Source organism: Apis florea, unplaced genomic scaffold (genome assembly GCF_048593485.1).
Source record: "Apis florea isolate Af1SG1 unplaced genomic scaffold, ASM4859348v1 contig_1346_pilon, whole genome shotgun sequence".
NCBI classification, from domain to species: Eukaryota; Metazoa; Arthropoda; class Insecta; order Hymenoptera; family Apidae; genus Apis; species Apis florea.
Genome location: NW_028256333.1, coordinates 1 through 229044, shown reverse-complemented (window position 1 = coordinate 229044; position 229044 = coordinate 1). Strand labels below are relative to the sequence as shown.

General features: G+C 41.4%; 2 protein-coding genes across 3 annotated transcripts; both read left to right on the top strand.

The window, feature by feature from the left end:
- Positions 1 to 51414: 51414 nt before the first annotated feature.
- Positions 51415 to 205448, top strand: LOC100870661 (CUGBP Elav-like family member 5). 2 transcript variants are annotated; one of them, XM_012486569.3, is made up of 3 exons: positions 51415 to 51595; positions 104563 to 104645; positions 203453 to 205448. In XM_012486569.3, exons 1-3 carry the CDS (start codon positions 51415 to 51417, stop codon positions 203537 to 203539), a joined length of 351 nt encoding a protein of 116 aa, XP_012342023.1. In that variant the 3' UTR covers positions 203540 to 205448. The 2 variants fall into 2 exon arrangements, 1 of the variants encoding a protein (XP_012342023.1); XR_001112067.3 differs by lacking the exon at positions 51415 to 51595 and adding an exon at positions 61232 to 62725 and having other exon boundaries at positions 203453 to 203507.
- LOC105735444 (royal jelly protein-like protein) lies at positions 192929 to 195170 on the top strand. Its single transcript, XM_012486568.3, has 3 exons — positions 192929 to 193455; positions 193793 to 194199; positions 194322 to 195170. Exons 1-3 carry the CDS (start codon positions 193102 to 193104, stop codon positions 194803 to 194805), a joined length of 1245 nt encoding a protein of 414 aa, XP_012342022.2. The 5' UTR covers positions 192929 to 193101; the 3' UTR covers positions 194806 to 195170.
- Positions 205449 to 229044: the final 23596 nt, after the last annotated feature.

Genomic DNA, 229044 nt, shown 5'->3' with positions numbered 1-229044 from the left:
AAATTGCTCATTTATATACACATGAAATTAATTATTTCTTAATTTATCGTTCCTTGTACAGTTATTTATAAATTTATTTATATAATGTAATTGTTTATATACTTATTCATCCATTTGTCTAATAATTTCATATACATTTTTATGGATATTTTTTTTTCTGTACAATCAAATATGCATCTATTTATTTATTTATTTGCTCATTTAATCTTTTATTTGGTTATTTATACATTTATTTATTCATTTTTGCAATGATTTATTTTTACACTTCATTTATTATATCCATTTATCAATATATAATATGTATCAATTCATGTATTTTTTTATTTACTCCTTCATTTATTTATATTTATTATATAATTCTTTTATTAATTCATTTGTTTACTGACTTATTTATAGACTTTTTTATTTTATACATTTATGTATGCATCAATATATTTATTTTCTCTTTTACTCCTTCACTCATTTCAGTTATTTTATTTATTTTATTTATTATATTTATATATTTATTCACACATTTGTCTAATGACTTATTTGTGTAAACTTTATTATTATATTTATTTATATATGCATCAAAGTATTTATTCCTTTCTTTATTTAATTATTTATATATTTATTAATTCATTTGTCGATTAATTCATTTATAGACCATTGTATTTTGTTCATTTATGTATGTATCAAATTTATTTATTCATTTAATTATTTATATGTTTATTCACTTCAATTTATATAATGATTTACTTATAAACTTCTATATTTTGTTCATTTATGTATTCCTATAAATTTATTCATCTTCATTTCTTGAATTATTTATATATTTATTCAATTATTTGTTTATGCAGACTTTTCTATTCTATTTATTGATATATGCATTAAATTGTCATTCATTTCTTTACATCCTTATTTCTTTATTTACTCATATATTTATTCATTCATTTGTCTTATCAATGATTTATTTTTAAATTTCTTAGCTTTGATCACTTATGAATGCATTAAATTATTTATTTGCTCATTCATTTATTTCTTTATATATCAATATATTGTAATTATATAATGTTTTATAATTATTATAAGTATATTATAAGTTTGCATAAAAATTTAGATATAAATTATGGACAAATGAATGAATGAACGAATATTTAGATAACTAAAGGTGTAAATGTATAAATAATTTGATACATCTATAACATATAAACAAAATAAAAAAGTCTAGAAATAAGTCATTTATTAAATGAATGATTAAATATATATACATTATTAAATTAAAGTACAAAATATTTCTTTATACATATTTTGATACCTAATACATAATACATAAATGAACAAAACATAAAATATATAAATAAATCTACAGAAAAATAAATGTATAATAGAATAAGTATATAAATAATTAAATTGATAAAAAAAATAGATAAATCAATAATTTGATGCATAAGTGCCAAAAATTAATATATAGTAAATAATATAAGTAAATAAAACCAAAAAGTTTACAAATAAGTCACTAAACAAATGAATGAATAAATATATATGTAATTAAATAAAGAAAAAAGTGAATAAATAACTAATTTGATAAATGAGCAAAACAAAAAGTCTACAAATAAATCAGTAGACAAATGAATGTATAAAAAAAATGAATAGATATATAAATAGATAAATACTTAAAAAAGTTACATATATAAGTACACAAAATAAAATAGTATACGTATGAATCATTTAAATGAATAAATAAATATATGAATAATTAAGTAATCAATGTAATTAATATACAAATGATTTAATACATACAAAAGTGAACAAAATTAAGGATTTATAAGTTATTAATACGTATGATGTTTGTTATTTCATTTGTATAATGATTATTTTCTTGACTTTTTTGTAGTTTTTATTGTTTCATTCATTTATATCTACATCAATTTATTAATTTATTTATTTGTTCTTTCATATATTAAGGATTAGTTTTGTCATAAAAGAATGAATATATAGATTCACAAATTGTTAAGAATGCAAATAAAAAAATATAAAATAAGTAATTATATGTATAAATAATTGAAGGAATAAGTAAATCAAAGGAAGAATATTTTTATATATATATTTTGTAAATGTATAAATAAAGTGAATAATAAAAGTGTATAAATGAATAAAAAAAAATATTAAAGAATAAAAAAAGAAATTAAAAACTAAAGTGTGGAAAAAAATTAATAAATGAAAGAATAAGTGAATAAATAAATAAGTAAAAATATAAATTAAAAATTAATCAAGAAATAATGTGGAAATATGTAAATAAATAAAAATTTAAATTAAAAAACAAATAGAAAAATAAATAAAAAAGTAAAATGATTAAGCAATTAATAAAAATTAATAAAAAAGTAAAATGATTGAGCAATTAATAAAAATTAATAAAAAAGTAAAATGATTATGCAATTAATAAAATTTATTAAAAAATTAAAAATAAATTGTATAATGTATATGACAATATACAATAAATATAAATATTAATTAAAAATATAAATTTAGAAAAAGGTTAAAAATTATTTATTATGTTAAAAAATTTAATTAAAATATTATAGAATCGTTTCACGAGTCGACAAAGTTCGATACGAAATGAATATTCCGTCGCGACGTGCTTTGTATTTATAGGACGCGAAGATTTACGGGAACATGCGTATTTTACCGATTGCTTTAAATTCGACTTTTCGAATATAATAATTAATAATTTTTCAAAAGTTTAGATTTTTATTGTTAATTTATACATCCTATAATTCTTTACATATATTAAATGTTAATAACATTTAACATATATTCTTACGCACCAAGTTGCTGATATTTTTTTCGATTTTTTTTTGCTGTATTAAAATATTCTAAATATTTATATAAAAAATAAATATAGACCAACAATAAACGAATTTGTAATGATTGAGAATTTACGAAATTATTGTTATTAATTTATGAATCGAACAAATGTAATTATTTTTAAAAATTAAGGTTATTTACATATATATATAATAATTTAATTATTTAATTATTTTTATATTTATTCATTTGACTAGTTATTTACTTTTAAAATTTTTTATTCTATTCTATATGTAATCTATTATTATGTATACAATAAATTATTTATGTATTAACTTCATAAGTTATTTATTTATTTACGTACGTATTCATTTTTTTATTCATTTATTTGCCTATTTTTTAAATTAATTTATAATTATATATATACATTTATATACAATTAATTTATATCTTTATTTACTTTTTCTTTTATTTAATTTATATATTTATTTTTACATTTATTTAGTCACTTATTCAGAAATTTTATGGTTTGTTTATTTGTGATTAAATCAATTGATTTATTTTTAATATAAAAATGAATAAGTATGTAAATAAGTAAATTTGAAACATAATAAATAATTTTTAATCTTCTTCTAAGTTAATTTTTTTAATTAATATTTATGACTTATTTATAGACTTCTTTATTTTATTCATTTATGTATGTAACATGCATATATATATATCAATATATTTATTTTCTCTTTTACTCCTTCATTAATTTCAGTTATTTTATTTATTTTTTTCATTTTATTTATATATTTATTCACACATTTGTCTAATGACTTATTTGTGTAAACTTTATTATTATATTTATTGATGTATGCATCAAAGTATTTATTCCTTTCTTTATTTAATTATTTATATATTTATTAATTCATTTGTCTATTGATTCATTTATAGATCATTGTATTTTGTTCATTTATGTAGGTATCAAATTTATTTATTCATGTAATTATTTATATGTTTATTTACTTCAGTTTATATAATGATTTACTTATGAACTTCTATATTTTGTTCATTTATGTATTCATATAAATTTATTCATCTTCATTTCTTGAATTATTTATATATTTATTCAATTATTTGTTTATGCAGACTTTTCTATTTTATTTATTGATATATGCATTAAATTATCATTCACTTCTTTACATCCTTATTTATTTAATTACATATATATTTATTCATTCATTTGTTTAGTGACTTATTTGTAAACTTTTTTGTTTTATTTACTTATATTATTTACTATATATTAATTTTTGGCACTTATGCATCAAATTATTGATTTATCTATTTTTTTTATCAATTTAAATATTTATATACTTATTCTATTATACATTTATCTTTCTGTAGATTTATTTATATATTTTATGTTTTGTTCATTTATGTATTATGTATTATGTATCAAAATATGTATAAAGAAATATTTTGTACTTTAGTTTAATAATGTATATATATTTAATCATTCATTTAATAAATGACTTATTTCTATACTTTTTTATTTTGTTTATCTGTTATATATGTATCAAATTATTTATACATTTACACCTTTAGTTATCTAAATATTCGTTCATTCCTGTATTCCTGTATTCATTCATTTGTTCATTATTTATATCTAAATTTTTATGCAAACTTATAATATACTTATGATAATTATAAAACATTATATAATTACAATATATTGATATATAAAGAAATAAATGAATGAGCAAATAAATAATTTAATGCATTCATAAGTGATCAAAGCTAAGAAGTTTAAAAATAAATCATTGACAAGACAAATGAGTGAATAAATATATGAGTAAATAAATAAATAAGGATGTAAAGAAATGAATGATAATTTAATGCATATATCAATAAATAGAATAGAAAAGTCTGCATAAACAAATAATTGAATAAATATATAAATAATTCAAGAAATGAAGATGAATAAATTTATATGAATACATAAATGAACAAAATATAGAAGTTTATAAGTAAATCATTATATAAATTGAAGTGAATAAACATATAAATAATTAAATGAATAAATAAATTTGATACATACATAAATGAACAAAATACAATGGTCTATAAATGAATTAATCGACAAATGAATTAATAAATATATAAATAATTAAATAAAGAAAGGAATAAATACTTTGATGCATATATAAATAAATATAATAATAAAGTTTACACAAATAAGTCATTAGACAAATGTGTGAATAAATATATAAATAAAATAAATAAAATAACTGAAATGAGTGAAGGAGTAAAAGAGAAAATAAATATATTGATGCATACATAAATGTATAAAATAAAAAAGTCTATAAATAAGTCAGTAAACAAATGAATTAATAAAAGAATTATATAATAAATATAAATAAATGAAGGAGTAAATAAAAAAATACATGAATTGATACATATTATATATTGATAAATGGATATAATAAATGAAGTGTAAAAATAAATCATTGCAAAAATGAATAAATAAATGTATAAATAACCAAATAAAAGATTAAATGAGCAAATAAATAAATAAATAGATGCATATTTGAATGAACAGAAAAAAAAATATCCATAAAAATGTTTATGAAATCATTAGACAAATGGATGAATAAGTATATAAACAATTACATTATATAAATAAATTTATAAATAATTGTACAAGAAACGATAAATTAAGAAATAATTAATTTCATGTGTATATAAATGAGCAATTTAACGAAATTTATATAAAAATATTTAAAAATAAATCGTTTAATACATAATTTAATAAATAATTTAATAAATAAATATCCATATATCGATAATCGATAAATCGATAATGAATTAATGAATAATTAAATTAATAAAAAAATGTATAAATATAAGAATTAAAAAAAGAAATAATAAATTAAAATTTAATAATATGTAAGTAAATTAATTTTTTAGTTAATATTATTAATTAAAATAAATAAAATATATTATACAATACTTTAATTTTCTGTGCGATTGCGATTATCGAATCATACGACGTCAGCCAATCAGAAAGCTCCTAAGAAAATTTTGGTGGGAGGCGTCAGTTTTCTGTTGGAAGTGCTAGTGAGAGGACGTGTCGCCGCAGCCGGCTTCGAAAATTCTACTGCGCAGTAAGTAATTTTGATCATATTTTACCATCAAATTTATAAATTATTATCATTTTCGTTTATTTAATAGTTTATTTATTATTGTAACGTCGAAATTAATTAATATTTGTGCCTTTTTTCGTGTTTTTTCCAACGATCGTTTCCATCGAGATTACCGGTATTTCGTGCTTCGTTGAATCGGGATTCGAATTCACTCGTTGCTTCATTTTAATATAGTTTTTTTATATATTTGTTTTATGATTTTAATTTTTATTTGAAAGAATCTATTCGCTCAATTGTCGGGATAATTTGGAAGGAAAAATGGTTTGATGATATGGACATACTATAACCATTTATAACTGATGATTTTCATATTAATATATCTTTTAACGAATAAATTTATTAGAATAAATATATTTGGAACAAATTTTTATAATTTTTTTATCCATATTGAAACGAATGTGCATAAAGTCAATTTTATTTTATTCGAAATATATCGATATGTACGTATAATATATATATATATATATATATATTTCGACAGGTTTCAACAGGTTTAGACTTGCCGCGCGCGCATACACCCTCTCCCCCCTCTCTTCTAATTCGTTAATTGAAATAATGACGTTTATTCGACGGTTAGGATTTTAGTTAACTGATATATATATATATATATATATATATATATATATATATATATCAGCGTTTTCAAGATAGAATTTATGTTTGATTTTTGTTTTACTTTATTGTATGATCGATTAATTTTATTTTATTTCATATATATATTTGAAAATTCTTATTTTCCTTCGTACAGATTATTACTTGATTATTGGTATAATTTGAAAGGCGGGAAAAATTTCAATATGGACGCCAATCCACTTTTTCAAGAAGTTTGATGTTTCATTTGCTGTTACTGTATGTATTTATTCTGTTTTTATTCGATCGTTTTTATGATATTCTTTATCATTTCAAGATAATATTATAATGAATATTTATAATGAACATTCACCATAAATATAAATTAATAGTTTTGTATTAATAATATATATTCTTGTACATGAAGTTTTTTTATTTATAAAAAAAATTGATAATAATCATTCCATAGTTTCAATAAAAATGGCAATTTTTTTCTGAAGCAAATGTTTGATGAAAAGAAGAAGAAAAAAATATGGAAAAAATATTTTACTTCTTTTTCTATATAATCCCTCCCATTACTAATACAGTTTTATTTCCAGACAATTTTTGTGATCGCGCGCAATGCGATCGGTAGATTCAGTGTTTGCTTCGTAACAGTTTTTTAATATTTTAGAGCACAATAGCTCTAATTAAATTTATTTATTATAATCGGGAAATTAGAGTCAGTGTTTGTTCGCCGATTGTAAATTAAACGGACGCGTTAATAGTTTTTTATTTTTATTCTTTTTATTTTTAATATTCGTTTTCGGTACAGGGTAGAGTCAGTGTTTCTCGAAGGAATAGGGCAATCATCCATCACGCGAAGAGGTAACTATTTTTATAAATTTTATTTCTTTATATTTTGCTTTAATAAAAAAAATAATTACACTTATATAATAATACTTTACATTTTGTTAAAGATGCCTGACTTTACCAGTATTTATGAACATTCCTACTGGACTTCAGTTTTTGTGACCGCGTGCAATGCGATCTGTAGAATCAGTGTTTGTTCCGTAACAGTTTTTATTTAATTTTCGAGTGAATAATAACTTTAAATAAATTATCATATCTATTCGCGAAACTAGAATCAGTGCTTGTTCGTCGGCTATGTTTTAAATCGACGCGATAGTTTTTTATTTTTTATTTTAATTTTTTAAATATTCGTTTTCGGTACAGGGTAGAGTCGGTGTTTCTCGAAGGAATAGGGCAATCATCCATCACGCGAAGAGGTAATTATTTATATATATTTTCCAGTTCAACATTTTTAAATAATCAGTATTGTGTTTTAATTATAATGTTTCATGTTTTGTTACAGTTTCTGATAATAACTACTTTGGCGATGATATCTTGACGACTACGACGACAGTGCAGATTCTTCGCATCTTTTGGTGAGTCGCATGCATTTATTTTCCTCCGATCATTCAATCATGTCGTAGGACGAAAGATCCTAATCGACACGGGTGATTGGTTGTATACGTAGATTTTTGCACGAGCACAGTGACCGCGAGTATTTATCATACCCGTGAATAGTAACATTTCTTTCTGTGTTTTATTTATTAGATCAGGATAGATCTTCTTGCACATCGCGTTTCTAAAATAATATTAATAATTAATATTATATAATTATATATCTAGTTATTTTAGTATGATTAATATGAGCGATACAAATTAGTTTGATTGTTTATAGTTGAAAATGCTTTCGCAATCATTTGTAAAATAAAGATTAAACAACTATATGAATCGAACTATATGAATAATTATATGAATTTAGTAATAAAAACGAATATTCGAATAAATGAGAAATATCGAATTGATTATAATTAAATTTCTTGTAGTGAAGAAGTCGAATGTCCTGCGGCTTTGTTATATAATGGATAAAAATATCGATTATATGCAATAAAATGCATATTATCATTAGTGATGTAATAAAGAATTTTCAATTTTACTTTTTAATCATAATATGTGATTAATTGATATGTTATAAATCTATAATAAATATAATTTGAATTGAATTAAATTAAGAAATTATTTAATTTCCTTCGTAAAAAAGAAATGTATGAAATATTATGTGCAAGAAGATATTTCGCGACAGGTAGATTTCTGAATCAGAGCAAGAAGTTTTGCACATAGATTTTTCATTTTCGAATATGTGCTTTGATGAAGAGATCGCCTGAGGTTATTTTCATTAATATTTCATTTCGAGTCAATTATTTTTTATTATTAATTATTATAAATAAACATCTTTTTTATTTTCTAAAATTAATAATTCAATAATTCATTAAATTTGTTATGTAAAATATTTATTAAAGAATGACATAGAATGATATAATTTTAGCCCGTTAAATTTGCACTAATACTTTCTTTTTCTAGCTTAGGATTTTCAGATTTAACCCCTTCCATGTCTATTGCCAGGATCTCACTCACGTGCCCAAGTGCTACTTGGGTGAGAGAGAGGCGATGGGCATGATGACCTTAGTTTATAAGCTAATAAACATTTTTTAGCGACTGACGATGCCTTAGTGTATCGTGCACGACGTACTTTCCACATTATGTGTGTGTGGTTTAGGCTGTGGAATTGCGTCGTTTCATTTATCATTCCATAACACAGTACTTGAAATAACTGACTTGAAATATTTAAAATATTTAAAATATTCACGATTAATATCATTACAATTTTCAACAACAATATCTGTACGCAATATTATAATTTTTTCAAATTATATAATATTATATTATAATTTTTTCAAATTATATAATATTATATTATAATTTTTTCAAATATTATAATTACTTTCAAATTATAATAACGGTCAATGGTGATCAAATTTTCATGCAACTTTAATAATTTAATTGCCTTAAAAGACATATCCATTCATTAAAAAAATATTCACAATTAAAATTAAGATATACACAGGTTTTTATCGCATTTCACGCAATGGTCACTAGCCATCGTCAGTCGATTTCAGGAAAATGGTACGTAAAGTTAGAGTGTGCAAGTTGTGTGCCAAGCTCGGGTGTCGGAGGCGTCCCGGGACGCTTTCCCTAGTGTAGGCTTTTGCGCCCGAGTATTATGCGTGAGATTCGTAGAATGAATGTGTTGGTATGCCTGTTTTGCCATTTTTTAAATATAGGGTCAGGTAGGATAGGTAGTGTACTTCTGGTGTGCCTGTTAAATTATAAGTAGGTAGGGCCGGGCAGGTTGTCACAGTCTCTGGTCGGGTAGGCGCGTTTTCGCGTGACAACTTGTTTCAGGAAATATAATTTGAAAAATCGAGGATGAAGCTGGAACATGCGAATGGAGCATGCCATTCGTATTTGGCTTTATTCGTCTATTTTTCGAATTTTCCGCGGTCGCGGTCGCGAGATAAATTCGAAACGAACGTTGCGCTCGAGATTCTGCACATGTACGATCGACGATCGTAATTGATAGTTGTTCGTCTATGTGCACTTAGCTTCCGCGATTAAGTCTTTTTTTTTTTTTTCTTTGATCTGCGATTAGTGAATCTCGAGCCTAGATTTAAGTTTCAGCGGGCATTGCGCCCGAAGGAGGAAGACCGAAGAGGCCCCGACAAACTGTCGAGAAGAGGGCTGCAACGAATGGCTTCTCATCTTTTGTATCTGTTTTGGATCCAAAGGATGGGAAGTCATTGTTACTATTTTGTCATTGTGCTCGTTTTAGTATATGTAGTAATTGTTGTTGTGTTGTCTCGGCCGATTTGCATGCCGGCCCATCATCCAGCTGCATCCAATCATCATGGGCATCGCGTTTTTTTTTTTATTAGTGTTGCGATTGATTAATAACGGGTTGAATTAGAGTTGCGTTTTAAATTTCGCGTTTGCATTAGTGTTGCGTTAAATGAAAATCACGTTTGTATCAGTATTATACAAATTATATATCATTTTTTATATGTCGTGATTTTTTTTTCTTATAAATTATTATACTTTCTTATAAAATAATATTATAGTTTATATTGTTATTTGTTATTAATTTTTCTATTTTTATTTGTTGATAGTTTTCTAATTCTATAGAAATAATGATTTTTATTGAATTTATTTTAAAAAGTAGCGTAGCGTTGATAAATAATCGCGTTTTTTCAAGTAGTGTTGCGAATATTAAATGCCCAAATTTCCACTAAAATTGTGGAAATGCTTATGTTCCTGAATCACCTTAAATGGCTTAAGAAGTTACAAGGGTGACTATACTACAGCAGTCGGAAAAGACTGCACTGGATTTTTCGCCATTAGTGTTGCGCTATTTAAATTCGAGTGCATAGAGTAGTGTTGCGTAAATAATTGATTCTCGCGATTATTTCATCTTTTTTTTTTTTTTTTTGTTAGCTGTAAATTAAATATTGCAAATGTATTAAAGCACTCATCGCGTTTGATTTCTAAAAAAAAAAAAAAATATTAGTTTATTAGTTTTGCGATATAAAATGAACATTCCACTCACGGGTTTTTGCTCGGGTTCATGTCGAGTGGAAGATATTTTTTTTTAGTAGCCATTCTGGCTACTATTAGATTCTTTTCTTTTTCAGCACCTCTTATCACTTTCTACATTCGCTACAGAAAATATTGCCATGATATACATATTTGTTTTTATCGTTGGTAAGGAATTTTTTTTAAACTTTTTTTAAATTCTTTTTAAATTCTTTTTATTAAATTTTTCGTAATCAATGATGGTGAATGTTCATTATACATCTTATATTATTGCAGGTCATAGTACTTTAATTACGATTTTCTTTTTTTTTTTTTTTCGTTTTTCTTAAATTATTATATGCTGATCTTCTAAATAAGTTTGTTTCAGATATATCAACTTTAAAAAGTATCAATATTTCGGAAGAACGTGGTATTTCATATATTGCCAATTAATAATTATATCTTATGGAATTTTATTAATTATTCGTTTAGTTTGATTTGTTTCAGGGACAATTGAAACTATCAATTAAGGAACATGCATATATAATATATATCATTATATAATATCTTTTTCCCTTTCTTTAATAATAATATCGATATCTTTCAGTAAAAAGGGCTCCTAAACAAATCTTAGAATTTTATATAGATAGATAGATATAAATATAGCTTATAAATATTTTGAAAAAATATTTATTGAGAAAAGCATTTAGATTCTAATCTGATATCATATTGAAAAATAAACTTATTTATATTATATTATATTGTATTATATTTATATAAGATTAAAAAGATAAAAAGACAAAGTATATGTAGTAATACGTGTAAGACCACGAAAGATTTATAAAAATTTTAATAAATATAAGTTTATACAATATTTTTTGTATATTTTATTTATTTTATATGTTATGAAATAATATATAATTGATAATATATGTTTACTTCATATATTATAAATTAAAATATATAAAATATTATTGTGGCAATAATGGTATTATATTAATTAAATATATTATTATATAAAATTTTTACTAATCCTTTCAGAGTATCAGTGATTAATAGAATGAGCGTTGGACAAGTATGAAATGAGTGTGAAATGAGTGTGAAATGAGTGTGGAATGAGTATGTAATCAATATCAATGAGAGATACTTTTATTTTGTATAATTTGTTTGATTATCTGCGATATAAAATTCTATAAGATGTCGCATCTATTTGTTCTTGTGTGTGAAAAATCTTTTTAAAAATATTAAAAAATCGTTTGCATTGTGGACAAAGTGGTTAAAATAGATAAAGAATTGATCATTAGTGTCCTCTCTTGCCACTTTGAAAAAATATTTTTTTAATTTTTAAAACTTTAAACTGCTGTATTTCCAAAGATAGTAGAGATATATACGATTTTCCGAGGTTGCAAGCGGGAAATCTCATAATATAATGCAGAAAAAAAAAAAAATAATAAAAAACTTAACAAAATCTAAACGATTTAATAGATTTAAATGATACCGACAATTCTAACCGAAAATGACCAGGAAGTTAACAAAGTAAATAGAAAAAAAAAACATTAAACCTTTTTTACGCATTTTATAAATTAATAATAATAAAAAGAAAATTAAAAAGGAATCAGTATTGAAAAAATTATTAATAGGAGAAAATTAAATCATTAAATTTTACAGAAACGAAAAATAATAAAATAAATTTTAAAATAAATTAATTTTATGTAGATATTTAAATTACTGCGTGTTAGATAGGAAAACAAAAATATTCTGATTTTCTTTTTCGAGGTCGGTATTTCAGAAATACGTGATATAAAGTCCCGTAAGATGTCGTGTCTATTCCATTTCTCGAAGCTCTGTTGTCAAACCTCTCGTCTGTTCCAAATATATTTTCGACCGAATACGAACGTTTCGTAATTTTAATATCGTATTCCGATAAATTTTAGAAAATGATAATATATGTTTATTAGCCTATTTCTAAAATACATGTATATATTCATGAATATAGAAATAAGTATGTAAAATAAGAATTGAAGATCAGCGCCATCTTTTGAGTGCTTTAAAAAAAATGATTTTATTCGCAAGATATTTTTGATGTTCGAAAGTTGACCATAACTGTCCATCTTTATCTTATTTCTATTCTTTTCCAGTTATTTCTTTTCTTCGTCCATCTTTACCCCGGAAAATTTATTCGCTCAAGTTTATTCGATTTAATTTATATATATATATATATATATATAATATACTATACTATTTATAATTATTTACATTATAAATACGATATCATTCCGAGAGCGATAAGCGACAGTTGCCTGATTCGAAATAAATGTTTTGCTTGTTTAAAATCGATCGCGAAACAAGAGATTCAAAATGATTCGTGAAAATGAGAAACAACAAATCTTCTTATCTATTTCTATTTGAAATTATTTAGTAACAGAGTGAAATGACTCGTCGTTCCATTTTTTTCTAAAGAATAACATTGTTGCTAGTTCGATCAAATTTTGATGATTTCCCGCTCATTTCCTTTGCATTTTTCCCCATCTTGTTTAATAAAAATGAGTAATAATAATTAAATTATTATTACGTTAACTGGAATAAGGAAATATACGAAGTAAACTTAAGAGCGATGAAAGTCTTATTACGAGACTTATTACATTATAATTATTATTTAATTATTTGCGATAAATAATTATTAATTATTATTTAACTATTTAACTATTAATTATTAAATTCGTAATAAGATTGATCGCTCCTAAGCTTATTTCGAAACAATATTTTAAATATATTTTATCACAGGATATTGATACATTCGTAGGACTTTTATATATATATATATATCGATCGATCTATAAACGTATATGTATCGTTGAATCGAGATTATGTTGGACATATTTTAAATATATCATTGATGTTCGAAACATATTTGCGATAAATAATTATCATAGTTGGAAAGAAATATGGATATTAATAACATGTAGCGAAAAATTATCTAACGGATGTATATAATATACTTATATAATACTTATATATGCCGATAATGCATATAATCTTTCGATATCTTATCTCTTATGGGTGTTATTCGTTTATAAGCGCTTTTGGATCATGTTCAATTTTTCTGTCTCGCTTCATTGTTCTTCGCAAAGTCGATATTGCCGGCACTCTTCGATGTAGAACCATTGGCTCGATTTTACTTCTTTCCCATTTTTCATCGACACGATCGAATTAATCGTACGTGAAAAAACAATAGCTGTTTATCGGTACATCGAACACGAGTGATTTTTCACATTGGAAAATGGAAAATCTATGAATTATCGAAAGAAACCATTAGATTTTGTCGTAAAAATATATAATACATGCGTAATATTCTTTCGCTAAGCATTTTTTTTTTTTTTTTTTTTTATATATACATAATAATATAAATTTTTTTCTAATTTTTTTTTAATTATCTTTAGAATCTTTTGAATTTTACTTTCTTTATTTTACCAACTCGTTCGAACGTTGGATTACGTATAATGAGAAATTCTATACCATTGTTATTCAGGGCTTTTAAATAAACAAGGTTGAGCTCGTTCGTGTTCTATAATCTTACGATTGCTTCCGACGCGAATCCTGGATTTTACCACAAGCGTGTTTAAGCTTCTTAAAGCTAGGCGACATATTCGATAAGTGAATATGTCGGTAAGCTATATGTACATACAACTTACGGATGTACACGCGATTATAGGTAATATTATTACAGGACTTTCGACGTAAGTGTCTTGAATCTTAGTGTCTTTCGAATATGATCTATCTAATTGATGCAAAAACTATATGTTTTTGCATCTAATTTGTTTTTCTTTACATATTTTCCTTCGTGTTTCTATATGCTTTCTAATAAGCAAATTAAAATAATAAATAGTTAACGTAGTTACGCGGAATATATTTTTATAGTATTTTCGATTGTCTCTTTTCACAATTGTCGAAGATGATCCGTTCGGTACGCGAATTAATTACTCCGGATTCTTTCTCGGAATGAAATAATGTTTTTTGAAAGACGTAGACGGAGAATAAGATGATCAGTGTGGAAAGGGAAACGTAGACGATAGAACGAAGAAGTGGAAACGAATGGAGAGGGGGATACGATAAATGCAGAAATATCGAGAGAAATAATGTTCGTGTGAAATGCTGAGAAAGAAAAAGAAACGAAAGAAAAGAAAAAGAAAAGAATGAACGATGAGAACATAGGGCGTAAAAGTAAAAGGAGAAAGAAAGAAAGATAAGGAGGAAAGGAGAAGAGCAGTTCGCGCGAAGCGAATGACTGCGATTCGTCCAATTATCGGTTGGCACCAAAAGTGCTGGGTCTGGCTCGCCTGCCAAATGGGAAATAGCCGGCGAACTGCGGAGGCAAGCTACAGCCGGGGCTATGGATTCTACGGATTCTGTGTGCGGGAACTTTCGGGTTGTACCTTCTACTCTCTCACTGGCTCTCACGATATGAACTGGCAGAGTATAGAAACCGCTCGTGCGATGTAAACGGTAGTCGCCGAATGATAATTTGACCTTCTATAATTTGACGATTCGCTAGTTTTCCCCTTCGATGTTTTCTCTCCGATGGATGGACTCCGATGGGCTTTGTTAAGAATCGGTAAATTTTGGAACGAGATCCATTGGGATTAGAACTCACGAATCATTTCATCGTGAATAATGAAATATTATATATAATGTATAATTCTTGATACGCGTAATATATAATTATTGTATATAGTTTATATGATGATTTGATAATTAATTTGAAATTAGTTGGAAATCATTTTCATTTTATCCGATTTTCGTGTAATTTCGAGAGACACGACGCGTAAAATCTAAAGATTTAAATCCTAGCTAAGAATTATATGCTAAAATACATTCTCTCGTATCTACACGTTTCATTTTTCATAGATTTTATAGAATTTTCATACTGTAAAAATCTTTATTATTCTCTTAAATGATTACGATTTCTATTTTTTACGATTATTTTATATGTATTATTACCTTTTTGGAAAGTTGTAAAATTTTTTACCAGTCGATCGTTTTTCTTTGCCTATATTCTTTGCCTTTGTGCCGTTCTTATATATATGAGTTATAACATGCACCGAGACAGGTAAACGATGTCATTAACCAAGTTAAAGTGCTAACGTGTTGAGAATAACCCGTTGACCCGCAAATCTTCTCATTCAGATTCTTCACCCTTCAAGATCGATGCGTAAATTTTCCCTTATCCGATACCCCTTCCCCTTATCACCATAAAGTTAAACGAAGCACTGGTGGCCATTCTACGGAACAAAGGATTCAAAGGAACCTTGATTATATTCATTTCATTGATTATATTCATTTTATATACATTTCAATTTTTTAAAAAACTCTCGTGTTGTTTTCAAAACAAAAAATTTTCAAGTCTAACTTTGGAACGCTAATTTGAAACGTTTCATAATTCGTATGCATCATTTATCCATTGAAAAATTTTACGACACATTCAATAATTTAATATTTTAAATAGTTTATTATCATATCATATCTTTTATTATCTAAAGATAAAGATTATAAAAAGATCGAAAATATTTTTTATGTTTTACATTCAAAATATATATCGATTAAATGAATTCTAACGATTGGTTTTTTACCTTTTCATTTTCTAATTTCATTTTAATATAAATTTTTTCCTTTTTCCATTTTAAATTAAATACAAAAGAGATGCGAGTTAAAAGAGTTTATGTGTATATATATATTTGAAATGAAAACATACTATCATCTTTAATGTTATGCTATGAAATATCAACGATGAATAGATACGATGAATATTACCATACATTTGATGTTTTTTCTTTCGTGAGATTCTAATCGAATCATTTTGTCGATATCATTTGTCAATACTTGATTAATTGTAAGCAAGACGATCATCTTGTATAATTTAATGAGGTGAACCGCAGTTATGTTCCTATATGATTCGGATCTGCGTGAAATGGCCGGTACTCCTGTATAGACTGGGAATGGTAATTGGTGAGGTAGGTATGCAGATACACGCCACATGTATTCTGGATAGAAGGGCGCGACACTAATATACTCACACGTGTTAGCGATCGTGTTCCCAGGATTTGATTGTCCATGTTGCCTAGAGAATTATCGAGTTCACCGGATTCTGCTGTAGCATTTACGAGCGGAAGTGCACGTTACGATTTAGAAACATCGACAAACTCGTTGTCTGATATAAAAGATGGATCACACAGATGATCATTTTTCCTGTTGATTGTACAATTTACAGTTTCTACTAATAATAACACGTGGTTTGTATGTTTCTTTATGTTTTGATATATATATATATATGTAGATATATGTTTAACTAATTCAATAAAAAGAATTAATTTGTGTCAAAATAATAATTTATCTTTTATATATCTCGTATATAATTTCGTGGAGATCATTGAGAATATTGTCTTTTAAAATGCATTTTCATTCGGCACGATGCGAATTCTAATTTCAAAATTATCGTCCTTCGAACGAAAAGAAAATTTTGTAATTTTTAATATTAAAAATTCGAACTAACTTTGAATCAACTTCGTATCTTCGAAGATTGTATCTTCGATACCGATAATAGTATGATAAATTATAAAAAATTAATTTGTATTTTTTTTTTACAATTCGTTTATAATAAAATCTTTTTTCATATTATGTTACATATAATGGATATCTAACTGATTTCGATGATTATGTTGAAACGAATTGTCATCATTTTGAGTAACTTGTTTTTATGAGGTAACACAAAAGTAAGATTTTTCAAATTAAACATCATTTTTTTTCACTTTTTACCAAAAATTTCCGCAAAACAAAATATAGTTCAAAAAATCAAGGGAATTAAATTTGCATAAATAATTGTTGTGAATAGATATAAAAAAAAAAAATAAAAATATACATAATAAAATTACTGATACTTTCCAAACGTACGTCTATGTATAAAATAATTTATTTTCACATTTTAATATATAATATAATATTATTCTTTATTCTTAATTTCATTTGTATGACGAATTGTGAAACATGAAATATAAAATTATATTAAATACAATATAAATAGAACCGGAATGTATAATATAAATAGAATCATTTTTATATACCAATATATGAAAATGAAGTTTTTTAAGAAATTGCTTTGTTTTCAATTGTTCAAATAAAAATATCGTTGATGAACATGGCGCCAGCTTCGATATCAAAGTCCATTGTCCACAATGAAGATCGTATAATATAGTTTTACGAATGACTTGCTACCCTACTCGATAAAAATACTTTTAAGGAAATGAAATTGATGTAAAAGATATGTGCGTATGTGGAAGGATGATATCGCATATACCAAAGACACATTACGTCGCGTGCAATCATTCTCTGTGTCTCTACGTGTTGTTTTGACAATAACGCTCGTTGCCATGTTGGACAGCGTTATTGCTCGACACATTTACTATATACAGATAATATAAAAAACGGTTTGAAACGGTGGGTTTCACAATTTCACAAGCGATACACAATATCTACCTTCAGTTTGTAGCATTTTCCATTAATCTTAAATAACACGTGGCTAAAGATGGCTATTAATATCTATTTTCCGATAAAAGTTTGTTGCTCACGCGACTGTTACGCTCTAGCGTGCGATAAGTAACGTTACGTCGAGTTAGTTTGGAAAAAATGTTGAGAGAAAAAAATTGCTCGTAACTCGTAGAGAATAGGGGATCGATTGAAAGTTGCTGGGTTGTCGTTACGTATATTTTTATAATATTCTACTCTATATGTATTCCAATTATATTCCAAGTATAATATATATGCGTACACGCAAAAATCTATACACGCGTGTGTACAAATTGCAAACGCTTATGTTACATTATTCGCGAATAATACACGTTTAATTACATAATCGATTCACATATTTATGAGCTTCTGCTACGACAATGAATCCGATTGAATCTGTTATTTTCCAACATATATGGATATTTATATAATACCAAAGTTGATAAATTTTTTTTAGACTTATATATCCTCGTAACAAAAATGTTTTAAACATTAGTTGATTTAGTGCGAGCAAAATTCAATAAATTCTTTAATGACATTATGTATCGTAAATTAAACGTAAACGCTTATAATTTTTAATAATAATCGTGTCATAAAAAAGTATGCGATTTTATTTTATTTTGTTTTGTTTTATTTAAATACAATTCTAAAAATTGAATTCTATTATATCTCTTTTCTAATATATTCATTCATCGATATAATTTTTTACCAAGGAAGAAACAAAATGAACAAACTCATTATAGTTGATTTAAGATCATCATAGTTGATTTAAGACTAGTTCGATCGCGATCGATGTTATCTCTGTCCAAGTAAGTAGGTAACGAAATATTGAAAATAAATAAATTACGAAAAATTGTAATTTTATATTAGATACGGATAGATAAAATTAGGAATAAACAACAGTTTATGGCTTCTAAGTTTATTAATTTAAGATATATATGTATTTTAATAGGATAACAGTGATTATTGCAATTTCTTTTTTGATTACACACGATAATTATTAAAAAGAAATTTTACTAATGCCTGGTCAATTACGATCGCGAAACAATATATGTATATATATATATATATATATATATATATATATATATTTTTCTTTTTCTTTTTTTTTTTTTTTTATGTTGATGATTTATCGATACTCTATAATAATTGAAGTTGTAATAATTAAAATTATTTGCTAAAAATTAATGGTTCGACGAATTCGTTTCAAAAAAAATCGAAACTTCTCCGTACGGAAGGATACGAATAAAATGATTCTTGTATTTTTCTTTGTAAGATATCATCATTTCAGCAAAAAATATTGGCTCTCTAATCTACGAAATCTACAAAAATCACAAATTTTTGAAGATGAGCCAAAAGAATCCATAATTAACCGTAATATTTGTATATTAATTTATATTGTAACAAATATAAATATATTACAAATATAAATATGTAACAAATAATGGAAACTATAACGAATATATTACGTATAATATATTATATTTTCCATTACTTCCATTATGGAATTCTTATTTCATATAATAATAATAATAATAATAATAATAATAATAATAATAGTAATACGAGTAAAAATCGATAACTGGCATATATTAAATGAATACCGATTTTAATTAATTTGAGCGAGTAACGAAGGGATATTAATCTATCGTGGGTTGTTATGTATCGCATTAGTGTACGATCCACCAATTGCGGTATGCATCCAATTAGAACGATAGTTACGCCGATATCGTAATTCCTATATAACCGTGATGGAACGGTGGAAGATGCGTTTTAGCTTCTAAAATCGTTTAATAATATCTTCGATGTGGCAATCATACGCGAACCGAATAATCTATCGCCATCACGTCACGATATAGCTGCGGTGAACGAGCACTTGGAATAATTAATGCAATTTCCAACGGTGATATCGGTGAAGGTTTCGGTTAATGTAGTTATAACCGTCGATTAATCATTCCTCCGATAACTCTGTGTCGATCTACTTTTAAAATCGATCAGCTCCGGCCGCGGTATACCCCATGAACCATCTTTTTCCACACTTTAGGGAATTACATTCGTCCTCATATCAATTTTCATGAAAGGGCAAAATTATCGCGAGCCTCGAGAATCCAGAATTGAATTCACCGGTGTGCAGGAAGCAATGGCCCGAGGAAGTAGCTCGCTCCACGAGGTTGCCGGCCTCCGAATGATGTATTAGAAGTAACCGTGGCCAATAAAAATCAAGCGCTTTCTTTGGCCCACGTGATTTGTGGCCGATAAATCAAAAGACCGCATTTCTTACACGCACCATTCGCCAGCCGGAAATACAATGGTCGCGCATACGCATGCGCGCGTGCGTATGCTATTTTACTATTTCTTTACGCGTGAATAATCAAGAAAGAAAGGAAAACAAAAAGAAAGAGAGAGACTTGAAGAAATGGAATTGTGAAAAAGGAAAAGAAAAGAAAAGAAAAAAGAATCCTATCGCCAGGAAAACTTTGAAATTGTTTCGAATGTTGAATCGCGATCCCATTCCGATAATCTGTTGTCTGCGATGAATCATTTGATTACTGGAAAACTTATCATTTCTACTCTCGGCGGAAGGCAATTTATAAGATTGGTGAGTTGGCGCTATAATGTGATAGCGTCGCTACCGCTCCAGGGGAAATAGGCGGCCGATGTATAATCAGAAGAGAAAGAAGCGGTGGTTGCGCGCGAGGGAAGAAATGGTAACTCGCCGTGGTGGCCTGTTCGCTGTTTGTGTTTTTAATTTTCCTTCAACCCGTTTTGTATGCAGATATCTAGCGTAATTTATCCGGAGTGAAGAGAAGGGAGAGGCGTACGTGTGGCGGATAGCCAGTCCGTTCGCACACTTTACTCGTCGTCAACAGAGGAGAAAAGTAGTTATCTGTTATCATTGTTGCAGACATTATCAAATCATTTGGTATTACTCTTCGCATCATTCGTATTATTCTCTGTATATTTCAACAAAATAAATTAATATTTTTCTTTTTTTCAGCTATTAGATAAAATGTTTATAGAGGTGTAATTGGTAATCTGGTATAAGAAGTTGCGATATACTATAAAAAATAAATATTTACTATAGAATAAAAACTTGAAAAAGTGAAAAAAAATGTTGAAATAATTAAATAGTTAGTGAAGCACTCGAGTGAAATAAGATTTTTCTGAGCTTAAACAAATGTTTAAAAGAAATCGAATCGATTTAAATTAAAAAAGAATCAAATTTGCGATTGATATGATGAAATTGGAATAATATAATTGAATATACGTAATTAAATATTAATAATGAAAGAAAACGGAATCGATTTTAATTATTAATTATTATGGCCGTTTGCTGTAATTTCGGAAAAGATGAGAATGATGTTTGAAAAAAGTTTTTGAATATTTTTCTAAAATACTTGTCTTCGCAGTTCGAGTTGCGAACCCTATCCAAATAAGGACAGCAAATAATTTTTTCCCCTAAATTGGCAAAGATACCGTTAGGAACGGAAGGATATAGGAAGACTATGGCACGCTTCGCACACAAGAGACAAGAACTTAATTATCTGTGGAACAATAGCTAACGAATTATGATTATTAGCGGGGTGAAAAAGGCGGAGGGTAGCACAGTCTATTCGTGGTGATAAAAGTTGCGAGCGTAAATAGGGGGATTCAGTTTCGTTTTTCCAAGGTCCCTTCGTGAGCAGAATTGTGAGACCACCACGTTAGATTAGTTTCTCTCTTTGTTCGTTCTTTTGCCCCCGTCCCCCTCCCCGCCCCTTTTCTTTTCCGCTTATCTGGCTCCCAAGTGTAGGAGGACAACTTGCAACAGTATCCCATTTTAAATCCAATCTATATTTTGCTCCGGCTAAATCCCATTGCTAAGCAGATTTCCATTTCAGAAGATTTCAAATTGCCTTTTATAGTATTTCTATCTCTCCTGCTATTTCTTTCGTTAGGCCTGTGTTCCACATAACTGACATTGATCAATTGATGAATATACGCGCACACATGTACGAATTATACCTAGCTAATACATACATGCTTAGGTTAAGAACTTCAACTGCACGATGAACGATAAATAAAATATTTTCTTCTTCGTTTCTTCGTGAATGATGAACGAAAAATATAACGAGGAATAAGTTCACGAATAATGACAAGTGAAATGGCAGAGAGGAAATGGAACTCTGCCTGCTCATATTGTTAACATTATTATTAACACGGCATCGACAGTAGTAGGATTTTTATAAATTACGAGGACACATTTTATCAATAATTATTAATTAATACTTTGCTTGTGCACAATTAATTTACGCCTTTTCTCACTTGCTCGTCATCTCGGCGAGAACGAGCAAAAGTTATTCGACAGATGAAGTGTACCGTATGCAATCTCAATCTCCGATGTATAATCGACGAAATAATCCAATTTTCAGTTTTATTGAAAAGTGAATAAATGCGAAATTGCGTGTGCGTGTGTAGCGAGTCCATATATAAGTTTATTACATTTACGTATAATCTTGGCGGCAAAATCCATTCCGGCAACTTCGGTAACGATTTTACCGAGCGGTGAACCATCTAAGGAGTTGCAGGGACCAAAGAGTTGTTTACGAAGCCACGAAATCAAATTCCACCGATCTACCTTCGATGCAAATGAAACTTTACGAAATTGGTTGGGAAGAGATTTATCCACTTAGACGGCGCTACTCGTGCGTAAAGGAGCAAGAGGGAGCGAAGTAAAGAGGGCGCACGATTCAGGGTGACTCTACACCAGCTCTCACGTTGCGCGCTGCCTGGGAAATATGATAATGCCCGTGGCGACGACAAGACGAATGGCTTCCACTATTCCTCCGCTCGTACCATCGTGGTTAACTTGCTGATTGGTCGTTGGACTCACGGTGAAACGAATTTTTCGACGTTTACGCGCTTTTTCGTAGCCGTAATCATATCGCCGTAGTCGTATTTCATCGGCCTGCCTCTGTTTTTCTGCCTGTTGACTGGGCATTCGCTCTTTTCGATGCGGTGATAATTCTTCGCCGTGTTTGGCCGCGTAAGAAGTTAGACCAAACGCGTCGCTTCTTGAATTTTGCTTCGATTCCGCTCTGCTCGCGTAAATAACCTTACTTTGATTCGATATATAAATCTATCTTTTACCTTATGACAAAAAGATATTTGCCGCATAAAATCATCTCGCGAAAAAAATAATAATAATTTTCAATTTTGAAAACAGATATAAAATTTTGGATAACAATAATAGTTGGATTATTCGAGTTTTACATTTCAGATAAATCATCAATTTCAATAATTTGAAATCATAGTCATTTTAGGGTGCATGCTCGATGTTTTGACTCCGCCACATACGAAGCCAAGAGAGATCTGTAATGTAAATCATGATATAACTTTCAAAGTTTCGTGTACCACGAGAACCGAATTGCTGACCCGAAGGCATCGTTGTGGGATTTCAATTAGTCCCCTGTCCCTTCTTCCACGAGCAATCGTGTTATCCCTTTGCTCTTCTCATTGATCCATCTTTAACCTCTATTCATTCATTGCTCCACTTCCATCCACTTGCAAAGTTCCAATTCTATCATCTAGATTAACTACTATCTTAATTTGAACGTCATTAATAATTTGCCTTTGTTGAATTGAAAAATATTCATCTTTTGTCTTAAATTTATTTCATTTCTCTATATATTTTCATATATATATATATATTCTCTTTACAAGAGAAATGAAACAAAGTGAAATATTTTTTAGAATAAAAATATAAGCGTTGAACGTTTACGTAACACGAGTATATAACGAATTGTCGTAGCAGTAAGTAAGGGAAGAAAGAGTGGCGAGAAATTTTAATGACGTTACAATTCCATGCCATACTCGAAATTTGAGATTTTTGCGGGTATGTACGTACGTTTAATCCAAATTTTTCATCAATTTCACTTAATTGGGATGTACATGGTAGTCATTTCAATAGGCGATCGATATTCGTTAATATCCGTTGCAATTAGAAGAACCTATTGGTAGACGTATCGTTCGATTATCGGTTTTATCATATGGCGATAATAACGAGCATCGAATAAACGCAATAGCTTCTGGTGCACAACTGACGCTCGATTGATCCGATTGTAATGAGTGTACAATGCATAAATCTATTATTCGTCGTACGATTTTGTTGATTTTCAGTAATTAATATGAATTCGAATGTTAGAAAATGATATCGCAAAATATTCTCGAAATTCGAAAATACGATATTATATTATAGAAAACGATGAAAAAAATCTGAAATCATTACCATAATTTTATGTAAATAAATAAAATATATCGACTTGATGCAATTTTGGAGGAGGATAAGATTTAAATTTAAGATTACATTCTTACTGATTTATAAAAGAAGATTTAAGATGAAATTAATATATTTTAATACGTACGATATGACATTTCTCGGATAAATAAATTGATCGGGTAACGGTACGTTGTTATATTCGTTAAAATATAACGTCCAAGCAGATAAAAGTTGGAGGCATAATAAATAATGATGCTTCGCGTTATTAATGATCACTGGTAATAATCTCTTCTCTCTCTTCCATTACGTATTCTGCTATTCTATTTTCGATGTCTATATTCGCAAACGAACTTTCTCTCGTGTATTTGCAATTCCAAATTTGTTTCAAACTTTTTTTTTTTTTTTTTTTTTTTTTTTAAATTAAAACTCGTCCGATCCGAGGCTATTCTCCTTAACTGCGTCTTACTAATCAAAAAACAATTAATTATCGTAGGATGATTTCAATTTTTTTTTCGTTTTTAATTCTGTGTCGCGCTCATGACATGTTTCGGAGATAAAATATATTACGATGTGAAATATATATGAAACGGACCGATATCGATTACGTGAGTTTATTTATTTATTTTTTTCTTTTCTTTTTTTCATAAAAATCCAATACTTTGTACAAGATATACGCTTTGTAGCAACAGGATAGAAATCGATAAACGTTAATCATAATTCGATACTGCAAATTCTTTTAAAGATCGCGTTGAATTTATCTACACTTCTCTTACACTTTCTTTTTTTAGAAGAAGAAAAAATTTTTTATTTTGGCCAAGTCTGAAAAAGAATGAAAGTTCAAATCTGAGAAAGATTCATTAGCATAATCACGTATCTTGACAAAGTTTGTGAAATTCTCTTGAGTAACGGTCGACAGCTGTAGATAAATGGTTCTTTCTGAGAACTGTTCGTTCATTCGAACGGCCTATAGTACCCAGCAGCGCTATTGTAACGACGAATGAGCGTCGTAAAGAGTTTAACAACGCCGCATCGAGAATAGAAAGTTTCCCTTAAGATCCTTACGGAATCGTTAACTGCGCGTATTTTAGAACGTAGTTGTAAAGACGACAGACGAAGGGAATCCATGGAATTGGAATCAAATCTCTTTCCTCCTTCACCTCCACTGTCCACGAAACCAAGAACGAAGAGGAGAGGAAGAAGAAAAATATTTAACCAAGTAACTAGCGACGCCCGTGAACGAAACGAGAGAAAAGGGTCGGGTATGCTTGTACAAAATGATCGTACGAAATTCATTCCCTTGACGAGAGATCTTACCGATTCTAACCGGTGTTAGAATTGGACCGCCTGAAAGGCTGGAGAAAAATAGTAGTAGGGAAATGAATATTTATTCAAATGAATGGATGCGAGGTACGTTGTAGGTACGTTAAAACTGTCCTCTATAGATAACTCTGGCCTGGGCACCCACCAACAGTCGCGGACACAGACACATTCGTATTACTTAACTCGGCGATAAACTCACCCCCGAGACCTGTAAACCTCTAACTCCCTCCCGATGGTCCAACCTGCATTTTCGCTTGCATTAAACTACCTGATTTGTCGACCGTGGTACAGACTTCTAAGCTGACCTCCATTATCCTTCGAGTCCATCGAGACCAGTTTCGCGCCAGTGTACGAAATATTATTGATTCATTATTAACGCGTTTATATGGCAATAATTTTGTTCCCCCTTTAGAGCATATTTTTTTAAAATAAATATACATATATAAAAATGATAAATATATATTTCGTATTATACGTTGAAGATTTGAAAACTTTTAATAGTTTAGTATCGATTGTGGATATTTTGATTTTTGATGAAATTTGAGATTTACCTTTCTTGCGCTTGTTTCCTTTTCAATGGATTCATTATTGAATAAATTATGTGCATTTTTTTTTCTTCTTTTAGTTTAATTGAACCAAAACGATTCTTCCGATTGATCGTTATTTTCGCACTTCCTTCAATTCCCTTCGATATCTTTTTTTTTTTTTTTTCTTTTTCCTATAATTAATATGTGTATAATTAATTGTTGGTGGTGCACGAAAAAAGAGGATTGCGAACCGTAACGGACTTTTGTGTACATATAATAAACGATACAAGATTTTCGTATCGAATTTGTCATCGAAACTTATAAAATGTTGTAGATTTCTGAGCATCCAATCGATACGAGAATTTCAGTTCGGATGTAACATTGAAATATCGTAGAATTCGAGAATTATCATTTTATCATCAATTTGGGAGAAAAATCCGATTTGTGTTGCTCGTGATATGGAGATCGATGAACGTAGATGGGATAAAAATCACGATAGAGAACCCTGTTAACGAGTTGCTTCATTGTAAAAATTTACTAGAGTCGATATATGTATATGATGTATATATATATATATATATATATATCGGTTCGACCAGTTTGTTGCATCATTTTTATGTAAAGTTATATCCAGACGAATCATGAAAATAGATTTTCATCGAATAATATTCGTGTGTCTATGCATGTGAATCAACTACAAATAATTTTCACAATGATTATATTTATATTCGATGCACTTGAAAACTCCGTTCCTTAACGAAACGAGGACGTTTTTTGCAATGAACGAGACGCGTATAAGTTATGCATTAAGCATACATACAAGATTCTCGGCGATACGTGTCGGTTCATTATAGGGATGTATGCGGGACGTTAATGCGACATCAATTATGCGCCAATAACATAACAATACATAACACGTCGCATTGCTTGCATGACAATGTACCGTGACCTGTGTGTGCCACCCACTACTGTGTGGTGGTACTGATCGGTACCCGCATATCCTTCTATTGTGCATTGTGTATAGCTGATTGCTGTGCGTAATACTCCGTGCAATTTTGTCACTACGATGTTACAATTACATTCGCGCGTTAATAGTTTTCCGCTGTTACATGTTCTCTCTATCGCGGGGGCAAAATCAGATTAGATTTTCATATCTTATGCTTCATAATCGAGCGACGAGTAACCAGAAATTATATAAATGTACGAGATATTTTCAAATTTTTAATAATTAATCTTGAATTTGATACGTATCATTAATATTTCTTTTTTTTCTCTTAATCCATTGGTCCATTAATGTAAATTTATTTGATCTATTCTACAAAATTAAAAAAAATTAAATCAAACGAAAAGAGTTAAATTTAAAATGGTTCGATGGTAAGAGGATAAAATAAAGAAATGCAATTTTTATAAATAAAAATATCTTTTACATGTTTCAAATTATTGGATCTTGAATATAATAATTGAGCGCAAATTGACATATTGCAAATTTATAGAGAAAAGACGTGGACACGTAAAAAAAAAATTGTTGGTCTGATTTCGAGTATTTACGACGGTGAAAAGAATTAGGGGCGGACAGGGATCTAAATGAATCTCTGAAATACAATTTTCGATCACCATACGACAAGTACCCTCGAGATAGTGGTCGTTGGAAAATTGTTTTTCCGTGTTTGCTATCGGTCGATCAGCACTCGGGTGATTAAATTAAAACGGTTAATCCGATAGCGACAATAAAGTGGTGGCGGAAAATAACATGCGCGATTGCACAACTCTGCAAACCATTAACGCTATATACCCCCGTTATCGCCATAACAGGGCAATGTTTGCAAAAGGAGGAGAGATACCGTCATTATTAGTTATAACCTGTGGAACATATGACGATATATTCAACTTTGAATTTCAGAGAAAGAGAAAGAGAGAAAGGGAGAAGGGAATCTATCGTGTGAAACGATAGATGCTGTTACATCGGAACGGACACGACTTTTCTATTAACATTTGTGGCCGGGCATAAAAGTTGTGACATGAAAAATGTACCTCTACGAAACAATGGATCACGAGGATAATCCGTTTGCTCCCTATTATTCGTACACGATTCGTTAAAATTACACACAACAGGATATATGCGTTAAAAGAGAGGTATTTTGACAGCGTACGCGTTCTAGACAACAAAGATTTGAGCTCGCGCCATTTGTGTTGCGCGTTTGCTAATGGTCTAATCCATATCCATCCATAAAAGATCGGGAATTCGATTATATGCGCGCGTTTTGTTTATTTTCAATCGAATATCGCGCATTCGTTCGATCGACGGATCTCGTCTCGTTATTCGAACGTGTACGGTGAACCATTCATTATGTACGGGCTGTCAAATGGCCCTGACCGCGGAGCTGCTAAAAGGACGCGGGTTCCCCCGTACGAGGTGCAGGGAGCACTCATTCTCGTCGAGTTTGTGTTACGCTCGCGTTTGCGGTGGTTCGGAGCTGCGGTCGCGATTCGATGCCCATTCAGTCGTCCAGTTTTGGTTTGCTTTGGAAATGACCCAAGCACTCCGAACGAAATCCGCTGAACCGGAAAGGCAAACCGTCTCCCGCCACATCACCAGCTCAGCAATTCGTAGCTGTATCCGGTCCGTCCTCTGCCTCTTTTTTTTTTTTCCTTTTTTTTTCTTTTTTTTTTTTCTCCTCTTTTTCCCCTCCTCAATTGATTGCGAAACGAGAATCGAACGTGAGTTCTTCGGCGAGTGCTTACCCTTTTTTCGGAAATCGGACGGAAAATGATTGATATCCGTTTCATCTTGTTTCCTTTTTTTTTTTTTTTTTTTTTTTTTAATTAACACGATCAAAGTATAGATTAAATCTTTCGTTCGTTATTCGTTTCGACGATCAAAACGAACGAATATCCTATCCATTTCTATTCCCTGCGATAAATATGAAATCTTCGAATCTTTGTATCGTTTCGTCGAAAGACAAAACGATTAATAATGCTGGAAATTTCTACTCTAGAAATTTTTAACGAGTAAATAATGAAAGAAGAATAAGAAACCGATAGATAACTGTTCTATTATTTTTACGAGGAAAATACGCGTGAAACACGTACGTATAAAACACGTGTAAATCAGAAAATTTATCGAAAATAAATTGTAATCGGTAAAAATCCGTTCGCTCTTGATGGGGATCGAATAATAAATGAAAATAACGACGGGTCAATTAGAATTATTTGTATCGGCCGACAAGTATTGCGAGCATTAACGAGGCGGTGAATCGGATCGTGAAACCGGTTTCTTTGATCCGATAACACATAGGAGCAGGTTTGGGAAAGGGGTGGGTTAACTGCGGTGCACATCCTTCTCCATGTTGAACCACGGTAAATCACGTGGCTGTTTTAGGAAATCTGGTGAAAAGTACATAGACGCTAGAGACGATAGGTATTGGTCGTGTCGAGGGTGACGTAGTTGCAGGTAGTTGGAGGAGAATAGAAAGAGGGTGGGAAGTTGGTGCACCGAGGGTTTGGCATAGCGTTTAGCACATATACACGTATACACGTACGAGCGAGTGAACAGTACCTTTATGGAAAGTGAAGGGTCGGAGTATGCGAGAGGTGGGGAGAAGAGAGCGGATAGGAAGAGGGTAGGGCAAAAGAGAGGGGGGAGCAGGAGAGAGAATGGTAGTGTACAGAGCGAGGGTTGTTATTGCAGATTGCGTGGAGTGAGGGCCGGGTGCACTCAGCAATGGTACTGAACGAGAACTCCGATGCTGCAGTGCAACTGGGTGATGCAGGCCTCTCAATAACGAAAATCTATACGGTTTCATTTGTCGGCCAGGCACGACTTTATTTGCGAATCGTCGAGGAGGAGTTCGGCAACGAAGCGCGGTGGTTGCTGTCGACGAATCGGCATGCGATGCGGCGTAAAATCCAATAATTTTTCAACCAAGAAGAATACCGGCGAATACGGGCTCGATTTACCTTACATATGCGCTCTCGTGTCTCGCGAAAATCTGTTTCTACGCTCTCTTCGCAAATTATTATTTCAATCGGGTATTCGAACGTCATTGCATTTATTATTTATTCCAACGCGATAAATCTTGGTTCGTAAATAATAAAAAAAAAAAAAAAAAAATGGAAGAAACGATAATTTCATACGATAATCGTTTAAATTTTTAGCTTGGCTTAATAAGTTAAAAATCTTTCGATTTTTTCACGCAATTCTCGATGTACGAGTAAAAATTAAATAAAGAGTCGCGTTCGAATCGTTGATGAACAACCGTTAATGAACACCTGACTGACACCGGTACTTTATTTAATAGGCGAAACAGCGCTTGCAATAGGTACTCGAATTGTGTTTTGTAACAAATAACAACGGATGACTCGTAGCGATGGGCTTGCGTAGAAATGTAGAATCGGATTATTGGATGCTACGTACGATCGTGGTCGCGAAATAAAACAGGCTGGACTGTAATTAATTAAATAACCGACAGTGTTCTGCGTGCAGTTGTTGTTCGATAAGCTATCGTCTATTATTGTTAATTAAAAACCTCACGTGGTTTCCTTTTTTTAAGGAATTTGAAACACAGCGGCGAGATATTTACGCAGTTAAGTTGGAATTAATAACGATTTTTATTCGCGCATTATTAAATAGAAGGATAAAACGAGGATAATTTTACGAAACGAGAATTCGATGTCGATGTTTCCTTCCGTAAAATTGAACACGAATATATATATATATATTCGTATTGAATACATCGAACGATGAACAGGGAAACGATGAAATTGTAATTGAAATTTATCTATTAGTCTTAACCGGCCAATTTTTGAACACGCGAAACAAGTTGATATCGTAATCGGCGTGTGGACACGCATTCATGTGCACGGCATTATACAATAACGGAGTTTCATTGGGAGTGGTAATCGCGTATACACCCACACGTTAGCCACCTTTACCGTACTGTTCCGTTCGGTTCTATTCGGTGTTTACGGGTGGGAGCATTAACAGAGAAAGAGGAAAGTTCGATGATAGGGAAATGGAAAGAGAGAGGAAGAGAGGGATCGTATTATTGCAACTCGCCCAACCGAAGCCCGCCGTTATACAGCTGCTGCTATACCAGGGTGTAACAGACCCCTGGCTTGGTTCTGTTAGCCCGAACCAATAAGGTCATTTTTCTCCTGTATAATCCAGCCAACCGGCAAACCGGGTATCCCGTTTGCGCCGAGTTAACGCAGAGTTAATAGCTAGCCCATAATGTATCGAACTCTGGAATATTAAGGGATTATGGCGTGGTCACCGCCGTTGAGTCCACCGAGTCCAAGAGATACGTCCTTCGTCCAATACTTTCTTCCTAGATTTATTATGTTGTCAAAGTGTGCAAATTGGTGTAAAGAAGATTGGCGTATAGTTTTAATAATAGACGCGATATCTAAAAGAAGGATGTAGCGTCGTATGCGTCCGATGGTGATCGAATCTTCGATAGATAGATAAGTATCGTGCAAGATAATGCTTAAGCACGATTTAAAGTAAGAGGATTCGGATCGGTTAGAGTTGTGCGGTAGTGTTGTTGGTAGAATTTAAGTGGGAAAGAGGTGGAATGAAATAAGACCGGTTAAGCTAGAGGAAGATAGCGGTCTGCCCAGTCTTGCGGTCTGGTAATGTTGTTTTAAGCGCAGCACTTACCACGGCGACAAATAATCATTAGGCAGAGTTCAGCGGCTTGCTGGCACCGCAACCGAGGTGGCTGGTCGCGGCCGGTAATACCTTTTCTACCCCTTGCCTCCCTATCCGAGGGTCTACCACTCACACAGGTATCCTACTCGCGTCCCTAAGCCAGATTATCCCCTGAAGGATTGCCAGAATATATTTTCATCCATATATGTATGCGTGTATTTCGAGGTATGCCCTCAAATATATCGGTCAGCTAGACTTTCGAGTTGCGTCGAATAGAGCGGAAACGTAGAGAAACGAATCGTGTCGATTAATCGTCGATTCGAATTAACCGTGTTACCAGTGAGAATATCGTCATATCGAACGCGATTTAAATCTATTGTTATACGTTATTATACACTAGTCATTGTCATATAGTCATTATTATAGGAATATAAATTATTCTCGATATATTCGCATAATATACAAATATCAGGACAAATAATGGATCGATACTTTTTTTGATGTATCAAAAATGCGAAATGTTCCGTGCTAATAATACGATGAATATATGCAATTATCCCAAGAATGATAGGAACTCGCGCGAGAAATTGTTATCGAGCCGTTACCAGGAATCGGAGACGACGTGCGTGTACGAGAGGTAAAGTTTTATTATAAACTGGAATGAACGCGCCGAGTCGAATGTAAATTGTGGATGGTAGTTAAGTCGCAAGGGTTGGAGGTTTATCTTGCCGAAGTGATATGCCTGCCATTGAAGTTGGTTCGGAATGCGGGTAGATAGAGGGAGCAAATGGCGACTCGTAGGGTGTTAGGAGTCAGGATTCAGAACAGATTACGTCGCTCATTCCTCCGAGTACTGCGAGTAGATACTCGGATTCGGCGTCATCCGTGTCGCACGACGGGAACGCGTAAAGAAACGCTTTCGAGAAATTCGCCTCGCAAATTCGATATCTGTGATGAAAAATTCGATATAATTTTATAAAATCTGAGAAATTTTCGAGAAATTGATGGGAAAAAATCGCACGTCCCTTGGAATCGTACAGGTAATACGGATCGTACGGATCATATTGCGTACGAGATATTGCGGCGGAAGAAAATAGACCGACGGATTGGGATATTTTTGGCACGTTGAAATATGGCACGCGAACGATTTTATCCTGCTTATACGTACACGATAGTTCCATTAATTAATATCGAAGTAGCGATCATTCCGATACGGTTGAACGAAGGAAACGGTACGATACGAAACTGGATAATGCGAAAATCGATCTGGAGGTGAAAAAGTCTTTGTAATTAACGTTGGAACCGCTTCTTTTGTGCTTGGAAACAAAAGCTAGGCCGTAAAGTTAGGAGGAACATTTATTTCCCTTTCGGTAATTGAACCGATTTGAATTAATATTCGATTTTGCTACGAGGGTTGATTTACAATTTGAATATTCTACTGAATATTGTAGCGAATATTGTACGGCCAGTAAATTTTTAAGGTGCGGTTACCACGCGTGTTCGTAATAATGAAAATAATGAAGGCGCACCTGCAACGATACCTAAAATCGAAACAACCACGTACCATGGTCAAACGCTCAACAATTCAGTAATATATACAGCAACCGGTACTGCATTGGCTGGGTACCATGGAACATTTACATTGCATTTAATTGAATTTGTGCGTCAGAGCGTTATTTACGCCAACGTTTAATTGCGATGTATTCCGCGATATTAATTTTAAAACAGGGACGCGAATTTTAGCACGGAGCGGGAGAGGGAGAGGGAAAGGATGTTCCGAGGAGGAAGATCGTCAATCGTTACTCTATCGTCGATTTATCCGTACTTTTAACGGCTGGTGAATATATAATATAAATAGGGTATAGAAATAATAAGCCGCGGTATGTCATATAGCGGATAGAATATGCATTTTGGTTGGACATCGGTCAAGAGATGCAGAATTGCCGTGGCTAAATTTGACAAAGAATTTAAACCGATAATCGGACGTGGATAGCGTGGTTCGTTTGCATCAATTACTGACCCTCGAAGTTTCTTGGTCGGCGAATTAGCCGCCGGGGAGCGCGTCAAATGCGAGATAAAAGGAAGAAGAGAGGTCGGTCCGCCGCCTATTAAAATAAAGGAGAAAAACAAGTTTCGAGATAGTTGTGTTACGAGCGACGGGGGACGCATAACGATCCGTGGTTGGCGGTCGGCTGAGTTACATCGCCCGTCCAGAAGTTATGCTCCTGCTTATCTTTTGAATTCCACATTCCTCTTGGACGTAATTTCCAACGGACGTTTTTAACTCTACGAACGAACTCGGGGAGAAGGATTAAACGGGGCGATCTGGAGGTATTCCCCGGCAGGATCGCAGATTGACGAGATCCACGCAATTCGCTCGTTTCGAATTCTAACCCATCTATCGTCCACTGATTTTTGCTCGTATTTAGTACGGATTTAGTAAAAAAAAAAAAAAAAGTCTGTCACTGTCAGTGTGATATTTTAAGGAAAGATTTAAAAAAAAGTTTTATGCGTATGTAAATAATATAATTTTTAGACAATTTGTCGAAAGTTTTCATTCGACGAGTAATTTTCAATCTACCGATCTCAATCTTCTCTTCTTCGTTTCAGTTTCGATCAATATATAAAATCGCTTCGATCATCAATTCTCGCTAGACCAGATTTGAGACTAGACTAAATTATTCCGATGAGATAAAGAAAGAAAGAAAAAAAAAAATTGAATTAATTTTTCTTATTTAAGAGTTGGAAATTTGGATTTTTTGACCATTGATCGGCGAATCTAAACGATCTAAACAATTTGATCGAATTCATTGATACGATCGGGACTGTCCCTCGATCGTATTAAACGAAAGAGGTGGAGGTAGATTTGGATGGGTTTGCGTGGCCGCCCTTTGAAAATGCGGCTAGTATACAGTGGAAACGATCGTGGATACGAAAGAGAGGGGATGTAGGGACGCGATAACATGTTGCTGGATTCGGCGCATGACGAAGGACAGGGGGGGGAGGAAAAAAAAGAGGAAACGAGGGAGCGAATTCCACGGTGCAGCCTCGTCGTCGTCGGTGGCCGTAGCCATGCGGATATTGTTGGACATTCCTCGGCTCGTGCGAATGCGGTCATCTGAATGCCGGACGCGTAAACCATGTCGAATGGCCTCGCGAGTCTGGGTCGTGAGGATTGAAGAGGAGGGGATGGATGATAGAGGGTCGGAAACAGAGCGGGCTGTAAAGGGACCGGGCTGGGTACCGGGCAGATACGCACAGGCGACGGGGAGAAACGAATGGGGTGGTGCTACGCCGTGGAAAATCTACCCACGATTGCCGCAGCTATGCCGCTAAATCGCATTCGCGCTATTTTAATTAATCGACGTCCTGGAGAACACGAGTTTTTCCGTGTTCCGAACAATCGTTGCTCGCGTTCACACATCGTCGTCACGCGTTGTCTTTAATCCTTTAAAGGATTATCCCTAATTAGGATAACTCGAATCCCTTCCCGCGATCGGATATTTCGCGTAAAAGTTTCATCTTTTAAATAAAATATCGTTTAAAAAGAAAACCTTTTCGATATCCATCTTTCTATCGGTTTCAGTTTCAAACGATTTCACATTCGACTTAAATTTTTTTCGAAACGTTCAAGCAAGATTTTAATGAACATCGCTCGGAACATACATGGTAGATCCATATCCGGGAATCTTAATATTGAAAATTGATGAAAATGGATTCGTGATCGAATTAAAAGTCTATCAGAGATGCAGAGACGAATTAAGAAACGAATTTTACGTGGCGTTTATACGAAAAATTATCGCCACAAATTTCGATATTGATTGACGAAATAATGGCAGGGAGGGTGTGTGTGTCGCGGCTTCGATAAGTAGAGGGAAGGAACATTGTCTAATTAGGCGCGTTGAACGTTTAACCAAGGAACCAAGATATCGAATGGTTCAATCAGGGACCAACGATGGAGGTTGGGGTAATTGAACGAAAGCTTTATACGTCATTGTACGTGTATATAGCGGTGTATCTCGGTTGACAGTCGAAGGGTTTAATCAAACACAAGTATAGTTGAACGAAGGTACACCAGATGGGTATGCACGGTGCGGGTTGCTGTGTTGAAACGCTATTGAAACCGCCGCTATCGCCGGGACTGTTTCGTTAGCAGGGCAATTGAAAAATACGAGGAGAGAAAGGAGCGTAAAATTCGCGTGCACGAGCAGTTTGCAAACGCGTAAAGAGGATTTTAAGTTTCGAGTTACTAGTTACTAGCTGCTTAATTGTCTTTATTGCGCGTATGCTTATATGTATAAAATATATATATATCTATTATTTGTACGATTATTTAACAAGTATCCGTATATCACTAATTTGTTAATTTGAAACCGTGTAATTTATACAAATTTGAAGAAATTCATACACGTATATACTTACTTTACGTTTGTGTACCGATCGAAAATTAATTCTGCGATAAAAATTCCTTTTCGTATATTCGCGATATAACGCGTCTAAGAATTTTTAAAGACATCTCTATTATGAGATCTCGATATTCCTCGAAAATTATAATATTTTTCACGATAATATTGGCTACTTTTACGTTACCGATACCAGCACAGATCAAATTGCCTACGAATTTTCTCGGCAAGTGTTGTATCGTACCGGACCAATTATTACTTCTGGCTCAAAGATAACAAAGATTCACGAATATATTCTCTGAAACCTGTTATCGCGTTCGTATTGTACACATATGCGCGATATCGAGCGATCGCGTCCAACACCGCCTCTGATTACCGTCGTAAAAATTTATTGTCCCTTCTCCCTTCCTTCGTTGAGCGACAATAGGCGTATACGCGGTACGATACCTCGCGTAATAAAGTGAAAACGACCGTCCGAGATTCACGAAGGAAATAAATGGACGATGAAGGACTTGGGAGATCGGTCTCTTGTACGTCACCCGTTCAGCCCGTCGGGGGCTAGGTATATCGCGAAAGTCTTCTGGAAACGATCCCGTAACTCGTAAACAAGCCTGGAGCCCGTCTAGCCTCAGATATATGACGTAATATTTTTTTGCGTGACAGATCCTGCGGGCGTTTCCACGGCTATCGATCGACTGTATACGCATCGCATCCCACGCAATAGTTTCCTGCGTGTTTCTTTCCCTCTGATTTCCTTTACTCGCGAGACACGAATAAGGGAGTCACGCTCTCGCCGCGGGACTAGACACGAGAAAAAATGGCTTCGTTTATTCGGGACGAGTCGTGACTTAAAAAATGATATTAGTCCGGGGTTAAAATTCACTTTTTTATTTCTCGTAGATACCGATTATTATAAATAATCGTTAAATCGTTATAAATGATCAAAATAAACGCGTAGCGAAAACAAGGAGATGAATATTCTTGTTAATTTTTATTTCTTTGTAAAAAAAATATTGTAAAATTTTTTTAATTTTTATTCAACTTATGTATCGCTTCAGTATCATACGACGACGTATGTATCGTAATATAATTTTTATTATTATAATTATCGTCCAAGTGATCAACCATCAAATATATCGTGGTAAAAATGGATGATTAAACTGATTGGACTCCGTATGAAACTCGATGCCTGTTAAAATCGCGAATGCAGAATCCGTTGGAAAATTTTCCGCGCGTTTGGGATATCTCGTTGGTCGTTACCAGGATGTTGATAATGGACGGAAACTATGGGGGAGGGGGGGAAGAGGAGGTGCGGAGGAGGAATAGGATGGGCTGGCCACAGGAGAGTAAACAGGAGACGGCTGCCGTCGAGTCGCGTCGCGACGGTATATGCCGGTAACAAGATATTGACACTGGCCGATAATGGCTCTTGGGTTGGTTGACGGGCATGGGGTTGGTCGAAAAGAGAAGCAGAAACTTGAGAAAATGGAGGTGAAATTGGCGAGAGGTCTCGGGAATGGGCGGACGAGATATAATACTTTTCTCTTCCAAGATATTTTTCCGCTCCAAAAATCATTCCCTCCCCATTGACCGGGTAAATCCTAGGTGTTGCGTTTAACCGGTGATACGTTTCCATTATGGTTTGGAGAAAAATCGTTGGATTTTTTTAATCTTAGTCCGTCAATTTATTTCGCGGATAATAAATGAATTATCGATGAAATTTCTCATTTTGCGTCTAAGATCGAAAATCCGGAACAAAATTTTGCGAGTAATCGCATATACATATATATATATATATACAAGTGTATTACTTGGAATAAAATGAAGAAATAGGTTAAAATATAAAAACTGAAATGATAAATAAGAAATGATAAATGATTTCTTAAAATGGAGTTTGATACAAGGAATATGATACATACGTTTACAAACGTATATATTATAAGAATAATGTTGAATGTTATCGAGAAAAGAATGGAGAAAAAATGGAAGAAAATCGCATAGAGATTTGTTCTTTTTAAAGTTTAAGTTTAAATGCGCGCATTCGTGACGACTCGTATTTCAAATACAGGGGAGGAGAGGGGCTACGTTTTATTTCCATTATATCGCATATGGAGATACGTAAATAGATCTTTATATAAAATACGAGTCGCATTTTTACTATTTCTAATATAAAAATATCTGATCACGCGAAAGAATTAAAAGGGCAAAACAAAACGGTTGGTAACGTTAACGAATTACATTTGCTACCAAGTTTCTCGAGAATATCGAGAATAATTCAGGGACACATCTGCCGATCGAGCTGATATTCGTCTTTGTCTCCGCAATGGCTGACGCGTGATTTATACGCAAGGATATTGGCTCCAAGATTGCGTTATATCTACGTGATGAATCGACTCGTCTACTAATACAGTCGATACGAAATTACGCGTCTTGACGAATCAATCTCTGTTTTAATTAGAATATTCTCTATCCGATAAAATATCCGACGCTCGTTTCCGTATCGATTTTCGTTTCGACCGGCGACTTCTATTTCGACTGGAAGAACTCGAATCGATCGTAGACTTTAAAAATATTTTGTAAAATATAACGATTGGATTATTTGCAATAACGGTTTCGATTGTTTTTAAAACAATCGTGTCGAATGTTTCTTTACGAACAAACTGTTATCGAACAAACTGATCGGTCGTCGTTCGCCACTCGAACGAGACAATATTGATGTGCGATGAGTTCAAGAGGTCCGTAGGAGGCATCGTGGAGCAAAGTGCTCATCCGTAGGACAAGCGTTCATTCTTTTCTCAAGTGGAGATAAATGTGGTTGGGGGTCACTTCCTTTCTCCAGTCGATTTTATCAAATATCATTGCGCGTGAAATATCGACGTTTTTACAACGGGATACACATTTTATTACGAGAATACACGATTGGAATTGACGAATCAAAAATTTGTATAGAAACGCTTTCTTTTTTCGTGCCGATATACGTACGATTTCATATAGAAAAGTGTAACGAATGAATATTGAATTTGGATTTTTTGGATCAACATGAATGTAACGTAAAATGAAACAATGATATTGCAAACTAGAAAAATATTGCATTCCGAGTGAAATTACAGTTGATTAAACTCGAATGTCAATATCAACGATGGTTCAAATATAAATTTCGAATTGTGAAAAATAATCGGTGTACTTTTGATACGAGAGATATTGTTACGATTACAGCGCGGACGATACGCGTGTTCTTCGCTCTCGATTCTCGCGGAATATCTCGAAAAAGGAGAAATCTGCGTTTTTCCCGCAAGTAACACATTCGCGGTTAGGGTACCGCCCTAACACCACGGGACGTGAAGCGAGTACTCGTATTTTATGCAATTTACCGCGAAAGCGACTGCCGCGCGGCTATAAACCGTAATGTATTAGCAGGGAAATGCAAATTGAGCACAAAACCACGGCTCGAAACAATGCTTTTAGTCGCGGATAGAGGGGGAGTGGGATGTCGGTAGTAGGGCAGGCCCACGCGATGCTGGCTACTTCGTAAATTAACATTAACCCATTATAAATAAACGGTAACTCAAATTAATGCTAATGCCTTCCTCGCGTTAAAACCGATATCACTCTACCGTTGGATAATGACCTGTGCTCAGAACTGCGTTTCGTCGCAACATAATCGTTTCCACTTAATGTCGTTGATTAAAATGGACCACCCGCAATCTTTGCAATCTTTTCGCCTCGATTCGAGACGGATTCAAAAATGTATTCCTTATTGCGTTAAATGTACAAGATATTTTTTAAAAAGTCGAGTCTAGATATGACGAGACGATGTAAAGAAAAAAAAAAAAAGTTATAGTTATTAGAAATGCCAAGAATACGAAGTAAGTCTAGCAATCGGCTGAGAGACGAGATGCTCGATTTCGGCTACCGAAAATTTTCTTATATAGATATAATACAGTTTATTAGCTTTTCTATATTGTTGGGAGAAAAAGAAAATGTAGCGACGCGCGTGGTATAAAATCCGCGGATACAAATCCTCCGTTTCTACGATTTCAAAATTGACCATTTTCTGATAATATTTAATTATTTATTTAATTTAAATTGACGGAGGAATCTCATTCGCTTTGAAATAGTAATAAACAAGTTTTTTAATGTCACGAGTAATACGGAAAGCGAAAAATACACGATATCGAATTTCAATATTAAGACGACTTATATAATTAGACATCGCGGTGGTTGAAAAGGTGGTTCTCGTATCTGACAGGTTGCCTCGATTCATTACGGGCTACATATGTTAAACGAGTACGCGAGCAAAAGACAAAAGAAGAAAACTACAAAGAGACAACACGTGTGAAAAGCGGGTGATAGGGATGTACATAGCGCTATAAAAGGGAGATAGGCCAGAGAGATCGAGAACGAGACGAAGAATGAAGGTTAGAGCGAATGAGAGATATCGAAGGCGAGAGATACGTTATCTGAATTCAAAGCAGACGCTGTAACAATGTTTCGCGTTCACTAGCATCGACTGGATGCGAGGTATCGAATTCGCGACATATGTACGTGCATGCACGTTGCTGCCGATCTACCGGCAGCCGTATCCGTTTGTCGATATTAAGGATGGCGCTTAAAAGAGAGCAACATGTGGCTGGTTGCCTTGGCGTAGAGAGCATCGTCCACGATTTTCCCCACGACTCTTCTCTCGTCTATGTCTCGTGCTCGCTCCTTTCTTCTATTTTATTTCGAGATTCGTTTCCTTCTCAGTTCTCTCTCTCTCTCTCTCTCTCTCTCTCTCTCTCTCTCTCTCTCTCTCTCTCTCTCTTTCTCTCACTTTTCACATACACTTTTGTGCTCTTGCACAATGCTTCCGCTTATATCGAATTAATATCGAATTTATATTTCTTTGAGGTGTATCATTTTTTTTTGAATTCGAAAAATTTTTCGTTCTCCTCTTTTTCCGTATCTTTTTTATCCGACAAAAAAATGGATAAAACAAAAATTGACGAGACAACAGTGTGTTTCCTCTTTACATCTGTCTAATCTTTCCGTTCAACTTTGTTACTAGAATTGTCCAGGTTTCGCAACTTTTGGCGTTAATCCAATTTTCGTGAGCCACGTAAGATGTTGCCTCGTATTAGCATCGTACACGAGTCGTCAACGAGTTTGTCGATAAAACATGCACTATTAAATCTTAATTGCGTTCACTAGAGCGTAGAGGGCGGCATCGCAAAGTGAATACACACATTGAATAAATTAGAGAGCTGGATAAACACGTGAGAATCAGTATCAAGGTCCCGGAGAATGTTCGTTTCTGTATCTCATCCTTCCTTCCTACTACCCCTCTTCCATACCCATTCGTACGAAAGAGGCGTTCCAGAGAGTTTCATTCGATAAACTTGCTTTACCGTGGATACAAAAAATTTCACCCCGGTTGACAAAGAAAAGTTTAACAATTCATCAAATCGTAAAAAGTATTTTAGACAAACGTGTCTTTCCCCCTTATGGGAAAGAAAGTTCATAAACTATCGTATTGTCCGTATTATCTAAGCAAGAGCTGGCAAAGTAGACGAACGATTAAACGGTGGTAAACCGGTTAATGGGGAAAACTCGTTGCGACGAATTAGCCAATTTCCTAGACTGACAATCTATGAACGCTTTTGTACGTCGTGACGAGACTGTACGAGCTCACGATCCACCACGGTATTTCGAGCGTGGCCTAACCTGGGTCCTGGCACGAGATTGGGGTGGTAAAACAATGTAATTAATAGGGAACACAATGGCTGTCTTGCGGAGGTCGGACGAATGGGGGCGGTTCTAAGCGGGATGTGGCGGAGACAGGGGCGCGGAAACCAAGCAGTGCAAAGGGAGGTCGTAATACGGTCTGACGGATGCCGGCTGAGAGAGGTCTCCGAGATACCGACTTCTAGGTCACAATAGGGCCCTTTTCTGTATCGTAGACGGAGTAACACAGGGGTGCAACCCTTCGTATGGAATGACTCCAGGTATCGTCTCTTTACCGGCGAGACTTATTTCACGACGAAAGCATCGTCAACATTTTTCTCCTTCTCCTTCTCATTTTCTTTGGCGTATTCTTATTTTCCTTCCCTTCCTAACTTTCATTTCTCAGCCTGTCTTTCTCTTTCTCTCTCCCCTCCCCTTCTGCTTTCTTAATTTAGACTGGTAATGAAATATCTTTAAGTACTTTCACACGATATCGATCCTACAAACTTTTTTGTCTCTCCCTTACTTCGTAATTTCTCGAGCTTGTTAACGTTAAAATTAGCAAATTAGACAAATGATGGAATTTATTTTTTAACAATTACTAAATTATATAATAAAGTAAATATATAATATTGTGAAAACAAACGAATGGTATGTATAATTTTGGCAAATATTTTAATTTTTTAATTGTACGCGCGAATATTTGAAATTGGGTCACGTTTTCGCAATTCTTGTGCAAAATTTATAAAATTTTTCGTTACGCCGAAGAAAATTCTCAAAGAATTGTATTTTTTTTTTTTATTATTTTTTATTGCAAACTCGATACATCACGGTGATTACTCGCTCGAAGATGGCATTGTCCAACGAGCGAAATTAACGAGGAGGAACCGATACAATCGTCCGTGACGAAACAACAGGATGGCCGATTAACGGCGCCTAATGGTAATTCTAAACGCGGCCCCGACCTTTCTACACGATCGTTCTTCAAAGTCTCGGGGCAGCGTGCACCCCGTAGGAAGACGAATGTGCACGAACGTGTAGCGTAGTTGTTGCATCTCTTCGCGTCCCCGAGGGTCGGTGCCAGACGGAAGCATAGGGTAGCTAAGCATGCACGGCTGAGCATGGATAAATGATTCAGAGTTTTGGAAATACGGAAAGTGGAGTAAGTTGTATAGATACATATGTAGGCAGGTAGATAGGTAGATAGGGGGAGAGGTTGGTTAAGCGGCACGGAGAAGGATAGGATGAATCGAATATGAAGATGGCTGCGCCTAGCCAGCTACGACGATTTAGGGCACACGATTTTCAAGTGTGTTTCTCCACGATACGAATATATCTATCTTTATATATCTGTGTGTATGACTATATTATTTGTTCCGGACGGATTTATTCCATCTAATAAAAAATGATAATGCTTGGAAGAATTTTTTTTATCCGAAATATCATGGCCCGAATGGAAAAAAGCATTGTATTAATAATAATACAAGACTTATTATTGTCGATATAACGATATTTCCTATCGTTTCGATCGTATATTTAAAAATCTATCGTTGGAAAAATATTTTTCATTTCACACGTAATCGATTCGTTTCTAAAACAGAGTGTACGTATCAAATTGAATCGTACAAATTTACGATTCAAACCGTTTCGCAACTCGTCGAAATTAATTATACACGGGGACTTTTAATTAACGAATTCACATTTTCGCAATGTGATTCCGCGTATATTGTATCGTTGAAGCGTGATATTAATTTATTATTGATACAACTAGAGATTATAAATGTATTTTCATTCGCAATTATCGATCTATCAGGTAATTTCATATGTATTGTCATTAACGTATCATTATTAACAGATAATTGTGTAATTTTAATCCATGATTGAATTATAAACTGCGTACACACAACTGTATAAATGTCTCGATAACTTTAGCTACGCTAAATAGATAAAAATGGAAAATTATTCGACGAATGTTCGAATACGAGTAAATCTGTATTTTCTATATTTTCTGTTATTAAATTTTTCCTCCGTACAGATCATCCATTGTGATAACAAAATTTCTTTACGCCAGCCCAGCAAAGCTAAATGTTTCCCAGGAAATCAAGTTTGTTGTTTTGAACGAGTGTAACGTATAGTTTACTTTTTCCTCGGCGAAATAAAGTTAATTGATTGCTAGTCGTTGCCGTGCGATCGGTACGTCATCAAGAAAACATAAATATTTGTTGTTTGGGTGCGGCGAACAGGAGCGTGCTGTTAACGTAACCGCTATATTGTGGCCGGTGGTTATCAAAGCACGTGAATACCGCACGAATTCACGGTGGTTTCGTTTAAACAATTTTCAAATGATGAAATGTATACGTTGGTGAAACGACCAATGGTAAATTAGTACAACTTGGAACAATCAGGCGTAGCGAAAAAAATTGACAATCAATCAATATCGATTCATCTTTTATACGGTTTTTATATTTTAAAACTGAATGCGAAAAAAAGAAAAAAGCGATAAGGTTTTCTTGGTAAGAGGACCGAGATGGACAGCGTAGCATTTACTTTAGAACCTCGAAAGTAATCGATTGAATATATTTTACGATATGTATGTGTTATTTGTAAATTTCGAATTAATTAATAATTAATTATTGATACGACAGGAATTGAGATATAATTTTTACTTTTCGAACTATTACAGAAATCTAATGTTCGTTGCGCGATATTCATGAATATATCATTCAAAAAGTTTAAAGTATAACAAGGTAGAAGAACCAGTTAAAAGGGAAACGAATTAATAAAAATACAACATTTTTAACATATATTTGCATATGATTCTGCACACTATAAGCTATAAAACTTGAAATGTGGAATGTATGCAAATATAAATAATAGATAAATTGAAGATAATTTAAAATAAAATAAATTTTGTTTGTTTTTGTGTTGTACGTGATCACAAATTTACGGATTTTTAAAATTTTAAATATATAAAATTTTCGTACTTTTTATTATCTGGATAAAGATATGAATTAATTTATTAAGCAACTCTGTAAATGAATAAGTTAAAAGTAATAACAAGATTGAATAAGAATTCGGTCTATTTTTTTCTATAATTCTTTATTTTGTTACAATTTTAGAGAGAGCTTTTACGATATTGTTTTGCCACGATCCTTTCGTTAAGACGCTTTTGTCACAGTGGCAGCGAGAATACGAGCTTCTTCCGCTCAGTTTTTTCTTCACTCGCTGATTTACCGAATGTAATTTCGTTAAGAGGAAGGAAACACCGATTTATGACTGGTCGAATGTTCTAATTCACTCTTCTCGCCGTGCTTTTCATTCTTAGTTCGAGATGCAATATCTTGCGATGCATGTTTCGTCAAAATAAATCTTCGTTCTCATCGAGTCGTAGAAAATGTTCATCGCTCTATGGCACACGATGATTACCGTCTCCCTCTAAGAAATAATGTTTTATACCAGTTCTTTCCCTTCGAAATGAGCACAATAATACGAATACATTGAATATACTGCATTTCCGAACCATCAAAAGTTACGGTATTTCAAAATTTGACAATTTTTACAAAATTTCTTCGCTTTTTTTTATTTGTTACAGGGAAGGAAACGAAATCGAACGACGAATGTTTTCTCTTCGAAATGAGATAAAAACAGAAATGTTGGTTCATATTTAATTTATTATTACTTTTACCAATATCTATATGATATTGGTTGGTCGATGCGTTTGAACCGTTGAATCGCGTATTGTATCGCGAGGAAAAGGTAACTTTTGGGAAAGGAAAGTTCAAGTTATAACGCGAGAGAAATAATCTAAATAAATAATTTTCTATTTCGCCGTCATCTCGAATTCGTAGCTCTCTCCTCAAGAGTTATCCAACCTTGTATTACATTAGCATACGAATATAACGTCGGGAGCGGAGGTTTAAACTGTTTCTAATAACAGCGAGCATATGCGTGTGAGAGTAAGCGAAGCGACGAAGCGACAAATAATTTTCGGGATGTCGGAGGTGGGTAGCACATCTTGCCACATCTGCTTGCTAATTCTCGGTGCTAATCCGGCAAATCCCACGGCACCCCCGCGCATTAAAGTCGGTCTTAGATGAGACGGTAGGCGGTAGAAAGAGAGGATATAGTTTCGTCAACGAAGGAGCGCGAGGGGTCAGAAGAAAGGATGGGTGGTTGCAAGACACGCGAGGGGCGGTTGCGTCGGTGCTACTCGGCGATGAGGCTAATATGCATGCGCTCGGCCCGGCCAAACTTCGCTTAGATCGCATTGCATTGCATTACGCGGCATTACAATGGTGCTCCATTCTCCCATGGAGAAAGCGAGGAAGAGGTCGAACCAGAAGCTAGTTAGCCCCTCTCCCTCGGCTTCTTCTTCCTCTCCCGTGATTCTCCGACCTTTTTCATCCTCGTATCCCTTGCTTTCCTCTCTCTGGTCGATGGCAACACATGCTTTAATAATTTACGCGGCACAAGTGGCCTGGAACTTTACCGTGAGTTATATCATACTTGCGCATACATTCTTGTATACGTGGACACGAGTCTGTTACACGTGACCGTTTGCTCGCAGGAAGAAACTGGCCGATACACGTGCATCGATACACGACCTGTGCCGAGGTAAGAGCATCCTCTGTGCGTGAATTATTGCCGGTGGGGCTAGAGTTTCTAGGGCATGCGCGTCAGATACCGGTGGGTTATATTTTTTCGGTCGGATATCCGGTGGGGTAAATGGCGGAGGATACTCAAAAAATGGTTTCCAAAGATATGTCCGTACAGTGTGATGGCGACAACGAGAAAGTAGTAAGTTTACAAGCTAGCCTAACGTAAATTTTGCATGGCTTTGTTTTTTTTTTTTTTTTTTTATGATATCGTTACGCATTGGACGCGTCTCTAATTTTATACGTATCTGAATTTACGTACTCTACTCTATTTCCAAGTATTTTTACGAGTAATGAATACTCGTATTATTATATATTCACGATTATGTTGAAATAGAAATTCTTACAAAGTTGTTCAATCATGTATAGTTCTTTATAAATTTTGATAAGGAATATTCGTGTATTCGTATACGTGTAAAATGGTAATGGAAAAGATAATTGACAATGAAAGATTTACCTTATTCTTTAGAGAATACTTGTCGTTAAATATAAGCGACGACAAAGAATTAGCGATAGGGAAAGAAAAACACGATTAATTCTGTCGGGAATTTTAGTTCCCTTTGAAAAATGATCGGTTTCAACGCCAATGTCTCGAAATTTCGAATTTTTTCCCTATTTTCTTAGTTATGATTTTTTCTTTTCTTTCGTGCTTTCCACGAAACATGAGAAACATGAGTGTGTATGGAGGGATGGAAACTCGTTTCTATCTCGTATCTGGGAAGCTCGTTTGTATTTCTTGCTATCCTTCTAATGTTATTCTTGGTCGATACTCTACTTTTCATGGATCACGTTTCGTAGTTTCGTCGTTTCACGAAAAATTCGTACGCTTTCGGGCAATTTCCTCTAGCCATAAATCACGTCGACGTCGTCGAGTTCATCTCCCGCACGTCGCCCCCGACCTCTATCAAACGCTATTCTCACCTCTTTCGTTTTTATTCCTTTCGAAACGATATACGAATTAAGAAAGTTACGCCACACCTTCGATGGAAAGAAAAAGACGGATAATTGATTATTCTAAATTTTATTACTTGGATGAAATTTTGATCACGCGTGAAAAAAAAAAAAAAAGAAAAAGAAAAAAACGTTAAAACGATGGAAAGAAAAGATAGATCGACAAGAGAGTATAGATACCTTTTTTTTTTTTTCAAGCCATCGGATTAACGCTGTTACTTTGATCGAAATTTTAAAAAAGCGATAAAATTTCATTTTTGCGTGATCATATATCGATTCGAAAATATAGAATTAAAGAATCGAAGAGAGAATGGAGAAAAACGTATAAACTTTACTTTATGCGATACTTATATCTTAAACTTTAAACTACACGTTCGTTGTTTGAAAAAACGCGTTGTTAAATACGTCGTTCAGACGCGGGTTTATTAAAACTCTCGTCGAAAAGAATCTAACGAAATATTAGTCTTCGTATTATGGTTTGCCGTAAACCGCGTATAAGCAAGACAATGGTTTGCGTTTCGTAAAACGAGGAATCAAGGTCTCTTCAAGTTTCGAAACAAAGAGCAGTTTGTCAATTTTGTAGAAACGTGCAAACGTAATACTTGTGCGACACTTTTGTACCTCGGTGCGCTTTTCCTCAACACACCAGGGTGTTGTGTTTCTTTCTATCCTTAACCTACATTAACGCCGCGTCTTTCCATAGAGAATGGGTCGATAAACGCGAAACCCCTCGCATACGTTCGGACTAAATTTACCCAACATTTACTCGCTGTTGTTTCTCGTACTCGCATCTTGCGAATCTTTCGTAAATCCAGTAAAGATCTAGTTTATCATTAGCCGATACGTTCACTTGGTTATCGTTCACGTCGTATCTGGAAAACAAATGGAAAAATCTTGTACAGAGGGGAGAATATATCGTGCGTGAAAGGAGGAGAAGCCAAGATTTCAATTGATATTTTCTTCTTTATGAAAGTGCACGCGTAACTATTATCGTATCTACGATCCTGAAAAAGAAAAAAAATCAAAGATTATTATTATTATGCGAACGAGGATACAACGATTAATGTCAAAAAAATATGGAAAAAATTAAACAAGACGTGAAAATGAATTTGATCGAGAGTTAGAAATCGTGGGATCATTCGTACGTATATAGCACGAATAATTTTCGAGTTTGGAAATCGAGGGTTTCCTACGGACGACGCGTGCACGCGTACGCAACTGTTTAATCGTGTGCACGCGTGTGTTGCACAAGAGGTGGGAGAGCGCGATGCGATCGAGTATCGTACGAGGCGATGACTCAGCTCTCTAACCCCGTAGAGTGGCTACCCACTGGATCAGATATCCTTTCCGCCTGTACTCGCAAAACTTGCCAACGAAACGAATTAGTCAGTTTATTCGCTACCGATTTCTTTCGTTCTTCGCGCGAGAGAAACGTTATCCTTATCTCTATACCCGACGAATAAATCTAAGATCGACGAAAAGGAAAAAGAAAAAAAAAAAATTGGGAAAATTCGATCGGTAAAAGACTTTTTTAAAATTTAAACCATTTACCAAGTAACACGTTTCTTCGAGGAAAAATGGGTTTGCACGGGATAGGGAAGAGGTCGTGTGTAACGTTGTTTCGCGAAATCCAATTTCCACGCGAATTCGGGTGAATGGGGCAGCAGAGGTTAAGGACGATCCAGGATGGAAAGTTGGTCGATGCGGAGGCTGGTGGGAAGTTGGACGGGCTAATAAGAGGGAAGCAAAGACGCCCTCGTAGCCGGCAAAGACTCGGGGATAGGGGAAGCATGCACCCTTCGTATATCGGGACGTGGTGACGTCGTAGGGGCGGCTCGTAGGAGGGGAAGGGTGCGTGTAATTTCCCGGTGGACGATGGCGTCAGGGCGCGTGGTGTGGATCAAGCTGAGGGTCGTTCAACCACCAGTGTTGTTTAGTGTCTCGTGCGCTGTATCGTAGTTCTGTTCTCTCGTGATCGTGAACGTGTTGTGCTCGTGATCGTTTAGCTTAAGAAATTGCTTTTTAAATATGTAAGCGAAACAAATCCGCTCGATAAAAAAAAAAAAAAACGTAACGATTCGAGATCCTTCTTCTTCTTCGTTTTTCTCTTTCTTTTAGAAATAAAAGGATATCGCATCGTTCTCGCCGCGTAATCGTCGTATTTCGTAACAGATGTATCGTAGAAATAGAAAAAAAGTAAAAGTAATAAAAAACGGAAGAATAAGCGTTCGTTAGCGCGAATCCATTCGAGTCGAGTGCAATACATATATACATATATATATATATATTTATATATAACTTGGTAAATGATCGAATTGAGGGTCGCATCGATCGCAAAGTGATATTTGTCTGGTGAAAGTGTCGTATCGTGGTCGTCGTTTAAATGTTATCGCCAATTATTTTCGTCTTACATTCGCGTATCGCTCGATCAAAGTCGGTCGACTGTGCTCGATTCGCGCGTTTATCACCCACCTGGAGGATCCTTTAGAATTTTCGAATTTTCGTTCGGATTATCTGCGGACTGACCGAGCAACTGGTGTTTGCGCGCGCGGCCGCACAACGTTCACCGATCGAATCTGTACGAATCGATCGTATCGAGCTTTTCCACTTTTCCAACGACTGTAAATCACGTATAATCATGGCGAGAGAGAGAGACACGGTTACTTTCCCCGATCGAGGGTGCAAATAGGACATTAAATCGAACGATACGTGGTCGTGATCGCGCACGACACCGCGCGATTAATTCATCCGGACGGAAGATATATTTTTTCAAAAGCCTCTCTTAATGCGTTTCGAAAGCCATTAATCGTTGCGTGGAAAGCGGCATCGTCGAGTCCCCCTTTCCCCGCCTCCGGTTTCCTTTATTTCACCCTCCTTCTCGTTAAGTATTCGCTTTCCCGTGCACGAGCCGCATTAGCCGCTCTTCCCACCCTCCTCGCCACCTCTTCCTTCCATCTCTTACTCCTTCCTCCCTTCGCTCTTCCCATCCTTCCCACGTCACTCTGTTTCCCGTTCCACACAAAGATTACGCTATCGTGTATTTTTTATCGACCTCCTGATTAAAACCGGACCTCCTGCTCCACCCACGCTACTCTCGCCGAATAACGCCTCTGTTTCACGCTCTAACCACCCCTACGCCTCTCCCCCTCGACCGGTCGATTACCCACGGTGACGACAGTTAACGAGCACTTTCGCGACGCTACCCACCCCCTCAACCGCGCACCGACTTTGCTTTGTACGCGAGGATCGCGAAAAACACGCGCGAGGAAGGAAGGAAGGAAGGAAGGATCGATACGACGAGGGTCCAAGGTCGTCGACCACTCGTCAACGCGACGAGCTTCGACACGCAGTTTGGACGCGAGAAGTGCGTGTCGCGCAAAGTGGAAGAAATGTTGATACCGGTCCCGTCCTCGCCATCCTCCACCCCTAACGGAGACGGCGCCATCAAACTCTTCGTAGGACAGATACCGCGCCACCTCGAAGAGGACGCGTTACGACCGATGTTCGAGGAATTTGGTAAAATTTACGAGTTCACCGTGCTCAAGGACAAGTACACTGGCATGCACAAGGGTGAGTGAGAGAGAACGAACGCGCGATACATCTTTTCATATTTCGTTCCTTTTTTCGATTCGAAAATTTCCAACCGGTTCGTTCTTACTATAAGTTTTCGATCGATCGATGCAACGAATGCAATACAACGAATTACAATTATTACAATTTGATTAAATTACAATTTGATCGAGGTTCGATATCGAATCTAATCGTCCTACCTGCTGCACAATGATGGAGCAAGTACGAGGATGGTGAAAAAAAAGAAAAAAAAAAAAAAAAGGGGTGGGCGCGCGACGCGTATCGTAACGAGAGCACCCTTCGCATTGTTGTACCACGTGGACAACAACGTATTATACGTTGCATCGTCGCGTCGGCGTGGTAACTTTGGAAACGCGGCTGAGAGATTAATCAGGATTTATTCTTTTGTCTCGTGACGCGATGTATGGGCGGCAGCATCGACCGGGGGAGATTTCGAGAGCGAGAAAGAGCGTGGCCGGGCTGGTTGAAAGAGGGTGGAGGAAGAGGAAAGAAAAGCGAGGCTAGAAGAGTGGGCTAAGCCGGTGAAACAATAAATTTCGCGGGCATTCGCGTCGATCGCCGAGAGGATGAGCCGACGTCCACGATCGACGGCCTTTGTCGGTCGGCTTCTCTCCCCCCTATCCCCCACCACCTCTCCTTCTCACCGTCCGAAGGAACACCGCGACGCCGGCAAATCTGATACAATGGGGCAACGTCCACCACCGTTTCCGTAACGGAAACTAGCCCGGAAACCCGGGACTTTAACCGACTGACGTCACCGATCACAGCCTCCTCTCTCCGGTAGCGAACGAGCCGTCTAATCCCTTCATTCGATCCCAGGGTTGCTCGAATTACCGTAGGGTCGGTCACGCGATATCTCGGTATATAATAAACGAGACAGGGATGCGAAAGGATCGAGTCGACGTTCGAAAAAAATGAGACGATGTTGGAGGGGGATATCCGCGCGGAACAGTCGTATTTTCGGTCGATTTACGAATTTATTTCGAATTTTCGTCTTCGATAACGATATCGTTTCGATGTTGTTCCAACTAGTTTTTCAACCACTCGGGTCGGGAAAAGGAAGCCGATTTGATTTTCGATCGAAATCGAGATCGTAAAATATTCAGGCAACGTTGGATCAACGTTTGGATTTCTTTGGATGGTTGATTTTGATAAATAATTCTTTCGAAATCTCGTATCGTCGACGCGATATCCTTCAGCGGCTTCCGTTTATTTAATTTGTAGGAAAAATGGCCGTAATCCGCTCTCGCCTGACCCCTAGTCAGGAATGCAGGTATTTTACAATAAATATCCGGCCGATAAGCTGCACAGAAGTCCGCCGCGCCGTTAGGGGAGAGCGGCGCATTTTTATTTTTGTAGGCATGCAAAATTTATGGTTGACGAATGGCCGTTCGAGTTTTTGCCGGGAAATGGCTCGTTAATCTTTCGAATTATTCTCGCTTCCAACTTTGGCTCCACGCGTGAAACTCCACCGAATCGGCGGCGATATTTCGCAGCGACGATCGTCAAAGGCGTACGAAATGCATCGCGTATTATCCCTCGATAGACGGCTGTCGTCGTTACGCGTATCAACTGTGAAACGTTGCTTATCGAGGAGCAAACTCCTCCTCTCCTAGATGATTTTCATTTTCGATCGCTGTGTTACTCGCTCGTTTTTCGTTGGATTATCCTTGCCCTCGCTATCTATTCGGGTTATCGTAATTATCCGCATTTAAATCGGATTACGCGCTCGTGGATTAACGTTGCGTAAACACACGCGTTCGCGCGTTTTCGTGTACATCTCTTAAAAAATATTTTCATTAACGCACGCGCTCGATGGAAAAAACGTTTCGTTCAAAGGTACAAAGCTATTACGAAGCGATTTTCGGCAACCGTGTCACAGCAACGGTTACCTGTAATTTCAAGCTTTCCGGTAAACAAGAGCGATATGCTTTTCAACGCGCGTCCATCGAAACAATGGGGAGAAAGAGGGGAGGAGGCGACTTTGCCAACAATCAACGAAATGTATTATATTCGTTCGCATCGAGGTTATTGCCGAGTCAGGTAATAACAGGTGCGGGAGGTTGGGTGAGAAGGCTAGAAAATCTAACGTGGAAAAAGAAGATTGGAAAAAAGATTTCGATTGGCTCCGACTATTTACGGGAAAGTTGTTGTTCTCGCTCGTTGATAACGTCGCTCGGTCCGACTCGGTTGCGTGTCGACAAGTTCATTAAAATGCACATCTGAAAGCCGCGAAGGTTCATTCAACACCGCGTTCCCTTTATTTTACATCCACCACCGGCTTTTTCAATGCCCGGTGGTTCCCTGTAACCTCTGTGAAGTTTTTCACTTCAAAATATTACGTACGAAGAGACGAAGAAAGAGAGAGAGAGAGAGAGAGAGAGAGAGGAGTATAGGCTCGGGATACAGGATCGGGAGAGGCGAGCGAGCGGTAAGAGGTCGAGTTAGGGAAAGGTAGTGCTCAACGGCGACAAGGCTGCAACCGACACGGCAGTCTTGTAGTTTCGAAACAGCTCTCCAATTTTAATGAGACCCGTCTATTTCTCCGTGATTCTGTCTCCGTGTTATGGCCTGTCTTCGTGTAATTATATTTTGATTCCTCGAGCTGCGCCCCCTCGTTTCTCGCCGTTCACTACCCATCCCTTGTCACGGCTTTCCAACCAAACTTTTCCTCTCTTTCTCCGCTCTTCGTCCCACCTATCGCGTCCCCTTCTCTCTTCCCAGGTATTATCTTCTTACCCTTCTCGTTCTTTTTCTTTCCTCTTCGTACCCTCGGCCAAGGTAGCAGAAGGTTGTTGTGAATGCTAATACGTCCACCTCTCTCTCTCCCTCTCTCTCTCTCTCTCCCTCTCTCTCTCCCTCTTGGCTAGCATCGACTGGTTGGCGGATCATGGTAGTCTAACCGCCTCCTCCACGCCGCGATCCTCTTTCCGGTTCTCGGCACTCGACCAATTTGTTTTGCCCTACGGATTGAGTTACAATTCAACGTAAATAGAAAACTACCACCTTTGCTCGCTTACTCTTCTTTCTTTCTTTCTTTCTTTCTTTCTCTCCCTCCCTCCCTCTCTCCGTTCGCAGAAACTCGGTTTGCATTCCCTTTATTTCACTGGCCGCTCCATTGGCTGCCACTTCGGCATCCTCACTTAATTACGGGGTAGTTACGATACTTTGGTAACTTTCCGCCGTTGGTATTCGAGGACGCTTCCTTTCTCGCTCTCTCTCTCTCTTTCTCTCTTTCTTATCTCCACCGTGGTTGCCAGCGTGCTAACTTGTTATTAACGAGCGTCGTAAAACTGTAACTTTTCGAATCGAGGAAAGAAGATAATTAACGATTGTTTCGTATACGCGTGATACCCCCGATATTCTTCGCGTACGATTGAATTTGCAGGAATCGGTTCGAAATGGGGTTTTCGAAACGGCGATGCAATTCGATGCTACGATTCACATCAAACGGTATCGAGATGCAACGAACGGTGGAATCGGTCCCGTCGACATAATTTAAGCGACAAACGTATATCATTTTCTCGTTCAATTAAATGTATTAAAATATAAATCTTGATATCGTCGAGGGGGGGGATGGCCGCAGAATAGAAGCAAATGAAATCATTTCCTTTCAATTGCAAGCGTTTGTGCAATAGAGTGGATTTAAAGAGGACGCGTCCATCGATTCGCGCGTATCTCGCACGTATATACATACATACATACATACATACATACATATATATATATATATATATATATATATATATATATACATACACACACACACACACACACACACACACACACACACATGTGTGTGATGCGAGAGCGATAACTACGAGTTTAACTCTCGCGAGCGGTTTGCTCGTTTCAGCGTATTTAACAGCAGTGTAGCAAAGGGCTCAGCTGTTGGGGTGGTTGGCACATGGGGACCATGGCACACGCCATTACAATGGCAACCAACCCCGTCCCAACCAGCCTTCCCGCAATCTCTCTTTCTTTCTCTCTCTCTCTCTCTCTCTCTCTCTCTTTCTCTCCTCTCTCGACACGAGGTTCACGAGGGCTGTCTGTCCGTTCGCCCGTTTCGCCCGTCTCTTCGTCTGCATGCACGGCCGTATGTTATCCCACTTTTTTGCCACAGGGCCTCTCTACATCGACTCTTCTCTCTGTCTCTCCTACCCTTTCACCGGATCGATCCAGTCGGAACGCATCGCCCTCTGGCCCATTCAAAATTGCTAGGATTCGGAACAATTTGGTGTTCGAATTGACAATGGGAGGAATCGTTGTTTTTAATCCGGAATACGAAATCCTCTTTGCAACGGCGCGCTCTCTGTTGTTCTGGAAATAATACCGAATCTTCACGCGCTATTTAATCACGAACCGATCGTTTCCTTTCCAACAACCATCTCGCGGTGTCGAGTTTTTCCGTCTCGAGCGAACGGTGAACGCTTTCGCGTCGCGAGGACAGGATGGGACAAGAAGAGATATCCATTAAAATAACGAGCGAGCGTATTGTTTCGGCATAAACAAGGGGGAGAGTAGTGGCAGTTCGGCAGAGAAAGAAACGATTCGAAATACCTTGGCAGATTGTAGGAAGCGCGCGTGTGTGAGCGCCAACACCCTTCTAAGGAGGATTTGTACAATAGAAGGGAGCAAGGCACTGGGGAAATAAGGTAATACCTATGGCTTTGTCTCGATCGGGGGCAAGAAGAGCCGTTGCTGAGGGAAGTGCAAAGGACATTGCGCCACCTTATTCCTTTGCGTTTTCTCCTTTTCCCGCTTCTTCTTGGTCCTTCTTCTTCTTGATACGCAACGAAAACATATCCATATGGCTATCCATTGCTACTTCGAACTTTAAAATTACGGTTTCGAAAGGTAGGGGAGGGCGTAAGTTTCGAGCTTCGTTCGAGGAAAAATGCCGAGGAATAAGGATTGACGTGACGACGGTGACAGAAGGTAGGATCTCGAAAGCGTAATCTGCGATTAGAGGCGAAAATAGGAGAATTTCTTCAAAAAGGTTAACCATTAACGTTAAAAGAACAGTCCCGAAATTCTCGTTTCTTCATCTTCGACGTTTTCCAACGTTCATCTTTTGCCATTGTTCCAGCATTTTATTTTCCAAAGCTGTATAACGCCTTCCTCTACGCGCATAATCAATTATAAAAATAGTTTGATAAGAATGCATAAATATAGATATAATTTGATGAATGTCGCCTCGTATTCCGCTTTTCATTCGTGGGATCGTTGAAAGTATGACTCGTTAAAATGACATTACTGTGTCACCGTGAAACACGACCGATGTGTTTAATTGTATGCAAAGTAGGATGATATACGGAATTGAATGAAAACGCGCGGTTATTAACGATTGTTGCGGTTATTAGAAACGCTATGAGTTATGTAACGAGTAACGAGCAAAGTTGGGTGGAAAATTTAAGAGCTCCGTCGTATCAGGTTTACATATATGCGAAGACGATGCATAGTTGAAGACGAGAAGATAATCCAGACGACGGAAGTATGTCGGTATTCCGAATCTCGTGGCGAAAGCTCCTCTTCTCCTCTCTCTCTCTCTCTCTCTCTCTCCCCCTTTCTATATATACGTATACAGTATATATTCAGTCTCCAGTCAGTTTAGAGCATGCTCTCCTCCATCCTTGGGCTAGTCTAATGTCTTAATCTTTCGTGTGTGAAGAATTGGGCCGGGCCAAATGAAATTTGCATAGTCGTTACCAAGCCCGCCTTTACGAGGGGTTGTTCCGCCGATCCGCTTTAGGCTCTTTTGGCTCGGTGGAAAGAAGACGACCAACGTTGACGACGATCCGTTTGATTGCCAAGGAAAACATTTTCCCAGTCCGGGAATACGGACTTATCGTCTCGAAATGACGAGCGAATATAAGCGTGGGATCGAAACGAAAGTAGCGTGGGATGGAAGAAAGAGTAGAACGAAAGTCAAAGTCGTGGTCGTGATAAAGGGATACGATTGTAGAATAAAATAAAATAAAAAAATGGGTTTTGTTCTTTTATTGTTCGCGTTCGTTTAGGAGTTTCACTCGTCTGGGATTCGATATAAATACGTTTCGAACGATCGAATATCGAATACTTTTTAATAATCGAATCGTCGAAGCTCGAATAAAGGGAGAACGCTCCGGCGACACTCGTATCTAAATTGTAAATGTCGTTAAACCGTCGTGGCTCTTACGGATCGTTGTTACGGATGCATCGTTCAAGTTACAAACTGTAGGAGCAATATGGAGCGACGGTAAATTACAAGGGTTTGCATTCAGGCCAACGTTTCCTCCAGCTATCCAGTTACTTTCAATTGGTTAAAGTATCCAAGAATTGCTGCAGTGTCCCCGATCGATCTTTAATAAGCGTCTCCTTCGGATAAGGATCCAAGGTGGTATATAGGGGAAGAGCCTTGAAGTTAGCTAGGTGTAGAGAGAAGGAGAGGAGATGGAAGGAACGGGATGACGAGGAGAAGGAGAAAGAGGAGGAGGAGGAGGAGGAGGAGGAGGAGGAAGAGGAAGAGGAAGAGGAGGAAGAGGAGGAGGGGAAGGAGGAGTATAGGAATAACGTAGAACGCGTTGGCTAGGTCAGGAGGTTCAGGAGCTACCGAGCCGATAAGGGCTTGCCAGCTATACCCGTTAACGACTATGTAAATTGACGGGTCTATTTATTCTAGTCATCGTATCGAAACTCAGTCGGATGAAAACATCGAGCCTCGATCGTCTCGGAATCGCACCTCTCCTCTCTTCTTCTGGCCTCGAACGATTACGTTTGTTAAATTAATTAATATTTACCCGTTATTGATTCGATCGATACGTCGTCCCCTTTAATTAATTTATTAATTGCCCCGATCGCCGTGTGTCATCATCCTCCACCTTTCTTCCTCCCCCTCTCTCCTTCCTCCCTTTTCTTTTCCTCCTCTCGTGGAGATCTCGCGGCAACGTGTACGTTTCGCGTTAGAGCGGAATCGCAAATAAATTTAGCGGCCGCGAAATTGCTTCTTGGACGGATACTCGATAAGAGAAGAGTGGAGGCTATCATAACGCGCTGTCCGACCATTTTATTGCAATGCTAAAGTAGGTATTGATCCGAATCCAAGAGAATCACGAACCAAGGTGCTCGACGACCATCGATCCGTCGTGGAGAAAGAGAAGGAGGAGGTGAAGGAGAAAGAGGAGGAGGGTAATCATTTTCCGTGTCCTCCTGCTTCTCCTCCTCTTCCGTCGGTTATCCGAATTGGGTTCGAGGGGGTCTCGTAGCAAAGTTGGGGACTAGGAGAGGACACAAACACCTCCTTTCGGGTGTTGAGAAGGAGAGAAGAAGGGATCGGTAGGCCCGTGGGTGGTGCGGAGAGGTGAAGGAGATGGGGATGAGGATGAGGAAGGGAGAGGGAAATATGGAAAAGGAGGGAAGGCGGGAGATGGATAGAGAGAATTGCTTTCTCTCTCGGTTTGGAATGAGAGGATGCATGAGAGACTGCTCCAGACCGTGGAGAGCGGAGCGAGGGTGCTGCCTTGGGGTTCATTATTCAGGGCTATTGATTTCCATCCACCTCCTACCATCAGCCCACCCAACACCACCGACGAGCAAGAGCGAAAGAGAAAGGGAGCAAGAACGAGCGAGATGGGACCAGAAAGAGATTGACGGCTGTCCTTTCTCTTTCTTTCTTTCATCCTTCCTTTCCCTTCCACCCCATTCCGTATCCCCCTATTTGTCTCTTTTGCTTCTCGCTCTCGTTTATTCTCCTTCGCTATTCTATTCCTACTGCATCAACCTACATACTAACCGACATGCACTTAAACCAGCTACTTTGCGTATAACGAGTAGGAACCTTGTAAATACATCCTATCAATTGTTATTTTTCCTGCATAATTCAATCGTTTCGTTCCAACAATAAGCATATCGATGATATCTTCTTCTTCCTCTTCTTCTTCTTTTGCTTCTTGTTCTTGTTCTTGTTCTTCTTCCTCTTCTACTTCTTCTTCTTCTCGACTGAAAATACTAAGGTTTTTATTCGATTCGAAAAAATACGCGTCGATATTTTTACAGAAGAATATACCTATATTATGGCTCCTAAATATTATGGGTATATTATGGTTTTAAATGAGAAAATTATACAAGTTACGTAAATTATTTTGGTGTCGCTTGATTTTTCGCGATTTTTACGATTAAAAAATGGTAAAAAAAATTAGCGTTTATCGAATTTAAAAATAGAGAAAAGATAAGGGCATCTTCACGTGGATTCTTCGTCGTGGATTTGTCGATTTCTACATCGTCTTCGACGGAGTTAACGGAGTTAGGACACAACTTCCGTCGAAACTTTCTACCCGTAACGATGGTCCGAAGGGACTTGCGAGTTTTCTCTTTGAAATCCCTCGTCCGCGGTTTCCCGTCTGTGAGAAATCACCTTAAGGATCACGGGTATCACCGCGGGAGGCGATCTTTATCCGCCATTTTATTTTTTCGCGAGTAAACGCGTGAAAAGTTAAGGGATATCGAAGTATCGGAGAAAATATAATTGATATTAATCGATATCGTAAAACGTTCGTCCTCGCGATCGATGTCGATGATTATCATCCATCCATCGATTTTGCGATTCAAATGGACGGGATGGGATGGAGATGGTAAAGTATTCCGTTGATAATATTTCGTTATACGAAATGCGCGAGTTTATAAAGTGGAATGAAACAGTTGACAGAATATTGTTTTAACGATGATTTATGGTGATCAAGAGTTCTTTCCTGTATTTTGCGCCGCTTTTCATTTTAATTCTACAAACGTCATGTACATTTTAGAGAGGTAACGCGGTTGGTTAAGGATAAAAGAATTTTTATACAAGCTCAGCGTTGAAATCACTTATTTGACATTGATCTATTACCACCGTGGTGAAATCGAAACCTTTTCGCGTGAAAAATATTGCCGGTAGAATTTTCCGTCGTAGATAGAATCGGGAGATATCGTTCGATTCTTCGCCCAATTTATTGCCATTCAATTTCTAAAATATCTTTTTCTCGTTGTTCGTATGCACATTTAACAAAAATTAACATAATTTCGTTTCTAACAACGAAACAAATTATATTTAATGTAACTCGATTAGTTCGCACGCATGGTATCGTTCTAAAGTATTATTACCAAGTATTGGTCCGTGATAATAATATTCGTATTCGTTTGTTTTTCGATCGAATGGAACAACGTTGATCGTTTTAAACGTAACGAAAGAACGCGCCCAAGTAGGAACGGAATTCTCGATATAAATCGATTGTACCAGGAAAAATCGATTCGCGCGGAACAGTTTCCCTCGTTCGATTCAGTGCAAAGTTGTCCGTCAGTGTTGGCCGGTTTGCTCCGTGTCCAACGTTGTGTGAAACTCCATCAAGTGTTGATGGTTAAACGAGACGTTCTACTCGGTCTTCGATCGCAGGTAGAAACGAGTCGAGTCGAAATGGTGAACGTAGGCGGATAGGATATACGTATAGGAAGAATATCCGGCGGTATACCGGCTCGGAGAGAGAGGTCGTGTATCTATAGAGATTGCAGCGCCGCGGGCGCCGGCGCGAAACGTTCGTTCGCGAGACTACCTCCGCGTGGTGGGCTCGTGACGTCAGCTAACCTCAGTGTGCGGAGAGCGACCGCAGTGTACACCATCTCCACGTTTTGGCAAAGAAGAAGGCAGTTATCGTTGCTGAGTGAACGAGTTTTGACCACGTCGTACCGATCAGCTGGACAGTGAGTGTTATTTATTATCGGCCACCTCTTCCCCTGCCTTCTCGTTCCACCGGATTTTTATTCGTCGGTGAATAGACTCGGCGGATGAAACGACGCGCATACGTCGGGCGCACAAACGTAGCATTTCGAGACGTGGCCAGTGATAATTGCGAACGCGCCGGATACGCGATTTTATCCTTTGATGGCAAGTTTTTCCTCCATGAGGTGGAGCGAGGTGGAGGCGGAGTTTTGTTCGTAACGCGTGAGTGACGAATCGAAAACGGGTCGCGTTACACCTTGACAGACCAAGGTGACCAATCTTCCTTCTTGATGAATACGACGACGTCGAAAAGGAGCACGATCGGTGGCCACGCGGTTGACGCTCTCACCGCCGGTTGTATCTCCGAAGGAGTTGACACCTAGCACGAGGAGCGTCTACTGCGCAGCTAGCGAGAGAAACGATTCCGAAGGGATCATCCTCATCCTTCGTACAGTGGTGATACAGTGGTGTTGTTGTTGTTATTTGTTGTTGTTGTATCGATATTTGGTGATACACGTGCCCCGGTGATATATATATACGAGTCGAACTGACTACACTGGTTCGTGTTCGCATAATTTCAAATTCTCTTCCCTCGAAAGCGTGGAAATAACGAGTCGCCTCTCCTTCCGCTCCTTTATCAAGTGTTCTTTTCCACTGTGTTTTACCATCGAACCGCGGAAGGCGCGCGCGTCAAACGACATAACGGATACCGCGGCCTAGCCTAGAATTCGGCAAAACAGTTTCAGCGGATTTGATTTCGCGGAGGTCCGCGTGAAATCGACGACACGTGGATTCGGATTTCAATTCGTTCCTCACGTGGTCGTGTCCAACTGCTCTTAGTGGCGCTTTTCCGCGACTGTAACGCGCGACTGTTGCTCGCGATCAATTTGAAAGTTGTCGGGTTATCCTTGTGCGCTCGTTGAATTTTTCCGTATCGATGTTCCGTATCGACGTTGCAACATGGGACGTGATCGATGAGTGTTCGACCGATGAGTGAATAGGGAATGAAAGGTTAGGGAAAAAAAGAAAAAAGAAATAGAGAGACTCTCCGTCAAACGATTCTTCCGTCCTGTTGTCGAGAATCGAAACGCGTGTGGTGTGTGTCACTTTCATGTTGCGAATAGAAGGAGAGGGATGACGGTGCATCGTCGTTGCGCTGCAGACACCGTCGAAGAGGAGGAAGAAGACTCGTGAATTACGTAAACGACGATCATCGGTGCTGACAACGAGACAACCATTAGAAGTAGAATACGTCAGTTGTTGTTTGCGATTCTTCGTAGGATTTTTCGGATCCGCAAGCACGCGGAATCAAGCAGGCAGCGTGGAGCGCTCGGCGATCGTGTGGCCGCGCGCCGCGGACCTCTATCTTTATCAACCAGGTATTTTTATTTTCTTAAACGTAAAATAATCTCTTTCGCGTATCGAAGAAACGAAAAAACGAGGTTCGCTCGTTTTCTCGAACGTATACGTATGAAAGACACGCGTAAATATTTCGCAAACTTTCGTTTTTCCATGCAATAATTGGTCGAAAGAACTTTTCTTCCCGAATATTATTTTCCAATAATGCCGGAGAATCGCTATCGTATTAGGAATACGAATAATCGATTCGACGAATTACGAATAAACGGTTGAATATATGGATATAGAATATATAAGAACGGTGAAGACGGGATGCGAGACGGGAAATACAAGTAATTGGTTTCTCGATAGGTCGGGAACGTTTTCAGCATCCGTCCTCTCAAATTTTTCATTTTTTCCATTCGCAATGAGACGAGAATGCGCGCACACTTTCCAAAAAGATGGCGAGGAAGATCTTCTTACGGTATGCCGAGCCATTCTTCAGTGCCTAACCAACGAGCTTTCGTCGCATCGAGGGTGCATTCTTGTGCCTGAATCTTCTCCCAAGCATATTCCAAGTATGCTCAATAGGATTCATATCCGGTGATAAAAGGCGTGTTATTTTTCCGTGACGTCGCGCGAACGCCCAATTTCTTTCTTTTTTTTTTTCTTTTTTTTTTTTTCTTTGCGAAACACTTCTCGCAAACGAGAATATTTAGGAATATAATCTTTTAGCACGTGATACTTTGTCGTGTCGTATTCTGGTCTCTCTATTACGCGATCGTGCAACGATGGAATCTTTGAAAATATAGATGTCGTTCAAGCACTTATCTAACAATTACTTTGATAGCTCTTCGAATAACTTTCTTCGATCTTTCTCGTATTTATATGCTAATCTTGACATTTTCGAAGGAACGATCTTTTATTTCCAGGTAATCTTTATTACACGTAAAAAAAAAAACGAGTTTGAACGAGTTACGAAGAACTCGAATTTTGACCGTCTGTCTGCCTAAATTTATTCGCGTCTTTAACAATAATGATACAGGTAGTTTTATATATACGTATACACGCGTAAATAAATACGCCATACGTTAATCACGTATTAATTAAAAACGTGAACGAATGTTATTCGAACATTGTTTTCAACGAATATTTAAAAATTGTTTTAAACGAGTAGCGATTCGTTTTACACATTTGCGAAGATATCCGTGATATCGAAACGTTCTCTTCTATTCGCATCACGTGCGTATGTAACACACAGCGGATCTTTCCTTCACTAAAAAGTGACATAGGTCGAGGACCGAGGAATCAAACGATTAAATTTTTGCATCTTGGTGATTGCACACGGGTTTATGTGCACTGCCACTCGAGTTTTGGTTTTGGCAGTGTGTCCAAGAGTGTTTCCCCCCCTCCCCTGCCCTCCTCCCCGGTTGTATTTGCAATCGAGGCAGGTTACAGCCTGACCCGAATCCTTAAGCCAGACCACGGTCACGGGATGCCCCGACTAGCAAGCACGTAGTAACCTACACGCCAGGCTGTGCCAGGAGCGTCTCTCCTACCTTTCCCTCTATTCCCTTTCTTTTCCTTTCGCCTGAAACTTTTCCCCCTAACCTGCTCCTCTTTCCTTCCCTTTAGATTTTCGCAGGGGTGTATCCTCGATACAGGACCACAGGGATTCGATATTGTACAAAACAATATTTGTTATCTGCATCGTAGGAGGTGGAACTTGGAAAGTAAAGATTCCACCGATTGAAAGTTTCGTTGAACAGGGGCCGGAAATTTTCTTTCAATTTCTCCTAACAATAAGGGAGGGAGGGAGGGAGATAAAGTTGGCGACAAGTATCCGAGAAAATCGTATTCTATGTTGGTAATAAAAAGGAAATAGAGAGAAAGATTTTTACGAGAAATGAGAGATATCCTATTTTCGTTTGACTCGATAATAGAATTTATCCGCGGCACGACTTTTCGCCCTGTAATAAATTCTTGCGTGTAAACGTGGGCTGGGAGTTTCTTAGTATTCCGGACGCATTTGGAACGCGATGTTGGTAAAGAGTCGCACTTGTTGGCGTCCAGGGACACGAGGATGTTGGACGTGGGACACGGAGGAGCTGGCCGAGAATCGGCGGTGGTAGTAGCAGAGGGTGAGGTAGTAGCGCTCGGAGGGACGCTGGAAAGCGAAGCGAGTGCGCAGTGGTCAGCTCGGACGGTCCCCCGGGAGATTTCTGGACCGCAGTCCTAAATCAGGTTTCATTCCCTCGGCGAGTCTCCGCCGCCTCAACCCCACCTGCGTTGCGATATACCGAACAAAGCCAACGAATAGCTCGCTACAATTCCTTTTTTCCGCGCCCGCCAATTTTCTCCTACGTGCCGGATAGCATCGGAAAATAACTCGAAATGAGAAAATACTCTAACTGCGTGAGGTACACGTTCGAAGATAGGAGAGAGAGAGAGGGAGGAAAACCGTGGTAAATTCGTGCCGTTCTAGTTCAATTTTTCCAAATCGACCGGTCGAAGATTGTCGTTGGAGCGTCTGTTCAAGTATCATATCGCGTGTGAACGTGCTAAGTCGAAGGTAACGAGTCGACGATAGGGGGGTGAGCAGGCCGAAGGGGACGATCGTTCGACCGAGAGATCTGCACTAGGCACATGCATTATCGTAAACGATATCGCCCTCGGCCAGACGCGGGTAACACACACTCCTCGAAGCCTTTACACGCTTTCAACCGTGTGCGAGCCAATCGCGTGTACGCGTAGTGTTACACTAGGGAGAGAAGAGAGAGGGTATAAGGCGAAAGGAGTTGCACGTTTTGTCATCTAGTCCCGTGCAAACAACTTGCCTTCGAGTCTTATCTATCGACCTTAGGAACGAGTATGCGTCGTCTATTATAATTCTAGCTACGCCTCGCGTCAATATAACTTGTCCACGTTGCCTTACGTTTTACTTACTTTTCTTCTGTTACAATTTTTCAAATTTCTTGCCCACGTTTCGCGTTTAAACGTTCTATCATCTTGGCGAGTGACGATATTCATACTTACATTTTTTATTGTAATATTGTCAAGCAACTACGTGAAACTACGTTTCGAACGAAATTTTATGGAATCAAGAATGAAAAATCAAAGATATTTTGTTTCTCGAGAAACAATGTTTTATACATTTCGAGATTCAATTTTAATTAATTTCTTTTTACATACTAGTCCATAAATTAATCTCTCCACGACGTAATATTTACATCGATATTTTCTAGCGGAATCAATTTTTCGTAGTATTTTTAGTAGAACAGAACAATAGCGTTGCCAATGATACTTTGCCAAATTCGTATTTCGTTTGTTGAAAAAGAAAACTTGGACGAATATCGCTTGAAATTGCGCGATTTCATAGATTTAATCAATTTCATTTCTTCGTTAATTCAAAAATTAATTTTTCTTTAAAAAAAAAAAACATATACTGCGTTCAAAATAACATATAGGAAGAGTATCTTTTGTATTATTCAATTCGAATCGATTCGAAAGATATTTCGTTTCCATTCGAAGAAGAAAGAAAAAGAAAAGTTTTTAAGAATACAATTTTATCGTTAAATTAAATACGGTAGCATTGATAGACGAATCGGTCTCAAAATAGAAAGGAGATGATTTTAGAAACATCGATGTTTGAAATTGGAGCAGAGTTGGCCTTTGTGCCTGTCTTATCTCAAAGCTTTTCGCAAATCTATGCGAAACTATAGAATTGCTTGCTCACGCGAGCAGGCGTAACCGTATATTTTAACGCGCAAGTTAGAATCCCGCGTCGCCTTTGTATCATTATGGGCGAGGAGAGACAGAGGAGAGACATTAAGGAAGAAGATATTCGACGTTTTCCCCGTGCATCGACGCGCGTTTTCCTATGACGATTTTTATTGTAACGGCGTACGTACAAACGTGATTCACGTATTGACATCTTACATTTGTCACCATTCGTCGATTCGTTTATTCAAACTGCAGGATGCGATATTTTTTTCTTCGATTCTCCGAGAGCAACGAGATATTAATGGACGCGAATAGATAGCGAAGAAATGTTTATGAATCGGCACGCGATAGGAAGGGAAGTCGGAAAAAGGCAATTTGAATTCGCTTTTCACCGAAGCATTATCGTAAAAAAACAATTCTTCCATACCGTTGAAGAAGAGATATTCGCACGAAAATTGCGGGTGAAAAATTAAAAATAAAATGGATGCGTTAAAAGGGGTGAGATAATACCGGTCGTTCAAGTATTATCGAACGTAGCGAGCAAATAAATAGTGGAATAATCAAACTGTTTGGACGAACGGAAGGGGAAGAGTGGAGAGCTAGGAGGTTGTTAACCTGATTCTGAAGCGTATGGCTGATATTGGGTTAATACGGTGAAAGTCCTCGGAGAGAACTCCCTTCTGAATTGTGTTACCGGAACAGCGACGTTTGAACGTAACGCCTCGTTCCACTTAGCTGGGTGCGTAACTACGGCAAGTAGATACGGTTGGAGTATAGTTAGACGTGACGTGTCGCTCGAACGCCTTTATTTTCTTCCGCTTATGCATTTTATGCAAAACAGCTTTATTTCCCGATTATAAATATGAATTTCACAATTTTCACGGTAACAACGTTGAAATTACGCGGAAATTACGGTATTCGACGAAATTTTCCTCGCGTCAATTTTCCTTCGAAAGGATTATATATATTTTTCAAGATGAAAATCGAAACTTTTAGAAAATTAACAAACTATAATTTCTATTTTAACATCTAAGAATCGGATTTTGTTACGCTCGAATCGGAAGAACCGTGTAAGTTCGATTTCAATCGTAGGTTTATTTTACGTTGGTAAAAGCTTAATTTTGAAACAACTTAATCGCTTTTTTCAAAAAGTTCACGAACATAGGATCGATTAATAAAAGAAGTATATCTCGTTTCTGATTTTCCTTCGCGTATCGTTTCTTATCGATTCGACGAAAAGAATACCTCGTAGTAGCTATATCGCATTTTGTTTTTCGCGTGACGATATTGCATATCGTGGGCGAGGGAGAATGTTTCAAGAAGGGTTTGAAAGGAGAGATGTATATGGGATGGAAGATGCGAAACTTTCTATCGCGCGGATAGCACTGCGCGGAGATCTCACGCGCATCAAAAGCAATTTATACGATTATACGCGTAGCGGCTTCGTATATACGCCTTAATCAAATAAGCCGTGGCATCGTCTACGAGCGATGGAAAACGCGGCAAGAGAAGAAGGTGCTTTGAATCGTCTCGCTTTGATGCGCCACGTGGAAAATATTCGTTATATCGTTTCGTGACGATTGAACGCGTACTTTACAACGCATATAGATCGAAGAACGAAGCTATATAGATCGAATCGATTAAATCTTTTCGATCGATTCTTATATCGGGCGCGATCTAGAATATCGCGATCGAGAATGGGAGAGGAGAACGATTTGACGAAGGAGAAGCAGTCGTGGAGTTGTTCGCGTCAGATTCGTTTACGTTCGTCGGGGAGAGATGTTTTCGCGAGTCGGTAGAATAGGCGGTGGTGACCGTCGAGTGGAAACAGTGCCAAAATCTCGAGAGAAACGCGTTCGCGTTTTCTCGCCTCTGCTCTTGGCTGCATCGCCCTTTCAAACATCCCTCGCCAGCTCCCTTCGTTTTGTTATGTTAATTGTTTCAAACTCGGGGCATCATGGCTACGTTTATTTTCCATTTTCCTCGTCTTTCTCACCTTCTCTCCGCGAACCCGGAGTATCTTCTCGATACGAGCTCGTTCCATCCTTCGCGTGCTCGCGCATTTTCCTTTTCCTTCCCGCAAATTAAAAGAATCTATGGTAATCGAATTCTCCTTTTCCGTAATTAATCGACGAGTTGGCAAACAGAAACGAACGGGCGAAATTAGTTAACAGTAGTGATTCCAGCCAGACTACTTTTTCCACGGTTCACCGTGTCTTTAGAATTCTGACCAATCGAGAATATTCGAGGTGGAAGGTTTTCCTTGAAAACACGAGAAAGGAATTGGCAGCCGTGCTAATCGATGAAAGGGTTCTGCACCCACGACTGTAATTAAAATATTGTACACAATATATATATATATATATATATATATATAGGGACGAAGAGGGAATGGAAGAGGGAACAAAGGGTCGGAAGTATGAAGGCGGGATTCGTGGCCCTTTTCTAGCCCTTCTTTTGCCCATCTTTTCATCGACTGACTTTTCATCCCACCCACCCGTCGTTCCGACTGTCCTCTCCTCGGTGTTGCGGCTCGTATATTTCAATGCCAGTCCGGCGGAATGTAGTCAAAACTGTTATTACAGTTTTAATTAAACGAAAATTATATCATTTCGTACATTTTTGACGCGGGGTGGTGCGCTGGCGCTGACGTATTCAGGCGCTAGTTTCACCCGCCCACCCTGCTACCGCGTTGATCCCCTCGTTTTCTGTTTCGAACGAATTATACGACCGAGCCGAGAGCTTGGTTCCATTGGGAACTCGTGCGCGCCACCAGCTTCCTCTCCCCAGATTCTCTCCTCCAACTTTCTCGCTCGCGCCATTTTTTCTCCCCGTTCTTTCACCCCCTCCAAGGATCGTGCGTTTAATCGGTACGCGCTTGAATTTCGTGGCGTATCGTGGTAAATAATGGCAGGCAGGTGTATATATAGCGTGGTATAGAAACCGATGAATCTTTAAAACGACACGCGTTGCTTCCCTTCAGCTCGATGATAAATACACGGCATCGGAGCTTGTGTATCCGCCGTTGAATAATTCCACGGACTACCGGATAATGATTCGATGAATTTAAAATGTAGGAGGGGCGGGCGGTGTGCGGGCGAGGCCGAAAATTTAATAACGTTAAGGCCGGCATGCACCCACCGATATATTACGCCGGCGGAAGATCTTTCACGTTTAAATGGGCGCCGGCCATGGATACGTCTTCGCCTCTTAACGCGCGGTATGCGAGCTACGGCCGGTATTTATGTCGCGACGATAAATTCAACCGACGTCTCGAAACGAGGTTAGAAATACGCGAGACTACCCGTTTTCTCCCGCATACCTGCTTTTTTCCTCCCCTATCGGGAAAATATACATACTCTATGATTTTCTTTCTGACGCAACGCGGCCCCCCTCTTGTCTCTTCGCCTCGTTCACGCTTCGATCACGCTCGACCACTTCTCTCCCCCCTCTCCCTTCGCAATTTATATTTTTCCCGAAATACATACAGCATAAAATATTTTCCGGGATACGATTAAGGATTGCGACACAATTTTCGTTTTTTTTTTCTTTTTTTTTTTTTTTTTTTTTTTGTCTCTTTATCTTAGTATTTTAAGGTCCCCTAAGGAGACCTTTACGTGACAAATGTGCTCCATTTCCTGGCTTTCTAGGCCAGGACATTGTATTTTGCTTATTCCTTATTTTTAATGCAACGAAACATAGATTCTCGCGATTTTTTTTTACCGATAATCCCGGTATCACCAGGATGAAATTTTTTTTTTTTTTTTTGTATATTTCGCGTAGTTAAATAAATAACAATAATAATACGATCTCTTGATATAAATAGGGAGGGAACGAACCGTATCGCGGACTAAAATTTTCTCTTTTTGTTGTAATTTATATTTCGTTGTAAAAAATATGAAAGTTTTTATATCTCCGCCAGGAGCTATGTGTAGGTGTACGTTTACGGGGAGATGTTGCAATGTCGCATTTTTCGAGAAAGCTTTTTCGCGAACCGTTTTTAAAGTTTTACGGTGAAATTTTTTTTAAATCGTAAAATTAACCACGGTAATATATTATTAATAAAAATATCGCGAATTATATAATATGTGTTTCTAATCTTAATTTAAATAAACGCATGTTCGTATAAAGAAATTTTTCCTCCGAAGAATTATCTTTTGAAAACGAATCAAATATAATTTTTGTCGTGGCTATCCCCCAATTTTCGTCGCGTGGGATTTATTACATGCATAGAGTTTAGAAACAAATTTTTCTTTGTTCATCTTGTATCGTTCAAATAATATTTGGATGGTTTTCGCGTTTAGAGGAAAGATGGGTGTATCTTCTAATCCTCTTCGGTTACAAGACCCCCCTTACCATCCCGAGCTTGAGAAGAGGAAACTTGGTACGGGCTTAACAAGAGGGGCGAAACTTAAATTAAACAACGATTTTGAACGTTTCCTCGATAAATCGAGTAGCAGTTTAACTTTACCTTGACCGTATCAATAATGGTTGCTCGCGTTTTACGAGATAGGAAAGGTAGACCGTGGGGGAAAATGCTGGAGGCTCAGGTGCGTTCATCCCGGCTCGTCTCGTTAATTCAGATCGTGGCTTCTTGGACGAAATTGTGCCCCGTAATTTGAAAGCTCCCCGTAACACGGGTGCAGAAGCTTGGTAAGGCGTGGTGTTCGGTCAGTCGGTTTCCCTCGTCTTCCATGGAAAGGTTAGGCTCCTCTCTCTCTCTCTCTCTCCATCATTTTCCTTCTCCCTCCTTCTAGATATCTCGTTCTTTCTCGCCGAAAGCAAGGCAACTCCTTTGGCCTTTCCTGTAAAGGGTGACCGCAGGATCTCGGCCTCTCGCTATCGACGTTGCTCGGCCTGTACAGAGAGAGAGAGAGAGAGAAGGGTAAAGGAAGGCAAGATTACCCTCGTAACTCTGTGTTGGGTTACGAACACCAAAGATGTCAGCCCGGCATAATATTATCCTAAATGCCCTGCTACAGTTCGGAATTTACTCCGAGATACATAAGTTGGCGGTTTCCTAATACCAGCACCACTTCGACCTGGAAATTGCTCATCCAAATTACAACTCGATATCGGTTCCAACGAGACGAATTCGTGTATCGTGTACCGACTCGAGACCGGTTTCGAGGCGTTAACCAGAAATCGAATATCGATTTTATTTCAGATGTACTTCGAGTAGAGATTGGAAAAGATAAAAGTGGAAGGATAGAAACGTTTCGTCGAACAACTTTTCTCCTTATCTCCGTGATATCTCTCGCCGTATCGTCGACGTCGAGAGGAGAGAATCGTGAATTCGAATCGATTTCGAAAGGGGGGGAGGGGGGAAATTCCCTCCGCGTCTAATTCGATTTCGATTATTCGTTCGAGGCGTGGAGGAGAAGAGAAACCGAAAACGAGCTTCACCGCGATTATATTTCATATCGAGCGTAAAGTACGCGTCGATCGGTATCACGGGAGATCGGAATTTTGGCACGGGTGTGTAAGATGTTGGGATAAAAGTGGGGATTATTGGAAGGTGAGAACGCGGGTTTGTTTGGCGCGCAAAGGTCTGTAGGGCGTATTATCCGAGCCACAGTTCAATAGGCTGGACCGAAACAAAGGGACTACGACGGAGGAAAATAATGCCAACGTACCAGGGACCAAGAGGTAAACCGAGGAAAAGGGATCTCGATGCGGCTGTACGTGTGCTAGGTATCGTTGCCGGTGTTTGTACAGATTTTACCCACGTGTTGGTAATCCTGGACCCGTGTGAGTGGAAAATGAGGAGGACTACGTGAGGGTGGTGCCCACGAGCGGTGGAAACAATGGAGGAAATAAAATAAAGCTTTGGGAGAGGGGGGAATAGAGGGAAGAATCGTGTGGAAAAGAGAACGAGCGAGGGCTCGACCACTTTCGTCCGAGATGAAGCAAGATGGGGGAGAAGAGTTACGAGAGAGAGAGAGAGAGAGAGAACGAAACTCTTTCTCGTTCTCGTTTCTTTCTCGCTTCTACTTTTCTTTCCTTTCGACGCGATTCTACTTATTTATATCGACGGAGGAAGATAACGCGATTTGGACGATAAGAATCGTATTTATCGGCACGTGGATTCTTCCATCTACCTAGCCACCTACGTAGGAGGAAGGAGGGGATTGTTATTTAAAAGGAAAAACTCGCGAATGGAGCGCGGCTGCGAGTGGTTTACGTGCCGCGCCGCTTTACTTTCAATTCCAGTTTGAAACTTTTCCAACCGCCACGCGCGGATAAACGGTATCGGACCGCCTATTTGTTTCCGGGACATTCGTGCGCGTTTTAACGCGTTTTAACGCGTTTTAAGAAGATATTCCTGGACACGCGTGCCTCCGATTTCGTTATTCCCGTCCAAACGAGGGGGGAATGTATTCGCGCAGAAATTAACAACGACGGTATTTATAATAGAATTCACTTACTTCTCACGATCGTGGGGGTAGATAGCGCAGTTTTCCGAGCAAATAGATTTTAGCCGGGAACCGACTCGCTCCAATTAGTTGGCCCTCGTTTCCCTCTCGTTCGAGATTACGCGTTCACCGTAAATGTTATTAAGATCGTACGATATTTCGTGGTTAATAGCGCAAAATGTACGCGGCCAATGGGATTGGCCGTTACGTATTACGCCCTCCGCTAATTCCAACCACGCTTTTTCCCTAATTTATTCCGTTCGATCTTCCGTTTTCAACGAACCTTGTTCCTCGTGTGAAAGAGGAATTTGCATTTTCACGCGCGTCCCTTATCTCGAGGAAAGGGAGAGAAATAAAGGGCGAATATGGAAGGACGCCCTTTGTGGTAAATTCGATCGTACTCCCTACGTAAGCCTACCTTCTCCCTCGCTCGTGTCACCGACATAATCGGTCTTGGCTCCTCCGATCAATCCGTCCATCCATCGCCCACCCTTGATCTCGGCGAGAACAATACCGCGTAGAACAATCACTCGTACATCAACGTGTCTCGTCTTACTCTGCCGGTAGGATGGCCGCTTGTCAAAATCATCGATCCCTGAACATCAATCGTGGCTGCTTAACGAGAAATCGAATCGTTCGAACAATTTCGATCTTTATATCCTCCGAATTTTATCCTTGCGAATACTTTTTACATTCGACACGAGTAAATTTGACGAGTTGCGAGTTATATTATATAGGTAGGTAGGGGATAGTTTTGCGAGAATTTCTTTCGATGGAGTATAGAAAAAGTAAGGGATATATATTTTCCGTAAAGTTCCGTAGCAAAAAAAATACATATTTCGTATTGATTTTTCAACTGTATTTATAGATTCTCCAATGTTGGAAAATATATGGAGCGCGGTACTGTTTCTCCAATTTTTTTCCTCTATTTTCCCGTGGTTTCGTTCGATTTCCATATTCCGCGAAGGATAAAGCGTAAAAATGCGAAGTAACCGAAGTTGTATATTTTTCGCCGAGGGAAGTTGCGAATAGATACGATCGATTAAATAACTCGTCGTCGAAAGTGTAAAAAAAAAAAAAAAAACTTGGAAAGTGTCGAAATTTTACTTTTTCTCCCATCTTTGCACTTACGCTCGCGCTTGAATTCCTCGATCGAAATCGATATTGTCCGCCATTTTCTAGGTGACACGCGAAATGAAACATCCGGATATGCATTTTCAATTTTCCGCGATAACGAGTGGAATGGAAATTGCATTTTCCCTTCGCGTACAATTCGCGGCAACGATCGAACGATAAAAATTACAATCGCGCGTTACATTCTCCATAGTCGAAACGAAGTGATTAAAAAGTAGAAGGATAGTCTATCCATCTCTGTCTTCGAGATTGAATTCGTAACTTGGAGCGGAGAAAGAATATCTAATCGTCGCCTGGAAGCTTTCTTTCGGTATATTCTTATCTTCGGAATCTCGGGACCCAAACCGAGTATTCGTCCGTGTAGCAACAGATTTTCGATCCTGATCGCTACCTGGAAAACCACGGATCCTGGCCACGCCCTACTCGCCAACAACGATAGCGCGATTTCATACGCGTTTGAAGTTGGTTTGAGGCCAGACCGATGTCGGGAAAGGTTGGCTGGCCAGCCAGCCCTGGCCTGCCGCAGTCGGCCGGCCGTGCGCGGCAGTCCGCTTTTTGGCGAGCGAGCGGACAGAAATGTTGTTTAGCTTGATTGAACTTTCAGCGCGGGGGTCCACTCTCAAAGCGCGTTGCTTCCCACCTCCGCCCTCCCACTGTCCCCTATCGTCACCCGTTCCGCTTCCTCTCTTATCTCCACCTATCCGCGCCTCTCCCTCCATCCTCTCTCCTCTTCTTCCGCTTCTATCCTTTTCCGTTTCACCCGTTGAATCTTGCCCGACCCGTCTCTTTGCCTCCGCTTTTCGAGGGAAGTATCCCCGCATCACCCGCCTCTTGGCTTTGCCGCGCTCTCGTTCCGCGCAGTCCGTTTGAGAGCGCTTCCCATCCACGATTTATTCTAATAACGCGAAGAATCTCGACTATCGTTGGAGTGTGCATTCGCGAGATCGTTTCAATTCTTCCCATGAAAATTAATAAACGAATCGCGTTTAACTTGACGCGGGAGATCCAACGATTTTCGAATTCTGGCGATCGCGTTCGACGATTTTTAAAATTGTTGGATCGTGTGTGCGAAATATCGGTAGGATGTTTGGAGAGAAGGTGGATCGTATCCTAAACGCTATTTATCTGGGAGCAAATCACGCGACCGTCCGCCTCTTCGTGGGTATGCGTTAACGCGAACGGAGAAGCGGCTCGCCAAGATCAACGGCATTCATATTGAACAAGGCGCAAGTGTTGAATATTCATGCCACCGTGTAGGGGCGAACATCGCCGGCAGCAGGGCGCAAAGAGGAGACAGGGGGGAGGGAGGGAGGACAGACGAACTTGGTTCCTCGTACGGAAGGGCAAAACGCGCCTTAATGCCTCGGTGATGCGAGCAAAACACGTAGTGCGGTTTCTACCACCCACCCACACACACACACACACACACACACACACGCCGCTACGGCTTCGCTCCGTACAGGGTGTCCGATAACCTTTTGCTCCCTGCTTCGTCTTTCCAGTCGAGAATATCTCCCTTGCCTCCCGTTTAATTGATATTTACCCTTTGTAATACTGGCAATTCAGATCCGCGCGAAGAGAAGATTCGTCTTTTACGTCCATTCCTTCTTTTCGAAATCACATCGAGATATTAATCTCGTTCGATCCGTATCGCGAATGTCTACCATCTTCGTGTCTCTCGCGAAGGTTTTCCAAAGTTTCCAAGCCTTCAGGGTTCAGATTTATTTAGGAGAGATCGAAGGTCCATGAAGGATTATCGAGCCTCCCTTTACAACGTACGTACGTACGTACGTCAGCGTGCATACACGGGGTGGTGTAGAGAGAGAGAGAGAGAGAGAGAGAGAGAGAGAGAGAGGGCTAAAATTATCTATTGATTTTGAATGGGTGGCCACCATGGCGGATTAGGCTGACCAGCAGGTTGCGGTGATTGAGGCTGTGTCTGGCCTTCTGCCCCAGCCGTCCGCCAGCTTTATCATGCCCTCCTACCATTGGCGTGGAACACGTGTAATCAGCCGCCGATCAGCCAAACATGAGGGCCGACCCCGCCGCATATTATTTTGGGTCAGCCACGGCTTACGAGTAGACGCGAAAAATTTATGGCCCACCGAGACTCCACTGAAAGAGAACAACGGGGGCGCGATCGAATATCGCGCAAAAAGTTGGAAGCTTTCGAGGCTCGAGTTAGATTAAGTTGGAAACGTATGGATATCCCACCCCTGCCCTGTATGGAACTTCCTTACACGCAACCACTTTAATCAAAACCTTTATCGAGCGAAACTTGGGCTCTTTCGAAAGCGATCGTAGTAGCCGCGGGAGTTGCGGTTGCGGAGCGGTAATTTATGAACATTAATCGAGATTAACCGGATCGGATAAGAAGGGAAGGCCGAGGTAAATACGAGTTTGCACGTGAAGCGTTTAACGCGTTATATATATATATATATATACATATATACATACGTACATGTACGTGCATCGAATCCTGTCCACTCTGTAAATCCTTGTTTTCGTTCTTGCGAAGGATGGGAGAAGTAGAGGGAAACCGCGGAAAGACGACGAAATTATTCGACGAGGAAATTATGGGATCGGAGGTTCGCGACGCACACCGCGCGCGTAAGATAAACGTTAGCCGCGGCCGCGGTAGGAAGTCGTCCGGTGATTTATCGAGCAAATTAAAGAACTTTCCAACCGGCATTCCTAACCTTTCCTATCCTCGTTCCGCAAAGTGGCTCTAATTAAAAGACCATAAAGAGTCAGCTAGCTAGCTAGCTAGCGGCGCATAACAGTTGCGGAAGCTCACGTGCGAGAAGCGTAGTGTGAGGAGGGGGGGGAGGGGAGGGGAGGGAGGTATGGATGAGGGGGTATGGAGTGTCTGGGAAAGCACGACCGCTCCTTTCGTGTCCGCTGAAACGGGATGGGGGAGGGGTTGGTTAAGGATGGACGGAATCGTGGGAACGACGGAGGAGGATGGAAGAGGAGGTGGCGAACGAGCGGGATAAGTCGAGGCCGGTTGTACACGCTCGTAACTCGGCTTCCCTAATTATTTCTACCTCGGTTTGCGAGTAACGGCTATATAACGGGATTCCATTGTTTAACCGTTAATTTTTGCGGCGTGCGACCATCACGGACGTCCAACAGCAGGTGGCACGCGAGCCACCCGTTCTTCTCGTCCTGCCTTCCCAATTATTCGAACAGAATAACTCTATCGGGACAGAGTTCTAACCGCTCTCGAATCCCTTACGAATTACTCCCCAAGTAACCTTTCTCCGAATATATTATTCTCGAAAGGTGTTCGCGTTTCTGTCGACCCCTTTAATTTTGTATCGTCGATTGCTTGTTTTCGAGAATCTATTTTTTCATCGAAAATTATAATTCGCGAATTGGAAATATTCGAGGTATATTTTCAAGGTAAAACATTCTTCGACGCTTTCTCTCTTTAACGGCAGAGTGTGTATAGGTGGAAAGGGAAAGAGAGGTGTTGTTTCGGTCGTCCGTGTCCCGTGGGGTAGGTTGATGCATACCTTCTCTCTCTCTCTCTCTCTCTCTCTCTCTCTCTCTCTCTCTCTGCTGTCGGAGGAGAGAGCGGAAGACGGAAGACGGAGATGGAAGAGGCACGGGATAGGACGAGGCGTGTTGGTTCGAATAAGAGACAGATCTATAGCAGCGAGTGACGGGGGATGAGGGAGGAAAGCGAGTACAAGGAAGGAAGGCAGCGAGCAGGCAGCGAAACGTTACCTATAGCGGTGGTAGGCCGTGGCTGTATTGATCAAGACGAGGCGGGACGGCGGAGCCTCCTACGCCTCTATTTCCGTTGTTGCCCCTGTTCTTGCCTCCTCGCGCTTTCAAGAAAACGCTCCTTCTCCCCTTTCTTTCGATTCCTTGACGAGGTTCTCTCCGTACCAGAAATCACCACCATCCGACGCGCAACCTTCCATCCTGGATGCTCGGAAGCCGCAACGGTTCCAGGGATCCGCTCATTTTCCGATCCCCGCGGCGCTTACCACGGGGATTCTCCCTTCTTCCCTTCTTTCTTCCTCCTCCTTCTCCTCTCTCTCTCTCTCTCTCTCTCTCCCTCTCTCTCTCTCCTCGCCTCGTCGCAGGGATGTCGCGTTTTCCTAATTGGGAGAATATAGGATCGGGAATTTTTATGAAACGTATCGACGAGCGAGGCGAGGTAAAAACATTTGCGGGTGAAAACACGAAAAGAAAGAACGGAAGAATTCTTCCTTTGAGGAGTGGAAAAGTGCGAAACCGTTTGCCCGGATACGAGAGAAGCTAATATGCGAAATCGCGGCGAGGAAAGCCCCTGTATACGTAGCGAGCAAGGGGACTATTTTACGCTCAGCTGCTCCGTCGTATCCTCGTTTTTCCTTCGGCTTTCCCGAGATCTCGAAGAATTCGAGATCTGTATCCAACCGTCGTCTTCTCCGCGCGTCTTCTCTTACTCCTTCTTGAATAATTCCAACGATCGTGGTGATTGCGATAACGACAATACAATACATACATACATATATATATATATATATATATATACGTACGCGACGCGTAGGGCAAAAGATATAAAAATACTACTAGTTTTCGGCGTAAAAAAACGAATCATGTGAAACGTAAAATTCGTGGAAACGTAATATTTCTTGGAAAATAGTGGCGAATTCACGTTTTACGAGGGGAATACGAATCGATGAAACGTTATCTCCGATTTCGAAATAGTTCTCTGTGTACCACGCAGGATTTAACGGTAATGACGTTATCGTTAATGCCATTCGTCGTGGAAATAGGAATATTCGGTTCGCTCCCCCCTTTTTTTTTTTTTTTTTTTTCTCTCTCTCTCTCTCTCTCTCCCCCTCTCGCGAAGGCCAAGAGAAACGTTGTTATCTCGGTCGATGTCGCTCTCGGTCGAACGAGAGGAGATGAGGGAAGAGCGAGCGTGCGACGGCAGGGGTGCGAAGCAACGAGTTTACGTTTCACCCGTTACGGATCGGGTAAATGTAGGGAAAGATGAGGAGGGATTGCGGTTTCCAGGCTGGACAGACGGGGGAGAGGGGGCAGCGACGGGGCTGGCCGGGTTGGAAAGGGAGGAGGGGATCGGAGAGCGAGACGGGTGAAAAAAAATTTCTGCGCCCTCCGCGTGTCCGTCCATGCGTGACGGTGTGCGTGGCTCGTATATTTATGCGATACATTACGTATTCGGGTAAATGACACGTGACTTGATTTACTGGCAGTGACGGGAACGGAATAAAATCCAGCCGGATGGATCCGCGCGATTTCTGAGCACACTCCCTTGATGTCTGCCCTGGCGCAGGCGTACCGTATCTGAATTTTAATCGTCTGCTTCCGGTGCTAATTAATCACCCCGTCGGGGATTTACTCGTGTTTCATATATTCCTTTCGTCGCGATTAATTTTTTATCCTGCAAGTAGACTCGGTTCACCTTTTATAGTGATTTATAAACGAATCCCGGCCCGGCCCCCCCTCCCTCGTATACAACTACGTCACGCACGCACGCACGCACGCGCCATCCGTGTGCGTACGATGGACGAACTCGCGTGGATTCGTATTTCTCGTCGTAAAATCTCTCCTCCTCCTCCTCCTCCTCCTCCTCTTCTTCGTTCGTGAAAAATTCGCCGCGTATCGTAAAAACTCTTTTTTTTTGGGAGGGGGGGGAGTGAAGGTTTTTTTTTTTTTGGTTTTTTTGTTTTTTTGTCATTCGTCAAGCACGTCAAAGGGAACAACAAAACGGAACAACGGTCATTATCGCGTTATAGTTGGAGCGGATATTATCGAGAAATATCGCGCGAAAGATAACTGTGTGTATCTCGATGAAGCTACGCATCGATTGTTTTCAATTTTATTGGGGGTCGGGTGGAAAATCGAGAGGACCGAATAGAATCGCATCGTCAGCATAATAAACAATTTGCGTCCGCGCTTGCAAAATTGTCGTGAAACGTTGCTACAATGCGATAATAACGCGATAACGATTTTGAGATTTCGATAATTTCGACGTTATAATATCTAAATATCTGTTTGTAGACGTTAATTTTGTTTCGAACGTTATTCGAACCTACGCTATTAGAAATTATAACGTATCGCGTTATCGCGTTTATCTAGCACGAAAACGCGTTCGAACTAATACGGATCGAAAATTATAAATTTTCCATCGATCGATTCGAATAATTGGAAATTTCCAAACGTTTCCTTCAATTTAGATCGCAAGATACGTAGGAAGAAAAAACACGAGAACGAGAAGAAGAGAGGCTACGGCCGAAACACGCGCCGCCCCTTTTAATCCTCTTTCGCGTTTGAACGGTTTGCGCCTAAACCAAACCGGGTTTCTTCTAATTGATGTAGTTTTTATCGACTTATGCACGGCTGGAACGCGTTACTCGTTCACTCGGTTCTCCACGAGTCGGGCCACTCGTGAAAGAAACCGCATCGTTTACCACCACCAATGGCGTGCACTTTCGCACCCTCATCCCATTCTCGCCCTCTCTGAACGCTTTCTACTTAACAGAATCAATACCACGTACGTACGTACCAAAGTGACTGAGCTCAAAGGGGCGAGCCGCTTTGGATTCGCGTCGATCTCTTTCTCGCATCGGTTCGCATTCGTTCCAACATCATCCCGTTACGAACAATACTCGCGTCGCGTGCCTCGATAGATGGATGTCGTTGATCTTTTCATCTTTAACGATAACGAAAGTTCTTCGAACGAAGGGAGGAGAATTTGGAATAAATGATACGCGTTACAGTGTTACAACCACGTTTTACACAGGGAAAGATGACGTTATCATCCTGTTCCGGGATAAAGTTTCGCCTTGGAGATATACCGATCCGAAGATATAAGATGGTGGAAATGGAGAGCAGGTAGAGAGCGGGGTTCGGCAGGGGTGTGTTGTTCGGCGAGACCGTGCTCACGGCAAAGATAGCAAGATAGAAGAAACTCCTTAAGAAGAGTAGTCCTCCGCGATCTAGACAAATGCACTCCAGTTGTTTTCCCTGCTGGTTCGTTCCGTTCGGCCTTTATCAAATCTTCTTTCTCGGAGCCAGGCCGAGGCTTTCCGCAGTTGGGAAGAACTACCCGATAAGGTTCCTTCTCTTCCTCCTCCTCCTTCTTCTGTACAGGGCGTTGTTCGCGAAAAAAGGACGGAGAGTTGGCGGGGGAGGAGAGGAGAGGAGAGTCACGATAAATACTTTCCACCGCATCGCAAGACAGCGCTCGAGGAAGGGGGATGAGTGTACGAGAAGAGCTTCGTTGCATCTTCGCTCGCTTCCCAACGGAGTCGAAAGTTTCCACGCTGAAGGAAGCTCGAGTAGTTTCACCGATCGAGAGCCCTCCACCTTCCCCTTCGCTCGTTCCTTGCGTCGAGAGAAATTTTCTCGTTGCCAGGTGAAGCTCGCCTTTTTCGTTAGTACAATGGAGAAATTTCATTACGCGGTTTTCGAACAATCGCATCGAGGGAGTCGAGCTTTTACGCGTTCGTTTCATCGTCGAATCCTCTCCTCTACTTCTTCGATTCGTATTCTCGATCGAGAAGTAGGAGAAGATAGGAGAGACAAGTTTCGATAATGAAATACCGAATATTCTCTCGTGAATGATGTGAAAGCGATAAGTATAACGTTCGAGTTGAGAAAGAGGAGAGGGGGTTGATGATGATCGGGTGAATATTTCGCGAGGAACAAAGTATATTTCGTTTCACGGTGTCCTCGGATGAGAAAAGTGACTTAAAGCGCGAGACAAGGCGGAGGAGTCTCGAGAGTCGAGAGAGAAAAGTAAGAAGAGAAAAGAGCAGGAGTAGCTTTGCAGACTGCGAGGATGGAGCTGTCCCAACGGAGGGCTGTGCGATATCACTCCAATTCTACCCCTTCCCCCCGCTCCAACAGCGCAGCTGCCGTACTTTTAATATTGTTCTACCAGACTTAAAATATGAGACTGCGCCACAACTCGAGCCTTCGTGCCAGCCTTCGAGCCTCGTCCCGTCCCGTCCCGTTGTTGAACCAATCTTGCTTATGAAGAAGAGGCGGGCGAGCGGGGAACGTAATCTACTTGCGCGATAATTTTTAAAAAAAACCTCCCCCCTCGCCTTCTTCTAACTTTGCCCCCGACTATTATAACTAATTACTGAAAAGCTTTCTCGAAAAAGTTCTCTCTCTCCTCCTCCTCCCCCTCCCCGCTCCCCTCCTACGCCCTCCTTATTAAATTGCAAGTCCGTTTGTCATTTAGTTAGAGAGGAAAAACGGTACGAACGTTAACTTCGCTACGACTACTCGGTTTCGAATCCTCGGCAAGTGCGGCGAACAAACCAACCCGGGCTGCGAAACTTGTCAAAACATCGTATCTATCCGCCGAGTTTTTCCTCTGGTCGATACATTTATCAAGGATATTTTTGCGAATCGTTGAAACAGGAGGATGGGGAGGGGGGGAGAGGGAGGGAGGGAGGGAGGGATATCTGGAATGGGGGCGCGTTACGACGAGTTTTCGACCGCGGAAAAAGAAGGAGGAGGAGGAGGAGGAGGAGGAGGCGAGAAAAGGGTGGATGGAAGATGATAAAAAGAAAAGAAAATCGACTCGACATATTTGCAACCGGGGGGAGGGGAGGAATCTGTTTGTTTCGATAGCCTGCACTTTGTCTTAATCGCCGTTTGTCCAATTTTGCGTTTGAACCGGTGCCACGACTTCGTCGGTGTCACTTCGCATCGAAGTGAAACGTTATTCGTGTATATCGGCCGTTCGTCGGATTTCCGCTACGGATTTGTTTGTCCGCAAAGTTTCGCCCGCGGTACATCAGAGTTGGTTGGGTGGCGCGATTCAGCTGTTGCGAAACCCTTGGTCCGCAACTTCGTAGACGCGATTCCACGCGGCAGGCGTTACACATGCCGCATCTGCACTTCGAGGCCCGACTATCGCTTTTCAAGATGTATTTGTCTCTCGCACCGGAAACCAGCCTACTCGCCTACGCATACGCGATTTCGATAATAAAAATCTGGTCGACGAAACGTTGGAACGAAGAAAAAGATTCGTTGTTGTTTCGAAAATACGGGAACGATTTATCGAGAATATAAATTGGAAACGAGCACGATTGAGAATGGTCGAAAAAGGGAAGAATATAAAAGCTTCAAGCAACGCTTTCCATAACCGAAACGGGAGATCGTCTCTAAACACGGAAAGAGGCCTCGGGGCTTCTCTCTCTCTCTCTCTCTCTCTCTCTCTCTCTCTCACACTTTTGATAAAACACGGTACGCAAAATATTTCGCGTTCGAGAACAAACGAAATGCAAATGGGGGTCGGGTCTATGCGTCGCAGACGTTTGGCAACACTGTTTGGGTTTCGTCCGAGGGTAGCTCTGGCAGTTGGTAGCCGAACGAAGAGTATACGCGAGACAGACAAGGGTGGAGGAGAGAGAGAAAGAGAGAGAGAGGGAGGGAGGAAGAGAGGGAACGGAACGAACGAGAGGGTGAGAAAAGAGAGATGGGTGAAAGTGGGAAAGAGAGGTAAGCAAGGTTGGGTCGTTGTACCACGTCCCGTCCGTCAACACCTCGCCGCCCCCGGCCAGGCGAAACTATAAAACACACGTGACACCCCTCACACCACTCCCTACCACCCCTCTTTGGTGCACCACCGCGTTATACCGCGATCCAGACTACTGCTTGCCTACGAACGACAGCTAAAGTCCTGCCCGTTATTCTCTTCTTTTTCGCCATCCATCTCATCCTATACTTTGCTAAAAAGAACGGCAAGACGAACGGCAAGGGGAACGAGAACGAGATATCGTCGTTTCTCTTTTCTTTCTTAGAGTTTTAGTTTCCTATCCCTTTTTAATTTTCTCTCGAAGCGATGCTCGAAGCTGGTAGATGCGCGAAAAAGGAGGGCACGGCCTCCTTTAATAAGCTTCCTTCGGATTGTCGATTCCGGAATAATTGTTGGACGGGATACGATGGTCAAGCGGCGTTCTACATTGGCCGAACTACTTTAATATTTTAAAGGTGTTACCACGATGTATGCAGCGACGGGCTGCACGCTCGCATAAACGATGGGCTTATGGTAATGCGGTGTACACTCGGATTCGGTGTACGAGGAGTAGAGGACGATCGGGTTAGGTATATACAAGGCCTGCAAGAGAAAATGGAGGGTGCGTGTTTTGCGCCTCGTGTAAATCCCCGTGTCTCGGCGTATTTGTCGTTTAATTTAGACATTTCCTACTCGTGCCGGTGCGCGCCACCACGTGGCCCATCGCGTTCCACTCATTGCACAAACAACTCGTTAAGTTCACCAGCCAGTCCTAATTCGGCCGTAACAGGGACGTACGTACGCCTCTTTGTTCTCTTGCTGTTTTCACTCGATTTGTTTGCGCCAATACCAATCTGCTCGCTTTTGTGTCTATTCTCTCTCCATCTCTCTCTCTCTCTCTCTCTCTCTCTCTCTCTCTCTCTCTTTCAATCACCATCCGACACACGATATAATCGTATCAATTATTTATGATCCCTGGTTGACTTACCAATTGAATTTCCCGTAAAAATTATTAGTCTCGCGTAGAAGCTCGTGAAAGTATACGCGAAAAAATAAATTTGATACGTGAATTTTGACACGAAGGTTGAAATGTGTATTAATTATCAAAAATGTATTTTAAAAAAAAAAAAAAGAAAAAGGAAAAAGAACGAACGATCGAGAATAATTCTTGCATTCGCAAAAAATATAAAAATATTTACGGTACGGTAAACGCGTATTCGATTGATTCCATGCAACCCGAATAAAATTACGAGAAGCAAATTACCATACATACATACGTATATATAAATGCGTGTTTGAAAAATATTTATACGAATTTTGAATTTTAATGGAAGACTCTGTACGTGACGATCCTCTCTGACGCGTTATATCGAGCAAAAGTTCTCCACTACGCGAATCGAACGTATTATAGGTTTTCAGGGGAAGCGTAATACTCTTTCCAAAGATTATATATATATATATATACGTATGGTGTATTCGGGTTGCGCTATTATGTCGAAGAATGAAAGATCTCGTATAATATTCGGGATTTCGCGGAAACTTGGGAAAGATAGATATCGATGATAAATTGAAAATGAAAAAGGAAGGAAAAAGCTATAGTTGTCCGCAGTCTGCCGACCAACGGTACATTAGATACTGGACATTCGTGATTTCCGTGGAGACCAATAGTCTCCGTGGTTGTTGACAAACGAACGAAGGCTAGGTCGAGACGTCGAATAGGATTTAGACGATCTCGGAATGGGATGGCCGAACGTGGGGGTCTCGCGTCGGCGAGGAGGAAGAGGCCACCGAGGAAATAACGTCGGCAGCCCGCCGAATGGCAAACGGTACATAGGAGAGCGCGGTAGCACAATCAGGCTTGATGCCAAACAGTTCTAGCCACTCCCAACCGGTTCCACCCGTGGGATTGGTTGGCAATTACAAGATGCGCGATAATCCGCAGACTTGGCACCGGTCTCCACTTGCGTTAACCCACCGAGATTAACACTTACCTACGCGTAACTCTTGCCTCCTTCTTCTTACTTTGTCGTCACTCCACTCTCTCTCTCTCTCTCTCTCTCTCTCTCTCATAATTTTTTTGTATATCCCTTCGCGGATCATTCCACGTGTACAGAACGAAGATATATCTGTGTAATTTTATTTTTTAACGTAAAAACGAAGAAACGATAAATAAATAATAATATTTTCCAAATTAATGGAAGAACGACGTAGGAGAGAGAAGGTTGAATGCGAAAACGCGTACAAAGTCGCTCGAGATTTATCCGCTGAAGAAATATGTTTCGGACTTTGAGCATAGTTCGGTGTAAGGGAAAGGTACGAGACTACTTCCAGGCATTATCAGGCGCGTTACGTTGGAGGAGAGACGAGTCTCTCGTGGAAAAAGTCCACGTAACTCGACGAGAGGGAGGGGAGCTATCGAGGGATTACAGTTACTCTGGCAAAAGTCCTTGAATCTTGCGGCCTGTGTTGGTCGCCTCTTGGCCGCAAAAGTTAGATTTATGCTATAAAATCCTTAGAATCACCGAATCGACGATTTATATTCCTTTTCTTTTTTTTTTTTTTTTTTTTTTTTTGGCTTCGATTCTAGGATCAAGCAGCGCAACGAGTTTTTACGAGTAATAATTACGCGGTGAATAATTACGATTAGATTTTCTTACGATGTGAAAATTTCAAACGATACCGATGATAATAACGCGACCCGTTCGTGAAATGTCGAACCGAAGCGACGAAGCGTCGCTTTCGAATATAATGTCAAAATTGTTCAAATTAAATTGTTCGAGGAAATCGGGGCGCGTTCACGCTCCGTCACTCGTCTGTTCTCGAGGCTAGAGATATAAATCCAGTTCATTGACCCAGATCGTCGATAATTAAACGCGTTATCTCACCAGATATCCATTCGTTGTTCACCGAATATCCAGCAAATTCGTAAAGTCACGACAACGAGCAGCATCTTGAACCGGACACGATTAGCTTCTAATTGTAGAAACTTCCAGTTTCACTTAGCTACCGGTCTTTCGCATTAAACCTAATGGACGGTAGTGTATCGGACGGTAATCCGCATTCAGTGACGTCTCTACATTAGTAGCGTAACAGACAGGTTGTGGTTAAGCATCCATTCGACCGGAAACCAGATAGCAGATTGTCAGGTGTAGCGCTATAAACTATCCCAAACATTTATAGAGAATGAACGTCTCAAAATTGTGTTAATACGTGGCATCCGCGGCGATTCGATAAGATTAGATTTCGTTAGATTAGATTGTAAAATCGTGGTATCGTATCGTTTTTAACTTTCGACTCGAACTTGGACTCGACTTTTCCAATATACGCGGTTGGTTTAAACTTTTAATTTTTATTAAAAGTCTACACACTGGATTCAAGATTTCAAAGTTTTGTCGATTAATACTCGTATAAATGGCGAGATACGTTGGCGATATCGCGAATATCCACTTCGACCGCTCGAATCTCGAATGAAACGCGTTGAAGATCGCGTAAAAAGCCTGTTTTTAAAAATGTGGTAAAAAGAGGCAACGATCGATGACAAAACCGTACGCGTGTTTTTTCTTCCCTGATTTTAATTAATTAAAATTGATAGTTAAAAAAATCGTAACGTACCCGTCAAATTGTTCATCTCGTTCACTTAATCTCGTGATCCGCTAGATTTCAACGAGAAGATATTTTCACGAAATTATTATCGAGCGGGGAAGAGCGAAAGATCCAAAGAAGAGTTTCCTCGACGCGCATCGCTTCCAAGAAGGGGATGAAACCGTCTAGCGCAAAATTACGTACGCAACGCGAATCCTTATATCCTCCTCACCGCCACTTTCCCTTAATTTATGCGCATACACACCTAATTAAAACGCGGGCACGAACGCTCTCTGCGTTATCATAACGGTTCGCGACGATTTTCCACCGTTTTACTCGGTTTCCAGTTCGTTCTGTCGACACCCTTCGTAAACAGCGTGAGTCGATTCTTCCTCACCGCGAGAATTTTGAAAAAATTCCATCTTTTATATTTCTTCAAATTACTTTCACCGTTCTCTGAACTGAGTAACACTTTTTTCTTCTCTCTTGAAGAACGCGTTAAATATCGGGGGGAGGGGGGAGGGGGAAGGGGAAGGGGGAAACGAATTTCACGTTCGCATGGATTATTATTTTCGTGTAAATTAAAATTCGCTTCGCGTAAAAATAATTCGCTTTCGATGCTCGTTCGTTTCCCCTTTTTTTCTTTTTAGCTATTTAAAATTGGCATTGCGTGGAATCAGAATCGAAAGGGAAGATGATCGGTTCGAGTTGCGGCAATGTGGTCTCGAAGACGCATCATTGACCGAAGATAGAGCACGCGCGATGGACTAACGAGATACAGTCATTAAATGTATTTACTCTAGAAGCGGTGGTGGTGGTTCGGGAACGTTCTAATGGGCAAAAATTCAATATATCTCCACGCGATAGAACACGGCTCGTCGACACTATTAAATGCTCCCTCCACCCGTATAACGCTTCACCACTTATTGCTGGAAGACGAACGAGAGGAAGAATAAGATCGGACAGCCAGATATCATAGTATAAGTTTTATAACCTGGCAGAGTGCTCATCACGCTTCGAACGCTCTTCTCAGAGGCATCAGGGGATTATTATTATTATTATTATTATTATTATTTTATTTTAATAATGTCGTTATGGAAAATAATACGAATACGGAAGGAATATCCTGAAAATTATATGTAATAAAAATCGTTCCAGAAGAATGGTTTTTAACACGGGAACAATAGATAATTCCTACGTAAGATAACGCGGGAATCGATCGAAATCACTCGGCCGTGAAGATCTTATTACTCGGATATTAGAGATATTCAGTTTCCCTGGGATTTTCGTTCGAACGCACGACGCTCGATTACATTTCTCGCTCTCTTGGAGATTAATAGGACTATGATTTAACGCCTCCCCATCCCCTTGGTTAAATCCTCCTTCCAATTTGAACGATTCAACAGCGTTACATCGGTTAAAGTTTCCGCGCTAAGATCGCCGCGTTATCGTAAAATAAAGGAAACACCGCCGTGTTTCCTCTCATCGTTAAAGCGATTCCCTCGATGGATTCCTCCAGGTAGAGAAAGAAATTTATTTCCACCCGCGAGAAAGGGAGATATCCTTGGACGAGGAGTCGTGTCGATATCGTTACGCGAAGCGGCGAGAAGAAGTTTTGGTAATAAAATAATTTTATCGATTCGACTCGAAACTTTCCCCCTCCCACGCTATAAACACGAAGAATCGAAAACTCGTGCGCGCAATCTCGTTTCGCTTTCCTTCTTTTCCTCTCCCTTCCCAATGCCATACCGTTTTATATGTTTACTTTGCTTCTTTCGAGGAGGAGGAGGAGGAGGAGGAGGAGGAAGGAGGGAGGGTAACTACGGGCCAGTGGTAATTCGCGAGAGTATATACGAGAGAGAGAGAGAGAGAGAGAGAGAAGGCGTGCTCGAAGGACGAGTCGCGGAATATAAGAGCACGGGACTTGTTGCTGGTTTCGAAGCGGAGTCCCGCAATATACCCGAGGAATTCGATGGTTTATTGGCTTTCCTTGGACGTGGTGGAACAACGAACGGAAGCGTGCGAGGAGAAAGCGAGACGGAATAATCGAGTGAGGGGGTGGAAGACGGAATCGGGCGGAAAGGAAACAAAGAGGGGAAAAAGAAGGAGGAAAGAGCCCGAGTCGGTGACTATAGACTGTGGCGTCGGCTTGTTTATGGGAGTGCCGATGCGCACCATCTGTTCGAAAGAACCGTTGTTCTTCTAAACGTATACTCTCCTCTCGTTGCAACTCTCGAACATCGCAGTTGGAACGGGATTGCCACCACCATTCCATCTCGTACCTGCGAAAAATACCTTCTCTCTCTCTCTCTCTCTCTCTCCTTTCATTTCTCCTTTCTCGTTCACCCGCTCGTGCGTACGAAATACGTTTCGAACCTTCTTATCTTTTCCACGAAACGAATCGTATATACCGCGCGGTAACAATAATATTATTATCCTAGGAATCCGCGCGGAGAGAGAGACGCCTTTAGAGGAGCGCGCACGTACGATTGAAAACAGTTTCTCGTCCGCATCGTTGTAGGCCGGATCGCGTAATTATCGAGGAGAGGGAGACGAGCGGTAATCGTTGCTTCGTCGAAGCCGTACAAGTAATTAAGCGCGTTAAGCGGTTTGGATGAGGAGAGGAGGCGATCAGGTGCGAGGGGAAGGTGTGGAAGGTCGACGACAAGTGGTAGCGTGGCACGCGCCTCCGGCGTTCGCCCCTCGGGGAAGGGGAAACAAAGAAGGGGCGGTGGAAAGAGCGGGGAGAAAGGAGTTTTCAGCAAGCGGCTCTCGCACAATGGCACAGTTAGGGTTACAAGCTTCTTGACGAGTTGCCAAGTCGCGTGGTTGACGGCGGCCTCGGTCCTCCTTTGTCGACGCCAGCTAGACGTCGCTGCGACTCTCCACGATCGCTGCTGCGAACGACGAGGCTGGCGTCACCGGCACAAAGCTCCGTCGTCTTTGCCGCGATGCCCACCCGTTATAATACCACCAGACGACCGCACGTCCACCGTTTGATCCGGGATTGAAACGGTGCCAATGAATCCGCCGCTTCGAGATTTCCGCGACCCGAGTCGAACCTCGAGGATCGCCTCTTCCTCCTCCTCCTCCTCCTTCATCTTCTTCTTCCCTTTCTTCTTCCCTTTCTTCTTCCCGCCCGAAAAAACTTTCCCGCCAGCGATAACACACCAAAGACCCTTGATTTCGATCGCCGACCAATATCCCACTCCTCCCATTCATCAACGGACATTTGTCTTCGAGCTTGCCTATTCCGCCTTTTCTTTCTCCCTTATTATTATCTTTGATCTTCGATCTTTGGATTATTTTATTCCTTCTTCCTTTTCTCGAGAAGAATAATACGTTTTATCGATTGTGTTTTTTTCTTTCTTTCTTCCACACAGAGAAGAAGAGAATTCGGGAGAGATCGGCTGAGAACTTACTTCTTTCTCGCGGAGTTATTCGAAAGTCGTTAGAGAAGGAAAATCTGCTCCACCGTCACGTAGCAGGGAATAACGAGGCGTTGGTGGGACGCATGAGTTATCGAAATTTCACTTTAAGTCGAATCCGATTCGTTCCACGATAAAGTCGACTCTCTACTCGTTCGTGAAAGAAAGAGATTCGAAACTCGGATGGTGGATAGATGGATGGATAGACGTGCGTACAATGTGGAACAACGTGTACACGTTTTACGAGGACCAGACGTACCTGCGGACAGATGCCGAGTCAAGCTTTCCGAAAGCTGTGCACGTAGCCACGAGCAGCAGATAGAGGCGGGCCGAGAGCTTGACTTGGCAATGATCGCCAGCCGGTGACTCTGCCACCCATTAACGGACACGTGTCTCTATCTGCCCTTCGGACTCTCCGAATACCGAGATTTGTCACCTGTAATGCCTTTCTCCCTCGTCCTTCGCCTACACCCAAATCCTGCGAGAACACAACATGGTCGACGATGTTTCTCCGGATTATTATGCAGGCGGGTTTGGATGGAAAAATATTTAAAAATATGTTAAAAGGGATCGGGAAAAATGTATTATTATGTTACGACGTTTCGTCGTGATGAAAGGAGGGGAATGGTTCGCCAAGCGGAAGGGACAAAAGCGAAATGTTGGGAAAATACGATACCACTGTATGTAATATTCCTTGACTTATACCACTGAAAACAATCGAATTCACTTTTGAAACGCGACGCTCTCTTGTTCCGACTCGTCGATTTTAGCACGAGATAAAGCCAAATATATCGCGAGTAAAAAAAAAAGAGAGAGAGAGAGGGGAGGGTATCGATCAATCGGGGTTCGATTTTTATTCGCGAGATTTTTTCAATCGCGGCGTATAATAAATAGCGCGAAACGAACAAAGCATGGAACGGTTTTAAATCGTAACGCGGCTCGTGTTTCATCGTTACGAAACGTTGGACCGACAGTTTATCGTGAAATCGATTTAAATCATTGTAAACGTATCATCATATCGGGATAATATTTCAAAGAGGAGAGGGAGCGTGTAGATTTTTAGCGTGTACGGTTTTCGAAAACCGTACTTTTACACACTCGGGGCGTAGATCGGGAGGAACGAGGTCGTATTTCCTGCTCGTAAACTTATTGTTATCGTGGTAACAATATTGCGAGCACCACGTATATCGGCGGTTTAATGTTATGCGTTCGCAAATAACAGCGTGATTCATTTTAGCGGTAGAAGCCCGCAGTGGTTTGTCAATGGCTCGATAGCGGCGTCGCCGCTCCGCTGTTCCGGTCATTAAAACTTGATCCATCGAACTATTTGTTCGTTCCTGCAATCCTCCAAAGTCTCATTTTTCACGATATCGCCCGCCCGACGTGCCTCCTCTCTCGTTCACATTTTTTATGCACCTAACCCATGCATCATCGTAACGACGAAAGCGAAACGCGACGCGGATAATTCACGCGCTTTTCACTCGAGTCCGCTCGAGACTTGACTTGACTTGATCAGAAAAATCAGTTTTATTCTAATCGATAAATATTTATAAGCGTTTCGTTTCCCCATCCTAGTTTAAATTTTACCACTTCTCCCTCCCCTCCACCGCGTTTTAACGCGATCGAATCCCCGCGATATTAATCCGTTTCGCGGCGAAACTCGATTATCTCTGGAAATTTTTCAATCCTTCTCCACGATTCGATCGAAAGTTTGAAAAAACTTTTTTTCCCCCTTAAGAATAATTCGATTTCAATTCGAAATTCAACGGGAGAATACTTATTATCCTCCTTTTTTTTTTATAGGAACGACGGAGATACAAGATCTTTGAAAGTAAAGAAATATAATTGTATCTTCGGAAAGAAAACTCGCTTCTCGCGATCTATCTGGAAACTTGGTGGAAGGCACACAAGGTCGAAAGTCGAACGCGCTCACCGTTGGGATTTTCATTGTGTGTTGCAAAAGTGCGAGCTTATGCTCGATGCGATGGAGCAATTCGGTTGGACACAATAGGGGGCGGCACGGTACAAAATATGCAAATTCGACGGGCGTCGGGGACAACAGGCCGACAAAAACAATAAACGCGAGCGATTGCATGTGTTCATACATCGACGGATCCATAAAAATATCCGCGCGAACACGCTTCGGTGGTGGAGTCAGAGACGGGGAACGCCACGACCGTTCATCGCTTTTTACGCGGATTCGTTCCCCACCGAATTCGCAAGAGAAATTCCCTTCGCCTTATCGATTCTCGAGGATATTTCCTATCATATCGAATATAGAGATTCCAGCTAGTTCATAAATCGGATGGAAAATGGATAAAAATTTATTAAACGAGGGATGTTCGAGTTTCAACGAGATACGTTTGTCAAGAAGAGAAAAGAGTTGTACGTATTTTTCTTTTTTTTCTTTTTTTAGTTCAATAAAAATCGCTCTTCGTCGTGTACATCTTTTCGCAGGACGATCCACGTTATCGCGAGTCGTCGTAACGATAGTTAAACTACAATTGTGCGAACAGTGTTTTTCGTTGGCCTGTGGCGTTCCGTTTGCACTGGCCTTCCCAAAAGTGTTTGCTCGAAGCACGGTTTCTCCACAGTTTTCACACTCTGCTCTAACACTCTGTTCTAACTACTTGCACCTCGTCGCGAGTTCTGTCGGAACACTGTTCACCAAACTTTTCTTTCAACCAACTGCCCACTCTGCGATCCCCTAGTAGCAGACCGTACTATATCGCGTGCAATTCCTGTCCGCGTATAATGCACGGACGAGTTTAAACCGGCGAGAATGATTATATTAAGGTATTCGAATCGATGTGGCGAAAAAATACGAAATTTCCATCCCATCAAGTGAAATTCTATTCTCGATCTGTCTATTTCTCTCTCTCTTTCTCCTGAAAAAAAGAAAAAAGAAAGATATTTTCTTGTAATGCCAACGTTCACTCGAAACGTTCTCGTTTAAAAAATTATGTCCGTTGTTCCATATCGTAAAAATTTAAAAATAATAATTGAACGCGGTAAATGTTAATTAATTTCATTTATAACGATCGTATTTATCGATCGGTTGATTAATAATCGAGAGAAAAGCAATATTCCACGTACAGGTTGCATTGGAACATGAAATATTCAAGATCCAATGTTAAACGTATTTGTAAAATACGTTTATTAATTCGCAATAGATGTACGAATATTCGAAAATATTTGTTTAACCACAGAATTATTATTTCTGCGAGGGGAGAGAGAGAGAGAGAGAGAGAAGGAAATGGAAACAATTGTTTATCGGATCCTCTGTACACACAGGTATTACAGAGATTATTCGTTGGAGAATATGGAACGCGCGAGATAAAAGAAAAGGTTCGAAATCAAGCGATAACGTAAAAATATCGTTTCCAGGATATCTGGCGAAACACAAACAATTTGCCAAGTTGATCTCGTTGTCTACATGCGCGGCATTGTATCGGGGATACTCGTTCCCATTTCGCCTGAACGTTTTCCTTCGCAGCTGCAAATGGTATGACGAACGAGAAACGATCGACGAGAAGACGCGAGTGAATTGGAAGGAAAAGGCATAGTCTCTTCTGGCTGGTGAGGGTGAGAATAAAAATGGCTTAGATCAAGGATAGAGAGAAGGGAATCGTTGCCTCGTCCCGCGGGGCGATTTGACGGGCTCTCTTCCTTTTTCTTCCTCCTTTTTCTCTTTCTCTCTTTCTTTCTCTCTTTCTTTCTCCCCTTCTCTTTCGTTTTTCGTTCTCGTTTTCTCACCGGCCATTTGCTGGCGTCGCTTGTAAATATGAGCGGTCCTTCATTCGGACAGAGAGCAATAGCCCTAACAACGTCTTCTTGCCACCGTGGCGTGGCCCAAGGCCGTTTCGACGATGGCAGTTTTCCTTCGTCTGGGGAGTACACCGCCGCCATTCCTTTCTCCGGATACCAGTGTGCGGAAAGTGAGATCGCGGCAGAAGAAACGACTTGGAAGGAAAATACGGCGTGGACAGGAAGAGCGGCGGTGAAAGGAGGGAGAGAAAGTGGAAGAGAGCGCGTCCCTCGGCAATCAACGTCTATGGCGCCGCGCCATCCTTCTTCTCCTTTTACGCGGTGTCGTAAAAGATGCTTGTTACGAGCGGCGAACGGACAAAATGACGGATCGTAATAAAATTTGGTCGATTGTAGGCCACCGCGCCGGATTCGAAGGACACCGTGTCCTCTCGTAAAGTCGAACGCGCCCTTCCTCCTCCAATTTTTTAATCGTTCGTTCGTTCGTTCGTTCGTTGTACCATTTTTACGAGATACATTTGTGCGAAATCTATTCAATTTACTAAATCGGTGTTTAATCGCCTCGGAATGGAAATGTCATGTCGTGAAAAGGACATCGTTAGAATTTTCGATTGGAAGAAATTTAAAGATATCCGAGCAACGTTTCGATACTTTATTTCTTTGGCAAATTTTGGTTATCAGAAATAAGCCGAAAGTGGTGATTTCGCGAATATAGCAGGGGCCTCGAGCTATACTATATACATATATATATATACATATATATATATATATATACATACGCGATCGTCGTTTCGTGAGCCGGTATAAATTGCAGGGCTCACTTAGCCGGCCAAATTTATTCCAATCCCGTAATCCGCGCCTATTCATACAGATGCAAATCGGAGAAACGTGTGCCAAATTCGTACGCATCCTTCTGGAAACGAGATACCTCCCGTGGACCAAGAAGGATAGGCTGTACGATGGAGAGCAGTAGTCGGTGCGCAGGCTGTGTCGAGAATGAATTAACGTGACCCCTAGTTAAGAACGGAAAGACCCGGGGTTACGTGGAACAAGGAGAAATTGAGGCGTGCGTGTGTGTGTGTGTGTGTGCCGAGGAGGGGGATGGAAAATGAAAGGACAAAGGAGGAAAAGGAACAAGGATGGCCAGTGTGTGGTACGAAGCATTGTAACGGTCCCTTTGGAAGCAAACCTTTGGGCTTTCGAACCGTCACGATATACAGAGTGCACGCTAGTTCTGACCGTTCGTGAATTATTAAATGTCACAATTAAATGCTGCGGCAGTCATTAAAGCGACAGAATTCGCGTTGCCACCACCACCACAGTTTGCCGTGGTGAAATATTAAGCCATCAACCGGTTCGTTATAACAACGAATAAATGACAGCGGACCTTATTGCGCTTTCGACCGTTTGTTTCGCGTACGCCATTATCGCCAAACCCGTGTTGACCTCCCTCCCCCCTCGTTATGCAAAAATTCAAGACGATCGTTAACCCGCGTCATTAATAACGCGTACGTTTCCCAAATAACGAGAGGCACGAGAGAAATTGGAGGAGGTGGAAGAAAAGAAAAAAAAAAAAAAGAAAAACAATTCTTCCCTCGTAGAAGAAGAAACACAGAAGGAAATTTTCGGTTCGGTTGTTCCTCGTTCGAAACAAGGGGAGAAACGAGAATTCGCGAATTGGAATTACGTACGACTCGATACGAATCGAGTGGAGGCGTTACACACGCGAAATTTCTCCTCCCCTTTCTCCCCTCGGTTAGAATTTATCGGCATGCCAATTTGGATAAATTAAGTAGGTACCCGCCTCTCCTCTCCTCCCCTCCCTCTCTCCCCTTCCTCACCCCTCCCTTCTCCCCCGTGGGAGAATTAATTTGGCAGCCAATCCAAACTCCACCGGTGGAAAGACGAAGGAGTTACGGGTGCCTGTAAGGCGCGTTTTCATCGACACGCGGTAGGCGCAAGCTAGAGATGTCTGGGGAAATGAAGGTATGCGGGTCGGATCCGTTTCATCTCGCTGCAAATAATTTAATCCGGGCTAAATACATATTTATGTCTGCACATAGGGGTGAGCGCGTACGTAGCTAGGAAGGTGGTATATAAGGCAGGTATCATCGTATCCTTGCGCCTTCTTGCGCGACGTAATCGACGCCGTGCGATGGGGGAGGGGACGGAGACTGTTAAAATTAATAAACGCAATTTCGCGGGTTAATCGAAAAAAGTTTTCGTTGGACGAAAAAAAAGGGGCGAAATCTAAAAATTCGAGATCGAACTTTCTCTCTGGCGCGTCTCCTTCCCTCTCTTCTTATCTTCCGTTTTCTCTTTTCCCTTCCCTTCGTTCCAGTGTTATGCCCCGCCACGGTTGAAATTGAACGCGACCATGCGTCCAGGATGCTTGTGAATATTCGAGGAAGCCTCCTCCTTCCCAGGATTTCCCAGCCACGGTATTTAATTTGGCCGACGTAAGAGGAGGCTGTGAAGAACGGGGAGAGGAGAAGGAGCAAAAAGTCCAAGAATGGAGATCTGCATAAGAGAAAGGAGAGAGAGAGAGAGAGAGAGAGAGAGTTGAAAGAGGGAAAATGGGAAGAGAAGAGTGCGTGACGATACTTTGTCTTTGTATAAAAAATCTCGCGAAATACAAATAACTGGACTAAACTTTTAATCTTCGCGAATCTTCGCCCCATAATCTTGCTACGATCTTACCAATACCGTACGACGCAACGAATAAAATTGTCTCTCGAATTAAAATCATCCTCGAAGAAAGAGAGAGAAAATACGAGATAAATTCGTTTTAGGACAAAAGATAATATCACGTTCTTTTCTTCGTAAGCCGGATATATTAATAACAAGAACGAATTACATCGGATGCTGACCTAAATAATTTGATTCGTTGGAATAATATTCTAGTTAATTATCGAGGAGAAAAATTTGACGTAAAAAAAGTTCTCGACGTACGAGAATTTTTCTCTCTCTCTCTCTCTCTCCCTCCGACGAAAGGTGGTCGATCGATAGAAATCGGGCCGAAGAGATTCTTCAACCAGTTTCAGCGTACGGCGTGTTTAAACCCTTAACTATTGCCGCCTCGCAAAGGTCGATGATACGATGCGACCACTTCGCTTATGCGCCCTCGACGGGCTTACGAATCGGGACTTTGCGACCGCGGAAGCGACCGAGCTTCTTCCTCTTCTTTCTCTTTTCTCCACCTTAATCCTTTTTGACACCGTTCGAGGAACTTTGCTCCGCGCGAAAGGATCGAATCGAGCGTCTTTCTCGCGAGGGAAACGTTTATTCGTCGCGAAGAATCGAGAATATTTATAAATTCGTTGGAGAAGGAAAAGGAGATTGCCCCGTTTCGTCCATTCTCTCCTCGTTTTTTCCATACTCGCTCGAGCCGAAAGAAAACCCGTTCGAAGGCCCGTTATTTATTAATCTCGCATCCCCTTTAAAATTTATCCAGTGCACCGTGGCAACGTGTGCTCGTCCGCTATAAATTTGTTTGCTGGGTGAACGCGTGGATTTAATAGGTCGGTCCGAAAATCTGGTAAAGGGGGCGATTCACCCGTGATACCTGGGCCAGTGGGTACACGGGTGAATACGTGAGCACGCGGGATATCTCGTATCGATATTCAAAAAGCGGGAGAGATGGGATACAAGGCGGCCGTTATTCAACACGGACGATAAATGCCGATACTCCCGAGGACGAAACATCAACGTTCTCGCGGCGCTAGGCGCGGCGTCGGGGTTATTTGCATATTTCAATTTCCTCTGCGCAACACCGAGGCTGGTGTCGACGCGCGCCTTCGACACGTCCACACCCGCGTACTTTCCACGTTTCCACGAGCGTATGCCCGAGTCTGTTGCGCGAACCAAACTTCTTGGCGCGGAGAAAATGTCAATGTCGGGGACACAAGCGTAGGGGCAGCAGGATAATTATCCGAGTAAAAGGCAACTCCGCTCGCTTCGGTATTGACCGATGGAACGGTGCGTGGTGTCGAGCAAACCGACCTTTATTCCATCGATCCATAAATAATTTCGTTTCGCGCGCGACAAGATGGAGAAAATTGGAAAGATTACACGCTTTCTAAAATTGTTTTAAAATTTTATTTCTATCTCGCGATAATGAAGGCTAGTTAAACCACCGAGATAATATTCTCGCTAATTGTTGGAGAAACGACGAGGGAAGGGAATTTATAAGGAAAGAAAGAGAGAAAAGGAATGTGATTGGTTCGTTTGTACGATAGAAAATAGATGGTTACGAGAAACTTGGCAAAGTTTATGCCCGAACTTTGTTTCGCGACGCGATTTACCTTTATTAAAGTGTAATGATAATCCGTGATAATCGGGACTCGCGGGGATTAAAACTCGTTAAAGGGGGGAGGGAAAAGTCGCGATAAAAGTTGGAAATCATATTCTTCTTCCTCTAGGAATAATTATCCTGTACGCGTGGTACGTACAAGTGGATTTTCCGAGTTTGTTGCGTGCCGGACGCTATCGGCTGGGAGAACGTTTCTCGTTCCATTCTCGGTTATATTATCGCGCGTTCTGTTATAAAAGTCATTCCGCGGGACACCGTTCCGGAGCATTTCAATTTTCAGCCAAGATGCAAATTCCTTGTCTGCGCGAATTTCGAGGCGTCGAGACGGCGGCGTCGACACGCCGGAGGGGCTAACGCGTACGCGTAGGTGGTGCGAATAGGTCTACTATCGCAGCCTCGTTTCGTTTCAATTCATTAGGGGAGCCGTAAAATTCTAATTCCCTACCGTTTCGGTTCCGCGCCAATCACGCCCCTCCATCTCTTCTCCAATCTTGTTTAAGATAATTGGACGAGTCGTTCGCGATATCGTTCGAACGGACGAGAAAATATTTCGCGTGGAAGAGTAATGGAAAAGAAAGACGAAGGAGAGATGGAATGGAAAACTTTTTCCTTGATGAATACACGCGACGCACAAACGAATTATATTCCGGTTTACCCTGGAGTTTCGGGGGAACGAAGTGGACTCGAGGAGTGGTCTCTCGAGGGGTATAGGCAGACATAGGCGTCGGCGGTTGTCCATTGAAAGGGGGAGAGAGGAACAGAGATAGGACAATGACGTCGAAGAGAGGGAGAGAGAGATCTCGTTGTATCGATCGGCGTCATAAAATCCATTTTATGACTTGGACGCTGTCCAGTGACTGGTGTATTAGCCGTCGCATTGCCTCGCAAATAAAACGCTCTTCTACTCTTGAACCACCCCTTTAACCACCTCGCCTCACCCTTGTCGACGTCGGACGGTCGTCAGACGCCATCAACTTTCGTTTGTGTTTCGCGTCTCTTCCTATCGCTTCCCTTTTTCTCTATTTTCCCCGTCCCCGTATGTGCCTTCCCTTCGATACACATCGGTTAAGTTTATATAGGTAAAAAAACATTCCTCGTTGGATCGTGTTCTTTTGCCGTTCCACCTTTGACGAGAACACACCTATCTATCTATATATATATATATATGTATTCCCTCTCTCTCGCGAAACTTTTGAAAATCGCATCGCATCGTGTCATATAACATAACGATAGAAAAATAAAGGAAGAAAATTGACGATATTCGATTTGGAAAGAGCGAAAAAGTATTGCAAGATTTTGGAGCGAGAGTATCGATTCAATTACCGTGAGAGACGTATTTTTCCTTTTTATCCCGATCGATCGTCCGGGTAGGTGGCGACGTTTTTACGACGATACGTTGGGAAAAAGGCGTCAAACGTCTAGACGGAAGGAGGAAAATCGCGGAGAATTCGATTTTCGCGTTGGCATACTGCGCGTAACCGCGTTAATATACGATTTCCACGATACCCGGGCGGGGTAACAACGATAATTCGTTTAAAACGCACGATGTCGTTTTAATCGACTCGTCGGAACGATCGCGAATCACCGTATCTCTTGGTCCGCGAGTGGCCGTCCTACAAATTGCTCTCCCGCGTCGAGGACCAGGAATATCGGTGGCGTACCACTCGTACCCGTGGATAATTAATCCCAATTGAATTAATTAGATTCGCGTAACGAAAATTAAGTACCGGCGAGATACGCGAGTCGCATTAATATAGGACGATGCTTTTTGCGATAGAGACTATAGAGGATGCGATAATCCGCCGTGCTTTACACGAAGACAATCGAACGAAATATAATCGAATCGGTAAATTTACCTACCTGTCGTCGGCGAGACATTCTCGTTGTACGATCTTGTTTCTTCGGGAAGAGCCGATACGATACTTCGTGATCTCCTCCACGAAGCGGAAACGATAAAAAACGCGACGAATATACCTTAACGAAGATATCTTGTTCGCGGAATATATCCGACTTTTCTGACGTCGCTTGTCGTTTTCATCCTTGTTTCATCCGTCTCGTTACAAGTACTACGTCCTTCTTCCTGTCTCTTCTGCTCCCGTGAATAACTTCACGGGAGTGTTATAAATTTTTTGAAACGGAGCCCGAGAAGACAAGGAGGGAGGGGATAAAAGGAGATAACGATTTTTCGATTTTTCCTCGAAATAAAGGACGGCCGTGATTGATAAGTCGATCTTTTCCACCGATCGGCCAGTGGTTTGGAATTCGGAACGCGATCGGGCTACGAACACACCGAGTAATTTCTACGCTGAAATTCCGGGCAACGTTCGAACGTGCGTGAATAAAGAATCGCGTACGAATTTCGAGCAGCACGCAACGTACTGCTTCCTCCTCGTCCTCCTCCTCCTTCGTTTCGCCATTCCGGATAATAGAATCGAAGAGAGATAAATCGAGGCGTTACGTTACGCCGAATTTAATTTCCGAATTTATTATCTTCTCCGTAAAAATCGTCGATGGGTTTATTTATATCAATCGATTGGCCGATCGATGGATCTTTATTAAAATCCGCGAATATCGAAAAGGATGGCAACGAACGGTATAAAAGGGGCGGTCTAAAATTTATGATGTGGACGATTAATAATAAATGTCTCGGGGGATCGGAAATCCGTGGAAAGGAGGGAATAAATCTGTTTGCTCCCTTAATAATAATCTCGAGTTCGAGGTTCGTCGTCACGCCAACGAGCGAGAATTCTTAATACCCCTCTCTTTTCACCATTCTAATATAGTTTTCGCTTGAACCCGATTCTTCGGGAACGCTGGTAGGAGTCTGGCAAGAGTGGAAGTTGGCACTTGTATCCCCGGGGCTTTCGAATCCAAATGTATTCGAAGGAAGCCAAAAAAGTAGTGCCAAATAGACGAATACACTGCGATATGAAAATTAAGGGAATATAAAGTGTGTCATCGAAACGGGGCCGATTTTTCCTCCACCCTCCCCCTCCCCCCCCTCGGTTCCGAATTCCAAATTAGCCGGATCCCTATCGCGTGGTTTACGAATTAATCGCGAGGAGAGAGAGAGAGAGAGAGAGAGGAAGAGAGAGAGAGAGAGAGGAAGAGAAACGTAACGAGAAAGAAGAAATCCGATAAATGTAAATTTCGCGAGATCGAAATACTTACCTCCGTCTCTCTTTCAGCTCTCCCCCCCCCCCCCCCGAATTCGGTGTATGGCTGGCGGCGTTATCCGCCGCCAGATTCGATTCGAGGCAGAAGACAGGGGAAGAAGGAAAGCTCGCCCTTGTTCTTGATACGGAAGCTAATTCGCCACGAAGGGCCGCAGGGCTCGCCAACTTTTCTATTCCCGGTGGATATTAGCCGCGGAGAGAATAAGAGTGTCGCGCGAGTTGTCCCAATGCAATTAAGATAAGCGGCGGCCGATGTTTATAAATATTTCGCTCTATTCCCATTTGGAAGGGGAATAGAGGTTGGCGTGACCGGCCGCAGGCGACGCAAACTTTTCCATCCATCCGCTCCTCCCTAACCCGGCCTGGCCTTTACACGAGTTAGATCGGACCGAATTCCACGTTTCCTCGGAGAATCTGTGGCGTGGTAGGACGAGCCGCGGTTGAAAAATTACAACGGAGCGTGGCAAGTGTACATCCTCGTCGTCTTTTCTTATTGCGTCGTCTCTCGTCGTTTCCACGAAATTTCCTCGAGTTTCACGCCTTCCCTCCTTCTCTCTTTTTCTCCCCGGGTTTTCCGGCCCGCGACGAGGTAATTCTCCGTCCGAGGGAGCGTTACCGCCGCAACTCCACCTGCTATCGCGTGGAAATTGCATCCTCCTCCGAGTCTAGAGCGAGATTAAAACGTCTGGCGGCGCGGGAGAGGCGTGAAACGACAAGGATCGATCTGAATTTCGCATGCTTCGAACGATGCGACGACGAGAGCTTGTTTTGTTTATCGCTCGATAAATAAGGGGAGAGATTTCGCGACACGAAGGTGCAAAGGTTTAATTTCGAGATGATCTCAGGTAAGTCGGGATTAAAGTCACGCCCGTTTAATTCAACCTTGGAATAATTCTATCGTTTATCGTTAGCTTGCCTGGGTATCGTTGCCCGGCACCGCCGGTCACGAGAATATTCGGACATTCGGATTCCATCTTTACGCTTCGCCTTTTAACGTGAACATGTTTTTCCCTACCCATTTCGTATTTGGAGTTTATCGTTTAAACACACGTTTGTACTGTGTTTGCCACGTAGATAAGTACGTAGATAAAAACTTTACTTTTAATTTTCAGTTTCGGAAAGAAACAGGAACACGAGAGATACATTTATCACGGGTGATCATCAACGATGAATCGCGACGAAATAGGTCAAAGACTTAAATAAAGGATGGACGTGTGCCCGATTATCTGCGCGAGCGATAGTTAATGGATTCGTGGTGATTATAGACGGATGAAGGCTATCGGGCAGTCGCGATAATGTCGTGTCGTAAATAGTAAGCGATCTTAGACCGAGTTCCGTCCACGAGTGTTGCGCCGCGCGTGCTCGCCTACATCCATCTCGGTGCGTTGAGATAGTCAAATGACGATCAGATAGGGGGGAACAGGCCCTTTGAATAAATCCTCGGTTCCGATAGGAAGGCGGTTCCACGAGGTTTGCTCGACAGCGCGATAGCCGATAATGGTCTGGTTCAGCCACCGTCCAATTCTAGGGTTAATTACCATCGTTTTAACCCGCTATACCGGCCTCGGTTCTTAAACCGAGTCCCGTTCCCCCCCTCCCCAGTCGTTTTGGAAAATTAATTTTACGACGGTGCGAATGCCGATACTTCCGTTGCCTCGAGGCGATTTCCAAGCCGGGCCTCGAACCAACGACTCGATTAACTCGGTTAACCATCCACTACGAATTCCCCCCCCCCCTAATTTTAATCGATGCGTTGACTACGTTCGATTAAAAGGTTGTCGTATTACGATATTGCCGCTTAAAAATAAGCTAAATAAATTAGAGAAGATAATTAAGGAGGAGGGAAGTAAGCGGTCCAAAATCGAGGGATGATCAACGTTCGGATGGTCGATAGAATTTCTTGGGGAATAGATGCTATTACTACTATTTTAACTACCGTTCTCGACCGACCTCGTGGCAAAAAATGGCAAAGTGTGACTAATATACCGTTATTTACGTACGAGATTTGTAACGGGCTGATTCTGAGCCCGGCGGAAAGTTTGCGTGAGTGCAACATTCGACCAGGGTAAGTTTTATATGTCTCTACGTCGATATTATTAACGGAACGAACGGATAAAACGAGTGAAAATCATTTTATAATCTCGAAAAATATTGGAATATCGTTGATGAACGATTTCTCGGACGAAATAATAAAAGATATATATTTCAATCGAGGACAAGGCAGAATGGAAGGAAAATATTAAAATATTCGTGATTCGCTATCTTCGAAATTGATTCTATCGATCGTTCGATCGTCGTTCTCTTTGTTGCTATTAAGAATGATAGATAAAGAGGGGGGGGGAGGGGAAGAGGGAGAAGAGAGAGGAACGAGTAAATATCGAAAATATCGCGATATACGCGATAGTAGCAAACTAATTGGAAGATAAAACGTATACGTCGGGTTTATCCGATAAAGCGTATCCTTGACGCGAATCGATGCATCGCTGTAATTAGATACGACCGATTGAAACTTTTCGCTGCACAAATTACTGGCACGAACTCGAGCTACGTTATTTTTACAACGCGTGGCAGGCGACGAAAAAAAAAAAAAAAAAAAAGGAGGGAGAGAATGACAGGAGGACAACGGAGAGAGATGTCTCTGACTCGACTAAATTTTTCGAAACTTTTCGTTTTACGATAATGCTGGAGGCGCGAGATCGATCGAGAAAAGAAGGAAAAAAAAAAAAAAAAAAACAATTTCTCTTGGAGATCGTAACGATTTATTTTCCACCGATCTGGCAAAATCTCCGTCCCGTTTTGATTAATCGTTTTTTCCGTTTTTTCCTACCATGTTTCAGGCTGTGCATTTCTCACCTACTATAGTCGTGACAGCGCAATCAGTGCCCAGAACGCTCTGCATGAGAAGCGGACTTTACCAGGGGTAAGTGTTTACGCATTTAGAACACAATTTGCCTACTTTCGGGCTTCTTCCACTCGTCGGCGAAACGACTCGTTTTACGCGAGTTACATCACGCTGTCGAAATGAATATAAAAAGTGTTTGCAAAAGATTTATAAATCGATCGAGTTTTCATCGGTATCGTTGTAATTGTAGAAAAACAAATTCGCCACAGGTCGCTGAAGATTCGTGGAAATTAGGAGATTACGAACGAATAATAATAACAAGACGATTGGATAAGAGTTTGCAATTTGTAAAAATTTATAGACTCGGATGTACAAACTCGTGTACAAAGGTGGAGTTCATCGAGCAACGGTCGAACGTGCGAGAAAACAAAGTGGCGTAATTCTGGTGCAATTCTATACGAGAAAGGAGAAGGAAAAGTAGAGCAGGCAAATTGTGCAGTGACGTTAACGGATACTTATCGCCTGCGAAGCCGTATGCCGCTCTCCAGGCAAATTCTGGCGATTTACCCCGCGATCCGGAATATTAAAATGGGGCCGGCGTGACAAGTTAATCTCTTAACGCCGCCGAAAGGGTAGTTAGGAAGGGTCGAAAGGGAGCAGAGGGCGCGACTCGTACAGTCCGCGATGTATCATCAGACTTTCCGTGCCTTCTACGAATGCCAGGAATGGCCATGCTTGTTCTTATTCCCGGCCAACACGAGAATTTCGCAATTTCCTCTTTTCACGCTTCCAATCTTTTGAGCGCGATCGTAACTCGAATCAGCGGTATCGAGAAATTGTTGGAATCGTTTTTTCGCACGTACAAAAATAATACATTTTAACATTTATTGTATATTACGGAATAATCGTGGATTATTTTTGTTGAAAATCAAAGTTGAAGTGAATTTTTCCCTGTACTTGGATTAATCGCACGGTCAGCTGTTTCGATCTGGCAAAGCTCGCTGGCAAAGGTATTTTCGAACGGAAAATCATCGAGCCGATGTTTTCGGGCGAAATGGAGGGGAACAGTTCTCGTAAAAATTTGCATCGATCGTAGCCGTGGGGACTGAAGAGTACAAGTGCCGGCACTGAACACTGCTTAACTGCCAGAGCAGTGCCAACACGCCCCTTCCCATTATCCAACCTACCCCTTGGAAGTCCGTAGCGAGTACTGGCGTTATGTTTCGTTAATCTATCCCCGAAACAACGCAGCTCCGGTCTTGGCACTGCTGCCAGCGGAAATCGTTTTAAATGTTATGCCGAGAGATGTGCCGGGGGTTTGGCTGAGTTATGACTTTATGAAGAGGCAGACGCGTATACGGACGCACTTTTCCGGCCATACGCCCCGTGCACGCGAGCTGACCAAACACGAAAGAAAAATCCTCCTCAATTGCTTCCACCGTTCCCGTCCACGCGCACCGTTTCCACCGTTTTTCACATTTTTATGGCCCTCCCTCCGTATTATATTTCTACCTACCGATCCGAGTGAATTTTTCCAAGGCGACAATGTCGTATGGGATTATTCGAAATTTCGTAATTTCGCGAGTAATTATCACTAGAGGAGAAAGTGGAATCGTTGAATTGCAAATCAGATTTATCTTCCACGTCGATCCTGGGCGATCAACGATCTGGGTGGCGATCATTGTTCGTGGGATAGAAAGGGGATAAAAAGAATTCTTGGGTGGATCGATTCGCATTTAGGATGCGATTGAACATTTGACCGAGCCAAGCTGTAATATTCGAACGCACCTGAGACCATAACTCGAGCAAGCAGCGAGCCCTTGATAAACAGGGATCGCAAGCTGAACGCTCCCGCTGTGCAAGCAATAACAATGCCCGTGGCTAACCGGCTATACTTAGCCCGTGCGGAAGCGATCGTTGCACGTGCGCACGCGCTTGTTCGCGCTCACGCGAAACCTCGAAAGAAAGTATTTCGTATCCCACTTCCGCCCGTTGTCGCGCCTCTTTGACCGATTACGTCGAGAACCACATTTTTCTCCGGAGACTCGATCTTGAAACTTTCTCTCGATCGTCGTTTTCGAAAGTTCGCGTCGCGAGAATTAAAGTGGAAAGGAAACGATTGTGCGTGTCGGCTCGAATAAAAGACATTCGCCGAATGGGAAAGAATCGTTATTCGTCAACGAAATCTATTAGGTTATTGACGAAAAGAAAAGAATGGAAGATTTCTTTAATATCTTTATATTATTTTACATTATATAATGTATATATATACACACACACACATATATATATATATATATAATTTTATACAGAAATATCGGAACGTTCGCGATAAAGCCTTCCAGATTTAATTCCTGTTTATTTGCTTTGCTCGTAAGCTCGGCCTCCGTCTTGGCTGCGATGTTGGTCTAGCCGACCCCAACGTTAACAGATCACCAGATGTTACCGGTGTTCACTGGTATTTCGTCCCGGCGACACAAAAATTCCCATGGCGAATTCGATCGGAAATATAACATTTCTTTGCTTAACTTTTTTCGCTTCGAGAATGGTATCGATCCATGGTATTTGAAACGAACGCAAATACACCGTACAAATTCAATCCCAATATTAACCGTAAATACGTAAGTTGCGATAAGAGGAAAGAAATCCTTTTTGTTCTCTCGATTCACAAGAATCACGGAATACAACGAGAGGCAGAGGATTTCGAGGAAATCCACTAATCATCGGTTCCCAGGCACGGTCGAAATTCAGGATCAGGGTTAAGTGGCGAGATAAGATGTACGATGAAATTCGAAAGGACGGATCGACAAATTGGGGTTATAATAATTGCGCTGGGGTGTTTGCTCGGCTCGAAGGAGAAGAAACGTCGGGGGACGCGAATTTCCACGAGGAAAAGGATACTACAAAAGAAAAGGGGGAAGGGGGGAGAGTAAAAAATCGGAGGGAGGGAAAGAGGCGAGCGACCGCTCGGCCATTGTTTGCATTCCTCCCTAACGAAGTTTTTGCAACTTTGGCGCCTGTGCACCTGTGCCGCCCAAGCCCGATGAAATTTCTGCGATTTCAACGCTTCTCGTAATTCATTAAGCGCCGCGCGTCGAGGATTCGCGTAATTTTTTTTGCTTCGATAACATTTATCCTCCGACGACGGTGAATCAATCCCTCGGCCGCGAGAGATCTATCTCTCTCTCTCTCCCCCCCCCCCTCCCTCGAGCTAGTTATTTTAATTCCGCTCTTATCGAACGATACACGAAAACTATATCGGGATGGATGCAACAGCCACTCCACGTTCGATTCCACGAATTCGTTCCATCTTTGGGAACAATTTATCACGACAGATCGGTATTTATTATTTACATTATGGGAGGAGGCGTTGGTTGGTCGGCTATCAAACAATTACGGGAAACTTTCCGTGGTTACGCCTCGCGACGAGGAGGGGTCGTTTTCGCGAAGAAGGAGAAAGAAGAGAAGGAGGAGGAGGAAGAGGAAGAAGAAGAAGAAGAAGAAGAAGAAGGTGGAGGAGAAGGTTAAGGAGGGATGGAATGGAAATGGTAGGGGACTAGAGGCGAAGGAGGGAGTCACTCCGTAGGAAGCAAGCCGAGTGGCGACGCCTCAGTGACCGAGCTTACTCTCCCTTGTGCTTTCGTTCGCAAGCGCGGGCTTGCGAGTCCTCGTTTTCTCTCTGTATGTATATATGTATATATATACACACACACACACACACACACACAAATATATATATACGTATATATCTCTCGTCTCTGTTTCATTCGCCGTCTGCGCATAAAGCCGCCCATTTCTACCCTCGTGGGTGCCTCGTGGACCTTTCTTTCCAACTTGCGCGATACGGGCCTGAGAATAAGCCAGTCGCAGTTATACGCGCCCTTCCGTGCCCTTTTCTTTGTTCCCATTCTTTCTTTTGCTTTCGCCGGAGTTAGTACGTATCAAGTATTCTGGCGAGATTCGGACCAGTGTCGTGAAATCAAGAGTGATTCTCGAACGAACGAACGAACGAACGAACGTTCAGTGTCGTGTGAATCGTGAGAAGAAGAAGGAGGGGGAGGAGGAGGAGGAGGAGGAAAAGTGCACGCGCGAGTGTGGATTCTTCTTTCCTTCGTGGATCGAATCGAATCGCGCCGCAAAGTGTTTGTGTTTGAAGTATATTATATAAAGTGAAACGGTGCTGTATATGTATATATATATATGTATAGTGATCCTGCGCAATAGCGGTTCCAAGTAAAACGCCGGTATTTCAAATATTTCGTCTTATAGTTTCGAGGGGAACCGCTTCCAGGCCACGTTGATCGCGCCACTTTTGCATCTCGCGACGACTCTTCGTCGTTTATCGAGTGTGTTATCGTGCCTGTTGCTTGCCCTCCACGACGACGGTGATAATTGTTGGACGTCGTAGCGCGCCACCATGGTCGATTTTATAAGCTATCCGGAGATTTCCTACCTCTACGACGAATTCACGATGGTACGCAGATGTTACTTTTATTTCATACTTTTTTACACTTCCTTCCTCCCCAAAGCAGGCCGTGTTTAATCGCGCTTTGCTTTTCATTTTCATTTTATTGTATATACGTACGTATACGTAACGCTCGATTATTAACGATCGGGAAATTACTATGGCCGCTAATTATTCACCGTGGCAGTGTGTAACAGCTGCGAGTCGTTGCCTTCTATGGCTCATTCGAAGCCCATTAATCGTACGAGGTATTCTCGCGCTAATGCGAAACTAGCAAAATAATATATCGCCAACCGTAATACTCGTTTCAACTCGTATCTATTAATATATTTCTCACCCTGTTCAACGCCCTGTCCTCGCCAATACACGCGTATTACCTGGAATAATATAATACTTTTCGTATTCTTCGTGCAATACAATTCGATATCCTCCCTATATTTAACATTTAACATCGATCGTAGCGGAGGGGACGACTTTACCTTTAGCAGAGACCGCTTCTCTCTCTCTCTCTCGAAGAAGAAGAAGAAGAAGAAGAAAAAGAAGATACGGAGCGATTGATGATCGGTTGCGTTAAAGATGGACGCGTGTTGGAAAGTGAAGGCGGCGGACTATATCCGCGAGAGTTGGGGGAAGGAGGGTGAAAGGTAAGGGATAGGTAGAGGGCAGGGTTCTCCCTCGCCACAAAGTGGAACTACTTTACGGGAATATCGCTTTGATCCGTCGCTTAATGAACGATGGACCGCGCTCGGTAAGAGTACCCAGACTGAATTTAATTAGGGCTCTCAAGTTGGCGGGTCGAGAGCATGACGGGATGCAGAATGTGTGCGCAGGAAGGGATGGAAATGGAGGAGAGAGACGGAGGGCGGGGGTCGTACACGATAAAAGCTCGAACGAAGCACGCGTAGTAGGGTGGTGGAGGAAGCGAAGGAAGGAAGCCCTTTGAGAATGCATATCCATCCCGCCGACGATGACAATACCGGACGACTATCCGATTGTCATGCAAATGATGGAGCGAGCAGCTTATCGACTCCAACGGCGATCGTGGTCCGAATAAGAGCCGCGCGACCTTTTTACGCCGCTTCCCGCCGTGTAATCGCGTTGTCCTCTCTCGTGTAATTGGAAAGAGGCGAGGTGGAAACGTACTCGGCCAAATTGAAAATTCCACGCGTCGATAAAGGGTCAGTCTTCCTCCTACTGACCTGATCAGGCACGCCAATTTGCAGAGCTTTGATTCCGCGGGACCACTGTGACGGACGCGAGCGTGGTGGTGGTGCGCTTTAACTCGGAATGGACCGTTCCCCCGAGGGAACGGGCCTCGATTCCATCCCGTTCGTACTTGGACCGTTTGATAATGGTGACGTCAAAGTGCTTTTATCTCTTCGATGACAACGGAACCGACCGATCCTCTCTCTCTCTCTCCTCTCTCTCTCTCTCTCTCTCTCTCGTCCCTTTTTATCGCGATACAGTATTTCAACCGCTAGTTTCAATCGTGATTATTAACTCCTTATCCTTGCTACGAACTTTCGAAACGGAGAAAGAAGAAATTATCCCAAGTGATAATTAATTACGCGGGATCGTTTAAATTTCAATTATTACGAGTTCTTCAAAGATCAACTTTCGATATCGACGTGAGTTCGGAGAGAGCACGGAACGGAAATTGAATGCGTTTTTACGGAGGAAAAATAATGTCCCGGTTTTAAAAGTTTGATCGGAGGAGAAGCTGGTTTCGCTTCGCAAGAAATCGCGATGGCATCGCGGCTACGAATCGGTCCGCTTCGGGATCGACTTTACCCTCCCGTTGGATAGGCGCGCTGCTGGCACCGGTTCTGGAGATCGAGAAAACTTTATTTGCCTCGGTGTAGTCGTGGAAAACATCGAGACGCGGAAAATAGGAATTGCGCGAAACTCCTTACCGATGCTAGAGCAAACAAGGACGCTCGCGAACTAAAACTTATTTTCCTCGCCGCCAAGTGTCGAGAACTTGGTTCCTCGCCGCTGCTGTGCCGCGCGGATAATAAAATACATCGTTGAGGAAAAGTCACGGCTAACGTGTTGGGACGTGTCGTTGGTATGAAACACCAAACACGCGGCAAAAGAAAAGGAAAAAGAAAGATTTTATCGCGATAACGTTAACTCCGTTCCTTGAATCTTTGCGATTTTAAAAAACATGAGATATTCTTCTCTTCGAGATCCGCGCGAATCTTCGAAGCGGTAAATAACGAATCCCGTCGAATTACCGACGACTCGATCAACGATGCTAAAAATACCTACGTACTTGACTCGTTCGAAATTTTACGCGTTGTATTTCATAGTGATGCGAGATCGCTATCTTATATTTATGGCAAGTTTCGTGGGTCAAGGCGTGGAATAAATAAACGTAGCAATAATTCTTGCTAAAATATTATACCTACTTTTCCAAGTACGTATTTCTCCAACGCAACAACGAATCTCTCTTACAGGTTAAAGTTTTTGTATATTTAGAGTATAATGAATTTGGAATGTTGCAATTTTCTTCGTAACTACATCGCCTCGTAACACCTCTTTTATCGTTTACGAAAAATATAAATATATCGTGAAACGCAAGCTCGTTGACGTTTCTACAATAGTCGTAAACTTTGTTCGAAATAGAATAGAATTTTCGTTCGTCCCGACGTAATAAGGTAAATTCATCTTCGTCGAAAGCGCGACGATGACTTTTGCACAACTCGAACGTAATCGATAGACGCTTCGAATATCGTTAATCTTGCCACCTCGATCGTTCTCCGACGCGTCCGAGCAGAATTTCCTAGGGCGAAACGCATTTTCTTCTCCTCCTCCTCGCTCGAATTTGCTTAAATCATCTCGCGATCGCGTTCCCACCACGCGTCTAATCTAAATATTTACACGATCGAGACAGGCCGGCTAACATCTCGTTTGCCTTTACTTTCGAAAGGAGGGAGGGGGGGGACTCGACTTTGTTCCGTTCTCGTTCGATCGGACGGTTAAAATTATCACGAAGATCGGTCATCGATCGGTCGCTCGATATAATATTTCTCGTTCGATGAATTGAATGGAAAATTCGAAATGTGGAATATATTCGTATGCATTATTTATAATTCGATACTGGGGATATACTCGTAGTCGATTATATTTCGATTAACGAGCGAGCGAGCAAAATATCGTGCGATTTGTTCTCAAAAAAAATCATATCATCGATAAAAAGTTGAGAAGAGAAGAAAAGAAAGAAAGGAAAAACGTATATATTCCCCCTCGAAGGGGGAAATATCTTTTTTCGAAAAAGAAGAAACGGTTTTAACGAATCAATAAAAGGCACGCGATGGGAAAAGTTTTTTCATATATACGTATCTAATTTGAATACGGGTCTAAAAGGTTTTTGCATAACGTCCATACGAAGCAGCGACGAGGTTAGAAGGATCAAGTAGTGAAAAAAAATATTCGAGATTTTAGAATTTTATCAACGATAGGTCACCCCGTTCCCCTCCTATAAACGAGAGGAGAGGAGGAAGGGCGTAAAAGGCGTCCTTCCCTCGTGCGTTTAGGCATTGTTACCGGTATCTCGTTCAGGCAGTGGCCAGGCTTTGTGTTTCTGCCCTAGTTTCTGCACAGACCAGACATACGGGTTTGGGAATAAATTGCACGAGGGAAGCAAAGGGCTAACTTGCGATAAAACATTCACGCGTTTTCTGTGTGTGTTCTATCCGCGTTTAACAAGTGTATAGCGGCGTATATTCGCACGCGGCCACCTTGAGTTAAAAATATCTGCGCGAGCCAGCTCGTTACACGACCAAATTTTCCGTTCGTTCGTTCGTTCGTTCGTTCGTTCGTTCGTTCGATCGTCGTTCCCTATATTTTCTCCCATTCTTCGATATTTGGTGTACAGACACAAGGCTGGAAACTCAATCCCTCGTCGGACCTTTACCTTTGGGAATTTGACATTTGAAATGAAAGAGTAAGAACGTAACGGAGGGAACGAATAAAAAAATGTGTATAGATTTATTTAAAAATTGAAATATCGAAGGAAATATGAGTAATTTTATTTGCAAAATATTATTTCATCGGGCTTGTGAATGATTTTTACGCACGTTTAATGCACGCTTGAATTATTCAATTAATATGAACGAGTCCTCGATTTAATGTCTCGACATATTTTAAAGCTCGCTATTATAATGGAATAACTCGTGAAACGTGACGTAAAAACGAAAATATGATAATAGCGATATGAAGCGAAGATGGTGAACGATGGAAAATTACCCTTTTCTTTACGCGACGATTCTTATATCGGGAACCGGAAATCGTATCGATACAAGTGGAAAAGTATTTTTAACTTTCAGCGATCTTTTACTCACGGTGATCGGAAGTCACTATTTTCGGAATTATAGCCATTCGATATGCCTATATTGATCGACCTTTAAGACAAATCGTTTTTCGATTAGATTTAAAAGTTTTAAGAAACGCGTAAAATATGAAAAGTAATCGTTTAAATCGATTATTCGTTAGTAAGACCGTATCCTGTTACGAGACACTATTCCCCTGACAAAGTCAAATAATCGATCGTTGACCAGCAGAGCAACGGTTACAATAGCCAATTGACGGTACACGATTTTTCAAAGTTGCTTAAGAACCAAGGAATTAAACATGAGACAGCCAAGAGACGTTCCAACTCGAGAAATTATTCCAACGGTACATAAACGTAGCCACATAGCGACACTCCGGCTACCGAAACTGCTTCGTTCTAACGTCTTTTCTTCGCCGGCTTTTCAAAGTTCCCTCATTTATATCTAGACGGTGCGGAAAGCGTTGCTCGGTTCGGTCGTTTTGGGTACTGAAAGTCCCGGAGAAAATTTTCTTCGGTTGCATTCAGTTGGCATTAGCGTGGTGGGCACCGCGCTAAAGAAGACGATATTAGAAAGGAAGAGAAGGAAGGAAGGAAGGAAGGAAGGAAGGAAAGGAAAGAAAGGAGGCGGGAAAAGGAAGAAAAAAAGAAAAAAAAGAAAAGCGGAGGGTAGGATGCGCCGCTTTTCTGTCTCTTTTGGCCTGGAAGGGAGGCAGAAGTTTGCAACTCCATTCGCGGAAAGGTCGCGAAGGGGGGGGGGGGAGGGCATAATTCCAACGGAGAGAGATAGAGAGTATGACGAGGCAGCCAAGTTGGCCACCTCCACGAGCTGCCCTCAAAGACTCTTCCGCTAATTTGATGATCCTCCAAAGGCCCGGGCTGCAATCTGCCGCTCGGCGTAGATCTCTAGACACACGGACCCTCGCCGATCTCTCTCCTCGCCTTCTTCCCGTCTAGGGAGAAACGTCTCCGAGGAGGTTACCGTTAAGGTTCTTCACTTTTCCTTTCATTCTCCCTCCCCACTTTTTCCCACATGCAAGTCAAACGACCGAGTGCCAATGTTAAACCGCCACGTTTTCTTTTCTTTTCTTTTCTTCTCTTTAAAGAGAGAGTGAATTCTCCTTCGAATTCAACGTGTCGTCTCTCCTTTTAAACGATATCCTTCTCCTCGCGCGACTCGGTGTTGTCGTATTAACTCGGCTTCGCTCGAGGGAACACAAGATCCGTTAAATTAGACGTCTCTATGAAGAAAAGGATACGGTTTCGATATCTTCTCCCCTCTCGGGACCGATACATACATCTTCGTGTATGTCTCGCGCTTAATTCCTCGAGCGATTACGATTCGGGATTACGGAAGGTCTGATGAGTTTCTAGACCGCTCTGGTTTAATACTCTACATTGCCCTGTGGAGTAAGATTCGGAATCTTGTAGGTTTCGACGAAGAAAGGGTGGAGAAGTGGGGGTGGAGAAAGAGATGGTGGACACAGAGAGTTGGAGAAGAGGAGGAGCTGGGTCAGCGTCACCGGAGTGTATAATTGGCTTGATTGTCGGGTTCTAATCTGGTTCTCCTTGTGCCTGCCTTCCGTCAGAGAGAGGGACGTGTCCAGGCTGGCGGAGGCCGAGGAGGGTGGAGAAAATGCGAGAAACGCGACCTGCTTTTCCACATCCTTTCCGTTATTTATACAACGCCCTTTAACCCGTTTTTCGGAGCTAACCTCCGACATAACGTTTCAACAACCACGGATTAAACGAATTCGCCTTGACATGTTCTCCGACATGTACATGTGTGTGTGTGTGTGTGTATGAACACAAGTTGTTGGTGTATCTGGACGAATTACGGGAAGTGATAATTGCCTACGGGATGCATAATCATCGGGTGTTTTATTCAACGGGGGAAAATTTGCACACGCGCAATTTTCCCTTATCTATTTTTAATTTTAATTTTGGCCAGGTCCAAGCGCGGATTAAAAATATATAATTGTTGGGAAGAAAAGCGCGGACAAAGAGATATACCCGAGCGCAGTGGGATGAATTATAGTAATAAAACAAGAGCGTGGAACGTGCAACGTGCGGTTTTTATAAATATTTCCCTCGTTTCGTTCGCGTCGTCGATGTTGGCTTCGCACCAACTGGGCTATACTACTGTACACGTCCCGGTTGCCGAGATTTCATATCGGTACACTTGCTATCTACGATCCGAATGCAAGGCAAATATGTATATATTAAATGCAACTAGTCGGTACGTTAGAAAGATTTAAATCGAGCGGGCCGTTATTACGCCCGTTTTCTTCTTTCTCCTTTCAAACGAAAATTGGCTCAAAAGTTGTATGTATATTATATTATATATAGGTATATTTGGTATCGAGCCATGAAATTAAAAATATGCGAAAATTCGATCGATCGAGAAATGTGGGACGTTACGAAGAGAAATTACGAAGGATTTTGCTTTGCTTTGCTTTGCTACGTTGCTGTAACGTGTTTTAGAATACATTAAAAGGAAAAGAAAGGGAAAAAAAAAAGCACTCGCGCGTATAATATATATATATACACACACACATACACACACACACACACAAACGACTGGATCAGTCACTTTATCGTAAATAATCGAAACGGATAAACGGTAATGTCCATTAAGGATTCTTAAATCTTTATAACGATAAAATGGAAAGTTGCAAAATTGATGAAAACGCATATATACCGTACCGAATGTTCCGTTAAATTTAATGGGAACGGAATCTCGTTAAAGATTGATAGGGCACACGTGTAACGTAGTTAAATATCGATCTCGCTTAAACTGTTTAATCATTATTCAACGATTTCGCGAAACGGAAGCAACGATCGGTTATTACGATGGGTTGGAAAATGACGAAGAAAAAGATGGAAAGAGTGGTTTCGAATCTAGAGGAGGAGGGCGAATCGACGAGAAAGTTGGATTCGAGATAACGAAGCGAGATATCATCGATCGGGAAGATAAATAGCATCCAGGCTTGTTTTCATTGACCAAGTGTAGGTGGTATACTTTAGGTGGGCGAAAACGGGGGAAAGTGGCGAAGAGGTCGGAGCGGGGCCGACGCTGGAAGATATTTTCAAAGACGACTCGGAAATTGCCTGTCCAATTGAATCGCAAACAATATGAAAATTTGTTCGAGAGTTTTGATTATACAAAGGAGGCTACGGTAGACGTCGGCTACGGAAGGGCGACGGGGGAGAGAGAGAGAGAGAGAAAGGGAGGAAGGGAGAGGGAGAGAGGAGAAGGATATTCTTAGTGGCGCTCGGAAACAATGGGCCACCATCAGACTTGCAAAGCGGATCACCGTTTTTACTTTCAAATTAAATTATTTTCTCCGTTTCGTGTACCATATATATATATATACATATACATGTACGTATATAATGCTCTTCAACTCGTGGCCACGTTTAATCGACGATCTTCCTCGTCCTCGATATTTATTTGTCGCGTTCCAAAAATCCTTTCTTTCGACTTTTAAATCGGAGAGAAACTTTTCCATCGGAGAGAAAATATCCTTTCTACTTCACGGACGAACGAAATAAATCCAATTCGATACGATAATAATAATAATAATAATAATAATAATAATAATATCCCTTCTTCTTCGTTATGATAAGCAATTTTGTACGGGCAAACGAGAGATGTATGGTTTGAATCAGCGTGCGTGCGATTCGTACTTAATAAATCGTGATAAATATTTCGCGGCGTGTTCAATTGCAGGGTGGGGAACAGTGGCGGCGGGACCGTATTATTTACACTCGTGTATACGAACACGAACGGCGTAATTATACTAGAAATGATAATACGCACAATTGTAAATTTTAACCGAGAGACGAGGAAGCGTTAATCGAAGCATCACGCACACACCGATTATCGTGCCGCTTACCAATTTGCATCTGCATGGAAGTTACTTTGATTGCAGATTCATTCCGCTTAAACATGCGGGAAACCGGGCCATAAAATAACATTCATTTGCAGAAGTAGCACGCGACAACGCACACGCTCGAAAATCGATGCGGTGTACGTGGCGGTGGTGTTGTATATACGGTTGAAAGACGAGGAGGATGGCGCAATCGGGGTAAGATGTTGGGGTTGCATTAGCGATACAATTTGCGGATGTAACGCTTCGAGAAACGTCCCGTTGTTGTATCATCCGCGCGACCCACCATACGCGGACTCTCGTATGTAAAAGGGCTCTCACTCACCACCGTTATACGAACTGGGTTATACGCGTGTATTATAGAGAATTGTTCCTTATCTCTCACGGCGCGCGAACCACGAATTCGTTTCCCCATGAATTTCAATCGAGCCGAAATCACCACCACCACCACCACCGATTCGTCCGTGTGTTACGGCCATCGTCGTCGCTCGGCTTCGCTTTAAATTCCCGCCGTTCGTCGACGCTCGACTAAGCGGGAACGTGCTCCCTTTGTGACGCGGATCATCCCGGAAATGAGTAACGTCGGAAAGAAACGATCGGTTTTTCCTAGTTTTCCGATGCTAGGAACGATACTTATAAATCGATGTCGGGCGGAGAATCGAATATTTCGGAACAGACGAAACTTTCTCATTTTTTTCCCTCCCTCCGTCGTAATAATATTTCGTATTTATCGTTTCGTTTGTCTCCCACTCGTTAATTCGATCGAATTCTCATCCCTCGCGTTTTTAAACGCCGCGAAGAGAAATTTCCTTCCTTTCCCCGCGAGAAAAGAAAATGTATATACGTACGCGTACACAGATTTGCACGTGTTTACATGTAAATCGTATTCAGCTTATCAAAATATACTTGACCATTTAAATTTATGGACGGTAGGTTTGCACGAGGCGCAAACTGTACCATGGTAATTTTCTCTTTGAAAAATGTTGTCAGGACGCGAAAAAGAGAGAGAGAGAGAGAGAAGAAAAAGAAAAAAAGAGGGAAAAAAGTCGTTTGAAAGAAGAAGAAGAAAAAGTTTACACGTCACCGTGTAATTACCGTGTAACAGCTTTAAACGTTCCCCTTTCCTTTCTTCCTGAAACCCGCATACGTTATTTTCAACGAATACCTTTCTTTTATCCACGTCACCGCCGTTGATCGAATAACAATTATTCGGCGATGTTTGGCGAGAGGGAAGGTGGACAGAGGCCGATAATCGGGCTTGTCACCGGTCCTCGTGTTTCCATATCGCGAGTGGTGGACAGAGCGAAATGACGGGCGATCGCGAAAGAGGAGAGGAAAAGGGTGGAGGGCGCGGTGTAGAGAGGAGTAGGAGAGGAGGAAAGCGGCATAATGCGCGCGGTATACCGCGCCACTTCCGAATTACTCCGGCAAAATCTCCCCGCGTATTTGCATTCCCCCGCGGCGAACGCAGACAGAAATTAATTGCGTACTTGCGCGGGCAACAATGAAGCGCCATTCCCGGCCAACTCCCCTCCCCTCCCCCTCGCCGCTCCGGAAATCAAAGACACTTTTGCCCGACCGGCCGCCCCGGGCCCCGCGAATTTCGTTTCGACCGGTTTATTTTAACGGAACTCTGCGGAAAGACGCGGGGATTTATCGCGTTAAAAGCGAATCGATTCCCCTCCCCCGGAAAATGGACGAAACAGAAACCGGAGAAATCGTTGCGACGTTTCGCGAGATACGAGAACGACGACTCGAAATGAAATTCCATCAGGCACGGTTCCCCTTTTTTCTCGTACTGCGACTAGAAATTTTGACTGCGGTTAATCGTGTGTAGACGAGTCGAATCGAAAATCGTTGTCGACGAGTTACGAAATTTCTGCGAAACGAATCGATACTTTTCGGATCAATTCCAAAGTATGAACGATGTTTCGTCGTTTTTGTATCCGATGGATATATATATATATATAAGTTAAACACGGATAATTGTCCGTAAGTTTATTATCGGACACGATTATTTCGCACGTTTTTGTCCGTTTCATGATCCGTTTGTTGTTGCACGTTGGTTTGGAAAATGGATTATCGCGTTCGACCGTTCGTTTTAAAGGGAAACGATCATAATTTTCCATCCTGGGGCAAACGACGCGTGCGAAATATAGCGAGGAGTCGGCTCTATTTTAACGATTCGACGGTCGATTAAAATTACATCGAATACGGTTGAACGGGGATTTTCGCGATAATCGGGCGGTTTAAATAAAATGTCGCAAGTTCGGCCCGTTAAACTGTTAGTTCGATTTGACAATGAGCTTCCGTGTTATTTAAATTCGCTATACCCTCCGATTGAAAATCACGGTCATTGTAATTACGCGTTGGAAATACGCGTATCCCACGCGCTTGATTTATGGAATCGTGAAATTTAGCCACCCATTGTCGTACAAATTCGCGAGCGCCAACTTCACCCGTTGGATTAATGATGCAGCGTTTATTCGCGGCGCGGCGGGGCGAGGAGGGATTCGTATACAAAAGGAAACGCGCATTCGAGCTTTTAGGCTGGGTGGAGGCGGCGGTGCGCGCCAAGTCGTGGCGGAAGTAGGCGATATCAACTACCGGTGACACCCTTGCGCACGGGAGGGAGGAGGGGAGGGATGTCCGTCGCACGCTTCACCCTCTCCCAGGTTAGCTCACGGGGTTAGCTTTTTGTTCAACGCCATTAACGGGCCGCTGCCCGCTCGCGCCTCCCATGTACGACATAGATTTTACCATTAGCGTGGCCGCGAAACGAGGCGGCACCAGTCCGGCAGTCGAGGCTGCTGCGCGCGGAAAAGTTTACCGAGCGTTAATGGGGAAAAAACGGAATTTCTTTCGGCTTGGAATGTTGCTTTAAAGTAGGACGATTAATCTTGTTCTTGTATCGCCACCCGGTGCCACTGGTAAACGCCTCGGTTCTTCCTTCCCTTCCCTCTCCCTTCTTTCTTTCTTTCTTTCTTCCTTTTTTTTTCCATTCTTCTTGTACCTACTACTACTACTACTACTACTACGTACGCTCGTTGTTTCACTGTTGTTATACAGATAGGATGAAGTAGAGTTTGGGCGAAGTGGAGTGAAGAGTGGAGTGGAGTGGATTATGAAATACGATTCGATCGCGGGAACGCCGTAAATAATCGTTATCTCGCGTAAGACGCGAAGCGACAAATCGTGCTCAATTTTGCCGAGCCACGCGCGTCGAATTACAACGTGAAACGCAGCGTGAAACGGTTCTCGCTCTCGGAACGGAAGAGATCGACCTCTCCTCCTCCTCCTCCTTCAACTCTCGACAAAGTTTTCGCTCCTGTATAATTACTTGTCTTTGTGGAGAAGCTAGCGGGCAAGAGGAAGATGCAATCAACGGCGGAACGATTGTTTAATTGACTTAATCATGGTACGCTTCGTAATAATTATTTTCCTTTCCCTTGATTGTACCACCGATAAGGGCGGTATAATCTATTATACCACCAAGTATACACACTTTCCAACTTTGCATTCGAATATCGGGGGGGGGGAAGAGGGGGAAGAGGTCGAAAAAGGATCGACGGAGTAATTTATAGCCGAGTTTCAACGTTTCGTCTACGATGTATCCGGGAAACCAGCGTCTCCCTCCCTCCCTCCCTCCCTCCCTGACGATCGATTCGTCCTCCGTACTTTCATTTCGTCCTCGCTGCCTTTTCGGGTGGTTCAGTTCAGCCGGAGAGAAGCCGGAGAGTCATCCCCTTCGGCGACTTGTTTCGGGTAATTAAATCCAGGCAGCCCGACGAGATGTCGGAGCCTGATAAATGAAGTGTTCCTCCGCCAGGACGAGGGAGAGGAGCCTCCTAAGAGAGGGAGGAGGCTAGATCGAGGGGTCATGTGAATATTGCAGGACCTCGCGCTTCGATCCGTCGTCACCCTCGTCGACGCGTTATTTCGCCTACGCTCTCACGATCTTTCAAAAATTCAATTTTCCACCCGTGGTGAAAAAAGGGTGGCGATAATTTCGCGCGTTGTTTCGGGAGGGGGGATAACGATTCGCAGTTGACGCGGATCTTAACGCGCGGTATAAGGAAAGGTTCGATACTCGCGCGACACACCGAGCGCAACACATCGAGCGAATTGAATACCCCGTGTATGAAATATGACGGGTCTTTGTGCGGCGCGATAAATAAAATGCGTTTTTCATGTAGCGCGACGTATCTGTACACACGGCCTGCACACCGTACACCCTACCCGTCTATTCTGTATTTACCGTATTCACGCCGCCAGATTGCATTTATACGGGCAAAGCCGCGAAGGCGGCCCTGTGACGAAGGCATATTTAATTCAGCCGACCCACCGTTTCGCCATTGTACGTGTTACATCGCGTGGCGCACGCGTTCCTACCCGGCTCACAAAGACAAATTTCAACAGTAAACACGACTGGATCTGTGCCAACTGTATTTTTTCCCGAAACGCGTTATCGCGTCGGGCTTATTCGCGGCCGGCATTACTTTTCAGACCACGATTAATGATTTTCTCCCATTACTCGCGCCCCAAACGCGTTGCAAATCTTGTTACCTTGTATTTTCCAATTTCCCTCTCGATCGATCGATCGATCGATCGATCGATTTTACATTTTTAGATTCGACGAGGATACAATTATTTCGACGCGAGTAATGACGCTGATAAAAAAAGTAACGATTTAACGTTTTAACGTTTTCAAAAACGAGTAGATTGAATCGAATCGAATCGAATATTACTTCGGGCCTCGAATGATGATGAATCGATTACGAACCCGATCCAGAAAAATAATCGAATAACAACGAGGGAAATAAACACGTTGCGGAAACAAACGTTATTATTTCGAAGAATAAAATAATCCCGATAAATATAGTCGGTAAATCGGAATGGCCGCGTTTCCCTCCCAAACGATTCCACCCTCCTCTCCTCCCTCCCCTCCCCACAAATATTTCATCGCGTCGACAAAAGCGGGGAAGATGCGATAAAGTTAAGCGCTCCTTCCCTGTGTTACGCGTACGAAACCGCGTAACGTACGTACGTATGGATATTATTATACAGAGTTTCTTCCCCTGTGTGTAACTTTACAACTTACTATCGTAGAGTGTCGTGTCGTGTCGTGTCGTATCGTGGGCATATCTAACGTTATGGGAAAGTATATTATTTGTAGATAGACGCGACGTATTATATATCGAGTCGTCCTCCCTCCCCGCCCCGCCCCGCCCCATTAACTGTGGATGTTCGATTACGAATCCGTCGTAATTCAAAGGTTCGCGATATCTGTTGCCCACGGACATATTTCAACATCGTCCTCAGCCGTGCGGCCTATAATCCCCAAGGATTTGCTGTACACATGTTCGTCCCGTGCAAACTGTCCTCGAAATGTTCGATATCCCCCTATACGTATCCACGGTGGGAAGATCAATGTCGCGCGTTTGGTTACGAATGTTGGATGATTTCTGGTCGCACCTGAGGCCATTTGTGAACTTGGTGCCCGCGGTTCCATCCTACCGACAGCTCCGGATCGATCTTCGAACGAGTTATCGATCCCTTCGTCTCTCTCTCTCTCTATCTCTTTCTCTCCTCGTATATAGGAGAGGGATATTTCATATTTTTGATTCCGCGAGGGAAAATTGTACGCTTCGCACGAATCCCACGGTTTTCAGAGTCAACTTAGTTCCCACCATTTTTCTCGCCCGCCCTGATTTCTTCTTTCAACGAGGAGCAGCAGTCGCTCGTTCCTCGTTTTTTGTACCGCGCCACGAAACGTAATATTTCCAGGGCGTCTCACAGGCTACCAATCTTCGCAGAAGCAATAATAGCGCACCGTCCATCCAACTGTCCATTCGGCCTATAGTCCTCTTCGTCTTTCTTTCTCCCCTCTTGCTGTGTCGTCCCTTGCGGCTCATTCCTCATCCGCTATCCTGTCGTGGATACCGAAACTCGAACAACTCATCCTTCTCGCATTTGTCCCTCCTTCTCTTCTTCTTCCTCCTCTTCTTCTTCTTCTTCTTCTTCTTCTTCTTCGATTTTTCTCGCTTTTTCTCGTTGTCGAGCGTCGATATTTGCCTCGACGAAACGAAATCGCCTCCGCACATACCGACGCGATGGTGGTTCGTGTTTGAACTATAGTAATTTGAGACAGGCTAATGAAAGTGCTACGCAAACACCGTCGCGACGCCCCGACGTCAAAGCCTCTGCTACCTTACCCATCCTACTCCCAGGAACCATCCTACCCACCACCTGTCGTTTTGTTTTTTTCCTTTCTCTCCCTCTCCGCCATCGTATTTTCTCTCCCATCTCTATCGAACTTTCGATCAACGAAGCGATTCAAAATCGAAAATACGAAAATTTCCTACTTTTATTGTAGTAACGAAACCACACAAATCACCACACTTGGTTTTCGCGTCTGATATTCGTGATCGAGTATCGTGTCTCTTTCTCGCTATTTTGTTTGTTCGAGTCGAGGTACGGGTGTTAATAATAATTCGCGGGTGATCACGCAAATATTAAATCAAACTTCGTTCACGCGAGAAGAAGCGGAAATTGCTTTTTAAGCGCGCAACCTTGTTGCATTCGTTCTTCCTGATGTCGACACTAATAGAAACGAATACGAGACTCGTGACACGAACGCGTGTATACGGATCGACGTTATTAGATCGACGAATCGACTTGCGTATATTTAGAGAGAAATTAATTAGGAGCGGATAAACTTTATTATCTGAATAACGTCGAAACGCGATCGATCGAAAATTTAATTTTACAAGTAATGAAAATGCTCGATGAAATTATTCGCGATCGGTCGTAGATAAACGATAAAGCTTTATCGCGTCTACGATTTCTTCTAAATCACGTTTCAATATAGCCATACGATTTATTCTCTTGGCACCGGGATAGGACTCGATAATCCAAGGACAGTGTGCAAATCCAAGTTTTGGCTGGCAAACATTTTTTTCATTTTCTCCACCACACTCGCCCACACACCAACTTATATCGGATTATCGCGTTACCCCGGAAAAGCTTTAATCTTAAGAATAACTGCCATTTCCAAGCCTTTTCGAATCCGTTTCCGTTAACTCGGAGAAGAGAGAGTTCCTCCTCCAAAAGTTTCCAACTTGCCAACTAGTGGTAATTTCCGCTAATGCTGGCCCCCTCTCCCCTGTCCTAACGCGTTACCTTTCTTTCGAGATGGTTGATCCGATCCTGTTTCTTAAAGAGAAGCGATTTCGCTGTAGACTCGATTTCTCGGATGATATTACTCTCGACCGATCGACCTCGAATCCACTCGTGTCGTTGAAGAGGGCCAAAAATATCATCATCGCGCGTAGATAGTAACTCAATGGTTAGACGCGATCGAAACGCGCGCACCATATGGCGCGGTTTCTGGTTTACAGAAGAGTGGGTGTATAAGAGTCGAGTGTGCGATTTCGGTTTCTGGAACTGGACTATCTTTTCGAAAGTTGTTGGCACACGAACAGGCCTTACTAATTTTCAAATCGTGCATCTCGACCGAGAATTGGAAGCTTTTTCACGTTTACGAAAATCGTTGTAACGTTTTCGCGATGAACGAAAAACCTTTGTTTCCGGAAAAAATTGAATTTAAGAATATCTTTCATTTCGTTTTCCATTTTCCATTCCTTCTCTCCATTCCTGTTCGACGCGAACAAAAGAATTCCGTTCGATTCGTTCGTCGAACCTTATTTTATTACGTTTAATAATTTCGATAGGAAAAATTGTTATTTTTACTTCGTTGCTTTTCATCACGAGGGGGAGAAAACACGTTTGGTCACACGTGAACGATGCAGTTACAACGGGTTAGTTGTTAAATGTCGTTAAACGTCGTTACGGTCGCGACGATAATTATCATACGTCGGGAACAAAGGGGTAGGGCAGGGTTGTGCAGGCTAGCTCTGTAAAAGATCCGGCCGCCCACCCTCTTCTCTCTCCTTTTCCGCCGTAATTTCGAGACTTCCTGCCACGGTCGCGGCAGGCAGATACCTCGTATTAATTCGAGGCGAGCTTTACGATCCGCCCGTAAAGATTGCCCTCGCTGATAATTATACACCGATAATTATATAGAGAAATCGTAAATCGTTGTCACGTTCGCCACCCTCAATATTCATCTCGTACTTTTCTCGCGTCGAAAATTGGCCACGTTTTTGCGGAAATTTTGCATTTCAACTCTGGATAATCTCGAGGGGAGCGAGGGGATTAAATGGAAGTTGGAACGAGTATTGGAAGCTTCTTTCCGGCTGATCCACTCTCCGATTAATCCCAAAAATGATGTACGGAATTATGTTTATCATTCGACGCATTCTGTCGGGTATCGATCGATCTGCAACGGAATTACGAATTAATACATTTGTGGCGGTGGCGGATGAAATTCGACCGATTATCAGGGATAACTGGCCGAACGATCGTGTTTCGAAGTCCCGAAACATCAGGAATGCTCCATCCTCTCCACATTTCTATCTCATTCCCATCGACCATTTCCATTAGCTCGAAATGTAATACAGCGTTGCGCGCAACGAGCGCACACACAAACACACGTACACGCGAGCTACACGTTGCTATATCGATTCCCTAATATAGATTCCATCTATCCATCCGTATCTATCCGTTCTCCGCAACCGGGAGAATTTTTACCCGTATCTCGGCTACGCTTGTATCGAGTTTCTCGGACAATCGTCGTGCATCTTAGTTTGCCCGATAGCGGCGATCGAGATAACCGATTCTCGTTCCACGATCGTAAACATGTTTGGATCCCGAACGCGGCGATAAAATCCGGAATGCTTTCCCGGAAACTAACGTTTGATCGATCGTGAAATCTCGCGCGACGATCAAAGTTGCAACGCGCAAAGTTGGAAAAGCGGGGCAACAACCGTTGTTGTTAATTTCGTTTCGCCCGTCCGTTTAACGAGACGAGAGTAAAAAGTATCGAGGCACTTGCACACTTGTTAAAAGTTATAAGGTTGCGTTAAACACGCTCGGTATAAATACGGCTTTGGCTCTCGATACGTTTTCAACGTTTATTTCAGCTTTTCTAGACAGAACGACAAAACAGAGCGATAATCGGCGGTGGTAGTATTTTTGTAAAATCAAAGCCAGATGTTTTTTCTTTTTTTCTTTTTTTTTTTTTTTTTTTTTTTTAATTCGAGAGCACGAACGTTTTCAAAAATATCGCTGAATGTGATTCGTGATAAGCGAAGAGGTTTTTTTTTTTTTTTTTTTTTTTTTAAATGAGAACGGGATATTCGTTGAAAAATATTCATTTTCCGTGTAACGTAAGAGATAATTACGACAAACGTGAATCGATGATACGATTAATTGTTGGTGATAATCGACGAACGATCGAAAGAAAAGAAATATTCGGATCGTAATGCGATCGTAATTGAATGATAGTTCGTGGCGGCCTGTCGCTGGGTTAATGGAGTTTCCAAGATGCTTGGATGAAGGGCAATGAAAGGCGAACGACTGACACGAGCTACGTTTCTTTATCGTCTCTTTATCCGTTCTTACCCAAGTGCTCGAAACGACGGAACGTTAGACAGGTTCTCGAAAATGATGGATGTCTCCTTTTCCTTCCCGTTCGTTTCGAACGAGTTACGATCCGAGAGAGATTCAACCTCCGCTCGAACGTCGGTTCGAATTGATAGTTATTGATAGCTACTTGGGACTAACCCGACCTCCCGGAGTCAGGTTTGATCGATGTCACGCACGACAGAGCATTCTAATTATCGGCCGGCAATTAACCCATAATCGTCCGTTCTAAGTAATTGTACATTGGATACAATTCCCCTCTCTTCCCTCTTCGATTTTCTTCTCTCAGTCAGAGTCGTCGATCGAACGGAAGGAACGAATATTTCCATTTTCAAAAGAAAAGTAATCATTTTGAAAATGATTATGGACGAGTTACGTCGGTCTAGGTGGATAATTTTTAATTTCAGTTTGTAATAAAACGAAAACGGGAAAGGTATCATCGAAGGAAGGAAGGGCTGGGACGTGAATGCGGGATCGGGGAAAAAATGACGCTTCGTTATGAGATTTTATGGGAACGGAGATTAATTGTTTATCGATCGGGGGCGGGTGAGGAGGGTGTAAAAAATTATTTCGACACAAAAGACGGAGGGGCGCGAAAGGAAGAAGAATAGCGTTCCCTGTCAATCGGATGGGAATCGGTGTTTGCCGGCCAAATTACATCTGCATAATGGCCACGGGGTTGGCTATCGATCGCGAGAGTCTCTTCATCGCATTCGGTGTCGTGCATCTCGAGCACGCACGCACGCACCTGCAAGAATTAAATTTCGCCTGTGTGGGATAGCAAAATAGTTTTCATCGATTAGAGGAATCCGGATTTACCCATCTATCTATCGTTGCACTACTTTTTTAGGACGCGAACGAAGAGGCGTGATGATTTCCGGATCCTCTCCGCATCCTCTTTTCTAACTAACGGTTCCGCCATTCGGAACGAGAGATAGCCGTGGTCGAGGCCTTCCTCCTCCCCCGCGGTAAATTAAACGCCGGTGAAATGATTTTCATTCACCGGAAGAAACGGTGCGTCATCCGAGGGGGCCGACATCAAAGGGGGTCGGTCCCAGCGGGTCCAAGTTGGATTTTGCGCGGCGCAAAATCACCATGGAAAATGACGGTGGCGCGGTGGGTGTGCTCTAATCTAATTACACGAGCCCCGGACGTTAATAAAGGCTAGGCTGGCTGCTGATCGTTCATCACGCCGCGATTGTTGTATTCATCGGTGATTAGGCGTGACTCGCCAACGAAACAACCGTACGGCTAACGACCCGTGCTCGCCCGTCACGTTGCGACCTGTCACGCATGCATCTATATGCATATTACACCGTCGTGCTCGCCCCCGCTAATTTCCCCGATACGATTTCCCTGTCTTGCGCCCCATAATTTTTTAACCTCGGACTTTGAATTTGTACTAGCTGGGGAGAGGACGAAAAGTTGCGAGAATACTGACCGTCCTCCTTCGATCCTTCGATAACGACAACTCGTTACAAACGCATCAACCACGCATCCCACGGAGAGGGGATGGTGGTGAAAGATGGAACGAGTACACAAGGGGCAAAAATCGGTTGTTTGCATAACACGACGAACGGTAAACAAAGCGTGAAACACGGTTCTCCGAGCTGGCAAGAGGTACACCCTATTTGTCACTGTCCACGGAGAGAAACTGTACGATCATTCCTCGTGGCTGTTGTCGACGCTGTTGGAAGAAGAGCGATTCGGTATCAAAGGGTTGGCGAGATAAACGATCGTGTGTAATTACGCGTGCGGGAAAAGAATCGAACACGGGAGAGATCGCTGAATAATACATGCTGCGTTAAACTCGCATATACGATTACGGATATGTATATATATATATATACACACGCTTTCCTTAGATTTATGATTAATACCGCTGATTCCATTACCCGTGGAAAACGCGTTGATCTATCGTGATGATGTTTCGAGGATTCCCGCCATCGCATCTGAATCACTCGCACCTCTTTCGTTATTATCATTTTGTCGCGTGGAACGCGAACAGGAGGCGAAAGGAAACGGCGCGCAACTGGCGGGTTGAAGGTGAAGCTTAAGCTCGTGCTGGCAACGCGCCTTGATAAAATCTCCATAATGACCACATTCGCCGGAGAATTCGCCGTCGCTTCTGTTCCGCCTAGCATCTTGAGCCTTCTTGGGGACTGGATGGACTTGGGGGTGAGAAACTGGTATCCGCCATTACGTTTAATTATTTCGAGTCCGGCTTGATACGAACATACAATCTCGAAAGCTTTGGATAGCGCGATAGACCCTCCCGCGACAACGATTCAATTACGACGAAATTTTAAGAGATGAGACCGTGGCTAGATCGGCGGAGAAGAAGGGAAGAAAAAGAAGGCGGGGGGAGGGGGGGAGGGAGAAAGGAAAAGGTATTGCGTCAAAAAAATATAATTTATTATCGCGTGATACGTATACATCGAAACGGGTTTTCGAATGCGGCGGATAATGTACGTATAAAATTATACGTATGTTGCTAGTTTGATGAATAGTTCCATTAAATTCCCTAATTACTTTATTTAGCTTTTGAAACGTGTAGATGTTATCGGGGAAGAATTACGACTAGGAAATACGTCGTAACGAAGTAATTTAACCGCGTACAATGTACGCGTCTATACCCGCAATCACGATCTCCCTGGAAAATTCCCACTGTTGCCGGCGAACAGAGAGAGAGAGAGAGAGAGAGAGAGAGAGAGAGAAAATCTCATCCGCGAAATCATCGATTCCGGAATTATCCGGAACAACAGGAATACGATTCCTTAACTTAAATATCTTTAAAAAGAAGGAACGAGACTCGTTCGCGGTTCGTTCCCTCGTTCGTTCCCCTTAATGAGGGAAAGGGAGATAATTAAGAATTTTCACCTCGTTCTCTTCGTTCCATACGCGACGTTTCAAATCGCGTTTCTGACCACGGTCGCACCTCCCCCTAAATGGGGTTGGTGGGATGGAAGACGAGGCGGATTTTCCGGGACGGACCACCGGAAAAGCAATCGCGGAGTAATCTGCGATGGATGCGATTAATTTCTCGGAACAATAATAGGCGAGAGAGGCCGTGTTGCTATCTCGGCCGGCGCAGACGATGCTGCCCATTCATGCTAATCCTTGGCCGAGAGAGAGAGAGAGAGAGAGAGAGAGAGAGAGAGAGAGCTCCACTCCCTATGCGAAAGTTGCCGTGTCCCTCTCCCCCATCGGGAGATCCGCCTTCTCTCGGTGCTTGTGCCATCCACCTCCGCTCCACTTCTACCTCCGCCTTCGACTTCCCCGCATCAGCCGGTCGAGCCCAATGATGCCAGACTATCGATCCTTACCCTCGAAGAGGAGGGTAAGAGGCTTGAACTCGGTATTAGGGCTGCCGAGCGCCAAGGGGAAGTGTCATTCGCCTGCCGTTCCCTAAATCCGTAGGTATGCCGGCTCTCTCTCTCTCTCTCTATGACGATTCTGTCGAAATTAGAAAGCGTATTTCACTGGCTCCCGGTTTTCAAAGCGGGGAGCTTGAATTTTCCTATATACCCCGTGGTTAGAAGATAATATATGGAGGGAGAATTTTCGAGCAATTTTGATCTTTGACGATCAGAAGAAAGATTTGGGAAGAAGAGCATTTACGCTTTAAGAAGTTTCGTCCGTGAAATTGATATCCGTTTAAGCGTAAACTTACGATCTCGTTAAAAGTCGTAAAAGTTGGACGATTCGTTTCTTTCGCGAGTCGGTCGTTACGGAGTCGCGGAGGGAGCCACGAACGGGAAAGTTGGCTACTTACGTTCGACCTCGCGTATTTCCGCCACTCCCGGAATCACCTGAGCGCTTTCAGCCTTTCTTGGCTTCCGTTCTTTTCGCACGTTTTGGCATTCGACGCACGCTCGAACGCTCGTGGGCGTTCACACGTTATGAATATCCTCGTCCGACCAATCGCGCGTGCGTTTTCTTCCGCGTGCTTTCATGTTTGCCCGTTTCCACTTCGGAAATCTTTCTACACACTCGTTTTATATACACTCTCGGCGGATGATTTTTCGATTCGTTGAATCGAGCGCCGTTTCTATTTTTAAACGTTCCTCTCTTCCCCTTTGTATTTGTAACCTAATTCTCTCTTACTCTCTTACCCATTATTTTCTATATATATATCTTTCTCGTTTCTCGAAACTCTCTTTCCTCCCTCCTCGTCGTGTTTGAATAAAAGAAAGGAGGGGGAGGGGGCGGGGGGGGGGAGGGAGAAAACCCGTTTACTCTCGAGTCTGCTGTAAAATGATTTGTAAATCAGAAAGCGTTGGTTCCTCCTCCTGGTAACGGGATGCAAACAAAATTTCTCCTTCTTTTTCCTTTTCGCCACGAGATAATATCTCTATTATCTCGGGATCCGAACTTAACCTAACCTAATCCAATCCATCCGCGTAGAAATTTCAGAAATTCTCGATTCTCTTCGATTTCGCGGCCAATTTCCTTCCCCTCCTTGGAATCGCGCTAATGGGAAACGAGCGGCCGCCGATCGTGTATCGAATCGTGGAAGAGATTATCGCGAGGTTGTGTTAGCATAGGGACAAACACGAAGGGAGGGGGAATAAAGAAAAGGGACAGAGGAAGAAGGATCAGGATCGGAAACGGAGGCGGGTTGTGGGAAGGGAGGGAGAGTAGTAGTGGGTAGGTTCTTGGCACAGGCTCTCCTTTGGGGTGGCAAGGGTAAGGGTACAGCCGCCATCCATTACGGGCGGCGCATGACACCTCGGGAGATATATCGACTCACCGCATCCTCGAATTGAATCGAATGCCGCCGACAAAAACACCAATGAGCAAAATAGAACATTGTGATCGATGCTTCGGCTGGCGAAATTTATCGGCGAATGAGTTACCGTGCCTCGCCACACCACGGATCGCGCGCGCGGAATCGATTCCGCCGATCCGTTTTCCCTTCCGACACCGCACAACCATCCACGATCATGGTAAATAGAGCGTTGATCGATCCTTTTCTCCTCCTCCTCCTCCTCCTCCTCCTCCTTTTTCTCCCTTCTCGACGGATTTCGCGCCCTCGAACGATTTCGAATTTTCGAACCGATCGGACCCTCTTTCGTTTCGTTTTTGCAAGATATCCGTCCACATCTGACGTTTGGACATTTTTTTCGCAGGAGGATGATTTCCCCGAGTAAGTCGGAAATGGTGAAGATGGCGCGAACTGGTGGGGTAATATACGGGATTAGCCGGAACTAACGTACAAACAACAGAAGTTTCGCTTTCAAACAAACGAGACGCAGTGGAGCGGTTGTGACGTGGGTGCGGGGCTGTTGTCGGAAAGCCGTATTAGCAGCAGCCTTGCGCGAGTGTAAACATCGCATAAATCCGGCATGCACCGCTGCCTCGGTGGCGCGTTGTACCGAAGTAACTGTAAATACCACCCTCCCCCCCCCTCTCTGCCCGACTTTGTAGATTATCCCGATACCATCGTCGACAGGGGTTGAAACAGGCTAGTAACGATTCCAATCGTTCCATCCATCCATCCATCCATCCATCCACGGATTTCGGGAAAGACGAAAACGATTAATCGACGAGGAGATTTCTTTCCAACCGGAATCCCCTCCCCCTGTTTTGGAACGAAGGGAAATCGCGGAGGGAAGAAGGTGGGGGGTAGTAGGCGCGCTCGATCAATCGGGGTTGATCCTCCACCGCCTTGCTCCGTAATTGAAAATTAAACTGTCTTATCTTCCTACCGGCCTACTGCTCTTTTCCTTCTGATGGATGCAGCACCGCCTGTAGTAGTCGCAACTGCCTTTCCGGCCCTCCAAATAACCATTTCCAGGGAGTGAATAGTTAATTTCCTAAAGTTTCAGCTCGGCCGGCTGAATGCCGCATTGATTGGTACTCCAATCAGTTAGGGGTGAGTTGAAGGGGGAGGAAGGGACGGGGGGGAGGAGGAGGAGGAGGAGGACGAGTCGATGATGGCGGTCGACGAGGCGATGAAGGGAGTGAAGGATGCACCCTTCCGCGGCGTTCAACCTTCAAGGTAACGGGGTTGGGGAGGGAGGAGGGCGAAATTGAGTCTCCTAGAGGTGATTATCATTCGAAGTGGTTCGAGCCGGATAGGGGGAGGAGAGGGGAGGGGAGGGGAGTAGCGAGCTCATCCCCTTTTCATCCCCTTTTTTTCTTCCTCTCCTCTCCTCTCCTCTCCTCTCTTCTCTTTTCCTTCTTCCTTCCGGACTTGGGAATTTGCTTTCGTAAAATCCATTTTTAATAGAGCGAAGCAGTAATCGACACGCGGTATCGTTGTTGTGTCGCGTAACAACGATTACCCTTTATCGAGACTCGGGGGAGGGAGGAGGGGTAATAATCTTAACAAAGACCTCCCCTGACCGAGGTCAGATTACATTTACGTTTGTGCAACGTTAAAGAGGAGAGGTATCTCGTCGTCGTCGTCTTCGTCGAAGAAAGCCTCGATTATTACGCGACCTTTCCTCCCGCTCCCCCTCCCCCCCTCTCCCTCGGTTTCTGAAAATTTTCCAACGAGGTGAGCGACACGAGAACGGAGAAACGAAGAGCCTCGTGTATAATACATTCGAGCGTTTGAATATTTGATCGGCGTGATTAGCGCGTGGAGCGACGAAAGGGAATATGCTCAAAGCGTTGCCGATATCCCGCTAAATCTTTCGGGACACGGTCGCACGGGGGAAGCTTTGAATTTCGAAATAGAGAAGAGCGCGGTCGGCGTACCGTTCCTTCGGAAATCTTGACCGGCCATCTTTGCGACAACTCGGTGGGAAGAGTTCCTCCTCCCACACTCCCCCCTGTCGGGAGGGAACACGGTTTAGCCGAGGGCTGAGAGAGAGAGAGAGAGAGAGAGAGAGGGCTCGACTCGCTAGAGGCAGTGATTCGAGGAGGGAAATCCATCCAAAGCTTTCCAAGAATGTTGGAGCGATAAACTCCTGTCGGAGCTCGGCGGTATCTCTTGCCGGCAGTAGCAGCTCGAGGAGGCGCAGGGCATCGCGCCAAACCAGTTTTAAATGCGCTCTTAAATTTCACCAAGTTGCGACGAGCCGTAAACCATCTCGGCGGCTCTACCAGGTTAGGCTGCTGCTCTTGTCGTATTTGGCTGGCCCAAGTACCCGCAGAGTTCCTGCGATGGGATCTGCCAGCGGATCCTTCCTCCCTGCCACCGATTCCGCCCATCGTTCTACGGATTACGTACCATCCTAATCCAGATACCAGATTCACCCTTCTTCCCTTTCTTTTCTTTTCTCTTCGAAATGTCTCTCTTCTTTTTTTTTTTTTTTTTCTCTCTCTCCACTTGAATCTCTATCTATGTTTATCGTTTCCGTCTTTTCCCCGCTCGATAGACGTATCGCTGTTTCCTTGGTATCAAAGGAAATGTACGATTGACTGTTCGATAACGCGGATTAAGTTGTCTCTGGGAAGGCGTTGCGCGAAAGATGTTGGGCAGATTTAAACGACGAGAAGGGACGGAATCTCGATTTATTAGTCGAGTGTCGAGTTATGAAACGGCGTAATGAAATTCTCCCACGTAAGTATATAGGGATATAGTGTATGTGGGATAGGTGTACGTATGAGAATGCGGTCTACATCTTAATGCCGCAGGCCCATAACAATAACCACCACGAAACGGGCAAGTAGCCTCAGCGGCAATAACACCGTCTGGATTCTCCGTGCTGCAACACCAGGCACCGATGTACATATATATATATATACACCTTGCCCTCTTGGATATCTCGAGGCAATTACCGACTAAGAGACTGGGGCCTCGTTAAGGTAATAGTGTCCATTATCTCGGGACATAAGGGAAGAAGTAAAGCAGACGACGAACGCACCGAACGAAAATAATCATCGCTCCTCTCTCTAACGAGTGATAAGACGTGCTCGCGTCTTCACGTCTTCCCTTTTATACGTTGTTTCTCCCTCGTATCGATCGATCGATCCAAATATTTTTTCTCTTCCACGTAATAAATAGAGAAATTCTGGTAAAAAAGAAAATTTAACGAAACAGAAGCGATAGATCGATAACAAAGTGTAGCCAATTTATCAAGGTAATCGAGTGATAAAAAGGGGAGGACGAGTGTTTTGCGAAAGACGCGAAAGACGTTGACGGATAGAGGGTTCACAGATTCCCCCTCCCCGTCTTTGTCCAGCTCTCCCGTTCGATGGGAACAACAGCGTCCGTGGGCGAGGGCGATCGTTCACGCATTATCATAATCGCGATTGAGCGGAATTCAATGAGCCGGATCTGGCCCTAGATTCCGTTAATGGGACGAGCTCCTGCGCCGTTTACCTCGTGGCGATGGTAATGGGCTCGCGTTGTCGTCAACGTCGCGCCCCCCTCCCTCCCTACCCTCCCCCCGAGGAATCGAGTAACCAACGTCGAATAGATTACGCGTTGGAAATGGAGCGGAGCGAGGGAGGGAGGGATGTCGTAAAAGGAGTGTCGTAATTCGAGAAGAAGAAGATTCGCCCCTTACGATTCTGGAAGCGTCGGTCCGCAACCTGGCTCGCCTTTTATATCCCCCGAGTGGGGGGGGGGGGGGAGATGTTGGCGTAGATGAGCGGGAAGGGATGAAGGGGAGGTGGCTGCTCGAATTATAGGAGTCCGAGCCTTCCAAAGGACTCGGTAATTAAATAGAAGCCACGTTTTTGTAAGAGGGGTGGGTGAGCGGAGGTAGAGGAAGAAGGTCTGGGAAGGCGAGGGGGAACGGATGAGAGGAACAGATGTAGAGCGGCCCCGTTATTCATGAATTTCTTGATTAGCCACTCGCTCCACTTCGGAGCTCCAAGTCGGTGGAGAAAGAGGAGGAGGAGGAGGAGGAGGGAGCGCGTTTTTCCAAGACGCGAATTAAAATATCCCGCGTCCCGAAATTTTTGTTGTTTATTTCGATCTCGTTCGCAGAGAGGAGGGGGAGGGGGGAGTCGTTACATCGTGTGTCGGTTTTAACGAACCCGTTAACTACTCGGAAAGATCAAAGGAGGACTTATCCTCCTCGCGGCGGTTTTCCTTTTTGCTAATCTCGCTAGAAATTCCTGTTTGTGACCTCTGACCGTGATCCGATGATGTAAAGATCGCCTTTACGAAATCAGTTAACCGAAAGAATTCGAGCTGGGATCGGGTCTTTAAAGTCGTTCCTTCTCGTTATCTTTCAACCCCGGATTCGATCGTGACCGGGGTCGAAAGATAGGAAACGCGGTATAGGTGTGTGTGCGTGTGTATATATATATATACACACACGTGTGCATTAAACGTATATATTACACACGTATGCACGCATAATATACGTGTATATTCGGAAAAGTCTCTTTCAGGCGAAGAAGGGCCCGCTCGTTATGAAAAAGCCGAGAGCAGATGTCGCCTAATGGACACACGGATACAGATGTGAAGGCGAATCGAAAGAGAGAGAGAGAGAGAGGAGGAGGAGAACAAGTTGGGCGAGAAGCTGCATGCTTCGATGCGAGTTGTTAGCGACTGTTCGTGATAGGAAGGAGAGAAGGAGGAGGAAGAGAAGAAAAAGTAGAGGGAAGGGAGTGGAGGATCTAGAGAAGAAGAGAAGACACCGGCGTAACACTCGCCTCTTTTTTCCCTTGCCTCGGTTGGAAATGCTAAGGAAAGGGAGAAGGAAGGAGGAGTAGGGCGCGAGAAGCGAAGAAGGGCGGAAAAGGGGAAAGGGTGAGAAAGACGGGCGGCGGTAAAAAGGGAGAGGAGGAGGAGGAGGAGGAGGCAGGCGGCTGTTGCTGCTGTTGCGACCGCGGCATTACCTCCGCACCATTAACTCGCAAAACTTTCCGCTTGAATCTTGTTCTCGACTCGACTCGTCTCCCCTCCCCTCGCGCGCTCACCCCCTCGGCCAACACCAAAAAGATCCCCCCCTATATTTTGCGAGCGGTACGAAACCAACGCCGCTCAGATTTCGCGTATCCGATTCCCGTTTAGAAGTTATCAGCATAAATAGCGGGCATCCTCGAGTCATCCTGGAATCCTTGATACGCTTTACGCTCGTTGCCATTAACACCGCGATCGCCGAATCCAGAGTCCAGTCCAATCGTCGCGGCGCGTGTCGCGCGTGTTCAATTCCTACGGCGGAAATTTTATACGGAATACGAACGAGATACGTTCTACTTGTAAAAGTAAAAAAACGAGATAAAGATGACTCTCTTCATCTCGTGGGACGAAAATTTCTTCTAAAAATGGATATTTTTTTTTTTTTTTTTTTTTTTTTTTTTTTTTTATACAAAAAACGAATACCACGGTAAGATGTACAAGCGAGGAGGAAAATAATCATCGTGCTGAATCGAAGTGCCGAGACATAATCCAACGTCGCGATCGATACAGGCTAGTTTCACGATACAGACAGTCGGCTGGCTTCAAGATCGTCGTCGTGCTTCGAATAATCCAAAGCCTACCTCTTTGCTCCCTTCGGATACGAGTTTCGAGCAGGTACTCCTTTTTTCCCTCTTTTTCTCTATTCCCCTCTTCCTCATACCTGTCCCCGCCTCTTCTTCCCTCCCTCTCCCCCCCCTCCCCCCCTCTTTTTTTTTCTTTTTCGCAGATTTGGATCCGTTTCTCCTCCCCTCTCTCCTCCCGCTCTTTAGTTGGAAAGAGGGAGCTTCGTGTTTATACGGTTGCTCGTTCGTTCGCTCGATCTCTACAAACCCCTCCCTCCTTCTCCCCTATCTTCTTTCACCTCCCGCAAGTAGGAGGCGATCCTTAGAGGGTTGCCAGCTACCCTGGGGTTAATCAACCATATGGAGCGTGATTATATTAGCGGGATTTTATCGAATTTCCTCATAACGGAGTTATCCGTGTCCATGGATCCGAGGCTTTTCCAGGTTATTGGTATTTCCACCTCGAAACGGTTATCGGTTAGATATATATATATATATATACATATACACACCGGCTTTCGTGATTGCGCCTTTCTTACGCTATGGAACAGAAATGCGAATATCTTTGTAGAAATTTGCTCGAGAAACGTGCAATATGTATGCACAAAAGATTCGATATTAGTTTACTCGTATCTCGTTAAAAAGTGAGAAGAAAGTGTCGTTACTCTTGAGAAAACAAACTATTTTATTTGGATAATTTTTCGTACAAATGTGTTCTAGAAAAATCGATGTTTATCGCGAAATGGCAGACGTCTCGTAAAAATAGCGAAGGAGGGAAGGTGACGCGTACGAATCAAGAACACGGAAAAAGAAGGCGGGCAGACGAAATTGAAAAATAAGTTTACGCCGGTCATATACGTGCGCCATTCCATTTAGGAGTCATCAAACTTTATCATGTTCTCTCCCGTCGTAAACTCGCTCCCTCGCGACCCTTTGTCAAGAGAGAGAGAGAGAGAGAGAGAGAGACGAACGTTCGCGAGGCATCTCATATATCGTTCGATTCCTACTTCGTTTTGTCAGCTTTTGAATACCCTTTCCGCCGATAACGGAAGACGAATCTAATCTTGGAAGGGCGACGCTTTCGATGCTTTTTCTATCCAGCTATCCCGATCGATGGCAAATGTATTTTTTACATCGATAGATTTCTCTTGCCTCCACGTTCTCCTTGCCCTCCAAATTCTTCCATTTCTTTCTTCCTTTCCTGTTTCGTTTCCTGCCTCCTTCTCCCCACCGAGACGAGAGATTTTTATCGCGTATCGATATACAACGTATCGATCGATTTTGTCCGAGCGTTTGTTGTACCACGCGTTGTCTATTTTATTTATCTTCTTGAGAGATATTGGAAGCCCGATACCGCGTAACTTCCACGCGATATTTGTATCCCGAGTTAGTTCGCGCGCCAGTTAATACCTCGGGGGAGGTTGGAAACGGACATCCAGGTTAACTCGTACAACGTTGGCGTACAGTGTACGAGTATAGTTTCCGGCATGGCCGCCAACTACAACACGAAGAGAGTCTCGGTGGCGGACCACGAAAACCGTGGGCGAACCTCGATGGTGCACCTACCTGCCGGCCACTCCCACCTATTATACTATTTCTAATTAATTTACCGACTGGAAATGTTCCCTTCCCATCTTCGTTTTTCCGTCCTCTTCACCTTCTCTCGCGCGCATACGCCACCCGTCCACCCCCAGTTCTCTCTCTCTCTCTCCCCCCGATTCGCAGCGTGCGTAACGGACAACAGACACGAGAGCACCGTATTTCTCGATATTATTCTCTCTCTTCCTCCCTCCCTCCCTCCCTCTCCCTCTCTCTCTCGGTTGCCGGAACGAGAACCGGTGGCCAATTAACAATGCGAACATGACACCCGCGCTTTCGCCCACCACCACCACCACCACCACCACCCTCCGCAACCGAAGCTGCCTCGAGGCTTCGTTGCGTATATTTAAATTCCATTATTCATAATGCATGAGGAGTGAGAGTCTGGAACGATGGGGTCTGGGCGGCTCTGCCTCTGCGCTTTTTTTCCCCTGCGGAAAGTCCCGCTCGAATTAAACAGCCGCCTCGCGGATCTCTGCAGCCGCTGTTTTTTGTCTAGTCTTTTCCCACCCCCATCCGCTTACCCCTGTCAGCTAGCCCCTCCCCCTCCCCCTCCCCCTCCCCGCTATGTCACCGAAACGAAGGGATCAACGCCGTGTTTTGCCGCACCAGGACCCGCTATCTCTATCTCCCGAAATTTCTTGCTTTACCTGCCGATGCTTTTTTCTTTTCTTTCTTTTTTCTTTCTTTCTTTCTTTTTTTTTTTTTTTTTTTTTGCCCCCATCTCGCGATCATTGTAAACGCAGGTAAACCTGGCATTTTCGTGCACGTTGGCGCTCGGAAGGGGACGGGGAGGGGCAGGCTCTCTCCAAGGCGAATTTAAACGTGGATATTTATTCTTCGGGGGAATAACAGCGGGGCCTGCTGTCGTGCAGTCTGCTGGAATCTCTGCGCGATGGAACAGGAAGCTACCGACGCGGAAACCATTGCTACCGTCCGAAAACCATCGTCGTTCTCCGTCGTTCTCCGTTTATTTCTAGGGGGTGGGGGGAAGTGTCTTTGTGCGTCGCGATGAGGAACGACGGGTTAATGCGATTAACGTATAGGGGAAGAGGGGGAGGGAGAGACTTGTTTCCGCGTAATTAAATTTTCTCCGGTTTCCAAAAGGAAGGAGGGGGGCAACGTTTTCGATAATAGTCGGCCTACTTATTCGCTACTACGATTCGCTTAACGATTCGAGAATTTTCGATAAGAATTTCCCCCCGGAATGTAATCGTCCCATCGAGAGGGGATTACCGCCGATTTCGAATAATACGTTCCAGAGCCGTTCTCGTTTCGAGAAAAGTGGTCGGGAATAAGAAGGAGAGGGAGGTGAATATATAGAAATAGAAGGCGGGCGGATCGTTTGTACAAAGGGGAGGCTACTTTCGAATCGAGAGTAGACTATGCCCGTTACCACGGGGGGGTCGATTATCGGCCGGTTATAGCGAATTCCCTACAGAGAATTTTCGAGAGGAAGGAAAGAGTAGAGTGAGATCCGTTCGCGAATCGGCGAAATAACCGATGGACGAGTAACGAGAAACCGATAGTATCGTGGCGCGCCAGGCGCGAAGGATGATGGTAAATTCAGATCGGTTGTCGACGCGGTTCTCAGCTCGAGGATTGGCCGTCATCTTTGTTCAGGCGTAGACTCGTAGACGACTAATCGTTCCCTTCGATTTTCCTCCGTTTTACATCATCATTAATTATTATATTCGGTTTTCTTCACGGGCGCGACACGTGCGGCGAGGCCACGACGCGGAAACAACGGTTTCGGAACCCAGCCAGCTGCCGCTTCTATTATTTCGCGTTTTGGAAGATGATGCGGGCGGTCGAGGTTTTACTTAAATCTCTTTCCACGCCGTTTTCTTCCCGCGCTTAATGCCCTCTGCAATGCTATCGCGGGGGACCATTTTTGTCTCCATTATCGTACGATTCTGTAACACGAGCGAGAGGATATCGCGTCGCGTCGAACAAAGGCGGTGTTCCAGCACGATGAAAACTCGGTTGGTTAAACGCCTATTCCTGAGGATAAGAGGAGTAAAGAATTCTATGTACACCGGTTAATTTTAACCCGCCATATTGTTCGGGTTTTTCGGATTTTTCGCAACTACGACGTTGTTTCGAAAACGAAACTTTTCGAACCGATATTTCGTAAACTTATTACGCGACGAAGGAGACGAAGGGGACGACATCGAACGACCAGCACGACGAGAAAGAAGGAATCGTAGGAATCGTGGAGCGAGTTAATTATCCCGAACGGAATATCCTCTCTGGTCGTCGGAAAGGAAAGTTGATCAAGATCCGGTGGAAAAACACTGGGGACTTGGAAAGGATCCGGTGGTGGTGCTATAAAGGACGAAAGTAGCGGAACCGTTGCTAGCTACGGGGGATACCTTGGGCACTCGTTATACTTGGATTACGTCACGAGATCCTGGTGGAAGCGGGGGAATATTGCAACGAACGAACTGACCTCTCCCAAGACGCTTGGGACTGGCTTGAATTCCAGTATGGGGAAGTCCGCCGGGAAATGAGCCTCGACGCCCCCACTACTTCCAATTAAAAGTTACGCCGCTGTTGAACCAGAGTTAATGAAGGAAATAGAGAAACTACAGCACCGTCGGACCCGCCTCCTCCTCCACCCCTTCGCCACCGTCTCGCGTTTCCGCTCATTGATTTCTTTTTTCCCTCTTCTCTCTCCTTCAGCCTCTCCCGTCCAACGTGTCTCTTCTCCCGCCTTTCTCCCTCCCAACCTTTATCGTCCCTTCTCTCCCCGATGCACGAGACGAACACGGGGGGGGGGGAGGGAGGGACGAAATCGAAAGGTATCCGTCGTTCGAGTATCGAGGTGTCGATCGTAAGTTCGATCTTGCTTCCACCATCGCTTTTATCGAGTAAATAGAGCCTTCTGCCTCTACGAAAATACGTTGCGTGAAATCGAGGATCGCAATAAATAATCCCCTTTGTAACCCATTTTTTCGAAAGGTTTGGATCGTCGACCCTCGATTGTCCGTCTCTCTTCTTCGCGGGATTTAATAGTCCGGCGATAAAGCTATTAATCTTTATTAATTTCTAATTAGGGGAGGAAGTAAAAGTTTGTAACCCAACTCGGAAACTTTTTTATGCGCGCGCGTGCGCTAGCCCCATCACGCAGAGTCTTGTTGTTTTCTTATAATTATACTCGCAATTGTACTTCGTTGCCCAGAGGAAATGAATTTTTAACGCGATTCGAGGGACGCTATTGTGGAACGATTGCAAAGATTCATTTTCATGGAAAGTTTCTTCTTCAACGATTGTTTCGATGCTCCGGGGAACGAAACGATGCGATTCCTTCGGGGGGAGGGGGAGGGGGGAAGTATGTACGTTTATACCGTACGGCTCTCTGTCCCCGGGAATATCGAGCCTCGTCCTTTTTATCGTCCCTAGAAGCTAAGCTCTCTCTCCACCCTGGTATTTATTTAATACCGATGCGACGCCACGGCAACCGTGTTTCTTTCCTATCGACCAACACTTGCCCAAGGAGTGTAGTACCCTTACCCTCCCCACTTTCGAATTGGAAAAGTATGAAATAATAATTTTTAACCGGTCCCTCTTTATCGCTCGTCTTCTTTCCCTCGTATTCGCATCTACGCGAATTCTCCTCGTTCACCACATTTTCACAAGATGTTATTCATCGTATCGTGGAAAGAATATGATACGAAAACGATCGTGTTTGCGAAAGCTTGTGGATGAGATTAAAAAGAGGAGGAATTGTTGCAATATCGGAGCGGAATCTCTCGAGCGATCCTCCCGCGAAAATTATCGAGGTTGCGAATAAACTGGACGAATTTCACGTTAAAAGATGGAATTCCGGTGGAGGGCTCTCGATGCACGGGTAATCCAGATGGGAGAAAAGATTGAAGTTTCTCGAGCGGGACCGCGCTGAGAGGGGAATTGAGTGAGAAAGGGAGGAGAAGCGAGAGGGGAGAGGAAGAGAGAGAGAGAGAGAGAGAGAAGCGAAGTGGTAAAGGAAAGAGAGGCGAAGGATATTGGTAAACACCGTACACTCGGTTCCCTACCTCGTTTCTACCGTCTCCGCGAAGGATTATTCCATAATCCAAATACTATAAATACCAGGCCAGCACCACTGTGCCGGGCTCATCCTTTCGGATAAGAGCCTTAAATAAATAGAGCACGAATATTAAGGAGGATTTATACGTTATTTATTTTATACGTACGACGCAAACTTTTCCCAAGATATTTTTAATAACGTATTCCATTTGTACGTGCGTATAAACGAGAAAGGGGAGAGGTTTTGTCTCTCTCTCTCTCTCTCTCTTGAAAATTTGCATACTTGTATATGCACGCGAATGAATGCTTCGTCGAGTATGCTAGTCGAAGGAATACAAATTTTCAATTTCAAATTTGAGAACATGTACTCGTTTCCACTCCTTGAGAGAGGGAGAAACGAAAGTCGACACGAATGGCGAATGGATCGCGTCGATTTCAATCTCTACTTTTTGATTCGCCTAGTCGCGCTAGAATAGGCATTTGAATCGATCACTCCTCCTGGAAACTTCGTATGCCGTAATCCATTTTGATCCTGTCGAAGGACGAAATATCCCCCTTCGTGAAACTTGATACTGGCCATGGAATTCGTTCCCCGTTCCTTCCATTACTCAGCGTTGTTTCCCCGATACTAGGGCTGACTTTTGCGCACCATTTCTACTGTCACGTGCAGATGTAAATCGATCAGGTACAGGAACTAGGCCGGGCTACGACTACTACTTTCCTTTTTTTTTTTTTTTTTTTTTTCTATTTTTTTTATTTTCTTTTCTTTTCTCGTTCATTTCATCTCGCAGTCTGCGAGTGAAAAATGTTGGCCATTATTTAGCACAATTTTTTTTTTTTTTTCAAACGTTTTAAGAGGGGTAACGGTTTGAATCGCAGTTTATTATTTCTACGAATGGTCAGGTTAAATTGGGTTAAAAATTCTCTCTAAAATAACATCGTAATAAATAAATGCGTGTATGTGTTTTTTTTTTTTAAATTTACCGATAAATATCGCGATATATATATATATATAAAACTGGCAGCGTATCGATTAAACGTTAAGAAATATGATATAGGTTAACGCGTTATCTTTGGAAACCGCGATGGCTGGCCAAAAAATGCTTGCCTGGCTCGTGCATATATATATATATCTGCGTAAAGTATGGCCTCATATTTTGAAAGGCGGAAGAAGCCTCCACTCCGACACGCCCTCTCCTGTCGCCCTTACGGCCCTTTCCTCATCCACCACGCCATCCGTTTTGATATTCCCTCCCCGTTTTCCACCCTCGACCAAAAAGCCAGCAACACCCTAACCGTGGAGCCAGACTACTGAGAAAGTAGCCTTTAGCTCTGAACTGGATAATGTAGGTCCCGGTTGTACCCAGAGTATAATATACTCGCAGCCAGCCTTGCTACTGGTCCACGGTTCCTATAAAGGCAACGCATTATTTAAACCTCTTACCTCCATTCTTTGTCCACGGCATTTCCTATTCTCTACTGGCTTCTCCACTGGCTTATCGCTAATAATTTATGGCAGCGGCAAACAATAGCTATCAGCGCGTTACTCCCAACGTCCAATCGGTCATTTGATACAACCGTTTCCCCTTCTTAGAGCATAGAAAAGCTGCATCGAACAGCCATTATCGAGCGTATAACACGCCTACGGTTAATTATGGTTAATTACGATGAATTGAACAAAAAAAAAAAAAAAGAAAATAATAATAATTCGGCATAGTTTATAATGTTACATTTCTATTTCTCACATCTTTACACGCTTGACTCGTGGATAATCCTATCTGCGCATACCAACGATTGTTACGATAGATGCCGCATTTGATTTTCCTGATCATCTCCGCGTATCGGATGGTTATAGTTGGCCGATGTAGCCAACACGCGCTGAGGAATCATCACTACGAGTATCCGCATCGGGCTGTAATTCGCCCAAGCTGCTGAGTACTCTCGATAATTCTAGAGCGTGCGATGCATCGAATCCGCACACGTACCACCGGCTGTATGTGCAACTGCGCAAACCTAGTTACAAGGCCAGTATGTACGGTATCCACGATTGAGAGTTGGATTCGATGCGGAATTCAAATGGTTCGGAACCGCATGGATATTTTTTTTTTTTCTCCCCCCGTCCGAAATCGGCATCCGTACGTTACAGTTACCAAACAGGAAAAAAGTTATTTCGATGTACAGCTTGTGCTCGCTCTTTTTTTTTTTTTTTTTTTTATATTTTGAAAGACAGGTTTGACGGCCAGAATTTCGACTCGACTCTCGAGTTATAAAACGCAAGAGAGTGGAGGAACAAAGTAGGAACGATGTACGAAGTACACGAACGAAACGTACGTTTTTTTTTTACATTTCTGTGCTTTGCCGTTTTGCTAAAAAATATTTCGAAACGAAATAGTACTTCGAGATACGTGGAAACACGCTCTGTGGAAAGATGCGGCAAATTTTTTTTTAATTATAAAAAAGGTGGAATAAATATCGAGTTATTACATTTTACCGGTCTCCGAACGAAACTTTCACGAATCGAGTGGAATAGTAATTGCATATATCCGTCCATCGAAATTAATTGCCACGATGATATCGTAATTTATCTCGTATCGTGTATCACGGTAAGCAGCGTAAATTTAATATTTGCCATAGATGAAATACCCTTTACTTCCGGTAACGGGAATTCGAGACAGAGTGGCAGATAGGAGGAAGCTAACGTAGACATGGAGCCTCGTTTAGTTTATCCCTTGCCTGGCTTTGTAAACCTTGGTAGCACGTGTGTACACATATCATTGAATGTGACTCGAAATCGAAGCAGTTCATGAACGTGATGCAGTGACGTAACGAACCTGGCAATATTTCGAAACTATCTATCCACCCGTTTCCCACCATTTTATTTATTTCTTATTTATCCAAGATAATCGTACCACGTGACCAAACTCCGCTATCTATTAATTTTCTTCTTCTTCTTCTTCTTCTTCTTCTTCTTCTTCTTCTATTCTTCGTGGATGGATGAGAAGCACGCTCGAAAGGAGAAATTTTAATTTCGATTTTTACATTATCGAACAATCGAAAATAAAACTTTTCCTCTACCGTGAAAATTCTCACTCAAGTTCGTCGAAACACACGCGCGAATAAATTCGTCTATCATCGTTATTTATTATGCGGGTCCGCATAATGTAACCGTGAAAGATTATGAGAATATTTGTACGGGTGGAATAATAAAATTTTGCAAACCCGAAACTGGATGTGTATATCCTCATATTCGTCGGAAGGTATTGTTTTACGATATTATTGCGGGCCGTACTGAAAAATAATACGTCGCGGAAATATTGAACGTCCAATATTTCAGTGGTTATTTAATAATTTGTATGCAAACTGCGGTCGTTGGAGGGGGGGAGAGGGGAGTCGGTTACCATGGGCATGCGTACAAATATTAATATATTTCTCCTCCTCCGTCGAATACCCGAGGCTATTTTAATCCCAATTGATCGTTTTCCACACCCCCGGTAAATGGGGGACGTATTACATCACGGTAATTGACAATCATTACGGGATGCCGACACTAGTGACACACCGCAAAGCAAACTCGAAGCGGTTTCCGTCTGATGTGCGTAATATATGGCGAGCAATAACTTCCAATTAACCCTCCGACGATGCAACATCGATAAGACAGCCTTTATTTTCCCTGTGTATCCACGACCATTCCATTAGCCTGCCATTTCCAGCAATACCGTATACTATATACGCGGTATAATATACCGCTAAACCGTTTCAACCCGAGCGTTGATAGCGAACGCTCGCATATGTCCAGTCGAGCCGAACAAGGAACTGAAAAAGGAAAGGGAAAGGAAATAAAGCCCGAGAGAGGGAAGGGGATTATACTGGGTTTCCTAGTCTACCCAGCCTGCTCTTTTTCCATCCAATCGACGTGCTATTCCTCTCCTTGTCCACTTTATCGGATAATAAACAATTTCGTTTTCATAATATCGTATGAAGAATTTGATCGAACTGACAATTTTAGAATTCGCGCACAGATTTTTATAAGGAAGCATTTTAAAGCAAGCAAGCATTTTCCGCGCTTCCAACGATCTGCAAAAAGTTACAGGTATCGCTACTGTCTTCGAAGCGATTTAAAGCTGCTGGAATTTTTAATTTCGAAAATGGAAAATTCCCTTTTCGTTTGAACGACGATAACCCGTTGGAACCCGTGGACCGATTTTGATTTGGGAGGAAGCATTTTGAGGAGCAAGGTTCCCTCTTTCCAACGATCTATAACAAGTTATAAATATCGTCACTATCTTCGAAGATACAGGGATTCAAAGTTTTGCGAATTTTTAATTTCGAAAATGGAAAATTCCCTTTTCGTTTGAACGAAGATAACTTTGGAATCCGTGGGCCGATTTTGACGAATAAGGGAACATTTTAAAGAGAACACAATTTAAACATTTTGTATGTGAGATTGAAATTATTGCGGTAACTTACATTACTTTTGATAGAAATTGAAATAGAAATGTATCTTCAATTTACCGATTTTTCAAGTAAATATCCCATCGGTGACAATCACACGATTCATCAAACTTGTCTCTCCATGTTGATTCCAATTTTATCGCGTGAAACGAGAATGCACGCGTGCAGAAGCGATGTCCCCCTCGGATAGATATCGGTCTTGTAAAACGAAGTTTCCGTAATTTTCGTGAAATTTAGCCTGTGATGCTAGGCGAAACGCGGGAAAATTCGAAGTTGCTGATGCCGATGGGATTTCAGAAGGTTTTCCATTGGCAGTGTAAGGTGGCTTTCACACCATCTAACGGTACATCCCAGCCTCGAGGAGTAGCGAGCAAGCAGGGAAAATCCAATTGGTGAATTCCTGGGCGTCACTGGACCGCGAAATGGGGTGGCGGGCATCGCCGCAACTGCTTCCATCCCCCGGGGTAGCGATCGTGACGGTGGTGGCGTTCATCGGTGGTAGTGATGTTAGCGATGGTAGTGGTGTTACGAGATGCGAGGAGGGCTTATAAATTGCATACGATAGCGTTGACCCCCTTCCCTCTGCAACCCTGCAACTCTGCCACCCACGTGTCCAAAGAAGATTGCGCTTCAACCTTTGCAATTGATTTATTTAATGCCCCCGTTCGTTCTTCTGGAAAAACGAAGGAGGGAACCGGGCAGAGAGAGAGAGAGAGAGAGAGAGAATTCTCCGTAACGAGAAAAAGTCGATGAAGAATGTTCACGCATCAGTTTCTATTACGAAGAAGTATCGACGAAAGAGATATTAAAACTAGAGACAAGGCGAGCTTCGTGAAACGTGAAAGCTTTTTCTTATCGAAGCAATCGATATCCTATAATTACGAACCGGATTCGCTTCTTCTTCCCCCCTACCCCCCCCCTTTTTTTCTTCTACTCTTTACAGAAGAAATCATAAATTACTCGGTTCGTTGAAATTTCTCTATCCCGTACACGAAATTTATCTTATTTCTTCTCTCGATTCAATTAATTAATTTATTTACCTAGAATTATTTATCACGGAAATAATTTTTCCACGTTTAAACCGCGAACGGATGATGATCCGGTTTATGAAATAACTTCTCTATTGAAATTTTCCCATCGAGGAGAATCGATCTCTCCTCCTCCTCCTCTCCTCCCTCGCCTCCTCCATAAATATCCTTTTCCGTTCCTCTCACTCCTTATCCTCGACGGGAAATTGTGGCGTCACGCGTCCAGGAACAAAGATTGGCCCACCACCTTCGAGAAATGGTGGTTCATTCACGGTGCCCCGATGAGACTGTGTTAGTCCCGAAGGAAATATCAAGTGGCAGGCAAGATGGCGAGGAGGAAGAAACAGCCACTCCACGAATCGCAGTGGAGAGAGGTGGCCGTGTTAGGTCCATCTGGTGCGGGCTCGAGAGGTAACCTGCCGCCGGCCAGATTGGGATTTCTTGGCCCCTTACCAAAGAGGCGAAGCGAAGAGTGGCGGGCTTCGGTAGCGTAACAGTTGCCCGTGTCAGAGACGCGGTGTAGAAGACGCAGCGGTGCTAGAAGATTGTGCGCAGGAAGAGATCCCCGTGTCTAAGGCAGGAGGATCCCCCTGGTAGCACATGGCCTCGTGTCTACACACACGCTGGTGTCGCTTGGCTCTTGCGGCAGTTGGATCGGCGTATTTACCTACATTGAATCTTTGCCAACCTACAATTACCGGTTACCCATTCTTCCCCCGTGGTTGCCTGCTTGCTCGGCTGCCTCCTCGACGAACCTCGATGCCAAATTCACGAGGCTCGCGTGATGCCTGCTGGATCTGCATAAAGTGTTCGGATATGTATACGTGGCTGTCGAAACGATAAGCCAATCCTGTTATTTTCCCATCATGCCGGTGAAAATCGAACCGCTCGAGATCGCGCCATCTTTTTTCGCGACAACGAGAAATCTCTCCTCCGCATTAGATTTGTAAATTATCTCGGATACTTTTTTACACGGTGCAACACGAGAAAATGAAGGAAAGGCGATCGTGTTCCGGTCATGTTTATGGATGAAAATCTCAACTTTTCTTTCGCTCGTTAGCCCAACGTTTTTCCCCTGACGACGAGAGGAGAAAAAAATTGCCTTCGACGCTTTTTCTTCCATACATCCACGGAAGAATTTTCGTTTCGTTTCGTTTCTCTTCTAATATTTTAATCTCATTCGTGTGGAATAATTTCCTGGTTTCCTGGATACAACGCGCAACGCGCAACGTTACTGACGCTCGAATTAACGAGGGGGAGGGAAGATAGGGGGAAGGAGGGGGCTGGAAACGGTAGGGTTGGCCGATTTATCCACGCGAACGAGACCGCGGAATTTCAACGCCTCGTTTCGGTTTTATCGATGAGCTGCTTATTCGTTTCGCGGATCGTTTCGCGAACCTCGCTCAACAACTCATAAAGTCGTTGCCGGTGATGCTCGTCCAGCCCAGGCGCGCAACCTCCGCTTCCCAACCTCGGCGTAACGGCGTGGCGCGTTATACCTTGTTGACCTCGGTCAACCCGAACTCGGGGCACCGGTGTGGCTGTAGTGGCGTGCGGCCACGGCGACGTCGTCGCCTGGAAATTGAAACAAATATTTTACGAGGGTTCCGGAGTTACGACGATAATAATTAAAAGGTGGTTCTTGCACGCTACGTCCGGCCGTTGCGCATAAAGCGCCAGATATTACCCCACCCTCTTCCCTCCAGATCTACGAACGAAGGCTTTGATCTACGAACCCGAACCTCTTCTCGTCTTCCTGCGATTTTAATTATCCGAGACCCGAAACTTGGAAGAACTTTCAATTAAACAGGTGGAGGGGGAGGGGAGGGGTAAGGAAAATTGGTGAAACTTTTTGGGGAACTGTTATTGAATGACGAGGAGGGGGACTTGAACCAATTTCGCATCGAGTTACCACGGATAATATTTTCGAGAGAGGGAAAGATCCTTTCCCCCTTTCTCGAAAGGATATTAAAAAAATTGTCGATCCAACTAATATATATATATATATATACGTATATAAAACGTAATAAGCAAGTCGTTACGTAGCTGTATCTTCGAGTTTGCCTTTGCACGACTTTAAAGCCACGACTGGAACGATATCACGGGACTTATCCCACCACGTATCGGGCTGCTTCCAGTTATCGGGGATCATTTTCAGCCCCGAGGGGATCGAGCAAGCGGGCTTAAAGCGAAACGAATCGCCGTCGATACATCCCTCCCTCTCTCCCTCCCCATACGTGCACGAGAATCCTTTTTTTTTTGTCCGCGATACGATCGCGCCGACAAGTTTCGAAATTGCCGCTGGAACGGAATTATTTCCCTTCGTTACGTATACGACGTTATATATTCGAACAGGGAATAACAATGAAGGAACCACCGCATTATCGGGTAATTCCAGCGTGGTGGCACCGATCGACGTCTTCCTTCGTTCATCGTATCGACAGCTGCGAAAGTAAATTTATATCGGAAAATTGGACCGTTTGGTCCATTTCCCATTTACGATATCGCGAAACTCGAAGGATTAATCGTCGGCAAGGCGTGTAGGGTAACGCGGAGTAGGGATTTGGTATTCGTTTCCAAACAATTCCAAATCGAAGCTATAGAAGAAGGACGATATATATTCTCGTCTTGTCGATTTTTCTTTTCTTTTTTTTTTTTTTTTTTTTTTTAACGAGACGAACGAAATATCGGGTAAAGGAAAGTGGCGTTTTGAAATTTGGATGCGGCGCACGCGTAGGACTGGACGACCGGAATCCCCCTCCGTTTCTCGTACGATCTACAATAAGCCGTGAAATAGATTGTCGTATTATCGTGCAGTTGGCCTGGCGACGTTCAGAATTGTTCGTATTTGTCAAGGGCCGACGACACGGACGGTGGTAGGGTGTGGGAACCCGGCTGCGAATTGAAGTCGACTTTCCTTTAAAGGACACGAACAGGAGCAACGATTCGTGCTGAATCTTAAATCGATCCCCCCTAACCTACCGAATGGAGAGGGGAGGAGAAATCGTCATGATAATAGGGACGTGGTACGAAACGGGGAAAACAAGAAGGGGTTGAAACGCGATAACTCTCGGCGAGAGAAAGGAAAACGTGTACACACTCGGTAATTTCATCTCTTTGCCGATCCTTTTTTTTTTTTTTTTTTTTTTACAACGCTCTATTTCTCGCAACGAGGGATGGCTCGAGTTGTTTCGTGAACCCCGTCTACCGAGGGTTGTATCCGTAAAAAGAAAAGAAGAAAGAAAGAAAGAAAGAAAGAAAGAAAGAAAGAAAATGCCGGTAGGAAACGAGGAGAGAAGTAATTTCCTCGGAGAATCGTGTTTATGTATATCACACTTTTAAGTTATACACGTTGTATAAAGTAACAAGCACCACCGTTTCTATACACCTGTCCTTTTACCGATAATAACGATTTAAAACTGAACTTTTGGAAAATAAAAGATATCTCATCCGGAGAACCTTCTTAGAAAGATTGGGGAGGAAGAAGAATTGTTTTTAATCTTACAAGTTCCTCGCTGGGAACGCTTTTTCCCTTTATATCCACTCGATGTACTCGGAGATGAAGATTATTTCCTTCCTTCCCCTCGCATACACGTTGAATATATCGCGGAATCGTTAAGGGTATCTATATACGTTGGTCAGACTCGTGATTATTTAAATGGTTTCCAGCCTTTCGGACGATATAATTTCTTCAATATTTTAACTCGTATTGGAAGAGAACGGCGGCCCGCTAAAAGACCACCCACCGAAGGTTGGCAGACTTCCACGTCGTCACCGCAAAACTCCTTCATCCGGGAGCGGCGCGGCACCAGTGATTTGGAGGAAACCGCGCCATTTCGCATGCATAATACATTCTAATAGTTCTCCCCGCCCATCTAGCTGCGAGTCAGCCGCAACCGAAAAGAACCAGCGTAAACCGCGATCATTTCGTTTCCTTGTTCTCCTGCCCTCCCCCCCCTCCCCGCGCGCGCGCGCTTGTTCGCGAACAAGCCCGTGCCAACCCCTGTCACCGGAAATGGCCTTGGTCCACGACTTTTCCTCCCGTTTTCTACGCATTACCGATCTCCAACACGTTCACCACTCATCCACCGTTATAATCGTTTCAACGTTTAACGTTGCCCGTCCCAATCTTATTTTCTCTCGTTACTCGTCACTCGTTTCGTTCTTCTCGACTCGTTCGAGAACGGTCGAATCGCTGTCCTTCCCCGCATTTTCTTTTTCTTTATAAATTATATATATATATATATACCAACATCCGAATTTCGAATCGTTCTCTTCCCCCTTCGCGATTTCTCAAGATTCCTTCAGTTATCGGACACGTTACGGTATCCGAGAGGAATAACACACCCTCTTCTTCAACTTTCTCCAATTATTGCTCTATATCTTATCCTTAACGATAACGATAAAGGTAACGTAGTAGTTAGTTAGGAAATTTCGACCGAATCGTTCGTTTCGCAATAATATATAAGGAAAATAATGTTTCCTTCCCTCTCGGACAAAACAAGATCGTGAATATCGTAAAATTTCCAATTACGAAGAATGGAAACGACGACATCGATGAAAGGCTTTGTACGATCGATATCCCCCCACCCCCCCTCCCCCCGAAAAAAGAGAAAGAAGGAGGGAAGGAAGGGGGAGGGGGGAGGAAAAAGAACGAGGAAAAGAAAAATATAGCGAAAAAAGACTTACTCGAGCGGAGCCCTTTCGCGATACTTGACATCCACAGCGAGAGAGCAACTCCCTCTCAACACCACGATTGTTGCCTCTCGACGAGACGAGAAGAGAGCGCGAGTGTGAGGGAACGTGAGCAAAGGGCAGCAGTGGAGGGAGGGGAAGCGAGGGAGGGAGAGGGAAACTTTTAATTGAATAGTAGGATGCCACGACTGCCGCGATGTAAGAGCATACCAGCTGGAAAATCAATTGGATATCGGAGATTACGACGTGAGGGCTTTGCTGAATTCGACCTCTAGAGACAGAAAGAAGGGTGAGAAAGGGGAGAGACGAAGAGAGAGAGAGAGAGAGAGAGAGAGAGAGAGAGAGAGAGAGAGAGAGAGAGAGCAGGTCCTGTGAGAGTCTTTCGAATACCCGAAGGCTTCGGTCATTGATCCGCACGTAAGGAACACCACGACCGATACCTAGTTTATTGACACTACAAACCGTTTCCTCTTTCGACTCGGCGAGTACCGGCTATGCCCGTACTTTCGAGAAACGCGCGTTCCTCTCGCACGAACGATGATCGATATTTTTCCATCGCGTCGGCTCCGAGTTACAAGTAGTAGAGCAGAGCCGATCCGTGATCGAGTTTCGTGAACACGTCAACGCGTTTCCAACTTATCTTGACGGGGAAATAATTTGCAGCACCCCCAGGACGTGTTAGTACACTCTTGTGTACTCCGCGACTGTATCTTATATAATAATAACAATACTAATAATAAGAATAGTAAGGAAAAGAAGAAAAAGATTGGAGGGAAAATTACTATTATCCGCGAGTTGGATAAACGTTGACGATTCACCGGCTGGTTAATTCGGCTGCAATTCTCGAAAGAGGGGTGGAGGGACATTTATTCGTTAGGCAAGCAACGCAAGTTAAAGAGGCGACTCGTTACAAATACGATTCGACCGTGTTCTCTTGCATTCCCCGAAGGGGAATGCTACGTTTCCATCCGGCAAGGTTAATAGCCGGTTCTCTTCTGGCTCACGACCCGACATGACTCCGCGATGAGAGGGAGTGGCGTGCATTTTCGGAAACGTGTAAAGACGGGGGGGGGGGGAGGACTCGCGAAGCAGTACGTAACGCTGCTCAACACGTGCAACTCGTCCCGGGGGAGTTTCAAAAGGATGCGACCACGGGGAACGGATACGGGGTTACTCCCCCGGGGAATTGGGCAAATTTAATACAGAGTCAATTGGAGAGAACGTAATAAAATTGCTACCGCCCGAAGCTACGAAGGAATCGGCGGCCGAGTTTCTCCTCGAGGCAAACGGCTGAGAAATCAGCCGGAGATGCAACGTTAAACATCCTCGGTGCAAATCGAACGAAAAACATTCCCGGCCAAAGAGGGTTTCTACCGGTTTGGGCACGTTTCTTGCCCCGGAGAACCCTCTCACGCGCGCGATGCTCCTTCAAGCGAAATTTTCGTGGTCGATAAGAGGGTGAACCGAAGAACGAGATTTGTCTCGGATTCTCTCTACGTGTATCTCGTGAACCCCGATGATTTCTCGATTAAAGGGAGGGAGGGAGGGAGAGAGAGAGAGAGAGAGAGCGTGATATCGATCCGATAATCGCGAGAAAAGTGAAATTCGATGGAATATTCTTCTTTCTAGCGTGGAAAGCGAGTAAAAATTTCCTCGAATTATTATTATTATTATCGTATCGTTGTTAATTTAATCGGGAAACGTGGCGACATATAATAATAATAAAAATAGACCGATAACGGGAGGCGAGTTGTTGCCTCGCCTCATCGACGAAATGTTTGCGATTCGATTATTGTTAATCGTATTAATTCTTCGGGTAACGGATTAAGTAAATCAAACTTGTTTGCATAATGGATGGACGTGGTAAAAGCGAACGTGTCGAATGTAATGGGATGGCTAATAATAGTAATTTGCCAAATTGCAAAATTGCGAGCCGTGCATCGTGATACGGTGTTGCTAATAACGTTATTGGGACACGATGAACCGTGTTATATCGGTTAAACCTTAATTTCCTCTAATGTTTGTCGGTAATTATTCATTCGCGGAAACGTAATTCGTGTTAAATGGGGGGGAGGGGGAGGGAGGGGGGATGAAGAAAGAGAAAGAGAGAGAGAGAGAGAGAGAAATATATATATATAAACATTTATCCGGTTGATTTTTAACGTATAAATTTCTTTGATAAGAGAAATCCTTTGTGGTAGTCACCTCCCCCCTCCCCCCTCCCCCTCCCCCGATTCATTTGCATTCCGTCCGCACCGGATAATGAATCCCGGCGAAAAACTGGCGGCCGGGAATCAGCCAGCGAATAATGAAACTGCTTAGCATTCTTTATCTCGTAGGGAGGCGGAGACGAAATAATTAAAAGCAAAAGATCGAAAGGTATGCGGGTCAACGAACAGCTCTTTCTCTTTAATGGAGCTTGAATCTAAACGGGGCGGCCCTTTAGCTTAATTATATCATCGAATGAAAAATTCAAGTGGCGCTTCCCTCGAACCAAGATTAATCGTTCCATTTATACGTCGATCGTTCCGTATCGATCCTATTATATATTTATCATTTTTCTCTTTTCGTTCAACGAAAAGAATCGTTGTGTCACGGAATATGCAAATACGCTCGACTGGAAATCCAGCTTTCCACTCACTCACTCACTCACTCACTCACTCACTCACCGAGTTCGAGCTGCTGATGATGGCTTCGTATCTTCGTTATATATCACAACGACATTTCGTGTTTCTTCCTTTAACCGCGGCCGTTCCTCAGGATTATTTATTCGGCAGGTTCCCGCGGAACTCGTAGTTCCGGCAAAACCGGATACCGCCTACGGTAATGCACCCCAGGTCTGACAGGGTGTACGTGGGGTGAGCCCACGGGATAAAATAGGGCAAAAAAAAGAAGGGAATAAAACACGAAATAGCAGTTAGCGAAGAAAAATACGCCGCTCCGCGGAACGCTGAATTATTCTCTCTGTCACAAGATCAAAGCAACCGGAATGCACCGCGTTACGTTTCTCCGGTTAGTAGTTTTTCAATCGTACGCACTTTTTCATCTCTCCCTGCTTCGTTCTTTCATTCCCTCCTCCTCCTCCCCTCCCCCCCTCATCCGTGATTCCACTCGCTCATTCTCGGAAATTAACGAAGTTGTCGAAGGAAAATGGGACTCGTGCCTTCCTTAACACTTAACTCGTCGACATCTTTCTGGATTATCCAGAATCGAGAATTCGTACGTAATCGTTTTTTTTTTTTTTTTTTTTTTTTTTTTTAATATCAAAATTATTATCAGCTCGTAAGCGTTATTTTTTCATCATCATATCTGCGTTATATAGACGCAAGTGACAAGGGCGAGTACGATATTTACGAGCAAGTTGGAAAGTTGTAGCATCTTCTTCGAGAGGTGGAAAATGAGTCAGGGATGGGTAAATATAGGTAACGTGCCCTATCTGCCCGATGGTAGGTTGTGTTATGACACGGTGGTCGATCGACGGGGTGCGTGCAGAGTGGGCCGCGTGTTGTTTGCTAGTTCACGTTCGTCCGTAGGGACGTTCTCGACGCATTGCGTGCACGCCTCTAATCCCCACGGTGCGACGTGGATCGCCGATAAGCGCGCTTACGCCCCTCGTGCCACGTCTATAACTGAAAGTAGGCTGACGTCTTATCGTTGCGGAATGTTATTGCACTCGTTGCATCCGTGTTATCCATCGATACGAAAGGGGTGTATTTTCTTCTTTTTTAATTTTTTCTCGAAAATTATTTCGCAGCTTGGAGATAAGTGTCGCCGTTTTTCTTCTCGTATTTGTATTTGAAATTTAAAATTAGAATTGAATCTTGCCACGTATTGCATTCGCTGTAGAAGAAAAATTAAGTAAAATTGTTACGTGCAGCGTGCGTGCAGGAGAGACATAAGAGGGAGGATACGTGTTGTTGTTTTTAAAATTTAATCCAAAAATTCATCGTGTCCCTTTTGGCAAAAATATCGATTGCAAATTAAATTCTAATATTTCATACCCGAGTTCTATGTGGATGGGGGGGGAAAACGTAGTGCATATCTATCATATGTCAGACGTGTAGAGTCATCGCGCATGATATGATTGGTGTGCAATGTAAAAAAAAAAAAAAAAACAGACGCAAACGTATTACGGCAAAGGAAATCGATGAATATTAAGGTGTTTGTGCGATGCATGAGAACAGAGATTTAACAAACCGTCTCAGGCGTTTCCTCTCCTCGATCGAAAATTTACTCTCGAAAAAATTCTCGCTCCATTGTCACTGCACCGAAATAAGAGATTAGACACCATACTTGCGTAACGAGTTTGGCCCACAGCTGAACTTTTAAAGTTCGTACGTTATTCTTTCAAAATTTTCGGATGAAAAGTTAGCAATGATTTTACTCTTCGATAAATCGTTATTTCCACAGATACGTATCTATTTTTGATTCAGGATGCATTTTAATCGTGAAATTTTAGAGAGAAAAAGAATCTTTGATGAATCTTTTATTTTCACGTTGACACGTTGACAATTTACTAAAATTATAAATTCAAAGATTCTTTCGTTTTTCGATCCTGATTTCGAGAGACAAAAGTTTTTTTCATCTCTGGTATTGGAGATATATAGGAGATACGAGAACACGGGCAGGGAAAAGAATTTAAGCCATTTTGAATGGCGAAAGCGGGACTGTATTAAAAGACTCATAAATTCACATTAGTGGGTGGTATTACTCAATTTTCGCGAAAACCTGTTACATAGCTTTTTGTTAACGGGGGCTTCCACCCTCACTATATTCGTCGCCATTCACCGATGCACACTATGCCGGATAACACTCTTCACTAACGCTTGCCTGTCCGCTCGCTGCAGCGGCTCTTTTAATTGCACATTATAGGCGTCCACCGCATTTCGATGCCGGCAAACAGCCAGATAAATATTCATAAATATTACCATGTCGTTTCATACGAGTTTAGCTACTTTTATTTATATATGTCATTTCATTTCCCTTCTGCGAATAAATACTACAATTGGAATGATTTACTATATAAAAAAAAAAAAAAAAAAAAAATAAAAGCTTTACGTTATCGAAACGTTCGTTTAAATTTTATTATCATTTACGATAAATGATACCCGAGCAACTGCTCGGAAAGAATATATTTTCACTCTATTTTCACTGATCATTCGACATATATATATCATTCTATTTTCATTCAATCGTTCACGTTTCTACGCTACTACGAAAAAAGAATATTGGAACAAAAGGTAAATGGGCGCTCGTATCGCGGAATAATCGCGGAGAATGTACGCAGAAGAAAAAAAGATTTTTAGATAAATTACGCGCAGCTGTTATCTAACAGCCCTGACTGCACTGAAAAACTGAAGTGTAACAAAAAAGGGAATCTCGGTGGAATACAACGGACGGAACGTATGCTGAATCGGCGGTTTCTTCTTTGGGAGGGAAAAAAAAAAAAAAAAAAAAAAAAAGAAGGAAGGAAAGGAAAAAAAAAGAGGGGTAATTCCGGAGGATTTAGGGAGACGTCCAGTTTGCAGTAGCACCGGCCGCGATTAAAGATCTTACTGATTCATATCTCTGCTTGCATACGAAAGCACGGTTACAGTATTTCTAATTTATGGCGTTACCTTTGCAATGGTAATGCCCGTGTAAATCGTGGAGAGCACGTATACCGGCATCGCATACCGGTTCATCCGGGTCATTCCGGGAGAAGGATATGACTTAAATTCAAGGTTTATGGTTTCTCCTACGTAAACGATCACGGGGGGAGGGGGAGACCGTCTGTACTTACGCGCTCTTCCCTCCCGATAACCGCGCGGAAACGAAAGGGTGGCATGCATTTTTCAACGCACTTATCCTTAGTGCCGTTTAAGTATCGTGCACGTAGATACCAGTATGCCCGCTAGTTTCATCCCGCGAGTGAAATACACTCGGCCCTGCGATGTTTCCAATATCCCCGGGGTAAAGAGCGCCTCCGCTCTTTACACACCGCGAAAATTTACTACGACAATACCCACTACTAGGTTCTTCTCGTCGAAACCTGGCCCGAGCTTTCGAGCGTGGTGTACAACTCGCAGCGATGCACAAAAGAAACGGAGAACAAAGTAATTTGAGACGGTTTTTAGAGGGAAGGCGGTATCCTGCAACTCGAGGCGGATAAATTCATGGGCATGACGTAACGTACAGATAAACGTAACGACAAGCGTTTCAACCAAGATTAAAACGTTCGAGGTGCGATAATACGATCCTCCGAGTGTTGAATAAATCAACGAACGTAAAAAAATTATACGTAATTGACGCTATTTTATGGACGATCACCATTAGAACGAACGAAGTGTGATTCGAAACGGAATGATTTCTCTCCAGAAGCGTTTCGAATTGAGCCATACGACAAATAGTTACGATAGTGGAGACGTACGCGCCTTTGCGTGCTCGCGTGCGTTACGTGTATCTAGTAGAACGATACGTAATGCGAGAATGCAATAATTTATAATGATTATAAAGCGAGCACTCTCAAAATGCGAGTACGAATACGATACAGATATTGTGTATTATTATGCGAGGATGTTTCTCGCATTGCGATTAAAAAAAATAGGACACGATGAAGGGAGGGGGAAGGGAGGAGGGGAAGAGATTGGGCGATCGCTCGTGTCGAGCGATATAAATGTGACAAGTGATAAGATATTTGTGGAAGAATTGTAGAAGATTGGATGAAATTTGATTTTGAGAAGGTGAATTTGAAATACTTGAACCGAGTACTTGGCCACGATTTTATTTAAGATTAAAATTCATCTTTACACCCTTTTCTTCTTTGTTGAAATATTTTAATTTAACACTCGAAGAATTCGATCGATATTCATCACGCTATCTTTAATAGCAAAGCGCCCTCACGCTATTAGGTTGAACGTATCGGAAATTCCTTAGACCGTTCGACGAAAGAACAACTATCGGGCACAACGATTTAAACAATTTCGAAGTAAGACAACTTTTATATATTCCAATCCTCACGCAATGCACACTTATGTCGCGTAAAAAAATTTAATCCTCCTCTACGAACGAACGCTTCGATCGATGATTTCTTTATATTCGTATAAATTTCGTATCGTAAATTTAATCTCGGTTTAACACAATTTCCTAATAAATTTAATCCCCTAGAAGTTGTTAGCTCGTCCCTTATAACTTTTATCAATTTCACGGTAGGTAATACCGGGGGGAGGGGGGGGATAAATTGGATACTTGAAAAAGTAGAGTCGGACGATTTTGGCGATTCGTAGGCTAATACGTATAAAACGCAAGAAGAAGTTGAAGAGGTCCAAAGTTATTGCTTCTAAAACTCAACGAAATTCCCCTCTCCCCCCTCCCCTTCCCTTTCCTTTCTTTCTCTTTATTGTACTCGTTTTATCCCAGTATCCCGGCACGATATTCCATTTCGTAGCGCGCACTCACAGTCGCCTTCGCCTCCCATTTTCCCCATCGCCCTCCTTGATTTCCATTTTGTTTTGCCTGATCTTCGACATTACGCCAGGCGTCATTGAAGAAAATAAAGTTTCCTCGTTGCCTTCGGGGCCTCTGATTAAAAGTTTGCCGATATTACACGATGACGTGGCCCGGGACTAAATTTACCCGTCTTCTACCGTACAAAAAACCGGGGCACGGTTTATAGCATATCATCCGCTCCCCTCTCTCTTCTATCTTCTCTTCCTTCAATTTCGACGTGCATCTCGAGCGTGCATTCTTTTTTTTTTTTTTCTCTCTTTCTTTTTCAAGCCTCGTTATAAAAAGATCACTCGATTAATCGCTCGTATTTCTTGTTTATCTGTTCCAGGTAAGCATTTCTGCCATTTTCTACGTATCTACGATAGCTAGCTTTCAAACCAGCGCCACAGGTACGGTTCGATTCGATTCAAATTGACGTTGCCCAACTTGGCGTTTAACAAGGTATTTCATTATATTTAATTAAATTGCAAAATCGACGAAGGCGGTGATCGCGATATTTCAATTGAAAGAGCACGTCTTCGGCAAAGTGTGAGCGCGCGGTATCCGGAAGATTTCACGCGACAGGCTGGCGGCCGACCACCGTTCGCAGAGGCGGCTGGTGCGCACAGCCATGACAAAGTAAAGTATATTAAGCTCATCGGTATGCAGAGTACGCTCGGGCCGGCTTAATACACGAACCCGAGTCTGCCTACATCCCTTCCCCTTCTCCTCGACGACGGCCACCCTCCCTCTTCGAATCGTTCTTCTTTTCCTTAATCTCTGCATCAAAGTTTTTCCCTAGCTCTTTCTTCAACGATGCACCTCGATGCATTCCGTTTTACTTGGCTTGTGCACGTGGACGAAATCGATCTATCCTTTTTAATCGAGAAGAGGAAGAGGAAACTCGGTAAAAGAGTTGCAGCAAAATTTATTTCGTCGACTTCCCATCCTCCTCCTCCTCCTCCTCCTCCTCCTCCTCCTCCTCCTCCTCCTCCTCCTCCCCCCCCTCCCTCGATTCGATATAAATCATCGCCGATTTATCACGACCGGTCTCGTAAAAACCGCTTTCGTACACGCGTATACATTTTCTGGACGATGGCCTGCATTTTTCTCGAGGAATCCTTTTTCTCGAGGAATTCCTGCGGGCTCGCACGCGAGCTACGGGAATACAATAATTCCCGCGGGTGGCCGTATCTCTTACCCCGTAACGGTGCGCCGAAAAACCGGCCGCATCGCGGTGTGAATATTAATGCGTGTTGCTGGAGGGACGCGGTGTGAAACGGCGAACGAGAAAGGGCGGATGACAGGACTCGGAAGAGGGTGGAGCGCCAAGTGGTATACGCGTCCGGCGCATGAACGCTTTTCTTCGGTAATAGGTTACTACTGGGCGCTGCCTTTTCATAATTGGTGGATTTCAAACCGACTTTCAAACGCGTGTCTTCGATATCCTTTGTTGGCGAGAGATTAATTCTTTCTCCTGAAAAAAAGAAAAAAAAAAAAAATATATCTTTTATATTGTACGTTTTTTATACCGGTATAACACGGTATTCACAAATTATACACATTTATGATTTTTAAACGGGGTACGGTTATAACGTACGTAAAGCGTAATTACAGGCGTGCAACGTGTAATTATCAAAGAGTGGGGGGGGGAGGAGGGGGGGGGCAGGCACTTTGATCGTAAGTGAAAAATTATTAACGATCGATAACTTCTTAATACGTACGTGTAATTTGCATACACGCGCGTTACGATGATGTAAAATGTAAGGTGTTAATGAATATGTTACGCGTATATCTCGTTTCCGTTCGCGTCGCATCCGAAATGATACGAATATTGTATATTCGAAGAAACGAAGGTAGATAAATATATATATATATATAAACATAAATTAATTTTCGAGTTAATAGAATTCTTAAGTAAATGGAATAATATACGAGGTGTCGAATGAAAAGCAGAATTTGCCCCTCCGATATTGCTGGAATAACAAAGAAATATGTTTAATTAAAAAAATTTTTCCCCACGCGAATACCGGTATATAACTAACCAACTTTCGGTTTCAATTAAACTTAATGAAATTTATAACTTGGAAATATATATACACGTGTAACGGAACAACAACAAAAAAATAAAAAAAGATGGAAACAAATTAAATTAAATTATCTCTCTCTCTCTCTCTCTCTCTCTCTCTCTCTCTCTCTCTCTCTCTCTCTCTCTCTCTCTCTCTCTCTTTCTCTCTCTCTAATATAATCGAAAATATTTTTTCTTTTCTAAACACCGCGATCGAAAAAAGTTAATTATTCGTTAATAACGTCGCGAAGGGAGTCGCGAAAACGATTTAAGAGCTTGGATGTGATAATAGGGATTCCTCCCGGGAGATCGGGGATGAATTTCCAACATGCACGGATGTACGACGTGAATCGACGTTATCTCGCTAGTTTTAATGAATTATCTATCGCGACGATTGATGAAAAGGTCCACGGAACAATTATAGAAAAGAAGGGAGGAGGGAGGGGGAGGGTAGGAGGGGGATGGATCGGAATCGAAGGGATAGAAGGTAGGTAAGCACGGTAGTAGAGCTCTGAATCGCTGCATCTCGTCACGGGAAACGTGTAGACAATGGCGTGGAGAGCGTATTCCATTAACGTTAGCTCTCTCTCTCTCTCTCTCTCTCGTTGTCCTTGAAGTATCTCGAGATAGGCGAATGGAATCGCGGCCCCACGCCTATGTGATGTGTTGCCCGTCAATCGGTGAGCTATGGCGGGAAGGAAAGTTTTGGCTCGCCCTCCTTCCTACCGTTGCAGCCGTACAAGTTTTAAGAGAAATGCGAAAGTTGGATAGAGAATGGATAGGGTGGAGTTATCTATCGATGGCACCAGATATCTTTCTTCCCTCCGCTTTTTCTCTTCCCTCCTCTTCCCTCGCCTTGCTCCACTCCATAGTCGCCTTAATTTTTGCCATCGATTTTTTTTTTTTTTTTCTCGACGAGTATATCCTTTTCAAATTCGAAACTCGATATTCTCTCGATCGATTCTAACGACCAATAAATTTCCACCCTTCGTGTAAATATTTCGAAACGGTTAATAAAAGAAGAAGAAGAAGAAGAAAAAAAAAGAGAACCGCGGTAGAAAAATATCATTCCATTGTGGATTAAATACGTTTTACAAAGGTTTTTGCCGGTTTTTGATACGCTTTTTCGATCCCCTTTCCACGATCGACGCAAACGAAAAATACCATGGTGGAATACAGAGAATTTATCGTCCCTTTCGTAGGGAATACGTTCGCAAAAAGACATTCAATTTTCGCAATTTCTCGACCTGGTTTTTTTTTGCCCGTTTCACATCGTTCTTCTTTCTGGTCGCGCAAGCCCAGCGTAGCAAGTTCTCCTTCATAAGGTCTGGAGCGTTCTCGAGCGCGATGGTATCATCAGCTCGGAGCGACGATTTTCCCTTCACTGCCGCTGTCCGAAATTAATTACCACTCCATTTTTATCGCCGTCTATTTATCCCGGCAGTTGCCGCGTTGTCCCTTGTCCCCCCCGACAACTGTCTCATTAATCAAGCCCTCTTCCTCGTCGCTACCTCGAACCTTCTTTTCGCCTCGTTTCACGACGCCGAAAAGATTTGCTGACGTGCCGCGCTACGTGATCCTGATTGATCGTCGAGGACCGATCGATTCGTTCCTTTAACGAGTTTGACGAGCGTAAGGAAAAATGGAATATTACGTTTTACGACGATCCTCGTGTTTTGTTCGTGAAGAATAATCGGATCGCATTATATTTCCTTCAATTTTAATACGATCAATATTTCGTTTATTTATCAATGATTCTCAAAGCAAAAGGGGGAGGGGGGGGGAGGGGTCGATAAAGTACGAACAAGCGAATCGAAACACACGAGGAGATATTCGATAATGTCGGTGTATACGGTTAAATTTCAACACGATGTTTATTAAAATCGTATCGATATCGCGCGTTAAATCGTATCTTGATACCGGCAAACAGAAACGTCGCTCATTTAGAACGGTACCGTTCGATAAACTATCGATCGAATATTAATAAGCAAGTAATCGCACGGTTGTCATTTACTATTAACACGGGCGGTAAAGTTTGGTAATCGGTTTAATATCGGGCCAAGGTTTATCTTGTAATTTCATTGATTCGCTCGTTGTAGGCCACGGTGACAATTCGCGTGCACGATCGTCGGAAAGCTGAAAAACCCACCAGAGGGAAGTACACGGATGGCATTTCAGTGGCCGCGAAACAACACGTGCCACGAGCGTATCGTTGCCATTTTCATGACACCATTAAAACTGTAACTTGGTCGCTCATAACGCGTTACGATTCCATCGTCTAATGTGTTTTCTGGGGTCGCGATATCTTTGTTTCTCCGTGTTCGCGCCCCCTACGTGCTTGTTATAATGCCATCCCGAGGGGATGTACGTATGGAAACGTATTGTCCAGAGGCCGGGAATAATTAGTAAAGCATACGGTAAGGTACGTATTTGTGTTTCCGCACAATTTTTCTTCTACTCCAATTGTCACGTTTTCCCAACCCTTTGCGCCAAGGATTGAAAACTCTTAACAACGTCTAGAAATGACGTGAATTTCGAATTAACTGCTTCAATCTTACGATAATTTTACATTACAGGAGTTTTTTTTTTTTTTTCAATCATGCTCTATAATTTATTACAGACATCCGGTACGTTTCTCATACTCGTATCGTTACACTATTGCTTCGTTATCAACAATTCAGACTTAGAAAAGCGTAGGAAAAGCGACGTAACTACCTTTGGAAACCTTTGAACGTAAACTGTACGACTTTCCACCCACGTTTTTCCACCTCCAGTTTTCCACTTTTATCACCCTCTCTCGCCCTCGCGTACTTACCAACTCCGACGCAAATTACGTATGCATTAATTATAGCTCCGCCCGAACAAAATTGTCCATCCATCCATCCATCCAAGACTTTTTCCTTTTTCCTTTATTTTCCAAGCAAAATAATTTCCCCTTTTCGCGTTAATTTGGATTCGGATAAAGGTCTCGCGGTTTTGTTCGCGGTGACCCACGGTATTAAAAGTCGGGCGGGCAATTGTATCGCTCGCAACGCGACGAATAAAAGAAAGCAGGGGGGAGAGGGTAGGAGGAGGGGGGTTGTTCCCCCGTCTGGCCAGTGGAGAGTCCGACAGCAACGACGCCCAGGTAAAGGAGAAGCGGGTAGACCGTAAGATGGATCCTTGGGACAAAAGACGACAGATGGGTATGAACAAAGGGCGAAATGGAGAAGGAAAGTGCGGGCCAGGAAGCGTTGCAAGGAAGAGATACGCACGAAGTCTTGGTCTTCTTACGCGACCGCAGAGTAACTCTCTCTCTCTCTCTCTCTCTCTCTCTCTTTTCGAGCCCTCCCTGCCCCCCCCCCCGCCTCTTTCCTCAGACTCGACATTGTTGGATTTATGGATTATAAAGAAGAGTGGGACGGAGGAAGTTTGCTTGTGACAACACGACAATGAGACGACGAGAAAGAAGTAAGCGATAAAGCTGTCGTGGAGATGCATAATTTATATACCCCGTTCCACGATCCTCTTGGTTCTCTCTCTTTTGCCAACCCAACAACCCTTTGCCTCGTAATAAATAATGCGCCACTTGAAGGGAGATGGAGCAACGAGTGGGAGGAAGGGAGGGGAGGGGGGGGGGGAGAATAAGAAAAGGCGAGCGTGTTTCTCGGTCGCTAGACGCGCGACTCGACGGTTAATTACGATCTCGAAGAATTCTGGAAATCAGATTTGGCACGCTCGATCAACACCACCCTCGTCTTGCAATTTTTACCTCCTTGCTTAGCGATTATTCTTCCGACCTTGCTTCCTCCCCCCCCCCCCCTCCCTTTATTTATTTTAATTCTATGGTATTTCGAAAGGGTGGTTGATCGTATTCCAAAGTTCTACTTTTCTTCTTTTTCTTTCCCTCCTCATTTTTAGTAGCACAAGCGATGTGTCGTTCTAGAAAAGATATTTAAAAAAAACAAAAAAAAAAAGAAAAGAAAAAACAGGAGAACGTGGAGAAATTCGATAAGGATCGGATACAGCTTTCCAATATCTCGCTCGAATCGCATTAATAAATGTAGATTTCGGTTTGATCTGGTGAAAATAGTTTTGCATAAGACGGGGAGGAGGAGGAGGAGGAGGAGGGAATCTTTTCAGCGCATTTCCTTTGTGCCGTTCCTGAAAATTCTTTTATTAGAAAGACCGTGATGCTGCAGTTCCCTTCGCTTCCCAATGGCATCGTAAAGAATTGCTACTACTCGCAAAAGTTAGCGCAGAGGGAAGAGAGAGAGAGAGAGAGAGAGAGAGAGCAGCTTCTCCTTTACGGCGAATAGCGGCTCGAAGAAGTTCCAGCACGGCCCCTACTCCAGGAGGAACTGAAATTAGGTTTGCAAAGAGGTAAACATCAGTGGGGCTGTACGTTTGCATAAACGGAAGGCGTTGCTCGCATGGGGGGCACGGTGACAAATGCCTGTCGTCGTCGTCCTCCTCCTCCTCCTCCTTCTCCTCCACCTTCTCCTCCTCCTCCTCCTCCTCCTGCTTCCTCTTCGTCTTTACCCTTCTCCGTTCGGTAGCTGGCTCGGTGCTTCGTTGACTGTGCCGCAACTTTTGCGAGATGGAGTTTGTTTTTGCGCCATTAGGACCACTTTGTTCGACTCTGGGAGAAAGCCGCGACTCTGCAAATATTCCCTCGCGACTGTTGAGTATACACTGGATACACCGGTGTATCCAGAAGAGAGAAACACGAGAACTGTCGAACGAGAAACGAATCGCGATTACGAACGATCAAAAAGTTCGTGAATTTCTCGTCGACGATAAATCCCCCTCCCCTCTCTCCCGGTGTAACGATAAATGGACGGATAACGCGTGGAAAAATTTATACCAGATATTCCAAGCTTCTTTTCGCTCGAACCGAAAGGACTTGACCCATTTAAATAGCGCGGCTTACCTCGCGATCTTCACCGTGACAAATTAAGAACCTCTTCCCCCCCTCCCCCTTGCTACGATATTACGAGTTCTGTCCCCCCCCCTCTCCTCCCCCTCCCTATCATCAGAAGTTCTTTAAAATCAGAAGTGGAAGACTGGCAAAGTGGTTCTCGGTTCGGTGCTTGAAAAAAGAAAAAAGAAAAAAAAAAAACTTGAAACCCGCCCAAGTTTTTCAAACTCGAGAATCTTCGGTTTTCGTTCACCGTTCGCTATTGTTAACGGAAGATCGAGACGGGGGGAAGGAGGGGGAGAGAAAAATGTGGAGGGGAATACGAATATTCGTTTTTCTTTTTCTTTTTTTTATCGAAAAGCGAGAAGGAAGGACGAGAAGAGTAATAAAAAAAAAAAAAAAAAAAAAAAAAAAGGGACGGTAAACGAGCGAGTGGAGAGGAGGAGACGTAAATGACGATGGTGTGAGAGATCAAAAGAGGGGTGAAAAAGAGGCAGAAGGGTGCACACCGTGATGCTCAGTTGTTCAAGAGTTGTTTCATCGAACGCGCGTGCACGCTCTGCTGGCCAAGACGAGCGACTGCGGGCACGGTAAATGCGCGTGGTAAGCTGCTGTCATTAAAATGTTCCGCAAGATCGACTACGGTCGAGGTCTGCGGCCTCGCCGATGGTAATGCGATGCTCTCCTCTCTCTCTCTCTCTCTCTCTCTCTCTCTCTCTCTCCAACTTCTCCTCCTTTCTCGCAATTCTACCCTCTCGGCGCGTGGTCGTGCAAAGGGGGGTGTGTACGAGAATATTCCGACTCGGATGGTGGAATGGGTGGACTTGATGGACACTGCATTGTGCACCATAATGATGCATTCTACAGTTCGCGTAATTCGTATGCGTCGTCGGCGACGTTTCACCCCTCCCGCGCGTATTATTAAAACGCGCATTCGAAGGAAAAAACCTCGAGATTCCGGCCGTGTGTCCGTGCGCCATTGTTCGCGGATAGAGAGGCGTTCGCACAGAGGAAATCCTCCCTTCTCTTTTTCCTTTCTTCCTTTTATCCTTGGCTTCACGTTGGTAAAGGCAAGATTTCGGTGAATAAGGCGTTTAAGGGAATACAGCTAATGCCCTTAGCGAGACGAGGATAAATCAATTTTATCGTTACCTTATGAAAGATACCAACGAATTTATCTTGGTGGTGATTGAAGAGGATATCGCGTATCTTATTTGTTAGAACACATTGTTTGACGAGATACGCGTCAAAATTTTGCGGGGGAGAACGGAGACGATAACGTAAGAATTTTTAATTATAAACGATTTTTCAATCCGCACGGAAAGTTATTAGGCTTAATATTATAATATTAATTACAAATTATAATGTAGTCGTAAAAGTATCGTTAGCGCTTAGCGCGAAGTTACGGCCGTGAAACTTGGTCCTGGCTGAATCTTCATTTTCATAAAACTATTTTTATACGCATATAAATATAAAACCGTGCAATGATCACACGTTCAATTTAATAACACGGCTCCTCTTTTAACGAAGCTTTGTTCTTTAAAATATCTACAAATCTACTTTTAAAATGTATTTCTGAAGAAAGATAAAAAATTTTGTCATTAAAGTTCACATAAAGGAACATGAAGGAAAACCGTTGAAATTGCTTTTTGATTCGTTCCGATATCTCAATCGATTGCCGAGATATAAGATTCAAAGTTTCCAAATTGACTCGCCACCCTGTGACCTACATCTTTTCCTGGAATCGCTACGTTCTTCTAAAAATTCCGTCTATTATTCCCGGGTCTGGGAAAACGATTCGAGAGAAACGCGACAAGAGCGCCGCGATAAATAATTAAAAATTACTATTTTCTTTACACGATGATATCTCGGGAACCTGGAAATCGTATCGATTCCCAAGTGAAAAAGAATTTTAAAGGACAAAATTCCAACGATCGTTTACCCGTTGACCGGAAGTCACTGCCTTCGAAGTTATAGCGGTTTAAAAATTTTCATAATTTTAATAGAATTTCTGAGATTCTATTGGGACGTAATTAATAATTAATAATAATAAATAGATTAAAAATTACCTTTTCTTCATCTAAGACGATATCTCGGAGACCAGAAATCGTATCGAGATGAATAAAAAGTCATTTTAAAGCTAATTCCGCGCTTCTAATCATCTTTCACTCCTTAATCGAAAATCATTATCTTCGAGGTTGTAGAAATGTTTGAATTCTTTCTATTCCTTAATAGAAGCTTCGATCAAGTTTTACTCGATAAATTACACGATAGATAAGGTTTACTTCTGGAAAAAAACATCGCCATTCTATGATTATCAACAACTTTACGTACGTTCGCAATGACGAATATCGCTACAATGAGAACAGTCAAGAGGCGTGCGTCGATGGTAAATGTAAACTGCGCGTTTACCGAAACGGGTGAACACGCAGCCCAAAAGGAGATAAGAGGAAATGAAGGTTTGCCAGACTAGTGTTGCTACGAATAGCAAACGACGAAGAAAGCGTCAGGCGAATGAAAGCGTCGGAAGGCTGAAGAGAGGCTAGGTCGTCAAGTGGCCACCGCCGATATAGTCGTCGCACGTCCATTTTATTAGAGCATCTTTCAACGTGGAATCTTATATCGTTTGTCCACCGTCGGCTATTCACCTCATGTCGTATTCTTTCCCTACTTTTTTCAATTCATTCTGTCTACGTTCTACATCACCACTTTTCTTCCAGTAACATTCAATTTGAGACTCTCTTTCTATTTCCATTACGGTTCCTGTTGCTAACCCTCGCCCACAAAAATTAATTTCTTTCGCTTTTCATATAATATTTCAATATATAATATGATAAAATATATCGTATCGAGATTAGATAATTCGGCACGAATGAAAATGTGACAATTATAATTTTACCGATACGATAATTTGTTTCCAAAAGAAACAATTATCAATTTTTATATCTATTAATTGTATAAAAGTGTTCAAAATTTAGCAAAAGAATAATGAACAGAAACATTGAGAAAGGATTTGAGGAGCGTTCGAGGATCGAAGGTATTTATTAAAGGTAATTTGTCCACGTTCTCGTCGATTAATATTCTTTCATGAAAGTCCGAGTTCGCAATCTGGAATTAATCTAAAATTACGATCACACGCTTTGTATTCGAAAGTAATGGAGATGACATGACGAGCAACTGATTTCTAACTGAATTATTGCCAACGGCGTCATTTATCATTCGAAAACTATTTTCGATAATAGCGACAAAGATTACGCGTGCATGTATATTGCGAACCGAAAACATTTGCGGGATGATTAATGCTTCTTCGACGCGGAAAAGCGAGAACAGTTGATAACAATGCAGAGGGGTCGCGATCAGACACCGAGCTGTTTTACCGCAATTAGAAGAATATTCTTTAACTTTTTATGAATTAAGATAAAACCATCATATTTCCATTCGAGATTTTTCTCAAGATTTCTTTTCCCTGTATTTTTTCTCATACTTACTTTACACACGGATTGTTATATTATTATTACTCAACTTGTATCGTTGAACAGATGTTTTTTTCGAGGATAAGGGAGCAAAAGGGATGATACTTACCCATTGCTAATGTACACGTTTCGTGATTGGGGTTTTTTTGTTAATAACTCGTCAAGAAGAAATCTCATCTCGTTGATCGATGTTCCCACATTTTTGGGAACACTGTGTACACGCTCATAGAAGATTTCGGCACGGACCACAATATTACCATAAAGCCGCCACGGCGGTTATGCATAAGCATAATTTTTCCAGCGGTACGGGTTGCTCGTTGCACAGCTTACGAAGGGCTTGGTGGTTGGCCCATCTCTAATTGGTCATGCGGCTAAACATTGCATAAATTCGCAATAAAGCTGCCACGGGTCACGGCCCGTTTCCCCGACGTCCAAATTACCCGGGATTTTCTTCACGCGCGCTAATTTTCATTTGTCGGATTTCCGTGTAATCGTCGTTCGCCAAAAACCATGAGTGCTGATTCGTTGAAGGAAGGGAACGGTACGAAGATTCGATTCCGAAATCCGCTTATCCTTCGTTATATTATCCTCGTTGGTCTTCGATAATTGAAGGATGCTTGAATAATTAATCTTTCCGTTTCGGTCCCTTTTTTTTTTTTTTTTTTAGGGAGAAGGGGAAAGGTTTGTATCGAAAAGAGGACAATTAATTGACTCTGAGGGGCGAGGGAGGGCCGTTCGCTTTGAAGATGTATTTGCTTTATGATTTTCTACAAAGGGAAAAGAATTGCGGAATAATGAAATATTCAGCACGTTCGAGAAGTCTGTTTTACGATAAGAAACACTTTGTATCCTCGTTCAAATGCGGAGGGGCAATATTCAAAAGAAAGCTAACGATAATATCGATCTTTTCCCTTTCTTTCTTTTCTTTCCTTCTTCTTCTTTTTTTATTTTTTTATTTTTTCTTTTTATTCGAGGCATTCATTAACGGTTTTCCACGGTTGATGTTCAACCTTTTTCTCAAGTTCATTAGGTGCTCCATTTTACCAGTCCCCTCTTTTCATTCTTTCCACGGTGCTTCTCCCTTTCTTTCTGACCGGCGGCGGCTTCTACACCCTTATACTTTCGCTTTCTCGGTCTCGTAGCGCTAAAGAGCGGCGGGGGACGAAAGGACCGAGTGCCCTGGGCACTACTTGCAATGACACTCGAGCGTTCTCTCTCAAGATTTCTTTCAAGGTTCTTTGTCGCCTCAAATGTCCTATCAGACTTGATAGATCTCTGCTAATGGTTACTTTGCGGCATCGCACAGTGGTCGAAAACGGCTGTCTACCCGTGTTCAAAACAATATAATATCGTCAAAACTAAGGGGATCATAAGTTTGATCGATCGACAAATCGATCGAAACTTGTTACAAACTTATTTCTTTATTTCTTTCTTTACGCGCGATGGGAAACGATCTTTCTTCTCTGTTCTATCTCGACGAATTTATTAAAAACTATATTTAAAATAATTTTGGATTCCTTTTTGTTGGAAATATACGCCGATCGAAATTCACCGATTTCTATATCGCTCCATTCAATCTCAATCGACTTAACGTAATCCGTAAATGTAACGAATTTTTACACTGATCCGACTTACGATACGAATTTTACGATAATCCCCGCAGAAAGCTGGAAAAGCCAATTACGCAAAATCGGCATTTTGTTTTTTCGTTCGCGGCTAAAAATACGCGGCAACAACGAGAGCGGAATCGCGGATCCCTTTTTTTCATCGACACGGTTCGGCTAATTGTAACTTCTGGATGGATGGTCGTCTCGGGTGTGGAGATTAAACGTGGAGGAGCATTGTTGGGAAAACGCGCTGCGGACAAAAGACAAAATCGCGTGATCGAGCGAAGCCAAACCGAAAACTGGATACCATCCAGTGCTTGTCCCTTTCACGGATAACGTTGCTGTGTGGGGGCGTGTGTACGGGGGATTGGCTGTAACCGTGCGGACCACGTCTAAAATCCATTCTCCGCAATTAAGTCAAGAGTTAAGGGATATTAATATTCGCGGGTGTACGTACAAAGCGGAATAATAATTCAACGGGGAGGCAAGAGGGAGGGCGGCTATTTGCGCGGGTTGCAGCATCGTTCAAGTTGGCGGCCATCGTGAGAGGCCAGTGTGTGCTATTCTCTCCAACCCTTAAATTTCGCCTAGGAAACGAGAATTCAATTAGATCGTATTTATAACCGGCCCCGAGACGGTGTTTCCAACCTAACGATTCACCTGTTAATCTTCTGATTCACTTCGAGTTTTCCTCTCTCCATCCGTTTAGGCTCGCGTGCTCGCAATCTGGGCGTGTGCCCGTTTCGTGTATGTGCACGTGCGATAATATCGTGCATAATTTAGATATAAATATCTGTGTAAGAAGAGCGAAGAGTCTAGATCTACGATGGTATACTTTTCGATACGTTTTCCAAGTCGTGTTATGCAAATTTTAAATATCGAGAAATACGTAACTGGATAAATTTAGGATGGTGTAAGTTTGCGTCCACGAGGTCGAAGATTCAATCAGATTATTTAAAAAAAAAAATTTGATACGCTTAACGTTAACTTTCTTTTTCTTCTTTCTTTACGCGTGCAATTACCCGTTAACGACATTTTTACAGCACGTTTAAAGTTCTTAACGAAAGTGTTTCAAAGTTCTCCTCGAAGTACGAAGTTAGTGTACTCAAAGTTCTTACAACGCGGTTCTAAAAACTTGTAAAACACGCCGAAAATTTTACTCGTCTCCTTATATTTTCTGCAATAGAAGGATAGTTGGGTTCGGTCGGGATGTTGATACTACAAGGAATTACAACGTGAAAAATTTCAAACCATTTTTTCCAAAGATGATCATATATTTCTTCTATTTGTAAAAGATACGAAAACCTAATTTCAAAATTAAAAAAAAAAAAAAAAAGAAAAAAGAAAAGCAATTAATTAAATAAATAGATAAATTTTAAATTCTAGGTCCAGTAATTAAAAATTAGCTCCGTGTGAAAGAAACTGTACGTAATCGCCTGTGCCCGGTCTTTAAATCGATACGGTGGATTTGTTCACGGTGGAGATTGCAATTTTTGTCAACGTAAAATTGACGGCTACCTTACCATATAGATAGATAAGGTTCGATGTAATTTTCCGTCCCGCTCTTTAACTACGGAAACAGTTTGTTCTTTCTTTCTTTCTTTCTTTCTTTCTTTCTTTCTCGACAGACTTTTAATTATTCCAGACCGAGATTTAATATCGTGCGATAACCACCGCCGTGCGACCGAACATTCTCACACGTGTATGCAGCGAGATCACGTCTTCCCCGGGCATACACTTCGAGGCTGGTTATTAAATTTTCACGGGGAAGCGAACAGTCTTAAATATCGATTTTACTCCCTTTCTTTCTCTTTTCATCTCGCCCCGCTTTCTCCCCCCTTCCCCCTAGGTCGAGCTCCTCCTTCTCCTTCCCTTTTCGCTCTCTCACGCGCCCTTTATGATTCTGTCCCAGAGTCGGAACAACTCTTCACCTCTAGTACGAGATGGTTAAACGACGCGGATGGTTGAACCGTCGTCGATCGCGAGTTAAAGGAGATAAATACGTTGGAATTTTTTTTCCAAAATTTCAAACGTGTCCGCGAAATTAGACCTTTCGAAGGAAAATAGAGGGGAGAGGGGAGAGAAGGAGAGAGAGAGAGAGAGAGAGAGAGAGAGAGAGAGAGAGAGAATAGGGAAAAGAAGGGAGAAGGAGAGAATTAATCTTGGAAGAAAGTTCGACAGTTTCTCCCGCCTGGGACAAGGAGGATCCTTGATCTTCGTTCGAGACTACTCGTTTATCGTGATCGAATGATCTCTTTTCATCGTTATCGAAAAGTTAGTCACGGAGTTAAGTGCACAAGATTCGAGCACCACTCTTGTTTATTCGACGATTTTTTGTCGTATAAAAAAAATTTAGAGGGACGAAAAATTGACGATTCAATGTGTAAAGTATAAAATATTTTTCGTAAAAGTATTTTTATTTTCTTTTTTTTTCGGAGTATGGAAAATATATAATAAGTTTAATATATCAGAAAAGGATAACTATGGAACTATGGAAGATGCAAAGTAAGGTCGGCTTCCCGGTTCTATCCTGGACGTGAGAACGGTACGAAGAAACGGACTGGACTAATTCGATGTCACTGAAGTTAAGCAGATTACGTTAATAAATCCCTGTAGCAACGGACGTCCATTGTTGCAAGATCTAGAGCTGCCATTACTCAAGCAACTATAGAGCTCGAGGATTCTTTGGATTGAACGGAACTCTAAATTTGGCTCGTCACGCTTGACAACTTTCATTCCCTATACAGGATTCCCTCCTGTCCTTTTCTGTCTTCTTTTTCTAATTTTTATTCGTCTCGGATATAAAAAAAAAAAAAAAAATCTATAATTTCCGAGATTCATTTGATAAACAATACAACATCAAGAAATAAATTTAAAGTAAAGGAATTAAGCGAATACATGGAAACAAATAATAAACACAAGTAATTAAATGTAATCTTGAATATAATGCGGCATTATATAAATTACAATGAGAGAATTTTTATTTTTAGATGGAATACACTGAATCTAGAGAAATTTCTACATATTAAGATATACCGATAACTTTCGATTGTTATTATTTGCTGGGAAGAAAATTACTCTCAGCAATTAATTGCATATAACGAAGGATCTTGAACGTATATATGACGGTATAATCTTGGTATTCGTGGAAAGTGGAGCGAGGTTCTCAATTAACGTTCTCTTTGCACGTCTCGTCCTCCACGATTTCTGCGATTCTGTTTTCTTCCTCGAGAGTATGGATATTTTCTCCAAGAATTTTTTTTATATTACATTATAATGTCAGATGATTAGAAGGTTAATTGTTACTTATAGCTGTAAGAGGATCGTTCTAAATTATGATCTAATTGAAACCAGAACAAGGTTATCGCTTGTTACCACTTATTTACGATTCGGCAAACTATCATTCGGAAGGCTATCTCGAAAAGTTCATAGCGTGATCATCGAATTTCCGAAGTCGCATAAATCGTAAATTCTTAGATAAATTGTGCGAAATTTGATATCAGATAATTTTGAAATTGTGAAATATTCATTCGCATATATATATAGAAATCATTGCCGCGATTATTTTTCTCTTCTCTATAATTTAAATATTGTCCATAACAGGAAGCAATTTCGCAGGGATCGAAAGAAGAATATCTAAATGAAAGTGTTTAAAAAAGGAATCGAGTGATTACTTGTAATCTATCGTTAAATCTATGGCTCATACCCCAATTCCCAACGTATTCTCTTCTACGTCGTTATCACGAATAAAAAACACATCAATTAGAATGCAATTAAAATTTTTCATTAAATTTGCAGGAAACTGATCGCGATCGCTTTGGATTTCCGCATGTATAATAGTATTCCGACATCAGCAAACGATTCAATAAGATATTTATATCAAGCTACTTTATTCTATAATATAATATAAGAAAGATTGATCAATTCAAGACGCGTTATGAAACGTATTTTAAAATTCATAAAAGAAATATAACATCGTGAGTATATTTTAAATTAAAATCTGTTTTTTTTTTTTTTTTTTTTTTTATCAGATCTTCCTACTATTGAGTTTCTTACGAAGTATCCATGTAATTATAATACCGATTGCAAGATTTTATCTTATTCTTGCATCAACTTTTTCTCTTAAATATACATATATTATTATATGATATTAAAATATGATATTAAATATATTATTAAGTTTGATGATAACGGGGAGAAATTTTACGGGAAAAAAAAAATCGTAGCCTTTTTGTTGATCGTAAACTTGATTCTTGCGAAATATCATTGACATAAATTAATCTTATCGCGCGAGATCTTACCGTCGTTTTTCACGCGATGCGAATGGATGGAAATAATAACGTTGTCATATCTTAAATTATTTTTCTTTTTCCACATAGATTCGCTTTATTAGCGAAGATTCTTTATACGAGGAAGGCGATCCTTTGCTTCGCAAATGAAAAAAAAAAAAAAAAAAAAAAAATGATAAATCGATTGGGACGGAAATAAACGTTTTCAGATTTTCGAATGGCGAATCTGGCACCTGTTAATGAACCGTCCATCTCGGAGGGACAGAGTGTATTTCGGCGGTTACGCCTTCGGTACGAGATTTGACTATGGGAACATTATCGCGGGGCATCAAAATACACATCAGTTTTGGTGCACAATGGACACGGTGGTGCCGTCAGTCCGTACAACTCAGAGCCATCTAGCAATGGTGCGCAATCGACTAACTGTCAATCGATCGGCCCGGATTAAGATAATTTCGTTATCGGCCAGTAGACCAGCCTCGGTATCCGTCAGCCAACGAGGCCGGGTTTCCGATGAACGTTCGATGGCTGACGTAACATTTTATTCGGCCAGGCTAAAAGCACATTGTTCAACGCGAAATACTCGCGCTCTTTCCATGTATGTAAGCGAAATATTTCCGACCACTTAAGCGCGTACGTCTGCCAACCGAACGGTTTTTGCTTTTTCTTTCTCTCTCTCTCTCTCTCTCTCTCTCTCTCTCTCTCTCTCTCTCTCTCTCTCTGCTCGCTTGGAAAAAAAGTTTCATTCGTCAAGAATGGTTTTCGAAACGAGATTAGGATAGACGCAGAACGGATAGAAATTGGTCGGTAAACTTAAATCCTGCTGATGGCTTTGTTATTTCTTTTTTCGTCTTCTTCTTTTATACGTTTCCCTGTTGAATTAAAGCCTGTTTGGTCAAAAAATTCTTTTAAATTTGCGTGTAATTGCTACATAATAAGTTATATATTATTTATACAACACGGAAAGTTGTCTTTGATTTTTCCTTTTTTTTTTAAATTCAAGTTCGAAGGCTATTCGATCGATTCGATTTTTCGAAGGGATCTGCCGGCGAGGGAGAGACAACTTTGAAAATATTTCACGATGCTGATTTATTCGTGGTGCCGCGAATTTCGTATCGCGAAAGATGGCAAAAGTTTCACTTGGAACAAGCCGTAAAGAGCGTTATCGTAATCACGATTGCTACGATTGGAAATTATCGTCCTTGGGGATGTTCGATTTTATCGGGATCCCTATCAGCGCGAGATTGTGAGCGGGGGAGCGAGGGGAACGACAGGAAGAGATGCAGAAGGGGGTAACCGAGAACGTTTGCTGCGTCAACGATGCGGAAACTCTGTGGCGAAATTTGGGTCAGCATCGTGGAACGAAAACGATCAATTTTTCTTTTTTTTTTTTCCCCCCGTCCCTTCGCATCGTAGTTCGAATCTCTCTTCTCTGATCTATCGAATCCTGTTCTCGCCAAATCGACATCGTCCTTTTCTTATCCTATTCTTTCTCTCTTTCTCTTTCTCTCCCCTCGTTAACGAAAAGGATCGAATCCTTCGATCCTTCTGAATGATTCTTTCGAAAGAAAAAGAATTTCGTATCGATCGTACCGTTCGTATTCTTTTTCTCCCCAAATCGGGAGAATAATTCTTGGACATGATATGAATTAAGACGAAGATTTGCATTTAAAGCCCCGCAATTAGCGGTTTAATTTCAATAACAGAACCTGTACTTCGAGTTTTTCCTCTATCAACAAGTGTTCTTCCACCCGTAGCGGTGAGTATTCTTTGTCTTCTCGCAAGTGCTTTCTCGTAAGTAGCGAGCTTTGTTCGTCTAACAAGTAGGTGGTTTTCTACCGTTTTCTACATTCTCAAATTGTTATTCCCGTATGAATAATTAAGTACGATAGACAGAAAGAAAGGCATTAATTTGATTTGTCTATTCATTTGATATATCTTTTACAGACTTATAAAGACAGTATTAAACGGGGGGAAATGAAAACGTGTGAGTGTACACATGTGCGAAACGATTACCATCGATATCAAATCTATTCGTTATTTAAATGAGAATACGACTACGTTACGTGCATGGAAACTGATATTACCAGTATTACGAGCACGTAAACTGGTACATGGAATTGATATCGTTAACAAGATAACGATTCTACGATAATTATTAAAAAAAAAAAAAATAACGATTAAAGTATCCTTACTCTAATTTTCTATAATATATTCTACAATAATTTCATATTTTTTTACTCGATACGTTGTAAAAGTTTATATCATCGAGAATCAACGGTGAATATCGAGACTTTTAATTCGTTTCTTTGAGATTTGAACGGTAACGTGCCAGTTTTATATCCGTTCCGCTTTCACGCATGAAAGACGTATGCATATATATATATACTCTAGTAGTCTCTAATCGCGTGGTAATACATCGACCTGCGGTTTAGCCTTTCCCGGAAACGTCAATATCGGCGGGCCGAAGCGTTGAGGCGGATTTATTGGCATGCGAGCAGTTCCAGCTTATCAATACGCTATTTCGTTGTCCCGTCTTTCTCACTTGCCAGCCATCTCGACACACGTAATTCCGCGTAATTTTTCCTCGATAAATTTCCATCGAAACGAATTTCACACACACATATACACGAATTAATTACACCGATTGCTCGCTTTCCAAGCAAGATCGAATCGATTCGTCGTTTCTGTTTTAATCTGTACGCACATCGATAGAATATCCAATCGTTTTGTCGAAATCTTATCAGTTTCAACAACATCGTCGTTGTTTATTTTATCTTTTTACATTTTTTTTTTTTTTTTTCCATTATTTATCACTTATCCCGAGAAAGAATTAAACATGCGACGATGTGGTGGTGGACAAAGAGGGACGCATATTGGATGAAATTCATTATTAAACGGCTCACGGTGTAGCCTGGATGTGTCACAGTGAATTCCGTCGTATTAAAGAGGAGTTTTTCGCCGGCACGTTCGGGACCCAACCCTCCCTCCGTAATAACAGTGGTCGTGGCCAAGTCCCACGAGGGCGGTGAATAAGGGCCGCACCGTGGACCGACTTCGTAGTAGTTAGATCGCGCAAACTTTTGCTACCCTACTCGCGTAATTTTCCAAGTTATGTCGTCGCACGGCCCGCGTAATTTCCACCGTGTATATTATAAGCTGTTCGTGACCCGACCCGCGATGTTTCCTCATTTTTTCCTTTCCTTTTCTTTTCTTCCTTCTCCAACCTCTTCCCCCTCTTCGAGAATCCGACGAAATCACTATCCGTTCCCTTCTTTAATTCCGACCGCTATCGCGGCCAAACGCGTACGATGCAAATTAATCGGCGGGTATCGCGGCCGAAATATCTGGAAGAAATATGCGTCCCCACGCCGATATTTCAACGAAGCGCTCCCAATACCAAACTTGTCCTTATCGCGCCAATAAATATTCTTCTTCGAGGCCCGAGTAATAAGTTATTTCCGCGAGACGATTAAAACGGGCGAGGATAGATAAGATCATCCACGAATAACGCGGGATAGAGGAGTCGTTTCGATTCCTCCCTTCTTTTTTTTTCCCCTCTCCCTCTCTCCTCTCCACGCAACCGTCAAGGGAACGCAGGAGCGGTCGAGGACGCGGTCTCTGCTCTCTCTCTCTCTCTCTTTCTTTCTCTCAGGGGGATGGGTTACACACGAGAGCGAGAAGTTGCAGAGTGGCCCTTTATTTTCATTTTCGTTGCTTCCCTCGTGGCGCTGTTTCTCCCTATATTTATCTAATAGCAGCGCCCCCAGACCGCGAGCTCTTTTCCTACACCGACAACCGGCTCACCGCAGCTGCGTATAGCTCCGCGCACTTTGCGCCTCCATTATACGGCCAGTTTCCTTTCCCGCTCTCCCGTGTCCTCCAAATAATTAAGAGTTCATTAAGGGAAGATTGATCGCGCTGTTTAGACCCGCTATTCCGTTCCTCTATCTTCGCATTTCTCTTCTCCTCCTCCTCCTCCTCCTCTCCTTCCCTTTTTCTCACGTCCCTCTTTCGCACCGATCGCGCACGATCATGGGCGAGGCGAAAATCTATGAATAGAAGGGCCGTTGTTTATTAGCCGCCAGACATTTCTCTTCTCTTTCCTCCTGCCCTTTTTTTTTCCTTTTTTTCTTTTTTTTTCTTTTTTTTTTTTTTTGTCGATCGTCCTAACGGTTAATGGCTCCGACACAATGACTTCGAGTTTAAACGGCGAGGCTTCGCTCGGGGCCATTTGTCAGCCGACAAACCTCACTGACATCGCTTTTTTGGCAGACCGTGCACCAACCACCCGAAACTCGTTCGCTCCCTGTGAATATCAAATCGTTCGTTTCCCTCTTCGACTTCGAAACGGGGGAGAGGGAGTTTTCCCCGTTTCGAGACGAAAATTTCGAAACCATCGAATCTGACGTTTCGCGTTGCAACGGATTATCCTCCTGCAAGTGCTTAAAAAAAAAAGAGTATCAGTTTTTATATTTTTCGGATATATTTCGTATACAATTTTGTTATTACGTCGAAATTATTAAATTCGAATGTGAAACTTCGCATTTAAATCGAGAGGAAGAATGTATAACATAAAATCTTGAAAGAGAAAAAAATCTTGACAAATATTTTAGTAAATTAAAATGTATAGCGGTTAAAAAGAACTGACAACTTTTGTTTTAAAACATCCTTTCGACGGAATATCGAAAATATGCGCTTAAAAAATTGCGAATATCGCTCCAGCGTTGCACGCTGTTGTGCTCGGCCAAAACTTCAACGAGGGACTGTGTCCGTCCGTTTATTTCGTTGGAAAAATACGTTATATTTATTTTAACCGAACAAACAAACGTGTATTGTTTGTTTTAAAACGCGCGATCCCCCCCCTCCTCTATTTTCTTCCATTCCTTCTCCCTGTCCCCGATGTTTTCGCGCGTCTTTTCGCCCGCAGGGAATTTAATGAAAAGGAATTTTCCACGATGGAGAAAGGGGGAGGGTGTCGAACCCTTCTCTCGTCCATTCCCTTCTTAGAGACTTGAAACGAGCTCTGCCAGCGATCTTCAATGCGAACAGTATTCTCTCTCCCGGTATTCTCGATGGTCGTTGCACGGGCGACGTGATTCGCCGTTTTATGAAAATAACGCCTCTAGAAACGTAAAGGTCGCTACTTTCGTACTCTCGCGGTCGGCGGCGGGTATCAGGGTGAGGGGGTGAGGGGGGGGGGGGAGGATGGAGAATTATATTGGAAATAGTTTCGAGGCAGCTATGCGGTGCCGGGAACCCTGCAGGCCCATGTCGAAACTTTCCCAGCAATACTGACATAGTTGACAGACTGCGGTATGTCGGCACAATAACAGCGTATTATTTATTCAGGTTGATTCGTCGCGCTGGCAGCAAAGTTTCGATGGAAATACGAATAAATAATACGATGGTCGCGCGATGATTCCTAATATAAAATGGATCCCTTCCCCCCCCTCTCCCTCCCTCGTTGATTTTCCCGCTACTCTCGATGATGCGAGAAGGATGAGGCGGAAATGACGAAAGAGATTGTGACGAAACGGGGGGGGGTCTGTTTTTCAACGTGGATGGAAAACGTTTTTCACGGGGATGCTGATGTATGTAAACGCGATGGCAACGTTCGCCAAATTGTACGGTAAATAATACTTGGCTCGAACATTTTGATGCCTCGTGTATGTATGGATAACACCGAATCGACGGCTTTTTTCTTTTTTTTTTCTCTCTCTCTCTCTCTCTCTCTCTCTCTCTCTCCCCACCTATGAATTATTCACGCGATAATGTGATAAAAGCCGTTTCTAAATAATCGTTTTCATCCATGAAAATACGCTCGGATCGAGCTCGACGTTTCTGGCTCTATTTCATAAATATTCGAACTTTTGCACGGACGAATTTCGCATTTTGAGAACGCTATTATTATTATTATTATTATTTTTTTTTTTTTTGTTCCCTCATTTGCACCGTGCGAGAGAATCTGATTAACATATCGATTTAAAATAGATTTGGTTAGAACAATCGTTAAATTTTTACATCGACGAAGGTAGGAGGAGGAACTTTCATGCGGGTTTCTAACACGTGGTACATGCGCCAAGTTTAGGAACTTGTTTTAAAAATCTATGCTGGTTATCCCGCTAATCTACCTACTTGCTCAACTCTCTACGAAAGTCTTTGAACGTTTAATGCTGGTTTTACAAACGCTTGATGTTTTAACGGACTTAATTACGTCGAGTTTGAAAATTTCCCGAGTTATATGGCGGTGAAGTTTAGAAATTTAAATGTCGAGAAGTTCGAAACGCGTGCCCACGATTTTGAACAAGTGAATTCCAAGTATCCGCATAGACGAAGTGTTTATAACAAAGGATAATAATAAATATAACAATGAGAAAATTTTCCAAAAGGGAAATTTCGAGGAAATTGCTTTTTCTCGTTTCAATTTCGTCCTTTCGATTTGTAAAAAAAAAAAAAAAAACGGAAGCTTGAAATGATAAAAAGAGGTAAAAAGAATTGCAAGATCGTTTAACGTATACGAAAGACGGGAGAAAAGAAGAAAGAAGAAGAAGAAGAAAAAGAAGAAGGGGACGTGTTCGGAAGAAAGATAGGAGGGAACGCAATTAATGGATTGCTCCGCCACTGGCTAATCGTATCCATTGATTCGACGCGATGTTTTCCTTTTTATACCGGCGAGGCTATTACAGATAACGATCTCGAGGCAAATTTACGACTCATTTGCTAAAAACGGCCTGTCTCCGCAGAATCTTTCTACAAATCACGCGCATGGTAGACTGATTTAAGTGGCAAAGCTCTCTCCGCTGGATTTGACAATAAGATCGAAGGAGATGGAATCGAAAGAAGGATAGTTACCTTCGAAGACCGGTTCCCATTACGGTTATTACTCGTCGTCCAGAGAGTAACAAGAACCTGGTAGATTGCCTCAAATCACCGACTGCGATCCGCCTAGCAATCAAGCTAACCCGTTTTTCTTCGTCGTGCCGATTCTAGCCTATATAACTTAACCCTCGTCTTCTTTTCTTCCTTCCTTCTCTCTCTCTCTCTCTCTCTCTCTCTCTCTCTCTCTCTCGTTCCGTAATCCATTCTATCGATCGTCACCGATATAACGAACTTTTTAAATCGACGATCGTGGTAACGAGATGTTCACGCGAGACGTTGTTCACGCTTGCTTAATTCCCCAGAATCTATGAATCGGTTCGCAGTTTCGAACGAAAATTTAAAATCGACAACGGCGGACGAATTATTGGAATCGGTCTAATTTGCTGTCGATTTGCAGTCAATCTTACGGATAACGAGCTTGGACGAATAGCGTAGCAAGAATAAAAGTATATAAATTCTAGTAAATTTTCTTTTAGACAAACGTCGCGTGGATAAAGTTGTTTTTTACTACGCAACGTAATAAAATACAAATACGGAGCAATCCTGCTGTAAAATATTATTTTTATGCGAATGGCTCCTCTTGGCGAACGAGGAAAGCACTGTCGTACGAACTGTAAATTGAAAACCAAGCGGAGCAATTTCCATCCTTCACGCACTCCACCTTTTCACCTATACGCGGATTTCTCTCTCTCTCTCTCTCTCTCTCTCGTTCTACGCTCCACTCTATCTCTGTTTTTTTGACCTTTCCTCGTTTTTAAACTGTGCTTGAAAGCACGAAAAGCGAGTGCCGTATCGTATTTACACAGGCACTGGCTGCTGACAGTCGAGCGACCGGGGGAAAGAGCAGTGGCCATTGTGCTCCAGTGGGTCACACGTGGAATAGCCATGGCGGCGGGCGGAGAACAAACAACTATATGCGAACTTACTCGATTAAGGACGATTGAAACGGACCCGTTTTACCGAGCCTTCTGAGCGCGGATGGGGCGCATTGTGTCCGGTTTTACGTGCCGCACAGACGCCGTAAATCAACGTTCGAGTTACACCGAATGAAGCGTGAGAATAAGCTTTGTCGTATTTACCGAATAAAATCCGGATGCATTCAAAACGGTTGGAGAAAAGTCTCGATCATTGTTACCGTTCCCCGTTTTCGTTTCAATCTCCGCGAAAAAATATAATAAATATCCCTGTGAATAATTTTAAAGGATATTTCAAATATCGTACGGAATGCGAATATCCATTGTTGAAAATTTTATTTTTCATAATAATAAAACGGAAAAGAAAATGGAATTTTATCGAGCGAAGAGAATATTTAGACAGTTGGCCGATCGGAATATCAAACGGAATATGAATATATATGATCTGGACGGTTAAGGATAAGGTAGTAATGATTGGACGGAGTGTTTCGGTTAATAATAGTATAATACAAGATGGTAATATAATACGATTTAAAATTATGGATATACGTTTTTTTGAACGTCTCTTAAGAATGAGAATACGCGAGTAGAATATTTTTATTCCCGGTCGTCGATTGAAATTATTTTTATCTCGATCAAATTCGTTCGAGAGATTTCTTGAATCTACGATCGAGAGAAAGAAATAGAGAGGAAAAAAAGAAAAAAAAATACACTTTTACAAAGATAAACGATCGAACGCGTAGATGAGGTATTCGAAAGTAAAGATTCAGAATTAGAAATAAAAGCGAGATTATTATGTATTCGTAATTTCGCGGGATTAAAATTGATATGAATCGAATGATCGACAAACGTATACGTTTCAGGTTGAGAGGGGGGTTGAGAGGGGCTTTGTCTCGAGGCACAGGTTGAAATCGGTCGTAATCAAACCGAATCGGTATTCAGTTGTGCGATCAGGACATCTTACCGGCAATCGGGTTTACGAGCTCTGTACAGACACGATTGACTGCGTTGATCAAAGCGCGTCTGCGTTTGATAGATGCCTGGCGCTCAGTGGGAGCGTAATTCAATTCGACAGTGGTGGACGGGAGCTGTTCAATGGACATAAACTGTGCAAACCCTGTGATTAATGTCCCCTCCATTCTTATTGTTGTCGCCTTGTCAACGTATAAATAATGTCGTTTTCATATTCAAGGAATCCATTGAACCGGGATATGCATCGGACACGGGCGGCCCCTGTGTAACAATGGTCAATTGCATCGGTCGATGCGCGGTGGTTTTCAACGGTGGTGTAAGAAGATACAGGGGAGAGGGGGGTGGGACGGGAGATACGTGGATGGGATAGGAAAAATGCGCGGGACCATGGGTTACCGGTGATAAATCACCCTCGATCTTATTCGGGGAGATCCTTTCAAGGTTCTTGTTAGCGAAACGTCGCTCTTCTGGGAAAGAGGGAAAGAGGAAAGGGATCGAAGAAACGGTTCCAAGGGGGTTTCAGCTATGGCAAAGATTTCTATCTCGAGGACGAGATCCAGTTCTTCGTACGCAACAAAACATTACAAGATTCAGGTGACGGTACGGTAATCCTACTTGACTAACATGAGCTAAGTGACGCAGCAGTGTTTCGCGGCTAGAAGAAAAATTGCAGGGAGAACAACACGTCCGTTGCCCAACACGTCTCGGTTTTCCTTGGAAAAAGACGAGCAGTCGACCATATACGAGCGGAGGCACTTCCGATAATTAAAGTGCCGTGTTAGTGCCAGCCGGAGCCAGTGCCGGACGGAGAAGGTTAAACGGCCCCTGATACCTTGCCTCGATTGTCCTAACAACACTTCACCTCTATTTATTCTCACGAGTTTGCCGAACCCCCCCCTCCACGACCGAACGGAAACGCACCAGTCTGGAAACCACGGAATTCGTTTGGAAATTCAACGGCGCGCAACCGATCAAGATTCGACTTTGCGAGAACGTTTCCTCTCCATATAATACTGTTATCCCCGTAATTTTCGAATCGGTGAATCGATAATAGGAGCGATTAAACTCTTCTTTTGTTAACCGATCGCTCGACGAAAGCCAATTTCTTTTCTTAATGTTTTCTTTAATGTTAAACTTGAAGTAGCTTCTTACGTACTTTTAATGGTCTCGTATAATTTAATTAGATTCCATTCATTCTTTTAGGATTTTCTTTCCTTCGAAAACATCCCGAAAAGAAAGGTTGATGAACTGATTGCGAGTTTACAGTTTCCGTAAAAAGAGTTTTTAAAGTTAGTATCCACGCATTTGTAATCGGCAATTTAACCAAGATCGTGCGTTTTTCGCAATCGTGACAAAGAATTTGAATTTTCTTTTTTTCTTCTTCTTTTTTTTTATTATTATTTAAAGAGAAAGAAGGAAAAAAATTCGGAACCGGATAATTTTTTTTCCACGAAAAGTGAAATATGAATTCAGACATTCAGAATGTATATATGCAGATTGAGATTCTCTTCTATAGATATGGATTCTTTTGATGTCGTAACAAAAAATATTTGAAAGAATTGAATATGATCTCTTTGCAAAGATTACGAACAAATATCACGTAGAAGATAACTTACTAAAAGAAAAACCAATTTACTCTCGTGTAATAACAGGCCATACACGCATCCGTATATATATATGTTACCAGAACTACGTGAGCAGATTATATGGATAAGTATCGGAATCAACTTTTTCCATTGAATCTTTCCGAATAACAGGACGAACATGTAACTACAGAATTCTACAAAAATAAGTCAAAGAAAAGGATTATAAAGACTTTTTTCCTCCAAAATTACTTTTTAACGAATAAGGCAAAATTCAAAAGTGTTTCAAATATTAAATGAAATTGGATAATTTTTGCAAAGTTCTACAGGTTAGATAGTAAAAAATTCAAGGGAACGACGTTGGTGGTCAATAGACCGATAGTTCAAGGAGTACGAGTAAAAAAATTTCGCGTGAAAACTAGGCGAAAGTTATTATTTAACGAAATTATCCGTTGGGACACGGGGGGAGGATCCCGTGCAATCGGGAGCGAGCGTGTTTCACCGATGAGCACCAACAACGGGACTGGTATTGCTGCACCAGCATCCAGCTGTGGGCGTTTCTAACGCGCCTTTCGAAACTTAACTCGGGGAATTGTGTTATTCAAATTTGTTCCCCTTTCTGGCCGCGCCTCTATTTTTCGACGTGTTTCGCGATACCGCTTGATGCGATGAAACGATAGCAAGGCGGCACGAAAATCGTTCCTTCTTTTTTTTTTCTTTTTTCTTTTTTTTTTTTTTTTTTTCCCCTCTTTCGAATCGTGAAACCTGCTACGAAAACAAACGACTCTTTGCTTCGCATTATTCCGCCTGGCTATTAAAACCGCCGGTAATTGCTCCGGGTGAATGGAGAGAGAGAGAGAGAGAGAGAGAGGGAGGGAGGGAGGGGAAGGAGGCAATTTAACGAAACGCTGGTTTTAAAGAGCGAAAGGAGCAAGAAGAAGGGGATGAAATACGGGGATAGAATCGAAAGAGAGAAAAAAATTAATTCATTAATAGAATGCGTCCGTCCATTATGCTACCGATCGCACGAATGGTCATGGACGTACACGCGTTGTGGAACGCGTCGGTGTTTACACGCACGCAGACTCGGAAAACGTTTCATTTTCTCAGGATTAAGTAACCACCGTGGTCGTTACCTACATGCGCGGTCCGCTATTAACGGTTTAATTAGCGTAAGTTTTCATTTGTAGGATTACAATGCAGTAAAGTTCCGCTTGGGGTGTGTAAAAGGATGGTAAAAGCGAAGGGGGTGGAAAAAAGAGAATCATTGGTGAACGAGGGGGTGAAAACAGGGGACGATCGTTTCTCACAGGCGAGCGTAGCTTATTATTGCATTTTCGCGGATTATGCCTAAGCTCCTATCTAATTTGTCGTTTACACGATTACGATCGCTTACGAAAAATCGAAAGATCTCGATACCGTTGCCAGAATCATTTTTATTTGATCGATAAATTTATATTACGTTTTTTTAATCGGAAAAGAAATTTAACACGCGTGAAAGAATAAAAATTGAAAGGGTTTCTTTTTTTATTATTCTTAATTATTTTCAGCGACGAAGATAAAATAATACGAGTACCGGGCGATTTTCCGGGCAGTAATGAGTCTCTTATTTCGTTACGATGCCACTCGTTGCTTCGCCTCGTAGCTACGTAAAACTTGTTTTGGTAAGACTGTCACGTTCAGTAGGTCCAACAGACGTGCCCATGACACCAAACTCGAGTGGATTGGTCCACGGGTCAGACACCGGAGAGAAACGAGGTGTAGCGAAAGGAAAGGGGTGCCCTGTGTGCTCCCCCACTCGAACTATTTATTCCGGCACAAATCGCATTACCAACTTCAACTGCAAAATTGACTTCGTCCAACTTTTACGACGCCTCCGCCCTTACGCCCCTTCGACGCCACCCGCACGGTCAGAACTTCAACTTGTACGAGGGTTTACCAAACTCAGTTTAAGAAGAAGAAGAAGAAGAAGAAGAAGAAGAACTGTTTCAACCGGAGAGAGAGACACATCTTGCGGGACTTTCTCCCTTCCGTTGTCGATATAAAATCGTACCACGCGAGCTTCTGATAGAATGGCAGTTCGGAAGTTCGAAATGTCGAAGAATAACAAACGGTATCGTTGTAAATTGCTTTTATCTTTCTTCTTCTTCTTCTTTCTTTTTTTTTCGACGATTAATAAATAGGGAAAGTGTGAATGGCATACGTCCTCGAAAGGATAAGGATTCGACGTTATTGAACTTTTAATTGATACTGTTAAACGTAAAAATATTCCATTTTAAAATACTAGGAATGTAAATGTGGATAAAAGATTGAAAAAATGCTTAGATATTCGTAAAATTTAGAATTTATATATATATATACATATTTTTGCAAGAAAACGAAATTTATCTTGGCTATTACTTTATATTAAAAAGATCTATTAAAATTTTGATTTGCAGATAAAACTCGTAAAAGTTCCTTTATTTAATAGATTTTCTATAATTTTAGAAACAGCGCGAGAAAACAATTTTTAAGTTCTCGTTTTAAATAAAATAACGAAACTTTCATTTATTATGAAAAAGATATTTGTAACAATCGTTTTTTAATAATATTAGTTATTTTACGATAGAATACTGTTTGTAAACAATTTATGAAACATTAATTTAAATGAAAATATATACATACAATTATACATACTCACGATTACATACTTAATAATTCTGTAATAATAAAAGAGTAATTTTTATGAATTAATTAATTAGGATACGTTATAAAAGTAAAAGTACTTTTAAAGAAATTGATTTTTGACGCTATTTATATTTATCTCAAAAGTCAATTACTTTTTTTCTACACCTCGTTCAAGGAAGAATTTTTATCGGAGTTCGTGTGTGGCGTAACGGCGAAGAATTTTTATTGGGAATTTAAATCAATGGGAGTGAATAGAGAGCTGTATTATCGCTATTCTTATGAAATTCTCCGAATATATCGTATGCTTCGCGTAATTTTATCACCTAAAATATTTCGCTTGTTTTTTGGATATATTAAAACACTTATCGGATAAAAGTTGAATAGTTTTAAAGATAATGTAACATAATTATTTATCGTGTTTTTTTACATTTACTCTTTTTCTAAATTTTATTTAAACAATTAAATATATTCCTTCTAACTGCTGATTAAATAATTTCCAAGCAAAAAAAAAATAATAATAATAATTACATCATATTACGCCTTTTAAAAGTACTTATTAGAAATCGATAAATCGATGTTTTTACGTCACGAATGGAGGAAAGATTCGAACATAAAATTGTTTATCGATAAGATAATAGGTTGTTAATAACGAAAACACGAATTTCTCTCTTTGGCAATATCTCTTTATACGTACAAATATAATTGATACTCGTTGTACACTTTGCATTAGAATTGAAATTAACCACCCATTTGTCTTCTGGTTCTGCTTAATCGTGACTAGCCGGGTGATTTATGATTTCCACTTCTCCTTAGCAAACACATTTATGGCTGGCCAGATGCGGCAAAGGGTGTAAAACGATTCATAGTCGAAATCGAGAAGGGTTGGTGGAAAAAAAATTAGATGTTGTCTGCCGTGAAAAGCGTCGAGATTATGAGCGTATTGCGTGATTCCTACTTGTGTACGTAACTGTTGGAAAACAGTTATAACATGCCAAGGTTTTCATTATCCACGGGACGTAAGATCGTTCAATCTTACGTTCGTAATTTTTTCTTTTTCTTTTTTTTTCTTTTTTCTTTTTTTTTTTTTTTTTACCTATGCAATATTTCATGGATATCTATGTTAAAACTATTTCACGAGTGAAACGTAATGTTTCGGATCGATTTTCAACAATTGTTACATGTATATATATATATATATTTACTCGTAATATAAAAATACATTTGGCACGGCGCAATTTAACGAAAATAACACTATGGAAACGTAAAATTAAGTAATCAACCGGCGACACTGATTGATGCAATGAAATTTAGATATACGATGTGGAAATATATCAGCAAAATATATTCCAGATGAATTAATTCAACGATGGTTTAAGTATTTTATGATTTAATACCTCGTATTTTTTTGCGCCAAGCTTCGAACTATTTTTATTCTTATTATTCATATTCCGATTTCATCATTTCTACGATGCTTTCAGCTTTCTTGAAAATTCTAAAAATTCTCCGGTTCTTCTTCAATTATTTAATAACATCTTTTCTCCAACATTCTAAAAGAGATTTCTAAATTAATTTTTGATACCATTTTCTCGATCGAAGATAACAGAAATTTAATCTAACTTTGGATTATAATTCTGATTAAATCGAATAGATGCCAAAATTTCCTCCTCCTCCCATCCCATCTCCTACTTTCCTCTGTTGAATTTATCGTATTATTTCCCCTCTATCGAGTACAAACGAGTACATTTTTAATCACTCGATTCCAAATATATTCATAATACAGATTTACAGATACATTTACATTTGATATTGGTAACGAGTGGAGGGTGACGGTGATTAAGAAATAGCAATTCGAAACGAGATTAAACGAAGGAGATAAAAAGAAAAAAATTGCCTGGTAATCGATTCCTCGAAGATGTTAAATTCGAACGTAAATGTTATTTTTTTTTTTTTTTTTCTTAATAACGTTTCTCTGCTTGCCGTTTCTACATGAAAATGGTTCAAGTTCCATTCCTCTCGGGTGGACGTGTACCGTTTCCAAATAGCTGATCCAGTTTCGGATCACGCAGCGGCTAATGTGTTCATGACCACATTCGGTGAGCATTCGTTATTGACGTCCCGACGCGTACACTATCGACAGTTTCTGATAACTCTCGTGTTTGTGTGTCGGTGGAAAAACCACGGGAAAGCAACACATATCGGCCCGATTCCTATTTCATCTTCAGCAATTAAATCGATTCGCGGAAATGAGAATGAGAATCGGCTCATCGGTCTCTGACATTTCCAAAAGGAGGATTTAAACGAAGATCCTTGATTACTCCTGATCTGTTGAATTAATTCAACTTCTTCAGCCGCTGTAAGCACGGCGGATTATTTTCTTTAAATTATGTCATCTCATAACGAGGAATTGGATATGCGGAATATATTAAGAAGAGACGGAGGAATTATTGTCTTTTAGATAATTTTATTAAACAAAAATTAATTGCAACGACTTGAAAGAATTCCAAATTATCGTGTTGGTAGGATAAAAGAAAAGTAATTATATTTGATATTAATCGTAATCAAGTATTATTAATTGTTCTAGAATTCTGTTTCTATTATCTTTATCATGAATTTTTTTTTTTTTTGCGAAATCTTTTTTTTTAGAAAAAAAGAAAGAATGTTGAAATTCTGTATTTTCCATAAATTACAGCGATATTTCATAATCACAAACGAACAGATTACTTATCGAAAAATAATATCGGTCGAACTATTGACCTGTTATCAGGAAAAGAGAGATTTACTCGTCATTTAACTTGTCGATATTTCGTATTTAATAATACATGTACAGAAAAATATCCTATTTCACGCATCGTTGCAGTTCTTACATTGCATATACATATCTATCTATCCTATAGCACACTTACGTTTCGCGAGAACGTACGTTTATCTTAATAATAAAATACAATAAAAAAAAATTTATTGATTAAGAAAAAGGTGTAATTAAATATTGTTTATTATCGATTGCACTTGTCATCGAAACGATTTTACAGAGATCGTAAATCGGATTAGACCCCCCAAACGTATCCGGTTCAAGGTGAACCACACTCCGAAGCCGTATAAACAGGGAAAGTAACCGGTCTCGATGGTAATAATGCCACTGTCAAGAATATTTCTGCACCGCTTCGTGAAGCAGTAGTATACTTCGAGCCGCGAGCGAGTTCGATCCTAAAGTATCCTACCTGTTATCCAGCCAACGATTATACGTTGTCCATATGCCACGGCCTCGTGACGCGAAGAATTCGTTGCGCGATACGTGATGGTGCGTTACGTGATTTACGTTATCCTCACCTTTGGATTGCTGCATTGCGCGAAGGCAGGGGGGGGACTGGAGGTAGCGTTTCAATGGAAATATTTGGACTGGATGTGGCCGAATGTCCATCTGACGGGAAAAAACCAAACGTTGGGTAACGCCTTCACTCAGGATGTGGATATCGATAAATATGGTCGCGTGTTCGTAACCAGTCCTCAATGGTTGGAAGGTGTTCCGATTAGCCTGTCGTTGGTGACGAAAGTTTCTGGTAACGGTGGTCCCTTGCTGGTCCCGTATCCTGATTGGACCTGGCACACGTCCTACAATTGTGACAGCATCATATCCGTGTATAGGCTGGCGGTAAATATCGGTGATAACGTCGTTACAACTATTCAACTATGAACTGTTTTGATAAAAGTTTTTTTTTTTTTTCTTTTCCATCAATTTTTTGCTACGAATAAAAGGAGGAGAGTGAATACGGTGAATCGTTTGTATGTAAAACGAGAATATATTTCTGTGAGAGAGTATTACTTTTTTCGCATAAATATATACTCAGAGATTATCACGTTCTCGCTTAATAATGAGTTTAATCGTTTTACATTTTCTTCGAAATGTAAAAATCGAGCGTCTTCGATAAAATATATATTCGTATTTTTATATAGAATTGTTTTTAAGTATTTGGAAATCTGCTGTCCAGATAGACGAATGCAACCGTTTATGGGTTGTGGATACCGGGCGTGCCGAAGGGAATGCCGTTTGTCCCACGAAAATATTGATCTTCGATCTTGCCACAGATCATTTGCTCCATAAATACGTGGTTCCGGATGATCAAGTGTTGTTCGGGAAGGCGGCATTAGTTACGCCAATCGTCGATGTCGGAAAAACGTGTCTCGATACTTATCTATACGCGGCGGATGTGGATCAAAATGGCCTGCTGATTTATGACTTGTATCACGATTACTCGTGGCGAGTAAACAACACGCGTGGCAATGCTTTTGGCCCGGATGACGATGCCATGAACATCACGATCGCCGGTGAATCGTTCGATCTAACCGACGGTACTCTTGGAATGTCATTGTCGCCGTATGGATACTTCGACGAAAGGTATCGATCAAAACTTGAAATAAACGTATCTCTTAAATTTATTAATTTTAACAACGAGTTTCTTTCGTTCAAAAATATCGTTATCATTTCCTTGAAAGAATCAGTGTACACGTAATTTCCAGGTATCTTTATTTCAATTCGTTGGCCAGTTATCGACAAAAGTTTACGGATACGTACTCTTTAAAGCAAAGTAAATACAAGGAGCCAATAGTGTTGGAATCGAATTATAAGCGGGCAAGTCAGGCGGGCGTTCAAGCAACGTCGCGAAGAGGCGTAATATTTTTCCAATTAGTTCAATTAACGGCGGTCGCCTGTTGGAACATAGAGAAACCGTTTACACCCGAGAACGTGGTGGTAATTGCCCAAGACGAGAAAACGCTGCAATACGTGAGTGGCATCAAAGTAATAACAAATAATCAGGGCGAGGAAGAATTGTGGTTCAACACGAACAGATTACAAAAGACGATAAATATGACCCTGAAACCTAGCGAGATCAACTTTCGTATAATCAGAGGGAAGGTCGACGATATCATCAGAGGAACGAATTGCGAACCTTCTGGCGCAAAGCATAGATTTCCGGATACCAACTTCTGGCACCGAATATGAATCGGATAAATTGCATTATCCTAATCAAATTTACGTCAGCATCTTTTTCCCGTACACCTCCTTTCTCACACATTACGAATCGTATTAGCGCTAAAAAAAAAAAAAAAAAAAAAAAGTGCTTGGTGCTCTTCTTCGTATAATTAAGTTTGTTAATAGAGAGACAGAATCTCGTCAAATTTTCCTTCGTTTGCATAAGTTGTAAAGTATAATAGTAAATCTCGAGTAAGATAATTTATTTCTCTCATATATACGGTCAAATATTTATACACTTATATATTTTGTCGCTCACGAGTTGTTGTAAAGAATTCTTCGTTTGTTCTTAGTACATAATAACAATAATAATAATAATACACGTATAGATAAAATTCTGTCCAAACCTTTCGTTTCAAAAAATTGTTGGCAAATTTTACGAGCAACAAAGGGTTGAATTTTAACACGATTTTCGACTTACGATCATTCCCCCGGGGAGAAAAAATCGAGAACTATCCAGGAAGGACCATTTGGCAACAGTGGAGGAGTGTAAGCAACAGAGAATACAAGCTACTTCCTGCCAGTGACAGTTAGTGTGTAGGGAACAATTTAGCTAGAACAGTTTCATCGCGGCCTTTCGAGATGTAACGAGGTCTGGCCGTGACAGAAGCGTCACTAGGAGGGCGAATGTTTCGATAGTGGGCAACAGCGGAGGCTGGGTGAAGGGAGGGTGACTGATACCACCACCGCCATGCAAGTTTTTTCCGGAGGAGAGAGAGGAAATCGATACGTTCGTTGCCTTTTCCTCCGGCGACCGAATTCGGCAAGTTTTATCAGCCTTTTGGGTATATCGCGGGCTCGAAAAGGGACGAGGGCGGGCGAGATTGGTTGAGATAAATGCGCATTCACGAGGAATTGTTCGCGTTACTGCCGCGGCACCCTTGGGATACCAATAGGGCGCGCAATGCCGGGAAATTCGTGTCACCTACTTCTCTTTCTACGCCGCAGTTCGGCGTGTGACTAATGGCGGCATATTCATGGCACAGCCTCGCCTCTCCAACCCACCCCTCGACACCGCACCCCTTGCGAAGCTCCGGCAGTTAACCTCAGACAACCCCTTCGTCGCGATAATATACGGCTGCCCTTAAATTCTCGTCCTCCTCCCTTCGATCCCACCCTTTTCCAACCACCCTCCGCGACACGTATGCTGGAAAATCTCCACCTTCGGCCCTTCGTCGATAATCGATCCCGAAGCCTCGTGAAAAAAGTGTTTTTTTTTTTTTTTTATCTCCAGCTTGATTTCGTTAATAAACAGGGATATGTAAAGGATGCCCTGATGTCGTTCGTAAAAGACGCTCGATACACCGACGCAATCCCTCTTTCTCTCTCTTTTTTTTTTTTTTTTTTTACGCGTTTTCAATAAAGTAAAGGGAATATCTGTATCACCAGCTCGGTTCAACGACTCCATCCTCGTATCTAAGTATTATAAAAACAGCGAGAGGGGGAGGGGGGGATATAACATCGGCATCGAACGATCCAGGCAAGAGCACGTTTTCACGATCGAACTCGTTACCTTAAGGGTGGAAAACGTGGAATTACTTAAGAGGCGATAGGCGGTGGCGGTGGGTAAAGTCTCGCCGTCGAACGGCGCGCTGAGAAAAGGAGTGAAATCGTTTTACGAGGGTAGTTTTAAAACAAGTTTACGAGACCGCCGAGGAATTTCGAGATAAATTTACATCAGTTTTACCATCCCTAATGTACGTAACTACCGGTGTTTGCCACCGTGATATTCCACGCGTACGCTCCAATCACTGTTCCAATCGTGACCGCAACTACCTACCGCAACCTGCCGGGGAGCGAGCGTTCGAAATACCTAGTGGCTTTTCCAGAAAAGAAAAGGACGGCGCGCGTTACTAGAATCCTCTTTACGACTCGATACTCGTGCGCCGTTTATTTATTTCTCGGAAAAAGAGAAGGGAAAAAAGAGGAAGAGGAGTGGGAAGAAGGATCGCGCAAAAGCGCGCGAAAGGGGCACGTAATGCCGGGGAAGAGGAGAGAAGCGTCGTGAACGATCGCATGTTGTTGCATAAAAATTTCATCGCGAGCAATTAGGGAATTCGGTGAAGTAAGGGGTCCACTTTCCTGCGAAAGAATGTTTTCCAATTAAATGGGAAGTAACACGCGAAACATGGAGGGAGGGGGAGGGGAGGTATATAGCGGGGTGTTAAACGTATCGTTCCACGGGAATGAAATTTTAAACTTTAATCGCGAGATTAACCGCGTATTTCATAGTCGCAGCTTTCCACGCCAAATTACTTGTTTTTTCTCCGAATTCTCCGCCGAGTTCGAACGAGCAGCGGTGAGTGGACGAGCGCACACGGTCGCGTTCCCTTCGTGCGAACGTTCGACTCGGAACGACTGGTATCCGTTCGCAATTGGAAGGAGTGGGGAAGTGTTTCTGGGACGATGGAACGTAGGGAGAATTTCGGGCATCTCTCGTGTCTTTATTAAGGCGGCTCATCTATAATTCACAGGGCGGCATGACAGCGGCGGACTTACCGGTCCGCATAAACACACGGCATCTCGTGCAGGAGGCCGTGCACGCCGGTGTGTGGCACGCATTGCGGTTGTCAGCTCTAGTCAACGTGTAATTTACTATCCTGTCCCGGTTCGATGCAGATGCGCCCTCCTGGACCGCCAAGCGCTGTCCGCCAGGCTGGATGTCGGCGCTAACGGCTGCGAGAACGCGAGCATCGCCCGTGCCACCGGTGTTCCTCCCGTTGTATTGCCGTTGTTGCCAGTTACGATCCAACCGGGCGATACGTCCGCATTTGGAACCGGGTCACCGCAAGATCCCCATAAACCAAGCGTTACATCCTGCTCGCCATCGGTTCAAAGCCAAGCTTTTCGACCAAGCTTCTCTCTCTCTCTCTCTCTCTCTCGTCTCATTCGATAAACTTCCCTTCCACTTTTACACTCCTCGTACGAAAGTAAATCGATCGATTTAAAAATTCTCTCGACAACACTTTGCGATCGATTTTACAACTTGGCTAGTTTCACGGAAGCGGAAAATAAAACCGATACAGCCCATTGGCCGGAACATTATTGGATCGAGCAACGTGCTCAAGGAAAACCAGTTATGCGTATTCGATTATCCTCCAATTTCACGAGAATACGGCGCAATAGGAATTGAAATACTCTACCTTTAATCCTCGCGTAAATTACCAAGAGACTTGTTAAGACAGAATCGAAGACGAAGATATATAGAAATAGAAGATATAACGCGTTTCTTCTCCCGCTCGCAACGCCATCCCGTTGTTTGCCTATCCCCCAACTTCCTATCCATCCGTTCCACCCTCGCCACTTCCGGATTTTCATCCGGATTTTTCTTCTCTTTTCCCGGTAAAACGGCGCTCGGTTGAAATGTCGTTTGCTTTGCAAACTGGTCCCTTACATTCGTAACCGTTCGTTATCGTTAGTTCCGCTTGGCGAGGCGCGTTCGCGGCGAGTAAACACGTACGCGGTGTACGTACGGAGGTGTACATAAGCGTGGTGGAAGCTCTCGAAGGGGGAGAGGAGGGAGGGGAGGAAAGGAATGACAGGGAGGTTTGAGAGCGGATTTCGGAAGGAAGGTGTGGCCGTTTCGGCTTCTCTCTCTCTCTCTCTCTCTCTCTCTCTCTGTTCGTTCGTTCGTTACCTTTGCCGAGTGCGCGCCGAGTCGTGTTTACGAGCGCGAATAACGAACGGTGCACCCGCAACTTTTTGTCGCTGTTTCCTTTCCACCTTTTTTTTTATCCATTTGCCGTTCCATTCGCCCCAACCTACCGTGCTACCGATGATATCTCGCGCCCCGGCAACGCTACGTGTACTCTCTCTCTCTCTCTCTCTCTCTCGGCCATTGGCGCATTAACATTGGCGGGAGCACACAGACACACACATACACATATAAAGAGGTTATTTATACGCTATCGTTACACAACTTGCCGATGCCCGTTAGCGTTTTCACTTTTGTCCGCCCAGATATCGGATTTACCTGAGCTTATTTCGAGCTACGCGCGATCCTGGAAGCGCGTTATTATTACAGGGTCGGTTGTTTGGTTCGAACACAAGCGCGCAAGTTGGTGGAAAAATATTGGTTCCCGCGAAGGTTGATATTATTCCATCGTTTGCGCTCGAATGCGCGAGGGAATTTATTATACACGACGAGACGATTATTATCTTCTGTAAAAATCGTGCGTGAAATCTATACGTATCGAGAAAAATCGAGAAACGGGGCAGGGGGAGGAGGAAGATTCGTAATAACGAAAGTGGAATGAATGGGGAGGTATCCGTGTATACGGTTGCCAATTTTCGTGCATCGATGTATCCGTGAAAGGAGCGATCGGGCGGTGGATAGACGTAATGAATAGCTCGGATGGAAATATATCAGGTCAGGCGCGGGTTCCAGTGGAAGATAGTTGGAGTTGGATGTAGGTATGGGTGCAATCAGCGCGATGATAACCGGTATTACCGCGTCAACCCAACCCATCCCGCGGATCTTGGTGGCGTAATTCCTCTGGCTTCTATTTGCGACGAGGGCAAAGCGGCTAGTGTGACGGGGGATGATGTATCCCCCGTGTTATTTATTTCGCGGAAACGACGATCGTGGATACGCAGCCGTGAAATAGAAATCAGGCCGTCGATCCCTGAATATTCACGCCTTTGGTTTTTGATTTGGGCGCGGCCATCAATCGTGGAAACGATGCGGCGTGATTAATTTTGCCGAACCTGGCGCCCGCGTGAAACGCCGCGCACAATTCCTGTCGATCACGATCAACGAACGAACGTCCCTTGTCAATCGCTACTTCATTGAATATGTTTAATAGCCGACAGTCATTGCCAATTGATTATTATGCGGTTCAATTTGACGAATTTGTCTCTGAAATCTTTGTCCCCGCTTTGGTTACGATTATTCGCTAAATCTATGAATATTAATATATTCGTCCCAGGCAAATATCACGTTTAATTAACTCGGTTATATCGTGTACCGTGAATTATTTATACCATCTTTCCATACATGTATAATATTAACGCGAAAATTTTAATCGGATCAACGAAACAACGTTTAGAACAAACGTGTCTAAACTTGTTCGTTCGAACGATTGTTCCTTAATAATAACGATGCGTTTGTCGAATCGAATGAATTTGTGAAGAAATAAAAGTAAAAGTATGGATCGTCGTGATACGCGATGAACTGAGGTGCTTTAAAGAGAAAGCTGTTAAAAGAAGAAAAGGAAAAAGTATCCCCTTTAAAGAGCGAGGGATAACAATTTTCGGCCGTACGAAAGCGTATAAACCTCCTATCCACCTTTATATTTCATTCCCTTTCGCGATACCGTTACCGTTAAAGAAAAAAAAAAAAAAAAAAAAGAAAGAAAAAAGAAAAAAAAAGAAGAAGAAAAGAAAATGTGGCCTCATCCCAGAACTCAGAGTGTTTCAGATGGCCATCTTCTTTATATTTTATCGGCGCTAACGTCGCGTTAAATTCGAACAACGATATATAGATAGTTGAATAAGTGTATAACCGGGGGAAAAACAGTGACAGTTGGAAACTTCTCGAGTGAATGGTTTCGTTACGAAGTTCGTAACGTCACAACGTTTGTCTTTCTCTTACCGATCCCCTTCCTCGCCGCTATCTTTCTTCCCCTGTCCGTCCCTTCTCCCGCTTCTCGAACGTAATATTTCCGCCTATTCCACGCGTTCGCGATCCAGCTCGGTGTATAAGCGCGCGCGAGTCCATTTTCCACGTCTCTCGAAAGTAATACGAGATCCTCCTCCTCCTCCTCCCCCCCCCCCCCTCGCGGCACGCACCCTATTTATTTCCGTGCGAATACGAAGAGACGGAAATAATGATTTTAATAATACCGGAAACCCGGCGCGAGCGTGAGGATTTTCCTCGATTACATCGGGCCCCATTGTTTCAAAAAAAGGAACCGGCGCGCGCGTTTTCAACATATGAGAACCATTAAATAAAATTTCACCGCGTCTGGCTCGCGAGGCGGAATAAAAAGCGTTCCCGTCCATCGGGACGATCCATTTCCATTTTCCAACCTTTCCAATACTAAAACGCGTTTTATTCTCCATTGGAATTCCACTGATTTGTTTCACCCAAAAGTATTCGAGCCGCATATTTAATTATTCGCTCGGATTGCTTGTAACGCGCCATTTTCAATGTATTCACCCTCCTATTTTATACATATATATATATATATTTATATTTTTTTTTTTACATCGGTAATATTCATTTCCCAATGGCGGACACGGTAAATTGTTGATCCGTTAGTAATTCGATCTTTATTAAAATACCGGCCGTTAACATTGAGATAAAAAATTTATCCCATCTACATCGAATTCGATTGCTCGAACGAATTATTTCCCATACGCGCGCGTTATTTTTATTTTTCCCTCTCCCTTTTCTGCCCTTTCTCGTAAAATATATTTACTCGCCGTCGACGAGGTTTCACGCAGGGTTTTTTTTTTTTTTTTTTTTTCTCCACCATCCTTGTTCTCTCGCCATATTTTCGAGAGGTATAAATAGACGCTTTCGACCTTATTTCCTTCCATTCGTCATATGGCTACGTTTTGATGAAAGTTTAGGGAATTGTATACTGGTTCTCGTAAACTGGAGCCTCTTAGGGTTAAGCAAACCTCGCGTTTTCCACTTAGTAGGACAGGTCATATGGCAGAATTCCCACGAGTTACTCTTTTACGTCACACGCCTCGTTTCTCTTTCTTCCCTCGTTTCTCCACTCGCTTATTTAACGGAACAATACTTTCCCGCCGTGTCCCACGCGTTCTTTTTTCCAACCACCACCTTAATACTGCCCTCCTCCCACGATCGCCACTCCTCTCCTCGTAAACACCACGCCACTTTTCCTCGAATTACGAATTCACTTGGCCGGTTCGATCGGATCTCGCGCAATTATCGTTAATCATTGCCCGCTTCACTGTATTTTCTCCTATTTCCACGTATTATTGATTCTAAAACCGGTTAGACCTGTGCCGGTTTTTATTAAAACGAGAAAGAGAGAGAGAGAGAGAGAGAGGAGAGAGGGAGATGAAAACTCGCAACGACGCTGCCCTGTTTCCGGATACGGAGATGATGTCTCGGACCGAAGGGTATAAGAGCAACGGTATAGGGAGGATGGCAGGATGGGTTTGAGGTGGGAGAGAGGAAGTTGCTGGACCATGTCGACTGGTTCCCAAGCCAGCCGAAGTGGACCTATCGACTCGAAACGAGTGTGCTCGACGTTAAAATCCCGGTCGCTGCTCCCGTTTCTCAGCAGCCTCTCTCCCTCTCCTCCCTCTGTCACCCCGCCTCCTTCCATCGTCATCGCTCTCTTGCTCCCCCATCCCCCTCTCGCGCCACCCCTCCCTCCCCCCCTCCCCCGATCCTCTGCCCGTCTTTCTCTCTAGTCCCGTTCATTCGTCCGTTCGTTTGTATTGGACGTAAACGATGCAATGGGTGGACACGGTCCGGCAAATCCGAAATCCCCTTTTCCTCCGATATAAAGCTTTACCCTCCCCTCCCCCTTTTTTCGGCTTCGTCCTTCCGTTGAGCGCGACTTCGCGCCAATACTTTCTGCGAACAAACCAGCCGGCACAAGTGAAATCGACTTGTCCTCGTAGTATTTTCAAGGATCCGGACTAATCACACGGAAATCGGAACGGAATTCGGAATATATTGTTGTTGTTGCTGTTGTTATTATCGTTTTTTCCCTTTTTTCATTTTTTTTTTCTTTTTTTTCAAATCCATTCCGCTACGATCAACCGTGCGCCGACTATTATCAATTGTGGCTCGACGATTATCCGTGGAGGGGAGGGGGGAGAGACGGATTCGAAGCAAGTAACGTTTTCATCGCTTCGCCATTTTCGTTATTTTTCAAACCCGATACGATTGATCGTGCCAGGGGATGGGATAATGTGTCATTGTTGAACAACTACGTTTCGTTTCGTTTCGCATCGTGTCGAAGACTTATTGTATACCGTTTTTTATCCGAAATGTAAATGAAACGTATGCTTGCGAGGTTGAATTGGTGGCGAGAATCAAATTTGCGTATTATCGTTGATTATTCCGTGATTACGAGAAATTCGTCCTGGAAATATGGGGCCGAGAGAGAGAGGGAGAGAGAAAGAGCAGGAATAATATTTTGTACCGGAGGAAAGTAGGGTAAAGCTTGGGTGCCTAAAATATTCTTCGTACTGACAAAAAGTAAGGGCGCAAAAAGAACATTGAACAGTGAACAGTACGAGTCTTAGATGGTGCTCGTGTAATCGTGAAAATGCGAAAAACTTTTCGTTTAAAAAAAAAAAATTATTTTAAATCGTCGAAGAAGGGAAGGATTTTTGTGGATTTTACAGTTTGTGGATTTTTTTTTTTTCATTAAACGTTATAAACATTCGTGCTTATATCATCGTCTCCATCGAGATGCTAAATTATAGGCTTTACCTTATACTTCCTCCATATATATATATATATATATATATACACGTGTGTGTACATTGTATATATATATACATTGAACGTAAAGAGATAATCAAACGTGTATTCTAAAACGAATTTAGATAATGGCGAGACAAGATAGTCGATAGGGATGACGTGATTCAGCACGGAAGTGACAATATTATTCTGTTTCAGGGTGTGACGGGCGACCGGCTGGCCGGGGGCGCCGCACACCTCCTCCATCTCTTCTTCTTCTTGCCACGACCACAACACACAATGTAACAACAACTACCACTACTAGAGTCGTCCGCGTGAACCACGTTCTCAATGTACTCGATGTGGTACGTCACCATACCCCTACTCGGTGTCTCTGAAAGATATGCCATCCTTATTAAGTTTTAACGTGTTTCACTTTTTTACGTTGTCGTTGCCTCACAGTTAGTGTTCCTCAGTGTTTTTTTTTAACGAGAAACTCGGAGAACCAACAAACAAAATGATTTGAACGCCCTCGCTGTGCGTGTACGACGCACGTGTGGCGAAGAGAGTGCGCTGCGATCGGGAGCCGAGACACTTTGCATTAAATTAACTATCGAGTAAAACGTTGTACGCGGTCGTTACGTGTCGTTACGAGAACGTTTCATAGGTTTATTTATTCGGTTTGTAACTACCCTATTCTTCCATTCTTCCGACAACTACACGCCTCGTATGAAAACAAATTTTCGTTCGCGGTATTATTCATTCCCCTTAATTAAACCGCCTCGTCGAATTTCAGTTTTCATGCAAATCGAGCTTTAATTAAATCGAACAATTTCACGGTTGTTTAATTATTTTTCTAAAAGGTTATCCTCCCTGTTCGTACATGTTATCCCAGCTATTCGTTTTTCCTTTTCTTCTTTGATCATTTAAACAAAAGATTGACGGATCGTCCGTTCTGCGATACCGCGAATCGGGATACGATTCGCGAGATAAATTTTACACGTGGAAGCAGTGGCATTCTTCGCGCACACGTACGTATAACACACCAATCAACATATTATGTATATATTCTATATTCTATATCTATATATGATATATATATATATTCGCTGAGTTCCGTTACAATGTGACTTGTGGTTGGTTTAGTTTCGTTGGTTTATCGGTGTTCGATGTTGGCTGCTATTGTTGGTTGTTAGGTGTTTAGTGGTCACTCTGTGTTGGTGCTCACCCTATCGACTCCTTCCTTGTACCCGCAACCCCGACAACCTGCACCCCCTTTCTCCGACAACCCGAATCCCAAACTTGATGTTAGAAGTTACAATGTCAAGCTTGTCTCCTGCCACGAGCAATCTTATTCGGCAACGGAAAGATCCGGCAGCGTTGTTAACGGTGTACCAAATATACGGTAAGATTTCTTTTTTTTTTTTTTTTTTTTTTTTGACAATCTGTTATTCCAGGCAGCATGTTATTGTTATTGGTAAAAAAGAGGAGGGAGAAAACTAACAAGGGGAATTTTTAACACCGTAAAAAAAAATTCTTATTTGTTTAAAATCTTGCAGGTTTGTAAAGTATTTGAAGTAAAATGTTAGGCTAATTTTGTTTTTTTATTATAATATAAAGTATATAAGTCAGTTATATTTCAGAAAGAAGAACACCCTCGGCTTGAAAATTATAACAAATATGAAAGGAAAAGCGACTAATTTGTAGAGCGATGCTTTTAATCTGAAGAATTCTCGGAAGAACGAGTATAAAAATTTATTTGATTTCTTACAAATCTGCAAGTTTATTGATGATGATAAATTAGAATTTGTGGGATATCGATGTTCCCTTGTGAGCAAGTGTCGCATGATGAAAATCCCTGGTTAATCAAGAAGAAGAACGTTTCGTTTATGTAAATGTTTACTAATCAGCTATTCTGATAAAATATTCACAAAAAAAAAATCATTCGTTGATTATTTCGATAGGAGATCGTTCTTTAAGCTATATATGGAATATCAATGGAGTGTTTAAACGATGGTAAAAAAAGCATGTTCGTGGTCTGTGAACGTTTTTTTAGTCTCTTTTGTCAAGATTGTGAAACTAATTTGTGCAATTATAATGCAGAAATTTTAATTATAAACGATACAGATTTTAATAATATATCGTGAAATCGTTTTGGAATCAAAAACAAAAAAAAGTATTTTTTTCTAGATAATTAAATAATACGCACTATGTATGGAAAAATTAATATTGCGTTTATATTTCCTTAACAGTTTTAAGAATTTGCTTCAATCAATGAACCATCCATTTATTATATAAAAGAATTCGTGGGAACGCGTACGAATATATAGAAAATTGATATAGAAACCGAAGGAAAGGCACGTTTCGCTTCGTTGTGGAATTTAAATATTTTTGAAGAATGGATACGAAGCCCAATGATTTTTATGCAGCGCGCGTAAAGGTCTCCCTTACGGAATACCGTTTCTAGACCAGAAAGGCGTTACTGGAAATGGCCGGTATTTGATTAGCGAGTGGTACGGATCGTTTGTATTTCATCGGATCAAATCGAAATTTATTTTAAGAATTTTTTCCAATTCGAACGGAGAACGGTATGCAAAGGATGCAACGAGAATATCTTTTAATTACGATGAAAAATATTCTTACCGTTCGGGATAACGTTAATTATTAACGAGTGAAATCCATGAATCGATGAGCATGTGCAAACGGGCACAATTTATTCCTGCCTATTTGCGCGATAAATATTGATACTAGAATTTTTTTTTTTTTTTTTCAACCGAGCTCGCTAATTAAGTTTCGTGGGCAGCGATAGGTTGTTATCACGCTTTTAATGGGTTTGGAAAACGATCGCTGTTTACGATCCAGCGAGGGGGGAAAATCTGTGGTCAAAGAGCTTGAATTCTTAATAAGAACCGACCGAAAAAACGGAAAATACTCTGCTCATTTACTACGCTTTAGGTAAAACAATTACGCGAGTGGATAATGAAAAAAAAAAAAAAAAAAAAAAAAGAATTTTTAACCCGACGAAAATTCTTCGAATATTGAAATTTATATATTTATTAAAGAGCGTTTATATACGAAAATAATTATAATCTTTATAGAGCGAGTAAAAATTGTTTTTCCGATTTAAAGAAAAATAAAAAGTTACAATGTTCAAGAATTAACAATGATTAAAAATATCATATAAATTACATTCAATTCTTCGATTGGATGAAACCAGACCTCGACACGATTCAGAGAAAATCGTACATCGTCCTATGTACGTGTCTTCTGCTCTATATCACTTACGTCCATTTAAGTCTAATCGTGTAAAACCATAATCTCGATCCGCGTTCCAATTCTATTGGAAGTGTCGAGCGACATTTTACCTTATAGAATCGTGCTGGGATGGGAGAAACGTGCAAAGAAAAGAGAGGACGTCGTGCTGTTCAAGAACGTTTCGACGTTATGTGAGAAAGAAAGTATAGATCGAAGGAACATTTATTTGCTGGCAGGAATCCTCCGCACTTTTTCAACCAGACCATGTGGAGTTTTGCAAAAGGCAATTCGATTTCAAGCCCATTCGGACAATATTAAAAGGTAATTGGATTTCGACCTGGCTAGTTGTTGCCAGTGTGCACGCTCGATCCCAGGCTAGCGACGGGAATGGGGGACAGAGCAAATGGTGTAAGGGGTGTCGGGATTGGTAGAAAGAGGAAGATAAAAGTAGGGAGCTTGTACGCGTGTTCGCAGACCAGAATAATGGATAGTCGTTAAATTTAATTGGCACATAATTATCGGGAGTTCCGGCACCAAGCAGATCGTTGCACGCCACCGATCGCCGTAATCCCGTTACCTTGGCTTAATAATATCGAGAAATAAATAAAACGCATTGTATATCCGTCCATCGCGGAACGGTGAAAATCTCTATTTTTGATTTTTGTAAAACCTAGATCGATCTATATGATTCTTACATACAAATATAATGAACAAGTAAAGTCTCTATTAGCAGCGATCGCTTAAATTCACAATGGAACTTGCACTTTTTGCGTGAAAAGCGCAAGAAAAAATTTTAGTATCAGAGAAGTCAGGATATATATAAAGAAAAGCATACCATTCAAATCATTTTTCCATTCATCCCGATATCTCGATCGATTATCGAGATATGAGTGTTAAAAGTGTTCATAGCATTTAAAAATCGTTTTTAAAGAATTGCATCTGTCGGTTCTCTAGAATTTAAGATAGAGAAGAATTTAAGTCAGTGCGAACGAAAAGTACGAGCGGCAAGAACGTAATAAAGATGATATCTCGGGAATCGAAAATTATATAAATATAAATGAAAAAGGGCATTTTAAAGGCCAAGGTTCCAACGATTTTTCACCCATTGACCGAAAGTTATTATCTTCGGAGTTATATAACGGCTTAAAGTTTTTTTTAATTTTAATAGAATTTCTAAGATGTATATTGAGCGAATAAGAGGTGCGCAAAGACAGTCATAATAAATGAATAAAAATTAATTTTTCTTTATACGATGATATCTCGGGAACCGGAAATCCTATCGGTATAACTGAAAAAGTATTTTAAGTTTTTCTAATTTTAATAGAAGAATTTAATAGAGATTTTATAGTACGTTCAAAGTAAGTGAGAAGCAAGCGAGAGAGAAGCCCGAATGCGCGAGAAAGATGAAGATGGTGAAAGACTAAAAAGTATCCTTTTCTTTATACGACAATATCTCAGGAACAGGAAGTCGTATCAAGATAAGCAAGAAAGCGTTTTAAAGAACAACAGTTTCTACGCTTTTAATGATGGTTCATTTGCTGTGCCAAAGTCACTATTTTTGGAATTGTAACGCTTTAAAAACTTTTTGCCTAATTTTAATAAAGTTTGATCGAATTTTAAGATAAATTATGCGATAGATATATCGTACTCCTAGAAAAATATTTCAAATTCATTTTCAGTCATCTTATTTCTGGTAAATTCGATAAGCTTTTAGGATTATTTGTAATTTCCTTTGTAAATACAATTAAAATAACGATATAAAAATATACAACATCGTCGAATATTCCGCTCGACGCACATACCATAAAGTTGCAAATGGTGTAATACTTGACTCTCATACTTTCGTCTTCCGAGAAAATGTGGAGGCTTTTTTGGCGAGAAAGAATCTGAATAATACAACGATCACCAGCGACCAAGCAACAAGACCGAGGGGGAAAAAAAAAAGCATTAAGGGAGATGAAGTTAGAACGAAAGAAGGAACCAGAGAGATGTAAGATAAAAATTTATGAATGTATCGTATCTCTGGAAATATCTTCGGAAACTTTATCATTCATATAAGTACGAAAACACGCAGCTCGAGTAGAAGGAACATGCCCGTTTAAAACGTCTAAATAATGCGTGTGTCGATCGGATCGGTAAATTAATTTATGAATCAATTAGGACAGCCGCGTTTAGATAAAGTTTATCGGCCGCTTCCGCGTTCGTAGGTAGCGAGGAACAGAGAAGCTCGACGCGGTTAACGGCGAGGGTGAGCGTGTGATACGATACGATATAACTACGATATCGGGATGCACCAATAAATAAGCCGACCGATATCATCTTTCATTTCGATAATTATTATTCGGCACGGTGTTAATTAATTAAACACGGAGAAGCAGTACGGTTGGGGTAACAGGCGAGGCTCAACTCGAAATGGAGTGCTCGAATAGACGACGCTGGTGCGCGCATAGTCACGATCGCACCAGGTGATAACTCCTCGGGCTCTCCGGCTAATTACCGGATGAAAGAGTTATCTGGTGACTGTCGTCAAAGCCTCTGGTGAAACCTGGTAAATGCACCTGCTGCGCCATTGTGATATTTTAACGCGGGTGTACGCAGCGGGTTTTTGATGTATCTAATTTTCATTCCGACATTTTCGGTTCCGGCAAGCGTGCACGCGCGCCTACGTGATCACGAATGGGTCTCTCCTCGTTTTAACGACATTGCCAAATATTCGTCGCGGAAACGGGTGCGGAAACTCGGTGAAAAACGGGACGTCGTCGCTACGCGCCCTACCCCTCTCAGCGGCCTATTTAACCTTTTTTTTTATTATCGTTCCTACGTTTACACGATTTCGCCGAGACGAGATATATTTCATTCCTCGGTTCGCCGATGAGTAAATAATAAAGAGTCAACGACCCCGAGTTAAAAAAAAAAAGATGGCGTGGAAGAAAATGCCCTTCCCCTCCCCTATATCGAATGAATATTACCTATCATAATCAGTTTCCAGAATTTGTTTGGGATAAGAGAAATCGAGGATTACGATGATATCGAGATACCATATCTCACGGAGAATATGGATCCTGTCCGGATAAATGGACGATGGAGAATTTACCGCGGTACGTTCTTTCGGATAATAAAACGTTCAAATTATCTTTCGTATCTACGGGGAATTCTCGTTCCCGTAGCCGAAGCATACGTGACATCGGCGAGAAGTAAATGTCAGGATCACGAAAGTCCAAGCAATTCGGACGGGAGCCAACCGAGAGAGAGGAACCGGTATAATTTATTAATTTAATGCGTGCCTTTTTGGGTCACAATCGTATCTGGGTGAGAGGGCGTTGGCATTTTTCCCAAGCGACAGGAAAAAATAATATCTCTCTTTTTCTACGTGTCGTGTCTCGCAGAGATGCACGATCCCTGTAACACAGAGCCTGTTAACGGTCAACAAACAAGTAAATAACAACTATAATCATGTGTTACCGAATGACTAAGATCCTCCATCCGAAACATTTTTCGAATTCTAACCGATAAATATCCCAGCAATATATTCAACGAAACTGTGAAAATATCATAGAAATAAGCGAAATGGAAAGGAAAGAAGAAGAAATATATATATATGTATATATATACATATAAAAGGGAAGAAAGTCGAAGCACAAGGTTGTACTCTCGGATAACGCTTTTATTCAATTTACTCGCTCCTTGCCACCGATCCTCTCCCTCTTTCTCTCTCTCTCTCTCGCGTATATTTGCCAGGATTTGATTTACGCATAAAATATTCACCTTGCCTGAGATTTCGTTAGAGTTTCAAAGTTCGAGAACGCGCAGCCGCCGCCAGCTGCTACTGCTACCGCCACTGCCACTGGTGCAATGCAAACAGGCGAAGAAGAGAGGGTCTAAGTAAAAGTAACTAGAGAGAAACGAAAGTGTACGTTAAGGGTTCGGGAGAACGGTAAGAAAAACGAAGGGAAAGAGAGGGAGAGAAATAAGTTCGCGAAAGATTGGAACAATAGAAAAGCAAGGTGACTTTTACGGAAAGATTCCGTGCAAGAGGAGGAGGCTTGAGGTGCCTACGGTAGGAAACTTTGCGGAGGCGAAAAAAAGGAGGGAGAACAAAGAAATAGGAACGAACGAGGCGCTGAAGAAATTTCGTGACCTCGGTGATACCTTTCTTTTTAATCCCTTTTCTTTTGCTAATCCCGCCTCTTCTCCATTCCCCTCCGTTGCCTCGCTCTTTCCTTGAATTCGATGAATTCGGAGAGAAACGTGGGAGTAAACTTTTTACACGATCGATATCCGAGCTCGAAGTGTAATCAACTCAAGTTCAAGATGCGCTTGATAATAACTTTATACCCTACTTCTACTTTTCCAACTATATCATTTGTGTTCCTATCTTTTGCGAAGATACATTTTTAACTTCATTCTTGATAAATTTATTTCAATTTTCTCTTGTTATTCTTTAGATTGGAACGAAATTGGCCTATTATATATTTCGTAAAGAAAAATTTTAAGTATACGGATTAATTATTCAGCGAGATAATTGCGAAGGGATTGATAATTTTGACGTTCTTTGTAGATGAGAATAACGCCAACGCTAAAATATTAAAATTTAAAACTTACTTCATCGTTTAACGATGAAATTATATTGATGAAATTCGATTATAATCGATTATAATCGAATTACTCGTGAATAAGAATTCACGTTCGAATTACGAAGCAAGTATGGAAAGATATACTCCGATCACATCGGTTCGCATAAAGCGAAACTTTCGTTTATATCGGGGCGCTAGAGCGAAGTGCGAAGACTTTTAGAGGAAAAATGGAAAAACGATATCGGGATAAATTCCAGCGGATACAACCCTCGTGGTTCGATGTTAACCATTATGCGTGGACTTTCTCCTCGTCCTGCTTATATCCGCAGTTTCGCTGTTGCGTGGAAGTTAGAGTCGGAAGATCGGGGAATTTATCCACATCGCTACTCCTTCCGTCCGAAAACTTATCCTAGAATGGCGGGATATGGGGCAGAGGGGACGCGTACACGTGACCATGGCAATATGTTCGATGGCAGGACCGTTAGCTCGCCCTATTGGTTCCGAAGGACCCAAGCTCGAGCTGCTCTCTATTCCATTTATTCCGTATACATAATACATCGTTTTGCGAGCAACCAGGCCCCATTTGGATTCCTGTCGAGCATGTAGGTATTCTTATTTCTACGCTCGATTTAACAGGCTGCGATGGAAACAGCATTTTCGCTGACCTACCTAATCTTATCTATTAGATCTCTTCCTTTGTCTTGCTCGTTAATCTTTATCTTTATCGGGCATGAACTGTTTACACGTTTATATTTACACGTATACCCATGTACGTATTCGGAAACGGAATATAATTATACCGAGAAAGGTTATTAAAATATAAACGAACATGAATCGTAATTATGTGAAAGTTCCCACTTTTTTCCCCGCAACACAGTTTAGTGCATATTACTCATGATCTCTAGATTTCTTGGGGTGTTTAAAAAGTGGATTTATGAGAGCAAAAATTCGAGGCAAAGATAAAAGGATTATGAAGGCTACTATGACAACTCCGATACATTATCACTGTCGCATTAGGAAAATGTAATACAAAGTGTCCTTACTTTTTCCTCGAAATTCTTTCTTCTTTCTTCTTTGAATCGTCCACGAGCACAAGGAATATAAAAACTTTTGCGAGCGTTCCAAAGAATGCCATTTGCCTCGAACGAGTCCTAACTTTTATAATTATGCAACATCGGCCTGTGCAACTTGCAAATCCGTGTTGCATAATTTTTAGAAATAAATTACCGTTGCTAAACAAAATAATCTTCGATTTCTTTTACCGAGCACGATATTCTAAAAAAAGATACACATATATTTCCAGTAACATTTAACTTTGTTAATGAAACAATTTCAAAAAGAGAATTTCTCAATTCCTCGAGCGTCGGAAGTTGAATGGCGCCTTTTTTTTTTTTTTTCATTGGAAAAGCTGCTTTTCCTCGAACGATCGCCGACCCATCACTTCTGACAGACGTAATACGCATTTGAATCGGGCTCGCATATGAATATGAATGGAATCGAGGAGGGGAGGGGGAGGGGTCGAAAGAGGGTTTAACTCGATGAAATCCATGGCTGCCAGTGTACCAGGCGTCTCTCATACAGGTGCTCTATCGAGTACGCGTCCCGATAATGCGCGCCCCCGAAATATAATCCTCGTCGCGGTAGCGCGCGACGAAAGCTTCGAAAATCGCGCATAGCTTACCCCGGCCTGCTATTTCATGGTACAGGAACCGGCTTTGGACCGCCATAGGGAGGACACAGGCGGATCCCGGTGAATGGCTTGCCGACGACGCCGCTATATCGCGGATGCAACGCGTAATTACTTTATACGTTTATGGCGACGGCCCTTTCGTCGGGCCCCTTTTGTCGGGCGTACCGTGTGATTTATCGAGGTAAACCCCCACCCTCTCTGCCGCCTGCGACCACCCTGGAAATTTCTAAAGCCCGCCGCCGCTATCGTTCACCACCCGAAATTTGTAACCGATCCTCGTAATCCCGCGTTTAAACGCTTCTCGGTCTTTCCTCCGAAAAGAAAAATTATTCTTCTTCCAATTCGCTATTGATAAAGAAAATGTTTTCCAATGATTAGTAAACGTTATCGATCGACTCGAAATAACGGAGTAAACGGAGACGTAAATGGGTGAAATGCATACTACGTGTTTTCGAGTGTTTGCGCTTTCAGATTTTCAATGGTCAAAGCAAACAAAATTCAGGTCAGCATTTAAAAAGTTATAAAGTTATTTTCGCCCGAACCGATCGATCATCGAGCCTAGATAGTTTTCCTTAATTCAATTCGATTGAACGGCTTTTCTAATAATTCGGTTTTTTCGACAGAAAAAATCAAATTTTGGTTTTGAAAATAAAATTTTTCCATGAGATTACCGTGTATCGAGGCAATCGTTTTTAACCTGTCTAAACCGTTAATGAACGCGTAAGACGGGGGACGAAAGGAAAAGAGGGGGTGGTGTAATGAAAAGGTGTGGTGTAACGAGCAGAATAATCAATAAGTCTGAATCGGAAATCTGGTGTGCTATCTCTCTCGTGATTCTCGCTTCTGCTATGGTATATTAATATTTGACACACATCATTCGGTTTTACTGCCGGGTATAAATGCGTCGGTTAGGTTGGCGCATGCATCGTGAATCACCGGAAATGCGATTCGACCGGGAATCGATAGATGGTGGATACGTAAGCGGTCAAGAGGACTGGCAACGTGGGCATACATATGCATCATTTTCGTCACTACGAAAATCGTTTTGAACGATCACTATCTCATAGTCGTGCACGATTATACGTGATAGTTTATCACGATGATAATATATAGTAATAGCTATTGGATATAGAAGGCTCGACGCTTTGATAAATACTCGATATCAACGATTTTGACTGACGATGATTTGATGGTGGATGAATAAACTTTTTCTCATTGGATTTCGCGATAGAACATAACTCGCTTTGAAATAGGAGAAGGATTAAACGGCACGAAGTATTTGAAATTTGTCAAGTTTTGGAATAATATGATCAAGCTATGAATAATTTGTTAACTTGTTTTTTGAAGTTTATAAGAAATATTTCTAGAATTGTTAATTGATAATTTTTAGAACGTTCGATTATTAATCCAGAATTAACGTTATTTTTTATCTCGCTAATGTTCGTTGGAATTTAATTAAGGACTATTTCTTTCTGAATAGAGAGGATATTTTAGGAAAATTAAGTAGCGGACGTTGCCGCAAGCAATCGTGTTCAATTCAAGAAAATAATTAATTCTCTTTGTTAGCAGCGTGTCTGTCGGGAATCATGAAGCACATGGTTATGACAGCTGGTTTCCATCGGAATTCTCTAGTTTTGTACCTCGGAACTTCCTTCGCCGATTTCATCAGGTGCGCTATATAATTTTCCTATCATTCCCTCCCTTTCGTCGTCTCTTCCAACTCTTAGCATTCGATGATATTATTCACAGTTAAATCATGTCGTCGTTTTTTTCCCCAATCCTGTTCTTTCCTTTTCTTTTTTTCTTTTTATACGTATAATTGCAATAGCTCCTTTACAAATTGGCCGACCGAATAAACGATAAGATTATTAATAGGCGCCTGCGTTTTTTTTTTTTTTTTTTTTGTCTCTTCTTACTTTCCGATATTATCGTTGGAAAAAGAGGAAGAGGAGAAACCACGGTCGGTTCGGTAATTGTAGCAGATGAGACAGCGAACACTTTTGCCAACGGCAATCGACAAAATTTCCTGCACTTGAAATGCTTTTCTCCACCGAATAATTGCGGACCATTCAATGAGATAATATTATTTTACGAATTTAACCGAACACTCGCACCGCTCCTCGTTATTACAATTAAAATCATAACGTAGAACCACGAGGCTGAATGAGACCCGTGTTTTATTCACTTACTTTTTGAATACGGTTTATTTCTTAAGGAAATTGTTGCAATTGAGAATCTGGGGTTTGTCAACCTTTCTCGACCATGGGATATCGTTTTAACTCGTTAATTCACTCAAGATTTATTATTCATTTTGCCAAATTGGAGATTCAATTTTCCCATTGTATCGTGGTTTCATTCTTTCATCGTTCGAATAATGAAAGATTCGTAACAAAAAACGTAACGAATCTCGTCTTTTTTTTTTAAATAAATTTAAATTTTCTGTAACGAAATATTTATTGTATATCGTTGCGATATCTGCGTAATCATATTGGAGAGAAATTATATACGTATATATATGTCGATGTTTTAAAGCATACAACTTCATCTTTTCTTCTTTGTGGAATAATATCGAAAGATCTTATTTCTTACGATTCCTCCTCCATCTGAATTTATGTTATCTTTGCAGTTTCTGATCTAGAATCTTCATCAGAATTGCGAGTACTCTTCTTTAATAGAGGGGGGAGGAAAGTCCTTTGAAACGAAACGTTGCAAGAAAGAAAGATATGGTAGCAGCTCTTTGATGAGTAACGGAGAAACGAAAAGTGGTATTTCGAGTTGTACCGATACATTCGATGTCGCAGAAAGATTGCAAAGGACGAAAAGATTCAGAGGCTGATGATCTTTGAACAGGCCCTTTCTACCGACTCTTGAATAGCTTTGATAGTAGATTACGCTACGTTATCGGATAATTTCCAATTTTATTTCTACGCCAAATTGCCTCAAATCTCATTCTTGATCTTTCTGTTCTCCTCATAATTATCTTTCTTAAAGATTTCCTTTGAATAATTATAAGGCACAAAGTAAAAGAGTGATTTCGACGACTGCTAAAGTCCTCTTGCGTAATAGTTCAATTTCGTTGATACGAAGATTATTTTTCTATCAAGTATCTCAAAATGTCAAGTTTCTTGTCCCTCTATATTTAATTTTGGAAACACGATACCTCCCTTCGAAGGACAATTGCTCGCCAACATCCGTGGCATTAGGGTTCCACTCGTAGTTTGACCAGAAATGCGGAATAGGTTGCGTATGAGATGAGATGAGATGAGATCCAGGTGGAAGAGAAAGCGATGCGAGCGAGACAGAGGGAGGGGGAGGGTGCGAGCAGAGGATGTTGAAGAGGGAATTTCGGGGGACGCAGAGAAGTGGATAGGTACGGACTGGCCATGTAAAGCGGAATGAATCTCGCAGCCGCACGTGGCTTGGCCACGATCCACGCTATCCAGACCACTCCTCGCGTTGTGCAAGCTTTTTATGTCGGGAATTTAAATTAGATACAACCACTCTCCATCCACAACCACTGAAACTCGCGCCGCGCCTACCGAATCACCCCGGAGATACTCCTTTATTTCACGGCACTTTATTCCACTCCCGCTGCCTCCGCTAGCCTTAGCATTTAAAAGAGTATCGACTGCCTGTATCAGTTGTTGAAAAAAATATTCTTCTCGAATTGTTAAAAAAAGAAGAAAACGCTCGTTACCAATATAACGTTTGCTCTAATTTTTCAATATGTAATTTATTCTCGTATTACATCGTACAGATTCGACGCAAGAAGAAATCGATACAATTTTTATTCAATTTGCTTCTCTTATATTATTCATATAATAATATACACGCGACGAAGCGTTCGATCGAAAGGAATCAGTGGAGGGAAAAGAAGAGAAAAGAAGAAACGAATAGTAGTCGTTAGCGATCACCCGTGAAGTTTCCTCGGCTGAGGAAACTATACCGATTCTGGCCGAGCCGTGTGTTTAAGTAGCAATAAGCTGGGGGGAGCGGGGGGAGGGAGGGGAGCGAAATCAGGCGCGGCGTTCGTCTCGATTTGTTGGATATCGGTCGAATTCAATACGGTGCGAGATATCGAAGGTGCCTATCGCGAGGTGTAGGTTGGCTAGAGGCGTGCCAAAATGTGATTGCGGCAACATTGCGTCACCGCCACTGGTCCCGGGGTATCTTTGGAGGCTCGTCGTTGGAGAGGACGAAGTAGGATTCTCCTCCTTTCGAAAGCGTCGTTAGGGGCCTCTGGCACAAGGCCAATCACATCGACTAGCTACTGTGTATGTTTCACCCGGCACACTGTCTACTACCTCTTTCTTTCTCTCTCTCTCTCTCTTTCACTCTTTCATTGCTCTCTCACTCGCTCGGTCCTAGGCCGATCTACTCCACACGGCACGGAGAGAGGAATCGGCCAAGGGGATTCTCGTTTCTTGTTTGCACCTATCGCCCGCCCGCCCGACTACGGAGTGTCTTTCTCCCCTGCAAATATCGATATGGCCAATACATCGGAATATGACCAGGACATTGTGTACAGTCCGTTCGAGCAACCGTGATCGTTTCCATTTTCTACTTTTCACCGGATAGGAAATTGCTTCATGACTGCCGTGCTATTCCTGGTAAATTTCGAATCGAGCCACCGACCTAAATGATAGCTTTGGTAAGACTACATTGCAGCGTACGCGAGATCTATTAACTCCGTATCGGTGTATCGAGATTAACTGTAATCGTGTTTAGAATGAATCGATAAGCATCTGGACACGAATGTATCGAGAAAGCGATATAGAATATAAATTTTGGATTCGTGTCTGGCTATTTGTTTTATCATTTTTTTCTTTTTTTTTACGATATATTGTTAAAAGAAAGAAGAGTGATACAGATTTTATTAACGAGATTTTTCTTTCGCGGAAAAACTAATAAAAAAAAAAAAAAAAAAGATTTCTATAACAAAGTGATTCATTTAGGAAATGCTTTTTAAAAAAAAAAAAACCAATCTTGAAACTAAAATAATAATGAAAAATCTATTCGCTTTGAATTCTGGACTTTGAAACGAATAGTTTTCATTTTTCGATACCCGCAAAATTTAATTCAAACTAGGAAAATATTCGTGCGAAGCATGATATTAAAAAAAAAAAAAAAAAAAAAAAGAAAGAAAAGAAAAAAATGTCGAAACAATCACTATCTATCGAAAGAATATCTGAAATTCTTTTCTAGCATCGAAACACGAGCAGGAGGTTAACGGTAACCCCTCCCCTCCCTCGGTGAAGTAAATGCGAACATCTACTTTACATCCGGCACGATTCACAGAGTTTGCCACCTGCGATTCAGCTCGCGAGCCAAAGAGGGTGGAAAGAGATAGAATGGTTGAACTCGAATTAGAAGTGGAGTTTGAGGGAATGAGTGGAGTTAGTTAGTATGCTAATCCCAAAGTGGAAACACTTAAATTCATTACACAAACTACTAATTACAAGGATAATGAGCTATCGCTAATCGCCGAAAGAATTACACACCTTCCTCCCATGAAGGTTAAAAGAGATTTGAACGCAAAATTCACAGTTTACAACGTCATAGAAGAAATTGATCTATTCGCGTGAGGAGGAACGACCGTGTCGAGGGAGGAGGAGGGGGTAGGAGGATCTTTTGCATTCAACCAAGGACGATCTTCAGCTCACGTTTTCGGGCCACGGGTTGGGAATTATATCAAAAAGCGATTTTGATCATTGACATTCAGCAGGGAACGGTGGTACGTGAGTTCCGGTATAGTTGTGCAAAAGTTTAACGTATTAATTACGGAAAGTTCCACCAACCCCGTTTCTTTTCTCAGCCGCTTCTGCCTCTGCTCCTTCCGGGGCTCCCTTCCTTTTTCTTCCTCGCCTCCTTCGTCTTCGTCGTCGACGGACCGTATCGCATTACTTAATGCCAGTGCCGGCACGAGCTACTAGCTTTTAACGAGGTGAAACGTTTGACGCCTCGTAAAAGACCGGCCAACCCAGCTTTTCTTTCAATTTCTCAAAGAAGCTCCTTCGACGTTTACGACACCGAATTATACCGATTGGGAGGTGATTTTAATCACCGTGAAATTTCCAACCACTATCCCCTTCCAACACCTCTTTCATTCCAACGGATTTCATTCGCTTGTAATCGAGATTTGAATATTACGAAATATAATAATTATAAGCTCATAATCATTTGAATAAATATTGTTTCTAAATGGATAGATTCTTTATTAAAAAAAAAAAATAAAAGGATCCAATGAGATAGCTATCTTTAAAAAATACCAATTAAGAAAATTTGAAAATGTTCAAATATAAAAGTTGTTAAGTTTCTTTATTCCTTTGAAAGCTGTTATCAAATGTGTCCAAGATATCTGAAATATTTAATTCGCGTTAATTGCGAAACGAATTTCATCCATAGAGATGTTAGTGCGCTTAGATCCATTTCGAGATACACACACACGCGAATAAATAGTTGATTGAGACTAAGAGGTCCCATAGTGGTGCATTTCTGCATCGAGTAGGATCCACACTTGGACTGACCGGTTGGACCTAGCATAACTTCACCATAGTCCACGAGGGGAACAGAGATGAGGATGTAGGGAATAGCAGTAGCAGGGGACGTGACTGGCCTGCCAGGGGTGGCATTACGCCTAGACGAGCCCGGATCAGCGATACGGCTCCAATCCCTAACCAGTCTCGACCCCTAGAGCACGTATATATCGTTACACTCATGACGCCATACGCCATGCAACCGAGTCTATCTTCTCCATCCGTCTACAATATCGTATATATCTATACGTGGGCCGAAGCCTGCGAAAATTTTCTCTTTCGAGAAAGAAAAATCTTTTGCATGCCTGATGTTAACCGCGAAAGAATATTTCTTCTGAACGGATTTTCATCGTTCAGAAACTTTGCCAATACTTTCTTTCTTCTATTTCTTTATTGAAATTTACGATACGAACTTTTAACATTCATTTATATACAATCTATATTTGTTGAAGCAAGCAATATAGCAAGAAATTATGTTTTTCCTTATCGATATTGCTTCGTACGTGAGATACTATAATTTTCTACGCGATACAACGCATGATCGTCGCTTGAAAACTTGTTAATGATAATACACGATTTTCCACAGTTTCAATTCGATTTAATAATTTATCGCATTATTCATTAATCCCGTTATTAATTTACGATAATCTAGTTTCAATCTATATTATAATGATATGGGAATGAAATATGTGAAAACAAAGAGAGAGAGAGAGAGAGAGAGATGAATGATTAAAGTAATAATGTGGTTTTAATAACGTGGTTCGAGACATCAAAGAATATTATCTATTCTTTTTTATTAGTGATTCGGGTAAAATTATAGCACGGAGTATTAATGTCGAGTCGGTAATAAGTAATTTTGTAAAATCGATCGATCTCTTGAAAATTTATTCCTATGAATAAATCCGTCTCCATATAATATATTTTATAATATATATTAATAACATCATTTATCATTTCTATCAAATTTAAATTCGTTCGATATGTTTTCTTACTTATTCGTTGATTCATTTTAAAATTATCGTTAAGAAAATTAATGAGTCCAATGAAAAAAGAAAAATCGATAAGTGATCCATGATCGATTCAAATTTTCGCGATCGAACTTAATCTACAAATGTTTTCAAAATAAAGAATCCAGTAGTAATTTGTCGCGAGCGGAGCAAACGACACAAAGCGGCGAGTTAACCTTTGCTACGTGTAAAGACGTCGTTTACATGCAAACAGCGTAGAACCGAGTAACCGGGCCCGTAAAGAAGCAGCGCAAGATACGCCGTCCAATGGCAATTTCGATCTCGTAGATAGGGAGTTACAGCGCGCGGGCTGTAATTACTCCCGCGCTACCTCCCTTATACCTCGGTATCATGTGTGCCTACATGGAAATGCCCGGGACTTGAAAGTTCACCTGATTTCCCAGATAGCGTATACGAACCTGTTTGCTTGATTCGTACGTAGCCAAGGTGTCGCGGTTGCCGGCGATATATTGTTTTCACACGCCACCACCGAACCTACCAAGCCTGGAAACATTCATCCATGTTTGCAATTAACCCGCGATTAGAGACTTTCTAACCTTGGCTCGATTTATCCGGCCGGGTAATTTTCTATATCTCGTTCGATAGAAAGCACTGAGAAAGCGTCCGTGATATTTTTCGCTTTCTGAAATCGCCATAGACTAAAACTCGCTATATTGGAATGCTATTAAAGTTTGGCTAGAAGTTGGAGAAAGAGCGCGGTAACGCCGGAGATGGTTAAAATACTCGAAGCCGCCGACACGAACGTCGGGAAAGCAGAACTTAGCGAGTCAACGTTGGAAAGTTTAACCGAGTGCGCTGGTTCCTGGTGTTTGACGAGGCATTTCACGAAGAAAGTACTTTTGCTGACTTTGTTAATAACCCGTAACTCGGTTTCCACATCGAAAATTGTGTACATTTATCGCCCATGCATCGAGTTTAACATCTTAATTGATAGTTTAGAACAGTTCGTATAGCCGAATTTTCGCGTATCAACGTGATTTTGCGATTTTCTTTATCGGTTCTCTCTCTTTCTCTCTCGTCTCGAACTCAAATGTGTATTTCGGGTTATAAGCAATGAATATGCAGCGGTTACGTCGAGGCGGATGCAAAGGGCACGGCCCTAGTTGGGTTAACGAAACACAGTATAACGGTGTAAAACATAATTATCAACGGGAAGAGCAAGACGTAGTGGGTTGCATTATTCATAGCACGGTTAGTCCGCTTTTAGAATGCTACGGTGTACTCGCGAAATTACAGGCTTACGACTCCATTCTGATAAGGTGATACCCTCGCGATGGATGCAAAGAGAAGCTTCGCTCTCATAGAGTACATAATAAATACATAACGTGATAATCGTTTCCATTTGCTTCGATAAACTTATAACCGATCGCGCGTTTTCATTGTTTTTTCATCATTCTAGACCAATTATATGATATCATTTCTTTTTTAAAGATAAAATATGATTTTTATACATTTATTTTAAAAGTTTTTAATCAAAATTGTTCAAGTATCATTTGAAAATTATATTAATACTGTACGTTCAACTAATTCAACTAATTGAATTAAAAAACTAATTAAATAAAATTTCATTATTAATTGATGAATAAATTTTACGTATAATTTCGTATTAATAATTTTAAATTCAAAATATTCTACTCGATATATTATTTTTACAAGTAATTGAATTAAATTCTTCGTATATCAATCAATTTTAATAAAAAATAAAGAGACTTCATTATAAAGAATTTTATAATGAAAATACAATGAAAATACAATGAAAATAAATATTATAATAGAAATTATTTTACCTTAAAGAATGAAGAAACTTGCAAATCGTAAACTCGTACAACAATTACTTCTTATGCCAAAGACTTCAATATGTATATTCACAAATAATCACTCACGCAATCAAAACTTTCGTCACACACCAAGATTTATACAGAAATTACACTATATTAAAATAGGATGAATTGGTTAAAATAATCCTCCCTCGATCCGGTATTTATATCTACCGTAGCATAGACACCGCTAACGAGAATCGCGATGGCGCTCGGAGCCACCTAGCGGTATAATCGGTACTACCGATCGGCGAGTGGACCGATCGTGATGGCTTTCATTCACAGTAGAGTAGAGATTGATTATCATCACCAAGTACAAACTAGTAATATCACGTTAGATTCGCAATACATATTTTTATCTCTTTTTTATCAAACATAAGTGACTTAAAGGGAAAAAAAAAACAAAACTCGAAAACGAAGAATATTATATATCATTATATATATTATATAATATATATAATGTCATAGGAATAATAAAGTTATTCCTATGACAAAGAACAATTTTATCTTAATAACACAGAAATTACAATTACAGATTTATATATTCTCTTCTTATCAAAGATACGAGAAGATGAAGCGAAATTTTTTAACGCGAAAGAAAATCAAAGCGGATTTTAAATGGGATAAAACAATAAATTTTACATTAAAATGGGAATTGATATTTATAATTAACGTTAAGAATTACCCTAGAAGGAAATTCATCAATCACCGGAGTTCAAGATAATCGTAAAGTTGTAATTCAAGTGGTTAATTACAGTTCACAACAAGTAGGAATATGTTACGAAGATTGATCGTTGGAACATCATTTCGCGTGGTTGAAATTACAAATTAGAGATAAAAATTTTACCCGAACAATTTTTAAACTATTGTATATTGTATATTGTATATATATATATATATATATATATATATATAAAAGAAATTCGTTGTTTAAAATGTTCGCAGCAAATTCAAATGAGCGTTCATTAGCACGGAATAATAAATAAAGAAAATGTCACCGTAATTAATAGACGCCAGAGAATGTAATTTACAGTTTAATTAGCGAAGTAACAAAGGAATAAGATAGCACAAAGGTCTTCGTGTACGTAGAAGAGCTATATCTTGCGTGTTGCGAATCACAAGTCGGATAAGCCAATAGCCCGAGAGAACATAACGTTGTGCAGTGGCGATGGTTCGTGTGTTTTAGAAGATTAGTTGCCGAAGGGGGAGGAATAAGAGGGTTCGAGTTGTTCTTACCACGAGAGAGATAATGAGGCCGTGCTGTCAGTCTGCTGGATAACATAATACTTTGACTTGTTTACACTATCCTGTTCCAACCAAACGTTTATCCCGCGTTTCGTCTTCGCGTTAATTAATACGGCAAATGTAAAGGAAAGAGAGCCCGGGGTGATGGAAGGGGAAGGAAAAGGGGAGTTAAAACAGCAGAGAGCTTGAGAGAGAAAGTGCCGAATGCGCAAAATTGATATTGAACATCTCAACAATCTAATGGAGCTTTCACGGATCGAGTTCGACCTATTGACGCTATAATGTAAACTTCCGAGCGAATGGAATTCGTTCTCCAAATTTAATTATTCATAGTATAAAGCATACGAAGTTATATGAAAAGCACATAAGAGAAGCGTTAAAATATTAACACTTTGTCCATAAGAAAATTAATTTATTATTCTTCGTTTATTTATTGCTCGAATATATATTTAAATATTTGGAAAATTTCTATTTTATCATTAATTTCAGTTTATTTTCACTGTTTATTGTCCTAGATTATTTTATTAGAATAATTGAGAATGAATAATAATTCAAACTGCTGTTTTAAATATCATCCAGGTAGAAAAATCTTTCACGAGGATAATAAAACACGATTAAATTGAACAAAATGGAGCGAGCGAAGAAAGTACAATACCAAAGAAGGTTAAATTCAACGTCACCGACTGTACAAATATACGAGCTCCACGAAGAAAAGTATCTTTTACAACTTCCATTTATGCGGCCGAGATTTCAGCGTAATTACATTAACCCAAAGAAAACTGTGAAAAGGAGCAAGAGACTCGCGTCCTTTATTTCAAGATACTCAAGGATTCGGGATGGAAGATGACGAAGCTTTATCATTCGCCCCTTCCTCTCCTCCGAATCACTGATGCGTTCGCCACCTCTCCACCTATTATCCGATATCACCTAATCGTCTATTTCCATTGTTCCCTTAACCGCGGTCGAGTTCCGTTTCAAGAGACACATCATACTTGCTAGTGAGCTGCGTTGTTCCCCGCACGGATAAGCTGTTAACCGCAGAACCAGGCCATTGTTCGGTAATGAAGACTGATGACAGGATGTTAGCGTTGAGCCGAATGAGCCCTGCCCTGCGACAAGAAACCGCCGTTGGTTTATTAGACGTCATTCCCGATAAACCCCTACTCTTTGTTTCAATGTCGTGACGAACGATCCGCGACGCAACGGATTAATGAACTTGTGTCATCCCTACGCCACGTTGACGGAACATTGCCGACGACAGAGGCTCGCCTCGTGCAAATCACACCCTCTCTTCCTTTTTTCTCCTTTTTTTTCTCTAACGTCGCACGCGTTAGAAAAAGCCTGGCCGAGGAGATCATTCTCCTGAAATAATAGGCGTTCAATTTTAGTTTTTTTTTTTTTTTTAGTTTTCGGTTACAAATGTACTCCGTTTTTTAAATTTCACTCGGCGTTCAAGCGTTTTTAAACGAATCCAGTTTTGTTCGATATCTTCTTTGGGGTGAAGTAAGTTGGATGATCCTTTGAATCACGGAACATTTATTACTTCCATGAGAAGAGAAATTCATCATCGGCCCCCCGACATCGAACGTGTTTCCCGAACAATAATCCCTATTACAGGATCGACCTTTCTCTATCCCTTTTCATGCTACAGCTGTCGTTTCCGAGTTCGAAATTTCTAAAAGTTACGATCGTTCATCTTCGACGAAAAAGCTTTTTTCGACTATAAAATTTAATAATAATAATACGAGACGATGAATTAATTTAAATTTTGAGAAAAAAAGAAACGAGAAATGATTCTTTTCAAAGTAATATTTTATTTTTCTCTGTAAATTTTGAGAAAAAGTTTACAATATTTCTGAAATAAAATATTTCACAACGATACGTTTGGTTGAACTCGATCAACCAACCTTCGAGAGAAATTGTTAACCTTCCGTAAAGAAAGATATCTTTCGTTCGAGTCATTACTGTCGAAAGGAAATTCTTCTTGCGTATGGATCTTTCAAACTTCGATTCGAACGAATTTTTACTGTCGCTGTGTGTAACGTATGATTTACTTCTGACAAAGGATACGAAGTAAAGGGAAAGGATGGTAGAGAAATTCGAACTGAAAATGGAAGATAAAAGCGAGACGTATAGAGAGAGAGGAGAAGAGGAGGGTGAAGTCAAAAAAATCAGAAAGGACGATGGTATAATCTGCCGCGGGTGAGGCAAAGAGAAAATTTTCAAGAGGATGTACGTATCTAGCTGCTTACCCGAAAAGGGTACCGTTCCCAGTAATGGTCCGGGATTTTGAATGTCGCCGACACGATAAGGGATGGAAAGGAAGCCATTATCGTGCTACGTGATCTTCAGCGTACGAGCGAAGCGTGCTTCTTAACCGTCGTATACCGAGGTTCTTATATTTTCGAAATATGTTGTAAACGTGTCTCGTTATCTCGCAAAAAAAAAAAAAAAAAAATAAAAAATAAAAAATAAAAAAAATATGAGAAATTGGTTTCAGATTTTTATCATCGATCTCGTTCCTTTTCTCCTCCCTCTTCCTTTTCTCAACCCCGTCCGTTTCATCGATTTCCATTTTGAAAATTAGTTTAATAAAACTTGCAAACGATCTATCCCTTAATGGACAAAGTTTCTTCGATGAAAACGTAGCGATTAATACTTCGATTAAAATAACTCTTACCCCTTTACTCGATGAAAGGAACGAACAGCTTGCTACGAGATTTCTGAAAAAATCGTAAATCTTTATTTCGCGAAACTATCCTCGAAACGGTCATTAGAGTATTAATCGTATTATTCGGTGTTGCCTATTCATCAGAGGTGTCAGTGATAAAAAAAAGGGGGGAAGGGGGGGGAGGAGGAGGAGGGGGAACTTCATATCGCGGGCATTCGGTCGGAATCGACGTTTGAAAACTTGGCTGGCGTGCTTAGCACTTTATTTCTCCGAGAGTTGGCGAGACTCCGCGATAAACTTTCCATTTCCACGCGCTGAGTTCGTGTTCCGCACAAAGAAAAAGCTAGGCCCCCGTGATAAAGCTATCCTCCCCGTATTCGAGTCGTCTATTATCGGGGCGGCACGTTATCGTGCCTTATATTTTCGAGATACACAGAGGCGAACGGGCGCGCAACAGTACAGGCCGTGTGCCGGCCACCGCGAGACCCCCCTCCCCCAGAGGAATTATTGGTCTACGGTCGGTGTTATCGCAGTTATCGCACCGCCGGAAACGGACCTCTCGTCTAATTATTCCAAAGCCTTTTCTATACCACACCGACTCTCCCTACCACCACCCCCCTCCCCTCCATCCTGCTCCTTCTCCATCACCCTTCTCGGTACGAGGACGGTGTGCACGGTTGGAAAGAGGGAGGGAGGGAGGGAGGGGGAATGGGAGGCTGCAGAAGAGGGAACTCGAGAGAAGGAACACAAAACGTAGAAGGAACGGAGGGGAGGGGGAGGGTGGCCCTCCTTTCATACCGAAACGGAGTTGCCCGTTCGCAGCCATTCAACGAACTTGGGCAGTTGACTCTTTATGCGCAAAGTTTCCCGGCATTTCGATTTTATGTTAATTTCAATTCACTACCGCCGAACCGAGCCGCGAAAGAGTGTGGCGAATCGGTGAGGCCGCGCATACGAAGGATCGGCCCAAGTTTATCTACGACCACCGAATAGGAATCGACGAAATATCGCTTTCTCGCGCCCCTTCGCCCTTTTCATTCGTCGCCACCTTTCCCGGCGATTGTTATTCCTTTTAAGCGATATCTCGCGAGCGTGACGCGCTCGACTCGATTTTACTTGCCAACAGATGGAAGAGAATGGGGAGGATAACTTCTTTAACCTTCAACGTTCCCAACGTTTTTTCACAAGGGATCTGTTCGAGACTTTCTTTCACGATTATAATAACGTATATTTATGAACTAATATTAATGTTTTAACGAGAAGAGGCCTCAGGTTTTTCGGTTTTTTGAAAAGAGCGAGAAATTCGAAATCTGTCATTGTGATGAGTTTGATCGTTCAAAAACAATTTGCAATTTCCGAGCATGACATTGTCGATGATGCGTGTTTCGTTACTCTTCTACTGATTGATCGTGATTCACTGGACGAGATCTGATCGGTCGAATCATTAATGAATTTGTAACTGTCACTTGCCATGTAGGTTTGCAACGATAATACTGCACAATCCATGTCCTCCTATAAATCGCAACTTCGCCATAGATAACGTGATTGTAAAATTAATGTTATAACATTTTTCTTTTTCTTTTTTTTTCTTTTTTTTTTAGTTTATATACTATATAGATATTAATAGAATTTTCCCTTCTCCTCTCTTTTTATTCGAACCGATATTATTAAATCGTTTAAGGAATAATAATTTTTCAATTATATAATTTGAATACCAAAAAAACTTAAAATCGATATGCAATATGCATCGCGATGAATTCTTCACAGTTGTATGCAATAGTTTGCAAATAATATGCAAAAATAGGAAATATTTCATACATATATTCAGAAATACAATTGATTATGCTCCAATTCCAAAATTATACTCGTAAAAAGAAAGAAAAACGTATTTATTCTGAAGAATACGCATAAATAAAACTTGGAATATTGTCAATTTCTAAAAAATGAAAAAAGATCATATCGATGTAACGCGAAGATATAATAGCAAATTTATAATTTGCCTCCATTAGAAGGGATAGTGGCTGGCGAAGGGATAGCCATTGGAGCCATTGGAGATCGGGGATGTATGTAAAGCTGTGCGTGGCGGACTGCTGGCGCGATCCGTTTATCGCCCGTGAAAACGTGCGAGGTGGACAGTTGGTTTCAAGAGAGTTGAACATTGGTTCTCGAGGGAGATTTGACGATGATGGTAAGCCAGAGAGAGGAACCTCGTTGCGACAGTGCGACCCTGAACTTGCCGAGAGCCGATCGATACTAGGTTCACTGTCCTGCCCTCCTACGCTAAGCACCCCCCCCCCCCCATCTACCATATCTACTACCACCTTCTTCCTTTGCTTCCTCTCTGGCCTCTTCTGATCCCTCAACTGAAGGGGCACCGTAAAACCCCAAGGCGCTTTCCGCGAGGATCCCGTTACACGAGCCCTGGCTCTTAGCTCGGCGTTAACGAAAAGCGCGACCGAGCGTGAACAGACACGAGCGCTTCGAAAGACCGCTCTTCGTCGTCCCTACACCGCTCTTCCTACCAATCCTCCCCCATTGGATCGATACCTCGATATCCTGCCACCCTGTCTCTCCACTTGTCCTCCTAGTCCCCCGAATATTTTTCTTTCCCTTTCGCCCGTCGCATCTCCCACGCTTTTCACCCCAATTTCACCGAAACGGTATCTACACCGTTCCGTGAGATCGCGGCTCCCCTCCAAACCTCGTTTCATCGCACAGATTTCCATCGCTAGTTGCCCTTCGGCTACACCAGTTTGGAAAGGACTATAAGAGCGACGTTCTCTCTTTTTCTTCGAACAGAAAAAAACGGGAGGCTCTGCTCATTCAGCGATTCAAAGGTGTCCGAATATATAATGTAAAAATTGCAAAATTCCACTTCCATTTGAAAAATAATAACATTGGAAACCATAAACAGATTTTCATATAAGAGCAAGCACTTTAAAGACCAAGGTTTCCCTTTCAAGTGACCTATAGAAAGTTATAAATATCACTAGTT

Coding starts and splice junctions, on each gene's coding strand:
- LOC100870661 (XM_012486569.3), top strand. CDS start 51,415: ATGTTGATACCGGTCCCGTCCTCGCCATCCTCCACCCCTAACGGAGAC. Junction 51,596..104,562: donor GTACACTGGCATGCACAAGG/GTGAGTGAGAGA, acceptor ACCATGTTTCAG/GCTGTGCATTTCTCACCTAC. Junction 104,646..203,452: donor AGAAGCGGACTTTACCAGGG/GTAAGTGTTTAC, acceptor ATTCTGTTTCAG/GGTGTGACGGGCGACCGGCT.
- LOC105735444 (XM_012486568.3), top strand. CDS start 193,102: ATGGTGCGTTACGTGATTTACGTTATCCTCACCTTTGGATTGCTGCAT. Junction 193,456..193,792: donor TATCCGTGTATAGGCTGGCG/GTAAATATCGGT, acceptor TCTGCTGTCCAG/ATAGACGAATGCAACCGTTT. Junction 194,200..194,321: donor TATGGATACTTCGACGAAAG/GTATCGATCAAA, acceptor CGTAATTTCCAG/GTATCTTTATTTCAATTCGT.